Below are 242862 nucleotides of genomic sequence, written 5' to 3'. Positions count from 1 at the left end.
CTCATCGCTCTTCTCCGTTAGAATCACTGGCTATTTGACTTCGGACCGTTCTTGACCATTCTCTTGCTGACCTCCCCCATTGTACTTCGACTTCGGACTGTTCTTGACCATTCTCTTGCTGACCTTCCCCATTGTACTTCGACCTCGGACCATCTGACTCCGTCTGCTTATTTGGAAAGATGTCGCCTCCATTCAAAAAGTGCGACGTCTGCGGGGGCAAACTCCCAGTTCAGGACCCGCACTCGTCTTGTTTGCTCTGCTTGGGGAAGGACCACGACATGAAGGCTTGTCAGCTCTGTAAGTCCATGACGTCCCAAGCAAGGAAGAATCGGGAATCCCGTTTGACCTCAGCGATAGCACAAGGTAAGGTGCAGGGGGAGGTTTCCTGGCCGGCATCTGCCCCCTCTCCATCGACTGCTGCCTTGGTTTCCAAGCCTCGGGACAGTCCCTCCAGTGCCGTCTCTGCACCTCCAGCTACTGTCAAGCCTGCTTCGGCGGCCCGTGGCCCGGATAAGCCCAGCGCCACCGACAAGCCTGTGCAAGTGGTCCGCGGCCCAGATAGGCCCAGTACCACCGACAAGTCCTCTAAACGCCCCCACAAAAAGTCGGGGTCTGAGGCCACAGCGGCTGCTGCTTCTCCAGAGCGGACAACATCTGCTTCGAGGTCAACATCAGCCTCTGGGACTGGCCGGGAGTCGTCCGTTCCATCCCGCAAGTCGACTGAACCGGCGAAGAAATCCTCCAAATCCAAGGAGGTTCCCGCCCCGGCCCCCAGCTCGTCGGAACTGGGCGTCGCGGGACCGAGTTGTGTGTCCTCTGCATCCAGAGACAAGACTCCTAAGACAGGGTCTTCGGCACTCGTGGAGCTGGAGGACAACCCTTTCTTTCCTCCTGAAACCCCCAAGGCCCCCAAGAGGAAAGTTAAGATCCCTGAGTCTACTCCGGTGGCTCCTAAAAAGAAGAAGTCCCGTGAGGACGCCCCCAAGGATCCCACATCTTCGGGAAAGCCTCCCAAGCCGTCAGGTCACCCGTCGGGCTCCAAACACCGATCTCCGGACCGAGTGATCAGGGCGCCGATAGCTGCATCCCGGGCTCCATCATCTGCTTCCCGGGTTCGAGAGGAGGACAGCCAACATGTCTCACCACGAAGGGTGGAGAGTGCAGCGACCCCAAGCCTCTCTGGACTCGCCGCTATTCCTGTGGAGGACTCAGAGAATGAGGGCTCCGTTTCGAGAGGGCAACGTTCCCCCACCCTGGTGCCTCACCCGTCGTCCACACACGCATCGGAGGTCGAACCCGACGACCCTGAGGTGTTCTATGATTCAGAGGTGGATAGATACTACATGGCGGTCCCTAGGGAGACAGCTCTGCGCAAATTCGAGGAGGGACGCCGTCGCCAAAGTCCCAAGGGGAAGTTCTCTGCTGTGCTGCCTGAGCCAGGAAGGCCAGAGTCAGACTGCTCAGGACCCGGTCAGGGTAGAAGAACTGAGGATTCAGTCCGACCCTGAGTCAGACCTCGAGCTGGTGCCGTCCTCAGCCTGCCAGTCCGACGATGAACTGTCCCCTCAGGACTCCCCTCAGGACATGCATCGCCCAGAGCCGGCCTCTCCCACGGATGATCTTTGGTCGTTTGGCGAACATGTCATTAAGATGTCCAGGGCCCTGGACATTGAGCTCGCTTACCCGGAGGAGTCAGCTCGGGATCCAGTCGAGCGGCGGGTCCACGGTCGGGTCCCAACGCCTCCATCCATCCCTCTCTTGGCGTCCCTGGAGACGATCATCAAGAGGTCTTGGGAGAACCCTGCGTCTCTGGTTGGGACTTCGCGCAAGGTGGAATCTCTGTACTGCGTCTCCCCTGCGAGCTGCGCCTGGCTGTCAACGCATCCGAGACAGAATTCCGCCATCGTTGAGGGTGCTCAGGTCGCTTCCACACACAAACAGGCTACCTCTCCCGTAGATCAGGAAGCCCGCAAGATAGATGGTTTGGCCAAGAAGGCTTATTCCACAACGTTTCTTGCCATTAAGGCCGTGGATTACATGGCCTGTATGGGCGCATATGTACAGTCGCTTATGGAAGAAGTCTCACCGCTTATCCCTGACGTCCCCGACGACACGCAGAGGACGCTCGTCGAGATAAGGCGCACTCCATTGGAGGCTGGCTTATTACGGCGTCCCGGAACATGGCCGCCATGCCTGGCTTCATGGGTCGGATCTCAATCTGGGAGTGAAGGCAGCTATCGAGGAGATGCCCCTCGACGGCTCTGGCTTGTTCCATGCAGACACGGATGATCGACTCAACCGTAAATTTAAGATGAAGGCGGCTGCCAAAAAACACGGCATGTCTTCCTCTTCGTCGGCTCCGTTCCGAAAAAGCAGTGCCCGTGGCAGCCTCAAGGTCAGTCCTTTAGACCTTCCGGGCAGGATTGCCAATACCAGCAACAGGGGTCCCAGTGTTCCAGGTATCCTTCACAGTCTTCCTCCTCTTCTGGCAGGCGAGGCGGTCCTCCCCGCTATCGGAAACCCCGCAGGCAGGATAATGACCAAGCCAAGAAAAGGCCCTGAAGTGTACCTGCGCACTTCGTCCCTGCTCCATTTTTTCTAAACATTCTGCAGCCCTTCATTAACACCTGGGCTTCCATCATGACAGACTCTTGGGCACTTAACATCGTCCGTAGGGGTTATGCCCTTGAATTCGAATGTCTCCCCCCCAAGGGGAAATTTCTCTCAACCCTACCCTCGGACACCCTTCTCGACGAAGTGCGCTCTCTGGTAGCTAAAGGGGCCATCTCTTCAGTCCAGCGGGACGACTTGGAAGGAGCCTTCTTTTCAAGATATTTTACTGTTCCAAAGCCGGATGGCGGGATCAGACCCACTTTAAACCTCAGGGACTTAAACTCCTTCCTCCGTTATCGTCGGTTCCGGATGGTAACCTTATCTTCTATTCTGCCTCTCCTTCACCAGGGACTCTGGTTCGCCACGATCGACCTCAAGGATGCCTACTTCCACATAGGAATCCGAGAGTCCCACAGGAGATTCCTCACCTTCGCCGTCGGCTCCAACGCCTATCACTACAACGTCCTCCCTTTCTGTTTGGCCACGGCTCCAAGAGTTTTCACAAAGTGCATGGCGCCGGTTGTAGCTTACCTCCACCAAAGGGGCTACAGAGTCTTTCCATACCTGGACGACTGGCTCCTAGCTGCCGACTCAGAAGCCGACCTCCTCGGTGCCATCGACTTCACGCTGACACTGCTCAAGTCCCTGGGGCTGATAGTGAATCTGGAAAAATCTCACCTGAACCCCTCCAGACAAGTGCGTTTCATCGGGGCGGTCCTCGACTCCGACACGTGCATCGCATACCTTCCTCGGGACCGTTTCCAGGCACTGGAGTCCTCAATAAGGCCGCTCTTGACCCACAGACGGGTCAGAGCCAGGGACGTCCAGGTAGCTTTAGGCCACATGGCCTCTACCACTTTTGTGACACCATGGGCAAGGCTTCGGCTTCGGCCACTCCAAAGATGGTTCCTCTCAGTCTTCAACCCAGCATCAGACTCTCCGCTCAGATGGCTCACAATCCCAAGGCCCGTCACATCCTCCCTCAGGTGGTGGCAAGGATCCTGAAATGTCTGCACCGGCTTACCTTTCTGCCCGCCTCAACCGCAGCTAACCTTGACGACGGATGCGTCCCTGGAAGGCTGGGGAGCTCATCTTCTCAACCTCAGCATGAGAGGAAAGTGGTCCCTGGATGAGAGGTCTCTCCACATCAACGTGCTGGAGATGCTGGCAGTAGAGAAAGCCTTGAGATCCTTCGAAGAGACTGTGACCGGCAAGGTGGTCCTTCTCAGAACGGACAACACGACGGTGTTCTACTACCTCAACAAGCAAGGGGGCACCAAGTCAAATACATTGCTGGACATCACACTACGAATCTGGTCTTGGTGCATCCCAAAAAATGTCCTGCTCCAAGTGGTTCACCTCCCAGGGGAGGAGAATGACCTAGCAGACCAGCTCAGCAGGACGTTGTCGGTTTCCCACGAGTGGAGACTCCATCCAGAGGCAGTGGCCGAGATATTCGATCGGTGGGGGACCCCTTCGATCGACCTCTTCGCAACCGACGACAACACCCACTGTCCCCAGTTCTGTTCCAGGATGCGCAGCAGGAATTCCCTCAGGGACGCGTTCGCCTTTCGGTGGTCGGGGGACACGCTCTACGCATTCCCTCCATTCCCGTTGATTGTCTGGGTGGTGTCCAAGATGACGGCGGACCGTTCAGACGCGATCCTCATCACACCATGGTGGCCCAGACAGCCGTGGTTTCCGTCGCTGCTACATCTGTCAAGGAGAACCTGGCTCCGCATCAAACCCCGCCCAGACCTGCTCACGATCCAGGACGGACGGGTGCGTCATCCAGATATGGATCACCTACCACTAGTGGCTTGGAGGCTCCATCCTTAGCAGCCTTGCCGGGCCCGGTACGGAGGGTGATCCTGGCTGCTCAGAAGCCTTCCACTCGCAGGTCCTATGCCTTCAAATGGAAGAGGTTTTTGCAGTTCCTGGCGGAGAGGGACCTCTCCCCTGACCAGGTCACAACTCTGGTGCTGCTGGAGTTCCTTATGGCGCTTCTGGAGGCCGGGCTCGGCTTGACCTCCATCAAGTGCTATCTGTCTGCAGTTTGCTCCCATTTCCAGTTTGAGGGCAGACCCTCCTTTTTCAGGGATCCCTTAGTGAAGGGTTTCCTAAAGGGTTGTGGGAACCTCTACCCCCCGGTGTCGGTACCGACTCCGGCTTGGAGCTTGGATGCTGTGCTGGCAGCCCTACAGTCCAAGCCTTTCGAGCCGATGGCCACAACGGACTTGAGACTCTTAACCTGGAAGACTGCTTTCCTTGTGGCCATCACATCTGCCCGCTGTGTGGGTGAACTTTGTGCCTTACGGAGGGACCAGCCCTTCTTAAGATTTCATAGGGACAGGGTGGTCCTCCATACCGACATCACCTTTTTGCCGAAAGTGGTGTCGGCGTTTCACTTGTGTCAGGACATTGTGTTGCCTACCCTGGCCTCGAACCCGACAACAGAGATCGAACGGACTCTGCATACTTTAGACGTTAGGAGGGCTTTGGCCTTCTACTTGGACAGAACGTCGGGTCCGAGCCGGTCCGAGAGACTGTTCCAGTGTTACTAGGAACCGAAGAAGGGACTGCCAGTATCACCGCAGAGGTTCTCGAAATGGGTGGCTGAGACCATCCACCTCTGCTATGAACTGTTGGGCAGACCTCTCCCCGCCAGGGAACGGTTGCATTCAACCAGGGTGGTAGCTGCATCCTCCGCTTTTTTGACTGGGGTGCCCTTGGAGGATGTCTGCAAAGCTGCTGTTTGGTCCCAGCCAATGACATTTATTAAACATTACAGGCTGGATACTAGGGCCAAACGGGACGCAGTTTTTGGAAGGGCTGTACTGGTTTCAGGGTTACATTAATGTGGTATTATGTACCTTCCATCTGTATATTGACAAGATGTGTTGTTGTTGATTGGTTGCTTAATCCTTACGGCCTGCTTGCCGAATGTTTTCTTACCTCATTACTTGACCATATGCATTGTTGCTTATGCAATCTTTTGACCATCATGCATTGTTTACTCATGCAAAGATATGGTGTCTGTTAGACAAGGAATTCCTGGGTTATTTGAAAAGATGACTATGTTCGCATTGGGTTCATAACTTTATTGTGAATAATAAATCACATTGCTTGAACCTCATCTGGTCTCAGGACACTCCCTCCACCGCTTATTTCAGCTTGCCAGTCTAAACCCATTTGTATGATTCACAGAGACCACGAAGAAGAAGGACAGGTTGCATACCTGTAACGGTATTTCTTCAAGTGGTCATCTGCGAATACATACAAATCCTGCCCATCCTCCCCTCAGTGTCCTGCTCTTGGTTGCTCATTTCAAGTCGCTTACGTGGCGAAAAGGTTCGGAACTGGGGAAAGAGCGGGAAGGCAGGGGCCTTATAACGGGTGGGCAGAGTTACCGCCAAAAAGTTGCCTTTTGTTGCAAAGTGTACTTTGCCCAGTGATTCCAGAAGTTTCCAACAGTACTGCGCAGCCGCAGTAAAACCCATTTGTATGTATTCGCAGATGACCACTCGAAGAAATACCGTTACAGGTATGCAACCTGTCCTTCCTACTGCTAGTCTTCTGATAGTCTTCTGCCGAAATATGCAGCTACAGAGGAATGTGGGATGCATTCTAAGGTGCACAGTCAATTTGCCAGAAACTACTATGAATTAGGACCCTGTATTTCAACTAATGGTTTTATTTTTAGCTGCTTTATTTAATATGGGTTTGAACTATTCTTAAGTATAATTTTGCTGTCATAGCTTGCACCTGCCAGAGAAAATGGAGAGTCAATTTTCCCTGTTTCTCCCTTGAGGGGGAAGCCTCCAAAAGAGTTGCAGGTGGTTCTGAGAAGCATGAAAGTGGGGAGAACTGGTGAAAATTTACCACCTGTTAAATAATGGACTCCATTAACACTTTATTTTTTTTTTTAAAAAAAATGAATTGCTTGCTCTGAAATGTGGCATGTCAGTGAATCAATGTACAAATGAAACCCTTAAGTGCAATTCATATGATCCGTGCATTGATTTCTTCCAAGTATTGTACACATTACAACAGTGTGTTGGTCTCATGTTAACATTTCATAGCAGCCCTCCCTATCCTGGTGCCTGCTCAGTAATGCATGTGGCTTCCCATCAATCACGACTAACATGGCCAATGATGGGGGTCCATGGGTCACAGAAGTCATAAACATCTGGAGTCCCTGTTTGGAACTAGATCTTGCTAAAGGCAAAAGTAAAGGTCTCCCCTTTGGCATGATTGTCACGTTTCTGACTGTAGGGGGTGGTGCTCATCTCCATTCATAAACTGAGGAAGCCAGTGTTTCAAAGACGGTTCAGTGGTCATGTGGCCAGCATGACTTCATGGAACACTATTACCTTCCCACCAAAGTGGTACCTATTTATCTATTTGCATTTTTATATGCTTTTGAACAGCTAGGTTGGCAGAATCTGGGAGTAGAGACAGGAGCTCTATCACACAGCACTTGGGTCTCAAAGTGTTGATCTGCCAACCTTGCAACCATCAGAGTCAGCGTCTTAACCGCTAAGCCACCTCATCCCATATCTTACTAACAAGGATTATTTAACATGGAAAACTATTAAATTAATGGGTTCCTCAAATAATACAATATATTTATATTTAAGCTACAGACATGTGAATTTTTTATTCTTTCTACATGTCTTTCCAGGTTTTCAAAGCACACCATGGTATTCCATTATCTAGCTGTTATCGTGGAGGATGGGGAGTTCAGTGGCTACTAGTCATGATGGATATATATCACTTTCAGTAGCAGACGCTATATATAAATTGTTGAAGATCATGAGCAGGTGGGGGGTGCAGTCATACTTGTGTCCTGTTTGTGGGTGTCACAAGACAATCAACTGGTCACTGTGTGATTTCCTATTAACATTAAAAAAAACAGCTTTCCAACTTCACCTTTCAAAATCAATCTGTTCTTAGATTGCACATACCACAGGAAAAATGTGTTACCCATAGGTAATTAGAGACTTGAATCACCCAAGACCAAAACAGAATGAAAAACAAAATGAGTATTCATCTAGAGGGAAAAAACCAGAGATACTTTCAGGCACATAGAAGAATTTCAAGAAATGAAAACAGTAGTTTTCTAACATACTTATATAAGGATGGCATTGTTAGGGTGGCATTTTTAACCCAAAGAAGGTTTTTTTCAGGATGAACTAGAAAACGAACAGCATAATCACACAGTTTAGGGTTACAAAATATTTTTTATGTGCAAGAATCTTATCCATGGAAAAAAAGAGATATTTGAGAATTTGGCCAGTCACATATGCTTATAAAGTAACCAACACAATGCAACAGCACAGGGGGTATTCCTAGTAAAACTAGGTAAATATAAATGCCATTACCCAAAATACTGTTAAGGTCTTATTTGATAAAATGTACTTATTTCTGTTCGGTAGATGGGCTTTACTAGTCTGAATAGCAACTGGTATAAAAACTGCCCTACGGTGGTGTCTGGGGCTAAAACAAAGCTAAGAAGTCAGACAATACCAGATAATAAAAGTTTTAAATCTGGGTGAAAATTTAGAACACTTTTAGTTGGTGTATGTATGATAGTCTAAATGACTACAGAACTGGATACATTGCGGGGAAAGGAAAAAGGAATAGATTCTGTGGAACTTTCCCTCTCCTGATATTTGAACTATGTGTTACACACCAGCATCTGGTTACAAGAAGTCCTCTTTCCCCACAGAAGGGTGGGGATTCTTCTGGAAAACGAGAAAATACCTAAGTGCCTGAAGCAGACATGGCTGTGAAGACAAGAGATGGGTTTCGCTTCAGGGACTGGCTGGGTTCTATTTTGAAATTCAGAAACAATGTTTGTCAAAGTCAGATTGTTCATGAATACAGGGGAGGTAACTGAGGAGATGCTATGTATTCTTAGGTATTTTCTATGTTCTCACTTGTTTCTGTCACCAGGAACTATAAGATCAACAGGTACTATCTTATCATGTACCTTGTTTCATTCCTATTCTTCCTCTGGCACAGAATAGGATGGTTGGACGTGATCCATGTCACCAGCAGGCAGGTGAAAATCACAGGTCTCTAGTCCCTTCCACTCATAGTTCTAAGTAAAAATGTTGCCCTTTGCATATATTGTTGAAGATGTGTTCAACCCATCTTCCTGTCCAGTGAAAGGAGTAATGTAATGAGAAAAGGGGTACACTTTTCCATAGAGAAAAATAGGATCCCATTCATATGTGCTTAACTGTGATTCAATGCCATGCTTCTTTGAGTGTGCATAAAAATAACCACACAGATTGGTTCAATCAAGGAGGTCTTTCCGCCTGGGAAACTGACCACCCTTACAGCTGGATCAAAACTGGATGAGAACCATCGCAATATGTAATTAGCCCCATGGATATACATCTAATAATCATATACATACCACAGCAGTGAGGGATCAAAGTACAGAGAAACAGTTCCTATGTTGCTGTTAATGTAAGTGAAGGAGGCCAGTGAATTCATCAGACAGCATGCAACACACTTTTGGTACAATTCTCTTCTATTCAGATCAGTGGATATTTGACCAATGATTTGAACAGGATGTGGATTGCACCCTGTGATAACATTTCAGCAACAATGAGCTCAGTTCCTGGTCCAGCACACTATCCTACAGGCTGTTAACTGAAGAGTAGTACATGTGAGGGGTACATTTTATAGAAGTTTCAAGTCTCAAGAAGTCTATGTATATTATTTCATCTTCTCTGCCTTTTACTCATGCAGTATGTAAACAAACGATGCTGGGAAGACACCTTTCCTGTCAGGCTGTCCTTCAATCCGGCCACACTGGAAACAACAACAACAATGATAATGATAATGGAACATAATGTCATTTAAATTGAGAAAAATAAAGGATGCAATCCACAATGATGACAAATCCTGAAGAACTGCACAATTACTGTGTTTCTGATCCTCTCATTCTCCATAAGTGTGGGATCACCCAGCATTACTGAACAGCTGTGAGGGTCTGAGTGCCATGGCAAAGCCAGTCTATGATGCTCACCCTTCTTTTAATTAGTTTATTAATTTTCTGGGCTGAGCAGTTTTGGTTAAGTGGGTTTAGCTGCTATTGTTTATATTCCCACAGTGCCCCCAACACAGCATCCAGGGCACTGTGGGGATTTTAAATGTTGATCAGAACTATTACAGTAAAAAGAAAAAGGATGGATATATCCAGACACCCAGTGTTCAGGCTGCTACCATGGGAACTTATTCTGACAAAGAAGGGTCCCCACTATAGAGTTCTTTGATAGGTGCAGTGCAGAGAGAAGAAACTCCTCACCTGGTAGGAGCTCTGATAATGACTTACCCACCAATTGGAATCCTCCTGGCCATCTACTACAATGATCTCTCCAGCCTGGAAGGTTAACTCATCTTCATGGTCAGCCTGGCAGTCAAAAAGTGCTTTGACCCGACGCAGACAAGATTTAGTCTAAAAAATAAGCACCACAAATCATTGTCAAGCTTGCACAGAAAGATAATGTAGCTCACGTGGAAGTGCTTGTTTCTTACACATGTACAGGGTTTTTGGCAAGAAAGAAATGCTCAGAAATTAAGGAATGTTTAATGAATGGGATGATATATGTACAGTGGACCCTTGTTATACGCTGGGGTTTGGTTCCAAGATCCCCCATGGATAACAAAATGCATGAATGCTCAAGTTCCATTAAAAATAATGGCATAGCAAAATGGTGTTCCTTATTTAAAAAAATGGAAAATCAAGGTTAGATATTTGAAATTTACACTTTTTTGGAACATTTTCAAACCGTGGATGCTTGAATCCATGTATAAAAAAATCCATGTATAAGAAGGGCCGACTGTATATTAATAAAAGAAATGAAAGAATTTGTGGATTTTTCTGTGGTCTTGGCCACTCCTAGCTAGCCAATCAAAATAGCACAAGGCAACTGATATGTATTTAATGTATGATATCCCAGCCATATAGTGAAACAGACCTCACATTGTGAGATGAGGGAATTCATACAATTAGTTTCAACACCTCTAAACCAGTAATGACCAATAGAAGTCACTGAGAAGAATAGGAAAATTATTACCAGCTTGCTCTAGCTCACTTGGTGAATTCTGATTCTATGGCATGCCCAGTAAGGTGTGTATGGGAATTCAACATCATGGGTATATTCATTTATATGTTGAAAGCAATACATAGACAGCCTCTCATTCCTCAAAATCTGCTTCATGTTTTAAATATTTTAGATTTCATCTTGGGGAGAGAGGCAGCTTCAGTCTATGAACAGCCACTCTTACTGAATGCCACACTAAAATAAACAGGAGGAAAGGAAGCACTTAGCTGAGAAATATACTGTACAAAGAACTCACTGAATGTCCCCTTTTTGGTAGTGGTGGTGGGACATCATCTGATGATTCAGGTGTGTGGGGAGAAGACCACTGACTCTCTGTTGTGAATTGATTTGGCTCAAAAGATATGTCCTCTTCGTTCGAAGCAGCTGCAATACAAACAAATGTCAGGCCACGTTGTAGATGCTTTCAGAAGACAATCTTTGTGTTTGTAGCTTTGTTCAAAAGCATTCACTGGCCTGTTCCTCCCCATTTTTAACAACCCTTCAAATGGCTGTCTCTTGCTGCTACATCACTGATGGTGTTCTGAAAAAGAGGAAAACCACTGCCTTCATAGACAAAAAAGTCAGTTCAGCTTACCAAAGAACAAAAAGATATTACAGAAAAAAGCAGTCCAAAGTTCACGAGCAGCCCATGAGCAAAGTTTATAGCCAATGGCACAGAGGATTCAGGGCTTGCAGGGTTTGAGGGCTGAGATGTTTGGATTAGGAGCGGTGATTATCTGGATCCCATTCCTGCCCCAGGGTTCCTGTTTCTTTTCAGCTTAGCTGCAATGCTCATATTTGGCTGGGTGAGGTACATAACTGAATGAATTTTCCCAACAAAAATATATTGTTGAGAGCTATCCTTGTCATAATGTCAAGTACTGCAGGGTGACTTGGTTTAAAATGGGTCACCGCAACCCATTAGATCACAAGAAAATTGCTCTTGGTGGAGGTGATAAATACTTCTTCACATAAAGCATAGTAAAGTTATAGAATTCACTGCTATAAAAATGATGATGGCTACCCATTTGGAGCAGAGCCAGAGTGGTGTAGTGGTCTGAGCATTGGGCTAGGACTCTGGAGACCAGGGTTCAAATCCTGGATCAGCCATGTAAACTCAATGGGTGACCTTAGGCAAGTCACACTCTCTTAGCCTCAGAAGATGGCAATGGCAACCTCCCTCTGGAGCAGTGGTTCCCAACCTTCCTAATGCTGCGACCCTTTAATACAGTTCCTCATGTTGTGGTGACCCAAACCCATGAAATTATTTTCGTTGCTACTTCATAACTGTAATTAAATAGGTGTTTTCCAATGGTCTTAGGCGACCCCCTTGAAAGGATAATTCGACCCCCAAAGGGGTCCCGACCCACAGTTTGGGAACCACTGCTCTGGAGAAACTTGCCAAGAAACCCTATCATAGGTTTGCCTTAGGGTTGTCATAAGTTGGAAAGGCACACAACAACAACAACCCATTTAGAAGGCTTTAAAAGAAAAACAAATTCATGGAGGATAACACTATCAGTGACTCTTTTATTTCAGTTCTGTTGAAGGCTCCAGGATCAGAGGTTTCAAATCTCAGAACACCAGTTGCTGGCAACAGCAGAAAAGCTCTACCACTCTTTCAGGCAGGAGTCAAAATACTCTGCCCTCCAATAATCACTGCTTCTTCCATACCTCACTTTCATGCTACTCTCTTCTTGCCACACAGGCTCTTCTCCCTTTCCTCCGCCTCACTTGCTGAGTCTTTTTCACTGCTTACCTTTCCTTTTCCTGCTTCTCCACCTCCTCTTTTCTCATCTCACCTTCCTCCTTGTCAGCTTTCCTTGCCACTGTTGCCATCTTCTGCAGACAGCAATGCCAGCCACACAAAGCAACTGCTCTCCTCAAAGCCATCTAAACCTCATGTGGGCATGCCAGGTGCTGACCCAGGCAGTTTATAATGCCATCCCAGACATAAGGTCTGGCCTTAAGAGCCTAGATAGCTTTGGAGGGAGAGGCTCCCTGGAGCAGTAGCAATAGCAAGGCCCTTGGTCAGGGGAGTGGCACAATCTATCATTCCTGCCTCACTCTGCCAAATGGGAAGTCCAGTCTTGGTGGCTTGAGAATAATAAGTGGAAGAGTTATTGGGTTTCTTAGGCCCTATTCAGACCGTGAAAATAATCCAGGACGAATCCAGGTTGAATGTTCACATGTATCCCAAATGCACCTGGTTAAGTTTTTTTGGGGGGCTGCCAAAACCCCCACTTAACCTGGGATAATCTATACCAGGTTTTCTTCCCAGATTTTAAAAAAAGATTTGCATCACTGACCATGTGAATAATTGATGCGAATGGACCCAAGATAATTCAGGATTAAACTTTGCATGCTTTGAAAGCATTTCAAATACATTCACATTGTTGACTCCATGTTTATTCAAGTGCTTGCACATGTGAGCAACTGAACTCGCAGAAATGTGCATAAATGCAGTTCCATAGTGTGAATAACAAACCTGGAATGCATGAGTGACATCATTTGCATTGTTCTGCTAAAAAAATGAAGTTTGAATACTCCGTAGAGCCATAGCAGTGAACCTGTGGCACACGTGCCCTCTCTGGCACACTAAACCATCTCCAAGGCCACAGCAAGTAGAGGTGGGGGGAGGACATGTGCACTTGGCCCAGCTGGTTTGCCTTGGGAAAACCAGGCCACGGCAAGGAGGGATGGGGAGGCACGCGTGGCCAGGCCAGCTCCTTACTGCAGCCTGGTTCTCCTGTGGAAAACCAAACCACGACAGGTAGGGGCGGTGTGTGGCCCTTCTGAGTGGAAGCCCTGTTCCTTCTGGCTGGAAGGCCCACACTTTGCATACTCTGGGATTCTGGGAACTGTTTTGTGAGATATAATAAGGCTATCTGTGGGGTTTTCTTGGCAAGATTTCTTCAGAGGAGGTTTGCCATTGCCTTTCTCTGAGACTGAGAGAGTGTGACTTGCCCAAAGTCTCCCAGTGGGTTTCATGGCCAAGCTGGGATTTCAGCCCTGGTCTCCAGAGTTGCACACTCAAACCACTGGCTCTCTTTGTTTTTGTTATTGTGCTGTGCCTTCTGTGCTTTATTATGCTTATTGTTGTTGCTGCTGTTGTGTGCCTCCAAGTTGTTTCCAACTTATGGGTCCAGAGCACACTCCCTTCCGAGCGCCAGTTCCTGGCAACTCTAAGGTGAAACTATCATGGGGCAAGCTTCATCAGGGAGGGATTTCCATTGCCATCCTCTGAGGCTGAGATAGCTTGACTTGTGTGTGTGGTGCTTTCAAGTTGTTTCCAACTTATGGCAACCCTAAGGTGAAACTATCATGGAGTTTTCTTGGCCAGTTTAATCAGAGGAGGGGTTACTATTGCTAGCCTGAGGCCGAGAGAGCGTGCCTTGTGTTTTTCCACTGGATGTCCCACTCCAGTGGAAACCAACAACACACAAACACAAAAATCTTTTAAAATAGTATGAGAGGAGTTTTGCCACTCCTTGTCCCTGGTGCTATCATGGACACTAGACATGACAATCATATGACTAAAAAGTCACACAGTGCTCATGTACACAAGGAAATAATTTCAGGGGGCATTTTTTCCAGCAAGAAAATGCTGCAATTCTGAGTGCTAGGAAAAGGCCATTTCTCTGCAATACAAGTGCTACCTTAATGCACTCATGGTGATATGTGAAACCTTAGCTACAACTGTGTGCTAAGTTTAATAGAAACAATCTTACCTGGCTGCCAGGAATTCACTGCCTCAGGGGTTTCAGAAGACCCAGAACTGAAGGAAATAACATGAGATGGGAGAGTTCATTAATCTTAAAGGATCATATATTCCCTCTTGGGGGTTTCTGAATAACATTTTCCAAGAAGATACTTATACCATCTGACTGGATAGTAGAAGGCAGCTGTAATTTGTAATTTTTACAAATTTAAGTTTTACAATCATGTTACTATGAGGATGGATTTAAGCCTCACATGTGAGCATACTCATTCTCTACCCTTGAGCAAGATGTATAGACAGAGAGAGTAAACCATATTTCAAAACAAAGAATAGGACAGCAGCAGCAGGCACCCAGTAATATGTCACAGACAAATGCATTATATCTTTACCTCAAACTCCTAGGAGAGGCTCCTTCTGGAGAGCAACGTCTTGGAAGGGAGAAAGACTTGGAGTCTAATGGAAGACAAAGACAAAGCTATTTGTTTTGTTTATAAGCAGAAATCTGATCAGATTATTCAGTCTAAAACAATCTTTTTGATGTGGTGAAGACATGAATTCCAATTTCAGTTTGTCAGTTTTCTCATCATTTTAAAATACCTCAGATTTATACACACAAGCTTTTGGAAATCCTTCAGTATGAGGATTAAGCCAAGAGATTCTGAAATGACCTCTCAATATGTTCAAGTATTCAGAAATAAAGCACTAGAGAAGTAAAGGCCAAATTGGAATAGTTTGCCACTATATTAAGATGGTTACATGAATTAAACCTAATGGGAGTGAGTGAGCACTGCATTCAGGATAGGTGTATTCCATTCCGATTATCTAGCTAACCTGGAAAAGGCCTCTGATTTTCATGTAAGATCAGAGTGTGTGCAGCAGCAGGATAGGCAGGTTAAAGAGGAAAGATCGCAATGACTTGGAAGAGCAAACTGAAGGATTTATTATAAGAGCTCCATTCCAAGATAGAACGGTTATTCAGGATACTAATCTAGCTTTATTCTAGAGAAGAGCTGGTGAGAAGGAAAAAATTAGAAAGACATTCATAAAAGTATCTGTTTATCACAGAAAGGTAAGGATAAGTAGACAAGGGAGTAGGATCCTTTGGGCCACTCAAACTATCTAACAATATTACTTTGAGTACGTAGAGAGATCTTGTAGCACCTTTGAGACTAACTGAAAGAAAGAAATTGGTAGCATTAGCTTTTGTAAACAAATGCATCTGAGGAAGTAGACTGAAGTCTATGAAAGCTCATGCTGCCAATTTCTTTCTTTCAGTTAGTCTCAAAGGTGCTACAAGATATCATTACATACTGATTCTACAGACTAACACAGCTATATCTTTGCTTACATTACTTTGAGGCATTCTTGACTCTTCAGTATTAAATGTTGTTAGTACCTCTAACAGAATACAGATTATTTCCTTTCTCACAAGAGAGAGAAACTATACATATCTTCCCTCTCCATTCTGAGTCCCTTAGAAATGCCTTTGAGATCCTGCGACTACAGATCACATAAAGAAAATTCAGTTACATATTGTTTCAATGTATGAAATAAGAGAGCTCTATAAATCAACAGACAGGTGACTTGAAAACACATGCACACCCACAACTGATACACATGACAGTTTTAAAAGAAAATAGTTACTGTGCTACAGTCCTCCTGTATGAAGAATTTAGTGTGGTAGACTGAACTTGTAAAATGGTTTGGCAAATTGGTATTTGTGACTCACCGCATCCTGGCTCAGCTTACATGCAAAAGTTAATTAAAAGCTGTCTTAAACTCCTTCCCACACAAACAATATTTGTGTGCAAAGAAATGTTTTTCTCCTAAAATGTAGCACATAGATTCCATGTCTTCGGTGCCATCCTCCTGTGAAGATATTTAATTTTCTAGGCATTCAGATTGCAGGATTTTACCCCAGAAATGTGACACAACCAGAATTCATTGCTATTGTGCTTGTTGCATAGCATACGGTTAGGTAAATGCAATGGGAACTTTTTAGATGTGAGAGCTCTTTATCTGAAACAAACCTTGCCCTAAATTCAGAGTGGATGACATATGGTCCTTCACCTCCAGATATTGTTGGATTGCTATTGCCATCACCTCACCAAGCATGGCTACTTTTGAAGTATTATATCAATTGTTCAACAACATCTAGAGGACCACAGTTTGTCCACCCACGTGGTAAACACAGGAAAGTCATATAACAAAGCTGACTCCATATGCACAAAAACCCAAGTTTTGGGGCTTCTGAGATTTTGGGGTACTGTACTGCTTACCACTGAGCAGAAAGTACTGAACAGAGCTTACCTTTTTGGACTACAACTCCCGGAATCCTCCCAGGCAGCAGCGGCTGCCTCAGCATAAAGTATGTTAATATGTGCCTACACTTTATGTTCAGGATCAAACATTGCAGCACTCTCTAGGACTCAACTGAAAAAATGAGTTCCTTTTACCTTCAGTTGGGCTAGTGTGATCCAATGGTGTCCAAGGGGAAGGCTCTGAGGAAGTCCGCTTATGTCGAATTGTTAGAGGTGGAGGCAGGACCTTTCTAGCAGTTGTCTCTTCAGAGAAAACAGACCGGCTGGATGGGGGCAGTGGAGGAGGGAAATTAGGAGCTGAAAAATAAATTCAGTAATACGTAATAAGCTCGAGCCCAACTGTTATATGGAGCCCAGTTAGGACTTTACAACAATATGATCACACTTGAAAGAGCCCAAACAAAGTTTCTGAGGAGTATATTTCAGGTTGCCCACTGTGTGTCTAATGCCATGTTACGAAGGGAAGCAGGAGTCAGTAAAATCGAATCCCGTTTGTAGATAAACATCTTTATTTATTGGTTAAAAATACATAATAGCCCTGGCGGACTGTCCCAGTTAATACTGGTAGACAACTATAAATTTTCTTGGGTAACAGCTATCCATAAGAAACGGAGCCTTCTTGGACTTCCTAGTAATACCATTCTAAAGCTAGGTCTTGATCAAGCAAAATCTGTTGTAAGGCAAAGGATTCTAGACAGTGAAGGGCAGACTGAAACAGCTTCCTTTTCTAATTATTCATTTGTACATAACCAAATGTTGGTTTTTCATCCTGCCTCTTACTTATATTACATTACAGTGCCTAAGTTCAGAAGAGCGTTATCATTAGCCCGATTCAATGTTCTCCCTACAGCAGTACTGGAAGGAAAATATAGGAAAATCCCCTATGAACCCCGATTTTGTCTATGTGATACTTAAGCATGTTCTTTTGTATTGTCAGTTTTATAAGGACATTCATCATCAGCTGATCACCCCTCTTCTAACCAAATTTCCTGGACACATTGATGTTTTTTATCTAAGCTATTTGTTGGACAGTCAAAATCAAACTGTTATACTTAAGGTAGCAAAATTTTGTTACATTATATGTAAAACGTGCTCTCAAATGATTGGTAACAACTGATGTTTTTTGGCAGAGACCAATTTTGATTTCCTTGTTTTTGTTTCTGATTTGTTTTAATAATTGTAATTTTTTTCTTTTATATATTTTATATTATATTTATATTATTTTTATACTGGTCTATGACAGAAGTAAAAATTGTTGTTGTTGTTGTTGTTGAAATTCAGTAATACCATTCTTATTAAACCAAGGGAATTTATTAACAGAGCCAACAAACAGAAAGGGGTTGGTGCCAGTATCAGGGTTCCTATTTTCAGTTTGTACTTAAATCCACATGGATGCAAAATATATCATTTACCTCGGGTCCTCTACTTCTATGCCTCAGAAATCCATGTTAAAACTTCCCCACTCCAGCACACTTCCATATTGTAAATTAAGATCTAGTGTACACTTACATATTCTCCCACATTCACTGATGAAAACTGGGACACAAGCAGCCAAGCAACACCAGAGTGTGGTCAAGATGTCAAAAGTTATGAACTGAGGAAGAACGCACAAGCAAGGAGAGACTGCAGAAGTTTGCTTTTCCCTGGGTTTACTGGGAAGAGGAGTAAGACTCTCTCCTTCTGAGTTAACTGGCTGCAAACTACTTTTGCAATTTGAATTCACTTTCCAGCAATTAACATAAACTGAAGACAAAGGTGGAAAGTGAGAGGAAGAGAGAAACTAGGAGCCTTATTGCATTACAAATGTAAGATAAGAGGCATTACATAAGATAAGAGAGAGGCTTTTGGTTTACCTCCCCGCATGATGTTGTAGTACAGTCAGCCCTCCTTATCCATGGATTTTTTTATCCACGGATTCAAGCATCCGTGGGTTGAAAATGCTTTAAAAATATATAAATCATAGAATCATACAGTTGGAAGAGACCACAAGGGCCATCCAGTCCAACCCCCTGCCATGCAGGAACTCCCAATCAAAGCATCCCCGATAGATGGCCATCCAGCCTCTGTTTAAAGACCTCTAAGGAAAGAGGCTCCACTACCCTCCGAGGGAGTGTGTTCCACTGTTGAACAGCCCTTACTGTCAGGAAGTACCTCCTAATGTTGAGGTGGAATCTCTTTTCCTGCAGTTTGCATCCATTGTTCTGTGTTCTAGTCTCTGGAGCAGCAGAAAACAAGCTAGCTCCCTCCTCAATATGACATCCTTTCAAATATTTAAACTAGCATATCACCTCTTAACCTACTCTTCTCCAGGCTAAACATCCCCAGCTCCCTAAGTCATTCCTCATAGGGCATGGTTTCCAGACCCTTCACCATTTTTGTCGCCCTCCTTTGGACACGCTCCAGTTTCTCAACATCCTTTTTAAATTGTGGTGCCCAGAACTGGACACAGTATTCCAGGTGAGGCCTGACCAAAGCAAAGTGGCACTATTACTTCCCTAGATCTAGACACTATACTTCTATTGATGTAGCCTAAAATAGCATTGGCCTTTTTAGCTGCCGCATCACGCTGTTGACTCACGTTCAACTTGTGTCAACAGTGCAATGCAGCAGAATTCCAGAAGGCAAACCTTGATTTTGCCATTTTAAATATTTTCTATGCCATTGTATTGAATGGGACTTGAATATCTGTGGATTTTGTTATCCATGGGGGATCCTGGAACCAAACCCTAGCAGATAAAAAGGGCCCTCTGTACTTCCATTCTCCCTCCAAAGGTAGACTGTTGTAAAAACATGGTTTTCACCATATGGATTTTTCTAGCAGGACAAATGGCATGCATTTACAAAAATCTCCATCAGAAATAGAACAGATGTGCTTTGAGGGCATGCCAAAATGTATATTGAATGCCACTGCAATCTTGCTGCCTCTCATCTTATGTTTGTAATGTGATAAGGCTCTGAGATATTTTTTATGACTGTCCTTGTCAAATTAGGGCAATTGGAGAACATCCACTTAGCACACACTGTAGAATCTTCACTATGAAAAGAGAATGCACCTGACGTTTCTATCCAACCAGAACAGGAAAAGCAGTACTTGGACAACTCATATCAATTTAGTAGAGAAGAATTAGCCTGATGCAGTTATGAAGACATAAAAGTGCAGATACAAAGGGAGTGATGGAATGGGACATCAAAAGGATTATCTAACCTCTGGGTATGTTGCGCGGTGGCAGCGGTGGACCTGTAGAGGGAGAAACTGGAGAGGATGTTGTTGCAGAATACCTAGAGGCATGTGGTATGGCATATATGTCACGGTATTTGTCATGAGATGCTGGACTGGCTCCTTTTGAAAAGTCTGCTGGATTTTTCCATGACTGAGATGCGGTTCCAGGCAGATTGTAGCAGCTTTGAGGACGATGAAAACGATCCTTTCTCACAGAACTGAGCTGAAATAAAATGTATGAACAGAAAATTGGAGAGATTGCTTAACAAGCCTACTGGAAAAACTACCCAGATGCCGATTCTGTCCCCATATCTCCTTTGGTAATACTGTTAAAGTTCCCAATAATTCTACCCATAATGTTAGAAGTTCATAAAACTGTTCACCTTTCAATGTGATATATGCTATCAACTTCCAGAAATGCTCTATTACATAATACATAGAAAAAAACAGGACAGCTGCTATGTGAAAATATCAATCGTCAACAGAAAATGAAAATATTAAAAAAAATCAATAGATGGACATTTTAACCTCTCAAGGCACTGTCAATAATCTTAAAGTGGCCATTCTTGAACAAAGACAGTTTACCAAATAAAAGTACTGTTCAGGTAACAATCACTGTCTGTAGGTTCACTGCCTGCACTGTGGAGATTAAAACACCCGGAAATCCTGCTGGGACAGATGCGGAATTGAAAAATCAAAATCAGGTGTTACAGCTTGCAGCCACAGCTGGGCGAGTGCAACCCGTATGTAGCCCAGACCCCAGCCGCGCATATCCTTCAGCTTTTCAAAAACAGCAGGATTTCTGGGTGCAATAATCTCCTATGTCCATAAAAGTTTATGCCATAATTTGTTTTAAAATGCCAGAAGACTCTTTGGAGTTTATCATATTGGCTTTGCTCCTGCAACAGACCCAGAATGTAACTTTAAGAAAGCGGATCTTATTGCATTTCCCTGTCGCCCGGGAGTACTCAGCCTGTTTGCAACCCGGGTTTCTCCGGGCACATCCTGCATCTTTTCAAGAATGGGATTTTCCCATTCTTGAAAAGATGCAGCAGAAGCCCGGGTATTCCCCAGTGACAGGAAAATGAGATAAGATCCGCTCTCTTAAAGTTACTTACCATGTCTATTGCGGGAGAAAAACCAATCCAATAAACTCTTTTGTTGTTGTTTCTTTCTGCAACAGCTCAGCATGGTTAATAACTCTTGGAATCCTACCAATTTTGTAGTTCAGTAACTATCAAAGCAAATAGCCCTGCAATTTTAATGGAAAAATCCACTACGGCAGATACCAAACTTCAAGGGGCCAACATTCTGTTGGAAGGTGCTATTGCTGTTCTACCTCTGGTAAGAAGAAGTGAGAAATGGGAAGCAAAGGACAAACTCTAACCCATGCATCAAAAGAGGTGAGATCTTACCTTCTCATCCAGTTCATCATCACTTTCAAACATGTCCTCTTGACCAAGATGCCAGTCATATTCCACATGAGCACGCATGTTGAATTGATCATTTTGAGCCAGCTGAAATATACAGAACACTCAGCCTTTGTTTGAAATTTATAGGGAAACCATGCATTCCAAACTAAGAATTAAGCCTAGTGGAGTTTTAACTGTTTTCTTTCTGTACTCAGGACAACCAGAGAGGAAACAGGAAATACCAAAAGACAATGAGAAGGGATCTCTGGAGCTATAATGCCAGCACTATAAATAGCTTGATGGCAAAAAGGTAGTGCTTGCTGTACTAAATATTTCTGAATTTAAAATACTTCATGTAGATTTGACCCAAGGAAATCTACTTAATATGGCAGTGTTAAAAAAAGTACAACAACAATCCTGCATGCTGAAGTAACTTCTAAATGGGGCTTTTATGCTCAGTCCATAAGTTTCATTGCTCTTCTTTTTCTGTGGTGTAGAAATCTATCCCTATTCCTTCTAATTTATTTCTGCTTCTGATATCAATTTTCTGTTAATGCCCAGGAACACATCTACTTCATTAACTGAAGTATACCTGGATATGAAACCTGGAGCTCAAAACATGGGGGGATCTTGATCTCAGAGCACAGCAGAGGGCCTGCTCATTTGTGGCCCTCTGACAAAATTGAAAAGTGGAGATATATATCCCATTTCTTACCAGATCCTCACACACACCATGATTCATTCGCCTAGCAATATCAAGGGCTGTCTCTCCAGCTTCATTAGCTGTGTAAGAAATGAGAGATGTCACCATATGATTAATGATGATGGAAACAGTTAATACAGCTTTGACTCCATAATTATACTCCATTTTGATTTATTGTTGTTATAAAACTTGTAACAACGTATGATGATCCTATCCTAGGCTTTCCATAGCAAGATTTAATCAGAAGTGATTTGCCACTGCCTTCCTCTAGGTGTGAAAGGGTGTGACTTGGCCAAGATTACTCTGCGGCTTTCCATGGTTGATCAAACAAACAAACAAGCTTCATTTATTTACCGCTTCATACTGCCTAAGCAGTGTCTAAGCAGTTTACAATGGTCAGCTAATTTGCCCCAACAAACTGGGTACTCATTTTAGCGACCTTGGAAGGATGCGAGCCTGAGTCAAGCTTGAGCCCTTTTTCTGGTCTTGAACTCGCAACCAGTAGCTGTAGTACAGGCAACACCAGACAACTACGTCACACAAATTCTCCCATTCTGATTATATGGCAACATTTTGAAAGTTCTGTTTAGGTTCAGATGAAGAACAATTATGTTTCAGGACTTAATTTTAGAAATTTGATCACAAAGCCAGTGCAGTATATTTGTTTGAGAGTTGTTCCAGAACTCTGGAAGAACAGGGTTCAAAACCCTGTTCTGCCATGGAAACCACTTAGGTTGCCTTGGGCACATCACAATATCTCAGCCTGAAACGGAAGGCAATGGCAAACCTCTTCTGAAGAAATCTTAGCAAGAAAACCTGTAACAGGTTCACCTCAGGATCTCCGTAAGTTGAAAATGATTTGAAGGCATGCAACAACAGCCAGAAAGTTATTCAAAATCAGACTACAAGGGCTTTTTTAACATACTGAGAGGACACTGCCCATGGCAGAATATACATTTGAAGCCCTTTCTTTGGAGACACTGTGGTGCAGTTATTAAAAGTTTGGACTGAGACTTGGGAAATGCAAGTTATCATCCCTGTTCAGCCATGAATCTCTTGGGCATCTTTGGGCCAAGCACTGGGTCTTAGACCAAACTTCACAGGGGTGATGTGAGGATAAAATGGAGAAGAAGAACTGCCTTAGAGGTAATGTGGAGAAAAATAAATGTAACAGCTAAAGGTTTTCCGAGTACCTTTTGCACTGGATAACACAAATTTATCAGAAGTTATACAATGTACTTATATGATAAAGAATAAAACGGAGAAATAACAATGTGAGCAATCAGGTATTTCCCTTTCTAAGTATAACTAGTAATATTGTATGGTAACTACTTACTGATTCCAATGTTGGCTTTGGCACGCAAAAGGAGTTTTATGCCTTCAGGTTTATTATGGAGACTGCAATAATGAAGTGGGGTATTTCCCTTGGTAGTTTGTTTCACCAGGCTACCACTAGATGAGATAAAATTATTAGCTATATAGACACATAATTTAGGCATCCTTCATTACTTTAGGTGAGCAACATGTCTCCTTCCAGATGTTGTTTGATTGCACCTCCTATAATTCCTTACCTTTACTAATACTGGCTATGGCTGATAGGAAGTGCCATCCTACGTCATCTGGAGGACCACACGTTTCACACTCCTGTCCTCGAACTTTATTATATGGGGGAAAATAAAAGGAAAATTGGGGGCTTAAAAGACATTTTTCTGGGTCATTTGTGCAATTGCGGGAAAGATTTTCCCACTACATTGCGCTTAGAGAGGACTTATCTGGGAAGAACCAGGAATGCTCGAGCAACAAATCATTCATGGATTGTTTTTATGGAAATTTGATGTGTATTGTATTATTACTTTGATTTTGCAATGGCCATTGGCCAAAAGCAATAAAGTATGTATGTATGTATGTATGTAAATCATTCATGGGATTTCACTGTGAATGATTTGTTGCTGGAGCATTCCTGGTTCTTCCCGGCCTAAGTCCTCTTTAATCGCGACATAGTGGGAAAAGCTTTCCTGTGATCATGCAAATGTTCCCTTTTAATGTCTTTTTAAACCCCCGATTTCCCCCATGTGATAAAGTCCCTAGAAACTAGCTGATATTAAATTGTTATCAGATTCACATTGAGATTAACTCAGCCAATAAAAGTAGATGTATCACAATATACAATTTTAGATAAGCAACCTATTTCCCCGGAGTAATTATGCAAAGGTTTCATATGAATTAGAATTCTTGTTTTACAGAATTACCAACTGCTTAGAAGAGAGAGAAAGGGAGGCTTAGGCCTTGTCATTACCACTACAGCTTTGATGACAGCAGCCATCTCACTCTTCTTCTCTCCAAATTTTAATTTTCCTGTCGGATGGGGGAGTTGTTATAGCAATTAAACCTATCCACTTGGTAGTTGTGATTGCACACACACTCCCACTGCTTCTTCTGCTATCCATGTGCTATTTCTGTCTATGCCTAGGAATCAATCTTCTCCCATGAAAATACACAAAACTAATTTTTTGTCTTTAAAAAAGCACAACAGTGCTATTGTTACTACTATATGTTTTAGAGTTTTAGGGACTGGAGCCTCAGAAGACAAGGTAGCAGTATGTTACAACCTGGACCAGAAGCAAGTTCAAACATGCATTTTAATCACTGGGTGACTGTAGCCTCCTGATGATTTGTGTGTGGAAATGAGCCATTAAATACCACAAGCTGAGCTGTTGTTAAACTCAGTAGCTTGGGCCTAAGGTAATTAACAAGTAAATTGTGCATTTCGGTTGGCCAATAAAGGTGTTACTGATGGATTTTTATTTGCATTTGTTAAATGGCCAACACAGCTACCCCTGCATGTTTTAACATACAAAAGCTCACAGAAGCAAAGCATCCTGTCCCTTCTTCCTCTCTGTAGCCACCTGAAAAGTCTTTCCAGAGCTTCAGAGGGTCCACCTGAACAAAGGGGGATGGAGCACAGGGTGCTGCTAAAGCAAGGGATGGAAGGAAAGAGTCTCCTATCCTCTGTAGAGATTTTTTGGAGGATGCAGATGGATCTAAGGCTATGTGTTTTAATACATTTCATCAAGTTATATACATTTAAATTCATGTGTGAACTATACACAAGGGTTAGAATGCAGTGTAGAAATTCTACTTCAGGTTATAGTTCTTATTCAAGAAGAACTCAATAGTTTGGATAAACCAACTTAATGAAATCCTGCAGTGAAGAGTATATATTTGTAGATGAAACAAAATACAGCAGCACTATATCCTAGTGGGAAGTAAGATTTTCTCAATGCTCAGAGAAGCTTTTCTCCTCTAGGTTTTATAAAGGTTTTTTTCCCAAGGAAATGTAAGCAGTATGTTGAACTTCTAGCCTTACTGTGCCAGGCAGAGGAGGTTTCAAACCAGTCTAGAAACCAAACATTTGCCCTCATATTGGAGTCACATAAAGAAATAAATGTCAGGGATGATGGGAGTTGTAGCTCTTCACCTCTGGCTCGAACTCACCACCTTGTTACGCACCGGCGCTGACCAGTTTTGGCCAGTGGTTAAAGCTTTGCTCTAAAGCAGCAAAGTTACAGAGAATAGGCTGAAGACCCTGACAAACTCTCCAAGCGTTCTCACTCTTGCTTCCACAGAAGTCTTCCCACTTCTTCAGGATCCAGCTGGCTCTTGTATCTTGACTTAAGACACCAGACAACTCAGTAGTCTTATATAAAAGATCTACTTTATTCTACTATATACAGCTCCAAAACTATCCAATAATACTCCTACCCACTACTACTACCCACAAAATACATTGGGATTCATAGCAATTATTATAGCCCTTGGAAAACACCACCCACTCTTGTCAGTTTCTACCCAGTGGGCGTGTACAACCACTTTCATTGGTTCTCTTGGTTCATCCCATAATTAATGATTTCATCATTTCACCTTGTCCACTTTAACAATTCTCAGGTGTGTTCAATTATCCACTTTGCATTTCTGTCCTTGGCATTTAGGACTTGTTAATTACATTACCTATTACACCTGTGTGGCTTCTAATTGCTTTTGCTGAGTCATCCTGACTCTCACATACATGTTTTATTTCTCTCACTGTATATCCCATGCTGCTTTTACTTAACAATAAAAGCCTACAACAGTGTGTGAGTGTAAGCGCACACTTTCAGGTCACCTGTCCACTTATGGCATTCCCATTAATTTCACTGAGTTTTGTTAGGCAAGGAATACTCAGAGTGGTTTTGCCAGTTCCTATCTCTGAAATATAGCCCACAGCACATGGTTTTCATTAGTGGTCTCTTATACAAGTACTAACGTGGGCTGACCCTGCTTAGCTTCCAAGATCAGATGGAATCTAGTATCTTTTGGGCATTTAGGCCACTACCACCTCATTAAATCTATAAATAGGCATGTAGAGTCAACTCACCTGTTCTGTACCAGAAAATCTACAATGTGTAAAGAGGTTTGGTCACATATTAAAACTGCCAAATGGAGAAGTGTCTCTCCAGGTTCCTTTAAACAAGAAACACAAACAAATAGTGAATGTAGGTAGATATTTAGATGTTCCAGGCTAAAACTACAGGTGAAATGTATTTCTGTTATTTTTTTTTTCTTCATTAGCTTTGAGCAACTTCAAAATTTAGTGAAGAGGGCAGCAGGATAGCTGCTTAATCCTGACAACTACTTGTCCATTCAGAATCATTCCTTCAAATGGTGTTCCTTCTTTACCACTATAAAAGAATGGATTCCGGATCTCCAGCTTCAAGCAAATGTAGTGTCAACTCTCTCCTTCCTCTCTCTACTCAACCTTGAATATAGAGGCTTGTATTTTGCGTTAAAACTACCAGTCATTGGGAAAGAATTACACATGAAGTGTAATTTGGCCCCAGGTACAATCCCAACATTTAGCACTTATTATAAATGTTAGTGCAAAAGGATGCTGAAATATATGTGCATTCACTACCAAAACAAGAACCAAATCATCTTGTTCAAATGAATTTGTTCAAACAAGTTACAACTTTAGAAGCACAGATGACATGAAACTGGAAGCAAGATAATAAAAGCCATCAGAAGTAATTGGAGATGCATCAGTAAAGACAGCTGTGGGCTTCCTTGGCATGAAAGAGGAATATGAATCCAGGGCAACTAAGTGAAAAGATAGGGGAAAAATACTGTTCTTCATAATGAAAGCAAATGTACTTGCTTGTTGCAAAAAGACCCATTGCCTCTTTACAGGTTTCATTAAAACTGTTATCTTAGCTAGCATTGCATGCTCTCTTCCATGGCATTGCTATTACTGCTGCTGATGTGCCTAGATGGATGGATGTCAGTTCCTGGAAGGAGAAACCTCACCTGGCTGAACTCCAAAAGAGGCTCACTTAAATTCATCTTTTCAGCATATGCTTGAAGCAAGACATATATATTTTTCTCTTTGACAGCATCCTGCAGGTCCTTAGCCCTGGCAGCTGGGCTTCCAGTGATCCTCTGGGCAACAAACTTTCTATCAACGTACTTGGATATGATGAAATCCTTTCGAAGAGTCCTGTAATTATACAAAACAAAATAGGCATAGAGAGTAAGCTACACAGTCAGGAGAGCACTTTGATGAGGAGTCATCAGGCAATGTCAACAATTATCTCCTTTCCAAGAGAAAACAGAAATGCAGGTTTAAACCACCAGTGAAAGGTGTGCTTTTCTTGCCCCACTCCCTTTTCTGTTTGCCCTGCTCCTTTTCCTTTGTACTTTCAGATGAAGTGAGGCAGACATCTGGAAGAGGCATGAGTTTGAAACGTAATAAAATATAAGTGTAGAACTGAAGTACCAGAAAGTCATACAGATCAAAGACTTCAGCCAGAGAGAAATCAGAACATTTCTTATCCTAGAAAGCTTGCTTCAGTGCAGTCCCAAAAGTCAAGATTTTTTGGTGAGTTCAAAAAGCTCATGGGGATCATATGAGCTGCATTAGACAAGTCACTTTTTTGGACTATGACTATTCTGGCTAGGAGATCCTGGGAGCTGTAGTCCAAAAAAGTAATATACCCAACTTCAGTAGGCATTCAGTGGAAAGGAGAAAGTATCAATATTTTAACAGGATTTTCCCTGTATTCTCTATTTATTTATTTTTTTACACCAAAACACGAGTGCAGGAAGCTGAGAAAAGCTTTTCAGTACCTTCCCTTAGGCAGCAACTCACATTCTTTTTATAAAATTAACATTTTATTTATTCAGCCCACATGCTTTGTTTTATATGTCACAAGCTGAATAAAGTAGCTCCAAAATTAAGCAGGTTTAATTCTCCTATGGTGAAATCATGTCATCTAACTGACTCCTTGTTGTGTAATGTAATGATTCCATCCTTTGATATTTATTGTAGGACTTATACAACCAAGCGGCAGAGGACTATTGTTTTTATGCCTTTCTCATGGGTTTCCCAGAGGTATTTGGTTGACTACCATAGGAAACATCATGTTGGACTTGCCAGTTCATTAGTCCAGGGATGGTCAAAATACACTTCCAAGCTCTGTTCTAGGACTGCTACTCCCAGCATTTCTCGACTCCACTATCTAGTGCAGAAGGGAGTTGCATCCAAAAACATTTAAAAGGCTGCACTTTAGACTGATCCAAATGTTCTTATAGCAAGGAACTAAAAGAACTAATATCCTTAAATGGCTTTATTTTTATTTTGGATTTTCCTTTCAGTATTGCCTGTTCTCACAACAGAATTACTTGACATGTTTGATATAATTAGCCCTATGAAAGATCTTGCCTCAAGAAATTGGAAGGTCTCAAACATGTTATCAAACCAATTTTAAAAATCTGGCTGGAGGAATAATGAATAGCATGCTTGTACACACACACACACACACACACACACTCAAAATTATCATGGTAAAGAACAGTAAGATCCTTTACATGGGACTGTCAGTAGTAGGCTTTAGAGATGAGTTGTGAAGATTGGCTTCTACAATATCATTAAATAGTGAATTCCCAATATTCTTAGCCAACTGCAAAAAAGAGAGAGAAAAAAAGAAAAAAGTTAATTCAGCATAGCATACAATGCTTATTATCACCACTAAGCATGTGTTTATTAACATGTCAAATTTTGAGTAGGTTTTAAGACATGGAAGGGAAGGATAGAGTAGAAGAAATTTTGAAACATAGGGGAAGCAGAGTAAATCTGAATCCAGGCAATTTACATGATTAATTATCACACATGAAGAGCGAAATTGTGGTCATTCCTGAGGCAAAGCGGCATGAGTGCAAAATAATTTATCACACCAGTACATACCATGCAGATTCACCAATTTGAATTGGCACCCTTGCGCATGCCCAGTGGGGCTCTGAACACATCGAGAACCTTTGCACTTCCAGGGTGAAGAAGAGGGCCACTTCTTGTTTACTGTTTCACGTGAATGCTAGCCTCACATAAATGATAGCTTCACGTTTCTTTGTCCCTTCTATTTTATTCTATTTTTTACTCTATTTCAACAGTTTAGCAATGCCCGTAACTCCTACCATATGCAGTCTCGAGTATACATACAGCCACATCCAAACGTGTCCTCCATGTCATTCATCCTATCCCTCTCTGCAACATCTGAATGTGTCCTCCGTATCAGCCTTCCCTACATGCCCCCTGCTTCCTCTGAATGTGTCCTGTGTCCTCCGTGTCAGCCTTCCCTACATGCCCCCTTGCCTCCTCCGAATGTGTCCTGTGTCCTCCGTGTCAGCCTTCCCTACATGCCCCCTTGCCTCCTCCGAATGTGTCCTGTGTCCTCCGTGTCAGCCTTCCCTATATGCCCCCCTTGCCTCCTCTGAATGTGTCCTGTGTCCTCCATGTCAGCCTTTCCTACATGCCACCTTGCCTCCTCCGAATGTGTCCTGTGTCCTCCGTATCAGCCTTCCCTACATGCCCCCCTTGCCTTCTCCGAATGTGTCCTGTGTCCTCACCTGTATATATAATATATAAGATCGGATTCGAATTGACCTTGGAAAAAGATTTGTGAATTCACTAGATCACTGAATTCACCTACATCAGGAGTCACTTTGGACTGACTTTTGATCAGCCTCAGAATGACTCCCCATGGAAAGCAATCGCATGTGATAATCTATCACGTTATAACGTGAATTCGCATGGTTGGGCCTGGAGTGGCTTCGGATTGGAGTTGCAAAAGCCTTCGTGTGATAAGGGCCATAGAAACATTTGGATAGTATCTCTATGTCATTTTATAACTCACTGACATTACCTTGCACAAGCAGGTGATAAGAAGGAAAGAAATCACAGGCACTGTTTGCAAGACAGGTAAGATAATTATAAGTAAATGGGAAGTGGTACAATGCAAAAAGGGTGGTAGGGGTAAAGAGGAAAGCACAGGAAATACTTGTACTCAAACCCATCTTAGCTTAAAGCTGGATCAATGGTACCAGGAAAGGAAATGTCGTAAACTCTGAATGGTAAACCACAGTACAGAAACAAATTGGTTCCTTACCAAAAGCTCTGAGGTTGCCAGCTTATCCAAGGCTAGTGACTGGATGCGGGAGTGGTGGACACCCATTTCTCGGTGAATACCAGAGCATTCAATACAGATGAGGATTCCCAAATTAATGGAGAGCCACGCTGGATCTGAAGAGCAAAGAAACACAATTATATAATTAGTGTTGCCCTGCAAAGGATGATACATGGCATAGTAATTAATCTCTATACATTTGCCGCATGAAATGTTCCCACCATCTGTTGTTGTTGTTGTTGTTGTTGTTGTGGACCTTCAAGTCATTTCTGCTGCTTTGTGGTGATTCTTCAGGTGAACCTATCCTAGGCTTTTCTTGGCAAGATTTGTTCAGAGGGGGTTTGCCTCTGAGGCTGAGAGCATGTGACTGGCCCAAGGTCATCCAGTGAGTTTTCATGGCTCAACAGGGATTGGAACCCTGGTCTCCCACTGTCCTAGTCCAACATTCAAACCACTACTCCATGCTGGCTCTTCATACCAAGTGCATGTTACCAGAAATGCCAATGGAGGAGATGGACTGTTATGAAGGACTTTATCACATGGACAAAAAAGACAGGAGCATAGTGGGATGCTGTCAATATCACACAATAGAGTGAAGATTTTCACACAGTGTTGTGTGATATCACGATTATCCTGCGATTATCTTATGAATAAAGAGAAATTGTAGTGGCGCTTTTTATTCAATGGAAAATCCAGTGAATAAAATTACCACGGACCCACAGTGCCTAAGGAGGGTCACAATACCAGCAAATTATTAGTCATGCAAATATTTGGGCTAAAAGTGTATCTTGAGTTTTAAAAAGCTTGAAGGTTATTGCAATAACTCTTCTGAAATTAAAAAAACCATGCATCTGAGTGTCAGAATCAAAGCAACGGCACTTTAGCCCAACTAATATGTATTGGTTGAATACATGAAAGGAGATATTTACACAGCATGTTGTAGAAAGGGAGTAGAGACCACTAACTGAGAGAAAAAGGATAATTGGTCATACGCAAGCAAAACTACACTAGTGTTATTTTCTCTTTCTCTGAAATTTCCTTTCTAACCTTCTGAATCTAATCTCCTTCCCTTTCATATCTTTCACTACCGACTAGCTATACTCTCCTGCTAAATAATCAAGGGTTTGAGTACTTTTTCTCCTGGGCTGAGAAAATTATATTCTCTCTCACTTCAGCTCATTAATGTACTGGTTGCAGCATTTTCAGACTTATGATAACAATGTTTCAGGCTTTTAATGACAATCAAGGGATATCGCCAGTGTAGAATAACACAGCTGGACATTCCAATTCTGTTCATTGCTCACACATTTATTTTTATTTATGGGCATGGATTTCATTTTCTTATTACAGCAAGATTCATCATACCAGTAATCCATAGACACTACTTTTACAAATTAAAATAGATGACAAGAGTCAGATTCTGTTCTGCATTGTAATTGCTATTTGTCTCCAGAACTAACAGTAAAACCTCAGACTGATAAACTGTTGAACAAGATACCACAGATGTGATTATAGATTCCAGTCCCACAGCTAGGTTAAAGCAAAACTCTAAGCTTTCCAAATGTGGTGTCCTTCAGATCTTTTAGACAAATCTCCCATAATTCCTGCCCATTGCAACCTGAAACAATCACTGGGTGGAGAAACAGAAAATAGGCAAGGTCTCTTTTTGCACCTGATGCTGAGCAGTCACAGCATGTGCTATTCCCTGGCATGCGCTTTATCTCCTCAATGATAGCTCCAGTCAAATCCACCATGCTGCATCCTTTATCTTGTGCTTGTCTGAATGCTACATTCAGGGCCTCTTCTTTACTATTGCTCAGGACAGAGATCCATCTGCAAAACAGGGGGAAAAAACTATTGTCATCTCTTTCAGATCTGAGTCTCTTTAGGTAGGTCTTTTGAAGGTACAGTTATGGCCTGCTGCACATGACAGCAAATAAAAGCTGCAAGGAGTCTAAAGAGCATCAAGCATAGATATGCAAGGCAAATACTCCAAATATAAATGCCAACTCCCCACCTTGATGTTAATGCCTTAGCCTGATTATTTGCTCTTTAGAAAAGAAACTTATACATTAAAAACTACTGAAATATAAAGTAGTGATGTGAAGATCTCAGAGTCTCAATTTCATTAATGTTCCCCAAATCCCATTGGGATTTGTCTCCTTATTTTGTATCTGGCAACAAAGTTTTGTATTTTTCCCCACACTGAAATTTACACCAAAAATTGTACCAATTTTTCCTAAACAGAACATTTATCTCTACAATTTACCTAATTCAAGCAACTCTTCTAATTGACTAAAGCATATTTCTGTACATTTTCAAAAATTAGTCATTTTAACTGTTGGCGTTATAAAATATACAGTACATGTCATTTTGCATGGTCTTTATTTTTAGAAATCAAAAATCTAATCCCCTTTGTAAAAATGCGGGGGGGGGGGGGGAGACAATAAATTAAACCAATTAAAACTGCAAAACATTATGAAGCATCTGCAACAGCAGCAGATATGAAAGTGCATAAAACCCATTCCAGTAAGAAAAAAAATTAACATGAGACCATCTAAAAGGCTTAGGCAACTAAAAAGCGTGCTGAAAGATAGCAGAGTTGATCTTGCACTTACATAGTACATTCCTGTTCATCCTCAGCCAAGAAGTGGTATGTTCGGTTATCTGGGATGAAAAATCAGAATACAAACAGAATAAGATACAACACATTTGAAATATTAGGAGAACACAAAATGATGGTGCAGGAACAATTTCCCCCCTAAATGCTTACGTGAAATAAGATCAAAGCATTTCTTATCATCCATGTTTGGTTTCACTTGGCATGTGAGCAAATTCAGCTTGACTGGTGGACGATGCAGCTAGTGATGTATAAAACAGACAGAAAGAGAGAAGTAATTCAACCATTTTGTTTTTGCAGTGTCCGACTGCAAGTTTATACACATATACTTGGAAGTAAATCCACAGAGAAGAGATCTAGATTAGCAAAAAATGAGTAATGTGCCAGGACAGATCACGTCAGGGTTTACTTATTCCACCTTCACATGCCTGACAGGGATTATTATTTTCTGCTCCTTTTCAACACTTGGTTGGAGCAGAAATGGGTAGGGTTTAGCCCTGATCTGTTTTGTGGGACTTGCTTTCAAATACACAAAGACTGGAATGCTGTTGGTGGGTTTTGAAGCTGTAGCAAAGAGGGACACACAAAATCTACTGGCTCCAAGTAGCCAATTTTTCCAGTGGTTTATGTTGCTAGTTTGACTAGGCCCATGATGATAGCACAGAGTGCCCATATCCATATCTTTGTCCTTACTTACTAATAATACAAAACTTGCAATGATGATTTTTAGCTATGTGAGATACTCTTAAATCAAAGAAAAACAGACACGTGTTATTCATAGCAAAAAAACAAGAGATGTTACAACTACCCAAACTTGCAGTCTTTGCAGCCTGTAATAGCCATGCATTGGCTGGGATAGCTACAGCTATTTCTTTACATTTACATTTCTGCCATTTGTTTAAAAATGTCCCATATTCCTTCTCAGCAAAGTCTTTTTTCTTTCTTCTAAACAACCAGCTACAGTTACTGAAAATTTTAAAAAATGCTATGGTAATTAGCTTGCACTTAGTTTAGTCAAGCAGAAGGTAGACTGCCTTCCTGCTCTTGCAGGGAGGAGAAGGTAGAGTCATCATCTCATCGAAAAAGAAATGGTTATGAGATGTATGTTTTATTTGTATGTTTGTCATTTGGTTAATAAAAAATTTTAAAAAAAAAAGAAAAAGAAATGGTTTTGTAGCTATATATCAGAGGTTTCATTCACAGATGCAGGTGAAACATCAGGAATAAACTCTTCTAGAACATGGCCACATAGCCCCAAAAACCCACAAAAAACTATGGATGCCAGCCATAAAAGCTTTCGACTTCACATCATTTAGATCCTTCACTACCTGAACTCCATTCTGATCCCTGCTAGTCTTAATACTGATCGATAAAGTACAACAGGAATCATTGCCCAGGATTGGAAATGGTAGATCCCTGAGATAACAAACACTGCTTTCATGAAGTACTTCCTGTTTGGGATTTGCAACATGCTTGGTGACCTTCAGGAATGTGATCTTTGTATCTAAATACTTAATCACTCAACTAAGCACAATGCATTTTCCAAGAATTCAATTTGTCTACATTAACTGTGTTCTATAATGAGAAAGGTTCATACTGTGCTGTGTGAGATGGTCAAATAGCCATTCCGAACTGTACACTTTCTCTTCTGCCAAACTTTTCTTAACCTGAAATTTGAAAATGAACATACAGTTTCACATAAAGAAACTGACCAGGTACCATAAAGTTTTAGATATGAGAATCAGCCTGGCATGTATTAATTCCAGGTGCCGTATACAACAAAATTAATTTGTATTAGGGAAATAAAGCTAAAGCCTAGATCTAGAGACAAGTTAACTGAAGCAAGTTTGCAAAAGGAACACTTGTCTTCTTCCACCTCACCACTGGACAACCATATATGGAATACTGGGGCCCTCTTGAACAATGTAGACAGGGACATGTGGCAGTGGGGAGCGTGTGACAATCACAGACATTTGCCACACACAATCCTATGTAGGTTTACTCTAAAATAATGGTGAATTGTGTGTGAGGGAGAAGGAAACTCAGACTCCTTCAAGGAGTCAAGATAAAGAAATAATTAAATCAGGCTGCTAGTAACTGAGGGATAGAGCCATGGCAGTGTTACATAATAGTTTGAGTGGTGAAGAAGGATTCCAGGAGACTAGGATTGAAATCCCCATTCAGCCATGGAAACCCAGATGGCAAGACACATTCTCTTAGCCTGAGAGGAAGGCCATGGCAAGCCCTCTCTGAATATATTTTGTCAGGAAAACCCTGTAAAAGGGTTGCCATAAATTGGAGTTGCCTTGAAGGCCCATTAATAATATAACAAGAGTTTTCTTCTTTGAGGAGCAGTTTTTAACAAGCATAAATCCAGCACAGTTATTTATTTATTATCCTGCTTTTCTCCCAATATGGGACTGAGAATAGCATACAATGTACAGCCAGCCTTCAATATCAGTGGGGGTTCAGTTCTGGATATTAAACATCATGGGACCCCAAGTTGCATTTTCATCAATGGGCACATGCAAGTGGCTGTGTCAGCACATCACCATTGACAATAATGAGGTGCGGTCATCTGCAGATGCTCCAATCTGTGGGTAGCTAACCTGCAGATATGGAGGGCCACCATAAATTAAAATAAAATCTCAAACACAATGTGGTAAAACATTTAAAAATCATTAAACAATCAGTCTGATTACATTAATTTCAAAACATTAAATTAAATGCATTCAATACATACAGTTTTACATACAGAATTTTTTTTAAAATAGCACATCCTTCTAGCCCAAACTGTTAAAGGCTGAAGGCCTGTTTCAATAAGACGGTCTTTGCCTGCTGGTGAAAAAGCAGAGAAGGAGCCAATTGAGCCTTCCTTGGGAGGGAGCCTAGGAGCAGCTTCTAAGAAGGCTCTCTCCTGTGTCCTCCTCAGATGAGCCTGTGAGAGTAGGACAGAACAAAAGCCTTCCCTTGAAAATTGCGAGATTTGGAGAGGCTCGTATAGGGAGAGATATGCTCTCAGATAGTTTGGACCTAAGCCATGTAGGACTTTAGAGGACCCAGGAGAAGGAGGACCCAGAAGATGCTCTTCTTTCAGTCCCATCACTTTCACAATTATGGTTGCTGGGTGCTTGAATAAGTCCTTGGTGGCTGCCCCTAAGTTCTGGAACTCCTTCTCTTGGGTGGCTTTAATGGCTCCATCCTTCCTTTCTGTTGACAGTCAAAGACGTTCATTTTATTCTGACAGACTTTTAGTGTCTGAAGGTTTTTAAGGAAAAGGTTTTTAAAGGGGTGCTGTATTGTTTTAAATTATACTGTTTTAACCGCTTTTTTCATTTTAAGTTTATGAATTACATTTTTAAAATATTGCTAATATTTTAATTGTTTAACTGGCACAGCACCTACTGCTTTAAGGCTTACATTTCTCACAGATGGGGCAGAGAATGATGAAGTGCATTTTAAAAATTGAATCAAAACCCAAGTATTGTTGGTGCATATTAATCAACAGGTTTTGTTTAATTTTTATGACAGTTTAATTGACTTATACTCTTCCATTCAAAATTTTAAAGAGTAATATAACTTCTTAGCAATATAAAGAAAAAACAGTAATAAAGAAAAGTTGCATTAAAATCACAAAAGCAGCGATAGGAAAAAATGGACTTTGTAAATAAAGTGTGATCAAATTCATAATCTTTGATGATTTTTTTGTTGAGGTGTTGGCAACTGGCATGGCTGAAGTAGATGTACTTACCCTTCACTTTTCTTAAAGAGGTTTCCAGTTCTCTCTGTGCCATATTGCTTATTACCTTGCAACTGATGCATGCTGTACCTTACTGGTTTGCAAATAGAATTCTGTTGGGAAACCAAATAATCATCACCAGCACAATAATATTTATTTAATAGATCATCTGGCAGCATATTTTCTCAAGTACAATTCCAAGAATAGACAGTGGTAAAAAAAAAAGTCTAAGCCCCAAGGAAACACATCCTTAAGATTATTCCAAAGAGCTACTGAACCAAAGAATTGGACATAGCTGCAACATCCCTTACAGCCTCTGCTTGAATACCTCCGGCAAAGGAGAGCACGGCACTAAGGTAAAGCTTGGAATTGTAGCTGGAAAAACTAATGTTACTGTTGGGAGCTGATTTGGTGGTTGTTACTCATAAGTTGTGCTACAGGTTACTAACATGTTAATGTTAACTGATTTTAAAACAAAACATGTTAAAAATCCAAGAAAAGCCCAGATAACCGCTAAAAGAAATATTTTGAAGTATAGAATAAATGTCATCCCTTATGCAACTCCCCAGTAGGTACCTTCTTCTCATTAAATAGTAATGCATGACAACACTATTTTAAAATCTTACTCCCAAACACTGAGTCTGTTCCAGCTTCAAAGAGTTTTAACTGCTGGAAGTTCCCCTTAATGTTTAGCTGAAAGGTAAAGGTAGTCCCTTGACATGAACGTCTAGTCGTAACCAACTGTAGGGGGGCAGTGCTCATCTCCGTTTCTAAGCCGAAGAGCCAGCATTGTCTGAGGACTGCTCTGATGGTCATGTGGCCAGCATGACTGCACTGGATGCTGTTACCTTCCCACTGAGAAATGGTACCTATCTATCTACTTGCATTTGCATGCTTTTGAACTGCTAGATTGGCAGAAGCTCGGACTAGTGACAGGAGCTCACCCCATCATACAGCACTGGTGCCTTGAACTGCCAACCTTCCGATCATCAGAGCTGGCATCTTAACCACTAAGAAGTTTATCGCATGGGGGTTAAACCACTCCCCAGCGCATTCTAACGGGGGCGAGCGGGGGCGCGCACGGAATGCGATGGGCACCGGATGGGGCCCAAAACGCGACTTTATCGCACGGGGGGGCGCCGCCGCCGCCGCCCGACTTCATTGTAGTTTCCAGTGGTTCTCATTCTATTCTCTGAAGCAACAGAGGAACAACTCTCACCCGTCTTCCACATGACAGCCTTTCAGATATTTGAAGACTGAAACCATGCATCACATTATCTTCTCTTCTCCTTCCCATTGACTAATGGTTTTTAAGACATTTTTGGCCAAAGTCCAGCACACTTGCTAAGAAACCTCTACCCTACAACTGCAACTGGACTCCTTGTAGCAGTGCTTCTTACATTGTACAGAGATCGCCTGCTTATTGCAGATTAGACTGGTTCTGCTGGTTTCTTCTCATGTGCTACACTGTTTCTTCAGTGCTCCAGAGAGATGAAGTGGGAAGAAGCTGCTGACAGTTGTTATCATGAATCCTTCAGAAAAATATTAGATTCTTCTCTGCAGTGGGAAGTTTGGTTTCTTAGGCTACTACTAGTTTCTGCCCCTAAAGTAGCATCATACACAAAGCAAGAACTGCACTTTAGAACATGATATATTATCACTCTCCAGTGGTACAGAAGTGTAGTTATGGGGAGAGGGAGATGAGGGCTGCCCTGCCCAAATAAGAATTTTGCTTGCTCACGTGCAATTTTAACTTTAGTCCCTAAATTTCTAGCATTGTAGAGAGTGAGATATTGAATATCATTCACATATAGAACTCTCACATTTTCTGTGTTTGCATTCACTTGGTAACTTTGCTTTTCCCCTTAATTTGGATGCATAAACTGTGTATCTAAAATCTCAACTGAAGTTACTTTAATACTAGAAATTTGGAACTAAAGAAACATTTCATGGGGGTTGATGATGCAGAATTCTTCTTTGGGGTGCAATTCCCTCTTTTGGCCTCCCCCCTGCAATAGCTACACCTCTGTGTTTCCCCTTCTCAGATGCTGTGAAGGATCAATCTGAAATACTCCAACAGGCACCAGCTAACATTTCTGCTGGGCTGTCCCCTAACTCTTCCCTAGGCAAAATAATGTGCACTCCCTCACTACATTTACCTCTTTGGGCTCCAACTGCAGTGCTGCTTTCAGCTGATCACGAAGGGAGCACAGCTGCTTCTTCTCCTCTTCCTGCTTTGCTTTCATCTGAAAGGCATGACACCAAATGAAACATTCCATATCTCTGCTGCAAAATCCCTGTCATAGGCATTTTGATTCAGCAGTGTACTCACACTACTGAAGATGTGGATTGCTCCAGCACTTTAAAAAAGATGCAGTAAGGGACCTGTGTCAAATGCACTGGTTAAGTGGGTTTTTCCACAGCCCCCTGCAAAAGGTGCCAGGTGCATTCATGGCCAGTCTGAACGTCGCAGAAATAACTTGGTTTCACACCAGGTTATTTCCATAGTGTGAATGGGGCCTTACATTCCAGGAGACTTCTAAGAGAGGTAACTAGTCTTTCTTTTTGCTAGAAAAAGGATGACCCAGGGAATATAGAGAGCTCAAAGACTGCGGGGCGGGGGGGAGCCTTGGAAGATTGTATATGGCTGCAGGCTACAGGCTACACTTTGCCTACTTATGATTTAGTGTGTGGTCCAGGTAAGCAGCCTATGAATTTAATAACACATACTTACACATTGAAGCTCAGGAATAAGATTTTCAATAAATTGTTTGTGCTTCTCTGTTGCCTTTAAACATGCCTGGAAAAAACTGGCAGAAAAAAAAAGAAGGCGGAACAAATATAGAAAATATTTCCACTTCAGTTTAGAGATGGGCAGATTAAAAGAAGGGGGAAAGAGTTAAAATGTTAGATTGATGATTAAATACTTTTTTAAAAATCTAATACAAATACTCTGAAAGGTGGGTTTTAAAAGGTGGATTTTATCCTCACAACAACCCTATGAAACCGCTCAAGTAGGAGATCATGAATGACCCATGGCCATCCAGGGGAATTTATGGCTGTGTGGGAACTTGAACCTGGAACTTCCAAACTCCAGTCCCCTAATGTAAAATCTTTATTTTACATTAAATAAACAAATTTCAGAATCAAATTTGTACCACTTTTCTGTTTATAGAAATCTGTCTTCTGGTTTAATAAACCAGATTTCCAATTATTCCTTCTTTTTCATTGTAATTTTCCAGAGTAACTTAAATTAATCAAATCTTCCTAAGGACTTCATCACAGGAGGCAGGTAAATCATAACACCAGGATAATGGTGTCTTTGGATGGGGCTTATCATATGATGTCCTCCCACTTCTGCTGGGCTCCTGAGGGAGACTGTTTGGACAGCATTTTTATTTTCCCACAAATGTAAAAACCTGTTAAAGACCTCCTTTCCTGCTACTGTTCCACTACCATCTCCAGGGCAATAGTTCCATTCCACTAGTGCAGATTTTGAGTGGTCAGAGGGTGGTCAGTGGGCCTGCTTTGAGAGTGGCTTAATTGCCCTTTGCTTACTAATGATCAGAGAAGAAGTAAAACGGGTAAACATTTCAATTTGATTTCCTTACAATTGGCAAGGTAACTGAAAAAGTTTTAAACTGCTGTTTTCTCCTTCCTTAGGAAGAAAATACTGTAGATTGGCAAATGACTGCCATCCCCACTCCCCAAACTGGGACATGTCAGAGTAGTCAAACCTTTGCTCACTGCCCCCCCATCTCACCTCATAGCCCTGTTCTGGAATATATATCTTTCTCCTTCTCCTTCTCCTTCTCCTTCTCCCTCTCACCCCACGCACCGGAAATATAAGTGGGAAAGAGACCAACAGTTTAAAAAATCATTTATTTCATTAACTCTCAGGCCTCTTTCTTCGGTTTTCTTCTAGCTTCAAACTTGATTAATCACTATCTAATGAAAGCCAGCAATCAGGATACATCAGACTAGCTGCTGGCTTTCATCCAACAGTGGACCTTAGTACACTACCAAAAAAGATGGGAACATAGCAATATGCTCCCGTCAATATTGCACAATAATGCTAAGATTTTCACACGATGTCTCATGGCATTGCAGTTATTAAGTGATTATCCTGTGGATAAAGAGGTATTCTAGTTAGGGATGCCATATCCTGCCTGTAGGTGGGGCAATCCCGCTTTTGGCGGGGCCAGCCCAGTTCCGGTCCGGTTTTGCGCCAAAACCGGGACTGCCCTGCCCGCGCGTGCCTTCTTTGTGGCCGCGGGGTCCTCCAAGGCCTTGCTGAGGCCTGGGAGGGCTCTCTGCGGTCAGAACTCCGGCCGCGGAGACGTTCCCTCCCGGGCCCCGGCGAGGCCTTGGAGGCGGCTGCAGGGTCCTCCAAAGCCTCGCTGAGGCCTGGGAGGGCTCTCCGCGGTTGGAGCTCCGGCTGCGGAGACGCTCCCTCCCGGGCCCCGGCGAGGCCTACATATCAAAATGTAGGACTTTTTTTTAAAAAAAAAATCCTACATTTTAATATGTTGTCCTACATTCCCCCCGGTTTGGAGGTCTTCGCTTATGGCAACCCTAATTCTAGTGCCCCTTTTTATTCACAGGATTTTCCTCAAAAGCCAACCAATCTCTCTGGAACTATTCTTAAGTAAGGAAACCTGTAACCTAAATCTTATTACTAAGTCTTGAGGGACAAAGCAATTTTACAGAATTCTAAATCAGCTAGGCCTTAGACAAAGATCCAATGGAGTAACATAACATTTGTCACATCTTTAGCATCATAGCTTTAAAGCAAGAGGCTGTCATTATTATACTAGAGATTTCTGCTGGCAGAAGAATCCTGGAATATTCTAGGATAAGAATGCCCCAAATATTTCTACAGATTAATATCCACACAAACACAACGCAGATGAAAGGTGCCCCCACAAAACAGGGTGAAATGATTTTTCCCCTTTAAAAAGGAAGGAAAGATGTGCATTAGACAAGGGTAATACATACTGAAATATGACCTTGATGGGAAGCTGACATACATAATGAAAAATAAATGAATACAATAAAGTAGGCTCACATCTGCAAAAACCCATAATCTTTAAACTGCTTTATTTACTGTGTTCTAAATAAAACTGGAAGGAATAAAAGTATAAAGAATGGATTGCACTTACTTGAATTGGGAGTTGCAGTGATTTATGTTGTTCTGCAGCAAGTCAACTCCTTTCTTGGTTTTAATTTCATTCACTTTAATTAGATACTGCAGGGAAAGGAAAAACAGTTAACTTGCTGAGTTACAGTTTTGTTTCTTGACTTATCTTCTGTCCTTGACAGCTAAAGTATGTTTGGCAATGATTAGTTATGCTTCCAACAAAACATATTATTCCAGATTATACATTTAATTAGAACCTGGTAATATTTTTGGTAGACTACATCTTTCATTACCATCATAATTGATCTACTGCAAGAGCTATAAAATCATCAGAATTAATTATATTTCATGAGTTACAAAATAAAGCAAACGTTCTTTGAAGATGGTGCAATACTTTGGTAAGCCTATTCTTTTATTCTTATCTTTCAGTTGCTATAAATACTCAATTTCTGATGTTAACATACTTATTTCATCATTCACTATGATGGACTAAATTTTTCAGTGAATTGTGGAATGGACATTCTTTTTCTATATTGTAGTCTATATTCAAAACCACCTCTGAGAATTCTTTCTTTCAAAAAAATATGAAATTCATGGGGTCACCATAAGCTGCCAGGTGATTTAAAAGCACATATGTGCTTGTGCACACATATACAAAGTTATCTGCTAGAGAGCTCCAAAGTCGCACCAACTACAAATCCCAGGATTCCACAAGATGCATCAATGACAATTAAAGTATAATTATAGTTCTATAGTTGCCTACTGTGAAAGGGTCCCAGTGTAATGAATGAGTGGGAACCCCGAAGAAAATGAGGGAGAGTGCAATGCATGATAAAATGGTGATTTGGCACACTAAACAGGGAAAAGGGAAGATCACAAATTCAGCATTAACAGAATGTAACAGGACCAGAGTAAAACAAGGACAATCAGTTGATAAGGACTATGAAAACAGTCCTGATGAACAACAAGAAAGAACAACATAGACTGGAATGTGAAAACAAGGAAACAGACGTAAATGTGTACTGCAAAACCAGAAAGGAGAAGAAAAAAAAGACTGAAAGACCCTATAAAAGGTTGTTGGAATTTCCCTAAAAGTGTGTCTCCGAATCAGCTGCAAGAGAACACCCATCGCCCCTTTGAGAGGCTTGATCCTCCTTTTCGAGAGGGGTTAGTGTGTGTGAGTATAGTATGCCTGTGTGAGTTTGTGTGTGCTTTTGGTACCAAAGCATGCTGTATATATGTATATATGTATAAATGTTTAATAAATGTTACATGCATAGTGATTAAAATCAAAATTTGGTGTCCCTGTTTCTGTGTCAGCCCTGTTGGGGGATTCTCTCTTGGGTATCTCCACTACACGTTTTCAGACAAAAATGGTTGGCCTATACCATTCAGGTCATGACACCAAGGCATGGCAAATGGTTTCCATGGGAGAAGAGAAAGGAGTGAGGAACTGATTTTGTCTTTTCCCCCTTCCCCACTGCTCCCAGGATCAACTCTCATGCTGTTCTAGGTCCCCTGAAGCTTCTAATAGTAGCTTTTCAGGGAACTAGAACAGGAAGAACTCTCTGCCTCTTCCTCCAGCACCTTTAGAACCCTGCTGAACACATTTATGGATCCAAACTAAAATGCCCTACATTAGTTCAGGCTTAAAATGTTTTATTTATTTATATATTTACTTGGTTTAAATATTTCAAGGTATCCTCCCATTGTAGAATATCCCTCCACTCCAGACTGGATGGGGTATCATATAAATCTGTTTCCTACCCCGATGTCCTGGGACTGGAGGTGTTTCCAGACCAGGCTCACAAAACAACCCACATTCCCTGCAGTTTTAGTTGACCCTAGCCACGTTGCAGTGGGTTGCCTTTTGTGTATAAATTGCAAAAAATGTTTTTGTGCGTTTATAGCAGATAGTGCGGATTTTCTGTACCATCTTCTAAATAAATATTGTGTACAACATTCAGGTCTCTGCACCCACTGAAATCCTGGGATTTCTACTTTCCTGAGGCACTTACTGGTCTACAGTAGAAAATTCTAAGTGATCTCATCAAACTACAAATCCTAGGATGAAGCCAGTTAAAGTGGAATCAAAGTTCAATGGGCCTTTAGTATTCATTGAGGTTTGGTTCCAGGATCCCTCGTGGATACCAAAATCTGTGGATGCTCGAGTCCCATTAAATACAATGGCATAGGAAAATTGTGTCCCTTTATGTAAAGTAGCAAAATCAAGCTTTTTTTGGAATATTTTCAAGCCATTAATGGTCGAATCCGTGGATAAAGAATCCGTGGATACGTAGTCTGACTGTGCTAAAATGGTATATTGTGAAGGAACCCACCAATGGCCAAAGCAAGCAAAACACACATGTAAACACCTTTGCACTGATCTTTTGCGCTGAGCCCTGGCACCAACTGGGCAGAGGGCAGACACCCAGGCTTTAAAATCACCTTATGCACAGGGGAAAATCCTCCTTCAGCCCTCTTGCCTGGAGACTTGTTACCCTACCTAGATACCTGAGACCTCAATTGGCATCCCAAGATGAGGAAACTCTCTTCCAGATTGACAGTCACTAGTGCAAGAATGGACAGCATTATGCAGTTTTCACCACTCAAAAGATAATAAAATAATAATAAAATTTATTTGTATCCCGCCCCTCTGAGAACAATCGGGGCGGCTAACAAGTTAAAAATATACAACATATCAAATCCCTGGTATCCTCCCCCCCTTAAAAAGGTATTAAATCTAACAAAGAATTAAAACCATACAGGTTAAAACTGACCGAAGGGTCAAGCAACAAAACAATACAACAGAACAATAATCAATACAACAGTGATCAATGGGAGCAGTAGTATCTCTTTATGGGAGTTTCCTGAAGATGATTTCATGTACAAGGAAAAAAAAAAAAGGACTGAAAAACCAGGAGGAAAGCAAGCAGGTTACAAACAGAAGACAACGTTGGAATTCCCCAATAAAAGTTTACGAACAGGGCAAGGCAACTGCAAAATAAAAGCCTCATCTAAAACCAGTGTGGGAGAGAGACTCCTCTACGGAAGTCCTTTGTGTCAGCTCATTTTATAAGTTCCTTTTTTGTGAACTGAAACTAGAACGCGCCTCCTTTCTGTTACTTGCGACAACTCTCTCTTGCAATTTTGCCTCTCCTTAGTCCATTACATAAGAACCTTTCTGGTATCAAAGGTGCGTTACAGATGGGCCCGTGAGGCGCCGTCATTGCACCGTCATTAAGCGTGAGGGGCAGTGCTTCCTGAAGCGCCTTGCCACTCGCGTGTAATGACTACGTCAAAATGGCGGCGGCCATGCCACACGGCTGCCCCCATTTTGACGTAGCGGACGCTTTGCATCCGCACTTCACACGGCAGAAGTGACACCGCGAGTGCATGACTAGCACCTCGCGGTGTCTCTTCCGGGGCCGAGGAAGGAGCGTGATTTTCGCGCTCCTTCTTTGCTGTGTCTGGAAACCACGCGGTTTGGATGCTGCGGTTCCCGGACGCAGCAACCAGCAGCGGCGCGAGACTGCCCCTTCTGGGCTGTCTGTAACGCACCAAACTCTCTTCCACAAAGAGAAGTAGACTGCATGAGTATCATTACATGAAACCATGCAGTTTGCTCACATGGATTGAAATACACATAAGAAGCTGTCAGATGGGAAGAAGCACTTTGCCGTCTGCCTCACCTCACACATGTGTAATTGGAACATCCTTCGTTCCTTTTCCATCTCCTCAGCAATCTCTCCTCCCACAACCTCTGTGCGCACCATTCCATACTGTTTCGCCAGCTCCCGCTTTTCTTTCTCTATCTTTGCACTTAAATAGGGAATAAGAAAGTGTTTATTTGTGTGCAACAGTATTGTATTAGTAACAGCTAAATTAAAGCTAGCTTAAAGAGAAGGAGTATGACCAGGCCAACTTACAGTTTGCTCTCATAGTCCTTCCAGGCTTTCTCAAAGGGCTTTTTAAAGTCCTATTAAGAGACCAAGCAACCATGATAAATCTCATATTTATTCATTCTTTTCTGTGCTGGTACTTTTGAAGGTTTCCTGTGTATCTTATACATCAATAACTGTTCTGCTGTTCTATATGAGAAAAAAAGACAACCTATATTTTTCACATTTGTTATTTTTATGAATTTTATAATTCAACTCATTTAACTTTATCTTTAGGTATTGACTGTATTTTCAATTTTAATAGAAAAATTAGCTATTTTTCTCCTTTTATACCATCTGCACTGATGTGTGTCTAACAAACTCTAGGAAGAGTTTTGTGGCACATTAAAGTTTAACAATTTTTTGACATGTTTTCATGTATTTATTTTTAGCCCTCTTTATCATATGTAAAACTGGTAACTGCTGTACCAAACTAATATAGCTATACTCATCAATGCAGGTTGAGTATCTCATATCCAAAATTCCAAAATCGAAAGAATTCAAAGTTTTTGAGCTACAAGACAATTAGTGTTAAGTCCCTGTAATTATTATTAAAACCATAACTAAACATACATAACCATAACCAAACATACATTATTAAATCCATAACCAAACCATACATAAATACACATGCATTAAACAAAATAAAGCAAATTAAACTATAGAGAAGGAAAACACTGGACATATGAGACCAGCTGCCTTATACTTAAATCAAATCTTAACTTCTCCATGGTCTCAAGCCAAGACAACTTGCACCTGATCCTTTTACCTGGAAACTGTGGGATGCAAACTTGAAACTACTGGTATGAAAAGCTTGTATTTTGTGCTATAACTCACCCTGCGAAATGTTGTGTTGATAACAAGACTGATCCAAAAAGAACAAACCTACTATCAAGTACAGAAATAAGACTCACAGTGGTTTACAGAATAGGAGTTTATTGACAGTAGAAGTAAAACAGAAAGCCAGCATAGCATAGTGGCTTGAGTACTGGGCTAGGACACTGGGAGAACAGAATTCAAATCCCCACTTAGCCACAGATACTCACCAGATGCCCCTAGGAAAAAGCACACCCTCTCATCCTCAGAGGAAGACAAGGGCTAACTCCCTCTGAACAAATTCAGCCAAGAAAACCCTATAATAAGGTCAATTTAGGGTCACCATAGGTCAGAAATGACTTGAAGGCACACACAACAAGAAGTAGAACACTATCTCTCATTTCAATATAATCACAGAAGAGAGAACTAAAACTTATTAAACACCTGCTCACCCCTTTGAAATCTCCTTTGATCAGTGAGTCCAAGGAAAAGTGAATGTTGTGATATAAACTCAGCAACTAAAAAAATAATAATAAAGAATAAGTTCAGTATATGACTTGCACCAGACAGTATAACATATGGTTGTATGATCATTATTCCATCATATTTCCATGAACAGAAGAAACTTCAAGACATCCTGTTGAGGACATGTTTCATTAAGAGAAGAGAATACTACAGATTTAGGACTTCTCTAAAAACCTAGATTAAAAGATGAATGATGACTCCAAAAGGATTTCTCCTAATGCAACCAATCAAAAGATGCTGTGTAGCTGGTCTATCATTCCTTTTTTAATGGATGTTCTGTAGGTTTTTTTTTTGGGGGGGGGGGGGATGGGAGAAGCAGTACAAAGCACCTGAAGTGCTAAGAAATTAAAGACCACCATGTTCTCTGGGCTATCCTTTCATGATAGAATCCCATGAACGTTTCAGGGTGATGCATAATAGAAGTTTATTCCAGAATCACCTGCAGATTCTGCAGGTATGTTGGGAATGTAGAAGCACAGAGACACGGAGAGATTGGAAGTGCTAGTCTCATAACAACATGAGTATACTATCTTGTAATCTTATGTCATTTCCTTAGCCAAATCCAAAGCTTTTTCAGATGGAACAAACTGACTGCTCTTTTGCAAAAGAGGCATTAACACCATATATTATATAGCTTAATTTATTTGATACAGCAAAATATTGAAGGAATCCAACATATAAAGTTGCCATTGCAGATAAGAGAAATAGACACAAAGAGCATCCGTTCCAGTCCTTTACTGCAGCCTCTGTGTTCCAACAGCTGCGTAGTTCAATCTATTCCATCAAAACAACAGTCTGCACAATAGGATTACTCTGCAGATAATACTAGTTTATGCTGTGAGGCAATTCACGTTCTGCTCAGAAGACAACACAGCCTTATAGTTGGTAGCCAGTATCATCTCTCCAACCTTAAATATAATAATATGCATATAGTATCCTATCATCCCCATCCATGTGCCATATACAATACATGCATCCTGTTTCTGACTGCCACAAAATTATTTAATGTTCCATTGGAAGTGCAGGTAGCGACATGTAACTCGGGTAAAACTTCATGCATTTGATGAATTTAGACATGAAAACCCATGCTATAATCAAAATAAAAGACAAGTATAAACCTAATCCCTTTGGGAAAAATATTTCTTATTGTAACTAGTGTTTCCAGGTGCCCCTTATTAAAAGGGACATTCTTTATTTGAGGTCTGGAAAACGTGTCCCTTATAGGACTGGCAGGTGTCCCTTATTATAAGAGATGTCCCCCATTTGAGCGCTGGAAAGCATTTCCTCCTATATAGACTGAACAAGATGCAAAAAAAACCCCCCCAAAAACACCCCACGTATTTTTGGGTGTGAGCCTTCCATATGATGGACATGTACACATTTATGAAAGTGGACAATATGTCAATAGAAGAATCAATACTTTCATTTGGTATTTAGATAGGCTACAAACTTGTTAATAGTGACTTCATGATTTTCAACCCTACTTGACATGAATTTCAACTGTATATTATTGCTGTTTTGAAAACCTGGCAACACTAACTATAAAGTACTTAAAAATGGGAAAATCAAATTTCATAATGAAATAAAATATATTAACAAAACACAAGATAAAGATACATTAATAAAAGACAATTAATTAAACACATGGCAATTTTATCTCAAAAAATTGAAATGCGGTGGGATGCAGTGACATCACTAGGGTTGGTATCACCCTGTGCGGTAGTGTCACCCCCCCATTGACCTCCTCCCATTTCACAGCATATAGAGTCCTTGGTAATGCTTTTTTGTACTAATGTTATTCGTAAATTGTAATTCCCATGTACCACTGAATGTAATGCTAATAGTTCTGACAAACTAGCAAAATTAAAATTGTAAAATCAAATTACAAAAACATATGCACATCATAAATATATTTACATATACACAGTGAAGATGTGGTTAAAATGTGATGTTAAAGTAAATTTAAAAAGAATAAAACTTTTAAAAAATTCCCACCATCCCACCATCTCTTAAAGCATTTTAAAAGGAAGCAGATGGATGCCACAGCCTGCTTCTGCCAAAATGTAGGTGTTTGAGGTGCAGTGGTGTCACACACCCCTTTAGGGTGTAACCTGGTCCAGTGCACACACGCACACACACCCCGGTGACACCACTGGTGGGATTCAGGCCTTTTAGAATATTTTCATGGCTACATTTCTATACTCATTGATTGGCTCGGGTCCCATATTGGAAGAAATCAAACAAGAAATTTTTTTAAGGCCCTATAAATCATCCACTGTGAAAGAAATGGGAAAGTGAGTCATCTATCCAGAGCATGGAAATTACTTTGGGGGTTATAATTCCAAGAATATCTGGACTGCAAATCCTCCAACCCACATAGCCATTCTGGCTGTGATATTCTGCGAGTTTAATCTTAATAAGTAACTTTTCCAAGCTCTGTTCCTATAGGCATTTGGGTAGATGAGTGGAAAAGTTTATACCAGGCTCTTGACAGCTCCCAGCAGCTCCCGTGAAAATGAAGCAAAGGTGATAAAACCTTCAGCCAACTTCTCATCGCTGTTGTTGCAAAAATTTTCTGAAAACTTCTCTTGGGCAGCAATATGAGCTTCTAAGTGGCCAATGAGATCTACAGGGAGGAAATGCTATTTGAGCATTAATGCACATCTCTTTTTGAAACAAATAAAATAAGCCCTAAAAGTATAAAACAGTAGGCTGCCTGTTGAACTAGAAAGGATGTTATGTTAAAGCATAACATATCAAATCAGATGTAAGTGCCACCGAGTTCAAAGGGACTTATTCTCATAGAATTGGCATAGAAAGGTTACTTTTAAAACTACAGTTTCCAGAATCCCCTGTGAGCTTGAGGGATTCTGGGAGCTGTAGTTTGGAGAGAAAAAACCCTCCCAAGGTCTGAAATAGCTTAGGATGCAATTGCTCTCTTTGAGCAAGAACTGATTCAGGGGCAATGCTTGTGTTATCTATGTTCAACTCCAAGGCAGCTTCTGTATCCTTTGATAAATCCTTTGATAAATAGATGTTAGCCACCTTGGGTCCCACTTTGGGAGAAAGATGGGATAAAAATAAATAAATAATACATTGTGTGACATTAGCTCTTCCAACATAGAAGTATGGTCAGAAGGTACATCTATATATATATATATATATATATAGGTGATTTGTGTGTAGCTGTACACAAATTTTGCTTCTCATTTATTTGATAATTGCAAAATATTACTTCGTCCATTTCTTTCCTTGTCTCATGATGCTTTCATCTTATGTCTTTCATGCTAGGCTCTGGTTGGCAGATACTGAGGTTTTAGGATTTTGTTTTGTTTTGTTAAAGTCAGTTCTATAAGCCCTGTTCAAAGCAACCCTTAAAAGGTACAGGAATCCTTTGAGTCTTCCTGATCTCTCCATACCGCACACCCCTTTCTGTTATAACCAGTCGTACTCTAACCTTGCCCAGTTGTGTGTTCTGCTTTCACTGCTTTCCTCAATTTTTGCAGAACAGTTCGATCTGAATCCAAGGCCTAAAATCATGGGGGAGAAAGAGAAAAGAGGTCTTAAGCATGTGTTCTGCTCCCTTCTCCTCCAATTTAAAAAAAAAATGACATAGAATGCTCATATACAGTTATATTAGAATCTACTAGGAGCAAAACAAATTTCAAGTTGCACTGGTGACTGTATCTAGAAGAAATGGCTATTTCTCTATTTTTTCATAAATGATGGTTGGCTTCAATGCCATGCCCTAGCTTTCTCCTTTCCACCACCCTTAATTGTTTTGTCTACTATAAAGACTGAAAAAGAGTTCTGGATAACTCAAAAGCTTGCCCACTATTTTATGGGGTTTTAAAAATCCCAATAAAGGCATTAAACTACTGTGGCTTTTGAGTAACAACAAGCTATGATATTTATCTATTATTTTAAGATCCTAAATGCAAGCCAGCTTGGTGTATTGGCTTGAATGTTGGACTAGGACTCTGGGAGATCAGGATGCGAATATCTACTGGACCGCAGAAACTCACTGAATGACCTTGGGCAACTCACACTTTCTCAGCTTCCAAAGAAGGCAGTGGCAACCCCTCTCTGAACCAATCTTGCCATAAGTCAAGAAAAAACTTGAAGGCATACAACAGCAACTAAATAGTGATAATACAGGGTATGGCATGAGATACATTTCCACGAACCCAGTGTGTCATTAGGATTGGCATCACCCATTGCAGTACCTCATGGCATCACCCCCCCTCCCCAACTGAAAAACAGCACAGTATTAGCAACAAAAACAAATGTTGTTGCCTGAAACACTCCAAAAATGTTTTAGGTCCCAGCATGATGTTGCTGTTACTCATTGTGCAGGGTTAATCTACATACAATGCTTTCTAGTGGTATTAGAAACACATGGGTTATTATCTTCACATATTACAGTGGTTTCACTGCTGTTATTACAGCATCAACATTACTTGTCATTCTATGTTGTTCTCTCCAAGTTCCGGATGTTGCTTTGAATATTACTGCCTTTCACAATGACAGTTTGAATTCATGCAATATTTCCACTTCCTGATGTGACAGTCTTTTCTTTTCAGCCTAGAAACTATTAGTATTTCTGAAAGGTTTCCTGTTACTAGTTTTAATTTTATTTTTATACTCTCTCCTAAGCAATATTTACTATGTGTCATGGTCTGCTAATTGGTATTATGCAAAGCTTAATGAGGAATTCTGGCTGCCAGATAATTGTTCACAGAGAAAAAGATATACAGTGAATTTTAAAAGAGGAAATGACAAGGGAAGAAGGAAGTTACAATCCAAGGGAAATGAGAAGATGCCTCCAATTGCACTGCAAATATAGTTGCAAGCAACAAGACATGTATTTTGAAAAATGTCCTACAACAATGCATCATAAGAACTATTTTTCCTCACAAGAAAGCAATGGATACATCACAGAGCCAACAGTGTCTCTCCTGCACTCCAGGATGTGTCTTGTCAGAAGAAGTGACATTGGTTTGATGAGTAACACTTACTTACTCCCAGGATCTTAAAACTTGCCAGCAAAGTCTTCTACTAAGGGAAAGAACTTAAATTACAGTACTAAGTGATTGTATAGATAGCAGAGTAATGTAAATCATCAATGTCACATCTCAGGTGTAGGTCTTACTGATACTGTATATACAGTCTACCAGTACAGCCTTAATCAATTTGACCACATGAAAAAAGAAGGCAGATCTCATAGCTGTGAGAAAAGGGAATTTCAACAGGTGAAGCTTGCGTGATCAGCTACACCTGCTTAACTTTCTTCTTCTACACTACACAGCTATTATTAAAGGTGCAAGATCATTATCTTCTTTTTCGTAGGGCTGCCCTATCCTTTACCTGTATGTCTTTCACAATTACAAAGGAGGCCCTGCTCTGAAATCTTTCTGTTTCGGAGGTGAAATCCATCTGTCCAAAGTTTAAGACCACTAACTCACTAACCACAACACTCTTGCCAAACTTTTTTCCTTGGCTCTCTCTTAAACATATCCTTTCAGTCAATCAGAAAGGAAAGGAAGTACTGTCCATTAAGTAGGCCTATTTCCAGCTGTTTAAGTGGTTGAGTGTTTGTTTTTCTATTTGTTTTTCTTAATGTTTGTTTCTATTTATTTTTCTTAATGTTGTCCTCTCTAAATTTCTGTTTATTTTCTGTTAAGTCATATAGATATTATATAAATTGCTTTGAGCTTCCTCTTTTAAAGAAAAAAAAACAAGGTACAAATTATTAAATAACTTAAAAAGAAACGCTTCTCAGCTTGTTGCAACAATGGTAAGGTGAAAATTCCTGCTCTTCATTTCCATACATAGGGCAAGTAAGACTCCACAGCAAATTCTCCTATAGGATCCCAAATCCGAATCCGTTCAGCCTACACAAAACTGCTTCTCGCTTACCTCGTCTAGACTACACACCGTGCTCTTGCATTTGCCCATGTGGTTGGTAAAAGAAGAGGTTGTTGGAGAGCTCAGATCCTCTTGGGTCTGGGAGATAAACTCTTGGACAGAGATTAACTCAGGCATCCTGCCAGATAAAGTTTAGATGCAAGGACAGAGTGCCAGCCTAGCTAGCAAAGCTGCAAAGTCGGAATGTCAGGCCACAAAAAAAGAGGAACAGGAATGGATTGAGAGGAAGCAGCTAAGGGTAGTCAAGGAGGCCACAAACATCTGAAAGGGAGGGCAGTAGTAAATCTGGAGTTTTTCCTTCATTTCTCATCTTGAGAAACTCAGGCTTTCCTTCCAAGAAACCTACATGATACTTGTAAATGCCCTCAACCGCTTGTGGAATGAATGACTTCACTGCATTCTGCTTTATCAAAGAGAACGTACAATTTTAACCCTCATGTACTCAGACTAAAACAACTACACCACTGTGGGAACTGTGGGATATTTTCTAATCTCAATGGGAATTCCAGTGTACTGAATCTGCTGAAGTCAGAGTTCTGCACTGGGTTGAATGTACACTTCTTGCATTCCCAGAACCCCCATTGAGACTCCCCGGGTCTCTTTTGTGTCTTTACAACATGGACTCCCCTCCCCCTGCCAACTGAAAAAAGGCACAGGACATGGGCTGGGGCATGGAAACAAAGATGTCTTCCACTGCACAATGCATTGCCAGGATATTTTTGTTGGGAAATTTTTGTTTATTAAAAAAAACAACAGAATGGATGTCTAAAGAACTGAGCTGAGATTTAAAGGGGGCGTATACAAGAAATGAAAAGGGGGGGGGGGGGGAATCACCAAAGAGGAATTCAAACAAATAGCCAGCATGTGTAGGGAGAAAGTCAGAAAAGCTAAAATGCAGAGTGATCTCAGGCTTGCTAAGGAAGTTAAAAACAAAAACAAAAAAAAAGGCTTTGTTTGTTTGTTATGCCCATAGCAAAAGGGAGAACAAGGAAATACTAGGGCCAGTGTGTGGAGAAGATGATGAAATACTAACAGAGGACAGAGAAAAAGCAGAATTATCCAACATTTTCATTGCCTTGGTCTTCTCTGAAAAGGCAAACAGTGCTCAGCCTGGGGAAAATGGAGCAGATGCTGCTGCAGGGGAAATGCATGTCAGCGCAACTGCTGGGGTCCAACAACCACTGTCAGCAACTCAAATGAGTCCTGGGGTTAAATCGGACCCTTGTAGCAGAGCTGGCAATTTCCAGAAGCTGAAGCGTGGCTCCAAAGTCCAACTGGGATGACAGCAACTGGATGTCTTCCAGGAACTGCAGCAATGCAGGAACCTCCGGGGACACACAGCAAACCGATGCTGTAGCTTCTTCTGATAAACCACCAGAGAAACAAAGTCCCCAAAGTGCTCTTTATTAACAGTGCTATAATACAAAACCAGATCTCTAAAACTCCAAAACATACCAATCCAACTCCTACTTCAAACCCACAAGCTATCCCTTGCAACCCCTGGGTTTATATAGTCTCCAGACCATGTGGTCTCCCAAACCCAGTGAGTTCAGGTGTGTAACCATGTCATGTGTCTCCTGTGCAATCCAGACACATGGGCAGGATACAAACCGCCATATAGTACGTATAGGATACGTACTAGGGTTAGGAAGGGGCGGTGCTTCCGCACCCCCCTAACCCTAGTACGTATCCTATACGTACAAGATGGCGGCGCCCCTTCTACAGGGGCGCCGCCATCTTTACGTACTGGACGCATAGCGTCCAGACGTGTCGGGGCGCCTATGACGTTGCAAGTCCGCGCCAGGCGCCTCGCGACGCCATAGAGGCGCCGCAAAAAGAAGCTCCGAAATGGAGCTTCTTTTTTGCTCCGAGCGGTTTGGCTGCTGCAAACGGCGGCGGCGGGGAAGCGCCGCAAAGCGGCGGTTTGTATCCCACCATGGTTTCATCATCCATGGCTATGTGCACTTGGACACTGGAGTGTCCTTGAGCCAATGAGCTTCAGCTGTGCTGATCAGCCTTGCCACTCTGCTGAATGCTCATGGCCAAACACACACACATCAAGCATTTCCCTGTGTGCTGTGTTTTAACCCTTCTAATCCCTGACAATGCAGCACAGAATAGGTAAAGAGCTAGTACAGGAATATCTGACTACTCTAAATGAATTCATATCTCTAGGGTCAGATTACTTCATTAAATGATATGAAAAGAACTGGCAGAAGAACTACCAGTAATAATCTTTGAGAATTCCTGGAGAACAGGAGCAGTCCCAGTAGACTGGAGGACAGCAAATGGCCCCAATGATTAGGGTCCAGCCAGCGTGACAGCAATACCAAGAAAGATTCTAGAGCACATCACTAAACAGTTACTCTGTCAGCACTTAGGGTGTATCCATGTTGCAGAATTAAAACAGTTTGACACCACTTTAACTGCCATTATTCTATGCTACAGAATCCTGGATTTGTAGTTTGGTGAGTCACCCCTTGACAGACCAGGCTGAATATCTCACCAAACTACAAATCCCACGAGTCTGTGCCACAGAATCATGGCAATTAAAGTGGTGTCAAAGTGTTTTAATTCTGCAGCATAGATAGAAAGAAATGCCATGATCACTAAAAGTCAGCTTGGGTTTTACATAAACAAATTATGCTAGACTAATTCCCCCTCTCTCTTTTTTTTCTAGAGCTACAAGCTTGGTAGATGAAGGGACTATTGTGGATGTAGCGTATCTTGATTTCATTAAGGCCTTTGACAAGGTTCCTCATGATAATTCTTGCAAATAAGCTAGTAAAAGGAGGGCTAGACAATGCTACTTTTAGGTGCATTTATAAGTGATTGACCATCTGAACCCAAAGAGTGCTCACCAATGGCTACTTTTCATCCTAGAGAGAAATGACTAGTGAGGTGCCACAGCGTTCTGTCTTGGGCCCAGTTCTCTTCAACTGCTTTATCAATTACTTCGATGATGGAATAGAGGGCATACTTATCAAATAGTGTGAAATATGCATGCATTTTTGGTGTAATTTCAAGACAACTTAAGCCTCAATTATGCAGACAAGGCATTTCAACACCACTCTGACAAGTTTTATTGCAGAGTCCACACAAAATAGAACTGTCATACTTAATCCAAGCCCAAGTTTGACTTAGGGTGAATCTGCACTGCAGCGATAATGCACTTTGACACCACTTTCACTGCCATGGATCCAACCTATCAAATTCTAGGATTTGTAGTTTTGTGAAGGACTAGCATTCTTTGTCAGAGACAGCTAAAGACCTTATAAAACTAGAAATCCCATTATCCCATAGGATGGAGTTACAACACTTAAAGTGCTATCAAAGTGCATTATTTCTGCACTTTGTAGATACACCCTTAGTCGCCATTGAAATGTTTGGGAACAGAAATATTTTGGATTTCAGATTTTATTTTATTTTGTATTTTGGAGTATTTGCATATACATAATGAGATAGCATGGAGATGGGATCCAAGCCTAAAAATGAAATTCATGTATGTTTCATATGCACATACACATAGCCTGAAGGCAATTTTATACATTTTTAAAATAATGTTGTCATTGAAACAGCGTTTTTGCACTGATGCACAAAAAAGCAAAGGGTTTACTATCTCAGCCACCCATGAGCCTTATCGCATGAGAAAATAAAGTGGAAACAAAGCCGGAGAGTAGCAGTTGTCTCCATGCCTTATTTCAAGATGTTGTGGGGCTTCAGTTCTCTTCCCACAGGAGACGGTTGTAAAAATGTGTCTTTTTTCTAGCTGGAAAAATCCATTCAACAAAAGACACACTTTTGCCACCATCTCCCACAGGAGGAGAACTAAAGCACTACGACGCTATGCAGTATGGTATGGAGAAAGCTGCTATTTATTCTCCAGCTCTGTTTTTGCTTTGTTTTCTCATGCAGTAAGGCTCTATGTAGACAACTTTGGATTTTGGAATTCTGGATAAGGGATACTCAACTGTAGTTTTTTAAAAACTTTACAACTAAAGCATAAATTGATGAGCAAATACCATACACTCTTTTAAAAGCCCTAACACTGTACCCTAATTTAGGTATGAATTTTCAAACACATTGTAAAACAAAGGGAAAATTTAAACTGTACATTTTCTTTCTACAGTAGTAGAAATCTGTCATGGCTGCCTTTCACACTTCAAGTCTTAGCAATGTCTTCAAGTGATCTGCCCTTAGTTTTCTTTGCTTCACTTTTGTTTCTTGTGCAACGAGCTGAACCAGTTATTATTGCCTGTTATTTTCTCTCTGTGGTTAGTTTCTGTGGTGTCTTGCTGTATCCATTCTGAGTGCTTTGAGCATTTCTGTAGCTTTTGCAAGCACCCTTGCAGCGCAGAATTTGCCACCACATTGGAGCATGAGTTTAAAAGGGAAGCCACATTTAGTATTTAATAGAGACTTCTATGAGCATGTCTGTAAACTATTTAAAGTTTTTTTAATCTCTTGAGCATAGCAGGGCTCATATCTTGTAGAATCAAAACTAGAAATTCTTTATATTTAATGTTTTCTATTTTGTGGAACTCTGCAAAAACTGTTTCTATTAGTAGGTACTTAGCAAATCTTAATATATCTTTAGGTTTAATTGACTGGATGTTTTAGTGATCTGTGGATTCTTTCAAAATCATGTTGAGAAATATTTAAATGAGGAAGAAGGTTCTTAAAAAATTCAGTTACAAGACTTGAGTATATTTTATTTGCTTTCCTATTCAGGGAGCAAACCCTCACATTCAAACAGCAACTGGGATCCTCCAGGACCATATTTAATCTTTAATTGCGTCTCTTGTGTGACTGTGGATATATTGTTAATAGCCTTTTGATTTTTACACACACACACACACACACACACAATTTCAAAGGTTTCATTGGCTGTGTAGGAGGTATTAGAGATTTTCTTCTTGAAGGTTGAATACGTACTGGCCCTTCATTTTCATCTGACTGCTATGTTTTGATTTGTCTATTTATTGTCCCAAAATAGGTCTTTAAATCCTGCTCTTTTGTTCCCCCTTTAATGAATGCCATAAAATTCCTTTAGAACTATAGGTGTAAATTGCTTAGCTGCCCAACTGTAGCTTTTATTAATGAATTGTTTTCTTTTAGAGTGTGATCTCCTGCAAACAACCATTAACATTGGGTGGCATCACATCCAACCACTCAGATGAATATATCTCAGATTGTGTCTGTTCAACGGCTGATGCTTCCAAAGCAGAGCTTGGAAAACTACCTTTGAAAAAAATTAATATAATGACCTGCTGAACCGTCCACAACCAAGTAGCACAACCCTGGGCACAAAATTCTTTTTTATTACTCCCAAATTCTAGGGTTTATTATGATGTGATACCTTATTCTTTATTTCATTCTGATTTCTGGGATTTCTCAAGTCATTCCAGTGACCAAGGAAGTCCCATGATACCCTTAACACATACAAATTTTTACTAAATTGTCTTTCAGCTTCCCAAGCCACCTTTTCTCCAGTGACGATATTACACAAATGAAATTGGAAGTATAATCCAGTGTCATCTTGAACGGAATCATGCATATTCATGTTATTGCGTGAAAAGTTACCACACGTGATTGCTGGCGGTCCGAACGCGGTCCGAACGCAATCATGTGTCAATCCACAGTTAAGTAAATTTGGTGAACTAGTGAAGTCAGAAATCCTGGAGTTTATCACACAGGAGGAATTTCTCTTAATTTCGAATGAAAAGAAAGTGGGGCTAGAACGCATTCACATGAATTCGCTAGTTCAGCACATTTACGTGAATTCAAATTGCATTCGAACTGACTTCCCATTGCCTGAAAATAGCTTGCCATTGCCCGAAATTGCATGTGGTAGTCTATCACGCAATAACATGAAACCCTATGATTGCATTCGGACTGACTTCCCATTGCCCGAAATTGTGTTTGGTAGTCTATCATGCAATAACGTAAATTGTGGGGTTCCGTGGTTCCTCTCACTCACCTAAATATGCTATGCTCCAGCTATCTGGAGTCTCACTGTGCATGCACAAGGATGCCAATTTGCAATTAAGAACCCACCGATGTGATGGCTTACTTTGCACAGAATCTGGGTCGCGTTCGGGGAGGCCATTACAGTGAATTTAAGGTGTGATAAGTAATCACGTAATTGCATGAATTTTTGAATTGACCTCGCTGTCTTCTCTTTCAAAATTGAGAGCCTCCATCCCGTTTTATAAACTCCCAAGATGATGGGAAAGAGGGCATGGATGCTTCCAGGTGAACTCTGCGGATGGAAGGAAAGCGTGTGTAGCACCACTCATTCTCACCCATTAACACCTACAATTGGACAAAACATTTTTTCCCAGATGGTTATGGACCAGCCTTAAACTTTTAATTGGCCTTTGATTCTTCTTTGCAAATGACCACCTAGTCTTCAACAACATTGTAAGAGAACCACAAATATGAAATCTATACTTGATTTGTAAGGTATGGAGTAGAACTGTATCTACCTTTAATCAGAGGGAGGTTGTGGCCTCAGTGGCAAATGCTGAGTGACAGCAGTTGCCACCGACTGCTCTCAGTGGGAGTATGGAGCTGCATATGCCCCCTGCAAGTTAATCTGCAGCCATCAGGTATGGTAGGGGATGCAGTTGTATTGCCAGTGATGGAGTAAATTTCAAATGCCAATCAAGCCAGTTTACATATATCCTCATGCAGCAAAACATGGGCCAGGCCTGATTCTCAGAAGTACCACACAGCACTGACACAAATCCAGCCACAGGGAACACATCTATAGGAATATCAGTACTTGCAAACAAGTCCATCTGCAGAGTGGCCATGTTATTTATTAAAAAGCACATGTCAGACTCATTATGTTTGAAGGACTGAATAAAAACAAATTCCGGGTACCCTGTTTTAGGAACAGCAAAAATCAAGACAGTATAATTATTGAACAATAGGACAAGGCAGAAGCAGCATTTCAGTTTATACAGTTTTTGGGAGGTCAGTAGAAATACTAACATTGTACATTCATTAAGATATGCTAGACATATTCTCTTGCTTAGATAACACATTTTCCCAGCACTACAAATGCTGATGGGAAATTGTGGCTCTTTTATCAGACAGTGAGAATCTGCTGCTTCAAGTATTGAGGTTTCACAAGTGTCACAGGCGTCAGTTGGATAGTGCTTGCTATGCCAAGAGTAGCAGACCTTTATCTGCCATGTCTAAGAATTTGCAAACATTTTAAAATGAATTATTATTTGATTGGTTGGGTAGCAATCTAGTGGTCCACCAGAGGCAGTTGCACCATTTATTATAATATTACCTGTAGCAGTACTAAGATAATGTGAGAATTCAAAGACATACCTGTGTTAGTCTGAGAATCACAGTGCAAAGGGATCTTGTAGCACCTTTGAAACTAACTGCAAGAAAGAAGCTGGTAGCATGAGCTTTCATAGGGGTTGGCAGATGAGTCAAGATAGAACGGGCCCAGCCCATGCTATCCTGGTCTTGTCCTAACCTGGGTTGATCCCTGGGTCATCATGGGCTAGATGGGTGTTTACTGACACAAACCTGCTACTGCTATGCGCCTCTTACCTTCCTCTTCCATTGCTGTTACTGAGAAGACCCCTGTCATCACATCTAACATGGAAATGAGGTGCCTGGCTGCACTCATGTGGCCAGGGTCCCCGTTTCTACATCAGATGGGGGGAGGGGGGGTCAGCTCAGTAGCAGCAACACTGAAGGAAGGTAAGGGGCATGCGGGTCCATTGAGTCTGCCAGGGGATGCTGCACAGTTTTGGAGAAACTCTGTGACAGACAGCAGGTCATTTTGACACATGCTAAGGCCCCTTTGGGCCAAGACCACTGGATCGGCATCCGGTCTGCCTGGTCCTGGTCTGAAGGTATTGGCCTCTGTCATCCACACAGGATGATGTGTGTGGCTGGGGGAACACAGGCCTTTTGGCCCATACATACAGCCCTGTAGACTTCAGTCTACTTCCTCAGATAATGGGGTTGGGGTTACATTTCTTGACTATGTATATAAGCTGTGCAAGGTCGAAAAAAGAAGTTCACAAAGTTTGTAACCCATCAAGCTTAGTTGCATGCCAGATACTGGATGCCTTCACTATTTTTGTGAAGCTAAGTGGGTAGCAAAAATAGGTTTATTGAGCCTCTAGAGGGGCAATGCATTTGGCTGATGAACTATGATCAGCTCAGTGGGTATATACAGTCAGCCCTCCATATCCATGGATTCTTTATTCATGGATTCAAGCATACATGGCTTTAAATTATTCAAAAAATATATAAATTCCCCAAAACAAACCTTGATTTTGCCATTTATATAAGGGATGCTGTTTTACTAGATCATTGTATTTAATCGGACTTGAGCATCCATGGATTTTGGTATCCACAGGGAGTCCTGGGGCCAAACCCCAGTGGATATCAAAGGTCCATTGCAGTGTAAAGACCTGCACTAAACCAATATCCTGCCTCTACTCTTGATCAGGGCTATATATGCTGTAGAAAACAATATATACAAGCTATTGTAAAGCATTCCATTCTTTGCTATGCTTTGCCCACTCAAAAATTTGATATTGTTTCCCATTTGTAAAACCAGCCTACCTGCTCAAATGTTGGTTTCCCATGTGTTATTATATATGCGCAGCAAAATCATAGTCATGACATACTCAGTAGATGTTGTTTTCTCTATGTATCTAAAGAGCCCCTCATCACCACCTTACTGTATAATGTTAAGATTGGACCAAACTTTGGCTGTGTGAAATACATTTTTCAAAATTTCATTCCCCCACTTCATAATTTTCAGACACAGACAGCAGTTAAATAATATTGTAAATCCTCTTCAGTATACCTGGGTTCTGGTGCTTCTGCGTCCAATTATATTGCTATTTTACGTACAATTGCTTATTTTAGCCATAAAAATCCAGATAAGGAATATCAGCTCCTTATGATTGGGATGGCAGCCTCCAGGGAAAATTAGAGGCCTGACATTTAACAAATAATTATAAAGGACTTTCAAAGGCTATTGTCATTACATCACAGAAGTGAGCAGGTGAGAGTTCAAAAATTGGCAGTTTCTCTGTCCCATTGACAGATTCCTTTTCAAAGTGCTCCAGGCACAATCAGGCAGCTACGTGTGTTCTTAATATCTTTCTCATAGAAGTCACTGTTATCTTCCTTTGTCAAGCCCCAGCTTGAATACTGGTGAATAATGGTGGAAAGAAACTGGAAAAGGCAGCATGTTTAGCCATTTATTATCTTCTCACTGATATATCCGGGCATTGTGTAGAGGATGAGAACCAAGAATATGGTCAAAATTGCAATGATTAGCAATGCAATTATGTACTTCTTGTACCGTTTCCAAATGAAAAAGATGAATGTTTTCATGGGGTTCACAAACCAGTTGAAAGATGTTTTTGGACGGCTGTGGAACAAAGGAAGGAGGGGAAAACTCAGTGAAGTTTTGGACAGGGCAGCAAAGGCAAAGTCACATTTCTATCCACCCTCAAGCTGAAAACAGACATATATTAAACCACTCAAGCAAGATAAAGAAATCTACATTGTCTTGTTATTGTTTCCCAGCAACAACCATTCAAAGGCATGGTTCCTCTGATCTTAGGGATGAATAACCCCTTAGAGGTACTGTGACTAACCCTTTAGAGGTACTGTACAGTAGGAACAAGAAAGAGTCTTGCTAAATTATTTGTTCTCAGCAAGATAGGCTGTCAACTGTTTGTTGATCCCCATGACATTTCTTGCCTCAACTGCAAGAATGAGACAATACACACTTTCTTCTTCAATGAAAGTTTCAATAATTTGTGGGAAACGTTTCTGTGTAAAATTAGTGTAACTCTTTTCCCTTTGTAAAGCAAAGGACACACAGATAGGGCGCAGGGAAGAGGACAAGAACAAGCAAGCACAGGAGAACTAGTTGATTGACTGTAAAGATGCAATTGCAACAGCAAACAATAGCAATTATAATAGCAATAGCAAGTACATTTCTATATCACTTATCAGTGCACTTAAGCACTCCCTAAGTGGTTTACAACATGTAATTGCCCCCAACAACTTGGGTACTCATTTTAGTGACCTCAGAAGGATGTAAGGCTGAGTTGACCCATAGCCCCTGGCTGGTATTGAACTCAAAACCTTGTGACTGTGAGTGAGTGGCTGCAGTACCAGCATATAACCACTGCGCCCAACAATTTCATGCTTCTGATTTTTAAAATTCAGTGGTCAGCAGTTATTGCAGTTTAGTTATAGAGTTTGCACAGTTTATACAATATACATGAAACTGGTTATGCCATGATATTATCTTAAGATTGGCAGAAAATATATTGCTGCCTCCCGAACAACAGGCAGTTTCTCATTCTCACATATGAGAGAACACATATGAGAATGAGACAAGCAAGGACTTTTGTCCCTCCTGTATAGCCACGGGTAGCACTCACTGTTGGACTTATCCACCATGAATTTGTCCAATCTAATATTCTCTGCTTATGCACAAACACCCAGAAGCAAAAAATCCTTTGCACTGAATCAAGTTGCCAATTAAAAGAGTATATTCCAATTAAAATAATATATTCCATTTAGTTCACAGAACTAATGACCATAACCAGCATGGCATAGTGGTTTGGGTGTAGGACTATGACTCTAGAGACCAGGGTTCGAATTAGCACTTGGCCATCAAAATCCATTGAGTGACCTAGGGCAAGTCACATGCTCTCACCGTCATGGGAAGGCAACAGCAAACCTCCTTTGAACAAATCTTGCCAAGAAAACCCCATGATAGGGTCACTATAAGTCAGAAGGTGCACAACAACAAAAACATCAGCAACAACAACTGCAGCAGCCTGGTCATGATTTTAAGGTGTTTAGTTTCCTTCATTTTTAAATACAAGGTGCCACACAAAAGAACTTGAATTAATCAGATTTCTCTTCCTGGATCCAGGCAATGTGATCCAAGGATGCCTAAACCCACGGTTCTTCTTCATTGCATATCTTCCAGTTGTCCCAATTTGGCAGGGTCAGTCCAGATTTATTCTCTATCTTCCTACTTTTTCAGCTTCTTTTAAAATATCCCAGGTTCTCTCCCTCTTTTCCATCCACATTCTTCCTTTGCCCTCATCTTACTGAGTTCCAAGAGTAAAAGTAATAGAGGGAAAAGAGGAGAGGGCATAGTCTTGCCCTTCCCAGTAGGCTCAGGACAAAGCAAACTGTTGCAACCTCTCCCAGCTTGACTGTTCTTCTTCATAGCTTTTGCTATCTTGACCACACTCTGATGTTGCATGGCCGCACATGTCTCAGTTTTCATTTATGAAACATTGGAAGGTATGTTACTGGAACCATGTAAGTAAGGAAGCAATAGCAGATACAGGTCGGACCCAAAGCCTCACCATTTCCTAAGCCATTTATTATACACCTAAGCATACTTACTTTGGCTTCTCCAAGGGTTCTGGCTCTTTTCTCGCCAACCCAACCGGGGCCTTTTCAGCCTCCTCTAAGGTTAGTAGTTGGAATTCAGCTTCTACTTTTCCCTGAGAAGAAATAAACTGTGCTCAAATGTCTGGCATGCCGGCAGCTGGCAAAAGAAAACTCTGGTTTCCCCTGTGCAAAAGAACTGACCACCGAGCAGTTGCAGTGGAGGGCAACTTCAAGGGGAAATATTCACCCCATGCTTGCATAGTGGCCACAGAGCCACATCTCGGTGCACCAAAAGTGATGCCACATCACTTCCTCCCACCATTTTATTTCATTTTTGGGTTCTTTCTGTTTTTAAGAGTTTTGATGGCTTCAGGGAGAGTGAGTGTCTTAATCTGTGGCATTTCAGGAGCATTTTTCAGATAAAGAAATCATCTAAAAACCAACTTTTAAAAAACTACGGGGGCTTAGGAAAGCTTTGGGGGCTGCAGATGTGGGGTACAGGTCCACACTTTGCCCACCCCTGCTGTAAAGGAATCATATTTGCTACTAAGAATGGGGAAATTTCAGTTCTTGTTTTTTAAAAAACCCTAGCTTATTATCAAATATATGCAGAAGTAAATAAAAGAAACTTTTGAGGAGCCACATTACAATCTTTAAGACAGGCTAGGCAACTACAACAAATCAGGGGACCTATCTTCTATCTTTCAAACTTTTTGAAAGGGCTACACAGATTTCTAAAACATGAAAACAACAAAAACTAGAAGTGGCTGAAAGTCCACTTCTGGTTTTGAAAAACTGAGATTCTTTTTCTTTTAAATGTTAAAAAGTGTAGGGGCTACCAGCAACCTATTTAAAAGGTAAAATGCTGTTCCTGGAACCTTTTTTTTTTTTTTTGCCAATAAAATGGTGGTCTAGAGGGATCAAAGGTTTTTAAAATAGGCTTATGGGAGGGTACTTTTTGCTTACTCCTGCTTTAAAGAGGGGTCTGGGAACAGGGTTTCTAATGAAAAAGCTCAGTATACAGAGATGCTGGTAAAACAAATGCACCTCCTCCTGAAAATAATGGAGATAAAGGCTGCACAGAATACAGAATAATGGGGGGAAATGATGCACTTGTGACTGTTAGGGTTGTACTGTATATACAATAAACCAGTGTAACAGGTTGATCCTGTAGTCTGTACCATGCTCCATTCTATGGAATCATGGAATTTGTCATTCGGGGTGTTGCTGTTTGAGGTGAAAGATCAAATCATGTTTCCTTCCATTCCATATACAGAAATAGCGACTGTTTTATCTTGCTTCTACAGTGCTGATGTGAAAACGTCCTCCACCACATCTGTGAACAGCAAATTACCTTAGAAAGTACAGGACACATTGTAAGGTACTCACAGTTGTGTCCTCAAACTGCCCCAACATATAGCACTTGAAACGGCTGCCTCATTTTATTTAATAACAATCCCTGTGCTCATCCCTGTACACTTACCCAGAATTTTCCAGTTGTCCCTTATGGCTGCATGTTTTCTTACCGTTAGGATGAAGATGTTTCCACTAGGATCTGAGAACTCAACATCTTCTGGTTTCACTGAGCTCCTCCACTTCTTCTTTTTCTTCTTCTTTTTCTTCTGTTTAGCCTCTCTCTCCTCCCTTTCAATGTCTTCCTGACTTTTCAGCTTGATAAAGGGCCACCAGCCTCTCATCCGTTTGTTTCGGAAGATTGAAAAGCGGGGCATGGCCTTCTCCTTGGCCATCTTGATGGTGCACTGCTCTGAACTTTTGACGCTTCTCACCATATCATTCAGCTTTAACTCAATGGCACCTTGAAATGCAACAAAGAAGGGAGAACTTCAGACCTAGAGAATTGCAAGAATTTTGCCTGCATAACCATTTGGCTCATTTTAGACTGCTGCCTAATGATCATACAGCCTCCTAATTATTATTAAAGAAAGTCGTAATTTCTCAGAGAGAAATCCAACAGTCATGGGAGACAAGGAGAATGTAGCCTGGGGAATTATTCTACAGGACTAAAATACAGTGGTACCCCGGGTTACGAAATTAATTCGTTCCGCCGCCGCTTTCGTAACCCGGAAACTTTCGCTAGCCGAAAAGCCCATAGGCGCTAATAGCGAAAGCCGCGATTTCATGTGAAATCGCGCCGAAAAGCACCAAAAATTTTCTTCGTAACCCGGAATAACCTTCGTAACCCGGAAACATTTAATTACATGGATTTTTTTCGTAACCCGGAAATTTCGTAAGGCGGCGCATTCGTATCCCGGGGTACCACTGTAGTGGCCTGTTACAGACTGCCAAAATAAAGCTGCTTCGGGTCTCTTTGGAGGTATGCTATTTAAATGATGCATGCATCCTAAGAATCCGGAAGCTGCACCAAAGCTGCACTCCGGTGCTTAGGAATGGAGTGTGGCTTTGGTGCGACCTCCGGACTCTTAGGACCCAGGCATCATTTAAATAGCATACCTCCAAAGAGACCCGAAGCAGCTTTATTTTGGCAGTCTGTAACAGGCCAGTGACACAGTGGGGAAAAGCAAATTAGATTAATTGCACCTCTCTCTCAGTCTTCTATTTATGTTCCATTCTGGCCATACAGTCATGCCAGAATGTGGTCTCTTAATTGGTTATAAACGGTTCCTCTATCCCAAATGTGTTGGTGTAAAATTTATGATCACTAGTTGCTTGTAGATGTTTATTTCATGCAAGAAGATGTTTAAAATTCAGTACCAGAGAGCTTTAGTGCCTCAGCAAACTACAAATTCCAGGAATTCACAGGACAAAGCTATGGCATTTAAAGTGGTATCCGAGTGGCATCACTCTAGTGTGAAAGAGACTCAACTTCTGTACACTGAAGTATTTATGTAACCACTAGATGGTGCAGCACATCAGGGTTCCTTTGGTACAGCCTCTCTCTGTAAAATTCACTTTATTATGGCATATTGTCTTAATTCAATTCCTTACAACCTAGTCACCAGAGTGACTGGGATGGAATCAAAGTAATGTGGAACAATGATTGAAATTATCGTCTAAGATTTGTTTTAACATTTTTTGCTTGGAGAAAAACTAACTTTATAATTTGCTCTCCTTTCCAATTGCTTTAACAGCAATAATGGCAATTTAGGCTTAAATGGGCTAGACTTTAGCATATATTTTATTACAATACAATATAATGTACACAGGTGAGCACAGAAAGATGCACATGCTAATAGTCTGACATTTTGGGTTATGTACTAAGTAGCAGCAGTGAGATAATAAACCATCCCTTTTCCTATGCCCTCTAGTCTCCACTTCAAATTAGTGGACTTAGCATTGTTGGAGTTTTAGACCCCAAAAGCAATGTTTCCAGGTTTAAGTAACAGAATTGCAGTGCCAAAAGGCTCTGAAAGTGAGGGGGGTAAGGAGAGTTTTAGATCCATATGGATAACTTTTCACTTTCTTTCTATATTTTATTTGTGATATCTATTTGCAAAGGACACATAAGAGATAAACCTATTTTTGAAATTACATATGCTTTCTTAAAATTACCTAAAAAGTCATTTGCTGAAATCCTGTCGTAATCCCACACCTGAAGGACAAGGACAGCTGGCTCCCGGAACTCTGATTCTTCCAGAGAGAAGATGGAGTCCTTCTTTTTATATGTTATCTCTTTCTCTGTTGGGAGGTAGTCAAAGCGGAACACAAACCTCCAGTTGAAGTTGCCTTCCCCAGTCAGAGAGTTAAAGTGAACATCTGTTTCTTGTTTGTCTTTCTCCAGCCCTTTAATCCAACTACAGGAAAGAGTTTGTTAGCTTCTGCTAATATTTTTGTATAAGGACATTTGGCTATAATGGTTAAAGAAAGTAGAAACATTAAAGAAGAGAAAGACAGAGACAGGAGATGCACACATAGCTTCCAGACATGGGTATTAATCCCATCTCATCACACATAGTTAAAAAAGGACTTGTGCAACCTTTGTCCTATTACAAAACAGAAATATCTTCATATTTAGGACACATATCTCCATATACAAATCTGTTTTAGGGGAAACAACTAAGACCATGTTGGTGCAAAATCTGAACACAAGTAATAGAACAGTTCACTGAAACTACAAGATAGGTAAAATGGCTACACATTTCACCCCATATGATCATGAACAGGGCCCTCCTTCAAGAGCTTGCTTTTTAAAAATAAATCTAAGTGTAAATTGGACATTCAGTATAATGTGCAGACTGACTATGATGTACAACTATCATAAAGCCTATTTTCTGATTTTCTTTGTTTATAAATTTTGCTTTCCAAGAAGGCATTCATACTCATTTTGTATCCCAATATGATGTGCATCACTGCACTGATGCATATCAAGTTTGTTGCTCCCATTTTGTTTTGCCATCATTTTGGGTTAAAATGGAGCCACCTCCCTTCAAAGGAATGATACAGAGCGATCCAAATTGATTTGGAAGTTTATTCACACTGCCAACAATTTGGATCTTTCAGGAAAACTCGGAAAAAAACCCGGTATCAAATATCTCAGGTTAAGTGGGGGGGCGGGTTGCCAGTCCCTGCCCCCCCCCCCCATGTGCATCAAGTGCATTTGAGACATGTGTGAACAACAAGGATTCAACCCAAATTCATCCCGGATTATTTTTGTAGTGCGAATGGGACCCAAGCTTCCAATCAGTTGCTGTCAAATCTTTCAACTGTGAAGGGTTTCAGAGAAGATGATGCAATAAATGGGTCATTCATCAACTATGTACCCATGAATGTTCAATGTGAGAATCAAAACATTGCCCTCATGCCCTGCTTATCAACTTCCTACAATCATCTTGCTAGCTGCTGTGATGTTGTAAATAGCATGGATGTGCAGCAAGGAAATCCTTAAATTCTTATAAGACAGGGCACACAGCTTGTCTTTCATTTCTGACTGTCCAAATTTCTGACTGTACAAACCCTTTTACATAGATGTCACTAGAGACTTCTCCTGTTATTGGGTTAACATCATCAAGAACCACATCATCCGTGTTCCAGATAATAACACGTAGCTCGTAACTAGGGGGGAAATGTTTAAAACAATAGCTGGTTAAAACACAAATTATTTCTTTGTAAATCCTGAACATTAACCCACCCACACAAAGAACAGCCTCCATCTACATCAAGCCTTAGATTAGCCCACTGTTCAAAACTCCATCACAAGCATGCCAAATGGATCATGCAGCAGGGATGGAAACCCAGACTTTTTGGCACAAGGACTTTTAAAAAATCTGTATGTAGAGCAGTGATAAGTAAAGTGTGGCCCGTAGGTTGCCTGCAGCTACTGGGGGGCAAAATATTAATTCTCTCTCCATTTTTTGCTCTAGAATGCCCCCAAATGCACTGTAAGGGTGTAGAAGGCATTTGTAGTCCCCTCAGGGCTCCCGGAGTTCAAAAACAGGTTTTGAATTCTCTCCCCAAAGGCTTTGCTGCTCCTAGGTGTTCCAAAATGTCCACTGGGGGTGATGTAATTTGCACTGGAGCCAGCATGGCATAATGGTTTGACCACTGGAATATTACTCTGGAGGCCAGAGTACAAATCCTGGCTTGGCCATGAAACCCACTGGGTGACCCTGGCAAAGTGCCACTCTCTCATCCTCAGAGATGGCAAACCCCTCTCTGAAGAAACTTATCAAAAGAAACTGAAATAGGGCCACCTTATGGTTGCCGTAAGACAAAAACAATTTGAAGGCACACAACAACAACAAAATTTGCACTGATGTAAAAGAAAAACTGCTTCTCCAGCAATTATCATAGGTTAGGAGAGCAAGGGAAACAGGTGAGGTGCATGTTGGAGATGCTATCCTTAAGCTGTAAACCACCACCACCCCAGCAAATGCAAATAACATATTGTACATGAATTTTTTTCTAAAGACAAAGGCCCCATCTAATAACACATTTCCACTGGCAGAAGCTACATCTCCGAAGAGGAGCAAGAAGGGACCAATCTTCTTCCCAGCCACAGTACCCTACGTGTGTTGAATCTCCCTTATCTGAAATGCTTTTGGATTTTTTAATTTAGATTTTGGAATACCTGTATTTGCACACATGCACATGCACACACACATACACACTGAGATATCTTGGAGATGGGATCCAAGTCTAAACACAAATTTCATTTATGTTTCATATACAACTTATACACATAGTCTGGTACTTTTATACAATATTTTAAATAATTTTGTGCATGAAACAAAGTTTGTATACATTGAACCATCAGAGGGTGTCACTGTCTCAGGCACCCATGAAAAAAGTTTTGGATTTTGGAGTATTTTGGATTTCAGAATTCTGGATAAGGAAGATTCAACCTGTACACCCTAGAAACGTGCTCTGTGGGGAACTCTCTTCTGCACAGGTTTTAGGCATTGCAGAGAGTATAGGAGAGCCAATGTGGTCTCGTGGTTTGTACTATGACTCTGGAGAACAGTGTTTGAATCCTAGCTCAGCCATGTAAACCTGCTGGGTGACCTTGAGCAAGTCACACTCTCTCAGCCTCAGAAGATAGCAGTGGCAAACCCCCTCTAAAGAAACATGCCAATAAAATCCCATGATAGGTTCGCTTTAGGGTTGCCATAAATTGGAAATGGCTTGAAGGCACACAACAACAGTAACAGGGAGTACAGGGGCAGGGAGAATGTCCCAACTCTTGCATGAGCTGGGGCAACTGATGATCTGTTGCCCTGGGAGTAGCAAATTCACTATTGGTTTTACAGCTACTCTTTCCACAGCCTCTCACTGTGAGAGTTCTTTCAATGGTGAACCTCCGTTGGGATAGGCTCCAGCACTGGGAGAGTTTTTCTACAACTTAGAGCATGCGTGGAAGGAACAGCTGTTAAACTGTCCCTGCAACCATGGATCCCCTGGCAGCCCTGCCATGAATGGCTTCTTACCTGATTGGGAGTCGTGGTTTGATGTTGACTGGTGGTGGTGCAGGAACATCATTTGGAAACATGTCAATCCACATATGGAGAGAGCCCTGGGGAAAGGAATAGAAAAAAATTTTTTTGTTTAATTTACCAGAAAATGACTTCATCTAATGCAGTAACATAGAAGACAACTGTTGTAGTAGTGTGCTTTCAAGTCATTTCTGACTTATGATGACCCTAAGGTGAATCTGTCATGGTGTTTTCTTGGCAAGATTTGTTCATGGGGTGGGGTTGCTGCTCTTCCACATGATGATCAGTATAACATGAGAGTAAAATATAAGCATACCTCAATTGAGCAAGTCACACCCTCTCAGCCTCAGAGGATGATAATGGCAACCCCACCATCTGAACAAATCTTGCCAAGACAGATTCACCTTAGGATCACTCAGTGGGTTTCATGGCTGAGCTAGGAATCAAACCTTGGTCTCCAGTGTTGTAGCCCAACACTCAAACCACTGTGCCGTGCTGGCTCTTACAGGAGCTGATACCAATTGTCATTGTAGAGCCATCAAGAGGAAGGCAAAATGTCTGTATTATTCAGGTAACACATTGTGATCAAATTTGCCACTGCTTGAAAACATTCTGTCCTTTAATAAAAAATATCTAATTTGCTCAGTATTATTTTTTGCGCCTGTGCTTTTGCACTGGCACTTGGAAACAGTAATGTGGAGGTGGGATAAAGAGAATGTGTTGCCTAGGCAATACAGTACTTTAATTTGTTCGGTATCACTAATGTTAGGAGGATCAAGTCACCGTTGGAAATCATCACCACCCATGGCTTTCCTGCATGGTTTTATTCATATGCAGGACAGACAAGAAGACAGGCAGGATGCTTGGCCTAGCCAGAAGGGATGGATCATAATTTAACACAGACATGAATCCTGAAATCACACCAGACTCAAAAACATAGGGGAAACATACTGGTGAAGATGCATTGGAAAATATACAAAATACCTAAATTTTTTCTTAGGAGTTAATTTCCGTACTGCTATGCTTTGTTTCCAAGGCTAGGATCCAATTACACATGTCACCTGGATTCCATGTTTCTGCCAGAATCAGTGACCTCATTCTTTCCTGCATTCCCCCGCCTCATATACCCTAAAACTCAAGGGTTCCAGATGATTTTCCAGCCCTTGGAAGAAGGTTTTTGGAGTGCATGAGGAGGGAGGGGGCAGTAGTTAGGAATGGTTGGTGGCTGTGGTGGAAGCCAAATAATACAGTGTAATTTCCCTGTTGGATGCTTCCCAGGTGAGAATGCCTGGCCCAGCCCACCACCACATATCTACAACTTCTGGATATGCTTTTGTAGAAGTTCTCCTATTTACATGACACAGATATCTATCCTTTCCCGTGCTTCCATGTGGAAGGGAGATGTGCCATTGTTCTATTACTCTTACAATGTAAATTGAAACAGAAATAACAATTTAAGAAAAATACTCAGAAAATAATGAGTTTTGGTGACACAGAAGAGTTAGTATTTGGTTGTTTTTAGGTAATCAAGTTCTGACCATTCAGGTGAAAAAAATAAAAAAATAAAATATTCTCAATGAAACTCATAATTAATTGCCAACAGTTTGTAAGTTTACTCTAAAACAAGTATTCAAAACAGATCAGTTCTTAAAATCTTCATCAATATGCTTGGTCATCGCCTAGATGCAGAAGTATCTTTTGCTGATGTTCCAGACAATGGACAGTATAACATGAGAGTAAAATATAAGCATACCTCAGTTAATGAAGCCTCTGCTAGTAAAGTTCCATTAATTAATTAATTAATTAATTAATTAATATTTCATAATGTCTTTTCTGCCTCTGGTACTAAATTTTCCTGTTAAAGAAACCATGCACATTGGAACACTAGGAGTATAACTGAGGTACAGCTGTATACCTTTTGGATTGGGATTGGGTACTTCTTGCCCTAGAGGCTTCTTTCTTGCCACAAGAGAAGAAAGAAAATTTTGTTTGGCTTGTATTTTAATACAAGTGAATCTAATTTACAGTTTATCAGGCCTCAACAATGGATCCTGAGAAACGTAACCAGGTGAAACATTAGATACTTCCCTAGACACTGCAGTATCTGAGGTGTGTTTGTTCGATAATGTCGCCAATTGTACACTATCAACCCATGCTGCTGTGTTTGTGCTAGGTCTCCCCCTTGCTTAGGATCCCACACAAACTTTAGAGAAGAGCAACTTGAGAGTTTTTTTAAAAAAAAACCTGTATGCTTATATAACAACTATCTTTCACAATACAAGGAAGTTGTACTAGAAATCATGCCACGTTCTGATCTCACCTGTAAGAGACCAGGGCTATATGGATTGTAAAGAGATCGAACTTCCACATGTTCTGGTACTAATTTGTATCCGTACTCTGGCATTTCTTCCCAGTGTTGAAGAACATACAAAGCTTTGTGTTCATCATAAGCAGACCAGGATTCATCATCATTTTCTTTCTTATCTTTTACAAAGGCTTCTATAATGCAACACAGTTAGAAAATATCAGAAGTGAATGGACCAGACTCAACCTATATATCAAGAACATTTCATTGATGTGTACAACTCTGAGGAGTAATATGGCTGCCACTCAGTGGTCAGGTTCCAGATTTCCAGATGGGCTAGTTTCAGGTCTTACTGAGGTCTGTCACAAGCAAGAAGACTGGAAAGTAATGGTTTGAATTAAAAGAAATGTGCAATCAAGTGTGCAAAGCCCAAGGGGCCTTAGGCTAATATTCTTAAACTAGTAGCATCCCAGACTGCATAGCAAACTCAGTTTGAAAGTGGGAAGAATTTCAAAAGCAAATTACAGTTATTATTCCTGACCTAGTCAATACAGTCCCATCTCTGTTTTCGTGGACTCAAAGTCTGAGTCCCTCGCCCGTTTGTGGGTGGCAAATAGAGGGAGACAAAATGGGGTTCACATGGGGGGGGCCATTCAAGCCAGTGGGGCTTGAATATATCAATTTTCCATTTTCGTGGGTGGGTGGGGTTTGGAATGGATCCCCCACAAAAAACGGAGGGGCAACTGTATATGCAAAAATATAGAGGGAGTAGAAATCAGATATAAAAGGTCTGAAAGGTGCAGAAAAATATCATTATATTTTTTTATCATAATCATAGTGTAATCTGATGATTTAAAACAATTTATTAGTCCCATAAATTGAAAATTAACACTAACAATATTAACTGGTGAACTAAATTTTAAGACTCTGATCAGTATTGAAAAAGAAAACAGCCATGCCTGTAGTATAGGGTGAGGCTATTATCCTCCCATTTCCTCCTCCTAAATTTAGGTGTTAATTTATGTTTAGTAGGAAGAATTCCAGGGTAGATTAATTCTTTTCTAGCAGTTTAGTCTGGTCTGGGAAGGATTTCAGATAATCTCCCCTCCAGAAAGATATGAAAGGCCTGCAGAATGTATTTACTTAACTGGCTTGCTTTAGATCACTTACAGAACTCACACAAAGGACCAGGCCCCAGCTTCCACTAAAGAACAATCTGACTGTCCATTTTACAGGGCTCTAATGCATGGCACTCATTTTATACTGTTTTCTGGTTATTCTGGTCACACACGTAAAGCTGGACATTTTTTTAATTTTATTTTTGTTATATGGAAGAAAGTTATGCTATTGTAAAGCCCCATTCAACAGATCACCAATACTTAATGTTACCATATTGTACATGCCTGGGGATGGGGGAGTCTGGATGGCAGTTATTAATAAGCATTCCTGATTATATTGTTGTTAACATTTCCCCTCCCTTTACATTTGTCTTGTAAATAGGCCAGACTTTGTGTAACAACAGGGTGAGGTTCTGCTGTCATTATAGATTTAATGCATTCCTTCTGTATATTTTGAAGTACTGGTGTGTTAGTTTTCTTATATGTGAACTAGAAAGTTTCATTATTCAAAAGTGACTATAATTATTGTTTTTAGTTACTTTAAGAACAACATCAGAACACTACAAACCATTGGTTTGTGGTAAAAATACATCTGTGTAGTTAGGCCAGACACCCTATAACCATGGACATACGTAGTGCTAAAGTACCATTACTATTACTCCATTAGGAGCCGAGATTTCCCCCATTAGACTGCAACTCACAATCATAATTTACTTAGGGCCAAGACAGACCGCCTGAAAATGGTGGTCTGCAGGTGCCCATTTTAACTCCGGAGGGATGCTGCAGCCACCAAACTGCGCAACATCCCTCTGGAGTAAAAAGAACCCGGTTCTTCTGGGTTCTTTTTGTAGTGCCCGGATTATGTCACAAGTGCGCCACACATCGCTTACATAAAGATGGCACCCCCGTATGGACGGGAGGCTGCCATTAGGCCACCGCCCACACATACTAGGGTTCTGGAGCGTGCGGTTGCCGCGCGCTCCGGAACCCTAGTTTTGGCAACAAGACGGCACTTTTGGCTCGTCTGCCTCGGGCCTTAGTTATGTTTTAGGTTATGCAAAAAATGAAGAATTAATTGCAAGTAATTATTTATACCTAGTTACTTCCAAGCTCTGGTTAGAAAAATGCAACCAGCAAAATATATTATCGGAAAAAACAATTACATCCAAAAGCATGCCCCAGTACCTTCAGGAAAAGCTTCAGGTGGGATCTTAAAAAGCTTGTTGTTTACTTTGACTTCTTCCCGTCTGTATTCAGCAGAAGGGAGTGCATTCTTCTGGCACAAACTGTCCAAGATATGAGAAGGTCTAAAAGCATCTCGCCACATGTTGTAGCCCTCCCTGTGAGAAATTAACAGTTTTAGACATACCAGATTCTAGAGAGTATATACTTGGATGTGAATTTCTCATATTTCATCTTTGTACTGGCATTCCTATAGAGTACAGAGCATTAGGAATAATTCTCGACTATAAGAACTGAATGAGATTTACTTGTGAAGGCTACAAAGTTGGTGCTGGACCCTTAAAAGGACAAGACTCTCTCCAAAATAATTGTATTAAAATCCTAACACAATTAGGAGGGCAGTGTGCCTTTCCAGCACATCCTTTAGTACATACGTATCATATTGTGAGGCAAGCCCACAGTTGGCTCTGTGGTTGCTGTAGAATCGGTTCTCCAAGTCAATTTTTGTCTCCCCAATTAAGTCATCAGATCCAACCAAATCGTGATCAAATACTGATATAGTGACTTCCGATTCTAAGGGAAAGGATATGGTCAGCTCCAGCACTCTGAAAGAGGGAAGAGAGAGAGAGAGAGAAATTATATTAATAAACACACAAATAGGCATTGGAAGAGTGGAACAGAGCATATGTAATATAGAGCAACTTTTAAACAATTATCATTTTTATTTCTTGCTATAGTAACATTCTCCTTTTAATTCTATCATATTATAGAGTTAATTTTATGACATCTTAGTGCATGGATAAAAGGAATATCAGTCAGATATGCCAACCCATGACATCCACTGGCACAAATCCTTTAATGCCTTCATCTTGAGGCCATGTACTGATAATTGTACTTGTCACATATGACCAAGAGACAACCAGATCCCAGCAATTCTCTCTTTTGTGAAGTCGAAGGCTTTCGTGGCCGGCATCCATAGTTTTTTGTGGGTTTTTCGGGCTATGTGGCCATGTTCTAGAAGATTTTCTTCCTGACGTTTCGCCAGCATCTGTGGCTGGCATCTTCAGAGAATGCTTGCCTGGAAAAAAAGTGGGTCTATATATACTGTGTGAGCCTGGGAATTCAGGAGTGATTTGCATGTGTATTGTTCTGTGTTGATGGCAGTCATTAGGCTGGGAGGCTAATGCAAAAGAGGATTTGTGTCTGCTAATTGGTGATCATTATCTGCTTGGAAAGCCCCTGACTCTGAGTGGTTTCCCATTTGCATTTACTGAGTCCTTATTTTGCTATTCCTCAGGACTGGTAGCCAAATTTTGTTCACTTTAAGGGTTTCTTCTTTCCGGTTGAAATTATCCAGATGTTTGTGGATTTCAATGGCTTCCCTGTGCATCCTGACATGGTAGTGGTTGGCATGGTCCAGAATTTCAGTGTTTTCAAACAGTATTTTATGCTCAGGATGGTTTGTGGCATGTTCTGCTACTGCTGATTTTTCTGGCTGGCCCAGTCTGCAGTGTCTCTTGTGTTCCTTGATTCTTGTTTGCATACTGCATTTGGTGGTCCCTATATAGACTTGTCCGCAGCTGCATGGTATGTGGTAAACTCCTGCGACTGTGAGAGGGTCTCTCTGGTCCTTGGCTGAGCAAAGCATTTGCTGGATTTTCTTCATCGGTTTATAAACCATTTGGAGGTTGTGCTTCCTCACCACTTTGCCTATTTTGTCTGTGACTCCTTTGATGTATGGCAAAAATACCTTCCCTTTGGGTGGCTGCTTGTCTTCACTTCTCTGGGTTTTCCTGGGCCTGGCAGCCCTTCTGATGTCTGAGCTGGAATAAGCTTTGGTCTGTAGAGCCTGGTCCAAGTGCTTCAGTTCATCTTCCAAGAAGTGCGAACCCCACTGGCCAGTGGTAAGGCATGATGGGAGTAGTAGTTCATCAAAACTGGGAGGGCAGAAGTCTCCCTCCTCCTGGTCTATAGTATCACCCCTTCAGTCTTCTTTGTTCTGCTGCCATTCCTGAGGACTGCAGGGATATAGCTGTTGTTAGGAACACAAATCCCTTACATCTTCAGAGATTATCAGATGGAGAACGGGATGTCCTTATCCCGTTCTTTTCCCATCTTTGTCCCGTCCTTCCTGTGCGATCATGGGAAGAACTTTCAGATGACATAGCACTGATCCGGAGATTGTCCCGTCTGGGAAGCATAAATGACAGCGATCGTGTGAAAAACTTTCATATGATGTTGTGCTGATCCTGTCATTGTCAAAGAGATGGAATTGTCCCATCCTTGCCTTTCATTTTGCATTAATGGAAGAACCTGTTAATGCAGTTCCATTCACTGACAGGTTTATGATAGGATCAGCATGTGAAGAGTGAAAATCTTTCATGTGATCACTGCCACAGACAGGATAAGGATGGTTTCACTCCCGTCCCCCATCTGATAATCTCCTTCATCTACAAGCAGGGAGCAGTCTTGTGTCTTGTATATTAGTTAGGTAGGATCAGCAAGAAGCAATGCAGAGAATATGTAACTTGAATATAAGGCAAAATCATTTCCTTACTCTCCAAAAACTGGATGGAGCTGCTTTGGGATATATCGTTCCTTGGTATCTTTCTGCTGTTGCCCGATTCTGACCACAAGGTAGGGATCTGCCTTTCCATTGGGGTCTGCTGGAGTCAGGTTAGTTGCCTAAAACACATAACATGTGAGACTAAAGCATTGTCAGAATGCAACATGATATAGCAGCTTTAGGAGAGAATCATCCCACCAATCAATCTGGAAATGCAATCATAAAACCAAAGGCCATCAGTGCTGCACAGAGAATGGACTGATAGTTAAATCACACTTCAGTATTAGCAATGAAACACTGTCCAACTTCTCTGAGGGCAGCAGGCTCATGAGAGGAAGATACAAGAAAGGTTGTGTGGCATACACAGCTTTGTACACCAACAGAGCAGAATGACTACAAGACTCAAAAGGAATTGGGTGGTGGTGGGGAAGCTTGCCATTTTTGCCCCAGTACCTACCACTGTGGGGTCTGTCCAGGCCTCTTTCAACAAGAATGAGCAGAACTAGCTGGGCACATCATTGCTAGATTCTCGCAGTACCAGTTTGTTCTGGAAGAGCCATCAGACAAGGCATACATTCCAGCACAAAGAATTCTCACAATACTTACTTTGACAATATAGATACGGACAAGGACCTTTATGGGTCTGTTCCTGGGGATGCCTTGGGAGATTTTGTGTTCTGCACCTGCCTCTTCAGCTCGATAGACATAGAATGAACCCTGCAACAGTTATATTAAGCAAGAATATGTCCAGCTGCATCATACTTTTTTGTAGAATTACAGTTTGAATAGGTCTATACATGTCAGAAGCATTTTTGATTTGCCATATATTAGCAGAACATTTCTGACTCACCTCAGATGCCCCAAACTGGATTTAAATAAGCTTTCCATTTTTCTGTCCAGCTTCTTTGCCTAGCTTCCATGTTAGTTGTTCACTCAACATACATAGCAACATGGTAGAATTAGATCTATCACTGAAGTTGTTCAGCTCCTCTAAGCCCCACAGGTGTTGAGGAACAACCTCTGTAGTAGGATGTGATCTAGTGGTTTGAACATTGGATTATAGGTCTGGTGACCAGGGTTCAAATTTCCACTTAGTCATGGAAACCTACTAGGTGACCTTAGACAGGTCATACTCTCTCAGCCTCAGAGAAAGGCAAAATCAAATTTCCTCTGAACAAATGTTGCCAAGAAAATCCCATGCTAGATCATTTTAGGGTCACCATAAATTGGAAACAACTTGAAAGCAAACAACAATAACAGGATGTCTTTGATTTCTATGATGGATCCTTATTGATTTAGCCTCCAATAGACCAAGGAAAGCATTCAAGTTTGCTTACATATGGATGAAAGGTGGGAGTGGATGTGCCCTTTGCTCTAGCATCCACTATTTTCTGTCAGGATGACATGTTCTGCATGCTCGCTAGTTATATTTATATATACACTTCGTAATAACTGGGTGATGGGATATGCAACACAACACATTTAAGCAGCATAGTATCAGTTGTATATTAACCTGTGCCTTTATTTGGTATTGATTCATTTACAATATTACAGTCTATTATGAAAACACAAGAATTTATATATTTTCTTGTACTGGTTATTAGTTCTTTATTCTTAGCTTTTTATGTATTTGTTACTGTATTTTTGTTGTACAGGAATTAAATATAATTCAAAGTAATAATTACCTTATATTTCCCAACAAAATTGTCCTCATCATTTCCATCTTCATCCTCGTTTGCTTTTCCACGATGGAGTGGGAAAATACATAGCCAATCTTCAAAATTGTCAAACTCATTTTCTAGCTCTGAATTATAGATCTGAAATAAGAATCACATTTTTAAAAGCTTTCTTGCCATAAAAACTGCTAATGCAATCAAGGTAAAAGAGAAATGTTAATGCAATCAAAATATTTTTCCCAGGTGATCCTTGGGAAATACTTTGGAAATCATTGGGTGATCTTAGTATTTATTTTAGACAAGTATTCATTTTGTCCTTTCTTCTGTTCTGTGGAATTCTGATCAAATCCCAACTGTAATTCTATTCCAATAGACCACAAGGTGCTCTCTGGATACAAATGTTATACTGATAAATACAGATACCTTGGAAACGTTATATTGGACTACAGCTTTCATAATTCTCCAGCTGAAGAAGACCATTTAAACGTGAAGGGAATACTGAATAATCACAGTGCTTCAATTAGTTGCTTGCATTTTTGTACACTACTGCATTACTTTTAGTCAACATCATGTGTGTGTTTTCTTGTTTTGGCACCTTGCAGCATATCAGTCACATTAACATTAATGTTTTATTCTTCAGCCCTTTATTGTAAGTGCTTCATTTTCTGTTAATTTTTAATTTGACATAAACTCTTGATCTTATATACTGGAAGGTATACATACACATACTTAAAGAAGCTGATGAAAAAACTTTTCACACACCTGCCCCCTCTTATACACACACACACAGCCACAAATCGTTCAACAAAAGAATTGTAGATGTAGACTCCATCATGAAACAGACAATAGATAATTTTCCAGAAAGTTAAACGATGCCACCTGCAGCCAGAATCAAGATAATAGATTTTTATCCCACTACAGGTATTAATTAGTTTACCAGTGAAAGGATATTTTTGTTATCATCTGTATTGCTTCAGGAATGATCACTCAGCATGGTTTTACATCAATTTAAACTTTGCTGTAATTTTCTATCTTTTTCTTTTGTATTTAATTTCCATCTGACCTAATTGCTTATAATTCCTCCCCAGCCATTCTACCACCAAACTTGCTAATTTAGGATGACAATCCAAATACCTAATGTGTTGTTGTTGTTGTTGTTAACTGCCTGACTCATGTGGATGAGACATCTCCAAGACTCCCTATCCTCCATTGCTCTGCTTTGATCCTGTAAATTAATACCCATGACCTCCCTAATAGAGTCTTCCTCTCTTTCTACCTCCCTTCACCTTTCCTAGCATTGTTGTCTTTTCTAATGATTCATGCCTTCTCATGATGTGGCCAAAGTACAACAGACCCAACTTGATCTTGGCTTCCAGGGAGATTTCAGGCTTGATCTGTTCAAGGATCCATTTGTTTGTCATTTTGACTATCTGTGATATCCTCAGCACTCTTTTCCAGCACCACATCTTAAATGAATGTTTTCCCTAGCCACCTTCTTCACTGTCCAGCTCTCACATCTATACATGGTAATGGGGATACTATGGCTTGTATGATTATAACTTGAGTACTCAGTTGTATATCTTTAATCTTTAACTTATGCCATAATATGTTTAGAATTCAAAAATATAGCCATGTTAGTCTGTAAAATCAGTATGTAGAGAGATCTTGTAGTACCTTTGAGACTAACTGAAAGAAAGAAAATGGTAGCATGATCTTTCATAGACTTCATTTTGAGGACGTTGACTGAAATCTACGAAAGCTCATGCTGCCAATTTCCTTCTTTCAATTAGTCTCAAAGGTGCTACCAGATCTCGCTACATAATATGTTTATTAGACTTCTTTGTGCCACAAGACTCTTAGTTGGTTTTGAAGTGCAAAAGAATCATGCATTCCTTGCAGCCAAAAAAGTAGAAACAGTATGACACATAGACAGTCATTTCTTCCCAATGTGCTTCATTGTACATTTAGAAAGGCAGGCTTAACTGAACATTATGAATATTGACTGTGTGATCATAACATGATCATGTGATGAAATAAAAAGTTTCACCACCACCCTCCCCAGCTCTTTGCCTAACACACTGCAGATGGAAAGCAACAGGCCAAAATGCCTAAGTGAATGTACTTTGGTTACAAAATTAACACATAATTTGTATAATGTCAAATTGCAGAACTAAAATTTTACGAATCCAGCCCCACTTAAACCCATAAGGCTTCACCTTGTCTAACTTCTTCCAGGATAGCATCCTTGAAGACTTACCTGCAATGTAGCTATAAGTTTTCTTTTGGGGCGAACAGGCTCAGTTTCAACTATTATTTCCTCTTCCCCATCCACATCCAGCAAAGCAACATTTAGGTTTCCTCCATCTAAATAAGAGACTGAGAAATTAGCAAGGTATTCTGCCATACTTGAAAGCTATCATTCTTTTTTTAATCTTTTAACTTCTGGTAGGAAACAAAGATGTTAGTCTGTAGAATCAGTACAAAAAGAGATCTTGTAGCACCTTTGAGACTAACTGGAAGAAAGAAATTGGCCACATGAGCTTTCGTAGACTTTAGTCTACTTCCTCAAATGTATTTGGTGGAGTAGAAGCCACATCCTCACATACCAATGGCCTATATATGTCTGTACCTGGCTTCCACTCCACCAAATGCATCCAAGGAAGTAGACTGAAGTCTATGAAAGCTCATGCAGCCAATTTCTTTCTTTCACTTAATCTCAAAGGTGCTACAAGATCTCTGCCACCCACGTATCAAGCAGGCCCTACTGAACTTTCAAGATCAGATGGGATCTGGTACTTTTAACCCTCTGTAAGCACAGCATCTCATTAAGAGGCTGATTTGTGAACCTGGCTTATGTGTACACTGGCAATTTGAAAGGAATAGTAGTTTGGTTTGGGGTGGTCAAAAATTACTAAGAAGTTTCTGGAATTGAGGAGGGATTTTGTGAGCCACAACTCAGATGAAAAACTGGGACATGTGTAGCCAAGCAACATCAGAGTGTGGTCAAGATGGCAAAAGTCATTAAGAAGGACAAATACAGAGGCTAGGGGAGGCTGAAGCAGTTTGCTTTTGCTTGAGCCTACTGGGAAGGGCCAGATTCCATCTCTTCCTTTCCTCTCCCCTCACTGAGTTAGTTGAGTACAAACTACTTTTGCACACTGAATTCAGTTTGTAACAAGTGAAATATACTGAGGAAAAATAGAGAAAGTGAGAGGATGAAAAAGAAACCACAGCATTTTAAAAGAAGGTGAAAAAGTGGGACCACAGAGAATTAATTGGAACAGTCCCTGCCAATTTGGAGCAATCGGAGAGTATGCTGATGTTGCTATATCAAGCCCTGACTGTGTCCTGATTATACGGTGGATCCTTTCCAACTGTTGGGGTTAAATTCCAGGGTCCTCCGCAGATGAGAATAAACTGGACAGTTGCACCCCATTTATTTAATGGGTGGTGATGTGCACACATCCACATCAGGAGGTATGCATACAAATGCCACCATTTAATAATATGGGATGTGGCAATCCATGGGCAATCAAACAGCTGGTTGCTTGCCTACCAATGTGGCAGACCCATTGTTACACCTATTCATTGTGTACATGCCAAAATACATGGATATTAACACACACTATTTATTTCATTTCTTGGGGAGGGGAATGAGCCTATGTAGGATTTCCTCAAAGGTTAGGGAACCAATGGATTTTGAATGGGAGATGTACTAGAAAGCTTTTGTCCTTAGAAATATCTACAGTAGAAAGAACTCACCAGGATCATTTGGGTCCTCTTCCTCCTCATCGCTAAAGGACTATAAAAAAAGAATGATCATTAATTAAACTATGGCGGATGTCTACCAGTGTCTAATATCCACTATACTAACAAATATAATATTCTATTATTTAACTATCTTAAGAAATCTTCTTTTGTCAACACTGGATGAATTTTGCAAGACACAGCCAAAAGTACAGGCAGAAAGCACTGATAAGGATATAAAGTGTAGAATAGAAGTTTCTGCATTCTTTTTCTTTTAATTGTTTTAATTATCTTGTTTTTGTTGTCTCTATTAGATTATAAGCCTAGCTGGGCCAATCTTAGCTTCTTTTCTGTACTTTACAGTGTTTATATTTTATTTTAATTTATTAAAATGCTAACGTCTTATCCTTTCTCATGAGATCTCAGGAGGTTGTACGCATAAAACAATATAAACAATTTAAAACAATTCCTCACTTAAAGCAATCAAATCAAGACTAAACAGATGAAGGCATTCCACAAATAGAGACGGCCCTTTCCTGTGCTCTATCACAATCATTCCTCCAACTGCTGAGATGCAAAGGAAGTCTCCTCCAGAAGATCTCAGTTCTCTATGTGTTCAAAAAGTGCTGGTTTTAATGTACCTTGTTAACATTTTTGAACAGAAAATGGGTTGTCTGTATTTGTAAGTATGGCTATAAAGTATTAAAGAGGAAAAGTGGTAATATGGAAGCAATTCAACAGTGTAAATGAAATCAACTTGCTTCTGACAGGTTGACAATCCAGAAAATGAGTTCTAGAAGGCAATTTGTTCCAGAGTAATTTGCAGGCTTCCAGATGCAGCTCCTACTATTGGTGTATTCAACTGCAGAGATAAAGTACATAGTTCAACACCATTTTAACTGCGACAACTCTCTGCTATGAAATTCTGGGATTTGTAGTTTTGTGAAGTATTTAGTCATCCCTGTCAGAGAGCTCTGGTGCCCCACCAAACTATAAATTCCAGGATTCTATAGCATTGAGCCATAGAAATTAAAATAGTTTCAAACTGCTTTATTTTGGCAGTGTGGCAGCTTGTTTCACCATTGGCTATGCTAGTTAGGGATGATGTGAACTGCAGTTCAATAGCATCTGAAGGGCTACATGTAGCCCACTCCTGTTCTAGATCATCACAAATTATAAACAAACAAACAAACAAAAAACTGCACAAAGTCCTGCATGATATGATGGTCTCCTTTTGGTGAGGTACCTAAATGTGCTTCTCCAATGCAGATGCAGATGTTTTTCATTCTACTGACTGAATATTCATCTTTCTTCCCATCTGTTTATTGTAGCGAAGCCACTTACCTCACATCATAGCTCCATGTTTGACATTGTAAATACTGCTCTTCCTTGCACCCCAGTCCCCCTGTGCAGTGAAAACTCCAGAGGTGCAAGTGTTACAATTACCTGTAGAATAAGATACTGGAGGTTTATGGTGGTGTGGGGGTGTGGGTATCCACCATATACCTCCAGTACCTTTCTATCTCTGTCTCTCTCCTTTTCTCTTTCATACACACAAACACACTGATCATGGATGAAGGTTCATAACATTCACACTTAAAATGATTTCTACTTCTCTGATATCTTTCTAAGGGGGCTGATACATCCTCCAAACTGCCTCCAAACTATAGCTATGCTCTCTCTGCTCCAGCTATCTCATTCCAGACCCCAGCCTTACAATCATAGAATCAATTTTTTGGACTACAGAAGGTGGCAAATTTGAGTTCATGCGGCTCAGCCTGAAATCGAATTATAATACAATACAACAGGATGTGACACAAATAGCATGCATCACCTGATTATTTAATTCTTTTAATGATTCATAGTACTTGGACCACCAATCCAGTTCTTCTTTCTCAGGCTTCTCCTCCTGAAATTCTTCTTCCTTGGGAATGAGTTGATCAATAGGAAGTTTTTTCAGAGGTGCCTGAGTGCAAATGACAAAGGAATAAATAATAAATAATAAAATAAATATAATTAAAGGTAACAAAAATAAATAAATCATTCTGTAGTCTGGGGGTGTCCAGGAGGACATATGCATGATCACTGGTATGTAGAGATACCTTGTAGCACCCTGAGACTAACTGAAAGAAAGAGGTTGACAGCTCTACTCACCTTTACAAGCTTAAGGGGATTTGCTTTGCTACCTATGTCTCCAGCAACGGCACCAATGTTTATTACTGTCTGCCCAGCAGCTGCACCAATGTTTATCACTGTCTTCCCAGCTGCTGCACCAAGATTCATCATGGCTTTGGAGATATTAGGTCGAGCTGAGGCTTTCCGCACTGAAAGACAACAGTGTAAATAATGTAGGTGATAGGAATGCGTGCCTTTGTTGGTTTTACCATTTTAATTTTTACCAATCAGTTATGCCAAGCCCTTAGACTTTACCTTTAAATGAGACAAAAATGGATCTTGAACTGAGGTAGACCCCTGACTTGACTTGACCAATCTTAAAATTCCCTCATATTTCATTCATTCATTCATTCACTGTTTCTTTTCTATTCTGCCTTTCTCCCAGAAAGGGACCCAAGGTGGCTCACAAATAAAACAATTTTACAATAAAAAAATGTAAAAGATAAAATCATCTAACTAAAAACAGTATAAAATTACATAAATATAAAAAGAAAACAAAAGTGATGTGTGTATATATAGATATCGATATATTCACAGCATAGTTTTTAAGCGTACAATATAATCCACCATACAATTGTCTCAGAAGGCATTAAAGGTTTTTTTTAAAGGCCTTGCTACCACTATAGCTTGAACCATCTATCTTTCAAGGAATGTTACCTTGATATGGCTTTTGTAAATGTTTTTCAACATCATTTCTGCTTATCTTCTGCCCATCCCTTAAGGTGGCTAAATTCTGTTATATTGTTTGTAAACTGCGCCCTCAACTGTCAAATGGCCATTTTATTACTGTGTAGAAAGAACTGTTTGATACCATACATATACAGTCTACTATCAGTTTATATTTTAATTTGTTATTGTTATATTGATATGTTGCTTGTGTGATTTGTTTTTATACTGGTCAATGACCGAATAAATTTTATTACTATATTATCTCATTTCATAGGAATGTGCCCTAAAAGATGAAATCTTACGTTTGGTTGGGCTGTCTGTTTCCTCTTCCAACTCATCTAATTCTTTAGGAGCAAATTTCATAATGTGGGAGACTATGTGCGTTCCCACCATGACAGAGCGGCCAAAGGCTCTCTTCTCCACCACAAAGATACTGAGAGGCGGGTGTAAATACACTTGCTCTGGAAGCTCCTGTGGAAAAGGCAAACAAAAGTAGAAAGCAGGTTACAGAAAATCACCAAAGCACCTCAGAGACAAGGTAGGTGTATGTGTATGAGAGAATGAGAGAGAGTGAGACTGAGAGAGAGAGATGTGATGTTTCATAGGAAACATCATGCTTTATAAAAAATACAGTTTGGTAGAAATCCAATCTAGACTAATTTTTTAGTTATTCTACAATAAGCAGACAGATATTCAGCCATTTCCACAATAAACCAATCAAAGGTCAAAGTCCTCAAAGAATGGGAATACTGTACTATATAACAAAAATGGAAGCATATAGTCTAGAGAACAAATAAGAAATCTTATATTATGCCTTTCCAACTATTTTCTTCTGTTCTATTAAGCAGGTGTCTTATCCTATCATATCCCTCACGTCCTATTCTGCTTTATATCCCACCTTCCCTCTAGCACAGGGGTAGGCAACCTTTTTGAGCCGGGGGCCGGGTTGCTATCCCTCAGACAACTGGGGGGCCGAAGCCAATAAATAAATAAATACATACATAAATAATATAGGACAACATTTTCAAATGTAGGACACATTTTATAAAAAATGGAGGACATGTGAAAAAATTTGATGATTTTTTTAAAATGTTAATATAAATGCATGTTTCTGAGGCATGATCAAAATGGCGGACATTTGGGCCTCAGAAGCTGGCTGATATCAATATCACCATCATCATCATCATCATCATCACCCCCACCACCACCACTATCATTGTTAAAGCAGACCTTTTAGTATTAAAAGCATCAAAAATACACAGAAATGCACTTTGTAAAGTCACATTGTCTCACCTTCAGAAAGAGTGAGTGCATGTCTCAGAAACTGACTGATATCATCATCATCATCATCATCATCATCATCATCACCACCATTATCATTGTTAAAACAGAGCAGACCTGTACAAATGGAATGGAAATCCTCCTACTGCTACTACTACTCTTCTTCTTCCTCCTCCTCTTCCTCCTCCTTCTTTCCTGCCTCCTCCTCCTGCTCCTTCCTTCCTCCCTCCTTCTCTTCCTTCCCTTCTCTTCCTTCCTTCCTTCCTCCCTGCTCCTCCTCTTCCTCCTCCTCTTCCACTGCCCCCTTCCTTCCCTCCTTGCGGCTGTCTGGCAGCCGTGGGAAGGGAAGGATGGGAAGGAGGAGGACGCCCCCCGCCCCCTTCCTTCCCTGCCTGAGGCTGCCTGGCAGCCACAGGAAGGGAAGGAAGGACGAGGAGGACCCCCACCCCAGGAGGAGAAACTCCTCCTATTTAGCTCTGCGCGCGGCCCTGCAGGAGTGCGCAGGGCTACAGGAAGCCACCGCCGCGCCTGCCTCTGCGCCTTCCTCCTCCACCTCCCCAGCCATGGAGGCCGTCTGCGGCCTGCCCTCCTTGGCACCCTCCCCGCCGCTGCCGCTGCCGCCACCGCTGCCGCAGCCACTGCAGTACCACCTGGTGTCGGCGGCAATCAGCGGCAGGACTGGGCTGCCAACCCCTGCTCTAGCATGAGATTCAGTGTAGAAAAGCTTTAGAATTTGTCCTTTGATTCTTACTCACCACATTAACGTATTTGACAAGTTCAGTGAAATTTGGGTTCTCTTTGCATGATGTGATCACTTCTGATTCGACTTTCTTCCCAGCACATTCAATGATCACCTGTGGCTGGTCAACCTCAAACAAGTTCACACGCTTCAGATCTCTTAGGCCCCAAAACAATATCTAAGGAACAGAGAGCAAAATTGTTGACTCTTGTGGATATACAGGTCGCAGCTTTCTTCTTATCTAAAATAGGCCTGTTCTCAAAACTCACAGAAGTATCTTATCCAAACCCAACAGACCATTGCATTAGGTTGTTACAGGAGTCCACCCATACATACCTGTTCTCTGTTGGTGACACATTGTAGCTAAATTAATATGAGCTAATCTAGATGATGAACATGGAACAAAAATTCAGGTTTTATGACTTTGTATTCCTACCAAATTACTTAATTAACTAACGAATCTACAATTGTAGATGATCATGAATCGCCAGCCCCATCATCTTCTCTCCAAAGAAGTTCTTCACAACCAGTGTACCCCATGCATTTTCCCCATCAGGTCACCAAGAAAAAGAATAACATGGGAGAAAATGAAAAACTTCAAATGGCAGATTAATCTATTATTTTCTTGTTTCTTAAGATCTATTTCTACATTTAAAGTATCCATAGCAAGCTACAAGGATGCAATCAGACATATGGAGTATTGATTGTAACCCCTCAAACCATTTGCCATAATTTCTGCACAAGTATGGTGACAAAAGTTATTGCTTCCAAACATCTCCCTGCAGTTGCTCATCTACTCAAACTGAGAAACAATTTTAAATTAAATAATTAAATTATCTTAAGAAAGGAGAGGAAAATAATTTTACCTCTATGCGGAATTCCTTAAGGATTGGTCGAATTCCATCAGGAATTATGAATCGTCCAGAACGGGGGTCTCCCAGGTATTCTGGCTCCTTGGGTTCAACATCATTAGGCACTGAGGGCTGGACAGCAGAAGATAGTTAGACTACACAGCACCTTTTTAAAAATGGATTTTCCCCACTTAAATATAAAGGCCTACATCAGTGCCTCTTTGTGCCTTCCTTGGCATGACTAAGTAAAGAAATAAGAAGACTTCAATTAATTGTAGTGCACACACACATACACACTTTGGTTAACAGATTCAGAACAACCCCGAGATTAAAGCAAGTTCAAATCACATCTTAATATCCTGGCTTGTTCTGAAGCTATTAAGCACAATTTCTGGGTTCAAAACAAGAGACAATAGTTAACTGAAGATTTTGAGGTTTGTTTGTCATTTGTGCGGAAGTAGCTGTGAGGGAGCTACATCATACATGCACAAGCATGAAGACTTAAAAAACTGATTTATTAAACTGACCCAAGTATGATTATAATTTATTTATACACTAATCTCCATTTTAATGAATCCTTAATTTCTAAACGGAGAGATGTCAGGCCTCACACATCTGGAATTTAAACCCTCTTACAGAAATTCTTCCTGGTATAATCAGATGTGTGGGCATTTGTTGTTGTTCTTAAGCAGTGAAGGAAAATCACTTACTACATGGAGGTTTCAGAGCTGAGGCACAGTGCAAATTAAGACTTCTCCCATTAGTGCCACGAAGCCCTTCTCTAGAACAAAGTGCTCCTCTGCTAGATTCAAAGTACAGACTGGGAGGACATTCATATTTTGTGATAAGTATGCCACTATTATTCACTGTGGATTCAGCATTCAGTGGGGATATTCTCAGTCTATTCAAGCCACCAAGTACCTCCTTGCAATCATGCTAGGGCAGTGGTCCCCAAACTTTTTTGGACTACTGCCCCTTCTCTTTTGGGTGACACCCCTAGTGCCCCCCCCCATGTATTTCTTGATATTAGGTCTACTGTTCTACTACAAATTCAAAACAACCAATCTCAGTCACTGTGTCCTTTGAACCTGGTCACCCTGGGAGCAGTAACCAAGTAGCTGGCTGAGCAATGACCAAGAAGTTCCTGCATGGCAGGGGGTTGGACTGGATGGCCCTTGTGGTCTCTTGCAACTCTATGATTCTATGATTCTAAGCCTCTCACCCATACTGGCATTGCAGCAAAAGCCAGCTCAATTGCTGCCCAGCCAGTTACACTTGGTTGCTGCTCCTAAGGTGACCAGGTGGAAAGGGAGAAGCTTCTCCCCAATGAGTAAGGACTCTCAATACTTCTTTGTTGGGTCAGACCCCACTGCTTCTCGAAGTGACACCACTGCTTCTCAAACATCTGCATTTTGGTAGAAACAAGCTGTGGCATTCACCTGTATCTCTTTAAAATGCTCTAGAGATGGTGCAAATGGGGTGAGGCTCAGTGGGATGACAAAGGAGAGGCCCCAGGTTTTTTTAAAAAAATAAATAAATGTCAACATTCAAAATTTAAATTAAAAATGTTAATTAAAAATATTTAAAAACATCCAATCTGATCAAATTTTCACTTTAACCACATGAAACTAAGTATATGTAAACAGATTTATTCTGTGCTCATAATACTGGAATTTAAAGGTATAGTTTTAATTTTGCTGGTTGTTTATGTCATAGCTATTACCATTATATTCAGTGATACATGGGAATTGCAATTTATGAGTAAATTAGTACAAAAAACATTACTAAGGTTTCTGTATGGGTCTGGTATGGGAGGATGTCAATGGGGGGGTGACATCATGAGTTACCGCACTGGGTGAAACCAACCCTAGGGACACCACTGGCTGTGCAGTGGTTTTAAGGGACCCTGATAAAAGAAGTTTCATTCCACCCTTATTTTCACGAGGGTCCAAAAGGCTGCTGGTGCCACTTGTCTTTCTAGAGCACCAATACATTGTCTGAAGCCCCCCTGCTGCCCCCCTTTTTCTCTGCCCCCAGGAAGGATACCATCCACTTTGGGAATCACTGTACTAGGGTAATGAATTTATTTACCTCTAAGTAGCCACTATAATCCAGTTCAATCAGCTCAAAGACAGCAATTAATTCCCCAGCTGGTTTATGCCCTTTATAAATGTCAAAAAACTGGAGAGAAGGTTTGTTGTATGGCTCATCTACCAGCTTCACTAGTGGTGTAACAAATGCTCGACCAAGGAACTCTGCAGAACCCTATGAAGAAGAAGAAATAGCCATTAGATGCAAAGACATAATTTCATGATCCTGTTATTTCAGGATCTGTCTGCAATAGTACGAGCACCTGTACTTCCCATCTTTACAGTCTCATAATATGTACAGCTTATAAAAGTTACAAATTTATTTAAAAAAACAAAACCCAGAATCCCCTAGACAGGATAGCCAAAATGTTTTCCAGCTTGCCCCCAGTGTAGCAATATAGAAGGATGCTATATTGGTAACAACACTTATAAGGAAAGAATGGAAAGGGGAGGTTATAACATTGGGCTCAACCCTAAAGATGGTTTGTTTGTTTGTTTGTTTATGGGATTTATATCCTCCCTTTCACCCAAAATGGGACTCAAGATGGGGCTGGTTGCATTAGTGCCATTATTTCTGTCTTCCAGCAAATTTGTGCAAAAAGCGCTGTGATGACAATCAAACTGTTTCTTGCCCAAGACCCCTTAAATCTGGCATTAGATGTGGCACAACACTATTTACACAGATTATTGAACCTGTAGATTGTTTCCAGACACAGAATTTGAAAAAAAATACTTCTTTGGATAACAAGTCCCATACTTACTGGGCTTTCTAGGAGCTGTCATCCAAAAAAAAGGTAAAAATTTTCATCTCAGCCAAAACAGTTTTGGAATTACTGCTATAGAAAAATAGGTCTGTCAAGTGAATTCCTGGTACTTGAAAAGCTATTCTTTCACAAAGAGAGAATTGTAACTCACAAACTAGATAAGATGTTTGTATTTTCTAACTTACAAATTTATTGTAATCAAAGATATTGACAACAGCAATTGGAGTTTCTATCTTCAAGTCCTCTTTCTTTCCATCAATAATGAGCTGGTCATATAGAAGTAATTCATTCCACATCGGGCTCAGTGTTTCTTCCAAAACCTGAATTAACCATGATTAAAATTGTTAATATGGAGGACAGTTGTTTAAAACTACTATTTAAATCCAAAGTAGATGCATGCAACACACAACCATCATCCTTTTAAAAAAACTAAAGCACCCTGTGGTGGCTATGCATGGCTGTGGGTATGAGTGAATCCAAAATAAAGACTGCTTTCCATTTCACCACTTGTCCTCCTTTTAAAAAAGAAAATCACACCCCTGCTGATGATCTTTACCTCTGAAGGAGAACTATAAGGATAGATAAAAAAATAAGTTGGGAAGAGTATCAGTTCTGAATGAAGCAGAAAGGAAAAGAGATGATCTCTCCCACTTCCTCGTCTTCCTCAAAAGAAAGATATGCTCAAGTGGACAGATATCTTAAGAACCATCCTCTCTCATATGAACCTGCTTATCAGAATCTGAGAACCTGGATCAAATCAGAACTGGAGACCCTTTCACATTTATGAGCATTACTAATATATCTATGACTGAAATTATAAATAGATGTAGTAGTAATACTACTAATTACTATTAACTTCCAGGATTCACTGTCAATGGTGTGGCAGACAGGAATAACAAAAGGCTTTCCTTGTAGAAATAATTGGATTGTGGGACTTAGCCCACAACTGAGTTGTGGTCCAGAATGGAGCTTTGCAGCAGCAACAGCATCAATAATAGCTGATGTTGGGTCCCTCTTTCCCATGAACAGTTTGAACTCATTGTCTGGAAGGGGCCCAACAGGAGTGAGCTGGTAATCTTCATTCCAGCTGGACAGGGCAGTACTTATGCTCCTGCCCCCCCTTCCAAGGCAGTTCCTCTGAGAGTGTCTGCCCTGTCCCCTCTATTACACACAGTGGGGTTTTGCCACATGGTGTCTGTCTTTATCTGTTCGCTGCTGTTGTGTACTCTATGTGGTTGCCATGGGCCCAGGCCCCAGAATTTCTTATTCAGTACCTTGGCAAGTGTTACTTTCAAGGGTCCTCTTAAAGTACTTGGGGGGTGGGGGGAGAGAAATGGGGATGTCTACATGTGGGCAAACTACCTCCCTGAGGGGGCAGGTGATAACTCTGGGGGTGGCATCCTGGCCCAGGTGTATCCTCCTGCCTCACTTCTATTTCATCAACCAACAAGTGGGTTGGTCAATGCCCAGATCATGTCCCATGCAATTGTCAATCCATGTGTGGCTGTAATCAATAAATAGTTGTGGCCTTTTTCTTCCAAAATATGTGTGTGTGTGTGTGTGTGTGTGTGTGTGTGTGTGTGTGTAGCGGATTCACCCTGGCACACAATGCCATAGTTGACAGATGAGGGGCTGTGACTCAGTGCCTGCTCAGTCTACTGTCCAGATGCTATTTCTGGATAGCTTCGATGCCCCTGCTCTCCCTTGTTATGGTTCTTAATTTTTAAGTAGGATTTAGACTGGACATTCCTTGAAATACAGGATAAATGCAAATAGAAGGCTGTCCTTTGACAACCCTTCATATATAGGACTGTCCTCTGTAAACAATGGCTGGAACTAGGATATAATATGTTTAACTAGCAATGACTTTAATGGTAATACTTTACTTTGAGGGGATTGTGGTGCTCTTATTGTTGTTAGCATTATCATTAATAAGTAATTTCTATCCTAACTTTTTTCAGTAATGGGACTCAAGGAAGCTTGCAATAGTTAAAAGAAATACATATAAAACAGTTACAAACAGAAAGATAAAAATGTATTAAAATTATTAGTTATCAAAATACAATTTAACAATACCTAGAACTAAAACTCTTTAAAATAGATCTATTAAAGGACAAAAGATAAAGAAGATAAATGTCAGCTAAAGAACTGTGAACCACTCAACATTAAAAGCCCTCTCTCTCAGTCAATTCCTTAATAGCTTATTGGAAAAGAAGACTTTTCACTTGCAAGGAAAGAAAGCCATCCTAGACTCCCTAGGAAAGGAGTTTCTAAGCCTGGGAGATCCTTTTGAAAAATAGTCAGTGACTGATAAATCACTACTTATTTCCATGTAATGAATAGATTTTAATCTTTATCTGTTCTTTATACTTTTACAGGTTAAAATGTTTGGGGGTCATGTTGAGAGGGTCCTTTTTAGATTTTAGGCCACTTTCTTACTGCTTTTGATAGATTTTTGCCCTCCCCCCAAGTAAAAAGCAGTGGCTTTAATGATGTGATTAGTCACTCTGCAAAAATGACTAATGCTTTTAAAATGTAGTGAGTTACAATAATGAGTTTCATTTTTTCAATACAAAATGAGGAATGGCAATGATTCCCTAGGTTCTAAGCAGGACATCTAGCCACACTCATTTCAGTTTTTACTGGGGGCACCATCGCTTGCTCACAGTTGCACTGGAAACACACTTACACTTGTAGTCTGGCATTGGGTTGAAAACACCACTCTTGCAAAAGGATCAGAAAGGCCATTTTCATCAGCTGGGAGAATACCCCGAGCCTGGTATAAATGGGCCCGCAGCTGAAAGTAGCTGAAGTCTGCAAAACATGACATGGCCATCAACTGCATGTTCACAGCACAAGGTATGATATATACAAATTTCAGCAGGACATTAATGAGCATGACCAATATTTCTATGTCTAGTTTACAGCACTCTAAAATTATAAATATTATAAAATTATAAATATGTGTAGTTATATGTAGTAATAATGACCAAAACTGCCTGGAAACAAAAATCCCCCCTCCCTGGTTGCCCATTTGTTAGACACAGTATACAGTTCAGCCAATATTTCCAGGCTTATATTAACAAAATAACAGTAGCAGCATATGACAAGACTGCTATGAGAGTGCAGTGTGGAAACACTCCATATTAGAGGTTCATATGCAATATCTGTCACCAATAGATCTTATCACACTGCCCTGTGCCCAGGCAATAGGCAGCCAATATCCAATTCGAGCTTCTCTTGCAGCTTTTCATGAACAGGACTTTCCCATTCTTGAAAAGCTATGAGAGAAGCCCAGGTTGGATATGGGCTGCGTACTGTCCAGGCACAGGGCAGTGCAATAAGATCTGCATCTATTCCAGTGTGGATTTGGCATGCGATAATCTTCATAGTTCAACAAATTCTAGAAGTGTTTTCTGTTGCAATAAGTTTGCTACAACAACAAAAGCATACCCAATAGTCTTGTGGCAACTTGAACACTAACAAATTTGTTCCAGCATAATTATATTGTAAACAAGAGGGCATGGGACCTCCTTTTCATATGCGTACATAGTCATGTTCATGGATCTAGTTATTTCATTATGATCTTATCTCTGGAACAAGACTGAAGAACCGAATATTGTTGTTTTTTTGTTGTGATTTTCACAATTTGTCCTGAAAGTGCATAAAACTAATGTCTTTCCCTTTGTGACATATGCACACAGTAAAAAGAAAAGGACTGGCCAACTGAACACAAAAACACATACAGCCCATCCAGTTCTATTATTATTATTGTTATTGTTATTGTTATTGTTATTAGTGATTAATTAGTTAACATTTTCTAATACTGTACTATTTACAGAAATGTAGAGAAACTACTTGTAAAATGCAAAAAACAAAAACAAAAATTCTCTGACGCCTGTACCAGCAACAAAAACCTGCAGCCTCCTGGTACTTCACAATGAGAAAAAATGAAGTTTTCCTGTTTTGTCATGCAAGGATGAATAAAGAAAGGATTTACAACCTTACATTATATACATCCCTTATTCTATTTAACAGATTTATTTGTTTGGGTCTTAAGTGCATCACTTATGACAGTCAGTCGTTCCTTTATCTTAAGCCAGAATTTTAGAACACCTGATTCAGTCCTAGATCTCATCTTGGACTGGCAAGGCAGCAGAGGACACTCTGCAATGAGGAATTAACTATCATTGTTGTTCAGAAGTACTTCCATAGACTTTTCCAGCTGTCTTTTTCAGTGTGCTATCTTTTATTCCTGAGGGTCCCAATGGAAGAAGCTTACCGTCCCTGTTGAGCTGACTAGGTGGGAGGTACTTTGGAATCCTTGCAGCCTGTTGTGCCTGATCATAGATTGGTTTGAATTCCTCTGGTAGCTCTGCAGTGCTATTCTTCACATATTTTGTTACTCCAAGCCACATATAGATTTCCAGTTTTGCAAAGATCTCCCCAGTGCGTGAGCCTGGAACCTTTAAATCCCAAATAGCATTTTCAGTGGTCTGAAGTATGCTGAGAATAAAAACTGTTACTGTACTAAAACCTTGAAATAAATTATTAGTTCTGCTCACAGATTATAAACTCCCTTTAGCTTTAAATACTGATGAATAAGCTGATGAATAAAAGATTGTGCCTACCTTTAGAAAGACAGTTTGGATCTTAGCACAGTCTTTGCCTTTTTCTTCTTCTACCACTGCATAAAGGATGTTTTGGGCAGGGATTCTTGTGTATGCTACACGCTTGTTGTTGCTAAACATCCATATCAGTACATCAGGGATAGTACACTGGGGCTGAAAGAAAGATTGGAGGATTTAAATATTTTCATTTTTCTGCTAGACACTAAGATAATGGAAGGAAAAGAAGAAAAGTAGAGTTCATGGAATCTAAAGCCCAGCTGATGATGTAGGAATTATGGCTTATTAGGAAGGACTGGTAGTTATAGTATGCATACGAATATTTCAATCCTTGGTCTTTGCATGCACTACACAGATACCCTCTGATTTTTAAAGAATTAGCTGGAAATTCTCAAATAGCATATTTTTCACAACTACCATAAGGCCTAGAGACTTGGGACGTTATCAGACAAGGGAAATTGGAAGTATAATCCAATGGCAATCCTAACACAATCATGAGGTTTAATGTTATTGTGTGATAGACTACCACACACAATTTCGGGCAATGGGAAGTCAGTCCGAATGCAATCATGGGGTTTCATGTTATTGCATTCAGAGGGCAATGGCAAGCTATTTTTGGGCAATGGGAAGTCAGTTTCAATGCAATTTGAATTCACGTAAATTCACTGAACTAGCGAATTCACGTGAATGCATTCTGGCCCCACTTTCTTTTCATTCAAAATTAAGAGAAATTCCTCCCATGTGATAAACTCCTTGGTTTTTGTTCTATTTGTGAATGTTAACTTAATGAAACCATCAGATCTATTAAAGTGGGACCAGATTTATTGCCGCAGAGCCTTGGTCATGCCCCACACCTATAATCATTTCATATGCTTTGACTGTATATTTTCATTGTGAAGTGTTTTGATTGTATATTCCTGCATGGCAGCGGGTTGGACTGGATGGACCGGTACACACAGGTCCGGAATGACGCCCTCGTCATGTGCTAGGGTTGCCTCAGGGTGGAGCACCCACACACCCCACAACCCTAGCACATGACTAGAGCATCATCACTGTGCAGCGCCGTGTAAACGGCATGCGCAGCGATGATGTCGCTGCTGCACTGCATACAAATGGAGCAGTGCAGCAGCGATGTGTTTGCGCCGAGCAGGCTGCTTGCAGCAGCGCAAAAAGGAGCCGCTTTTTAGCGCTCCTTTTTTTGCTGTGCAGCAGTGCCGCACAATTTGGTTGCTGCTGCACAGCAACAAAAGGTGGCCCCAGCCCTCCCTTTTGGGCCCGTCTGTACTGGGCCAAAGATTCTTTGATTCTATTCTATGATATACCTCTTTAGCCAGGAATCGCAGCTTTGATAAAATTATCTTTGCCTCATTGACTTTTTCTTTGACATTGGTGCGAGTTAGTCGCCTTCTTATGCGGAGTCCCTGTTTTGCATACAGGATCTGAATATTAAAAAAAAAAAAAACCAAACAAACACACATCATTTTTAAACCTATGATCACATGGGGGACAAGACTGAATTCAGGAATGGGAGGCAATTCTTCCTTATGGTCACTTGGAGTTTTTATAGCCATTTTGATTATGGATAGCACCCCTCCCCCAATATTCTCAAGTGGATGCCAGCACCTATTGTGCTACTGTCTGACCATTTGGAGTTTTAGTGGTTCTCACAACAGCGTTCTTAGTGCGCAAGTACTAACTGTAAAATGGGGAAACATTTCCCCACAGAAAGTTAATCTGGACATGAACAGAGCTTGAAAACAACCTTGCAAAGTCATAGATATTTGCATAGTCTCAAAGTATGGAAAAGGTACTACTTTAGACTAAAATTCCCAAAATCCCACAGTATAGCTAGAGAACACCCACCCACCACCACCATAATATTATTATTATTATATTTATTTATATCCTGCCTTTTTTTCCACATTGGGACTCAAAATTTAAAACATTGTTAAAAAGTCTGGCCAATTGGCCGTAATAAGGTTATTAGTTATTATTGTTAAAAAGTTCAATATGGACACAAAGACATTCTGCAAATGCTAAACTTTACATTAAACTTTTGAATAGATGAAGATTAAACTGCTTAACAAAGCACAATGCGTTTAAATTTCCATTTGCTCCTCTGTACTAAAGTCAAGCATTTCAGCTGTAGGGAACAAGGAGTAAAAAGTGTGTAACCCTCCAAGTGTTATTAAATTGCAACTCCCAGCAGCCCTAGCTATCAGACTAATGGTAGAGAATGGTGGGAGCTGCAATTCAACAAATATGAAGGGCTACATAGTTCCAACAATAACACATGCAACCTGACTTACAATGTTTTGTGGGAGAGATTTCATCCGGCATCGATCAAGGTTATTTGGACGGGTCACTGGCTTTTTGTCCGCATTGAGAGAATACTGCCTGCAATTAAAGAGGCAGTGAGCTCTGAGACTGTGGTTGAAGGCACATATTCCACAGGCTAAAAGATGGGAAGAAGTCAATAACCCATCATTTTAGAAAACCACTGTGAAAGTGTCTCCTCTATCATATCATAAGAAAGAAAATTAAACAAATTATGGACCATGCAAGCACATGGAGCAGTCAAACAACTAATTATTAAACACTGGAAGTAAAAGTCATTGCAAGTCATTGACTGGTGTACTGCATTCCTTCTTTGAAGTTTTGGACTACTGTAGAGAGTATCAGAAATGTTTTTTTATTTTGATAGTTGGTCCAATTTCCCAATACATATGGCCTGTAACTTCATAGCCAGTTCATTTAGTTTCCTTTGCTAAGATGAGACATCTCACTCAACCCCAAGGGTGAAGAACTTGAACCTCAGGATCCTCTCCACCAACTTTTGCTTGATTTCTTCTGTCATCAGCCTCAGGTCAATTGTTTGGAGTGAGGTAAACCAGTCTATAAATATTTGGAGTGTCACTCATCCTATACAGTACCTCTTTGCTACCCTATATCCTGTATTTCTGTGCTTCACAGCTTATATTAATTTATATTACATTTCTAAAATACTTAGTAAAACACAAATTTAAAATGCAGATTTAAATAAATATATTTTAAACAAAATGCTTGGTAGATTGGTGCCTAACAAATACAGTATAATATTCACTAACCCTTCTCCATATTGATTTTTATGTAGTAATCTGGCTAGAAAATTGCAGTTGTGAGAATTAGATTGAAGTCCCTCACGAGACATGATGCTCACTTGGACATGCTCAACCAAGGGGTTTTCCGCATGGGCTAAAAGGCTTACGCCTCACATCATCTAGATCAGACAACGCAGGTCAAAATTCCTGGGGTAGGATCGAGCCTGATCCTGCATGTCCACACATGGATCTGGAGGATCCCATCTGGCCCCAGGGTAAAATACCCCCGTTTTGCTCCTTACCTGGCTCCTTAGCTTGCTGATCACCACTCTTCCTCAGAAACCTTCCCCCTCCCCATTACTGCATTTGATATGGAAACAGTACACCTGGCCATGTGGGTGCAGCCAGGTGCCCCAATTCTGCATCAGACATGGCAATGGGGTGGCTTCTCAGTCGGAGCGATACAGGGCAAGGTAAGGTATGTGCCTGTTCTGGTCCTGGGTCATTGCAGGTACAGTGTGTGAGCACCCAGCCCTTCCCACACTGACCCCAGGACTGACCTGGGTGAGCATTGGGGGCAGGATGGGCTCAGCCCATGCTATCCTGGCCTGTCTGTTCAGGCCCAAAAGGGGCGGTCTCAGGCCGCTGCCGGTTGCAGCGTGGAGGAGCCGCAGCAGCCAAACTGCGTGACTCCTCCGCGCTGCAAAAAAGGAGCGCGAAAATCGCGCTCCTTCCAGGAACCCGGAAGAGACATCGCAAGTGCCAAAGCGCGCACTTGCAACGTCTCTTCTGGGTTGGGACGTGCGGACGCAGAGCGTCCGCTACGTCAAGATGGCGGCACCCATCTGTATAGGGCGCCGCTATCTTGACGTATCGGTTACGCGCGAGGGGCAAGGCACGTCAGGAAGTGTCGCCCCTTGCGCGTAATTGCAGCGCAAGGACGGCGCCTCTTAGGCCGTCTGTAACGCGCCATTATCTCTTAATAGCTCACACAAATGTTATGAGAGTAAAAAACAGGAACCATGACCTCGTGGTTCCTTAAAAAGAAGACAACATGCAAATATGATGGACAAACAAATGTAACAACATGGTTACAAAATTTCTCTACTCAAACAGAACATACTACCCATCTATTCAACCACATTTTTTCATAATGGAGTTGTTGTGCATGCCATGCTACATGATGAAACCCAAGACTATCTTCCAGCACTGGCATCTGATCTTTTATATCTTATTGGGACAGGAGGTCTTGTTCCTAAAAATAATATTCAAGAAAGTGACACCAAAATTCTGGAACAGGAGGGACTTCATGCCACTTATTGATTCTATCCTACTTCATACTTCCCTTTCCTCTATTTTCTTTTTAAGAAAATAAAAGTTGTACTGGATCAGACCAAAGTACACTCTTGAGTATCCCTTATCTGAAATGCTTAGAACAAGAAACACTCTGAATTTCAGATTTTTTCAAATTTTGGCATACCTATATTTGCATATACATAGTGAGCCATAACGAAGCTGGTGAGAGACTGAAAATCTGTGAAATGGTGGGAATCCAAGCATAGTGCTTGGAATGAATCCACACCTCCTGCCATTTCACAAATCCTCATGTTGCTCTCCATCCTTGCATATACAGTACAGGTACATAGCTCAAAAAGTTTTGGGTTTTGGAATATTTTGGATTTACTCAGCCTGTAAAAAGGATGCCACAAATGTAAGTAGACAGATAAATAGATGTAAACATATCTATCTGAACAGAGATGCACTAAATATATGAGGAAATGCTAATACATCTTAACAACTGTTCAAGACATTTACAGAGCTTCATACTGCATTGCTGTCTGCTTAATTCTCACCCACATTTTCAGATTCTATAACTATACTAGAAACTCAGAATACTTGGATGTGGATCCAAGTACCAATCTCTTTTAAAGCTTTGGTAATGTTGTATTCAGATTATGCCATTCAAGACTGTTGTGTTTATGTGCAACTGAAAAAGAAGGAGCTCAAGTGGCAACATGAGACAATATATTTCAGTGGAAAAAAAAGTAGTGATGCACTAACCTGCATCCAGCTACAAATTCCTCCAGAACCTGTCGAAGCCTTTCGTCTGCTTTTGATCTAGGTCTCCTTAAGAGCTTCTCTACATCTTCTAGTCCATGTTCCTATTGTGACAAATATAATACTGAGACCCCAGATGCCAAAAGAAAGATGTGTTCCATTGAGTTTTTGAAGTAGTTATTTATTTAAAATACTCTTTAGGGTAAACCCCCAAAAGGAAGCTTAACCATGAAACAACAACAAAGATAACTACATAATACAAAAGCACGTTAAAAGGGCATAAAATTAAAGGTGGCACAATGCCATTTCCGCATTAGTCTGTGATTTTTAAAAATCTACATTAATACATATGCATTGAAAATAAATAGTTTTGAAGGATTTTCTCTCAAAACATAATCTCTGTTGTTGCTGTTGTTGTTGTTGTTGTTGTTGTTGTTGTTGTGTGCCTGCAAGTCATTCCTGAATAACAGCAACCCTAAGGTGAATCTATCATCAGATTTTCTGAAGCTGAGAGTGTGTGACATCTCAAGGTGACTCAGTGGGTTTCCATGGCTGAATGGGGATTCAAACTCCAGTTTCCAGAATCATAGTCCAAACTCAAATGGCTATGCCACACTGGCTCCTCTGTAATTTCTAAATATATACATGTAGCTTGGGAGGTGACAGGTTAGCAGATCTTAGAATTCGTGACTTTAAAAAATACATTAAAAATAGCTAAATATGAGATAAATATACTTGTTAGTCCCTAACAAATAGAAAGCCAGTGTCATGTAGTAGTAGTTTGAGTACTGGACTAGCACTCCAGAAGACTAAGGTTCAAATCTCCATTCATCCATCACCCACTGGATGATTTTAGGCAGGTCACACACTCTCAGCCTAATAAAAAGGTAACAACAAACCACTTCTAAATAAAGCTTGCCAATAAAAGCTTAGCATAGGGTCACCATAAGCTGGAATTGACTGGAAGACGCCTAACAAATAATAGCGTAAACCCACTGAATGAATGGGACTTGTAAACACTTATATAAGTCTCATTTTACAAAATATAAATACAAAATGTGAACATATATCTTTATTTATTATGTTAAAGCATGCATTTTAAAACATCTTTGCACTGGAACTCACAAAGAATCAATTCCTCAAACATGTGGTTCATTCAAACCAAAACCTGACACCAGTCATAATGACTGAAGATAAAATACCAAACCAGCATAAAGTCAACTGAATTCTGTAAAATGCTAAGAGAAAACAGGAAAAATAAAACAGAAGGTTTTAAACGAGGGGGGGAAATAGCTGGGCTTAATGAGGTCTTTATAGGCAAATACGATCCACCCCACACACTTAGAACATCTGGTAAGAATTTATTGGAAACACCATTTTCCAAATATGTTTCCTCATCTCAAAAGGCCTTTACAATAATGGCCCCGAGGTTGTGGAATAGTCTTCCTGACGAGCTCTGTCTCACGACCCCCTTGGAAACATTTAAAAAGAGACTTAAAACCGTGCTCTTTCACCAAGCTTCCCCCCCACCCAGGAGTGATAACCAATCTGCCTGTCCGACAACGATATTCTGCCCTTGCCCTGGATGTAGGCTTGCCATATCCCGCCTGGGGGCGGGACTTTCCCGGTTTGGGGCGGGTCCACACGGTCCCGCCCCGGTTTGGCCCCGCCCCCGGGACACCCCCCTCCCAGCGAGGGCCTGGAGGCTGGGGCTTGGGAGAAGCTCTCCCAGGCCCCTCTGGAGGCCTTGGAAGCGGCTCCGCGATTGCGGAGCAGTCCTCCAAGGCCTCTGGGGCTTGGGAGAAGCTCTCCCAGGCCCCTTTGGAGGCCCTGGAAGAGGCTCCGCGGTCGGAGCTCCGGCTGTGGGGTCCTCCAAGGCCTCTCCAGAGGGGCCTGGGAGAGCTTCTCCCAAGCCCCAGAGGCCAAGGAGGAGGCCGCTTGCCACCGCGGCGATGGCCGTGATGACAGGCGGCCCCCACACTCCTTCCTGGCCTGGGAGCAGCCCGAGGCTTCCTCCCAAGCCGGGAAGGAGAAGGAGGACAAGGTTCAAAAATGTGGGACCTTTTTTTTTTTTTTTTTAATATTCCTGGCCAGGAAATTAAAAAACAAAACAAAAAGTCCTACATTTTTGAACCTTGTCCTACATATGTCCCGGTTTGGAGGTCCTCAGCTATGGCAACCCTACCTGGATGTCTGATGGTTTGATAAGCTATTGATGTTATATTTATTCTTCATATTTTATAAGATTGTTGTATATATTCTGATTTTAGTAGCCTGCAACCCCGCTTCGATCCATCGGGAGAGGCGGGGAAACACAAATAAAATTTTATTATTATATTATTATTATTAAAGCAATACTTTACCAAACGCTCTGCTATTTTGACAATCCAGTTGGAATTATAAAGCCTCCAGGTATAGTCTTCCCAATAGCTCCAAACATAAACACAGGGCTTCTCATGCAGCATGTACAGGCAGCTGTAGGAACTAAGAGCAGTAGGAAGAAAACATTTACATCTTATACAAGTAACTAATAATACATGCTAGAATTATACTGGTATAATATCAATCAGTCCAAAACCTCTCCTCTTGCATTACTACCCACCCCAACTCCACTTTCTGTAGTTAACTATAACATATGCTGCGAAGATGTTTTCCTCTGTAGTATTTTTGGGACAGTATTTGTCTTCTGCCTTTAGAGCTAATTTTCATGAATTAAACCTATTGAAATTTATTTTTCTATAAAGTTACACATCTACTATCTTTCTGTACCACTGATATTTTATGTGAGTAGAACTCCTTGTGATGACACACATTTTAGGCACAGGACCTGGTGTTAGATTAAATAAATAATCTAGCTTGACACCACTTTAACTGCCATGGTGCAATGCAATGAAATTCTGGGAACTGTAGTTTTATGAGACATTTAGCCTTCTCTGTCAGAGCTCTGGTGCCACAACAAACTGCAGTTCCCAGAATTCCATAATATTGAGTCATGGCAGTTAAAGCAGTGTCACACTGAATTAATTTTTGCAGTGCAGATACAGCCTAACTCAGAGGTGGACAAAGTGCAGCCTCAGGACCCCAAAATTTGACACATACAACCAGCACCACGTTTAAAAAATTGTTTGTTCAAAATGTCCCTAAATGTTCTCTAGAGGATAGAGAGCATTTTGCCACATTTTCTGCCATATCTGAACCATTCTGGGTCCAGCAGAGGCCCTAAACAGAATGCAACTAGGAAGTGACTTCTGGGTCTCTTCCTGTTGTTGTTGTTGTTGTTGTTGTTGATGATGATGATGATGATGATAATAATAATAATAATAATAATAATAATAATAATTTCCTCAACTGAACCTAAAATGGCCTGGGGTATATGCCAAAAGTATGTCAGAAATTCCTCCACATCCCCCAGATGATATTTGGGATAATTTTAGTGAAAATTGAATTTTGTTTCTGGGGGGCATGGTAAAGGGTACAACTTTCATAATCTTCGAGGCTAATACAGTTCCTAACCTCCAACAGTGTCCCACCCCAGATTAAATGATCCACTGATTTCCTTCCAAATCTATGCTTCAAATTACTTATATGAGGGAACATATTAATGAATTAACAAACATGCAGAATATGAAGATATTTGTGGTTTAAGAGTGCAAAGAAGAGTACAGTAGTTACCTGTCATATTCGGTGGGTTCAGGTTTTTGGCTGACAGTCATAGATTTATCAAACAAAGGTGTACTTGGAGGTATGACTTCAACATCTAGCTCATCATCTGAACTGGGCTCCAGCAAAGGCTGCTTCTCTTCACTCTTTTCTCCCTTCTCTCCTTTCTTAGAGGCTTTGGTCATAACTTCTTCTGCTTTCCCATAGTTCCCTTGAAGATTAACATGGAAAGTCATTCGTTTTCTGTGGGTTTTCCGGTCTATGTGGCTGCATCATGGAAGAATTTATTCCTGATAGTTTGCTTGCATCTCTGGCTGACATTTGTGGCAGGCAAAACATCAGGAACAAATTCTTCCAGGACAGGGCCACATACCCCAGAAAACCCACAGAAAACAATGGATGCCAGCTGTGAAAGCCTTCAATTTCAGATGGAAAGTCATTGTTATTGTGACCGTTTAGTATTCATAGTTGCATGAATTTGATAATTGTAAGTCTATCCTATAAAATATATTTGAAGATTAACAATTTGTGTTTATAATTATCACCTATGCTGCATACACAGGTAGTGGGTTGATTTCTATTTTTTTGGAACACCTGCATGAGTAATAAAAAGTTTACACTTTTTCAGAAGCTTGAAGAGAAAATGATAGTGGAAATGTAAGGAAACCCGTGAAGTGGCATCGCTAGGCTGATGTCCCCCATGCAGTAACTCATGGTGTCACCTTCACCATTGAGCTCCTCCCATACCACGCCATACAGAATCCTTAGTAATGTTTTTTGCACAAATGTTACTCATAAATTGTAATTCCTGTACATCACTGAATGTAATGGCAATAGTTGTGACATAAAGAAGTAACAAAATTAAAATTATACCTTTAAATTATATCATATGCACAGCCTAAATCTATTTACATTTACATAGTTTCATGTGGTTAAAGTGAAAATTTTGTAAGATGCGATGTTTTTAAGCAAAATTTTAAAAGTGTTAAAAAAAAGAAACCCAAGGCCTCTCTTTTGCTTTGCCCACTGATGCCTTCTCTTCTGCTGAACTTCAGAGTTTAAAAAGGATGCAGGTGAACACCACAGTCCATTTCTGCCAAAAGGCAGACATTTGGGGAGCAATGGTGTCACCCCCTGCATTAGCGTGTCACCCGGTGTGGTACATGTCACCTGCACCCTCTTAGTGATGCCCCTGAAATGTGTGTTGTAAACGACACATTTTGAGCATTTTCTAAAAATGCCTTGCAATACTGCTTCTTAAGCAATATTTGTAAGAATGCAACCTTTCAAGTCAGTTTGTGCTATTCTAAACTGAACAATCTCGCCATGCCACTTGTGGGGTGCTCTGGAGAACAGGCTCCAGGTGGGCATGTGGATGGGAGTCTTGCAGTTTGAGGATTCATGATAAGCAAACAATATTATCATCATTGTTGTATTTATTTATATTCTCTCCCCAACTGGAACTCAAAGTGGTTGAGCATATGAGGCAGGCATATGGAGGAGTAAAGTAGAATGAGTTGACAGAAATGAAGAAAGAATTTTAGGGAGCACTCCTTTAAGATAAAGTGAACAGAACAAAAGCTATTATGTATTTACCTATTGATACTTCAAACTTCACAGGCTTGGTGCCTATCAATGGGTCCATCATAGTAACCTCAAAGAAGGAGGCAAAGAGAAGGAATTCTTCTTTCACACCCAGGACATTCTGAACAACAAGGAAACATAGGTTCAGTGACTCTTAGGTTTCACGTTGTCCACTTATTTCCTCTTCTCCACACCTCACGGTTATTGAAAACGATTCTCAAATTAATTCAGGTCCAAATTAAATTATCAGCTTAACTTTTACTACAATTTTTGGCTCGATGTACATAGCATTATCATTAACAGTAAGTAACAACAGGAATACACAACTGCTTAGTTACAAGGAGATCTGCATAAACCTTCAACAGGTTTACTTTTAATCTAAAAGCCCTCTCACACTGCACAATTATAGTGCTATGTTTCCACTTTCACTGCCTTGGCAACATCCTATGGACTTGGAGGCTCCCTGGCTGAAGATTCTAGATATATCTCTATAATCCACAAATCCCAGGATTCCATAGGATGTTACCATGGCAGTTAAAGTGGAATCAGCCCTTTAACTGTGTAGTATAAAAGTGATGAACATGGAGGCTTCATAAATGAAACATATTTAATAGTACAATATATATCCATGACAAATTCCAAATAGCAGGGAAACATATGTAAGGGCCATATGTTTGGGTCACTTTGGAGGTATGCTGTTTCAATGATGCATGTGTCCTAAGAGGCCAGAAGCCATGCCAAAGTCACACTCCAGTCCAAGGACTGGAGCGCAGCTTTAGTGCAGTTTCTGGCCTATTAGGATGCAGCATGCATCATTGAAACACCATACCTCCAAAGTGACCCGAAGCAGCTTTATTTTGGCCTATCTGTACGGGCCCTAAGATACATATATGATAGTCTGAATAGCCCCATCTGGTCTGTACAGAATAGATAAACATCTCAGGGGGTGGGTATGAATGTTGAAGAAACAAAATGATCACTTGATCTAGAGCCCTGACAAAGTTCAGAGCAAGCTTGGTACAAAAGTTTGGTATTGGGGGTGTTATTTGAAAATACTGCTATGTAATATTTGTTGTTGTGAGCCTTCATTGTTATTTCTGATTTATGGCAATCCTATCACAAGGTTTGTTTGGCAGAATTTGTTCAGAAGAATTTTGTTAATGCTTTCCTTCCAGGCTAAGAGAGTGTGACCTACCCAAGCTGACCCAGTAGGTTGCTATGGCTAAGCAGAGATTCAAACCTTGGTCTCCCAGTGCCCTAATATAACACTCAAACCATGCTGACTCTAATCCTGATTATTTCTGAATAACCATAGAGAGGGTTGTGTTACTTAATTCTGATTATGTTTATAATCAGAAGCATTCAACTATATCTACTGTGCCTTTGAACATTCTGAGTTTGCCTTTGGCTCTCTATCCTCAGATGGAATGTGGCCCTGAAATTTCTATGTCAAATTGGTCTTTGTATTGGAACAGATTCCCACCTCTGGCATAAATGTTTGTAGCAATCTACATGGCCATGGATTTTACAGACTGTGCAGTAAACAAAGACCATCTGTTTCTATGGCACAGAAAGAGATGGTTTTACTTTCTGTTCATGCTACCCGTGTGCACATGCAGGAAGTTATAAATTGTTAGAAACAGGTCTGATCAAATAGACATAAGTCGTGTACAATACTATTCGTCTGCCTACTAGCTGAACTCCAACAGTCTATATTAATTTTACTTTTAAAACACTTCAGGTCCACAAAAGAAACATAGGAGATTACTATGCATGGCTTTTAAACCATGGTTACAGCTGGGGAAAAGTGGCTTTAACAATACATATCACACACACTGCCACTTCCAACCCATAGCTGCTGTTCCCAAAACATGGTTAGGGAATCCCTCTTCATTGAAGGGGGAAAGCCATCAAAGACCTCCCACTTGAGCTAGTCCCTGGGTGCAAAACATAGCTGCTGAAGAAATTGAGATATTGGCAGTTGCATGGTGTCAGTGTCTTTTTTTCTCCCCCTGTTCCCTGCCCATCATTATTCCAAAGCAGCCTGATTGCCTTCCCCGCTATTTCTCCAGAATTGCCTGAAAATATTAAAATAAAGATAAATAAAAATAAAATAAAATAACTAAATGGCATGGCCCAGAAAGAGAAGAATAGTGCAATACATGTTCCTGTGCCTTATAATAGCTGATTAAGGAGAGAGTTTGGAATCAATTTTATGTAGCTCTGAAGTTCCACATGGATTCTGCTTCCATGTGCCACATTCTTCCAATTGTCTGCCTCCTGTGATTGGGAATTGTGAACCACTCTAGAGATATTTCCCATGTTTCACCATTCCAGCAGAGTCTGCTCTGTTCCTTCCAAAAAGGGATCCTCCCTGATAAACTGACGTTGGTACATGGGGCTCAAGCAGCCACACCATCTTTTCCAGCAAGGCAACCAGTTTGCATGTGTTACAAGTATAGCTCTTCCCAGCTCGATCCTCTGTCCGACAGTGGAACACATTCCCTCGGAGTGTAGTGGAATCTCCCTCCTTGGAGGTCTTTAAACAGAGGCTGGATGGCTATCTGTCAGGGGTGCTTTGATTTAGATTTCCTGTATGGCAGAATGGTGTTGGACTGGATGGCCCTTGAGGTCTCTTCCAACTCTATTATTCTATGATTCTATGTTGCTGCTTACTGCAACATCTCCATCACCAGCCAGTGGCACAGCACTCCTGCCTGTGCCCATGAAATGCCACTGTGAAACACCTGGTTTTGTTTCCTGTCTGCTCATGCTCAACCAAGTCAGTGATTTATTTCCTCTCATTCAAATCCCCATCCTCTTAGACAATGTATTCAGAGAGAGTACACAGCTCAAAACACACAAGCAAGCCTCCCAACATTTCAGTCAAAACATCAACCATGACTCCACAAACAAGCTTCCTCTGTCATCCCAGTTCCATCAACTGACACATTGCCACTGCTCTGTAGAGTGTGTGTGTGTGTGTGATGCTGAGTTTCCATCCCCAGCACCTTCTCCTCCCCCAATCCATCTAATGGTGGGACTAGCCCTGCTCTCCATTCACTTAGAATCGTAACTACAGTTGGCCCTCCAAGTTTGCAGCTTTTACTTTTGTGGATTTGATGAATTTATTCTCTCTAGGAATTGGTAGATCCTCCAGGGTGACTTTATGGCCAACTTTCACCAGAAGTTGTGCACAGGACTCAGATATTGCTAGAAAGAACACTTTTATAGGCATTTGTAGGTTCTTCAGCACAGATCTGTGACCAGCCTCTGGTGGATGTTGACCACAAATTTGTGCTAGAGGACCTAGAGATTGTTAGAGAAGTGTTCTCTCAGGTTTTAAAAAAAAATATTTTTTTATTTGCAGTTTTTCCACTTTCACAGCAGTCCTGCAACCCTAACCCCAGTGAATATAGAGGGCCCACTATATCTAAAGATAATACTCACTTCTGGAAGAGGATGAAGGTCTTCTACTTCCACAATCACCTCATTTGGCTGCTCAGCTTCCTCTGAAATGCCAGCTGTGGCTTGGCTTGGCTGGGGCTCTTTGATAGAGGCTTTCGATTTGTCCTTTGCCTTTTTACTCTTCTTCTTTAGCTTGAGCTTGCTTAGGGCCCCTTTGAGAGCTTCCACAGGCTTTTTTTCTGCTGCTTGAATGGTGCTGAAAATCTCTACAGTTATGGCCATGAGAAGGTGCCCTCGATAGAATATGCCTTCACCCAAACCTTCATTGAGATCTTTGTGAACATCTCGCAAGGCTGAATTCTGGGGTGAGCCATACAGATTTACCCAGGTTGGGCCAAAAGTGGGATTAAAACCTGTGGGGAAAGACACATTTCTAAATCTATAGGCCTTCCACTCAAACTTACACTATGATTAATATCCATATAAGAAATTAGTACTGTGCTTTTCTTTATGATAAAAAAAGTCAGTGAGTCCAAACTGAAACGAGAAAAAAAATAGCCAAGAGCCACCTCATTGACACAAGCCCAGCTGAAGCTGTGTTGAATCCAAACACAGCTTAATGGTGTTCAACATTACTTAGGACTATCCTCACCCTGAGCCTACTTTGTCCAGCTACTGTGGTTGTGTACTTGGGCTTGAGGAGATTTGGATCTGGTATAATCATTGCCTCCCTCACTGTACCCCTTTCACCCACTTTTGTGGCTGTTCTGCCAGCAGATCATAAAGCAGGTGCCAGCAGACCCCTAAAATCAGATGGCAGAAGAGGGTTCTGCTGGCAGGAAAGCATTTCTGATGACAACAAAAGGCTTGTGTCTAATGCCCTACAGCTGGTGAACATTTGTGATAATATTACATTGAAACTGGGTTGCAAAATAAAAATAGCCTAATAACAGTAATCATTAAAACACATTGACAACAAGCTAAAATTACAGTAAATACACCCCTCCCACAAAATCTCTGTCAATAAATAGAGTTAAGGAATACTAGAATCACATGTTGCTTTAAAATGAAATGTTTTCACTTACCAGCAAACCACAAAGAGGAATCTGACCTATTCTCTTAAGGAAGTGAGTTCTATGCATGAGATGTTAACTTCAAGAAAGTTCTCTCCCACATTGTCAACATATGTCCCTCCAAAGGCAGTGGTATGTACAAGAAGGGTGTGACAACTTACTGGGCAGGTTCACAGTGGTTTGTGTTATGTACCTTCAAGTCAACTCCAACTCATGGTGACACTCTCCTAGAGATTTTTTGGCAAGATTTATTCAGAGGAAGTTTGCAATTGAGAAAGCATGGCATGCCCAAGGTCACCCAGTAGGCTTCCATGCCAGTTCCACTTCACAGTGGAGGGAACAATTATTCAAATAACCTAGTCCTAGGCATTTAGGCCTTTGAAGGTAATAACTGGTACTGAGAAGAAGAAGAAAAACAGCAGCCAACACAGCTGATCCACTACAGAGGTTCAATGTGCCCAGAACTGTGCCATATTCACAATTCCACCCTAAACTTGCCAAGTCCACCTCTGACCACAACTGATGCTTGTGTGTCTAATGCAGAGTGGAAATTTTGTTGCTCTCCGATGTTAATGGACTACAGATCCTTAAAGCCCTAACATGCTGACGTCCAACAGCTACATGATTCCTGCCCCTCATCATATAAAACAAAGTTGGATCCAGAAGACCTTCCAACCAAAAAACATGCTATTTTAAGCCAGGGATAGGGAACATATGGCCCTCCAGATGTCACAACTTTGATAATCTCTCACCATTAGCTGGCTCAGGCCAATAGAAATTGCACCTGAAAACACTCCAGTTCCATATCCCTGTATTAAAGACAGTACACCGCCATCCAGAACAGGCTGGAGAACAGTAGAAAGAAATTGACAAATTGGCAAGGGGTGATAAACATCCATATCAAGATTCTCTGAGGGTCTCACCATTTCTCCCAGGGTCAGATATTTGCTGCAGATCAATAAAGTGTGTGGCAAGTGCAACATCTCCAATGTTTGCATCATCCAACATTTGGACTTTTATTTTTCTGACAAGGGGAGGAAACATTTCAATGAAGCTAATTTGTTCATTCCATACTGGCTCTGTGGTGCTGCTTTCAACAGAAGTTTCTCCCTAAACCAAAGGCAAAAAACATCAACAAAGGGAAAAGCAGTAAAAGATCCAAATTTGAAGCCAAGCAGCAGACGTTTGAGAGACAGTAGGACTCCTCTCAACTGCAGATTAGCAAGATTTCAATGTTATGATTCTCTGGGATAAGACATGTTCACCTTCACCTTAAATTGAAGATCTCTGTGGGATACTATTCTTGCCAACAGATATATTTATAGTAAGCATCTATTAATATTGCCATTACCATAGCTAAGATTAGTTATTTTTTTGGGTGACTCCCCTAGAATTCCAATTGGAGTAATGGCAAGACAGCCACAGTTAGTACTGCAGTTATTAATTTAGAAAGCAGACAACTAGAAAAAGTATTCAGGGATATAGCCATTTTAGTCTGGAATATTTGTATGCAAAGGGATCTTATAGCACCTTTGACACTTAACTGTGCTAAAGAAGTTGTAGCATAAGCTTTTGTAGATTTGGTTTACTTCCTCAGAAGTAGACTACGTCTATGAACAAAAGATTTATTTATTGGTAGGAATTGTAAATTATTTATGATAGCATATTTATGGTATATTTCTATGTATATAATTTATTGATTTACTGCTATGTGATATCAATCACATAAGACATTATTAGAGTCAATATTATTTTAATCCAATAAAGAATGCACACACACCCACACATATGTAGACCAAGTCTACGAAAGCTTATGCTACAACTTCTTTTGCACAGTTAGTCTCAAAGGTACTACAAGATCCCTTTGAATAGAAAAAGAATGATACAGAGGTTTATGAATTATGAATCCATCTGTTCTCATACATACTACCAGAACTTGTTGTCACCCACTGAAGTTGATTTGCTGTTGGTTCTGGACAGAGAAACACAGCCATTATTGTACTGAATTCAACAGTACAACACAGCCATTTCCTTAGTGAATTCAAGAAGCAATATAAGAGCTTAGTATCCTGCTTCTCACAGTTGCCATCAGTTGTTTACTTAACAACCTTAGAAAAACAATATCACATTTGATAGCTTGGATGTTTGTCAGTCACGGAAACAAGCATCTCATATAATTCAGTTGCCCGAGTTTAATCTTACCTGCTGTCCAGAAAAGGCAACTTGAACATATGGATCAATGAAAACTTTCTTCTCCCCGACAATCTTTGAAAAACCACCCATTATTCCTGCACTCATGTTGGGCAAGCCATCCGCTTTGTAAATTTTGATGCAAAATTTGGCCCATGGCCTCTCCGCTGGGACTCTTCTTGGTAGAAGTAAATTCCTAAAAGAATGATATTTGATTGCTAAATAGTGGCCACACTTCTAAGAAAGGCAAGGTCAAGGGGTTTTTTTTGTTTGTTTTTGTTTGATTGTGCACACCTGCAAACCCCAATTTTAGTGTGTCCAACAACCTCACTATTCTTTAAGTTAGCCCTGGATATGTGGAAGAGTTCTGATGTTGCCCAAAGAACTTCAAAGCAAGGCAGATGTAAGTGGTGGTTGCACTCAGCCTTGGCCTTAATATCTGTCACTCAACTGGCTCTAGCTCTCTGCACTGGAGAGAGGAGACTAGATGTAATGTGGTGCTAGAGGAGAGTTCTGTGGATACCCTGGACTGTCCAAAAGACTAATAAATAGGTCCTGGAGCAAAACTAAGCTTAAACTCTCCCTAGAAGCCAAACCAAATGGAGACTGTCATTCTTTGGACATATCATGAGAAGACATGGCTCACTAGAAAAGACAACAATATTTGGCAAGGCAGAAGGCAGTAGGAAAAGAGAAAAATCAAATTACAGGTGGATAGACTCAATCAAGAAAGTGATAGCCCTTGCTCTGCAAGATCTGCACAGAGCTATTGATGACATGGGGTCACTGTAGGTTGAAGTCAACTTGTTTGGAGTTAACAGCAACAAAAAGGAAAGCCACAGGAAGAAACAAATGCTAGACAAAGAGTCTTGGATGGAGAACATTTGCTGGAAGCATAAAAGTATCCAATCTCTTAACAATGGTTAGGAGACGAGGAGCAGGTTGGGTGCTGCCATTAGGTAGAGTGAGGCAATTGACTGCTGGGAGACACTGGGAAGGTGCTGGAGGAGAGATGTTTGTGTATGCTATTTCCATGCACCTCCATAACGTGATGCCTCCACATGTGGCATCACCATTCCCCCACCAAAAAAATTCAAAGGGCAGTCCAGTTGGCCTTTGTATATAGAAATCAAATTATATTTGTTTTGTCCAAGGAAGGCAAATGTCTTGGGCCAACTCTGATTAGGAGTTCCTTCCTCCTTTTCATTCTGTCAAACAGATTTATATTATTCCCCTTCTAAGTTTTGGATCTATGGTTGTTTTTTTTATCTACAGTAGAATTTTCATTAACACAAACCACAGTTTGCAAACACAGTTCTAATCATCGTTGTAAACTGGCACTAGCACAAGTGTCACACTAACTATAGTTAGCTCCAAACCTAAAAATGTGGGAGGACGTCCCTAGAACAGAGGAGGAGGGAGGTGAGAAGACTGGAGAGAGATTGTGCATCATTTAAAATACAAAAGGAAGAAAGGTTGGTTATTAGGGGCCACAAGTATACCACTGCTAGTCAAGGAAATGCTTCAGAGATAGTAAAAGAAATATCAAAAAAATGCAATACAATAATAAAGAAACAAGAATTACTACTGGAGACTCTTAAATAGTCAGTGACAAAGTTGCCAAATAACCTTTTATAGGAAAGATTTGAGGCTGATTTCCTTTGATAGCTACATCTTTCTTAAATCTTCAAAAAAGGATTTATCATTTTCACTATCCCTTCAGCCAGTTGAAAGGAAAGGAAACAAAGAGAAGAAACAGCAACTTCCAAGTGGGACATACAGAAGGAAAGAGCTCTGGAGCTGTGATGATTTCCCATTACAGTTTTTAAAGTGTGCCTCAATCTACAATTTACTTATATATTTAACTTATAAACAAGGAATTTTACAAAGTATCCATGTGCTTCCAGTAATGACCTTCCAAAGGAAACCAAGTAAGCACTACAGCCCTGAATTTATCTGTACTTATAGAACATGGGGAGGATAACACTATTTTGTAATCTGTTATCATCACTCTCCTTGGAGAACACAATACATATTCTTTTGCACCGTAGGTTTACTTTTCAATGTCTTCATTCTGGCCGCTCGAACTAGTAGGAATGGAAGCCATCACATCCCCCCGTGCGATCACAGAAATGTTGCACTTCACAAAGCCTTTAACTCCTGCTCTGGTGTCCTTCGGGTCATTAATCACAGCCCATTTCTGGTAGAATCGGTGATCTAAAGAATAAAGACAGGACAGTTGATTCACAATTCCTGTGTATCTCATTTATGTGATACCAATTATGATCTCCTAGAAATTAAAAGAATACCATTGCCTTGAAAACGGAGTCATGGGAAAGCCAACAGAGTTGCATTACCTTGACAGAATAGCAGAGCATGGCAAATATTTAGCAAGCATATATCAGTATCGGTTCCCTGAAATCAACAGAGCTATGCAGAGTGACAGTAGGACAGGTTATGGCTATGGGGAGTACTAATGTTTACTGAGGGTTTTCCATGTACATGGTAGTAATCTCAATGCCACACATGTTTGATTTGGCTGGCAAAGTGAGTCAGTTGCTTCAGGCAAGTAAATCTGAGTGTCCTGAAAGATCAACAAACAGATTTTATTACTAATGCTGTTGTTTTATTCCCAGCAAGGTACTGGTAAGACTTTGTGCCTCAGGGGTCAAACACATTTGATTGTCCTGTGGTTTTATGCTGCTGCACCAGATGAAGAGTTACATTTGCTGCTTTGCCTCAGACAACAACATGTTTTGGGACAACCATTAGCACAGAGCTCAAACCCACACCAAAGCAGTTAGCCAGAGAAGATTAAATTTGTCCCAGCTTCAATATCTTTGGCAAGAGAGTTGGTGTCGGAAGACCAAGATCATGAGCACTTGTGGGAAATCTTTTCTAAATTTTCCCATATATTACTTGGCAGTGAGTTATGCTGATCATGAAAGAAAGACTAAGAAACAGGTGCAGAAATTTCATATCATTGTCATCAGGACAATATACAGGGGTAGCACAGGGCATAGATTAAAAGCAAACAATACAAAGTTATGAGAAAAGGAATCAAGTGGCAGCTCTTGGCAACAGCATCTTGCAAGTACTATACCTGGCTGGCTGTATACAGTCTCTAGGTCAATCTTGAATGTCCCTATGAGTGTACCTAGAAATGGGATCTTCTTTGAATGAAAGACCTGTGCAGTAATACAAATCACCTCCTCAATATTATGAAATGGTATCACAGTCAAAAGTCAGTGTGCAGAATCTACAAAAATGGTAATATTCAAGCATAGGTGTGGGTGATGGGAAGTAGAAGATTTGCAAACAGTGAAAAATGATGCAGTTAGATTGTAGTGTGTTAAACTGAGACTCGTTTCACAGATTAAGGGATATATTTGCAACTGGTTTCTGTGTTTACAGATAGAAACATTTGCAAGGTTCTTATTCTCAACAATAGTGTAATGTGTTGCTTTTCAAAATATATAACCTGGCATAACAGTGTGGTGTGGTGTGGTGTGGTGATAATGGTGGTGGTGGTGATGATGGTGATGAAGATATTTATTTCTTACCCACCTCTCCCCATAGATCAAGGCAGAGAACAGCAACAGGTTAAAATGCAACATGTAATATCCTTTAAAAATACATAAACCAGTTAAAACAAATAAGGACTTTACACTTGCATTACTAATCAAAAAAGAAAAAAAGTACAGATACAGCTGCAGGCTGTGCATTATTTATCACATCCAATTTGTCTCCAAGTGTCAAAACTCCCAGGGAAGAAGATGGGGGAAATGTAAGGAGAAAAATGGTTCATTGCCCCCTGCAATGAAGAATGCTTCTGAACAGCCCTGTATCTGTGCTCATGTCAGCCCTCCACCACCCTAAAGGTCATAATGGTTAGTATACTTACAGAAATCTCTATGAGTCTATGGAATAAGATATCTCTTGGTTCATGGAATTCAAATGTAAAATACTGGAACAGAAGAGGAAGATTTTAAGGTGTTTGTTCCTAGAGTGCTACCACTTCACTGTAGCATATACATGATCATGTTCCTGGCCAGAACTTGCAAATGATAATTTTGGATTACACCTGACAGTCAGCCATGCCAACTGGCAGAATCCTCAAATTTTTAGTCCCCCAAAATATTTTTTTAACATCTGTGCTCCAAGCCTTCCCATGCTGCTAAAGCATTTTCTCAGTGCATGTACACAGAACAATAACTGGAGTGTGTAGTTCAGTTACATATGGTTTGCACACTAAATCATAATGTATGAAACAGGGGTATCACTAGAGGGTTTGGGTTTTCAGACAGCACCAGATGACACCTTAAGGGGGGGTGACACCACTGCTCCCCAAACATCTGCCTTTTGGCAGAAATGGGCTGTGGAGTTTGCCTGTGACCCTTTAAAGCGCTGAAGGGATGGTGTGAATGGGGCAAGGCTCAATTGGGGGAGAAAAGAGAAACTCCAGGATACTTTTAAAAATAATTTTAAACTTTATAAATTCTTTGAAAATTTTTCTTTAAAAAGATCAAATCTTACTAATTTTTCACTTTAACCACATGAAACTATATACATGTAAATACATTTAGGCTGTGCATATAATATTGTAATTTAAAGGTATAATCTTAATTTTGCTAGTTGGTTTATGTCACAACTATTACCATTATATTCAGTGATATAGAGAGATTATGATTTATGAGTAACATTAGTACAGAAAACATTACTAAGGATTCTGTATGGTGAGGTATGGGAGGAGGTCAATGTGGGGATGATACCATGAGTTGCCTCATTGGGTTATGCCAATCCTAGTGACACCACTGGTATGAAATGGCCCTGACAGGGATAGTAAATCCTCTTAAAAGTTTGTAGTCTACATTCAGCTACATAAAAGCAGTTATATGCTAGCTTTGTTTGTATGTTATGTACCTCATTGTAAAAAGGACAGTTGGTTGACTTCTGTGTTGCAGTATGTCTTTTCTCATCTCCAATTTTTACAACTACAAAAGGGTCAATGTTCACGCCAACCAATTTCTGGGCTTCAGTTATGTTGATACCAATCTGTGGAGAAAATACATTTTGTAGGATCAGTCTGGTAGGGTCATAAGGGTGGGAGGGGAAATCAAGTAAGCTGCCATTCAGCTTTGTGCCTTCAAGTTGACTCTGACTTACAACAACCCTATCATAGGGTTTTCTTGACAAGATTTCTGCAGAGGACGTCTGTCATTGCTTTCCTCTATATGTAGCCTACAGTATTTGACATTTCCTGATGGTGTTTCTTCCAAATACTAACCAGGCCTGACCCTACTTAGCTTCCAAGTTCAGAGAGGATCTGGTGCCTATTTAGGGAATTTAGGCCAAATTAAATAAGAGACATGACCAAATGGTTAAACTGCTTGTTTCAGTAACTTTGGATACAAAACAGGTATCATAAAGTTCTTTTTTGTAAGTTACTTGTATCTAGGGACACTTGGGAATTTCTTTTAACTTTGAAAAGAAGTTTCATGCAACCCTCATTCCCACCATGGTCCTAAAGGCCATCAGTTCCTCTCCTCCTTCTTGTGCACTTGTACTTTGACTGAAGGCCCCCTGCCACCCCGTTTTCCCTCACCACTCCTCTGCTGTCCCCTTTCTTCTCTCACTGCCCTGAGGGGAAGCATACTGCCCACTATGGGAATCACTGGTTTATCATAAGACTGACAAGTACACATCACCTGAAAGTTTTGAGGTCTGGGAGCAGAACACAGATCCCATTTAGAGAAGACTCTAGAACGGCTGAAAATGGAGGGGAAAAACATCATTAAACCAATACCTTGGCAATGTCATTTTCTCTGAATTAGTGACTAATTTTTGGAATGTAGATTGCTTATGAACATAAATAAAGCTGTATTCAAGGATGAACAGTAATAGCAATAAGTTGCTCTCACACACAATAAAAACCCTAGGGCCTGTTACAGACAGCCAAAATAAAGCTGCTTCGAGTCACAGTGGAGGTATGGTGATTCAATGATGCATGCGTCCTAAGAGTCCAGAAGTCACACCAAAGCCACGCTCCAGCCCTAAGGACTGGAGCGTGGCTTTGGTGTGGCTCCTGGAGTCTTAGGACGCATGCATCATTGAAACACCATACTTCCACTGTGACTCGAAGCAGCTTTATTTTGGCTGTCTGTAACAGGCTTAGGAATAGAAGCTCTCAAACCTGAGAACTATATTGGGGGGGTGGGGGGGTGGGGGTGGGGGGTGGAGGCATGTCTAAGTAACAAGATGATTTCCCAAGCAGTGGTAAATATCTTTTTTACTCTGAAATGTTTCCCTTGTTTATATAATTTAAGTGGGAGACAGCAAATTTTTAATTTAAAACTTAATTATATGTATCTAGTTAATTGCTCAATTAATTAATATCCTGCTTGTCTCCCCTATGGGACCCAATCAGCTTTTTTAAGAAAGAAAGTTTAATAAAAGGTTTACATTGAGCTCCCAGGTGTGGGGTATCCTAAAAACATTGTGCACTATAGTCAGAATTTCAGATCAATTCACTTTCATTTCAGGAATAAAGTTCACAGAGGTATTCAGTGAAACAGCTTCACAGGACTATTGTGAGGCAGCTTGGTTGAAGAAGGTAAATATGGAAGGATATTGAGCTCTTTGGAGGAGTTCCAAATGAACGCTTTGCCATAAATGTTACTTGTGAAAGACATCTAAACTAGATGTTGCTTAATGATGAATCCTAGCAAGAGTTAACAGCAGAAAAATTAGATATCTTATAAAAGCCAACAAAACATCCAAAGGTGCTCTGCTTGTTAGTGCATTATGACAGGTTCTAAGAGCATCAATTTTGTGTGATGTGTCACAGCAAGACAGCCAGCATATTATTCTCCCCCAGCACAGCAACCATCATTTTAAAAAGGTGCATTTTGCTTTGCAACAAATTCCTTTCATGAAGGAACCCCCCCTTCCATTAAAAAAGTGCTACTCCATTAACAGGCAAACAGGAAGAAAGGCATTTTAACACAACAGTGAATACAGAAAGTACCTTTTCACAGGGCTAAAGACAATGCCAGAAAACTCCATGTCAGATACATCATAATAATCATCCTCGTCATCATCTGTCTCCAGACCTTTGACAAGTTTTCTGCCAAGCACTGCAGCTTTTCTGTCTAGATCAGCAGCTCGTTTCACTTCAGCATCCCTGCAACATACATATGTGCTGCTTACACTTAAAGATAACTTTAAGAAACACATGAGTCTGATTTTATTGTTATTGGTTTGTATCTGTTCATCAACATTAATGGCTGCAATATCACTATTGTTCCACTATTGTTTCTGTTGTGACGGTTTCATTCCACTGCTATTGCCGCAGCTATGCAGTGCAAATGGGCATGGTATTCTCTGCCTTGCTATCCCCAAGCAGGAGAAGTCACTACAAGGAAATAGAGCCAAGCTTCCTCATTACCTCTATGGTTAATTGGAAGGTTGTTATCCTGTCCGCTCTCTCTTGACATTTTCTCTGTGCCTCTCTCTGTGTCTCTCTCTCTGTCTTGGCCCATGGGTTGTGAGTTATTTCAAAACACAACAGAACAAAAAAAATCTGGAGAGCATGTTTTCACAGTGGAAGAGATAAAGGAAACAAAGCCCCGCGTGTTGTTGATGGTCCACAAACTTTATTATCTTAAAAAAGCCCAATGTGTTTCAGCATTGTCACAAATTGGCCTTCTTCAGGGGCTATTACTAGAGATTTTGGAAGTTGCAGTCTGCACTCTCAACAAAGTAGACACTAAGTATAAGTGTCCACTTTGTTGAAAGTGCAGACTGCAGCTCCTGAAATCTCTGGTAATAGACCCTGAAGAAAGCCAATTTGTGACAAGGCTGAGATGCACTGGCCTTTTTAAGATAATAAAGTTTGTGGACCATCAACAGCACAAGGGACTTTGTTTCCTTTAGCTCTTCCACTCTACTTAAAACACATATACATGCACATGGATTGTTGAGGATACTCCGAAGAGATGGAAAAGCGGCTGGTAGCTTGCACCCAGGCACAAGGCAGTGTGGAAGTCTGATAGCTAGACCTTCCCAAAGCCATACCACTGTACTGTTGTAGAGAAGTCTGATAGGCATTGTTTCCATTCCATTAAATCTCCATTTCCTTAAACAACATGATTTCTGCAAAACAGCAAAATAATGTGATAAAGTCCTAAATGTCTATTATCCCTTTTAATCTGAATATTTTTCCTTTTTGCTTTGCTTTGCTTTGCTTTCCTTTTTTTTTTTTTTTTTTTTTTTTTTTTTTGGCGGGGGGGGGGGGAGCCAAGAATACTGATTCCCACTGTAATCTCTGGCAGTCCAGTCCTGCCTGTAGTTGAGATGATACTATATCTCAAAGATATCAAGAAAAGTTGTTGTTATGGCAGCATCCTACTTTTCTACTATCATAATGTTAAAAAGAACAACACAGGTCCTCTAAGAATGAGTCTTTTTGTCTTGCCTATCAATAACCCTCTTGCTTGCTGACTTGAACTTGTATGTCTCATGTATTGCATGCCTCATAATTTAATGGTTCTTAGAATGAGCCTTGGTTACATCAAGCTCAGCATTAATCATAACATCTCCAAGATAAAGTGAAAGGCAAAATAGCACCTATTCTATTCCATTTACACAGTCCATCCAAAAAGGTAGTAGACAGCATTGTTGGCTAAAGGATAGCATTGGGGATAGCAGTGTTGGCTAGCCAGAGAGCTTCAGAGCAAAATTTCATGGTGCACAGAGTTTTGTTCTCTAACACTATGCTACACCCAAACACACACACACACACACACACACACACACACCATCTGCTGCCTGAAGTAACTGCTTCACTCAGCCTAAAGGTTCAGCTGTCCCTGTGTCACACACACCATTGTGCACACTCTTTAATGTGACATCTAGTGATGTTCGTGCTTCTATGTTGTCATCTGTGTTGTAAATAAAGTAGTCACCAATATAACTGTGTTAATCCCCAGTCTTATGGTGATATAGTGTCCCAAGCTGACTCATAGCACAAGTACAGTGCTGCAGTTCACCAGTGTAGAATTTTTTGCACTTGATTCCACACACTTATTTTCCAGAACAGCAACTCATAGCATCAGACTATAAGATGGAATCAGAACAGGCCACTTACTCCAATTCCTCAAATCCAGGGTTGCGGATTATAACCTCTACGCTGCAATAAATGAGAAAAAATGAATCATACCAAGTAAACACAATCCAAAAGTAGAAAACAGCTTTCTTTGCAATCTGTTGTTGGTGTAAGTGGCCCGGTACAGACCGCCCAAAAAGGGCAGTCTTCTGGCACCTAGTATTCCGCCAGGGGGAAAATGTAGCAGACAAACTGCACAGTTTCCCGCCGGTGGAAAAAGAACCTGCAAAAAGCGGGTTCTTTTTGCAGCGTGATACTGATGCTGCAGTGCACAAATGGTGCACTTGGGACATTAGTTTTGACTTACAGAATACATGCTAGGATTGTGGGGCGTCTGTAAGCGATGCCCCGGGGCAACCCTAGCACGTCATCAAGTACTGGGCCATAGTTAACCTTTCTTGGATCCTCTCACTACTGGCCCTTTTTAACAATGCTGGCATACTGCTCTTTTGCAATCATCTGGAAGCAGGACTGTAACAACTATCAAAAAGATACATCAGTTCTGATCTTCAAAAAAGCAGAGGATAGCAAGGGAAATGTGGCAATGCAGTTAAATTGTCTATATGCTATGGGTGATTAATAGCAATTCCAAAACAATTAGTAAGTACATATTTTCCTACCACCGCCTCGTGTGGTTTTATACCGTATGCATCACTCTGCCATCAGAATACAAAATACAATACTGAAAGGCTGCTAAGTATGGCTGCTTCCAAAGCAAAGCTTTATGCATTATCTGTAACCATAACCATGACAATTCTTCAATACGGAACAGCCAAGGACTATTGTAGTTATCTTAAATTGCAAATACTTGGGTCATGAGTGTGCTGAAATCTTAATCCTTATTCATTGTTTTTGCTTCCAGCATAGACGTTTTCAATTATTTACAACAACACAAATCTTTCTGTACATCTATTGCAAAAGTTTCAGTCCAACATCCATTATAGACTTGAATTATAGACTCAGATTATTAAAATCATACATCACAATCCAAATTCCAAGAAGTCCTCTTAATACATTTTAAGTGAATTTGAAAATAATTTTGTTTTTACAATTTTAAGCAAGAAAAAAATGATTTAAAATCTCCCAAAACTATGAAAATAGAACCTTGCAGAATTGGCTAAGAGCCATTGTAATGTAGTGGATTAAGTGTTGGACTAAGACTCCAGGAGACAAGGTTCAGGTCCCCACTTTGCCATGGAAACCTACCAAGTGAGCTTGGGCGAGTCAAATTTTCTCAGCCTTAGAGGAAGATTATGGGAAATCTCGTTTGAGTGAAGTTTTCCAAGAAAACTGTATGAGAGGTCACCATAAATTAGAGTTGTATGCTGAAGTTACTTGTAACCTCTGATAGAACCACAGATATCTTAGTTTTCAGAAACAACAAAAAGTACTGTAGGAATGTACTGTACAACTGTCTTCTAAAATAATTATCCAAACCTGTCTTTCATTTGGTAGACAAAGTCTTCCTCAACCCATGTTCCTGCAGCACCATCAGGAGGCTGATATCGCAGATCTAATTCAATATAAATCTGTAATGTGAAAGGCAAACCTTAGGAAGTCCACAGCTATTATTTACAAGCCACCCTAGAAATTGTTTTGATTTGGATTTGCTCTAACAGGCAGGCTATATATTTATTGAAATACAGTACTGCCACATCTGACTTAAAGACATCAGGAAAGATCTTTAGCACACTGTCATGCCCAGCCTGGAGGACGATTTGGAGGACTCAGAGGATGAGCCAGAGCCCCTGTAATTGGGGAGCCTGAGGTTGGCCCTAGCTCTGCTGGAGCAGAGTCTGTGGCCCCTCCAGAGGTTCAGCAGCCAAGTCTGCCTGGGGCCAAGGCTGTGGACATAGAGGAGGATCTGGGAAGTGTGCCTATCTTCAGGGAGCATTGTGCTGAAAGAGAGGGCCTTCGAAGATCATGGAGGCTTTATCAGAAGCGCGTTTGTGATCAGACACATCTGAAGGCCTGCTGCTTGCCTATCTAGGCAGCTGGAGCATGTGTCTCTTTGCCAGTGGTTATCTGTCTTTTCTATAGGAAAGACTTTGTCTCTGGCTCCTGTGGCTTCTTGGAACAAATCCTTGTCTCCTAGATTGCTATATTGATTATCCAGAAACCTTGACCTTGGACTGCCTTATTGACCTCCCTGTCTGATACCTTGAATCTTGGACTGTCTGACAACCCTATCTGATACTGCTTTGAATCTCAAAGACTGTGTTGCTTGCACTGACTCTGCTATCTGGGGGTTTGTTTGTTTAAGAACTAGCTGGCTTATCAGCCATTTGGCTGCTTTCCTGGACATACACATGCAAAAGATAGTAATGAGAAAGAAAAAAACAATGAGCAAAATTAAGCAATGCTGGTGCCTACATTGATTGTCTGTATCTTGAGGTGTTCAAGGGCCAGGGCTGACCCTACTATTAAGCCCTACTATCTACTGTCTTACTATATTTTTATTGAAAGATATAGCCATGTTAGTCTGTAGAATCAGTATGTAAAGAGATCTTGTAGTACCTTTGAGACTAAATGAAAGGAAGAAATTGGCAGCATGAGCTTTTGTAGACTTTTTAAAAAATAGTCTTTATTGAAAATTAAGTCTGCTTCCTGTGATGCATCTAATTCCAAATGCACCTGAGGAAGCAGACTGAAGTCTATGAACACTCATGCTGCCAATTTCTTTCTTTTAGTTAGTCTCAAATGTGCTACAAGATCTTTCTACATATATTTTTACTGTCAAGGATGGAGAGTTGTGCTTATGGGATATTCTGCTTCATCTTTCAAAGCAATTTGGCTAGTTTGGGGTAATGTGCACCTTGACTGGGAAGGGAGGATCTGCCATTTTGTCTCTTCCTGCAAAATGTCCTGGGCCAGCTATTTCAAGTGGCATTCTTTGTCATCTTAGATACAACAGGGACACCTAGGATGCTTTCTCATTAGCTAAATATAGTACTATGGTTACATTTAACCACCCTTGTTTCATCTTATAGAATCCTGGGGTCTGAGATTTAAGGAGCAGTATCTATGGAGAGAGCTCAAGTGCCTCTTCAAACCATCAGTCCCAGGATTCCATAGGGTGTTGCCATGTCAGTTAAAGTGGAATCATAGCATTATAACTGTAAAAGAATCCATGATCTACATATGGTAAAAAAAACTTCCTGAACTGCATCACTTTTACCTTTGGGTGTTTGTTTCAGTGTTATTTGTGGGATGGGGAGGGTGTGAATGGAATGTCTGCAATGCTTTTTTCTTCCAGATAGTTTTGGCTGAAAGCTTGAATAGAGAGATATAACACATCTCTTTATTCAAGATTTCAGCCAAAATATCTGAAAGAAGGATATCTGAAAGATACTTCAAAATATCTGAAAGTTCTGCCATTGCAGAATTACAAATATCTCCCTCTACCTACCTTCTACAAGACTAATCTGTCTCATACAGCTCCTCTATCTCGACATCATCATCTCCCAGGACCTCTGGAAGACCCCCAGAAGGTGATGGGGAATGCATTTAAGTCTTGGAAATGTGGCCCTTTTTTTTGAACTGAAAGTCCCAGAATCCTCCAGACATCATGCCCACTGGCCATGTTGTCAGGGGGAATCTGGGAGTTTTAGAACAATAAAGTAACGTCTCTGGTTATGACAACAGTTAAATCACTTACTCCAGTGATGCTGTGATTTTTGTCAACAAGAGCTTCTCTGATGTTTAGCCGTCCAGATGTTACCAAGTGCTGAAGGCTGATAACTAAGGTACCAAGTAATCTATAAAAAACAAGCAACAATGGTAATATAGGTACAAAACACTAGCATGGAGCTCTATACTGGAAGAGTCAAGAGAGATGCCACATAAATATAACATTTATTTCTGCATTTATTTAAAGATTTAACTATTTAAAACATTTAATAATATTTAATATCTTAATATTTAGAATATTTAATCATTATAGAGCTATTATAGCTTCAGTTCTGGTGCTAGTGCTAAGAAAGTACAGCCTCTGGATTTACCTATGTATTGAGTAACCATTCAACAATTGATTCAGTCAGTTAATTCTAGTTTGGATTAGCCAATAGGATTCCAGCCTATATTATATATCAACTATTATGTATTTAATCATATGATCTCAGGGTGATGTACAGTGAAATCAATTTAATCACTTTACAAGTATAAGGCAGAAAATAATAATTTAAGTAGACTAAAAGCACATTAAACTATTCAACAAGTTAAAGCAGGACAATTAAAATCAGTTGAAATCATTTAATGTATATACAGATTTCAATACAAACAATTTGATCTCAAGAGCTTTAATTCTTGTTCTTACTTGCTTGCAGAATGATGCCAGTCTTGGTGCCAATGAGACACCTATGGGAAAGGTATTCTAAAAGTGACACATCACAGTTGAGAACACCTGCTCCCATGTCCTCCCACAGTGTGTTGCTGCCACTGCTGGGACACAGAGAAAGTCCTGTAGACCTCACTTCTCAGGTGGGTGTATATATGTATGTAAGCTGTTAGTTCTGCACATTCAAAATATCAAGAGTGTGTTTCTCTTGATGTTCAGGAACATTTGACTATAAGGGTTTCCAGTAGCAAACAAGAGAGATAATGAATATGCATTTCAGAGTTTCAAAGCAAATGAAGCTCCACGACCCTTCCAGGCCATTTCCCCATTTCCCCCTATGGTTCTTTTGCCTATTTGGAAATTTTAAAGTTTGAGTTTTCTGAGACACTCTAGGCTATGGGGGAAATGGATTAGAATAGCATTCTCCAATCTGATACCCTCTTGATGTTTTGCATTACAACTTCTGCCATCCCTGACCATTGACCTTCCAAGTTGAAGATGACAGAACTTATAGGCTAAAAGACTTTAAAGGTATCAGGATGGGAAAGCCTAGATTAGATTACCATCTCAGCCCTTCTCCTTTTTTTCTGCATATAACAGATCCTCCAGGATTATATATTTATTTGTTGTGTGCTAGTTGATGTTACTATTCATGTAGAAAAACAGTTCATGCAACTCAACCCAGTCTATATCCTGGAATATTTGGTTGCCTTTCAATCATTAGTCTACTCTTGCTTGGTGATGTTTTGCATCAGTGCAGTAGGAACTCACATAGCTGATGTCCCTTCTGCACTCTGTGTGATGTGTGACTCTTCACAAAAGGGGCAGGAATTATCTCCTTGTTGACACCTAACAATAGTTACCAGTGTGTGCCCAAGCATACATTTATGTTTCATTCTAGACGACATATGGGAATCATGAGGATCTCTGGATGTTGGACTGAGATGGGGTTAGGGCTCCTCCAGATAGAGAGGAATTTGTTTAAATTATTTGTTCCTGCAGGGAATAACCAAGTAATTTAAATAATTTTTAGGTCCCCCCCCCCCAATTCATTTTTCCTGCCATCCCAGGGCATGTAGTGGCTAAGGGATGGCAGATAGCCAAGCAAGGAGGATTATCCAATGCAAGCTATGCAATTCTCATCAGCCCTAGGCAGCACAGAAAATAGTAAGGGATGCTGGGAGTTGTCTAACAACATCTCGGGGGCTGGATGATTTCCACACCTGTTGCACATAAAGAGGATGGCTATGGATTAGAGATGCATGAGGTGTAGCTCAAGACCATCATACGCCTACATCCAACCAGTTTGTGATGCTCTGCCATTCAAATTACCAAAATACAGCCCTGCGGATGTTCAAGTCAATGGCATGTCTTTAACGCCATTCATTCTAGATGTGCTTTCATTCTAGATCAAAGTCCTCTACAAAGTCACCAAGTCATAAATCATGTAGTTTCCCTGGGATTAAGTAAAGTAATAAGACCTTCCCAGTCTATACATATCGCCATCATTCACTTGTTGATGATGACAACCATGCACCATCTCAATGCCTATATCACCCCTTTGAAAGAAATATGAACCTACCTATTACTGAATACCTTGCTGCAGTTGTAAACTTTAACTATTAGCATCTCTTCCATAAAGAGTTTTCCATACTGTGGCCAGCGAAAGATCTACAAGTGAAGAAGAACAGTAGAGTCAACACTTAGAACTTTTCACAACCCCATTTTCCAGTTCTGTTTTATTTTATTTAGGGCTCTTCCAGATTGTTTTGATGAAGCATGAGTTCTCACAATAGAGCTTCTTGGGTTTTTCTGAGTTTTGCCAGTTGTCGTCATATCCATCTCCACTTGTAACCATTTTCATAGATCTGCACTAGGGCTCTTCTAAAGATTTTTAAAAGCTGGAACATGATTTGCTGGGGTGCCCCTATGGTTTGAAGGGCAAATTATCTCCTCTCTGAATGTTTAAAAATGTTTTTGAGTTACAATTCAAAACTGTCATTTCACTCATGCATTGGTTTTCTATAGCACTATAACTTAAAAAACTTAAAAGAAACAGTGGGGAAGAAAAGGGGAAAACACCCTTTCTCATTTTCCCTCCAGATCTTCTAACAAATTTGTGTACTACTCTCCACACTCCAACCCAGGTTCACTTTTCTTGTGCCCCCAGTGTCATGGAGGGCAGAGAAAAGCTGAGCAAAGAAGGTTGCCTATCTCCAGCTATATTCCAATAGATGGCACACAGCAGTGATATCATCCTCCAAAACCTCTGGAGGAAACCAGGGAGATACTGGATGATATTGGCATCTTTATGTACCAGCTATCAGAACATAGGAGATTATCAGACAGGGGGAAATTGGGGAAGAAAAGGGCTATTCCCGAAAAAGTCGTGCAATTGTGCTGAAGATTTTCAGAAAATGTTGCACATATCCACAATTTAATCCATAAAGATCCAGGAATACTCCAGCAACAAACCATTCCTGGGACTTCCCCATGAATGGTTTGTTGCTGGAGAATTCCTGGATCTTCATGGATTAAGTCCTGGATGAACTCGATGTGTCTGAAAATCTTCAGCATGATTGCACAACTTTCCTGGGAATATGCCTTTTACTCCTGGCTTTTCCCACCGGCTGATAATCTCCATGGTCAGGAATGGATGATCTTCCTTGCTTGGCTGCTAGCCACTACACTATAACTGAAAGGGTAAGCCAGTGGGGACTAGAAATTTGTTTAAATGGTATTATCCCTTGCAGGAACAAATAATTTAAACAAACACTTCCCTAGCTGAAGAAATCCTTTCATAGTTATTACCTCTCAGTCTACCAAGACTACTGAAATTATGCACACCAGACAAAAACAAGCAAAAACATTCTTTTTTAAAAAAATTTAAACTTTCAATTAAAAAAAACACAAAGCAATCAGAAAACCACACTTGATTTTAAGAGCCAAAGGCTGTACAGAACAGGAAAGTCTTGTCAGCTCAATGGAGGTTCAATAAGGATGGAACCAACCTGATCTCCCTTGGAAGAGAGTTCCACAGCCAAGGTGCTGCAACTGAGAAAGCCTGCTCTTGTATAATAACTAACTCTGGTACTCTTAGGGTTGTGAGACACACAACAGGCTCTCTGCTGGGGATCTCAAATTCTAGGCAGGCTCATTATAAGAGGCTTGTTGCATGAGAAAAGAAAACCGAAATGGAACGGAAGAAAAGCAGCTTTCTCCGTGCCTCCCTATGTACCATCGTAAGACTTCTTTTCTCTTCTCAAGGGCTACTGTCATAAAAGTGTGCCTTTTATCAAATGGATTTTTTCCAGAACAACAAAAGACACACTTTTATTATTGTCTCCCTTGAGAAGAGAATGGGAGTGCTATGACAACATGAGGAGAGGCCCAGAGAAAGCTGCTTCTCTTCCACTCCATTCCAACTTTCTTTTCTCATGTGGTAAAGCTCTAGGTCTTTATATTACAAAGCCATCATCTTGAATTGAGCTCAGAAGCAAATTGGAGGTCAGTGTAGTTGGTGCAAGACCAGGAATACATAGTCTCTAAAGCACACACCTGCCCACCATATTTTGTACTAGCTGTAGCTTCTGAATATTTTTCCAGTGCTTCCCCATTCAGAGTGCTTTATTATTATTACTATTATTATTATTATTATTAACCTTTATTTATGAAGCGCTGTAAATTTACACAGCTCTGTACATACAATCTTTTTAGTTAGATGGTTCCCTGCCCTCGGGCTTACAATCTAAAAAGACATGACACAGAAGGAGAAGGGAGTGGTGGAGGGAAAGGGTAAGAGGTCCAGCAGTTCCTCTCTACCTCCGAGGCCTGGACCAAGGCAGATGGACTGGAGGGCTTGGCTTCATAATGGATGGTTAATCTTCTTCCAGGGAAAATACATACTCTCAAGTAGGATAATACATATACAGTACATAGCAATACAGGAAATGGTTTGATAAATAGGCACCAAAAGAACATCAAATAGTAAGCGACAATTATGCAATGCCTGGGAAGGCTTCTCTGAACAGGATGGTTTTCAGCTCCGTTTTCAAGCTGGTAACAGAAGTGATGGCTCTTGCTTGTGGGGGAAGAAGGTTCCAGGAGTGAGGGGCAGCGAGTGAAAAGGGGCGAATCCGGGATGGGGCAGAGGAAATCCTGGGCTGTGACAGCAGACCTTGACTACTAGAACGGAGGGCCCGAGTGGGAAGGTGAGGAGAAAGAAGGTCTGATAAGTAAGGAGGGGCCAGTCCATGGAGGGCTTTAAATGTCGACAGCAGGAGCTTATACTGAATGTGGAAAGGGAGGGGGAGCCAGGGAAGGGATGCCAACACAAGAGAGATGTGGTCAGAGCGGTGGGTGGAAGTGATAATGCATGCAGCTGAATGCTGGACAGAGATTAAAGGACGGAGGTGAGAAAGAGGAAGCCCAGCCAGGAGGACGTTACAGTAATCAAGTCGTGAGACCACTAGGGCATGGACCAGGATCTTGGCAGTAGAGGCGGAGAGATATGGTCGGATTTTGGCAAGATTGTATAAGAAGAATCTACAAGCCTTGGCTGTGGTCTGGATCTGAGGGATACACGACAGAGAAGAGTCAAAGATAAAACCAAGACTGCGGGCTTGCTGGACTGGTTGAATGGAGATGTTGTCCACAGAAACAGAAAAGGAGTGTTGAAGGGTGGGCTTAGGAGGAAAGACAAGAAGCTCCGTTAGTCTAATTGGGTAATAATTAAGTTGTAGCACACTATTGCTAGAACTACCCTCCCTGATATTACTGTTAGATGCCACAAATTTAGTCTTTAAGAACCACAAGATTCTTGGTTGTTTTATTTTTAGTTACAGAACTTTGTAAGTATTCATACGTTAAACATCAATCAAAGTTATTTTGTAATAATTTCCCCTTATTCCTTACCAACACAAAAAATAAATTGTGTTGGTTAAATTATACAAAGTTGCAATTACCTCTCCAAAGATTGCTTCCTGCCCAGAATGTATCTTCTTTGTCTTCTGAGTAAAACCTGTGAATAAAAGGTTAATAATAATAATAATAATAATAATAATAATAATAATAATAATATAGAATTTGTATATATTGGTAGACAATGCATACATACATCTTCAGTCAGAGAATATGCATTCTTGAAGAATGCAGTATACCAGGGATTGGAAACATGTGACTCTCTGGATATTGTTAGACTGCAGTTCCCATCATCTCTCCCATCTATTGCCCAAATTGGCTGGGATTGATGGAGGTTGCAATCTGACAACATTTGGAAGACTACATGTTCCCTATCTTATTATACATAAAAATCAGGTCTTTCTGTAAAAAAAAAATACTCACTTCAAATAGTCCTTCAGGAAAGAATAGTTTCAGCACTGTTTATTCATGTAATCAGCTGCTATCCCAAACAAGTAGCCATAAGCCAAATGGTAACAACCAAACACAGTCACTCTGCATCTTTTCCCTGCCTTCTAATCCACAATCCCCTACTAAGATCATCCGGAGGCACGGGGCGCAGTGTTATCAGTACGCTGATGACACCCAAATAGTCTTCTCTGTGTCTCCGACTGATGCAGTGACCAGGGATGGCATCTCTCCTCTAGACGCCTGTCTGGAGTCAGTAATGGGATGGATGAGGGAAAACAGACTCAGGCTGAATCCAGAGAAAACGGAAGTACTTGTGATAGGTTCCCCAGGTCCAGGTTTGGAGATTTGTCCACCTATCCTTGACGGGGTCACGCTTCCCCTGAAGGACTCTGTTCGCAATCTGGGGGTGCTCTTGGACTCGTCACTCCACCTCACATCTCAGGTGGATGTGACGGTCAGGAGTACCTGTTATCAGCTTCGGTTGATACGCCAGCTGCGACCCTACCTGGGCCGGGGGGACCTTGAAACTGTAGTACATGCTCTGGTAACCTCTCGGTTGGATTTCTGTAATGCACTCTACATGGGGCAACCCTTGTACCATACCCGGAAGCTTCAGTTGGTCCAGAACATGGCAGCAAGGCTGGTCACTGGATCTTCCAGGGCTAGCCACATAACACCGGTACTTGAAGATCTTCATTGGCTGCCTATTTGCTTCCGGGCGCAATACAAGGTGTTGGTTGTTACCTATAAAGCCCTAAATGGCTTGGGCCCAGGGTACTTTGAGGACCGCCTCTCTCCATATAATCCGCCCCGCACTCTCAGATCTGGGGATAAACATCTTTTAAAGGTTCCAGATGCGAGACGAGCTGTCACCACGCAAAGGGCCTTCTCAATTGCGGCCCCTAAGCTCTGGTACTTGATCCCCGATGAGCTCCGCTCGACCCCCTCCCTAGCCCAATTTAAAAAAGGGCTGAAAACGTATTTGTTCAAACAGGCTTACCCCCAATAGCCCTATTATGTTCCCCTCCCCCCATTGTTAGCTTGGAAGTGCTATTGTGTATTGTGTATTGCTGTTGTTTTTATGCTGATATTGTAATGTTTTTATTGTATTTTTATCTGTCATTGGGATGATAAATCCCACTATTGTACGCCGCCTTGATCCCTGGAAAGGCGGGATAGAAATAAAATTTTTATTATTATTTATTATTATTTAATACTCCTCTGATTTCTCCAAAACATCAGAAACAAACTCTTCTAGAACATGGCCACATAGCCCGAAAAATTCACAAAAAACTATGGATGCCAGCCATTAAAGCCTTCAACTTCAGAAGTAGACTTAAGTCTACAAAATCTCATGTTGCCAACTTCTTTCTTTCAATTAGTCTCAAATGTGCTACAAGATCTCTTTACATATTTCAGTAGAAGAGGAGATGAAAAAGCAGAGTGTTCAGGCTCCCTAGCTGAAATCCAGTATCCTAACTACTATACTCCTCTGTACTATTGGCGTCTTCATTGCAGATGGCAAAATATTCTGGTTGATTGCTCTACAGACATGTTACGGTTTATTGTTTTAATCCTGATGTAATATTTATGAGAAGGAAGAGTAAGTGACTTTACCTCCATGAGAGAGTGGAAATCTAGAATGTGAGGATATGAATTTTTAATCTACTACATTTCACAAATAGCTTCACCACCATATATAGGAAATGATCTCCATGTGCCGACACTATGGTGAAGAAAACTCTGCCTAGTGGTAGAAGACACTGTATATTATATTGCTCAACTTAAGTAGAAGTCAGAGATGAGACATAGGTTTTCTGGGAATATCAAAAATATAAGAAGAGATAATGATTTAGGAGACAAAAAAGATGAGTTCCTAGATGAAATAACTGAGCTGACATCTGGTTTTAGATGGGGGAGGACTCATTTCTATTAAGTTATTAGAGATTTGTCTGACTCTTGGAGGGATATGAAGCCTATTACTGAGACAATAATTAAGTGGTGACCTGTTAGTTCACCATCACTGTTTAAAAGGGGGATGCAAACAAATCTCTTCTTCAGCAAATAGGTTATTGTAGCGGAATGCACAAAATGGATGCCTGACTGTTATCAGATACTGAGTAAACAACCACTGGTGAGAGGTTAGACTTAAATATAGACCAAAGAAGAAATGAGTGACTGGCAAAAATGCTGCAAGAGAAATCACTCCTTGAACAAAGAGGCAAATGTTTCTGAGGCAGATAATTTTCAGTTGAAGCACTGGCCAAATCCCAGTTTATCCCTTCAGAATTCAGTTCCCACAAGAAACAAAGCTCTGGGCCCAATAATGTCAGCAAACCAAAACTGGAAAAGCTGGGTTTTGCCCTCAAAAAAAGCAGGCATTTAAGCTTTCCTACAATCTTGTAGGAAAAGTGAGACCTGTTTAGAATCCCAGTATCTCACAGACATCAATTAAACAAAATTTTCAATCACATTTAGAAATGCAGTATTGGTGTCTGTAGCTTTCACCCCAGTTGCCTTTCACTGATTTCTAGTTAACTATTATATATGTATCTACTCAGAAGTGCATTCAGTTGTACTTACTTCCTACCAAGTGAACATAGGGCTGCAGCCTTAATCTGTGTCCCAGACCCTGAATTCTACCTCCATAACTTGCCTTTAGTATTTAGTAACTTTATTAGGAAAGGCAATCCAGGGCTATAGGTTCCCAAGTCAATGTAAAAGGTAATAGTTGTTTCCATTTTGTTGTTGTTATGTGCCACCAAGTCAACCATGACTTATGGAGACCCTATCATGGAGTTTTCTTGGCAAGATTTATTTTGAGGTTTGCCACTGACCTCCTACTTAGGCTGATAGAGTGTAACTTGCCCAAAGTCACCCAATGGGTTTCCATGGCTGAGTGGGGATGTGACTCCTGCCAGGGACCCATTCATAGTACACAAATATAGCATTATATTCCAGTTTAACTGTCATGAAAACTTTCTGCACAATCCTGAAGTTGTAGTTTGGTGAGAGACTAGAGTTCTCTGTCTGAGAATTCTAAATTGTTGTTGTTGTTGTTTTGTACCTTCAAGTCACTTCCAATTTATGGCAACACTAAGGTGACCCTATCACAGGGTTTTCTCGGAAGATTTCTTCAGCGAAGGTTTGCCATTGCCATCCTCTTAGGTTAAGAGAGTGTGACTTGAATTCTAAATGCCCTTCCCTAAACTGCTAGTCCCAGAATTCTGTGGGATATTGTCATGGCAGTTAATGTGGATTATAGCTATATATCTACAGTATGTAGTGTGAATGGGCCCCTGGTCTCTTGGAGTCCTAGTCCAAACCAAAATCTGCATTTGGTTCATGTTTTCATTCTAAGGGGTCAGAAATCTAATGAAAGAGGCTTCACTGTTTCTTCTATAAACATGAAAAAAAATTTCATCTGGCTCTTCACATGCCTGTGTAGAAAAGAGCACCAGTGTGCAACACCTATATATCAAGTGTGATGAATATATACATGACAATTTCATTCCACACATGTGTTGTGGAAAGTCCTGATAGGGGAACAGACTGCACGGCACAGAAGCAGAAAGATAAAGCTTTTTGCCAAATGCAGTAGTGTACCCACAGATCAGTGCAATTTCCTGGAAGGAAGTACTAACTATATGAATTTATCGTCTATGAAGCAGTCCTCCATTTGAGGATTTTCTTTATAAGTCCCTTACAGAAATAGCACAAGTGGGAAAACAGCATGCACAACACAAACATGCCCACCAAGGGAATGAAAAAAGAATGGAAAGGAACTGATACTCCCTCTACAATGTACACATAATGCTTCCTATTAGCTGGGAATGGAAATTAGTCAGAATGCTATAGTTCAGCACCCTGTTGTGCACATGCTATTCCAGGGCTGCATCTGCATGGTCGAAATAATCCAGTCTGACAGCACTTTAACTGCCATGGCTCAATGCTCTGCAATTCTGGGAATGCTAGTTTGTTGTGGCACCAGAGCAGAGTTTTAGTGCCACAACAAACTACCATTTCCAGAATTCCATAGCATTGAGACATGGCAGTTAAATTGCTATCAAGCTGAATTAATTTGGCCATGTGGATGCAACATAGGATTGTATTCTGAGGCAAACAGAATTCAAAGCTTTAATTTCCCCTTTCTTCCTTCCCCAAGCCCTGATCCATTTCTTATACACACCCCACTCCCAACAGCATCCCTCCCCCACTTTTCCATGTCTCGCACCTCTGAAGCTGATGTGCACCTGCCTCTCCCCAGTCCCTGGCAGGTGGGTGACCCTCTTGATGCTGACACTCAGGGCCATGGTGTTGCCAGGGCTTGGCTTCGTGCAGGACTGACCAGGTGTGACGGCCACTGCTCCCGCTGCAGGGCTCCACCTGTCTCTCCAGTGAGTCAGGCCTGGGCACTCACCAAGCAGGTTTAGCAGCCCAGACCCCACCCGCAAGTCACACATTATCCAAGAATAAGCAAGACCATTTGAACAGAGCAGGCACCAAATCCACTCTGCACCCCCAAATCTAGCAAACCATGTTTTTCCTTTAAGTAATCCTTTTTCCTTTATAAAAAATCAGCTCACAACCAGCCGGCATCCCACCACATAAACCCTGCTCAGTAAGCATCCATTTTCAGTAGTTCCCAGACTGTTATTCTAGATGTTTTGGACTTCAGCTCCCAGAATCCCTAACCATTGGCCAAGATGATTAAGGCTTCTGGGAGTTAAAGTACAAAACACCTGGAGGTCCAGAATTTGGGAACCACTGCTAGAATCATAGAATTGGAAGATACACCAAGGGTCATCCAGTCCAACCCCCTTCCATGCAGGAACTCACAATCAAAGCACTCCCGACAGATGGCCATACAGCCTCTGCTTAAAAACCTCCAAAGAAGGAGACTGCAACACCCTCCAAGGGAATGTGTTCCACTGTCAAACACTTTTACTGTCAGGAAGTTCTTCCTAATGTTGAGATGGAATCTCTCTCTTTTTTTTTTTTTTCTTTTTTTTTTTGGTAGTTTGAAGCCATTGCTCTAGGTCCTATCTCTGAAGCTGCAGCAGACAAGCTTGCTACATTCTCAATATGACACCCCTTCAGATATTTTAACAGGGCGATCATATCACCTCTTAATCGTCTCTTCTCCAGGCTAAATATGCCCAGCTTTAAGTCTCACAGCTTTCTTTTCAAACTGACTCTCCACATTATTTCCCATTATCATGCCAGGTGATCAGTATGCTGACAACAGTTTATTCCCCAGTATCACCCCATTAAAAATAAACTTTAAATACTGTAGGAAGTACTGTGCTTTCTGCTTGACTACTATAAAGCACTGTTTCCCACAGACTATTTCCTCTGTCTTTTGCTTTTCATTTGTTTTAGGTAGAAGATTCTGACTCACCTCATATTTTGCTCCAAGATGCTGTTTGCTTCCTTTTTAAAAATGACTTCAAAACTCATTTCCCGCTCACATTTTTGTATGACTATCCTACCCTTTTCCCAACATTTCCCCCCCTCTGTGATTTTTTTTAAAGTTTGCATTCTGACTATAGTAAATTATAGTAGTAAATAAGTTTATTTGTGTAGCATATGCCATTGCAAAAAGAAAGCAATCTGTCAAAACAAATATAACATCAATTCATTGTAAAAATCCATAAAAGCATAAAAAAATCAAACACATCACATACATTATAAAATAATACATTGCTTATGAAGTTAAAATTATCTTTAAAACAGAATATCACAGAGAAAGGCAAAGACAAAAATGAGGGCTCAGATAAATCTAAATAGGCGTAAGAACCAAATACACTGAGATTATATATGGTTGAATTACAGAGCTGGGAATATTCAGGGATAGTAGAGATTCAGATCTCTCCTGTAATCCAACCATTGTCTTTACAGTGTTTCTTATGATTGATGCTTGTTTCGGTGTCCTCTAATACAAAATGATTAAATGTAAATCAGAGTCATAGTTGTTTGATACCAATCCTAATTCTTTGTATAGGGCATTTCTTATATCTTTATAAATTGGACACTCCAATAGGTAATGAGATAGGTCTTCAACTGTGTTGGAACCACAAGGGCAAACTCTTTCTTCCCACATGGTCCTTTGATAATGCCCTTGCACCACAGCCATGGTCATAGACTGGCAGTGTAGGGCTGTGAAGTCATATCTCTGTTTGAAGTTAGTTATATTGTTTTTTGTGGGTTTTTCGAGCTATGTGGCCATGTTCTAGAAGATTTTCTCCCTGACGTTTCCCCAGTATCTGTGGCAGGCATCTTCAGAGAATGCTTGTCTGGAAAAAGTGGAGATACACGCACACGCGCGCACACACACACACACACACACACTGTGTGAGCCTGGGAATGCAGGAGTGATTTGCATGTGTATTGTTCTGTGCTGATGGCAGGCCTCAGGCTGGGAGGCTAATGCAAAAGAGGATTAGTGTCTGCATCGGGTGACCTTGGGCAAGTCACTCTTTCATCCTCAGAGATAGGCAAAGGCAACACCCCCTCTGAACAAATCTTGCCTAGAAATCTATGTGATAAGATTGCCTTAGGATCACCATTGGAAACTTCCTGGAAATGATTTGAAGGCACACAACCACAAACTCAAACTTTTTAGTACTGAGTAACACTGAATTACCATATATTTATATACAAAAATACAAAAGTCCTAATAGAATCATAGAATTGGAAGAAACCACAAGGGGCCATCCAGCCCAACCCCTGCCATGCAGGAACTCGCAATCAAAGCACCCCTGACAGATGACCATCCAGCCTATGTTTAAAAACCTCCAAAGAATAACCTGTTTAATAATTTGCTCTAGAATCTTTCCAGCTATTGATATCAAGCTGGCTGGACAGTAATTGTTTAGGTTCTCCTTTTTTGAAGATGAGGATAATGTATTCCCTCTTCCAGTCTGCTGGGATTCCTGTTCTCCAGGAATTCCAAAAGATTATTGCCAGCGGTTATGAGCTATTTCATAGACTGATACTTGAACTGTATATATGTATGAAAGTTCTTGTTGGGCACTACTGCCCAGCTGTCTTCTCTTTTTGCCAGCCTTTCCCACTCTATATTAGTTCCTTCTTTTTCTCACTCACTTCTGGCCACTGTACCATGACTAGAGAAGAGAATTCAAAGATATAGCCATGTTAGTCTGTAGAATCAGTATGTAGAGAGATCTTGTAACAACTTTGAGACTAAGGCGCGGGACAGACCATTCAAAAAGGACAGCCTCTCGGGCGCCCTGGTTTGCTGCATGAGGGAGCCGTAGCAGACAAACCGCGCCGCTCCCTCGCACAGCAAAAAGCGAGTTCTTTCTGTGGCACGGTTGTGATGCCACTGTGCGCCAATGGCGCACTCACGGTGTCACAATGATTCCAGGACGTGCGGATGCTAAGCATCCGCCACATCAAAATGGTGGCGCCCATGTTTACAGGGCACCACCATTTTGACACCCTTGTCACGTGTGAGGGGTGAGTCGTGTCTGGAAGCGCCGCCCCTCGCACATAACAATGGTACCCCATAGGGTCCATCTGTAAAGCGCCCAACTGACAGAAAGAAGTTGGCAGCATGAGCTTTTGTAGACTTCAATCTACTTCCTCAAATGCATTTGCTACATAGAGAAGAGAAGTAAATAATAATAATAATAATAATAATAATAATAATAATAATATGTTTTATTTATAGTCCGCTATTCCGCAATGATCATAGCGGTGTACAGTAAAAATTGCAATACAATACAATACAAAATACAAGGTGACAGTTAAAGGAGGGAGAAGTCTCATCCTTCAGGCTGTCCCTGATGGAGTTGGGTCTGCCTGATTGCTCCCTCTCAGGCCAAGATGACAGTTAAAAGAGGGAGGAGCCTCTTCCTTCAGGCAATCCCTGATGTTGCTGGGTCTGCCTGATCGCTCCCTCTGAGGCCGAGATGACAGTAAATAAATAAATAAAGTGGTAGATGCCTAAAATACAGATTATCTAGGATGGGATTAAGGTGGAGAACCTCCAAAAAGACCAAGTGGTGGCATGCCTTGGAGGAATCTACCTGGTTTATGATAGAAAGCCATTTCCATTAATTTCTAATTTCTGTGTCATGGTTTGTTTCCAGGCCAATAGGAAAAAATCATGTTAAAGTTGCCTAGACAGTGGGAATCTTAACAGAAAAAGCAATTTCCCAACATACTGCAGATTTAAATGCTATTTTTTAAAATACACCATCCTGCCCACTATCTCAGTTTACAATTCCAGAAGGGTTAAATCCCATTCTTATTATAATTCATGAAGATCCCTTTTTCAACTGTTTTACATGTGTTTTGTATTATTTTAACCTTCTGTTTTTAACTGAACTGTCATGTAATTGTTTTTAAACAATTAGAAGTAATTTTTAACTGTACCCAATTATCTAAATGCTTGCACACCATCTTGTACACAGAGAAAGCCTGGATATAAATAAAATGGCAAATGTAATATCGGAGCCATTGGCAATGATCTTTGAGAACTCCTGGAGAACAGGAGAAATCCCAGCAGACTGGAGGAGGGCAAACTTTGTTCCCATCTTCAAATAGGGAAAGAAAGAGGATCCCAACAATTATCGTCCAGTTAGTCTGACATCAATACCAGGAAAGATTCTAGAGCAGATCATTAATCAGAGAGACTGTGAACATCTAGAAAGCAATGCCATAATCACAAAAAGTCAACATGGGTTTCAGAGAAAGAAGTCAAACCTTATCTCTTTCTTTGAAAAATTACCAGCTTGTTAGATGAAGGGAATGCTGTGGATATAGTATATCTTGATTCATTAAGGCCTTTGACAAGGTTTCCCATGACATTTTTGCAAACAAGCTTGTAAAATGTGGGCTAGACAAAATAACTGTTACGTGGATTTGGTTGACCAGCTGATCCCAAAGAGTGCTCAACAGTGGCTCCTTTTCATCCTGGAGAGAAGTGACTAGTGGGGTCCCACAGGGCTCTGTCCTGGGCCCAGTGCTAGTCAACATCTTTATCAATGACCTGGATGACAGAATTGGGAGCATACTTATCAAATTTGCAGATGACACCAAATTAGGAGGAATAGCTAATACTCCAGAGGACAGGATCAAAATTCAAAATGACTTGAATAGACTTGAAAACTGGGCCAAAGCTAACAAAATGAAATTCAACACGGAGAAATGTAAGGTACTGCACTTAGGGCAGAAAAATAAAATGCACAGATATAGGATGAAGGACACCTGGCTGAATGAAACTACATGTGAAAGGGATCTTGGAGTCCAAGTAGACCACAAGTTGAAAATGAGCCAACAGTGTGATGCTGCAGCTAAAAAGGCCAATGCAATTTTAGGCTGCATCAATAAAAGTATAATGTCTAGATCAAGAGTAGTAATAGTGCCACTATATTCTGCTCTGGTCAGGCCCCACCTGGAATATTGTGTCCAGTTCTGGGCACCACAATTTAAAAAGGATGTTGTCATGGCCAGCCAAGAGCAGCTCTCGGAGGAGGAGGATAAGCCTCCTCCAGAGCAAGAGCTAATTGAGGCTACACCAGGTGGTAATCCTGCTCCCAGCTGTGCTCTCCCAGCCCCAGAGGAGGAGGCCCAACTAGGCCCTAGTGCTAGTGAGATGCCTCCTGTGGTGCAACAGCCTAGTGGTGACTCTGGGGAGGAAGCTTGCCTGGATTTGCCTACTTACAAAGAGAGAAGGGCTGAGAGTGCTTGCAGGTGCAGATCGGCAATTAGCCAACCAGCCTCAGGTGGCATGGGGGAGAGTTTCCCTTACTTAAGCTGTAGAGAGGCCTCCACTCAGTGCCAGAGTTTATTGCATGATCCCTTGGTGTGATTGCTGCTGGCACTGGCTCCTTGTATCTTGACTCCTTGTTGCTTTGACCTCGGACTGGACCCTTGTTATCTTCTGGCTGCTTTGATCTTGGACTGCTTTGACTACTCTGACTTCTGGTATCCTGATTTCGGCTTGGCTTCTCGGACTTCTCTCACGTTTACTCCTTGCAAGGTCTGTGGACTGCTTCCACTTGCTGTGCTTAGCCATTCTTATTGGCGTGTGTCTGTGTGTGCTGGCTGCAATCCAGGACAGATGTTGAGAAACTGGAGCGTGTCCAAAGGAGGGTGACTAAAATGGTGAAAGGTCTGGAAACTATGCCTTATGAGGAATGACTTAGGGAGCTGGGGATGTTTAGCCTGGAGAAGAGAAGGTTAAGAGGTGATATGATAGCCCTGTTTAAATATTTGAAGGGATGTCATATTGAGGAGGGACCAAGCTTGTTTTCTGCTGCTCCAGAGAACAGGACCCGGAACAATGGATGCAAGCTATAGGAAAAGAGATTCCACCTCAACATTAGCAGGAACTTCCTGACAGTAAGGGCTTTAAGCAGAGGCTGAATGGCTATCTGTCGGGGATACTTTGATTTGGATTTCCTGCATGGCAAGGGGTTGGACTGGATGGCCCTTGTGGTCTCTTCCAACTCTATGATTCTGTGAAAATAAAATAAAAATTTGTATCTTCAGTCTATTTTAACCACTGCTCTACTGATTTCTTAGCCAGTTACTGGTATCCTTTAATTCAGTTGGCTTCCCACTCACACTCTAAGGAAGTGATTATACTAAACTGGGATCGATCTCCTTGTGTATTTAAATGCATACACCCTTTTTCTATTGGAGTCAGGCAGTTGTGATTTATATCAGACACAAAATGAATACCTGGGGCTATTTTTACTTTCATGTTTGTGTTGAAAGCCTTCCCTTGAAGGATCTTAAGGGTATAGGTGTGGTCACTGAATCTGTAAGAAGGGTGATGTCAAGAGTTCCCAGTACAACCTGCATTGAGCTGCAAACAAGGAAATAACTAGCACAGAGGGGTTGTTTTCTTTTGAACTTTCACCAAGCAACTTCCATTTTAGGGTAGGTTAAGATAACTGCTTTTTTCATATGATTGTACAGACGTACCCATTGCACAAAAAACATTACAGGTTGAGTTTCCCTCCTCCAAATACTTGGGACCAGAAGTGTTTTGGATGTCAGATTTGGGAAGGGAGGATTTGGAATATTTGCATATACATAAGATATCCTGGAGATAGGATTGAGGTCTAAACATGAAATTCATTTAATTTTGTATACATCTTATACACATAGCCTGAATGTAATTTTATACATCAAATTTATAATAATTTCGTGCCTGAAACAAGTTTGCATACATCGAGTCATCAGAAAGCAAAGGTGTCTCTTTCTCAGCTATGCATATGGACAATTTTGGATTTTGAATTTCAGAATTCCAGATAAAAGCTACTCATCCTGCACATTCAGATTTCTCTCGTTTGTTGAAAGCATTGTGGCACCAGTTGAGCACATGCTGGTTACCTTTGCAACTAGTGACCCAGAGTGGAATGCAAGGGCAGGACTGTCTTGAGGCAAATGGGTCCATGTCCAGCTTCTACCACAGACTCAGTGTATGGCCTTGAGAAAATCACTCTCAGGTTCTTCACTTTAGCATCCTGCTGTACATATGCCTGTGGAGCACTGTCTGTCACTGGGTAAACTAGGAAAAAGAAAAGTACTGAAGATGTGTTAGAGCCCTGCTAAAGGCCCTAGTACAGCATCTGCTTATCCACATCTGCCAGTTACATGCCTCCAGGAAACTCAGAAGACATCAAGGAATATTGATTGCTACCCAATAACTGGCAGTAAGTGGCAGTCTCCAGCCAACAATGGAAGTTCCATTTAATTATTGCTATTGATAGATTAATACGTCTAATTTCATTTTAAAGCCATCTAAGCCAAAGGCCATCATAGTTTGTACCAGTGATGTAGCCTGCTGGGGCAACTGTTTATTCACATGATTGCTCCACATCATTTGTGACCAATTTCTATTTTAGTATCTTTGATTTCTGAAAATTGAAGGTAATGCAGTTCTTAACTTTTTAAGGAATTAACTTAAAAAGGAATTGCTTTTGATATTGACATCTTTGCTTGAAGTAATGGGAAGGAATTAGATCAGGGTGCAGGCTGTATCTCATTACTTTTCCATTGCTCCACTAACTAGGGACCTACATGTCTAATGTGAATGTTAATGAATTTACAGGAGGCTTCTACATCTACAAAGAAAAGCAAGACAAGTAGCAGAATCAAATTGGCTCCTGTAGGCTGCAAATATGTTGTGTGTCAACATTCCAGTCACTCCCAAAGTCAAGACGATGGTGGCCACATGAGTCACATTAGAAATGTACAATACCAATAAGCATCATATGCTAGATATGAACTTTGTGCTACAGATCTGCGTCAGAACATATTTTGGGTGATCTTGGCTGTGCAATTTAATATGACTAGTGGATGGAAGTGTGCTTACAATCAGTTCAACTGAGCATCCATTATATATTGTTAGTTTGTAGCACTTGTAAAATGAAAGAGGATTCTTCTTTTAGCACTCACTTACTTCTGTATGACTTACATTAGCTTACTAGCACTATCTGAGAATTCATCCACACTGCTATTTCAAAAGACTAACATTCTGCTCAAAAGATTTCCAGACAAAGCTTTTATTATACAATTACGCCGCTGTAATCGTGCAAATCAATGTCATCACTTTCCATTTATAACTCCACTCACCTGATATTTTTTATATTGCTTCCTTGCTCTTTTCATACCACAAATATCTAAGGAGTAGATGCAGCATAGATACTTCAATTGGCTTTTGACTGTTATTGCTAATGCCATCTGTCTAGAAGCATGTAGATCATATAGTTCAGAATGAAATTGCATTAAACATACATAGTGCAAAAACATGTGTTTAGGGCAGAATTCCTGTTCTTTCAAAAAGTGCTGGAGAAGTATGGATCAGGGACAGGATGCCAAAATCAGGTACGTGATGCCTCTGGGCTGGACACGGAGATGTGCAATAGCATCCATTTTAAAAGTTTTTAAAAGTTTCAGCCCATGCAGAGGCTGGGAGGAAAGGAAGTGTGATAATCTCCATAGATTCCTAGAGAGAACATATTTAATCAAATCCGTAAATAACCAAATCCACAAAAGTCAAAGCTGCAAATGTGGAGAGCCAACTGTAATTTATTTCCAACAGGTTCCATGCAGAAAGAGTGTTTTCTGGGAGATCCCAAAGATGAAGAAATCAGCCTATCCTCGACTAATTACACATGGTGCTTAATAAATAGTGGCAGGTTTTACTGCACATCCTCATTCCAAACTTTCTTTTTTCATAGAAGTAATCATATTAGTCTTTTGCAGCATAAAAAGGAGGAAGAGGGATGAAGAAAAAAGTGTAGTGGCATTTTGAATCCATCTCACTTTAGGAGCCAGTTGGTTACAGATGGGTATGTTCTGGGGGTGTGTAATTCTCAGGTGTTCTAGCCACCCCTTCTCATCTTCTAAATGTTAATGGTATTATCACAATTGTACTCCTACATCAAAGAAAAAAACAGAGTAAGGCCACAATCACACCCGTGCATCTGCTGAACTACCTCCTTACTCACCCTCATTGATATCTCAATCAGCTCTCCCGTCCTCCTCCAATCTGTGATGCTCTCTGTCCATTATCGTCTCCTATCTCAGACTCCCCAAAATCCATTGCTCTCTCTCTCCTTCCATTGATAAGATCATGTGATTGCATTCCTACAGGATGTCCCTCCCACCCATTAATAGGGATCATGATTCCACAACTGTGAAAATTCCGTAACAACAGTGTGGGGAAAAGCAACAAATTCTAGGGTTATAGCCAAATAGGGATGGAGCAGGGAAATGTAGGGGAGGAGCAACTACTAGAGAAATAAAGGGTAGGCATCTCAAACAGCTCCCAGTATGGAAAAGCTAAAGAATGAATGATTGTAGCTAGCAGGGACTCTGTTGTCATCTTTCCCTTCTGTTTGAACAACTTTGAAAGATAGAGTGACATTTCTGAAAGGAAATATCTGGTTCCCTTCTTGCTTTGTAGGGAAGAGGTAATAGCAATAGCAAGTACATTTCTATGCTGCTTATCAATGCATTTAAGAACTCCCTGTGTGGTTTACAATGTGTAAGCTAATTGTCCCCAACAAGCTGAGTACTCATTTTAGCAACCTTGGAAGGATGCCAGGCTGAATCGACCCTGCGCCCCTAGCTGGTATTGAACTCACAACCTTGTGGTTTGTGAGGGAGTGGCTGCAGAGAGCGGGATATTACAAACCCAATACTGTACTATTGCCTTGTTTGTTACTGGTTCACTTTATTTCTTTTGCTTTGTAATCTATGAGTTTCAAGGCTTTCAAAATTTATTTTTCATATAATGGTGTTTAGACTATGTTTAGTACATATATACCACCCGTGTGCAATAGTGCACTCAGATGCACCATTTTGCTGTAAGTGTCATTGTCCCCACATTGCACATGGAAACCAACTGAAAGCTACTTTAGTCTACAATCTTATTATTATTATTATTATTATTATTATTATTATTATTATTTATATAGCGCTGTAGATTTGCACAGCACTGTACATAAAACAATAAATATATAAGCGTAAGCCTGCCTATGGCGTACAATCTAAGAAATAAAAGTGATAATCCTATACATACCTGTTTGGAAGTAATTCCCAATGAAGTGATTGGGAATTACTTCTGTGTAGATGAACTCTGTATAATCATTAAGTGAATGGTATTGTGTAAAAAATCTGTCTTAAATATTGATCTGCAAGGTACCACTCACGGCCCAAAATAAGCTAGTTCTCTCATGTCTTTCTTTTCCCAACTTTCTGAATCAAGGGGTTCAAATCTGCAGGACTAATCACGAATAGCAACATATGTTTAGTATATATAAACTCTTGTAGCACTTTATTCTGGATAAATGCTGTAAATAAAAGCCTAGCAATTAACATGCATTGCTCCTCTAGATCATTTTCAATTGTTTGGAAACTGTAGATTCCAAACTTGAAATTTACAGTGTTAACATTTATGGTCTGGGAAAAAGTAGTTCTCGCTATATTCTGTCTACATGAATGTTTTACAAAAATCCCCATATTATTTATAGCGCTTTTAATTTGCCTTTGTAATAGAACTGTTTTCATATATACAACAAAGAAGAATTACTTTCATTAAGACAGAAAAAAGAGACTTAAGATAGCTGAAGTTTAATAAAGAATTTTAATGGAATACGCAATACAAAAGAGGAATATTCTTAAATGAAAAACAGCATTTGTATTAAACAAATCAAGGTGTGCAGTAGAGTAATTTAACATTTTCCTAAGCATGTAGCAATTTCTAAATGAGCTTACACAGTAAACTTTCTTACCAATATCCCTTACACCTCAAAGAATCAAAGTTCATTTCAACTAGGCCAAGCTCCCCCCCTCCAGTGGATTTGTGTAGTAGCTGAAGACACTACCAGTACTGTTAACTAAATCAGACTGGCAAGTTCATCAGAAGAAACAAGAGAAAATCATGATGTATTGAAATAATAATTTCTTATTGTTACAAACAAGGTTGCCTGCATGAGTCCATGGCTTGTAACAAATGTGGAAGGAACCAAGACTGGCAAGTCCTCTTCATGATAAAATTCTTGCCAGATTCAATTGGTTGCATCATTTAAATAAGAATCAAGTAGCAGGTAGCTGTCAAGACAACCAGGACAAGGCAAACTAAATAATCCAGTGGCAGATGAACAAGTAGCTCGATTACACTGGTAGTTTTCTATGTGCACATGAAAGGCCTTGTGTGTGTGTTCAGGATGGCTTTTCATTTACCAGCCTACAATATGTCATATAATAAAATTACTTTGAAACTCCCTTAATTTTCAAAAACTAGTTTACAATGAAGGATGTGAAGCAGGCCTTAAAAAGGCAAAATGAAGTAAGGGCCAAAAAAGACAGCCCATTAAAGCCAGCTTACGGGTGTCTTGGAGGTGTGGTGTTTACACACCGCATACTTCAAAGCCTCCTGGAAGCTGGCTGGCTGCCCAGACTTGGTTTTCAAGATGTTCTGACAGTGCAGCATTACATCTTGAAGCTGTCCTGGGGATGCGGCTGGGCCAGAAAAGGCAGCCCTTTCCCACCCAAAATAGGAATGGATTTTTTCTACTCCTGTTTGGGCTGGCTCCAGGGCAGGTTGGGGCCATGGTGTGTGGTCACTGCAACTCCGGAGCAACCAGCTCTGGAGCAGCCCCCATCTTCCCTTTTTGGGCAGCCTGTTCCACCCCTAAGTCTAATGGCACAATGTATGGAGTTAGTCATGTTGCCTACATTAGCATGAATCAGGGACAGCCACACTTTACTGTCAATACTAGAATGCTGCAAGTGAACATAATCTACACAACAGATATTTCAGAAGTATTACTATTGCTCAGAAAAAACTCTGAATGGTTGCAAGCATGAAGAGTATGATTTCCAGTATTTCAAAAAACTGAGGAAAAATTGAGGCTTTACAAATTCACTAAGCATTCTAATACTGGTCTAGTTAAAATGTGAAATGGTAAACGCCTTATAATTTGACATACAAAACATGATACATTCAGTTGCAGAAAGAAAAAAGATAGCTCCCTGTGGTTAAAACTCTAGTTTCAAAAGGAAATCTTTGGCTTTAGATATTATGCAGTTGATTTAACACTATGGAATTTTCTTACATTTTGGTACAGTGCTAATCTTTAAAGTTTTTCATATATTACATTCTTCAAATCTAATAAAGATTTTACGCTACATTTTAAAGTGCTTTTGAATATAAAAAATTGTAGGAAGCATGGGATGAATTAAAAAAAATACAACCAGAATGATATAGTCTAAAGCAGGCATTCAATGTTTTGCTGTAAGTGAAAACATATAATGGACATCAGGAATAAGGAAAGGTGGTGCAATATTTGTTTAAAAGACCATTAATTCCCCTGCTCCTTATTACACCCAAGTGCTGAATCAGGGAAATCACATAATGAACTCACTTGATTTCTTTTCTGTATCAGTGCATCACTTAAAGCTTGAAACATACTGACCAAAATTCCCTTGAAGAAAAAAAACCTGATTGTGAACATTCTGATTACTGAAAAAAATTAAAAACCAAAAAACAATTGATTTGTATTCAACTTGGCAAAATGAAGATTAAAGTTTCTTCATAAAGTACATATTTAAAAACCCATGGCCTTCCATAAAGGCAAGGCAGAATTTAAGGCAACAGCAGTATTTGGTGCAATCATGAATGCAAGGAGGTTTTTTTTTTTTCTAGTCAGACACTAGAGGACACTTTTCAGCAATAAATCATAAATGATATACTATGAATATCTTATAGAAGTATATAATAAAAAGTGTATAGCACCTATGTTTCCAATACATTCCAAACTGGGGAAAGAAATCACACATAGAACAATTAATTTTAGTGAACTGAAGGAATATATGGTCACTGCTCTGTCTTACAACAATGCAGTTTTCATTTCAGATATTTTTGTAATTTAGAAAGCCATGATCAGTTCTGATAGTATTTTGCACAAAAATAACTGTGTGCTAAGAATAATGCAGTATCAATGTTGTCATACAAAAACCTGGAGAAATAGGTCTATATGATTATCATTTCTTTTAAAAATGCAATGAAGGACTGAATTAATGTATAATGCTATGAAGAGAAGGTTTCATGAACTAGTAAAAGGCAAGGACTGTTGCAGCATCTATTAAAATTGATATAACAAATATAGTGAAGTCCCACCACTTTCTGGAGGACTCAATTAAAGGCTCATTTGGAATTGTACCATGAGCAGTAAATTGACCATACAGAGTAGAATCTTGTTTAAAAAATGAAAAATGAAATTAAAAACTCCTCACTAGATGCTACATTACATGATTAATTATTTGAAATAATCATTAATTATTTCACTGGTACGTCCAGGACCAGCCACATAACACCGGTATTAAAAGATCTCCATTGGCTGCCCATTCGCTTCCGGGCGCAATATAAGGTGTTGGTGATGACCTATAAAGCCCTAAATGGCTTGGGCCCAGGATACCTGAAGGACCGCCTCTCCCCATACTTTCCGCCCAGCACCCTCAGAACATCTGGGCAGCAATTACTTAGGGTTCCCGGGGCGAGGTTGGTCTCCACCACTAGGAGGACATTTTCCATCGCCGCCCCGGCCCTTTGGAACACGCTGCCCATAGAGCTCCGCTCAGCTACCTCCCTGGCCCAATTCAGACGGGACCTAAAGACCTTTCTGTTCCGGACCGCATTCCCTGAATAGGTCCTATAGGCCTCCTCCGCCGCACTGGCAACGGGACTGGCTAACCTGGGGCCTTTTGTTTTTATGCTTTTTGTAATTATGCTATGTTTTTAATTGTTTATTATTGTATTGTGTTTTAATTGCTGTAAACCGCCCTGATCTGATGGAAGGGCGGTATATAAATAAAAACTTTATTATTATTATTTTATTTAGATGTGTAGTAGTTTCCTAGAAAGGAGTAATAAGAGCACTAATATCCTTATATATTGTCTGCAAATATATTCTCTACCCAATATATATTGTCTACCCAATATATGTAGTAACCTTATTTGGAATATACAATAATACATGCCAAAATGGGTGGGAAAACCTTATTTACTAGAAAACGCTATATGCAGTAATCTTCCTTTCTTCACTAGTTATCATCTGTCTTATGGTTGCTTTTCAGAAGGCAGTTTTACCGGAACCAGGCCAACCTGCTTGAAGTAGTTCACCAGTTGCTTAGGAACTTCAGCTAATACCGTCTGGGAAAGTGCCTCGCGAGGAGCCTAAAACAAGGAAAGAGCACATATAGAGAAATAAATGTTGCAGAACATACTCAAACAGACCTGCATTTCCTGCTCTGTGGTGCAAAGAGGAAATAAGAGCAAATAACCCCTTCGGAAATAGTGATTAGATATATACAGTCAGCTCTCCATATCCATGGAGTCAACCAACCATGGTTCAAACATATTCACAATCCCCCCACATTCCCCCAAAGAAATCCTTGATTTTGTTGTTTTATATAAGGGACACCATTTTACTACGCCATTGTATATAATGGGGCTTCAGCATCCAAGAATTTTGGTATCAATAGGGGGTTCCAGAACCAAACTCCAGAGGATCCCAAGGGAGCATAATACTATATTTTTAAAAGTATTTTTCTTCATTGCATCGTACTGTCTAAAATTTCTAGCTACTGATAGAATAAACACTATAATAATGGGAGGACCATGAAGAATTGAAAGGGATTTGTATTAGGCTGAGGCCTAGTCATAGAGGAAGAAGTGCATACAGACACAGGGGCAAAGCGGTCAAGAGTCGAGGAAAGAGTGGAGTTAAATAAAGACATTGCTGAATCAGCAGAATCCCCAAGATTTAGGGAAGAGAGAGATGAATCCAGGGTCTGACCAAGATGGTTAGAGTTAATAGACTGAAGATCACGAAAATAGTGTGACGAGGAGGTGGAGTATAAGTAAGAGCAAAGGAGATTAAATGATGATCAGATAGAGGAAAGTCAAGTGCCAAATAGTCAGAAATGACGCAGTTTGCAGCAAGAACTAGGTCAAGACAGTGACCGAGAGAATGAGTTGAAGAGTTGGAATGTAGTTGGAGGCCAAAAGAAGCTAAAAGAGAGTTAAAGCGAGATGTTGTAGGGTTATTGGAATCATCAATGTGAATATTAAAGTCACCTAAGATCAAAGTGGGGACTGAATCTGAAAGAAATAATGTCAGCCATGATTCAAAGTCTGAGAGGAACTGGGTAGCAGAACCAGGAGGGCGATAGATAACTGCAACCTGGAGCTGTAGAAGAAAAGAGTCTAATAGGATGAAACTCAAAAGAAGAGAAATGATAGCTGGGGGGGAAAGATAGAACTTGAAACTGGCAGGAGTTAGATAGCAAGATACCAACCCCTCCTCCTCGACCTTCAGGGCGGCTTGTGTGGGTGAAGGAGAGACCACTAAAAGAAAGGGCAGCAGGGGTTGCAGTATCATGGGCTGGGGGCCAGGTTTCGGTGAGAGCAAGGAGATTAAAAGATTTGGAGAGAAAAAGGTCATGAATTGCTGCTGCTTTAGGGGCAGCAGAGCGACAGTTCCAGAGTGAACAGAGGAATGGAAGCAGGGAGACAGGAAGAGGCCGAATAGGGATCAGGTTAGGAGAAATATGTGGAGCCATGGGAAGGATAGGATTCACTGCCCAGTGATCAACAGGAGAAGGTGTGACAATGGCAGAAACAGGAAAGAAAAAAGAAAAGCTCTAGCTGGCTCTCTCTTTCTGAGGTGTTAAAGCAGTTTTGAAGCTATTGCCAACTCGGGGCTTCTGATTTGTAGTTTTCCAAACTTCTGTACTCACAGATATCACCCCATTTTCTAAAAATGCAATCAACAATCAATTTCTTCTAGGCAGAGTCTACCCCCAAAGAAGACTTGCATTATGCTTCCATGTTCTCTTGATCCCCTAAAGTAGCTATTTTTATTTTTCAGATCTTCAAGGAACATGGTTTTTGTCTGCTGCCAAACTTAAAGCTTTCTGGAAACAGACACATATTCTTTAACTTACATTTTGGAACTTCCTGAAAGGCACAAACTGGACAATATCCCGTGCAGCCGGCTCTCCTGTCAAGGACTTTAGGACACCATCATCCCCATCCAAGAATTCCATGGCTTTGAACTCAGCACTGCCAACTCCAATAATAATAACAGACATGGGCAACTTGGAGGCATTGACAATGGCTTGCCTGGTTTGGTCCAAGTCAGTGATCTCTCCGTCTGTGATTATCAGCAAGACAAAGTATTGCTGCAAGAAGTTAGAGCAAACATTAGGAGTTTAGTGGCAAATCTTAAAGATAACAGTACCAAACCTCCAGGGATGAATAGCTGAGAAGAGGACTGAGAGATAATACAGTGTAAATCCTGCTTTTATTTTTCTATTTAATTCATGATGGGTTTGAAGTTAAAGTTTGATCTGTATTCTCAGTGATGCAATAAAAATATTATTAGAACTGCCTAGAACAGGAAAATTATGAGGAAAAACACAGCTTAGTTTTCAAGACAATAGTTTCCTGTTAGCTTTGTTGAATTTATTTTAGATGAAATGTATTTTCAACAAGGAAGTAAGAACATAGAATTAAATGAATTCTATGAACAGATGAAACCTGTTCTCAAATTCAGTTAGCATTTGATGACTCAACACAGTCAAAATAATGAATACTAATATAACTTTAAATACAAAGTAAATGATAGTTATTAAATATATTTAAATTCCCTTCTTTAGAAAAAATTTTAAAAATTTAAGATTAAATCAAGTAGACTCACTGAAGCAGTCCCTTGTTGTGCTGAGTGAGCAGCAAATCTAGCAACATGATTTATAATTGGGGAGAAATTTGTTGGACCATACAGACGAATCTGAGGCAATGCTTGGCGGTAGGCATCCACAACTCCTTGAATTCCTGAAACACAAAACAACAATAGTGATTATGAAAGCTTAGATACCAGTTTATATACAGACCACTTATCAGTTGCATCACTATAGGAAGATATTAAAAAAAACATGTCCATCAAGATACGGACATGGCAATCTCATTCTGTGTACCTGAAACAATAGTTCAGCTGAAAATCTCTGGCTTTCAATATCAAATTTGCAGGTTGGGGGAAATGGAAGGGTCTATTTTTGTGATTTTCACTCTCCCTTCCTCTTACCACAATTCCTCCTGAAATACAATATAGTTCTAGGGACTTCCAAGGGAAAAGCAATGGCTTGTCATTGAAAAAAGGTAACCAGTGAAAGGGAGTGAAAAGGCAATCTTCAGGAACTCACACCTTGAAAGCTGCCACTCACAAATGGTATCAACAATGCTTCTTCAGAAAACATGCTACTCTAACAACAACACTGGTCTAAGTCCAACCTATTTTGATTAAAAAGATGTAGCGTGAAACTCTTGCACAGTTTAAGTTGACAAAAACATTTTGTTTAATTGAATCTAACTACATAGTTACTAGCAGTAGTAGTTCTTGTCCAAGGATTTATTTATTTATTTGGTAGTTTTTTTTAAAAACATATCCCAAGGTCAATGCCATGCACTCATTACAAAACACATACACACTTAATATAATTACTACTTGATTTCCAGAATTTCTTAATCCTGCTGTCCTTGATTCTTAAAGTACTAATACTTCTAAAATGCAAGGTCAGTGTAATACTACATTACAGTGTCATCTAATGACAGCACTATTGCAAACAATCTAGGACTCACCCAGATCATTTAAGAAAAATAGAACATACAGCAACAAGTATCACTCACTCCCAACATATTTCCCCTACCTGGAAGAGCCAGTGCTCATTTAAAATGGCCTCTCAGAGTGTTGAAACATGAACAGTGATGGAGTTATGTCATTCTGGCTTTCGGAGAGAATTCTATAACCTTAGATCATTACAAAAGAAATCCTGTACATGGCATCCACTGGCCACACCTCTGATACCTATGGGTACAGATCAGGCCTCTAATAATGACCTCAGTCTACAGGAAGGATTATATGCAATGAGGTGGTTGGTTCATATGCATCTGACATGATCCATAGAGCTGTGGCATGGCACAGAATTTTACGGAAGATTAATGGTTAAAGAAAACCAATTGGGGCAGCCATAAACGGATGCAAAGACTGTAAGGTCAATTCAGTGCACCTAGCACCATGTTTCTTGACCCCTATCAGATGTGTTCAATTGTGATTTCCATGTACATTACCACACTACACTCTTATAGTGCTGCTGTATCACTATTACTGCTCTGTCTGCCTCCTGTTGCATTCTGTTTTATGTAGTTTAGTAGGCCTAAAAGCTCTCTGGCTGACAATTCTAAATGCCCCTCCTTAAACTGAAAATCCCAGAATGCAACAGGAGGCAGCCAGAGCAATCAAAGAGGAATAGTAGTACTGTAACAGTGTAGTGCGTAAATCTACCTTGCCAAGTAGCACAAATTCTGGCCTTGTTACACAGCTGTTCATCTTTGTTTCTCTACCCATATTCTTGCAACCACAATTACATGACTCCAATGCTATAGGAATCCCCAGTTTACAGCTGTTCATCTCTGATTCTCTATCCACATTCTTGCAACCACTGTTATATGACTCCAATGCTACAGGGATCCCCAATTTACTGTCAAGAGGAACTATATCAATATAAGAATAGAGGGACACCCAAACACTTTGTCCTGGAAGAACCACTAGAAAGCGCTTTGGCTCCTGTTCTGATTATGAAAGAAGATCTTCTGCTCCATTCTCTTTCTATTATTTTATTATTAGATCACAAGAGAAATAAATGCTTACCTTGGCAATACGGATTGGTAGGGTTAAAGTTCAATGCAAACTCATGTGACACCTGAGAAAATAAAGAAATTATGTCACATAGTCAAAGACAGCCAAATGTTCATAAGAATACCTGAACTAAGAAACCTACCTGCCAGTCTGGAGGAACCTGAGCTCCAAATCCAAAGGCTGGGAATAGTTTATCACTGAAAGAGAAAGTAAAAGCAAAAATTGATACATTATTTTCATGTTGTTTTTCCTGCAGGCTAAACAAAATGAATCTGCTGCATGCTGAAGAAGCTGTATGCTGCCACAGGAACTTTTTCTCTGAAGTGGAACCCCCCCAAATTTTGGGGAGACAGAGTGCTAGAAACTGTACTATGGTACAGGTGACTCCTCCTTCACTTCAAATATCAGAGAGAAATTGCATTGCTGATATTCACTGTCATCTGACAGAAAAAACCTGTATCTTTTGTTTTAAATATACAGGGGTGCTGCAGAAATTAAAACAAGAAATGTAGGTTCTGATGCACATGAAGAATGAATAAAAACTATAAAAACACAGAGAGCAAAGTATTAGCTATGCCAGTGAACTACCATCCTCGGCAACAATATATTCAGGTATGAGATGTATAATCACTTACGTCTGACAATATTGACATTACTTAGCACAGAACATCAGGATAAAACTTCACATCGTTATAAAGCTTATAGCTGGATTAGTTAAAATTGGTTTGGCATACGTGTCATAATCCTGGACCACATTCCCCACAGTCCAAATGGCAGTGAGATACTCATTTATCCCATTTGGGCTTATATAGTGAAGAGAATCTGGTGACTTTGGATCTCCATTGGAGCCTGTGAAATCTATGCCCACCTGCCAAAAAAATATAGAACACAAAAATAAGTAAAAAGAGTGGATGAAAGGATCCTACACTCATGCAAGATGGCTTCAAGCAGAGAGCAGTAGTACAAAAAGTTGCTAAAACAATCACTCAAAAAGCCCAAAAGTTGATCAAGGTGAGCACTGAAACACATTAGTTTCTCCCATGACAGACGGTTCAGTTGATTAAATGTATCCAAGCTCTAAATATAGCCACTGCCACTGAAAGCAAGCAAGCTTTTCTTCACTTTATATGTCTTTTTTTGTTGTTGCTGCAGAGCTTATATAAACTCATAAGGCTATATGTTAAGTTAGAAATAAACTTATGTAAATAGATGACAACTCACGGTGAAATTAATTTGGCAGCCTCCCATGATATAATCCAGGAAAGAATATTCTGTTTCAATCTGGGGGAAAAGGCAAAAATCATTACAACTTCTACAATGCAAAATGCCAAAAAAGGCCATTCTCCCTGCACAAAACACTTCCTACCTTGCAGGATTTTACTCTAACAATGCCAGAGTTTCTATAACTCTTCTTCTTTTTCTTCTTTTCAGGGTGAATACACTCAAATTCCTCCTAGGGGAAAGCAAGCCACAGCACAAAGGTTACATGGGTCAGGGTTTAAGCTTTAAAATACTGCACAATTACTAGTTTCAATTTGGTCCAAAACATACTGCAAAAATAATCCAGTTTGAGACTGCTTTAACTGTCCTGGCTCAGTGCTAGAGAATCCAAGGAATTGTAGTTTATTGTGGCACCAGAACTCTGACACCGAAGGGCTAAATGTCTCACAAACCTACAGTTCCCAGAATTCCTTAGCATGGAGTCAGGACAGTTAATGTGGTCTCAAACTGGATGATTTCTGCAGTGTTTTTTGGACCTATGTTTCTGGTTAACCTGTAATACATTTAAAAAGTGAGTTCTGAAATGAGTATTAAGAACGACTATATTTTTCCCATCTGTATACTATACATGCTAAAACATTATAATGAGCAATAAAAAACAAATATGCCCATGCAATCAGTCACAAAGTAAGTTTTAACAGGTGCTAGGCTATTGCATGGAGGAAAATACTGGAAAGACTTTGATAGCCCACTTTAAAATGGCTAGAAATATTTAATGTTTGTGTTCCAGGATATCTGGCTGGGACAGCTGAAATACATGGTTGACTTTAATGAAGACACTAATGAAGACATCTCCACAGAGAAGACAGATATTTTAGACTGGATAAATATTTTAGATTGCAGGGAAAGCAAGGGCAGGAACTGCAAACATACTGACTTGGTTGTAAAATGGCATTAAGTGTTGCTGTTCTGGTGACTTGCAGAAACTGAATGGAACTCTGGTTTTCAAATTTCCAAAACCACATGAGGATTGTAATATGGATTTATGGTGCTCCTTGGTATAGGATAAGTTATTTGTAGAGATTCATTGAATTTCCAGTACCTTAAAATAACAAGCTCATCCATGTGTATTGTTCCAAAATGTGCTCTTTATCTTTCTGAACACTGTTTCAACAGCATGACATTTAATCAAATCTCAAGAGAAAATTATAATCTCTCGGCCTAGAATATCTTCTGATAGATGGATAAAGAGGCACAACACTGATCTTTGGAGAATAGATCTGCCTTAAAATTACCTGATAACTATTGCTATCTTGCTACTCCTCAAAATTTTGGCCATTACTGAGCTGAACAATTATATCAGCCATGGATAATTTGGGACTATGAGAATGTGAAGAGATTTTCTAGCACTTTTCAGACTAACTGAAAGAAAGAAATTGGTAGCATGAGCTTTCACAGATTTCAGTCTACGTCCTCAGATGCATTTGATACTATGAGAGTTAGGGAAAACCCAGCCAGATATAGCTTTTGTTCTGTTTGCTAAGGCATACCTGACTGAAGTTATGTATTACAAGTTAGGAATCAGGATATCATAATCATAGTAGAAAACAGAATAGAACAGAACAGAAAGTATATCCTAGTACATATGAGGAATTAGGACAGCTCTTAATCTCATTAGAAGAAGCAGTTCTAACTTAATTATTCAAGGAGTTTGAGTGTAAATCTGTTTCTTCACGTCATTCAAGTCTCAATAAGCAAAACCACAAGTTATTTTAGAGGGAAGCTAGAATAAATCTCTTATTTCTATTATTATTTTTTTGCAATCAGTTCATTTAATTATTCAGAGAGTGTAAAAATAAAAGCTCACCGGAGAGCTGCCAGCTGCATTCTGTAGCTGGGACAGGTTAGTTTCAAAAGAGCCTATCAAATCATGTGACCCATCACTATCATAATCATAACAGTGGACCTGAAAGGAAAGAAATAATAGCCAATGGACAAGGGGGACTTTATAACGAAGAAATGCTGCTGCTCACCACTTGATCTCTTGCTTCCAACAGCTTTGCAGTGATGCATGTGAACTCCCCTATCAAATCTGAACTGGTGCTGTCATCCATATCACTAACTGAAACCTAATAGTAAGAGAGACACCCCAAATTGAGTCTTTGAGGAGGAGCACACCTACTCACCTGTTTAGTATGCAACAGAAAGGCAACTCAAAGTAAATAAAAATAAAACAGATTGCTTGCTCCAAGGCTAAAAGATTAGGCAAAAATCCAGTTACAGAAGCATGCAAGAAATTGAAAAAATCAAGCAGAATTGAAATTTCTGTATGCACAGAATAAGGAATAGGAACTATTGTACAGGGGAGAAAAGTCACCCAACTACAAATTGTATCAGGACCTAGCTGTCTTATCCAAAGTTCTCACTTATTTGTTAGAACTTTGCATGAGTACTTTTTTCTATAATATCCAGTCATGCAAAAACCTGCAAGCTCATACTCAAAAATCAAATCAAATATGACCTGAATGTCCATGCCAAGTCACTTAATTAGTCTGCAACATAAGGAATAGAACACAGCTACTTATTTGGGGCTGATGAGAAATTGGAGTGATGCTGTATATTAAGGAAGGTGCTTCACACCTTTCCACTGTACTTGCTTACTTGCAAGATGCAGAAAACAGAGTAATTCATTCTAGATGTATTCAGTGTGTTGTTCAGTGAGGCCTAAGAGCTCTCTGGCTAAGAATTCTAAATGCCCCTCCATAATCTGCAAATCCCAGAATGCATCAGGAGTCAGCCAGAACAGTTAAAGTGAAATAGCAACGCTATAAGAGAGTAGTACGGTAATCTAGGCCATGAATTACTACTAAAAAGCAATATACCTTTATTTCAGCACAATGGCAGAGAGAGGGAAATCTAGTTTTCTCCTTAGATGCAAGAGGCTGATGGGTGCTCCTGACTACTATTTGAAAAAACAAGGCAAAAAAACCAAATGCAAGAGAACTCTTAAAGCTGCTACTCTGACACACAGGGAGAAGATGCACACTATCAAGCATAGCCATGGTTTCCTCATCACTTCTCTAGTTAATTTTAAATAAAGAGGAAGAGTGAAAGTACCCTTGAAAGACCCAATGGAGAGTTCTTGGATACAAAATGGCTATTCATCTCATCCTCTGTCAATCCTCTGGGAATGGTCAGACCAGTAAGAACAAACTCATTTTACAGATGTCTTATTTACTCATTTCAGGTCCCAGAACTATGCTCAATAGCTCAAAATTCACTGTTATGATCTTACAGCCTTCAGAGAGATAAATTTCCTCTGATAACAGCTTAATAGGGACAATCCATTGTTCCTCATTATTCACTCTCAGTTCAACAGTGGAAGTAAGATGTAGGTTAATTTGCCAAAAACCACAAATAAGGAAGGTTTAAAATGACAATCCTGAGAGGATCCTCGATAATTTGTCCTTTGCTTTTTCACTAAGGATGTCTGACATACTCATTTTCTTGTTGTAGGTATAAAATTCCCCTTCAAAAGTATGACTCAGCTTCTGCCATGTAGTTTTAATTAACAAGGAGAACCAGCACTTCTCCAAGTGCCCTAAAGAAGAGCACTCTGCTGTTTTATTATAAGTGAATAACAAAAGGAAGCCTTTGGAGGATGAAGGACTGTTGACTATAAGTTGGGGTAGGTGGTACAATTTTGCATGTTGACCTGTACAAAACAAAAAATTAGATGAAGCTTTCTAATTAGTTTATTGCTTCTTATCAGGCATGCACTCTGTCCTGAATTTTCTACAGCCTCTCCTGAGTATTTTCCTGTGTATTTTACTCCAATACTTGACATCAGAAAGCATTATTCTATTTTAGCTACTGCATTAGATCTGGTACTTAAAAGCTATCATTACTCCATTAATTCACAGTGGTATATCTGTGCACCTACTACTACTATCAGCATCTTTGATTTAACTAAAGATTGCATTTCTACCATATGCCTTCTTAACAAAGAAAAAAACAACAACAACAGTATATGATAGCTGGCAGGTTTGTACACAAAATCCTATGTTACAGGGAACCTAACAGTCTGACCTATCAGTTTTGTCAAAGAGTGGATAGCCCATTAGATCTATTCGCTTGTGAGCATCAGCCAAGTAATTATATATCTGCTCACTTGAGGTACAGTGAGATTACAAAGACTTTGCAAAGCTCTGAAACGCTTTGGTATAAAGACAGTGTTTAATTAGATACATCAGGGGGGAAAAACACAGCTTGAAGTGAAGCTCCTCAAAACGGCATTTCCGGTACATTCAGGTCATATTTACAAGTTTTCCCCAGAACCAACCATACTTCAGACTTACTTTGGAAAATGTAAGCTGATATTTAGGTCTTCACAATCTTGCTCTTCAAGAAAAAAACATTTCTTAAGCGTGTCAGATTATTTTTTTAAAATTATTTTAAAAAAAAACCAGTTAATAAAATTCTGTTGCTGTCCACAGTGGATGTACTATGAAACACAATCTATTCTGAAAGCAAAGAATAGGAGGAGAAAGAAAATAGCTGCTTGTTTAAATGAAGACAGAGAATGGAATGATGGAAACCTACTGGCCTGGTATTTGGGAGAAATTCATAAATGGGCTAATTCCTCATACTGCCAGGATAGGAAGGTATCACAGTGGAGTTCTCCCTTTCCTGTTTACTAAGACCCTTTGAGCCTATCTCCCACTTCCTAACATTATAAGACTAAAGTCAGACTACTGAAGCAGGAGGAAGCCAAACATAACTCTACTCATATCAACAGGGTATGAGAAGTGACTGGAATATAACTAGGTTGAGGACAAAATGGGAGGAGGCAACAGGAGAAGAGTGTTGCACAGATCAGTTTCTTAGCTGATATCACCAGAACCATGGATTAGATTGTAGCAAGGTCTTCTGCTTGCTGATATTTGTGTTTGGTCCAAGGAAGAATAAATAAGCTCAAGCCCAGCTTCCACCTGTATTTTCCCTTCAGTTCTTTTTGTTCCTATTGTTATCAAGGTATGGCGGTTTGCAATGGGATGTAGAAGGGACTGACATACCCAAAGTAACCAGGACAAAAGTAATCAATGCTGTTGACATCAACCAGCTTTGGCTGAAAACGTTGATATCATGGAGTGGCTGCCAGCAATTGATCTGAGACAGTGAAGCCTAGAGAAGAATCAGTTCAGTTGGTCCCAGGTGGCTGCCATATTGGTCATCAAGGCATCTTCCATTCCCCCCCCCCTCCTGCTTCCTAACGGGAGGCTGACTTATTGCTAATATAAGCCCAACTGTTGGTGCCCCAACTGTTTCAGTGAGGACTAAGGTATTGAGAATGTCCTCCATAGCAAAGGCTTTTTAAATCTGCTGCTTAACCTGCCTGGTAAGGTTCAGGTAGTGGGCACACTTATCCATACTCTATTTGGTGTGCTTCTTCCCTGTAGTTTGTTGTGGCCCCAGAGCGCTCTGGCAGAAAAGGCTAAATGTTTCACAAAACTATAATTCCTAGAATTCCATAGAATTGAGCCATGGCAGTTAAAGTGGTATGAAACAGGATTATTTCTGCAGTGCGGATGCAGCCCATATGGTATTTATCTATCATGGACAATATGAGGAGTTAACTCACACCAGACACGGAATACTTCATACCAGCACCATCAGTACACATCAGAGAAATTAGGAAGCAGGAGGGGTGGGGAGGGAAGAAGCACACCAAATACAATGACAAATTGACTATGCTTATACATGTTCACATGGCTTGGTTTTACTTGTGATCTTACTTTAAAACCAGAATTCATGCTGCAAGAAATTTTATTTAATCAAATTAGTTATCTTTCACTTCTTTGAAACACTGAGAAAAAGAATAACTCTTGTCACCTTTATTGGTTTGTTGAAATCACCACCACAGAATGTTTGCAGAGGAACACTGAACTTTTTCCAGCAAGGATTTAAATTGTTTTTAATCACCTACCAAAAAAAAAAAAAAAGACAATGACAATGACATTAATAATAATAATAATAATAATAATTTCTTCCTGCCTCTCCCCCAGGTAGTACAGCATGTTAAAAAACAAAACACAATAAAAACACATAAAACCAGCCTTTAAGAAACCATTAAAGTACACTCGTATGAGTACATTCTTTAAAATATACAAATTAAAGTCATGTTTTCAAATTGACTGAGTAGGCCTGTCAGAAGAGATGCATCTTTAATGTTGTTTTAAATGTCGTCAGCATTGTCAGCTGTCACATTTCTTCCAGCAGGTCATTCCACAGTCTAGAGGCAGCAGATGAAAAGATCCGCTGGGAAACCATTGCCAGTCAAGTCTTGACTGGTTGCAGCAAACGTTTCCCAGAGGAACTGAGTGTACAGGATTATACAGGAGAAGTCGATCCTGTAGGTAACCAGGACCCAAACCATATAAGGCCTTAAAGGTAATAACCAACACTTTGTATATTGCCCAGAAATGAACTGGCAGCCAGTGGAGTGATTTTAAAGTTGGTGTAATGTCATCACTCCTGCATGTACCCAGAATCAGTCTAGCTGCTGTCTTTTGAACCAGTATAAGTAAAGTATATTGCTGAAAGCACAATGTTCCATTCTCTTCTTCACAAAATGCTGCACAGGACTTTTCTGCTGCTATCATATTTTTCCATGAGTATTTTAGGACAATGGTTCTCCAGAACACTACTCAAGTTACATAAAACATATAACTCCTCAGCATGATATAACACCTTTTAATGTCCAAAGGCTGATGAAAACCTACCTCTGATCGGTAGACAAGCTGCCATTTTCCACTATCACTCTGCTTGTAAAACTCCAAAAATGGATCAGATTTGCCCAAAAAATCCTGCACAGGAAAAACATACATTATTTGTTCATACAAACAATGCATCTAAACGTTAGAAATGTAAACCTGAAGCAACACATCTTTCTGTCAATTGTATTACATACATTTTACTGCTGGCAAAATATACACACACATTTCAGGACTTTAGTAAATAGCTCACCTTTGCTGTGAAATTATCATTTTCTGACATGTATGTTTCTGCTCAATAATTTTTTTAAAAAATTAATAGGCTGAATATTATATATGCTCAGACTTAGTCAAGTTAAGAGCATCTTAACTGGTTGACCGGCCGAACCCAAAGGGTGCTCAACAATGGCTCTTTTTCCTCCTGGAGGGAAGTGACCAGTGGGGTCCCACAGGGCTCTGTCCTGGGCCCACTGTTATTCAACATCTTTATCAATGACCTGGATGACAGAATTGGGAGCACACTTATCAAATTTGCAGATGACACCAAATTAGGAGGAATAGTTAATACTCCAGAGGACAGGACCAACATTCAAAATGATCTGAATAGACTAGAAAGCTGGGCCAAAGCTAACAAAATGAAATTCAACACAGAGAAATGTAAGGTACTGCACTTAGGGCAGAAAAATGAAATGCACAGATATAGGATGGGAGACACATTGCTGAATGAAAGTACATGTGAAAGAGATCTAGGAGTCCAAGTAGACCATAAGTTGAACATGAGTCAACAGTGTGATGCGGCAGCTAAAAAGGCCAATGCAATTCTAGGCTGCATCAATAAAAGTATAGTGTCTAGATCAAGAGAAGTAATAGTGCCACTGTATTCTGCTCTGGTCAGGCCCCACCTGGAATATTGTGTCCAGTTCTGGGCACCACAATTCAAGAAGGACATTGAGAAACTGGAGCTTGTCCAGAGGAGGGTGACTAAAATGGTGAAAGGTCTGGAAACCTTGCCCTATGAGGAACGACTCAGGGAGCTGGGGATGTTTAGCCTGGAGAAGAGAAGGTTAAGAGGTGATATGATAGCCCTGTTTAAATATTTGAAAGGATGTCACATTGAGGAGAGAGCAAGCTTGTTTTCTGCTGCTCCAGGGAACAGGACCCGGAACAATGGATGCAAGCTACAGGAAAAGAGATTCCACCTCAACATTAGGAGGAACTTCCTGACAGTAAGGGCTGTTCGACAGTGGAACAAACTCCCCCGGAGTGTAGTGGAGTCTCCTTCCTTGGAGGTCTTTAAGCAGAGGCTAGATGGCCATCTGTTGGGGATGCTTTGATTTGGATTTCCTGCATGGCAGGGGGTTGGACTGGATGGCCCTTGTGGTCTCTTCCAACTCTATGATTCTATGATTCTATGATCTTGCTCTAAAAAGACCAATTAATGACGGGTATTATTATTGTGCTTCTAAGGGAAATCTATAATCTGAGAATCATCTATAGCTCAGAGTGCTATCTAAAGTGTAAAGTCTATGCACATCTCTGATTTCAACCCTTCTCAGAAATTGCAGACAGATCCATTTTTATCTAGACCATTAATTAGCACACTTACTGCAGTTACCTTCTTGGTGGCTTTGTTTAATACATTCTATTTCCTGCAGTCCATTCACAGCTCTATAATATTAGTTCTACATTAGTACTTCTACTGAAATTCCAAAGAGTAGCAATATCCTCTTGTCAATGAAATTTTAAACAAATATATGTTTATACTATTTCCTAGATTTTTATGACAACCCTCAGACTTCTTTGCCAAGACTGTCATATATTTCTTATAAATACATCATATATTCTAGTTTGATCTCACAGTGCTCTACTGTAGAGGGATATTAATGTATCATCATATCAGAAGATTTAAAAAATGGCATCTTGAAATTGGCCTAAGGCATATAAACCACATTCCAATCCAGAAATAATATGGTACAGTCGGCCCTCCATATCCATAAATTCGACATCCATAGAATTCAACAATCCAAGTCTGGAAAAGATCCCCCTACCTCCCCCCCAAAATTCAAAAAGCAAAACTTGATTTGCCATTTTATATAAGGGACATCATCTCACTACACTACACCATTGTATATAATGGGACTTTTGAGCGTCTACTGATTTTGATATCCACAGGGGGTCCTGGAACCAAACCCCAGCAGATACCAAGGACCCACTATACTATTAAATTATGAAACACACGAACATTTTCTAGTGCTACTGTGGAAGCCTGATACTCTGTCAGAATATCAGAATATGCTCTTGTCTGAACACCACAATAATCCATAGCATTATGTGCATACTTGCAAGGAGGATGGAAGCCTTTGCTTTTCTTTTTAATTAACTGGGGATTTCCATTTTGGCCAAACTTAGAACTGTGGCTAATTTTTTGATCAAACTAAATTAGTCAAGTTCAGAAACCATGGTTTGAACCATGGCTTGTTTCCTTGGTACAGACTGACATTTTGCGCCAGCCTGGGGCTGATTTTGGGACTCAGTAGGGCTTGGCATCCATATGTGCCCAGTCTATATGCGCCCAGCCCTACATTCGGCGCACGTGCACCATCTTGCTGCACACGGGGTGTGCAACAATTATTATTATTATTAACCTTTATTTATAAAGCACTGTAAATTTATGCAGCGCTATACATACAATCTTTTTAATTGGATGGTTCCTTGCCCTCAGGCTTACAATCTAACAAGACACGACACAAAAGGAGAAGGGAGTGGTGGTGGGGAAGGGACTTCTCTAGTAGAATAATATATATGAAATACATGGCAATACAGGAAATGATTCAATAAAACAGGCAACAAAAGAACATCAAATAGCAAGTGACAGTTATGCAATGCCTGGGAACGCTTCCCTGAACAGGATGGTCTTCAACTCCGTTTTGAAGCTGGTTAAAGAAGTGATGGCTCTTGCTTGTGGGGGAAGAAGGTTCCAGGAGTGAGGGGCAGCGAGTGAAAAGGGGCAAATCTGAGATGGGGCAGAGGAAATCCTGGGCTGGGACAGCAGACCTTGCCTACCAGAGCAGAGGGCCCGAGTGGGAAGGTGAAGAGAAAGAAGGTCTGATAAGTAAGGAGAGGCCAGCCCATGGAGGGCTTTAAACGTGGACAGCAGGAGCTTATACTGAATGCAGAAAGGGAGGGGGATCCAGTGAAGGGATGCCAACACAGGAGAGATTTGGTCAGAGCGGTGGGCGGATGTGATAATGCATGCAGCTGAATGCTGGACAGAAATTAAAGGACGAAGGTGAGAAAGAGGACAATGACGCTCGGGTGTCCGAGCACCCAAATGGAGCTCATTAGAAGTTTGAGACCACTTTAACTGACTGACTCAATGCTAGGGAATTTTGGGAACTGTAGTTTTGTGAGACATTTAGCCTCCGCTGTCAGAGAGCTCTAGTGCCACAATAAACTACAATTCCTGGGATTCCCTAGCACCAAGTCAAAGCAGTTAAAATGGTCCCATACTGGATTATTTCTGCAGTGTGTTTTGGACCATTGTTAAATGGAAAATATTTATTTAAAAAATAATTCTTCCTTTCTGATTACATACAGGAGAAAATTCTACTCCCATCAGTACCCATCAATTGTATCAATTGTAAAAGTTGTATCCATTTAACTGTATCAATTAAAAATTGTATCCATTTCGAAGTATTTGGCTTTGTTAATATTTTTTTACATTTTATGCTTCTTCCTAGCCCTGGGTTTCTGTGATGAAGAATTCGGCAAATCTGTAAAGCTTGCACACTATTTTAACTCACTTCCTTTAGATCTAATTAGGGTACTGCCCAGAAGTGCAATACAGGGAGGGACAAAATGAGTGATTTATCCTCAAATAAGAATTCTGCCTCTTCCGCCATAAAATTATCCTTCAGTCCCTAAATTTCTAGCATTGCGGACAGTGAGACATGGAAAATTGTTCACATCCAGAACTCATATTTGAGGTGTTTGTGTTCGTTTGATAGATCTGCCTGCCCCTTTTCTTTGGGTGTGTAATCTGTATTTCTAAATTGTCAACTCAAGTTCTGAATTATTGCAAAACTAGAAATGTAGGGACTGGAGTAGAATTTCCCTTGGGAGACAGAATTCTTATTTAGGAGGCAATGCTGTCACCCCTCCCTATAGCTATATCCCGGGTACAGCCCAGCTGTGCATATACATATGATAGTTATCCACCTTGTTGGTTCAAATATCAAATGAACTCATAAGTTATTTTCTAAACACCATTTACCTTTTTGTCCAAATTCCGAGCTTCAACATCTAGTGATATAACTCTAGTGTCTTTAATTTCTTCTGCAGAAATCTACAGATTGAAAGAAAATTTATTTTATCCTAGTCTTAGGAAGACTTTGGAAAATGACAGTGCTTTCTTTGTGCTAAAAAACAGTTATAAACACACAAATTATAAAATATGGTATTGTAAATGACAAATTTTTAAATCAAGAAATATGTTTCAAATACATTAAGTTTTAACTGAATTTTCAAGCAGTGTTATTTAATTTTGCAAGCACTGTTATTTACTCTACATTCTTAAACAAGCAATAAGTGTGTGTTTTTACCGTAATAGTGCCTTTTCCTGCAGGTTTCCCTTTCTTCAGCATTAAAGGCTGAGTGAATGTTTTACTTGACACAATCTATAGATATAAAATACATAAATTATGAATGTCATGCAAGGAAGAATAGGTAATATGTTCTACACTATTATCAAGTAGTATATATTTGTAACCTGCTGAGGATGTACCTCTTCAGAAAAAAATTAAAAGTGGATATTTAATTGCCAAGAAGACATCTACTAATGCACATACAGTATTATACTATCAATCGTAACTACTTACTTAGTCTGAAATGTAATCATGATTCCCTATAGCCTTTGCCCCAAGGTGAGATTAACATCTACTCACCAGAGAGTATTCTTGGCTAGGGCCCCAACGATTTGGAACAACCTTCCGGAAGAACTTCGACTCATTCCCACCTTGGATGCCTTCAAAAAGGCGCTGAAAACATACCTCTTCAGGCAAGCATACCCTCCTGATCTTTTATAGATTCAACAAGTTCACTACCTCCCAATCAGGAGTCTACCTCAGGCTGTGATAAATTTTTATATTGTACCAATTGTTTTTAGATGAGATATGTTTATATTGTGATTTTAAATAACTGTTATTAGTATTGTTGTGTTTGTATAATTTTGTTGTAATCCCGCCTCAATCCATCGGGAGAGGCAGGACAATATAAATAAATCTTATTATTATTATTATTATTTCAACATAAAGATAAAAGAATAATGAGAAACCAATTTTAACTTTTTCCTAAATTCTTTGCAAATCTATGTCAGGCTGCACCTTTTGTATACCAAACATTCTCACATGTCAACTTCTAGTCTAAAAGTGAGTGTGAGAGGAGACACTACAGTGGAATTATTATACAGTTGTCCCTCCATATTCGCAAGGGTTAGGGGAACAAGACCCCCGTGAATATGGGAAAACCGCAAATAACAAAAACACTGTTTTTACCTGAGAGGACACCTCTCTAGGAATCTCTAGGTCCTCCAGTGCAACTCTGTGGTCAATGTCCAACATACACTGACCATAGAATGGCACTGGAGTACCTACAAATGGTCTTTCAGTGCAACGTTTAGTTAAGGTTGCCCACAGAGTTGCACTGGAGGACCTAGAAAGTCCTAGAGAGAATATATTAATGAAATCCGTGAATAATCAAATCTGCAAATATCAAAGTTGCAAATATGGAGGGATGACTATATATGCACTAGTCACAGTGAAATAGGTAAGTAGCTGGTTTTACAGTTTCTAACACTACTGCCACCAACAATGCAATAAACAAGCATGCCCAAGATGTCCTGTGCCCCCCCAACTTCCCCTCAAAAGAGCGGAAGAAGATTCTATTTTTACATACAAGCAGCTTCTGACAGTTAGTTGCCTCTATATTTGTGCAACTAAGGCACTATATAGACGGGCGCAAGGGGGCGCCGTCGTCACATGTGAGGGGCGGCGGTTCCAGACGAGGGCATCAAAATGGCAGCGCCCTGTACAGATGGGTGCCACCAGTTTGACACAACGGACGCTTAGCATTTGCACATCGCGACGCTATTGTGACATCACGAGTGCACCGTTGGTGCACTGAGGAGTCACAATGGTGCCGCAAAAAGAACCCGCTTTTTGTGGGTTCTTTTTGCTGAGCGAGGAAGCCACGCAGTTTGTCCGCTGCAGCTACCTTGTGCAGCAAAACAAGGTGCAGGCAGACTGCCCTTTTTAGGCAGTCTGTACCCCGCCTAAAAATTGAACTTTGTACAAGTTACTTTTATAAACTGTCTTGGATCTCATATTTGGAGAAAAGTGAGGTATAAGTTAATAAATAAATAATACTGTTTTACAAAGCACGTGATAGTTTCAGCTTTCCAGTACCTGTCCCAAGGTGCACTCTGCCCCTCCAAGGTAGTCATCATCATTTAAATCGTATGATTTGTTATCAATGTCATATACACCAAATTTCAGTTTCTGAACTTTCTCAAAATAATAATCAATCAGCAGCTTCTTTGAGAACTGAGGATTCTGGCAATTCTTTACTCTTTCTGTTCGATCCAGCTGTAGGAAGAAGAAAAATGGTAAAGTCTTGCTTAATAGTTTCTTTCACAGAATAGGAGCTCGATCCTATGCAACTGTAAGTATTTAACTTTGGAAGCATCTCTACAGTAGACTGGAAGAAACTCCTGTTTGAAACCCTGGACATTTGTTGTCAGTCAAAGCGAACAGTACTGAGATGAATCAATAGTACAACTCAGAATAAGGCAGCTCCCTATTAAAAATAACCTGCTGCTGTAGCTAGTACAAGCTATAAAGTTAATGGCCTTCAAAATACTATTAATGCACAGTCTATATTTTCTACAAAAATCCTGCCTTTTATTTTTTGTTTCATATTGAATAACTTTTTTAACATGGTAAAATAAACAATGGTTGTAGGTAGCCATGTTGACCCATGATTTAAAAAATCACAAGCCACAGTAGAATAATACTTTGATGCAACAAAGTTGAAGTCTTCTGATAGCGTTTTGGGCAGTACGTTTACCAAAATGTCAAGTTTATGTAGTAAATGCTAAGTGTGTTGTTGTTTTGGGACAATTACATACCCACCATTCTCTGTACCTCTCCTGCCCCCACCCCTTCTGTTGAGCGTATTAAAGGTATTACATGTTAAGGAAAAAGCAACATGGGACATACAGTGATTGAAATAAAACATGTATGTGAGAGTCAGAGTGACTCAGCAGAAACAAATCAGAAGCCACACAGGTGTAGAAGGTAATACAATTAGCAAGTCCTGAATGCCAAGGACAGAAATGCAAAGTGGATAATTGAACACACCTGAGAATTGTTAAGTGGTCAAGGCTGAGATGATGAAATCATCAAATCTGGATAGAAACAAGAGAACCAATGAGAATGGATGTACACGCCCACTGGGTGGATACTGACAAGAGTGGGTGGTATGATCCAAGGACTATAATAATGACTATGATTCCCAATGTATTTTGTGGGTAGTAGTTCGGTAGTATTGGAGTAGTGAGGAGTATTGTTGTGTAGTTTGGAGCTGTATATAGTAGAATAAAGTAGATCTTTTATATAAGACTACTGAGTTGTCTGGTGTCTTGGGTGAAGATACAAGAGCCAGCTGAAGAAGTGGGAAGACTTCTGTGGAAGCAAGAGTGAGAAGGCTTGGAGAGTTTGTCAGGGTCTTCAGCCTATTCTCTGTAACTCTGCTGCTTTTGAGCAAAGCTTTATCCACTGGCCAAAACTGGTCAGCGTCGGTGCGCAACAAGGTGGTGAGTTCGAGCCAGAGGTGAAGAGCTACAACTCCCATCATCCCTGACATTACAACCACAAGTCACATTAATTGTTACACTCTTTCTGAACTATGGATGCTTTCCTTTGAAATGTCTCTTTAAGAAGTTACATTGAACAAATGCAGTGTCACTTTCTTGCCCTCAGTCCCAATGACCAACATTTAGGAAATGAATTAGCAGATTATTCATGAGAACAACAGTATTTTATAGGAACCTAAATATAAAAAAAATAAATAACAGTTAAAAATTGGGATGTAGTACCAAAAATACGTTACATTTTGTGGTCATTAAAAAAAAACCTGTAATTTTTTAATGAAAGTTAAAAGACAGTAAATGTTTCTATAAAATAAATAAATCGCTGCTCAATCCACAAAACACACTTCCTTAGAATTAATTTTCATTGAAATGATAGTCCAAATGTTTGTAGAGTAGGGCTGATAGGTTTTTAAAACAGTAATAAGGGGCTGTTAACACATAATACAATAAGGGGCTGGAACACATGAGGCCTACCTCAAGTCTCATGAGAGGAAATCCTCTCAGTCAGAGTTCCAGGCTCCAGTGAGATCTCAAATCTCATAGGAACCCAAAGGCCCTGGAAATCTTGCAGTGACAAGCCATCAGATGTCAAGAGGGGGGAACTTTACTGCTGTAAAGCCAAGTGGGGCTCTTGGTCTGGAAAAGAATGAGAGGGCAACATCCATGCTCACAACAGATCTCCTTCAACTTGTGGGATGTAATTTGAGGACAGTGTGTTTGACTGATATGAGCAAATACATGATTGTGGTTTCCTGTTTCATGTTCACAGGGAACACATTTTCTGGCCTTAAATAAAGGATATCCCTTACAATAAGGGACATCTAACAACCCTAGTGTAGGCGCAAGCCACACCAGCAATTTCTGACAGTTTTCCAATTACTGTACAAAAATCTCCTTACTTCAGTCCACTGGTCTCCACCAACATCTTGGAGCAAGACGCACAGGGGATCCGATTTTGAGCCAACATCTTTATCAAGCAGATTGTCACAGGATATGGACAGTTCCACCTTGGTCACACAGTGAGCCATCTGTAAACAGATTTAAAAGGAAAAGGTGATTACTCGTTAAACAATATTTTCAAGGTTATGCACATAGAAGAAGATGAATCTTCAGAACACCCAGTTTGCACTTAACAGTCTTACTCGATCATGGGTAGCTTCTAAAGATTGTCATTCAGGTCTTAATATAGAAGTGAAACAACATGACTTCAATATTTGGCCAAATACTACCCAATTATCATGTTGTTAGAGCTGCTTCACTCAGGGAAAACAGTTCAACTTAAAAATATAAATTAGCATGCAGCTACAATAGCCATACACAACAAATGTATATTTTGCTGCATAAAGTGCAGTGTAACATGCAAGAGGTCTAATGCCAAATTTGATCATTTGCATTTTTCCTTCATAGTAATTTGTACATGTAACTGTCCCTTAAGTATGAAACAAGAAAACCCAAGGTATTTTAAACAAAAAACAAAAAACTACGCTAAACTGACAAAACCTCTGATCATATATTTTACTAATCTTCTTAGTATAAATATTTCAAAATACCAGATGCAAATGTCTGTGACTACAGCAGCATTCCTGTTTTACAACATCAAGTGGAGATGCCAGTTCACATAAATGTCACTGTTCCAATCACAATTCTCCAAATACTTATACTGACTGCAAAGAGACTCCCAAAATCTACTCAGTCTCTGGGCCTGAGCAGATGGGCAGGGGAAAAGCAGCTCGAGCCTGCTTTTTCCAAAAGCGGATCAAAACTCGGCTGCCTGCACAACCAAAGTGGGCCACATACCCACAGGTAGACCACAAAGTATAGTGTCAAGCCACACTGGCAGGCAATTTTTTTGGTTGCCTCCTCACCATGCATGTGCACCATCACACAAACGCACTGCCTGCGACCTTCAAGTGCTTCCCACATCCACCCAGATGCCATCCCACTGCATGGCCGCCCCTTTGACCCACACAGTTGCACATGTGATGCTCTGCTGATACAGGGCATTGGTGCATCAGTGTGTGAGTGATACACTGGCAAAGCACAATCATGGAGGGCCTTCATACATGTCCCTTTCACCCCATGCCCCCCTGTAGGACTGTCTGGTTTATGTACATTGTAATTACATCAATTGGTGTTGTCACACTTTCATTTTTTTGCTTTGCCACAGCACCATACTAGTGCGGGGCTGTTTATATGCAAGTACGAAGATGCGCATTTTCCAAGCTAAACCAGAACATCTAGCTTCTTTTTGCTCTGGTTTTTAGTCCTGGAACACAGCTTCATTTCACTTTCCACCCGCTTTGGAGAAGTGTGTCATATAAATGCCCCACCATCATATAAAAGCCCTGTCTGTTTCACCCCTGTCACAAGAATTGTATACTCCCACCCTCAGATATTCAAAACACTAACAATGCACCAAATTTTGAAGACAAATGTCTGCTTTGAATACACCAGGACACATGAACTTAAAAATAAGTAAGCCAAGATCAAACATGACGAGGGAGAAGAAGAACTCAAGAGGATTGAGGATATTCAAGAAATGGAACAGAAAACCCACTGGCTTCTATACTTCCAATTAAATGAAAGATTCAAATCAGACAGAAACAACAAGGAATATATAGAAAATAGAATGAAACAGACAAAATACTATTGGGAGACAAACCAAAACAAACATTTACATTATATAAAATACTTCTCAAAAGTAAATTAGAACAGGATTTGACAAAGGAACATATACTCAAATGGGCAAAGGACATCGAAAAGGAGATACACTTAGATAAATGGTCACAAGTACAAAAACATGCATATTAATTCCACCAGAAATCAGAACATCAGGGAGAATTTTTACAAAATGGAGGTTAGATGGCACCAAACACTGGCCAAATTAGCAAAAATATATGAAGAACCCCGACCTACATGTTGGAAATGTAAAAAAAAAAAAAAATTAAAAAATTATAGTTTCTTGGTTTCATATGTGGTGGACATGCCCAGTAGTTGAGCAATTCTGGAGAGATCTAAATAACACAATACAAAAAAAAAATCTTAATATTAAATTATGAATTTACTCCTGCGATGTACCTACTTAACATGACTGACACAATCCATGTAAAAGAAAGAAACAAATATTTAAGAATTATCCTATACAGTGGACCCTTTGTTATATTCAGGGGATCCGTTCCGGACCCTCCTCCCCTGCGTAAAGTGAATTCCATGCATGCTCAAGCCCCATTTAGATGAATGGGGCTCGCTCCCATGTGTGGCGCAGCAAGTGTGCCACAAGCATATGCATCATTCATCTAAATAGGGCTTCCCGTCCATGTGACCTCAAGTCCACGTATGGGAAGCCCATGTATGGGTCAGGCTGACTGTACATGGTTTCCACAGCTAGACTTCTGCTGGCGCAGAAATTGAAAACAACAGAAGTACCAACCATTGAAGAATGGATGGTCAAGATGATGGAAGCCATAGAAATGGACAAACTGACAAGAACAATAAAAGCAAATTCCTCAGAATTTCAAAGACACAGATGGTAAATTTTTACAGATTAAACTCCTGGAATTATGAGAATTACTTAATAAAGTCTGAATAACAATGTTAGTTTTTGTTGGTTCTTAGCATAAAATAATTTCTTAAGATAAAGACAGTTAACATAAAAAAATTTTTGAAAAGCTGTAAGACTGGAAGTGATACAAAGTGGTTAATATTAAATTTACAGTTTATCTCACTTGAATACTATAAAGGAATGACAAAGCTAAGTTTTATTTGATTTAGAATAAATTTCAAAATTTATAAGGGAATTAATGGGAGGGTGGGAAGGGGGTGAAATTACGTAGCTGTCTTTGTAAATTGTAATTTGTATCTGTATTTGTAAAATAAAAAAGTAAGTAAACCAGCACATGAAATATTGGTTTGAGAATGAGTTAACTACAGCAAACCAGTTTTGCAACTACAGTATATGCAAAAAGTAAGCACTACACAGAAACTTTAGAGTGCACATAAAGTGTGGTTATATAGTGAATATTTAAGATGGGGTGCTGAAAAGTTATCAGCCCAGCTCATTTCCCAAAATCTGAGCCTAATATTTGTCACTGTGGCTTAAGAGAGTGTTCTTTTGTATTATAAACTGCCAATTTGAAGGATTCTAGCTCTAATTTCTGATCTGTTTCAGATCACTGACAGAACCATGTCAACAAGTAAAGAATTTTCAATCGCTGAACTCCAGGATATCTTGAAGTTCCTGTTCCAGTTCTTGCAAAAACAAACACCAAAGGAAATCCACAAGTATATGTTGCAAACATTCAGTAAGAAATGTCTGTTAATTGTGAATAAGTGGTGCACCGATTTTCAGCCTAGAGATTTTGAGACCAAAGATGCATCAAGGTCTGGGAGCCTATCAATTGCCAACTCTTGAAATTGCTGAGTATGTTCATGACCTACTTTGGCAGATCGGCAAATCTCAGCTAAAACAACTGCTGAGACACTAGAGATATCCTGGGAATGCATTGGGTTTATAATTCATGATCTATTAGCTATGCAGAAGCTGTCAGCCAAATAGTACAGAAATGTTTGAAAGGTGACCAGAAATGAAATGGAGTGAATACCTCCAAGTCGAGTTTGCAGCATTTTGAGCAGTTTAGTGACAATTTATTGGAACAACTCACCACTGTTGAAATATGGTTACACTACTAAGATCTGCAGACCAAACAACAGTCCTTTGCAGTGGCAGCACTAGAGTTATTGCCCTGACCAACAAGGGCCTGGAACACACAGGCCACATGATCTAGGGGTGAGACAGATGGCTGGGAAGGAGAGGCCTCTGATCCCTTCTAAACTTTAAAACTAGTTTGAAAAGAAGGTTTTTTTTAATGATTCAGAGGTGATAGCAGCAGCAGCAGCAGAACAGTATTCCAGTGACCAAATATGATGATTTTAAAAAAAAATGGAAAGGTTGAAGAGATTTGGGAAACTTGAGACACAATGTGCCAAGTGCATCAAACTTCAGGGTGAATATGTGGAATAGCAGGTAGGTTTCATGGCTTTAGGGCCCAGAACACACAGGCCAAAAGAAATGGCTTCCGGCCACTTTGAGGGTGTGGAAATTGCTTTGATGCCATGCTCAGGTCCAAAGGACCAGATCAAAAACAAGCCATTTTAATCTGGCTCCTGCAGCATATGGCTTGGACTGCAGTGGCAGCCTGCTTTGGGAGTGGGCCATGTGGTCACCGTGGTCCCGGCTTGATAGCAGCTGAAGCGATCAGAGGCCTCTCCTTCCCAGCCATCTGCTTCACCCTAGGCCATGTGGCCCATGTGTTCCGAGGCCAATAACTTTTCAGCACCTCCTCTTATTAAATAAAAAATATTTTGCATGACCAAATCTTTTGCCAAGTTCAATTTAATTAATGCTGCTAAAGTAGCATGTCTTTGTTTTTTAACAAGGAAAAGAATGTACAAATTATGCATAACTGTGACCCAAAACATTCTAACCTAACATTTGAAATCACTTGATAAACATTTCCAGTAAACTGATATTCTGAATGCACAAAATTGAAATGTTTCAAAAGCTAGTATTCCTCAATTCCTCTCTTTAAATTGTAAGGCCTAATTCGGCAGCAGACAGTGCAAAAATAACTGCAAAGTACTGTAATTGAAATCAGATATCATTTTAGCAGTCCTCAGAACAATGCCAATGACCTCCTGTTTTTAACATAATCTTCTTTAATACAGTGATTCATTTCGACAGACCTGTATTTGTCTTAAGCAATTAAACACCCTACTGAGTCAGAGATGAGGTGGACACATAATCCCAAGAAGAACAGTCAGTTTGAACATCAGCCAGTTTACATAACAGAGTCTGAATGAACATGTTGGCAACAATTTGTACTAACATAATTTGAGGAAAACTCTATTATGAAACATGAAATAGCTGGAAATCCACTATGACAGTGACATAGAACAAATAATCACCAGACACTGAAATTCTACTAAGAAAAATAATGAAACCTACAGCCGAAGTATTGGTGTTCTGGATTCATATAGTCATGAATTAATCTCTTAGCCAGAGCTTCTTGACCTTCACTACACTGTCAATGGTGTCAGATCACAGTCATGGTAGAGGCCACGGCAGGACTCCCTTTTACGCAACTCCTCTCCTCCCCAAAACTGCCTTGATGCATTTTAGAGACTTTAAAAGACTGTTGGGTAAAGTGCCCCTCATGACTACTTTTGCAGCCTGTCCAGCACTGCCAGGTTCTTTTTACTGGAAAAATAGGATTTTCCCACATATTCAGATTTAGGGGTGCAGTCTCCCAAAATCCTGAATCCAAAATCCTCAAGCTTTTTAAAATAAAAACCAAACAGAAAGTGGAATTTCAACCAATTTTACAGTCAGCCCTCTGTAGCATTCAACCATCCATGGGTTGAAAATATTTAAAATATATATAAATTCCAAAAAGCAAACTTGATTTTGCCATTTTACATAAGGGAAATGATTTTACTACCCCATTGTATTTAATGTGACTTGAGCAACCACAGATTTTGGTATTCATGGAGGGGTGTAGAACCAAACCACAGAGGCTACCAAGGATCCACTACATTTTAAAAAAACTTTTGGTTTGGAGTGGTGTACCCCTGTACCCCTCTAGGTTCAGTGATTTTGGAAGTTGTTTTGCAGCTGTTTTTTTACACATTTTTTAGCTGGATTGGATCCCTGGGGGCAAAATTTGCCCCCCCAAATTGTAAGTAGCCCCACTTTCCTGTAGACCTAGTAGGACCATGTCCTACTGTTTCTTAGATCTACAGACCCCAACACTAGCTCCTAGCTTTGGTCCTGTCACTTTTTCTCCATTATAGCCTTTTCTCATTGTTTACTAGGTTCCTGTTTAGCAGTCCACTGCAAAGTTTGTTTTAGGACTTTTGGATTTTATCATTTGTTCAGCTGCCTTATGGACTCCTTTTTTTCATCCCATTGTCTACTCCACATCCATTCTCCTGGGATTATAGGTCCAAAACACATTGCCGAAATAATCTAATTTGAGACCACTTTAACGGCCCTGGCTCAATGCTAGGGAATTCTGGAAACTGTGAGACATTTAGCCCTCTGTCAGAGTGCTCTGGTGCTACAATAATGCAATTCCCAGAATTTCCTAGCACAGAGCCAAGCCAGTTAATTCAGTCTCAGACTGGATTATTTCAGCAGTATGTTTTGGACCATAGTTCCTCGGTTTACATACTTTGTAAGCCTAGTTTAAGGCCATTCCATATCCTCAGAATGGCTCACCAATGTAAATTTCCTCTTTTAATTTGTAAAAAAAGTTCCCTTTGGAGAACCTTTAGAGAAGGTTTACTGTCAGCATTTCACTGTAATGGCTTTCTTTTCTGATAGGCTGCAACATCCATGAAGTTTTTGTGCCATACCAACTCTCCTTACAGCAATCAGAGGTTTAAAATTGGTAGAAAAGTTCCCCAGTTTGTGGCATACACATAACCTATACAGAGCCCACAAGCCTACAGTAAGATATGAGTGTGCATATTCTGTAAAATAAAATTAAATGGTCCTTTTATTCACTGTGACCCAAATCTCTTCTTTGATAGACATGTGTTTCTAATTCTATACACCCATGCTGTTACAATTATATTTAAGATACTTTGCTTACAGACCATCACATTAAGATATGCATCTTCCCCATTTCCAGCTCCATATAGCTCGGTTCTTATATTGTCATTTTAATAATTTTTAACTGGGTACATGTAAGTGGTAAAAACTATCACAAAATATTTCCTAGTGCAATCAAAGTTGCTAGAAATTGAAGCATAAGAAACATTCAAGGTAACATAAATAGGAAAAATTCTTGCTAGCTACACTGTGGGATTTCTAGGGCTACCTTCTGTGTGCAAATTGCATCCCTAGATTAAGGGGTAAGTGAATGGCTTGTTCTACTGGCTAGCAGCTCTTTGATGCCAACCAATCCTACATGGCAGCTAGCTGTCCCTAAAGTATTATTCTTCAAAAATTACAAAGCTGACATGAGTCTGTCAAATAGCTCACCCAGGATATATCTTGGTCTTCTTTTAAAACATCTTCTTTTCTGTTCATGTGAAATCAGAACCATGAAGCCTACTTGTCTAATCCTTACCACCTGCATTTGGTTAGGTTACACAGATAAAGGCTTTTTAAAGCTCCTGCCTGTATTAAGCATTTCACTGGCTTCTCAGAACAGACTTTCCAGGTTGTCTTAACCTGCCAAAGGATGGGCCTACTGTGTGACAGCACATGAAATTAGCTGCATGACATTAGCTGCCTCTTAATGAGTACAGTATAAGAACCCTGAAAACACCTGTGGTGTTGGTGAACCCTTATGCTTAAATTGGAGTATCTCAGAGGTGTTGCCTTTTAATCTGTACTAGTATCACTTTATAAGAGCAGCATAACTCACAGTTTCTGCCGACCATTCTGAAAGGGATGGTTAGGGTTGAGTGTTTTATTAAAACCGTCAAGCATTTATAATCTGATATCACATCCCAGGCATTCTCAATCATTCGGACTCAATTCTTAACCCTACACTCCTTGTTATTAAAGAAGCCTCATAGGCCTCCCTCCAAATAAATGCTTTTGAAAATCCTTTTATAAATCTCTCATAGCTTATGACCCTTCCTGTGAAAAGCATAGAATAGGAGAAATCCAGCAACGCTGGAACTTTAGATACAGAAATTAGAGGAACACTTACAGACTGTGCATGAGTTTGTACATAAAAGCTTCTTTGGTGTCCATACCAGGAAAGGAATTAAGACAGGACAATAAATCTTTTGCCCTTTATCAACCATGAGCTGATAAACACCCAGAACAATTTACCAGAACTTGTTGCAAAACTGGCAACAGAGTGGAATTCTATCAATTCTGGCTTCTAGCTAATGGAATAAACACTCTGCAGAATAGTCAGAGAAAAACAAAAGAGTATGCTGACCCAGACTCTGAGCTCTACTGATACAAATCCCAGAACAATCTCTATAATTCAGCATCACATAATAGCACTCCTACAAAGTTGCATGATGGCTATGAAGCCACTATCCTGCAGGATGTTTAGCCAGTATGATGTTTTGTCTTGCAGCTAGCATGGCCAATGATCAGTGAGTTGTATTTCAAAATATCTGGAGAACACCAGATTGCAGAAGACTGGAATAAGGAGTTCCAGGACATAACAGATTAGAACACTGCTGACAAATCATGATGTACCCTTGTTGTATAAATCCACATGTCTGTCTCTACTCAGATTCTATCATGATTTCTGGCAAGGATATGTTGTATGCCTCCTAGTGGGACAAACTGAATGAAGGGTGTTTTATTCATATTTGTTCTCATCAGTGAAACTTTTGGAAAATTTCTGTCACCCTCTTCATGGGAGACAACTGTCTAGCCTCTAACAGTGTCAAAAAGCCATTTAACTTAAAAAGGAAGGGGGATACCCATAGAACACAAGCAAGGCTGCATACTGTTACCTTATTTATTCAACCTATATACATAAAATATCAGGATTGGAGGAAGGCACATTAACAACCTAAGTTATGCAGACAACATAATACTACTAGCATAAAACAACAAGGACCTAGACAATTACCGAAAAGGGTTAAAGAGGAAAGCACCAAGGTAAGCTTAATGCTGAACATTAAGGAAACAAAAATAATGACTATGGATGATCTACAAGAATTCATCCTAGATAACGAGAAAACGAATGTCAAAGTATTCCCATAGCTTGGATCATATACTGGCCAAAACAAAGACCGCAGTCAAGAAATCAAAAGGCCAGGACTGGGAAGGGCAGTGATGAAAAAACTAGACAAGATCCTAAAGTTAAAAGATAAAACTCTGAACACTGAAGTGAGGAAAGTCCAAGTCATTGTATTCCCCATCATCATGTCTGGATGTGAGAGCTAGTCAGTGAAGAAACTGTTAGAAAAATAATCAACTCATTTGAGATGTAGTGCTGGAAAAGAGTGCTGAGGATATCATGGATGGCCAAGAAGACCAAACAAATGGGTTCCAGAACAAATCAAGCCTGAACTGTCCCTGGAAGCCAAGATGATGAAACTGAGGCTACTGTACTTTGGCCACATCATGAGAAGGCATGATTCATTAGAAAAGACAATGATGCTGGGAAAAGTAAAGGGCAGTAGAAGGAGAAGAAAACTCCAGGCCAGATGATTAGAGTCAATCACGGAGGCCAAGGACCTGAGCAGTTGAAGACAGGAGATCTTGGAGATGTCTCATCCACAGGATTTACCATGGGGAGGCTGACCCAATGTCAGTCAATGACAAACTATTTGTAGCAAACCATTTTCACATTCATTATAGCATGTATTGAAATCTAGGGGGGGGTGTATACAGACAGATTGTAACTCTCAGCTATCTACTTTTCTCAAGTTTATTTTATTTATTTATGTGTGTGTGTGTGTGTATACACACACACATAAATAAAATAAACTGGAGAAAAGGCGATAGCTGAGAGTTACTATCTGTCACCTGCTTTCTCATCTCTGTGTAGTCCACAAAAACATATGGTAGGAATTTATTTTCCCCAATTATTGTCAAAGTTGCTACTGAATTCCTTTCTTTTTCTCACTGACTGTTAGAGCAATTGCTGCTATATCCATTCAATTTTAAATTAACACTGTCTTTGACAAAAAGAACACATATGTTCAATTTAATGACTGAAGTTTTCTGCAGACCTCAGATATATTCTTACACTGGACAAAACAATAATTTGGAAATGTGTATTATGATCTAACACAAGAGGCAATATATTCCTACTTAGTATTCTATTATTTTTAACAATAGAATAAACAGAATTCTCTTCCTTCGTTCATGGAAGGGAAACTTTAATTCTTTAATCACAATACACCATTCTAATGATAAATGAGTGGGCAAACCTGTCAGTTCAGAACTCAAGGCTGAAATTCAAGGATAATACTGTACTAGCACAAAGTCTGTTGGTACTGAAACAGCTTCCTTAAGCTAAATTCTACAAAGCCAACCTCAAAGCACTGACAGGTCTAGAAAAATACGTATTTCTTACAGAAGACATATATGACAAAAAAGATACCAGGATCACCCACGAAATTTGCATCAATGAGCTATATTTCTGTTGCTGTAAGACAATTTGGGAGAAAGCCTTGGAATTTTAGTATTCTGAGGTCCATTGTTTTCAGCATATCTTCTCCGCTCTCACAAATAATCCTCTTACCCAACAGCACAATTCCAGGCGAAGAACTTTAATATATTTAAAGTAGTGTTCAATAACTGCTTCTTGATACAGCTTTTCTAATAAGTTTGTCCTCTCAAAAATAGACACCTAGAAATGGGAGCTTTCTGGTTAATTCTAAATTGATTATTGAAAGATGAGGAATGACTCCAACTACATCATTTCTGAAAATCTGCACTGTTGCAAGGGGCAGAGATATTAAAGTAAGGACTACTTTGCCAGCTTTGACATTTTCAGATATCTACTACTCTTTTTCTTAAGAATTCAAGTAAAGAGATTTTACATTTCTCAACCAGTTCTACCTAAACGTCATGATGGCATGGATTATTTGGAGATGAAGATGCACTGCTCTTTCAAAAACGGATATTCTTACTTGTTACATAGATTGAATCAAAAGGACAAGTGTGTATCAGTTCATTAAACACATTTTTTCTTCTTGTTAAAACTGTATATATACCAGAAACAGCATCTCACATCCCTTCTGAAATGCAGATAAAAGTGTTTATATGGGAAGCGAATTGGAAAACTAGGTGACAAACATACAGTGGTGAAGGCTAATTTTTATGCCTGAACAAGAGCTGGCTATAGCATAGCCAGACTTACACTCCTGTCTGCTGCTTTCTATTCGCTGTTATTTCTGCCTGTTCCTTATCCAATAAGACTACCCATAACCATTTCAAAATATGAATACTCCAGTAGTGCATGTGAGACTGCTACACACATTCCTTGAACCTGAATAGCAACACCAACATCAGTTGCAAAAATATTTCAAGTGGGAAAAAATCCTAAAATTACCATTTAATCTTCATATAGCATGAATTGACTCAGATTACCTTTCTGGGCATAAGTGTATCTGCAAGACCAGGACTGCTCATACTCAAATTTACATCTAAAACATGTGTACGCTGGCTTAAGGACTACCTCTCTAAGCAAAATAATCTACACTATGGACTTGTTTGGTAATTGAGACCCAAAAAACCCTCAGAAAGATACATAATTTGCAGAGACCTATTTGATGGGTACATGGAGTAGGGTTCCCCTGTTGTTGTTGTGTGTCTTCAAATCATTTCTTATTTATGGTAACCCAAAGAGAACCTATCACAGGGTTTTCTGGGAAGATTTGTTCGGGAAGGGGGATTGCCTTTCCATTTCTCTAAGGCTGAGAGAGTGTGCCTTGCTAAGGCCACCCACTGTGTTTCCATAGCCAAGGAGGGATCTGAACCCTGGTCTCCAGAATCAAAGTATAACATTCAAACTACCATACCATTCTGGCTCTCAGATTTTCTCTATCACCCCCAAAACACAAAATTACAATAGCTTTCAGAAACGAGTTGAAATGCCTTCAATTCAGCTTTGCAAATAGTTGTAGTATTTTTCTGTTGTTTATTGCTTGTTTGTATGGTTTTTTCCTGGCCCCTTTGCATTTGTTGAACATTGCCTAGGCCTGAATTAGGTTTTTCATTCAAGCCCTCGACTTTGTGATAAGGATGCCTCTATATAGGTATAACCTAAGGCCTGATACAGACAGGCCAAATAAAGCTGCTTCGAGTCATTTTGGAGGTATGCTGTTTAAGTGATACATGTGTTCTAAGAGTCCAGAAGCTGCACCAAAGCCACACTCCAATCCTAAGGAGTGGAGTGCAGCTTTGGTGCAGCTTCCAGACTCTTAAGACACATGCATCATTGAAACACACCTCCAAAGTGACTTGAAGCAGCTTTACTTTGGCCTGTCTGTATAGGGCCTTAGTTAATACAATAAATGTGTTGCTCAGCATTACTGTTAACAGAAAATTTGGGACCAGAGGGAGAAATAACATGGAAACAATGGGCATAGGTTTCTATACCACAAAAAAGAAGAGCAACTAAAAAAAGAAGAGCAACTATTTATCCAAAACGTTATGCGTATATGAAATGAAAGAACTAGGTCAGGTGAGCCTTGCAGAACTAAATAAAAACATTTTAAAACTTCTAGAAGCCACTTGGAATGTTTCATCCAAAATGAATCCATAGATGTATAGTTTTTTTTTTCTTTCAACAGCCTCCACTTTTCTTATAATCTCCATTTAGGTGGCCAAAGAGCTATGCTTCTTTAACATGCTAGCAGTAGCTGGTGAGGCAGGCTTATGTTTTCCTATTCATGCATGCTCAGTAAGGGATGCTTTTACCATGCCTGTTTTAGGAGGCTCAAACAACTGTAGCAGGATTGGCTAGAAGATAATCCCATTTTTTCCAGCTGAAGCTTTACTACATTTACTGAAGGCTATGCTGCTGCAACCTGACACCAGAAGCCTGCATTTCTTCAGCCTTCTTTCACCATTCTCCAAATGTTGATACTTGCTTTTAAAAACTATCCAGCTAGTCAGAGGACAAGGATTTGTTAAGTGAGGTATGCCTATCCTTAGCAATCTGAATAGCTAAATCTGCTGTTTTTCAAGTTTACCTTTTGGAAATGAAAGTACACATTCTTCTCTGGCAAATTTCTCAATATGACTAATTACTACAACCTGTGCATTTTTTTTCCATTGATGGAATTATGTTTTCTTCAAATATATGATATTCATGCCCTTTTTAGAAGGCCTTCAGTTCTGGTGCCTATTTTAGAATGCTTTTGTTTTCATTTACAATTCTCAGAGGGCATAAGGCTTTGAATAGTTTGGTTACATATAGATTCCATAATCCACATTGTATTGATTACTTCCTATTCTTCTCTATTGGATAGGTTACCATTACTTTTGACCAGAAAGTAATTATTGCTCAGAAATGATGAGCTGACATTTTAGAAATGATATGAAATCACTTCTCAGTCAATTTATAACTAAAAACTGAGCATTTAAAATAATTTTCTCAACAAACTGTCCCACCACCCTCAGAGGTACATCTGGTGGGAACACAGGAGAGGGCCTTCTGGGGGGATGCTCCCAGGCTCTGGAACTCCATTCCTAAGATTAGACTGATGTGCTCCATACTATCCTTTTGTAGCAGATGAAGAGCTTTTTGGTTTTGGCAGGCTTTTGTCAGCTGATTTCCCAAGTAGAGCAACCTTTCAGAATGGGCTGTACTGTTTTGTTTGTAATAGTCATGTTTTAACCTTTGTATATGATATTGCTCGTAGTAATACTATTGCTGCTATGGTTGGCCCTTGATATCTGCTGGGGTTTGGTTCCAGGACCCCTACTTGGATACTCAAGTCCCATTATATATACAGTAATGGGGCAGTAATATGTTGTCCCTTACATAAAAAGACAAAGATTTGATTTTTGGAATGTATTTATTTTTGAAGATTTTCAAACCATGGATGGCTGAATCTGTGGATGGAAAATCTGTTGATACAGAGGGCAAACCGTATTATTATTATTACCATTACTATTATCCTAATGTGTTTTAAGCTCAGAAAGCTGTCTTGAATCCCAGACTTGGAAAAAGGCAAGATAAAAATAGTAGCAATGGCGTCTAAGGCTTTCATACCCAGCATCCATAGTGTTTTGTGGGCTTTTTTGGGCTATGTGGCCATGTTTTAGAAGAGTTTATTCCTGACATTTCGCCAGCATCTGTGGCTGGCATCTTCTCTGAATGCTGGCAAAACGTCAGGAATAAACTCTTCTAGAACATGGCAAGATTGACCAAAAAAACCCCCCAAAAAACTATAGTAGCAATGGCCTTCATTATTTTACTTCTCTTGGATCCAAATTTAGCATGCCATTTTAGATAAACTCATTCATCATACTCCTACCTCATTTGGGGCCTGTCCTTACATTGTGTTATACCCATTTTCTACACAGAGGTCCAAAACACACTGCAGAAATAATCCTGTTTGAGACCACTTTAACTGCCCTGGCTCAATGCTAGGAAATTTTGAGAACTATAGTTTTATGAGACATTTAGCCTTCTCTGTGAGAAAGCTCTGGTGCAACAATAAATTACAATTCCCAGGATTCGCTAGCACTGAGCCAGGACAGTTAAAGCAGTCTCAGACTGGATTATTTCTGCAAGTATGTTTTGGACTACGGAAAGAAGTAGTAACTAGAGTGACAAATAATGTTTAAATACCATGAAACTAACCAAATGCATGAACTAATGACAAAAAATACTGTACTCATAGATCAGCGGAACAGTGAGAATGTTCAAAGATCAATATATGTAAAGGGAAGCTCACTTGATGTTTCACTTTGTAAATTATTTTACAAACGTTTTGAGATTTGTATTCTACACTCACACAAATTCCCAGAGTGACTATATGACAGAATATGAGTGGCTGCATTGCTTGATCAATACACAATGCTGTGAATTTATTCAACTTCTGTCCTAAACATTAAGGGGGCTAATTTTGGTTAAACATTGAACAGACATACAATTGTTGGCTTCTTTAGACATGGCATAACGAGGCAATGAGGTGATCAACTGTAGCCCCATCAAATATTTATATGTACAGTATAGTATAGCCAAATCCTATGAAGTTTTCATCTTCAGTATGCTTACATCCATTCAATATTTAAAGTTCTTTTTATTATACTAAAAGCTGAATGTTAGCACTTCAGGTTAGGATCCTAGATGAAGCAACTCTCATTTCATCCCCTTCCCTTTGCCAAAACAATTTCTAAATCCACAAATTATTTTTCCAGCATTCCAAAATGCTACTGACAGGACCATTCAGAATTTTTACTTCTTTTAAATGTTAAGTTCTTCCATAACAAAATTCTCTCATTACAAATCAGTTGGCTTTGCATACCACTCACAGGGGCCAGGAACTCATGACCATCCAGATACTGCTGAACAGCTACTCCTGTAATTTCTCATACCAAACCGCCCTATTGTATGACTTCAAATTATGGCGACCCTAAAGCGTACCTTTGTTGCTGTTGTTGTTAAGTACCCTTGAATCTACATTGACTCATGGCAACCCTGTGGATCACACTTCTCCAAGACTCTCTGTCCTCCACTGTTCTGCTCAGGTCCTACAGGCTCATGCCTGTGACCTCTCTGATTGAATCTATCCACCTGATATGTGTCTCCCTCTTTCTGCTTATTTCTGCCTTACCGAGCATCATTGTTTTTCCTAATGATCCATGCCTTCTCATGACGTGGCCACACTATGACAGCAAACCTCTCAGTTTTTCTTGATAAGTTTGTTCAGAGGGAGTATACCTTTGCCTTCATCTGTGGCTGAGAGTGTGTGACTTGCCCAAGGCCATCCAACTTGTTTCCACAGCTGAGCAGGGATTCAGACCCTGGTCTCCAGAGTCATAGTCCAACACTCAAACAACTACACCATACTGGCTCTCCATCAACCAGACTAAGTGGGGCTAACAGTAAGCATCTAGGAAGCCCCCCATTTCTCCAGCTTTGATCTACTGCTTCTAGTTTAAACGGATACTTTGATGTCTGTAGCTAATTTTCAAGGCCAAGGAACTTCTTTTAAGGCAAAAGGTCCTGAAAATCTAACTCAGTAGCTTCTACTGTTTTGAAATCAATGTGGCAGGCTCATGGTACAATGCAGTCATTTTTACTATAAAATCACTTTACTGTACAGGCTTGCATCCTTCCGAGGTCGCTAAAATGAGTACCCAGACTGTTGGGGGCAAATTAGCTTACTTGCTAATTAGCTTACTTGCTGTTCACCGCTATGATCTTTGGAATAGCGGTATATAAATAAAACAAATTATTAAAATTATTATAAAAAATCATAGTTGTTCAACAATTCTCTTCTCTCAATCCCAGTACTTTATGGTCCCTTACACAACTAGAGCACTGTGATTCCCCTTCAGTGTCTATGGTATGAACACTGTATGTATTGTATTGTGTTGTGCTGTATTGTATTGTATGAACATTGGGGTTTGTGGTTTGGTGAGGTAGCATGAGTTCTCTTACAGAGAAGGCTAAATAAACCATTAATGTGACTAGTTTATTACAATTCATAAACCATATGAAATATTACATTTCTAGTGTGAGGAGTGCAGTCAAGCATGATTGGAAATAGCCAATGAAGCCCTGCATTATAGTGTTGTTGTCATGTCTTTGAAAGAAGTCCAGAACCTGTTTATTCATACTAATTTTGAGTGTTCTGGCTTGAAATTTGAATTCAAAAGGTGTTATCACCTATGAACAATGAATTTCATGGTTTAACAAGAGTCTCCAATTCCATTATTTCAGAGATAGTTCAATACTTTTCTGAGGCAGGCTTTAATCTAAAACTGGATATTAGCAACAGTGTTAGCCTGCAATGACTACCTGAGTTTAAATTGTTTTAAAACCAGCAGGTAAATCAAGTAGTCATACATCTTAGTGTACATCCAGAGTATCTCTCTGTGAAGAGAAAAAGATGATCCTTCTGTATAACATCATAACCGTGCTTAGAAGTGTCATTTCTTTCCGCAATAGCTATTAATTCATTAATTTAATTAATCTAATTATTTTAGATTATGCTGGAGCACATTACACTTATTCCTATTCCAAACCAAACAGTGCAACTGATGGCAGAAAGGTATCTCATTACTTTTGTCTGCCTGGCTACAAACTAGAGGGCTCATCTCATTTTCCTTTAACTCTCATCCCTATAACTTTAGAACAGAACTACTAGATATGTACTGGGAAGAGTACATAAAAACAACTCAAAATTAATTATGTATAATGAAATGCAGCACAGGATATAGATGTGTGAGCTAACTACTGAAGTACCCCTTTCCTAGATAAAGCACAAGATGTAATAATTTGTTGTTGTGTGCCTTCAAGCCATTTCTGACTAGGCCTAAATAAAATATCCATTCTTCTACCATCCCATTCTGAAACAATAGTGTACTAATGCTTTATAAAGTTACCCTCACCCCACCTTGTAATGTGCTACTGAAAGCATTACTGCTGACCTTGCTTCCAAAATTACTTGAAGTACTTTCAAATAAACAGTTCCTAAACTCGGGTATTCCGAATCCTTGACACTGTTGGAAGCCAATATGGAGGCTTGGTTTTGATATTCAGCTAAAGCCATTTCCAAACAAACCTAAGGTTATACTATACTTTCATGGGACACAACCTCCATCACACAAGTGAAGCACCTGACAGATTTGGCGATCACTAAAGAATGCTAACCAGCCCATTTATGAACTCAACAAGACATTGTGAAGAAATCAATAAGCCACTGAATATGCCATTTCAGTATGAAAGTTATGTCTTCAGTGTGTTCACATGAAAGTTATGTCTTCAGTGTGTTCACATATTTCCCTCTAACTGGGGGGAAAAAAAGAATTGCTGCTCAATTTCAATCCTTATTTCATGAAAATAGTTTTGCTGTTCTTTTTCAGCTGGAAACAAACCAAGAGTCAGTATATATGTGTATCTTCTGAACTGTGATTAATTCTTTTAGCACCTTTTCCTTTTTCCATCCAGCCCATCCTGAAACTACTATAGGATAATTTTATTGCATAAACAACTTCTGCAATGGTCCTTTGGTGTTTGACACACTCTTAAAACAAAAATGAAATCCGCTTACAATACAATTCACCTGTCATTAATTTCTGGACTAACATGAATCTTCTACTAACACTTTAAAAGCTGTTCTTCTGAATGTCTGGAAGCATACAGGTTTGATCCATAACTAGTTTTTCCTATGTGAACATGAAACAGGGAGTAGCTGATTTTGTTGACTGGGAGAAGTCTTCAAAAAAAAACCTATGATAGGGTCAACTTAGGGCCACCGTAAGTCAGAAATAACTTGAAGGTACACAACAAAAAACGGTGCATTATACTCTTAAGGGGGGTTTGAGGAAGGTGTGTAAGCTGAAAACCCTTTGGGAAAGGTTTACATAGGTCCAAAACACATTGAGAACACTTTAACTGCCCTGGCTCAGTGCTAGGGAGTCCTGGGAATTGCAGTTTATTGTGACACCAGAACTCCGACACTGAAGGGCTAAATGTCTCACCAACTGTTCCCAGAATTCCCTAGCATTGAGCCACAGCAGTTAAAGCAGTCTCAAACTGCATTATTTTTGCAGTGTGTTTTGGACCTTATTAAACAGAAGCAACTTTGTACTTCTCTGGGTACATGCTATATGTAATTTTTGATATTGTTATCAACTGAACATTGGAAAATCAACCATTTCTTAGTCAGAGTTCTGTTTATAGAATCACAGATGGAAGAGACCCCCAAGGGCCATCCAGTCCAACCCCTGCCATGCAAGAACTCACAAACAAAGCATTCCAACAGATGGACATCCAACCTGTTTAAAAACCTTCAAAGCAGACTCCACCACACTCCAAGGGAGTGTGTTCCACTGTTGAATTGCTCTTATTGTCAGGAAGTTCTTCCTAAAGTTGAGGTGGAATCTCTTTTCCTCTAGTTTGAATCCACTGCTCCAGGTTTAAACAGTTCAGCTTATACTGTAAATATTTTCCCCAACAGAACTTCATGATTTCTAGACACTAGTTGTTAGCATATCCCTTTGGGTACCTTTTCAGGAGAATCTTTCATTTATATAAACCTTCTTAACTTATTTCTACTACCAATACTGGTTTCAGGGACTAAACTATCTCAGAAAAATAACTCAGCTCTGCTGACTTGAGTTCATAACTCTTAGGTTACACAACACTGCAACTATCCTAGGACACCTCAATGTCACAACATTGTTGAAGCTAAGAAAAGAATCTAATTACTACAACAATAACATCTGTTCTGAATTACCTAAAAAGGGATATGCTACATTCAGATGTTTATCACCTAAGCTAACAAAGATCTGAAACAAAAATATTCCAAACTCCTAGAAAGTAGCAACAAAATTTTAGGAGACCAGGCATCTTCAAGCTTATCTGCTGACCATCCAGTTTGACCACACACTGTTTAAATGTTCATTCCTTGCAGTTTCTATCTACCATGTTTGATAGTCTACCTTAACTTCCTAGATGAAGGTGTAAGAAACAAAAGACCTACATCTAGAAGGAATATTCTCAAAAAATAAGTCATAGCAATATGAGTAAATAACTGCATTCCTGCTGTTTCAAGATTTCTTCTTTTTCAAGGGATGTAAGGCAGTTGAATCCGAATTCAACAAATGCATTAGAAACCTCTCTTTATTTGTATGAAGTCCAGGCACCTCAGACTTGAAGACTTCTTTCCAGTCATCATCTTGACGTGGGTTTTAGTTTATTTCAACTTCCTTAGACATATTTATACTAAAAGGTTTCTATAAAACCATTCACTGATCAGATCCAAATGTCCTAGTTTAATTATAAGGTTCATGTTTCTTGTAGGGTAAATCTCAAAAGGCTTTGAAAATACTACAGAATACTACTTACCATAGTTATGAACAAATTGCTGTGTTAGAAATGCAGGCAGCTAATGTAAATAAATTAAAGATGCCAATTGACATCCAGCTATGTAGTTTCACCTACCTTAAAAGCGGTTAATATTCAAAGGGGTGTTATCCTCTGGATTCTTTGGTTTAAAAGTATAACACCAGTATTCTGCTATGTCAGTGCCAAAATATCACTACAGTCCCATAACAGGTCCAACAGACCAAGTGTGACAGAAACACTGCTTTAGTAAAGGAAGTTATCTTCTTTTTCTTGTATTTTTGAACCTATGTAATGCATGTAAACATTCTGTGCTTCAGAGTCTTTGGTCCAACAAAAGGCATAATACCTATAGCTTTACTGTAATGAATACAGGAACACACGTATCTGAATAACACCAAAAAACCATATTCCACAAACAGCCACATATATAGCTTAAAGTTAGCATCCCTTAGTGTGTCAAGTTTTGATGCTGCAAACAGGGATCTGTAGTTTCTCTCTGTGTATATTCAGGAAACATTGGTGTTAACATTCAGATGCAGTCAAAGACATATTGGAAAGAGAACTCTAGAAAGGATAATTCAGATCTTGGTTTTAAAAGGTAAAGTAGTAAACTGTACACTGTATGTACACTCTTGCATCCTTGCAATCCAGTTTAGTACAGAATCATATTTAATACTTCTTCTCACTCGTATGTCTTAGTTTTGCAGAAGAACCATGTATTAATGAAATTGCACACTAAACTACCTGTGTCAAATATATTAAACTTGATCTGATTGAGAGTACAAATCAGAATGGAACACAACAACTTTCTAAATTTCAGTTGCCTACTAATTTGTTCCATGAGCCAAATTCTGCAGAAGCCAACATCTCACAATGCAGAGAAAAGAACTCTACAACACTAATCAAAGGCTGCCAAGGAGGTTCTCATTTTTTAAAAAAATCATAGGTATATCACCAAGGGAGTACCTGTACATTATTTGAATTTATTACTTTTGTTTACTTGAATACATTTTCTCTGTAGCTCACTTTATTGTTGTCATTTTGAACTTTGACTTGTACTGAAAAGTGTATGTCCCACTATTTTTTGTAAACAATGTCTTGAACACATAGTCAAAACAAAATTATACCATATTAAATTCAGTGCAGATAGTTGCAGGTTCAAATGCCCATGAAGCTTGTTGGGTGATCCTTGTACTGTTACTATCTCAGCTTAATCTCAGAAAGCTGTTATGAAGATATAATAGGATACCTGATGTATCACACTATGAATTCCCTGGACACAGCAACAGAAAATGAAATACTGTTTGTAACCTACGATTCCACACAAATATTAAAGACCCCAAGGTTTTAATTAGGCTTCAGGTTTTATGTTTTCATGTTAAAGTCCAATTTGCTAGGCTTTGGGTTTATGTCTGAAAGTGCATGTGTAATAAATACAATCTGAATGTGTGTCTGTGCTCCACTACTAAGCTTCCTGCCCTCTATCATGATGAGTAGAAATGTTACATGTTCTGCATGTTTAATAATCTCCATAGTTGACAGAACCTGGCTTTTCTGAATGGAGAAGTATGATATCTAAAGTAAAAATATCCAGCCATTTCCCCAGACAGACATAGTTAACTCAGGCTTTCCCTTTCTTATTTAAAACTGATGTCTTAAGTTACACATTTGAAAGACTAAAGTCTTGCCAACACAACAGCTAGTATTACTTTAAAGGGTAGAGGGTTACAAATAAAAAATACAATCCCTGAAAGTGCCCGCCATTAAATTGTTGTCAGAGATGTAAATCTTTCCAGTTTTTCTGGCAAATGGGTGACCATGTAGTACTGAAAGTTGCCCATGGGTTTCAGGTTACTGGCCTACACCATACATACATTTTACCACCAAGCAAAATGCTTCACAGATAATGTGTATGCTAGAACCACTTAGCTTGCTAAACCCAAGCAAAAATCAGAATTTCAAAGTTGAAGTGGAAGAGAATGCTCCATTGGCATATCAAAATTAACAGGTACTATATGTATTACGTGCTAAGTTTTCTATCTGAACAAATGCAAGGTTTCTCCATTCTGATGCAGCAATTTTGCGATCAAAATGTCATATATTCTCCAGATCCAGTCTTTTAAAGAGGCAAAATATACTGGCTTTTTAATGCAAATCTATATACACTCAGTCACTTTTTAATGTGATAGATGTATCTCATTGATATGTGCACTCTACAGTGAAGAAAGCTGCTTAACATGTTATTGCAAGAAGTATTCTGTAAGGTGTATTCAACTTCAAACAACCTTTGTTCTTTTTGGAAAAGAAATTCCAGGCATTTTGATGATAATCAATACATTTCCCTTATTGAAGGTATCTGCACACTAATCCAATTCTGGATATGCTTCATAAACGGATATATACAAAAATTAGTTATGTCTAATGGTGATGAGCACTTGCATATCTATATTATCAAAATACACTGCTTCCCACTCGACAAACATGCCCATATAGATTATGACTAGAATAGCTTATAACTGTGGTTCTTGATGCAGCAACTGATACCTACACATATGTGGATCTCCGGAATTGGATCAGAGTGATAAACTGGTCACTATACTTCCTAACAAACTATCAGATGCTTCATTAAAAACTGAAAGTCTTTGGTTTCAAGATAACAATCGTTTGATAATGAACACCAAACAAAACTGTAAACTCAATAAAAGCCAATTTAGGATTTTGGTAATAAGAATTACCAAAAACTTACAACAAGAAAAGTAGCAAAATAACAAAATAATTTCAATTCATCCACACCGGACTACCTGTAAATTCACCTGCTTCCTCTAAAATCCCTGTTCATTTTGGTACATCAATAGTACACCAGCTTGGTGTCCCTCCTCAAAAACCACTTCTGCTCTGAAATCTTTTTCTACCTCAGAACAAGACCTAAAAGTGTATAACTTCACGTAGAGATTCAGCATATTACCCCTGCCTCTGTACTCTCATTTGAATTCAATCCATAATCTCCCTAAAGTGAAGAATCTTTTACTTATTTTATAAAGCATCATAATGCATTGAACAAATAATCAGGCCACTTTAATATCTTCAAGTAGAATTGTAATTTATAATGTCATAGGAAATCTTAATCAAAACCCATAAGGTGTATTAGTTTATTCATTTTATATTGTTATGGATTTTGTGAAATTGTACCTATTCAATGTGTGTGCCTTTAAGTCACCTGTTACTCATAGTGACCTCATTAATTTCACACGGCTTTCATAGGCAAGGAATATTCAGAGGTGTTTTTGCCAGTTTCTCCCTCTAAAATATAGCTTATAGAACCTGGTACTTGTTGGCAGTCTTTCCAGGTTCCCTGCTTAGTTTCCAAGATTAGATGGGATCTGGAGCCTTTAGAGCCAGGCCATGTGTTACTTTATAGATCATGTTGCTTTCTTTAACATTGTTCAATATATCCACCAAATTAACAAAGAAATTCTAATGGTTTGTACTACTATTAGCTATCTTAAGCTATTTATTCAACATGTCTTAGTGTCCAATTTTGGCTAATGTTCCAAATTTGCTTTCAAAACCTCATTAGAAGAAGCACAGCTCAAAATAATTTAATTTTTTTAAAAAATGTAATTAATATAATGATCTTATTGTTTCTATGATTTAAAATCACTGAAGCTGGATAAAAAACTTAGTTCTAAAGGGAAATACCTATGCTGCTGAATAGGCTGTAAATGTTATACCTTTTGAAAACATAAGTCATCTTACAATTTAAATTAATGTATCATACTGTATATTAAAAATCTAAGTATTAAAACTAAAAACAACAATAATGGCCAGAATCCAATTATGTGTGTGATAATTAGAAGGGGCAATCTCCTGAAACACACTGTACTCTCTAAAAATATGATTCAAAGGACAGGAAGACCCTTTGAAGCAAGTAGTAGTGCTGCAGAGATATACAAGAGGAAAGGAGCATCACACTGGGTTCTTACTACTGTAAACAAGCTCACTGCACTACAAGAGTGGGATTTTTTGTTCAGCTCATATGGGGAAATTGACAGTATTCTCTTGTCATTTTGGAAATGTTTCATGATTCCTTAGGACAGCAATTTGTGTTATCTATCTCCTATCTTTCATTTTCTAATTCCCTCCCTCTTCTTTAGAACAAAGGATTAGTTTATTTGTAATTTTTTAAGGATCATTAACCTGTTTTTCAATCCAGAAGTGTCCAAAGCAGCCAACCACAAAACAAAAGGAAATCATACTAGGTGCATTTAAATAAAAGGTGCACAAAAGGGAACACTAACTGTACCCTTGTATCCACCAAACAGTGGACAGTAAATTCAAACAAAACTCCACTAAATGGTGATACCTTCATTGGCCAACGGAAATGCACAGTATACTTGTTGCAAGCTTTCAATCTCCACTGGCTTCTTCATCAGGCAAGATGTTACATATCAGACAGGAGAAAAATTAGAGATGTAAGAATCATGTGAAGAACAAAACATCTCCATTCCTGTGAGACCAGGAATTGCAAAAGAGGAGCCCTTGTTGATATGCAAATAACTTCAAATTTCCTGGAGTTTGTCCAATTGCTGCATGACCAGAAGAGGAGGGGCCAGCCTGCTAAAGATACCCCCCCCCCATACCATCTTAGCTAAGGACAGAAACACAAAATGCAGGCATTTTGCTAACAATTCTAATTTTTCTCCTGTCTGGTATGTAACATCTTGCCTGATGAAGAAGCCAGTGGAGCGTCGAAAGCTTGCAACAAGTATATTGTGCATTTCCATTGGCCAATAAAGGTATCACTATTTGGTGGGTTTTTGTTTGAATTTACTCAATGGCCAACACAGCTACCCCTTGCATGTACCCTTGTATGATCCAAAATTGACTTTTAGTGCTAAATGAAAGCAGTTCCGTTTACACAAGGTAGGTTCAGCAACTATGCCCAACTTTCTCATACATCAACACCATGCCACAATGTTCCTGAAAATCCTGTAACAGAAAGGACTGGCTTTTTAGGAGCATAAAACCGGGAGGAATGAGCCAGAAAAACTTTTCCAGCAGTGGTTTGTTAGCGCCCACTTTTTGGAGTTCGTAGAATTGTACAGGATATAATTTTCACTTCAACAAACTTTAAACACAGGCTCCCATTTCATTTTAGCCACTATACTGTTAAAGAAAAAAACGGGAAGGAGGGAGTAAGGAAGAACAAGCAAGCTAGATTTTCTAATATATTGTGTGCATCTGAAAATTCTATTGAAAAATACTGTGACATATTTCAAGCTATGCTGTAAGCTGCCTTGGGCCCACAATGGGAGAAAGATAGGATATAAATTAAATAAACAACCTTTTTGAAATCTTAAAAACTACCGGTCCACATAGACTAAAGATCAGGTGAGATTTCCAATACAATTTACAGAACAATCTGGGGAAATGTGTATACAAAAGTACTATGATATTTTCTAGAGTATTTTCAGAAAGATACTAACCATCTCAACTCAAACAACAAAATAAAGAAGCTTCACATAACCATTATATGCATTTCACACCAAGAAAAGCAATGCTTGCTTCTTTTCAAGATTTAAAGAGTTACTCAACTCTTAAAACAAATCCCCCCTCCATTCTATCAATTCTTCAAATGAAACATTAGTTGGAACCAAAACTTCTCTTCTGCTCAGAGAAGAAACATTCTGTGAGTGGATCAGTGCCTTTAAGTAACAGAACTCTTTAATCCAATCCTATAGTTTCACTTTCCAGGAGACTGGCACTTAACACTTAGGAGTAATGCTTAGTTAGCATATTTACACCTGAACCAAGGCATGGGGAGTGGGGAATGTGGTCTTTCTTTTTTCCACCTGCACCTCTGTGCCTATCAAAAGGCTGCTCTGGAGGAATAAAGGGCTTTCCAGAGCAGCAGGAGAGGGATGGAAGGGGATGCAGTGAGAAAAGGTGAAGAATGTATCCCTGCCCATTCCCTCCATTAAAAGCTTTCTCTGGTTCTATGTGCCATCTGTGAAATCTGGATGAAAAACAATATTTTTATCTTTCCAGTAAAGCAGCAAAATAACCAAACAATTGAAATATTTCAAACTACTCAATAATTAAGGAATAAAACTTTAGAAGTAAGAGCACAAACCATTATTTTCCTGAATAGGTCATTTTCTCCAAATCACAACTTTTATTGGCCACAAAAATAGTCTGCTGTTGAAACACACCAGACAATTAAAAATAGATAGCACAAATATTCAAAAACAGTTTTATTAACAGGAGGCTTAGTAATTTTAACATTGTGTACAATCATGTCATTTTTCAGGAGTGCACCATCTCAGTTCCTGTCAAAACAGTTTCAAATCCATGAATTACAAAATAATATGTAATACAGCCACCTCTTCATTGCAACACCTTCACAGTGTCCTTCAAACAATTACTGTACTGCAAAATCCTCTCATGATGTCACATTAAGAGATTTTTTTCAACATCCATCTTTCATACTGGATTAACAGAATAGTTGCCACTTGCATTATATTATATTATGCCAGGCTGTGGACATTAATCTTCCATCATACAAAACTTAAATGGATACTATTTTACTTTAAGCGGGAACAGTATCTTATAAGTTGTTCAATTTACAGTGATGTGTGGGGTGTCACATAACTCATCAAATCTTCTTGTTTATGAAAATCTAATTACTGACAGTCAAAAATTCTACTTTGATTTTCTGTATCACTTCATTTTTCCGCCTTCCTAAAAGAACTCTTCTAAATAAAGTGAATATTCTACACAAATTTTAGAACGGGAAAGACCTTAAGAAATCAAAATGGGTTGGGAGATGTTTTCAAAGCTTTAATTTCTTAAGTGATCCACAGTAATAATTCACAAGTTTTCATAAAATCATAGTAACACAAATGATTGTTAACATTAACACTTTGCATCAGTCCCTTGTGTTCACTTATTAAAACCAGGAGGTTCCATAAGAGTGTGGTTCAAAAGCATACACAACACATAGTGTACAAAAACCAAGGAATGAGTATCATATCCCAACTGTAACATACAATCCTAACAAATCCATCTAATCAAACAGTAATATTTTCAAGTTGTGGCATTGTATGGCACCTCCATGTATTCCATTTTTAGCATACAGTTAGTAAAGATTCAGAATAAACAAGGTTACCTGCACTTATGGCAAAAAATCTTATTCTATACAATCAGTTGCAATAAGAACTAAAATTATTCCACAAAAGCCTGGAATTTTACAGATTGTTCTGTTCATATATAGAAAAACTGCCTAAATGTTTCTTAATATGCATAATTTCACTGTCCATACACCAAGTATCTTTGAAGGAAAAGGGTACATAAACAATCTGTATACTTAGACTTTATTCAGATGCAAAGTAAAATCAAGACTTCAAAACAAAAAACAAAAAAAAACTGACATGTAAACAAAAAATCCAGCCAGCTTTTAACCAACTCTATGAATAGCTACTTTCTATTTTACAATGGCTTGCAATAGCACCCACTAAGAGATCACTAACTTCATCAAGACAGTTTTCCTCATCCAATATTTCATAAAACCAATCTAGACACCGTGATGAACATCTCATGGCCAATTCAACATCAGCAAACCTCTTCTATCGGTGAGAGAATCCTTCTTCTCCATGTATGTGTACTTGTAGAACAACTGCACATTTATCTTTGCAGTGATTGCTCTGTACACAGTTAAACCAGTATTCTCAGTCTTATCAAAACAAATTTGAAATTTAAACAATTTACAAGTTCTAACCTGGAGCTATTAGAAAAAAAGTCTGAATGCATAAATTACAGCACTAGTATCTATTCTACAACATCTTATACACCAACTACCCTAGAACAAGCTTCACTTTTCTTGAACCTATTGGTCTGTCATTCAGATCAACAACAGCTGCCATTGCTTCATCACGAGATTCAAATGCAACCATTGCTTCACCTGTGGGCATACCTTTTTCATTATATTTTAAACACACTGAACCTGGAATTACTTGATAACCATAGAAGAAATCCAAAATTTCATCCACTGATACAGTAAAGGGCATATTCTGAACTTTAATGACAGTTGGCCCTGGCTTTCCAGAGCCAGCTCCAAAACCAGGTGGACCTGCAATATGAAGGTTTCCAGGCCCAGGTCCAAACCCCGGAGGTCCACTTAAGTGTCCAAGTCCACCACCCAGATTTGGAGGTCCACTTCCAAAGCTAGGAGGACCAGTTAAATTACCAGGGCCATTTCCAAAGTTCTGAGGGCCACTGCCAAAACCGGATGGCCCAGTTAAATTATTAGGTCCACCTGCAAAACCTGGGGCATCTATTCCTGAACCAGGCAAACCAGGCAAACCACTATTTCCAACAGAAGGCATTCCTGGTCTAGAATCACCAAAGCCACCTCCCCCTATACCTGGAGGCGGCAGAGGGGGTCCAAATGCATTTGACCCACTGAAATTACTGGGAAAATGAAAAGGTGGACCACCACTTGCATCTTTTGAACTACCACCTATGAAAGAATGTTCATCCCCACCAGCATTCTGTACTCCTGGCACTGCTGTACTGCCTGGCAATGGCATTTTTAATATTTTTTTCCCTTGAGGGGGAGGATTTCTTTCAATTTCTTTCATTTCTTCAGTGGAAATCAATCTTAGCACAACATCTCTCCCATTCAGCTTCTTTCGATGTAGGCGCTCTGACTTACGTGCATCTTCTTCAGTTTTGAACTGGACCAGTGCTTGTCCTAAGCCTTGCCCATTGGTATCAACAAGAATCTGTATCGAGTTTTCTTCTACTGCCAGACCCTCTAGAAACTGAAGGATTTCCATTTTGGTAATGTTGTAGGGGATATTGGATATGCGTGCACATAGTTTGGGGGGGCCCATCTCCCCTTCTGTATTCATCATGATCTCTCGCTGATCATAGTTGAAATTCTGCATTCTTTTCCGAATCATCTCTATCTTTTCTAGCATTGCCTTTTTTGTTATGGGATGAACTTGAATAAAACGATTTCCTATGTACTGTTTATGGTGACATAAAGCTGCTTTATAGTCAGTTTCATTTCTAAATTCAACAAAACCTTCACCAAGCGCCTTCCCGTTCGGTCCATAAGCTATATAAATGCTATCCTCCACAATATCTAGCTTTTTAAAGAAATCTATTACGTGTTTGTTCTCAGATTCAAAAGGAAGACCTTTTAAATAAACACAGAAGCCCTGATCATGTGGAGATCTGGATCTTGATCTTTTCTGACCATTGGGAGATTTAGACATAGAGAGAGTCTGAGGAGAAGGATGGTTTTGTGCAGAAGGACCCATGGTTTGCTTGAATGTTATGTGGCCTCCTGCAGACACCCACTGTCTCTCTGTTGCAGGACTAACTTCAACATAGCGCTGAATCATCAGCATTCTGTTTCTTTTCAAGGCCTCAAACGTATCTTGAGGAGAGCAAAATTTGACGAATCCATTTCCATTATTTCGTCCTACATGATCTTTCAGAATATGAACTGCATCCACACGAAGGCCATGAAAAAAGTCTTTGACATCTGATTCTGTTGCTGAAAATGGCATTCCATGGACACTGACATACAAATCATCTGGGTTAATGGGAAGTGATTTTACGCCACTCTGAGAACTGATCTGAATGGCATTTATGGGATTCATGAACAATGGATTCAAGTTACTGTTCAGATTCATTGCTGTTCCTGACCCATTCATTCCAGTAGGCAAAGGTGCTACAGGTGGGGGATTCATAGGAGGCATTCCTGATAATGGAGGTAGGGGTGTCATAGGTGGCACAGGAGGTACAGGAGGTATAGGAGGAACAGGTGGCACAGGAGGCAATGTAGGTACAGGAGGTGGAACAGGTATAGGAGGAATAGAAGGTATTGGGGGCAATGATGGCAGAGCTGGGATAGGCGGTATTGGTGGAGGTGGCACCGTGTTCATTGGAGATGCTGTACTAGGTATAGTAGAGCTAAATGTGGGATTTCCAAAAGTAGTACCCAGATTGGGAGGTGCAGTTCCCATACTGGCAGTGGAGAAAGTTGGTATGTTTTTGTTACTTTCATGAACTGAAGTAGCTGCAGTTACTACACTAGGAGAGGGGCTGTTAAAATTAGGAACTGTGGTAGGAAGAGTGACCCTGCTACTTATTCCAGAACTAGGTGGTGGCCCAGACCTGCTAGCATTTGCTGGTGGCATATCTAGATTTGCTGTTTCAAAGCGTCTGCGACTGAGTTCAATCATATTTTGCATTTCTGTTTTACTGCTTAGCAACAGTGTTACTTTGGACCCTTTAATGGCACCACCTGTGCGCATCATACCAAGCCTTGCATCTTCATCAGTGGCAAAGACGATGAAAGCCTCACCCAGCTCACCCCCTACAATATGCACGCCCCCATCAGGAATGGTCAATCCAGAGAAGAAGTGGCGAATGTCCATAGTCCCCGCCACAATTGGGAGACCTTGTAAGCGGATGACCACAGCCATGCTGCGTTGAAACACACACACCTGCAGATGAGAAAAGGCAACGGCTAGGTCAGACGATTTATGATACCATATGCTTAACCTAGACACCATTATGTTTAAATATACCTGAAGATCTTGAATAAGTAAACCTATGTGACATTTTTACAGAATATATTAGAAGCAAGATTATGCAAGTCTAGTAGGTTTCTATGTGAAACATCAAGGCCTGTTAGCTTGACTCTAGTTGCAAAGTGGTACAAAAACCAGGATGGTTAACACAAATCTATTGAGAGAACGCTAAGTCAGAGCTTCAAACATGACAAGCTACAATCTTCCATTTAGCTCAGGACTGTGAAAGATTATATTATTCACTAGCCTAGATTTTTGGAAGCTTACTTCAAAATTTTGCATTCTAACCACAGATTGTAAGAACCATTTGAAAATTCTTAGGTATCAAGATCACACTTTTAGGCATTCAGAAACTGAATTTTTTTTTAGTTAATTCCTTGCCTCTTCTTGAGTCCTACTTCTAGTACTTTATACCATTTGTAAATCCATTAATTCCATCATGGAAGCCTCTGAATTGAGCAGCTGAAATTTTGTTGGCACAGTAAAGTCTAGAATTTTTAGACAATGCAGAACATGTTGCTTTTTAGATGTCAGCCAAAAACCAGTCATACAACCTGCACACTCCTGTAAAACCAGTTTTTATATAATGTTTATACTCCAGAAAATATTAGAATTCAGCCAGGTGTGTTTCTGATCCAGTTAGACAGCAATGCTTTAACTGTGCCTAGATTAAAAGGGCTGGACTGTATAGGAAAAGGGAACTGGAATGCAATATTTAAAAGAGAAGAAAACTGTCTTACAACCATTCATTGACTTGAAGTTACATAATCTTATAAAGAGCATTTTGGATCTACAAGAACATGTAAAATTGCTTTTGAATCTTCAGAATTCAGGAAGCAATTAAATGTGAACTGTTCAATGGGAGTCTCCTTATGGTTGCAGAGAACTACAAAATGAATTGAGGCTGAGACAAAGAAGCAGATAAAACTGAATAGTATAAAGGACACTCAGCACCCTACAGCTGACAAAAATACATTTTCTTATTATAAAACAAGAAAGGAAATGGATAAAAATAGTGCAAAGTCCACAGGATTCTAGAAATAAACTTAGTTTAAAATGTCTAAGCTAACTCTAAGAGGCAATATTGGAAGTCATCCTCAAACCACATTATGAAAATAAATATAAGCACTTTTCTTCAAATTGATGCTGAAGGGATTGTGACATAACAAGTAATCTTTATCTATTTATTCATTATTTTATATGCCACCTTTCTCCCAAACTGGGACCCAGGTTGGCTCCTTAGTACAGTCAACAAACTTGTGATATCATAGTCTTCTAGAGTTAAGATCTTACACTAAATTTCCCAACATTACAAACACTGTTGTTGAAGAGGCTTTATTAGTACTCTCAATCTTTTCTTGAGATGTTATTTCATTAATTGCAATGGCAAGGTTGATAATAAATGCCAAATGAAATTATAAGGGCAATCCTTAGCTGTGATTGCATGTACACTGTAGTTTGGGAATATTTATGTTTCACTTGATGTTCTATAATAAATAATTTGCATAATAATCCTGCCAAATATATTGCGTTAAGTGACATTCTTTTTTTCTCTCTTTCTGCCAGCAGTCAAAGTCTTTTTTATTTAGAAGGTTTTTAGGGGAAAGGATTATAAGTGGGGTGCCCTAGTGTTTTAAAATTGCACTGTTCCATCTTTTTTTATCCTGTTTAAGCAAATATTTCAAATTGTTTTAATACTGTTGATGGTTTAATTCTATTTTAATGTTGGCTTTTTCTATGTCATCAACTATATTGTAATCACTAAAATTTGTAAGCCACTTTGAGTTTCAGTCTGGGGGGGGGGGAACATAAATAAATTAAATAATAGCAACAACAGATTCTAAAATACAGTATTGGATGGGTTCACTGTGGTATCTGACATTTAGCGTTTCAATCACTGAGCACTGTATTTCCAAGTAATCAATGGGACAGACAAATAGTTAGAAAATCTTTTTAATACCTACTCAATATAATAAAAGTAATTTGTCAGACCTTGGTAATTACACCATTTATTAAACATCAAAACTAAAATTGAAAACCATTATAGAATAGCAGTGAGAATTATGCATATATCTCCCAGGTAAGGCGATAGTAAGTGGAAATAATTTAAGGTGAACAGCATTTGTTGTTGATGTTGCTGTGTGCGTTCAAGTTGTTTCTGACTTACAGTGACCCGATCACTAGGCTTTCTGGGGCTGAGAGGGTGTGACCACCTAAGGTCACCCAGTGGGTTTCCACTGCTGAGCAGTGAATCAAACCCTGATCTCCAGAGTCATAGTCCAATGCTCAAACCACTACACCATGTTGGCTCTCACAAGACTATTAAGCAAGAAATCCATTTCATTTGTGTTCTTGTGTACCAGTAATATTAAATGTAATGAGCTTTAACGAAGTATTCTCATCTATTATCATGTGCAACTGTTGTAAAGCTAGTATCTACTGCCTGCTGTAGCATGAATATATCAGAGAAATAACAAAAGAAAAATATGTAATTTTTTTTAGAACAGTGGACACATGGTAATTTTTTTGCAAAGTAAAGGCAATTTTATTTTGAAAAAAGTCACCATTTCTGTATATAAAAATATAACATATAAAGTATATTAATGTGAGTAGAAAATGCATCTACCTTATTCTAGTAACCCAGAGAAGAATGTCGTATTGGCTGTCACAAATAATATACACCATGCTTCTGTTACTACATATGTACATTATATAAAAGGTAGGGATGGGACCAGAAACATTAAAATGCTCAGGGTTTGTCTTTGGACAACAAACATGATCTTCAAGATATCTCACAGAGAATCCAAATATAATCTTAAATGTATTCTCAGTAGCAAAAACCAAACAGATACTCCTACTCAATAGAAAACAGTTGTAGATAACAAAAAGGCTAAAATAATTTTGTATAAAGAAAAAAGGGACTGTGAGTCATGTTATCTATTAACACTGGTATTACAGAAGTATAGGCCCCATACAGACAGGCCAAAATAAAGCTGCTTCGAGTCACTTTGGAGATATGCTGTTCAAACGATGCATGCGTCCTAAGAGTCTGGAAGCCGCACCAAAGCCATGATCCAGTCCTAAGGACTGGAGTGCAGCTTTGGAGCAACTTCCAAACTCTTAGGACCCATGCATCATTTAAACAGCATACCTCCAAAGTGACTTGAAGCAGCTTTATTTTGGCCTGTCTGTATGGGGCCATAGATGCTATCAGCAAGTCCTATTTAAATATTCTATCCAATTTGTAAAAGCCTACACTTGTTATGAATTGATTTACAGTATTTTGTGGGTTTTCAGGCTAGGTGGCCATGTTCTAGAAGGAATAAACTCTTCTAGAACATGGCCACATAGCCCGAAAAACCCACCAAAAAACTATGGATGCCAGCCATAAAAGCCTTCTACATCACAACTAATTTACAGGTTTAAGACCCATCACAAAGCTGATTGTCTAGCCTGTAGTTAAGTTTCAAGTTACATTATCTACTTTACTGGTGGGTTAGGTTTATTGGCCCACTTCTGCAGCACTACCACCATGTAAATATATGGTAAAATTACAAAGTGGGTCCTCCAAATGTACATTTTGAGGTGCCAGATCTGGAAACTGGAATACTGAACTAATCCAGGGGTGTGGGTATCAATATTTTCACAAAGTACAAAAATTAATGTGTTTCCAGTCTCCTCTGTTCAGTGCTCCAATGTAAACGTAGGAAAACATACCACTATCTATATTCAGAAATTTCTCTGCAGTCATAAGCAGGTTTTTAGATAATAGGAAGTATCCCCTAGCACTGCTGTAATAATATAGTCAGGTGTATTTTAAGAACCTGCTTAAGCACTAAGATAAATCTTAGAGGCCTAGATCCATGTCACAGAAGAAATTATGGCCAGACGTTAAGGAACAGAACATTTTCTGATACGGTATCACAACTGTGGAATAGCTGAGAAACACCCACCTGGATTCATCTTTATTTGCTTTCAGATGAGTGGTGAAGATCTAATTCAATATATCTATGTTCTTTTTTATTTAAGTGTATGCTGTGCTGTTGTTTTATAGTTGCTGGTGTTTTATATTTTGATACCCACTCTACCTTTTAAATAGAACAGTACAGTAAAATACTTTGCAGCTATATAGAAAATATGAAAATAAATAAAAACTATCTTATTCAAACTATGATGAGCAAGAGCAGGAGCCTGAAGCCCATTGAAACATAAAATGGTTTAGCTTGAATAAAGTCAGATTACTCTTTTTAAAGACATGGCACAATTACATGTACAAATGCATGTACACAGCCACTTTCAACCATTTTTAAAGTTAAGACTAAGCAGCACAGTACTCCAGTTTTCCAGGTTGTGGATATAATTAGTGTAATATATGCATTATTTGATTTAAATAAATCAGAGATACAAATAGATTTATTTGGATCAGCAAAAAGAACCAGTGCGGTGTAATGGTTTGTACGTTGGATTAGTATTCTGGAAATCAGGGCTCAAATCCCTGCTCGGCCATGGAAACCCATCACCATCAGCCTCAGAGGATGGCAAACCCTCTCTGAACAAATCTAATTGCAAAAAGCATATTTAGTAGTCAATTCTGACAAAAAGACAGAGGTACCGTTATAACAAAGTGAATCCAAACACCAAATGGGATACCATTTAGCTAAAAAGAACCAGCTAGAGTGGTATACATAAAAACACCGGGGGGGGGGGGGGCTCTTTAAAAAATTTACATGGCTGCTTTGGCAACTACACAACTGTTATATGCGGTTATTAATAAAAGGTATTTTAAAATCACTACAGGACAAAAGCCATTATCATTAAGAATTCTGTCAACAGAAATATTGACAAAAATAATCACAGCCGCATTTCAAAATGGAAAAAAAATTAAAAATCACTATATAACTTCAGTAATTTTAGCTTCTAGAACTAATTTAAATACTGAAAACTACCTATAGGAATAGTGATACCCAATTTTATTGTCTAAGCATAAATACATCTTCAAAATCTCTTACCTGCAAGAAGAGATGTTTTTTTTCCTTAACAAGTAGCAGAAGCCAAGTCAATCCTGTGGGCAACCAATTAAAACCAACTTTTAGACTGCAATAAAGAATAAATGGAGGCAAAAATCAATGCAGGCAACAAACAACTAGAGTCAACAGTCCACAATGAACTGTGTATTATGAAAGTTTGGGGCCAAGACCATCATAAGGCACTCCAACACACAGCAACCACAAATTTAACGAGAGTGTAAGACAATTTTGTCTCGTTCATTTAGAACACATACTTTGATAACAGAAATTAATGTTTATTTTAAACCAAAGCATCACCATGAGAATTATTATTATAAAGCAATAAAATACACATTCATTACAGAAATTCTAATTGTAGTCTCCAGATACTACCGATTTCAGAAACAGTGCATTTATTTTTTTTCTATTAGAAAAAGAGACGTAATTGTTTTGAACAAGGCAACATCTCTAATTCTACTGAGCTCACTTAATGAAAATGTACTTTAAAGAACCAAACACATTTATGAATTGCTGCCACATTTGCTGAAATCAAATTAAACTCCAAATACTTTGCAACACACTTTTATTTACTTTATTCACTTCTGCTTACTTTACTGTGAGAATGTTTGGCACATCATTTAATTTCAGAGTTGCAAAAGCCACTGGCATGACCCAAAACCAGTTCCACACATGACAATCTGATTTTCTAAACACTGGGACAATCAGCATAATCAGCTGTCCAATATTAAGGAAGTTTATAAATGAGTACTTCAATACATACAATTCTAAAATTATCTGGGAATCCAAAATTACAAGTCCTAAAATTATCTCCCATTTAGAGAAACAAAAACAAGGAACACTAAGCTGACCACAAGCCCCATGGACAGCCTGATACACAATGTCATATTTTTGCACATCATCCTAGCTCTATTCTATTGTTGTGGACAAATAATATCTATAGTTATACTTAACTTAAACCAAGGGTTTGCTGACTATCATCATTTACCAAAACAAAGCTTCCAAAGCAGATCCCAACAATAAACATCCCAAAAAATAAAAAAAATCCAATGAAGAATTTTATCAATACATCAGTCTGAACAACAAAAGTGTACAATGACCAAAATCTGACTGCTTAGTGGCTTTCTAAACTAGTCAGCTGCTAAAAACAATTCAGGGTACACATATTGATTTCTATAGGAATTTACCGGCATTGGCCTAATTTCACCAGGTCTCAATCAGTTTACAACACTCTGTTTAACTGAAAACCACTTTCTTGGTGGACAATTTGACACTATTCTAAAGATTATTTCCTTTGATTCTGCATAAATCACAGATTTTCTACAAAGGCATTACAGAAGAAGCCACACTAACCTAGAAATGTTTCCCAACACTATCCTCTTACTGATCTTTCAGCTGAATAGAATGTGAACACACTCAGTTTTCTCCACATCTCTATATTTCATGTTTTATACTCCATGTATAATTCCAAGTAACATATTATGGAATAGGATACAAATCAAAGCCATTAAAAAAACATGCTAGCATAAATATTGAGGTTTTTTGCATTGTTCATTTGCTTCTGTTCTTGATCACTGAATGAAACAACTTTCTCAAAATGATTGAATTCTGAAACATGCATCAACATCCTATGAAATCTAGGGTAAATCCTTGGATAAATGAAATACACAGAACATTCCTCTGCAGAAGGTAAGATAAGCTCTCAACGTAAGCACCAACATAATAGTTACTGTTGAACAATTGCTATCAAGACCACAAGTTTACACTTCCTTACACCAAAGCAAGAGAAAGGGCTGGGAAGGCATGCTAAATTATGAAAATTCACAGTGGAAGAGCTAAAGGTAACAGACAACACCAACATCTTTTCTAAAACAACTTCTTGGCTGCAAAAAACCTTTGAAGAGAACTTATATCAACAGGCTTAGTCATTCTACAGTCAATTAGCAAAATTAATTTCTACTATGTGTTCTCTGGATAGTATCAACTGTACCAAAGAAATTTCTATTCTTCAAAGCCAAACAGCCAAATAGCCTCATCAATGTCAATCTTTAAAGCAGGCCAGTGCTTTAAAGAACAGAACAAACACAGCGCATAAACAGAGCCAGTCTTCAACACAAGACACTGAATTCAGCACAATTTGCCAAGGCCCTCGCCAAATGCATCTGAGGAAGCAGACTTAAGTCTAGGAAAGCTCATTCTGCCAACTTCTTTCTTTCAGTGAGTCTCAAAGGTACTGCAAGGTTTCTTTAAATACTGATTTTACAGACTAATAATGCTATGTCTTTGAATTCTACCAACAGCATATGGTCTTCCTCATTTAATTCAGTGAACAGATCAATTCAAGAATATTTAAGGAACTGCCATACCGATTTTACAGACTAACACCGCTGTATCTTTGAATTCTCCCAACAGCATATGGTTTTTTCTCTTCTAATTCAGTGAAGAGAGCCATTCCAGAATATTTAAAGAACTGTAAGCAAGTAAACCAGGGCAATCCTTTACATCTTTTCTCTCTCTAACTCACCACCAACCTGAAAGCCAGCTTCACAAACAGATCTTCTTCATGACGCCTGATTTCATTTCTGCTGCACCCAGAAGCGTCCATCTTGCATTTAAAACACACCAAATGAACACTTGGATCATTCACAACACACACACACACATATGCCAAAAACACATAAAATAAATAAAACAAAAACCCTTATGGCAAGATAAGACTAGAAAAACAGCAATCCCAAAATCCTGAATCCAAACTAGCGTTGTTCCTGCCCATTCAGTGAAAGATCACTTAGAACAGCGCAAAGGCAAAACTGAATTGGAGGACAACGCCTCACAACCAAGGCATGGCACTGGCTGCATCTGCACTGCAGAAATAATCCAGTTTGAGACGGCTTGAACTGCCCTGGCTCAATGCTAGGGGATTCTGGGAACTGTAGCGTATTTTGGACCTCCATTGATACAAGTGACACTATCGAGCAAAGGCAGAGTAGAAATTAGATTTGCCAATTGACTAAATATTTACTTTTGTTGTTTTAATGCGATGCCAATCTTTAACTGCCCTGGCTCCATGCTAGGGAATTCTGGGAACTGTAGTTTTGTGAGACATTTAGTCTTTAGTTTTTTGTGGTTTTTTTGGGCAATTTGGCCATGTTCTAGAAGAGTTTATTCCTGACGTTTCGCCTGCATCTGTGGCTGGCATCTTCAGAGAATGCTGGCATGGAAGTGAGTTGGGTGTATATATACTGTGTGACCCTGGGTAGCATCCTTTGAAGATGCCAACGAAACATCAGGAATAAACTCTCCTAGAACTTGGCCACATAGCCTGAAAAAAACCACAAAAAACTATGGATGCCGGCCATGAGAGCCTTTGACTTCACAGAATCATAGAGTTGGAAGAGACCGCAAGGGCCATCCAGTCCAAGCCCATTCTGCCATGCAGGAACTCCCAATCAAAGCATCCCCTGCGACAGATGGCCATCCAGCCTCTGCTTGAAGACCTCCAAGGAGGGAGACTCCACTACACTCCGAGGAAGGAGTTTGTTCCACTGTCCAACAGCCTTGACTGTCAGGAAGTTCCTGCTAATGTTGAGCTGGAATCTCTTTTCCTGTAGCTTGCATTCATTGCTCCAATGGGTCCTAGTCTCTGGAGCAGCAGAAAACAAGCTTGCTCCCTCCTCAATATGACATCCCTTCAAGTATTTAAACAGGGCTATCATATCATCTCTTAACCTTCTCTTCTCCAGGCTAAACATCCCCAGCTCTTTAAGTCGTTCCTCATAGGGCTTCATGGTTTCCAGACCCTTCACCATTTTAGTCGCCCTCCTCTGGACACATGGCTCCAGTTTCTCCACTTCCACATTTAGTCTTCTCTGTCGAGAGAGAGCTCTGCTGCCCCAATAAACTACAGTTCCCAGGATTCCTTAGCACTGAGCCGGGGCAGTTAAGGCAGTCTCAAGCCGGATTATCCCCGCAGTGCGGATGCAGCATCCGTGCTGCTGCTGCCAGTGGGTGCAGAGGATCCCGGCAGCCAAGGCTCCCTGTGGGTTCATGGCTCCCAGTGCGTCCTCTCGCTCTCTCCCAGAAGCCGCACAATGCTGGCCAGCTGTGGAAGAGTCCGATGATACTCACCTGCCCCCAAAAAGGAAAAAGGGGGGCTAGAACCCCAAAATGGCCCCAAAGGCCTCTGCAGCAGAGCAATGCAGGCGCGGGGCCTAAGCAGGCCTAGCCTTCTCTCAGGCTCCCCTTCCACTCAGAGGCCTACTACTCCCCGCCCTCGAGCCTTTTGTGTCTCCTCCGTCAATGGAAGGAAGGAAGGAAGGAAGGCAGGCAGGCGTTTTCTCCCTCCCTTCTCTGCCAAAGCAAGCCCAGAAGGGGCTGCTGCTGGTCGGTTCTTACCGAGAGGCCTGTACTGGGGGATGGGGAAGGGGTTAGAGAGAGGAAGGGGCTCGCCGCCACACAGGCCCCGCTCCCTGCGCTCAGCCCTGCGCCAGACACCGAGGAGAAGGAGGAGGAGGAGGAGAAGGAGCAGCGCCACAAAATGGCCGCCCGCCGGAGGAGGAGGAGGAGGAGAGAGACAGAGAGAGGGGGGTGGCGCCTGATGATGAGAGATCCTGGGAGGGGACTCCGAGGGGAGAGGGAACGGGCCGCGGAGGGCCTGGAGGGGGGCCTTTGTTTCTTTATGAGAGGTCTTCTTGGAGCTCCCTTGAGACCCAGGGAAGGAAGGAAGGAAGGAAGGAAGGAAGGAAGGAAGGAAGGAGCAGCTGTCCTGAACTCTAATAATGACACTAAATGAAAGAAAGATAGTGGACAGCATGGGCTTTCCTAGACTTTAATAATAATAATAATAATAATAATAATAATAATAATAATAATAATAGAGATCTTGCAGGATCTCTGAGACTTTGGTAGACTTGGATGATGATGATGATGATGATAATGTCCAGAGAGATCTTGCAGCACCTTTGAGACTCTCACTGAAAGAAGTTGGCAGCATGAGCTTTTGTAACCTTTAATAATAATATCTAGAGAGATCTTGTAGCACCTTTGAGACTCACTAAAAGAAAGAAGTGAGCAGCATGAGCTTTCCTAGACTTTAATAATAATAATAATAATAATAATAATAATAATAATGTAGAGACACATCTTGTAGCACCTTTGAGACTAACTGAAAGAAAGAAGTGGGCAGCAGGAGATTTCGTAGGCTAAAGCCTAGTTCCTCGAATGCATTTGATCCAAATCCAAACACATTGTACAGGCCAGCACTAAAAGCCGCCTTGTGTATGTCCTGCAACATGAGTCCTTGGTCAAATTCTGGCAGATGTTGACCACACAGTTCTGCTGGACGACCTAGAAATTCCTAGAGAGGTGTTTTAAAAAGTACCGTTGATTTGTAGGGTTTTTTTTTACTTTCACGGGGGTCCTGTGCCCCTGACCACAGAGAATGTGGAGGGACAAGTATATTATTATTTGGGGGGGGGAGTTCATATATGAAAACATGATGGTTATTTCCAGACTGTGATTCCACATAAAACAGCCATATTAAGGCAAGCTGCTACTATTTGAAAGATATTGCTGTCCAGGGGATTCACTAATATGATGTTTCATATATATATATAAGTATAGTATAAGTAGAGCTAATCAAGTTGCAATGGCTTTTAATCAAATGCAATAAAAGATTGACTGACTGACTATAATAACAACAACAGCAAATATAGTCAATTATATCAAGGAAAGTCCAAAACACACTGCAGAAATCCCTGGCTGTGTTAGGGAATCCTGGGAACTGTAGTTTATTGTGCTACCAGAGCTCTCTGACAGAGAAGGCTGTCTCATAAAACTACAGTTCCCAGAATTCCCTAGCATTAAGACAGGGCAGTTAAAGACAAATTCAATGTAGACAATAAAAGAATAGTTGTACAGTCGGCCCTTCTTATACACGGATTTAAGCATACACGGTTTGAAAATGTTCAAAAAAAGTATACATTTCAAATATCAAACCTTGATTTTCCATTTTTTATAAGGGACACCATTTTGCTATGTCATTATATGTAATGGGACTTGAGCATACACGGATTTTGTTATACACAGGAGATCTTGGAACCAAACCCCAGCGTATAACAAGGGTCCACTGTAAAAGATTTCTTATACCTGGGATCAAACATTGAAAGAAACAGGAATTGCAGCCAGGAAATCAGAAGATTAAAATTAGGAGAGCATAGATCTTCTATGATCATTTTTTTTTTTGATGTTCAGTATTATTGTGACCTTGGCCCTTTTTTCCTTGACTTTCTTCAGTAATTGCTCCAAGTCTTTGCTCGTATCCACTTGTATCATCTGCATATCTGAGGTTGTCAGGCCCCCAATATCTAGGTTCTGCATCTACAGAGTCAACCACCCATGGCTTGAAAATACTCACACACAGTTGTAAAAACAAACAAACCTTGATTTTGCCATTTTATACTGTATGAGGGACACCGTTTTATTACTGTATATAGTAGGATCTGAGCATCCAAAATGGCACTGTGGAAGTGAGTTTGTGTCGGCAGGTGAACAAACTACTCAGGATTATTTCTACATTTTTATTTTATTTTTTCCAATAACAATGGAAAAACATTTTCTTTCAGGATAAACTGTTTTCTTTTAAATTTATTTTGTTGGCACCTCCATCCCCTGCAAACATATGTGTCTTTCTCTCTGCTGCACCCATCTCACACAGGCTTTCTCTAAAACAACAAAAGTCAGTTTCAGATGATCCGTCATATAAGGGCACAATACAAATAGCAAATAAGTATTCTGAAGCTGTTTTTCAAATTATTGTACAGTCCAGTGATGTGTATGTTGCAATTATTTGGAAAGCATCCTTACAATCTCAAAAGCTAACTTTATGAAAAGGCAATAGAAATTGCTGTCATTGCAGTTAACATTTCAAACTCAATGCTTCAGAATGTCTAAAACATCTATGCAAGTCAAGCTCTCTCCTCCGTGAAGCACAGTTCTACCTAAACAGAGCTCTATAATGAGCTTTTCCCCAAGGAAGCAGGTACAATGTCAAAAAAATGTTGATGCACTATGGGATTCATACTAAAGCAAGAGGGTATTTTGCCCAAACAAATTTTGATTTGTTGAGAGGATGCTAGTGATCCAGCCAGTGGCTAAATCGGTAATCTATTGTCTTTGAAACTGCATGTACAACACAGCTAGGCTACAAAATAATAAAGGAGGCATGGAAGATACTACAGAACAGCCTATTTTTAAACAGACTCCTCCATGTATTGTAAGAAATAGTATTACCAATGCAAAAACTTCCCATACAAATTATACCCGTACAAGTACCATGAGTGATAGTCTCACCAGTTAACATAATCTTGCTTTGGTAGGCTTCCTGTAGTGAAAAGCAGTGGCTTCACTTTACATATTTAATTATTATGAATCAGCGAAAGCAACCGTGGGACATTTTCATACAAGCATAATCTTATTCCCAAGTAACAGCCTTTTATCTTCCACAAATACTAAAGGAAGCAATGGTGACTGTACACTGTACCATCACCTAAATTCCATAGTTTGAGAAAATACTTTGTAATAACACAGAGTCAGACATAATTAGGAGATGTGAATGTGGAACACTAATATCATTAGAATGAGTAGAATTTCATTGAAAAACGTCATCTCCATTAAGGAAGTAGTTGACCTTGATATAGCTGTATTCATTATTATACAGCACATTGTTGTTGTGTGCATTCAAGCACATACCACTGATCAAAAATGTGATGCAAGCTTTTTAGATGGAAGACTACATTCTATGAAAGGATTACTTCTGAATGTATAATATATACAAACACAAGTTTCTGCTACAGAATAGATGTTGGTGAAATAGATGCAAACCAGTATAGGGAGAAACTATAGTAGAAACATTTCTCACAGAAGGACAGTTACTTGACATCTAGGTTGCCCCAGTATCACCTTCAAATTACAGTACAGTAATTTCTTTGGCCCAAGGAAACAGGTGTCCCTGTATATTTGCAGTATAATCTATGTCTGATGTTTTATGTTAACAGATTGACTTTTAAGAAAAGGCAAATCCACTGTCACATAGAGGTTGTTCATTTTATGTGTCACATAGTTTCTTAGGAATGTTCAGTCTACATCAAGGCAGTCTATGTTTATAAGTCATCTCCTTTGTTTAATGCTGTGTCCATTTAATGCTCTTCAAATCAATGCCATCCTGTACCATTTCCCACAGTGGGCTGTAAAAGAAGAAGGAAAATTCACAGTCGGTATATCATATATACAAATAATTTCTGACATGAATAAATGTTCAATGTGTAAGAACAAAATGTAATTTATAAACAGATTAATCTGAGAAAACATGAATCCTGTGTAGTATATGGTTTGAATCCTATTGATAGTTCCAACTCAATTACTTACTTCATTACTGAATAGTAGTGTCAACACATATGTAAAACCATTTTGTTAATAGGTCTGCTCTAGTTGGGGCTATTATTTAAGCTATTTGTCTACCATCTCTTAACCCATCAGGGCACTAGAGGTGAAGCACAATAGGTAAATAAAAATTAAAACATTAGATACATAAATAAAATATTTAAAAACAAGTTTAAAAACATGTCTTTAAAAATAGCTATAAAACCAACAGTCAAGACAGCCAGAGATGCTATTAGGACTAACAAAAGGATTCTGGCCATGTCTCTTAAAATGCCTTTTATCCTCAAGGATGCAAATTCTCACCAAGACTGAACTCCTCAATCCACACTAAATACTGTTATCACCTTGAGAAACTAACCATGAAAACAAACAGGAGAATTGGAGAAGCTTTGCATGCCAGATTCCAACATGATTCTTAAAGCCATTTTTGTTTTGTTTTGTTTTCCATAAGGCAGTTTAATCTCTTGTGAATGCAAGCATACATAGGCTATATAATCACAATGCCAGGTAGCTGTAAATATCTGTCTGGGGCAGAGGGAGGTCATGGGATGCCCTCCTCCATCATCCCTGCAATTCCTAACTTACCCCTCTTAAGGAGCACTCCATGGGCCATGGGAATGAATGCTGCCTGAGGAAGAAGCTGCAGAGCCACCAGTTGCTTCTCTGGATGCATTAATGCATAGAGATTTGGGTGATTAAATGGCAGAGGGTGGCAGGATGTTTAAAAGGGAGAAAGAATAGCTAAACAGACTAAACAGGATGGCTCCTAAACTGACTAAACAGGATGGCTCCTAAGGCAAGTAACAGGAGTGGTAGGAGCCACAATCTGGTCCACAGCAAGCATCACTGAGGGCAGAGGGCAGAATCATGCAATCTTCCATGTTATTGGACTGCAGCTCCCAGTATTCTTCATTGGCTAGAGATGCTTGGATTTGCAATTCAACAGATATTTGAAGGGCCACATGATTCCCTACCTAATTTCTAATTTCTTTTCAATACCCTTTTAATTTCTAACTCCAGCCTGGGAAAGGAATTAGAAATTTGACCCAAAGGAGAGGTAAAACCTGTAATTTCCCTGCTGCTGGTTTTATTGCCAGGCTAGCCATTCACAAACTGGAGCTCCCATGGATTGCCCTGCCTCATAATAGTCAATGTCCGTGCATTCCCACCGGTGTTTTGATGCAGGCACATGCGTGCACATCGCCACCCACTGACTAATATGGCCTTGAGCTCCTGTGTGTTTTCCCATCTGTCGCAAGCCCCCAGAACTAAACCCCCACAGATGGGAAGTGAAGTACTCACTGTAATTAAAAATGAAGCACTTGCTTCCATCCTATGAAACTCTGTTTTCAAGTAGGCTTTTTGAAGCGAAAATCTACCATTGCAGAGAACATTTTGTGTGGAAGAATAGCTAAACTCTCCTCTCTCCAATGCTGCAATGTCTCCCAAAAACTCCCCTCTCTCCCACTACAACAAGCTGTTTTTTGTTTTGTTTTTAAAAAGAGTCCCTTGCCACTCATCACAGTAAGCAAAGACTATGTATACGGGTATAAATGTATATATAAGTTAGGTATCCCTTATCTGAAAATCCAGTATGCTTCAAAATCCAAAACATTGTTCATGCGTGGCTGAAACAGTGGCCTGTTACAGACAGGCCAAAATAAAGCTGCTTCGAGTCACTTTGGAGGTATGGTATTTCAATGATGCATGAGTCCTAAGAGTCCAAAAGCCACACCAAAGCTGCACTGCAGTCCTTAGGACTGGAGCATGGCTTTGGTGTGGGTTTTGGACTCTTAGGATGCATGCATCATTGAAATACCATACCTCCAAAGTGACTCGAAGCAGCTTTATTTTGGCCTGTCTGTAACAGGCCAGTGACATCTTTGCTTACTGGTGGTTCAATATACACAGACTTTGTTTCATTCATAAAATTATTGAAAATATTGTATAAAATTACCTTCAGGCTATGTGCATAAGGTGTATATGAAACATAAATGAATTTCTTATTTAGACTTGGGTCCTATCTCCAAGATATCTAATTATACATAATGAGACATATGTAAATATTCCAAAATCCAAAATATTGTTGGTCCCAAGCATTTCAGTTAAGGGAAACTCAACCTGTATGGGCATTAGTGAATGAAGCCTGACAAGCTATGTCAGGGGCCTCATATCAGCAAGCAAGATGGCCTTGTAAACTGCTGGCATGTGAGGCCCAGGACATGCACACCTAGAACCAATTTATTCTTTGCCTGAAATAGATCCCCTACCCCTAACTAAGGCAGGTTACAGACCGCCCGTTTGGGGTGGCCTGCACCCGCTCCTTTCCCCGCTGTATCAGGGCCTCAGCTGCCAGACCGGCAGCCTCCGAGGCCCCGATCCGCCGCCTTGCAGGCCACAGGGAAGCGGCAAAAGGCCGCTTCCCCGCAGCATGGAAAGGGGTGTCCTTGGGGCTTCAAGCCCCAAGGACACCCGGCGACAGCAGGGAGAAGGAGAAAGGGGCCCGCTTGGCCCCTTTCTCCTCTGCGTCGCTGGGAGCAGCCATGTAAAGGCTGCGCCCAGCGACGCAAACCCCAGAAGGAGCTCCATTTCGGAGCTGCTTCTTGCACTGCGGAAAAGGCACTCTAGGCGCCCTCGCACAGTACAAAGACGTCATGTCCGCGCCGCCTCATTTGGAGGCGGCACGGTCGTGACATCATAATGGCGGCGGCCGTGTGGAACGGCCACCGCCATTTTGTACGGACTGGGTCCGTACTAGGGTTAGGGGCGTCAGGAAGTGACGCCCCTTTCTAACCCTAATACGGACCCAGTCCGTATTTTCAGGCCTGTCTGTAACGGGCCTCAGGAAGACACCAAATAGTGTTTTCTTCCCCAGTCTTGGTCCTCTTTAACTACTGAATTTCAATGAATCCAAGAACAATTTCTCTTCAATAGAGGCAAAAATAAAGACATTTTGTTATGGTTAAATGTCAAATAATTAGACTTTTACCTCATCTCTCTTAATCTCTTGACATGCTGTATGCATTTTTTCACTGTATAGTCCACTTCTTCTTCAGTTGTAAAACGGCCAATTCCAAATCTGAAATAAAACAGCTTATTAAGAACAACACAATACACACATACAGGCAGTATTTTGCTTGACAGAAGTAATATAACAATTCAATACAATATAACAATGTGAACATTCAAAGTAATAACAGCCCTTGCCTTATAGATGAGTGAGCCAAATCTTCATCTGCTCCAATTGCACGCAACACATATGATGGTTCTAAAGATGCAGATGTACATGCACTGAAGAAAATGAAAAATGAAAACCAAGTGTTAAATTATTTAGGTGTATAGCAGATGTAGAAATTACCATAGCAGACTGCACTGGAACAGCATGCTCTTGATGGGTATTCATCACTGCTGTTGTCAAACTTCCTTCTTGACAATACAGATTAGAACTTCATACAAGAAAGGAGAATAGATTTGACAAGATAAGGACTTCTTGCAAGATTAGTAGAATGAAGGCATTTGAAAAGGTGAAGCAGAATTGAACTTTAAAAAAAGATAAAACAATATTAGAAAAAGTGTAAAGGGTAGAAGTAGGCAGAAAACAAGAGACAAGATGGCACTACAATTAAAAGTGTGTTAAATATGATCAGAAATATCACAATGCTTCAAGATACGACTGAAGAGCTTTAAGAGAGAGGGAGAAAGATGATTATACTGGAAGAATGGCACAAAAGTATCTTACCAGCAAGAATTAACCTTCTAGCAGATTCAAGGCTAAATAACAATACCTGTTTAAATTATGTAGGGTCAAAATCCTGTATCATTCTTGTATTGCCCTTTCCTTCCTCCTACTGCTCTCTGTACTGCCTGGAAAATCAGCTTCTGAGATTTCTCAGCTCTGAAAAACCAATTTTGTGGGCATGGATTGGCTATAGTGGGAAAAGGATCATCCCCTCATTTCTGTTCAATTCCAGTGTTCCATCAGTAAAAATCCAGTGCTGGATTTTATCCATACTCTAGCAAATATTAATAGTATCTTAATTTTTGGAATCTACAATGGTAGGAGTAAGTTCTTTATGAACGGAAGAAATTTTCTAGTCCAAAACAAAAAGAGGATTCTGCATTCATTGACTATAAACTGATACCCTGTTTAAAGGGGTAGAGCATAAAGCTCTGCTGACATACCTTACACTGTCAATGGGGACAGCAAACTTGCCGTCAGCTTTGTAGTGTACCCCACAACCAATAATGTCCATTCTGGACATGGGGCTGGGACAGAGTTCTGTTCACATTCTGACTGATTTACTAAGCTCACCCATTATGCTGTCCATGAAAAAGGAGCTGCTTGCCTTAAGAAGTAGTGGGTACATTTTTATGCACATTTATTAAAAGTACAGTCACTAACACAATCAGACATTATGCCTCAACAGATTCTGGCTTACTGTAGTCAGTAGTGCCAGTGAAATATATGCCTCTTTTATCCTGCTTCTTTCAGGAAGCTTATACAGAAGTTTTAGAAAATCTTGCTTCTGGAAACTGACTTTACTGAAATTTGCTTAGCTTTAACAATGAAAACATAATGTATCCTCAGACCATTCTTGAGGCCTTTTGTTTGTCTTTCATATGCAGTATTACCTTCCAGAAGATAGTGCCACATCTTTAAGTGCCATCAGTAGGCTCTCTCCTTCTACATAGGCAAAAGATAAGTTGATGCAGCCTGTGAAGTTAACAAAGTAGAGTTAGCTTCTTTAAGCTGCACAATTTTTACAAGCAGATAAGTTACACTGGTAAAAACAATGTAGAATCTAGTAGTAATATCTTAAACAATAGCAAATTTTATTTTGCATCAGCTTTTGTCGACCACCGTCCAGATCATCAGATGGATGGAGCATTGCCACTGGTGGCAAATATTTAAACAAAGGCTGGGTTGATGTAGGAATGTGGGGGCATTGAAATATAAAAGATAAAGCAGTGATAATTATTCTAACAGTGGTAACTAACGAACAGTAACAGAGTTATTAGTATGGACATTCTAGCAGAGGTAACCAGGTTAGAATATGTTAGTTTTTGTTCTATGTTTCCATACAAGGCAAAAAAAAAATCTTTTTAGGTGACTTCTAAGTGATTTGGAAATTGTAATTAAGTAGGGCCAGGGGAAATAGAAATGCAGAGTATAAACAGTGAAAATTTTGTGAGCTGTGGCCATTAACAAACAGCAGCTGGGCAGCAATAAAGACCTTGCCGCAGTATGAGCATTTTTTCTTTTAAACCACAGCTGATATTGCAGAACTTGTTATTGAACTCATTACTGTTTGGTGCTAGAATCCCTCTTTGAAATTCTGCTGTAGAAGGATGGCCACCTTAATGTTAGAGACAGTACGTCCCAGTATCATTTATCTATATAGGTATCTGTGAACTGAGACAACTCTTTCTGCATCTGATGGAGTAGATGGCAGCCCACAACAGCTGATTCCAAATAATGCCTGTTAGTCTTTTAGCTGTCCTGGGACTTTTTTATCATTTTAAAGCAGAACAACAACAACCTGAAGACAACGCTTAATTATATTTAAAAATCAAGCACAGAACCACAATTTCAATCTCAATGTCTGGTCTGCTAAAACTATCAATGTTATAATTTAAAGACAGACAAAAAATTAGCTCTGATGTTTTGGTAATTTTTCATCTCAATTTTCTATTTCGCACAGAATACTGTGTAATTTAATAATACAGAATCTACAGGGAATAATGTGAGTTTTGCAATATGCAATGTATTATTTCTGGGCTAACACTCACAAGATTGGGCACAAAATTACACACTACTTTAAGTTAATGCACAGAGTTCTTGAGTTACTGCACAACTGTCTTCTAAGATAATTTTCAGAAGTTTACAGTGCTACAAAATGGGATTTATTTGGGGGTTTGGGGGATTTGAAGTGAGAGGCAAAGACTCTCAGGAAGTCAAATTAAGATAATAAATTCAACAGTTAATAAATTAAGATAATAAATTCAGTAGTGAAACTCAATAGACATTTAATAATACCTGGATATCGAAGCTCTGGATCTCCATTCATGACAACATCAGGAATTTCTGCCATTATTTTTGTAACTAGCCTGTCAGCCAATAAGCTGACTCGCTTATGGTCATACTAGAAAACAAAGAAGATACTTTAATTAGCTAATTAACCAATACATAGATACCTCTTGACCTATTTACCCAGTATACCACATTAAGCATATTTTAAGTTTTGTCTGGAGATTCTGTAGATAACACGATATCCGCATTTTGCTACTATACATCTAAATCTGCAGAGCGATATTTTTATGACAGGTTTCTCCACCCTTGGCAAAGAATATATCAAAGCAGAAATAGGGATGTCCACAAAAAAAAAGTGCAAAACCTCATACAATTAATAGAATGTTCAGTATTCCTACTAGAAACTACATCTCTTCTTTTCTTACTAGCAGCAAGAGAGGATTCACTGTTGCAGTTCTAAGTCTGGGGACTGTAAAAGACGCATGCAATAAGAAAGGACGATTACTCAGCAAATTACTCTAGCATTACTAAAATCAAAAATGTATCAGGAAATGGTTCCACTGACACTAAAGTTTGGTTTACTTAAGCACACTGCATATTTTTGGAAATTAAGGGGAGAATATGAAGCAGAATTACTTCTGTAGCATAGCAGAAGACATCATATTAAATATTTATCCATATAGGCAGGTGAATGTGTTGCACACTTTCTACCATGGCTATGGTGTTTAAAACACAGCAAAATAAAGACAGCTAAAATAAATGGGTCTCAATCAGTTATAAACCCAAATTGGATTGCACTTTGTACCTCCATCTCTTGTTGAGCCAATTCACAAGCTGCCCCAAGACCAACTGCTAAAGGAGTTGGCACAGTCCCAGAACGTAATCCTCGCTCCTGGCCTCCTCCACTCTGTATAGGTTCCACTCTTACTCTTGGTCGTCGTCGAACATAAATTGCACCAACCCCTTGGAAAAAAAGTTTCTGTTTAGTAGACAAACAAGACTTTGCATAATGCAAGGTTTTGGAAAGCTCAGAAAACCTCCCCTCCCTCATCATTATTCTTTTACCAAAATCCTCGGTCACAAGAAGAAGAAATGGATGTGATTAACATTTTCAGAGATTCAATTTCCCCTGATAATACCAATTCCTCTAACCATTGGAATGGTCCTGCAAAGACTGAATCCTCCTCACTATACAATTCTTTCTATCAAATTACAGTACTAGCTACAGTATTCCTTAAAAAAATAAAAAACCTTACTCTTTACTAGTGAGTACTTTCTTCAGCATTACTTCACTCTAGAAAATAAGAAGCAATAGTGTGGCACCCTCAATCAAAGAATAAAAGAGTAATTCAGACATACATACATAATGTTGCATTCATACACATATTCAAATAATAAAACATAAAAGTTGTAATTATTTCACCTATCAATAACCTAAACAGATTTTTAAACGATAAAAAACATAATTCCCAGACAAAACAAAGGCTGTTAATACATTTTCCTTACAAAACAAGTCACTCTATAGCCTTGGGACAAATACAATTAAAACCTTGCTCCCAGCGACTAGAAATAATATACAAAAGGAAAAAGCATAAATTTGTTTCCTCCTTAATTATCAACACTTCGATTTTCCATGTCTCCTTGCAGTGAAGACATTGCTGTATTGCATATCCAACTTTTATTTGAAGAACTAATCAAATAAATAAAGGAACATTGAGCAGTCAGAAAGAATAAATGCCATGCAATTAGAAGAAATGAATACCTTTGGGACCATAGATTTTGTGGCCACTGATGCTCATTAGATCAATTTTCATTTCATTGACATCTAATGGAATTTTCCCAACTGCCTGTGCAGCATCTGTATGTAAGAAAACTTTATGGGAACTGCAGATCTGACCTGTAATACAAAAGCAAGACTATTCAACACCAGACAATTATTTTTGTCTGGTTACAATATGATACCCAGTTTACATTTTAAAAACTGTTATGCCAGGGAGGAAAAGGCCTTAAGACTTGGTTCAAGGACAATTTTTAAAACATACAAGAATAATCCTTTTTAAATACACACAAAAATAATTATTTTTCACTTTATGAATTCCCTGAATCAATTTCCTGGGAGTGCTCTTTAAATGTGTCTGACCACATTACCGAACTACACTCTTAGTGCTGCTATTCCACTTTTACTGCTCTGGTTGTGTCCTGTTACATTCTGAGGCTTGTAGTTCAGGGAGGCCTAAGAGCAATCTGCCTGAGAATTCTAAATGCCCCTCCTTATATTGCAAATCCCAGAATGCAACAGGAGGCAGCCAGAGCAGTTAAAGTGGAATAGCAGCGCTATAAGAGTGTAGTGTGGTAATCTAGATAGGGCATGTGGCAACAGAATCCTCTTTGAGTATAGACAGTGGCTTGCTAAACTAAGCATCACCTAGCTGAGCTGGAGTTAGGGTCTATTTAGCAACCAACCAGCTACAACAATTCACTCCTGAGGTGGATTTTGAGAATGAATACAGGGGCACTTCTCTTCTCTAGCTACTCCTAGACTATTAATGGGGGTGGGTTTAACTGCATGAACAGCTGGTCGCAACAGGAAAATCTGCACTTCTGCTCTGACAAAAACAGCAACAAGTGGCAACTTTAACAATTATTTCCTTTTTCTTTTTCAAGCATGGAAAAATGGTCACAGATCTGAAGTCGAAGGCTTTCATGGCCGGCATCCATGTTTTTTTATGGGTTTTTCCGGGCTATTTGGCCATTAATCCTCTTTTGCATTAGCCTCCCAGCGTGAGGCCGGCCATCAGCACAGAACAATACACATGCAAATCACTGCTGCATTCCCAGGCTCACACAGTACATATAGACCCACTTTTTCCAGGCAAGCATTCTCTGAAGATGCCAGCCACAGATGCTAGCGAAACATCAGGAAGAAAATTTTCTAGAACATGGCCACATAGCCCGAAAAACCCACAAAAAACCACGGTCACTGATCTCTTCTGATCACTGCAAATCCTGAATACAAACAGTGAAACTGCCAGACATAGAAATGAGTCAGTGCTTAGCTTCCAAATCAGCAGTTACGTAGGTTCCTGTAGCCCTTTGTCTTAATATAATATGGTTCATCATAATGCTCTGGAACATTGTTTGTTTAAGCCAAGCTATTAAGAGTGGAGATCACCAACTATATCTACTTACCAATATCACTAATTGGTTGTATCACTCCTATCTCATTATTCACAGTCATTACTGAAACCAAGCCTGTGTCTGGTTGTATTGCATTTTGTAGGTCCTGGCAGAAATCATGCAAGAGAGAGAAGTAATTCAAGCTATATGAGTATATAAAAGAGCTTGTGAATGCTCTTTGGAAAGTTATATTGAGCTTTTACTACACAACTACATGCAATAAATACATCAGAACTGAATGCTGCAAAAGTGAACAGAGGAAACGGGAGGAAGGATTTTCATGCCAGAATTAACTCTTAAGCCTTGGTGCAATCCCAAAAAAAGTTAGTCATGGGTATGTTTCACTTAGATCAGTGGGTCAGATGTCAAGTGGTTCTGCACTAGGGGACCAAGGGACTGACAATTCCCTTTAGCAGCAATTCTTTAGAAAAATATGGAAGTGGCAGTGGTAAATGAAAAGATCCTGTGCACATTCTTAAGGCCACACACAGCCCTTTGGGCACTTACCACTGACATTTATTGTTGTGTTGGTTGTATGTTTTGTAACTAAGTACTAACTGCCTTGGGGATCTTTAATAGGGCTGGAAAACAAAGAATAAATCTTTTACATAAATAATAAAAAATATATATGTTGATGTTTTTATACTACAAAATGTTTATGCTACACGTTTACACTACGAAATGTCCCATTGTGTTCCAACAGCAATTTTGTTTTACTGGACTAAACGAATAGTAAGTGTTGGACCTTATGAATGTACACAGGATCTTTTCATATATTATGACCTAACTTTCTTCAAACCATACCTGCTGAAGTGATTCAGTTTTGTCCAATGTGAGAGAAAAGCCATAATCCAGCCTTTCTTATTTTTACCTGACATTTTCCTTCTCTCTCTCTCTCTTTTGACAGCTCTCTAATAAAATGAACATCAAGCTTCTTACCTTTAAATCTATAATCCCATTTTTCTTTACAGGCAAGTATGTAACTCGAAATCCCTCCGCTTCTAGGGCACGACAAGAATCCAGCACACATTTGTGTTCAGTTTGTGTTGTAATTATATGTTTCTTTCTGGATTTATAGAATCTTGCAACACCCTTTAGACAGATGAAAGAAAAAGAGTATAGATTTTTAAACTGAAATGGTGTAGCTTTTTAAGAATAATATTAAAAGTGTGAAATGTTCAGTTACTGCAATGTCTGGGACACTGAAACCTAGAGCCTAATTATGCTTCTTTGGGGAGAAATCCCACTGAATTTGATGGGACTTAGACTCAAACAACTATGGACAGCATTGTCTCAGGCTGTAACCCTATATGCCCTTGAGTGGGTTTTAGTGCCACTGAACCCAGAAATATACACATAGAATTGTGCCACAAAGAGTTTTTTTTCAGCTTCAATTTTTATATAAAAATTTCCAACTGTCATGATTGTAAGGAACATTTTATGCTATTATTTATCTAAATAAAATTACTGCAGTGGTATATAACTACCAAGGAAAATATATGCAGTCACAGGACCTGTCATTTCAAACTATTCTGATAATAGAATGACTACTCAGCACAGATACGTAACAGACAGAATTAGGTCCAGTGTTACAATAGGCTACTTATATCCTGGATGATCTTCAGCTAGACTGCTCTGAACAGAGCCAAAGCTCAATGAAACAAATAGTGCAATCCTACACGTTTACTGATAAATAAGATCTACTGACTTTATATACTGATAAATAAGGCCTACAGTATGACTTACTTCCTAATAAGAATACGGCTGCATACTTATCTATTCAGAGGTCTAATTGGGGCATTGGCCTGAGAAAATATATATATAAGGATTGCAGCCTAAGCAAGTTATGATTGCAATGTAAGGCTTCAGCATTATCCATAATTACCTGGGAGTAATTCCCATTAAATTCAGCAGGGCTTATTTCTGAGTATATGTATGCTTATGCTGTAAAACTGTTCAAGCTTATGCCAAGTGTTGTTAGAGACTCATCTCATCATAAAACCTTGTGAACATACAATTACACACATTCATTGGTTTTTTAAAAGACTTTTATTGAGAAATACAATTTATGAAACAAGGTTTACAAATTAACTAACACCACTACAAAACATTCACATCACATACTGAAGCAGGCAACTAGAGTTAGTATCTGTTTAGTTACACACAATTATGAAAAATAAATACCTCAGAGTTAAATATTTCTCATCATCATATACACACAAACACCAATTTTCAGCTGAGAGCAAACAATCTTACAGTAGCACCCATGCTCAAGGAGAAGATAGAAACATAGTTGGGGAATGCCAAGGTTCACATTAGTGTTTTCAAAAAAATATTTAACAAAAACAACTCTTAATAGGGCAAAGAATCCCTAAATAATCAAATGACCACTGAGAGTACTCAGCGGCCACAGAATACTGACTGACTTGGGAAGTGGTAGATGAACAGAAAACAACTGAAAAGGAGAATAGAAATAGTTTCTTGAAAAGGAGCATACCACCTTGCAATATTTTGAGGGGATGCTCTAAAGTAAGGGTGGGGAACATCACACTCTGGAACAAATCTGGCCTTTCTGGAATCCTATACCATCCCTCTCAGCTTTGCCAGGTGGCCACAATGTCTTCCTCATAACATCATTTTGGGTAGTTTCTTATGTTTTATGTGCCCCTCCGCAACCTTTTTCTAAGCTTTGGCAATAAGAGCTTAAGCTAGAATGTGTTGATTTTTTGGCTGCACCCTTTTTGTCTTTGGTTGACTGGAATATGGTCCTAGGGCTGAAAGAAGATTCTTTAGCAACTTCAGCTCTCCATATATTCCTGGATTGCAGATGAAATGATCCCTCATAATTGGCTAACAACATTTGCAGGGCCACAAGTTGCCCACCTCTCCTATTTAGCCCCTTCTTGCAAATATAAAATCAGCAGTGATTTCCAAATATTTTCAGATAATTATTATTCAGAAACTGTATTTTCTGTTCACTTTCAGCAGATTACATACCAAGTTGTCAAGTTAAATATTATTTTTGAGGCTTGCCATAACTTTCTTACATGTTCAATCAAACCAAAACCAGATATATGTGACTGTGATGTTGTTCTTGATGTATTAAATTCTGCCTTCCTTAGGGATAGGATAGTAACTCTGACTACTGTGAGTTGTTTTATGACATCAGATATTACGATATAATATTTTACCTTAATTGCTATATTGTTGGATTCTGTTGCCCCACTGGTAAAAATAATCTCTCGAGGATCTGCTCCTATTAGTGATGCAACTTGCTGTAAAAATACAAAACATCATTGTAAATTATAATATTTGAAACAGAATTCTGCAATATCTAACAGCATCAATTTGCAGAGTAGCTGAGCAGGAAAACATCCATAATTAGGTTATAAGAATAATGCAGAATCCTCACCTTTCTGGCTTTTTCCATGGCAGATTCACTTTCCCAGCCATAAGCATGGGTTCTAGAGTGTGGGTTGCCATAGAAATGCACAAGATAAGGCAGCATGCTGTCCAAAACCCTGGGATCCTAGAACACAAGTTATAAAACTTTATTTCACTGCAACATTTTTTTCCCTTGTAATATATAGTTATATATATACTGTGAGAGCAGGCTAAAATATATAAATCTTTATTTGTCATATATGATTAAGATCAAGTTGCTAATATTTAAATTATTTTAATGTTTTAATTCATCTCTTCCTGCTGCTAGATTCAACAAAAAAATTTCACAATCAGAATTTAGCAGAGTATACAGTATACATGAGATTCAAACAGCAATACTAGGAACACTTAGGTAGGAGTAACCCACCTACCCCTGAGTAGAACAGGAACTACATCTGAGTAACCTATACAGAACTGTTTTGTAAATCTGATTTACTATTTTAAAAAAAAAAGACTATCACTAAATGAGTACTTAGTTTACAAACCATAGAAGTAGTTGCTTGGACATCCATGTACAATGGCCGGAGTTCAGATTCCTCAACATTGCTTTTACCTAGGAAAACACAACTACATGAGCAAGAAATGCAAATATGCAAACAGAAGACATGAACATAAACATTTATTAAAGTAAATGATAGTAAAGAGTCATATATTCTTTTAATAATCTTTCTAAACTTTCTTGAAAATATTTAATTCAGTTATAGCAACCAATCTCTAGACTGAACTAAGCTGGTCAATCAGATATAATGATAGTGTCCTTTGAACAAAATATGGCATTTTAAAAATTGTATTCCAGTTATAGAAAAGTATCAACCACCACCTTGAGGTGAACTCAGTAAAGCCTTGAAAGGGCAAGATTGAGTCTGTTCTGATTTTATTGTTCAGCAAGATGAAGTGAGTAATTCCAGGTAGACTCACAGAGTTGGAAGGAATTCCAAGAACAAACCAACCCAGTGAAAACAATCCACCGCTAAACACTTCTGAGAAGCAGGCATCCAGTGGGGTTTTTTTTGTTCAAGCCCCTTAATAACCTGAGAGTCTACCAATATTCAAGGGAGTCTATGCTCCAAAACACACTGCAAAAATAATCTAGTTTTGAGACTGCTTTAACTGCCTTGGCTCAATGCTAGGGAATTCTGTAACTGTAGTTTGTGAGACATTTAGCCTTCTCTGTCAGAGCTCTGGTGCCACAATAAACTACAATTCCCAGGATTTTCTAGCACTAAACCAGGGCAGTTAAAGTGGTCTCAAACTGGATTATTTCTGCAGTGTGTTTTGGACCTATGTCATGGTCAAAACATTTTCACATGCAAACTGCTGGGTTCCCATCAGAGTTGCCAAAGTAATGCTTATCAACCCAGAGCTTTCATTTTAAGAATTCACTCCTAAAGAACCAGCATTAACAAGACTTTTGTAAGCTACAGTAGAGTCCAGCTACCGTGTTGTCAGTTATAATAGGAGGAAGAGAAAGGCAGACTTATCCAACACCAGGAGAATTAGCTACTACATTTTCACATGCTGCGTCTGAACCCTTTGTGTATACAAAGGCTAATCACAACTGCAGGGGAGAGGGAAGAAATTTGCCACAACCTGAACCACTTGGGTTTATGGTTCTACAATACCTTTGTTTACAAAATTCTAACTCGCTCTCGGCTTCTACTGTCATCTCAAATTGCTTCCAAGTTACATCACAACTGCTTTATATAAGAAAGTAACCATGGAAAAATACAGCCTGAACAGCAGTAGTTATCTAATGACAGAAAAGACTGGGAAAGTCCATTCTTTTTTCTCCTTTGCAGGCTGTACAGATTGCCTTTCTCTTATCCAAAATGCTCGGGGCCAGAAGATTTTGCATTTATTTATTTATTGGACTTTTGAATATTTGCACACGCATAGCGAGAGATCTTGGAGATTGAGCCCAACTGTAAAGCTAAAATTCAAATCTGATGTTTCATGCACACTTTCTACCCATAGCCTGAAGGTGCTTTTCAACATAACGAATAGTGTGATGGTTTGAGTGTCAGACTATGACTCTGGAGCCCAGGGTTTGAATCCTGGCTCAGCCATAGAAACCCACTGGGTGCCCAGGCACACTCTCTCAGCCTCAGGGGAAGGCAATGAATGGCAAGCCTCCTCTGAACAGATCTTGCCAAGAAAACTTGCCAAGTTTGTTGTGGCCCCAGAACAAAGCCCTGGTGGCACAGTGGTTAAATGCCTGTACTGCAGCCACACTCAAAACCACAAGGTTGCGAGTTCAAGACCAGCAAAGGGCCCAAGCTCGACTCTGGCTTGCATCCTTCCGAGGTCGCTAAAATGAGTACCCAGACTGTTGGGGGCAAATTAGCTTACTTGCTAATTAGCTTACTTGCTGTTCACCGCTATGATCTTTGGAATAGCGGTATATAAATAAAACAAATTATTATTATTATTATTATTATCAGCGTATAGGGAGTTACAATGGCATGCATCACCAACAGCATTCTAGCTCTCTTCAGATAATATACCAACAGAGGCTGCATCCGCACTGCATAAATAATGCAGTTTGACAATGCTCTAACTGCCATGTCTGATTCCTATGGAATCCTGGGCTTTGTAGTTTGATTGGGAACCATTCTGTTTCTCTGTATTCTGTCCTGATGGCCACATCTTGTCTTGAGTATAGACATCTGGGCAACAGGGCATTCAAATATTGTGGCACTTCCATTCCTCTATGGGGAAGCCACAGCTTTTTGTCATCTATGTAGTCAAATACTTTGCCGTAATCAATGGAGCACATGCAGATTTTCTTCTGGAATTTTCTGGTGTGCTCCATTGTCCAACTTGTTAAATATGCAGATTTATATTATATATATATACACACACACACACACACACACATAATATATATATAGAGAGAGCAAGACACACACACACACATATAGACAGTATGTATCTCAGAGCTATCTGACAGAGGCTAGTGCTCAGTATATATATATACACACACACACACACAATATATATGTGTATATACACACACAGATATACATACATGCATAAGAGCTCTCTGACAGAGAAGGCTAAATAGCGCACAGGATTCATATATATGCGTACACACATAAACACATATACATACATATATATGTCAGAGCTCTCTGGCAGAGAAGACTAACTAGCACACAGAATACACACATATATACAGTATATATAACCCTGTGCGCGATTTAGCCTCCTGTGTCAGAGAGCCCTGGCGCCACAACAAACTACAATCCCCAGAAGTCCATGGCATGGAGTTTAGGCAGTTGAAGCGGTGTCAAACCGGGTTATGTCTGGAGTGCGGATACAAGGGGGCGTGTGTGTGTGTGTGTGTGTGTTGTCCTGCCCAAGGGTCCATCATGTCCACAGGTTACATAAAGAGGCGCCAAGGACCTGCCTCCTGGGAGGGAGGGAGGGAGGGAGGGTCCAAGGGGCAGTGTTCGGGTGGTGCCTGTGCTTTACCTTGTTCCCGGGCGAGGCCCGAAGCCCTTCTCCCTTGGAAGAGCCCCGCTGCCCTCAGCGCCCTCAGCCGCGACGCCCACATCCTCGCTCGGCGCGACGCAGACACACAACTAGCAACAGCAACTGCGCCAGCGACGACGCTTGACTCTCCCCTCCTCCCAGCCCCGCCCCTTTAGAATTTCGCTTCCTGTGACGTCACCAGAGCGCGCCGGAAGTGTAGGCCGCACGGAGCCAAATTGGGAGTTTGGAGGAGCTGGAAGAAGTCGAGGTGAGTGAGGGGGACGCGCGGGAGGGAGTCATGGCGACGCAGCTGGGTTTTACTCCTACAGCTCCAGGGCTGCAGCCGCACGGCGGAAATAGTCCGTTTTGGCCCCGCTTTAACGGCCCCGGCCCATAACACGCTGCCCTGCCCCTCTTTCTTCCTCGGCTGCATCCGCACGGGAGAAATAATTCGGATTAGCGGCCCTGGCTCCGTGCTCCCGAATTCTGGGAACGGTAGTTCGCTGGTTTTCTTTTGGAGTTTCCTCATGAGCTCCACTGTCCAGAGTTTGCAATAGGATCCCTAGTGCCTCAGATAGAGAGAGAGAGAGAGACTGTATATAGACATAAATGTACACTGTGTGTGTGTATACGTGAGGCACTAGGGATCATATCTAGTATATATATATATATATGTGTGTGCACTAGGTATCTCTAGTGCCTCATAATCACACACAATGTATATACACATAAATGTACACTGTGTGTGTGTGTGAGGCACTAGGGGTCATATAGGCCATCAGGACTAGGCTGAAGAAAGAGCCTCCTCCCTCCATAACTGTCATCCTTCTGCCTGTGAGGGAGAGAATTAGGCTGGCCCAGCTCCACCAGGGCTAGCCTGAAGAAGCAGAGCCCTCCCTCCAGTCCATCTGCCTTGGTCCAGGCCTCAGAGGGAGAGAAGAATGCTGGACCTGATCCCCTTCCCCCTCACCATTCCCTTCTCCTTTTGTGTCGTGTCTTTTAGATTGTAAGCCTGAGGGCAGGGAACCGTCTATTATTCCCTCTGTTGTAAGAGCCAGGATTCCCAGTGATTGGGCGGCATATAAATAAATCCTATTATTATTATTATTATTATTATTATTATTATATCTGGGAACTGTAGTTTATTGTGGCAGCAGAGGTCTCTCACATGGGACATGTGTCTCACAAAACTACAGTTCCCAGAATTCCCTAGCATTGAGCCAAGGCAGTTAAAACAGTCTCAAACTGGATTATTTCTGCAGTGTGTTTTGGAGCATAGCGCCATGCTGTGGAATTATAGTTCCCAAATTCCGGATTATTTCTGCCATGTGGATGCAGCCGAGGAATAAGCAGGACAGAAAGGGAAACCTGCGCCCCGATATGCGATGAAGGGGCCGTGGAAGGGAAGCTCCAAAGTCTTATTGGCCTCATCCTGGAATTTGTTTCACTCAGTGGTTGCCTTGTGAAAGCTAACCTTTCCTCGTTTATTTATTTATTTATTTAGGGGATTTAAAGCCCGCCTTTCTGCCAAAATGGGATTCAGTGCAGATATCCTAACTACAAAGGAGGACAAGGCACTGCCACATGTATGACATTCAAGAAAAGTAGAGGACATGACCAAATAAAAGCTTTTAAAAACCCAGTCATATCACTATAAATTCATGCTTCTTAGTCATGCTCAAAATTGAGGACATTTTTGGAATTCCTCCTGGACAGAAGGTTGAAATGTAGGACATGTTCTGGAAAAGAAGGATATCTGGTCACCCTGATCCAAGGCAGCTAAACAAGCATTTCCAGAAACAGGCCTGTGTTCCCCTAAAATAAGACTTTGTTGATACAAGCACAACAGGATTGCTTAAAACCTGGATTATTTTAAAATTAGACTTGCTGTAGCACTTTCTCTCTCTTTATTTGTTCTTGTGTCCCTTTGAGTCATTTCCAATTTATGGCAACCTTAAGGTGAACCTATCATGGGCTTTGGCAAGATTTGTTCAGAGGAGGTTTGCCTTTGCTTTCTCCTGAGGCTGAGAGAATGTCACTTGCCCAAGGGCAAGCGGGAATCAAACCCTGGTCTTCAGAGTTATGGTCGAACATTCAAACCACTATACCACACTAGCTCTTTAGTACTACTTTGTAAAGACGACTGCAGTTTTAAGGCCAAATTACATTCTTGTCACCAAGCAGAATTCTCAATGTTTAAAATGCAAAGTGATCCAATAGCACCTTTGAGACTAGCTGAAAGAAAGAAGCTGGTAGCATCAGCTTTAGTAGACTTGAGACTCTGCCCCGTGCATCTAAGGAAGTAGGTTCAAGTCTATGAAAGGTCATGCTAAGAAACTTCTTTCTGTCAGAATCAGGTTAGTCTCAAAGGTGCTAAAATCTCTTTCCAAACGAACATGGCTATGGCTTTGAATTCTATTCTCAGTGTTCAAGTTAATCAATAGTTGCTAAGCTGGTTGTACTATCAGGATATGCATTTTGAAACAGATTTTAAAGTCCATTTCTCTGTAACACTATCCATTGTGTAGAGAGATCATGTAGCACCTTTGAGACTAACTGAAAGAAAGGAGTTGGCAACATAAGCTTTTTGTAAAGTCTGTTTGAAGTAGACTTTAGTCTAGGAAAGCTCATGCTGCCAACTTTTCCTTCAGTTAGTCTCAAAGGTGCTGCAAGATCTCTGTATACTGATTCTACAGAATAACATGGTTGTATCTTTGAATTCTAACTCTATCCACTGCTTTTGGTTTTACTCTTTTTGAGCTCTGGTCACTAAGCCTTTTAGAACAAGAATTAGCCCCTTTTGCTTATGACAGTATTATACTGATCCTTTTAAAATAATGTTTCAGAATGGGAAGGCAAGACAAACTTTTCTGGGAGCCTTCAGGAAGCTTTCCTAGGAACTGTAGTTTATTTAACTGCAGTGATTTTGCATGCAAAAAATTACTTACGTATTTGCCCAGATTTGCCCGTGTAAGTAGTAAGTATTCAAGTCCAGGCCTACTGCAGTGGTGCTATTCTTAAATTTTGGTTGCAATCCTACAAAAGGGCCTGCCAAAGCTAAAGCCACTCCTTAAAAGTGGCCTAAGTGGTTTCTTAGAGGTATTCACCTTGTTCCGTTTCATCCAAATTGGAAATGAGAATAATCTTATCTGAAGAAACAAGATGTGTCAGATTGATACTTCATTAGTACTTTTATTTATTTTTCTAGATGCCTGTGACAGTGGGGCCATATGGCCAGTCGCAACCCAGTTGTTTTGACAGAGTAAAAATGGGCTTCATGATGGGCTTTGCTGTTGGTATGGCAGCAGGTGCAATGTTTGGTACATTTTCTTGTCTCAGGTATGTTGAAAACAGACTGCTGCAGTTGTATGTAAATCCTAGGAAGAAGCTGTCACCTCATCACATTTTCACAGACAAGGAAAAGAAGCTATATTACACAATACTAATCTGTTGTTTCCTAACTCTGTTTAGATTTTAACTAGCTAACTGGCTAAAGCTGCTTTATTTTGTTTGCTTGAGAGTAAGATCCATGGAAGACAGTGGGACTTCTTCCACAAACAGAAACAGGATTTGACTGGACATTAATACCATTTCTGTCTCTACTCCAGTGTTGTTTTTCTGTAACATACACAAATCCACATGCTTGTAGTCACCAAATGTGGTAATGGCACAAAACACAGTAAGACTTTGGATTTAGTCCATCAATTCCTTCAGGTACTTCCCAAGCAAACGGCTGGTGGTTGAAGCCGGGAATCCCTGTTTATTATGTTGAGGTATTTTAAAATCCGTGCTGCGGTCCCTGCCTTATAAAGATCAGCTCAAGATTTCATCACTTCCATTGTTATGAACAGATAATAGAATTCAGATTTGCTCCCCGTGAAAACACTGGAGGATTTTTCAGTTGCTAGAGCTGGTGATTTTGGCAGCACTCTGATCTGTGGAATAAGGAAATGGTCCAGGCTATGAACATGACTCATAAATATCCTTTACTTTGGTGCAGAACATGGGCTCTTTGGTTATCTGAAGTGCTTGAGTAGATGACTTGAGCAGTAGTGGAGAAAGACATGGGAAGAATCCAATAAACCACATGTTAAGGCACATTTTAGAACTGCCTCTGCAGTGGTGAAGAAATTATTCTTTTCTACCTCTTTCCATCTCCAATGCAGTTGTTTCATGTACTCAAGAAACTATTACGTGATAAACTTCAGATAGCTGAGGAGGAGCCCTCAGAAATGCATTGTGATCAATTTACCAAATATTTTTTTACAGAAAGTTCTTTGGATTCATTCCGATTTGAACTTTAGACTGAAATCTTGGGTTGTAATTGTTTGCTTTTTCTGGACGAGTTTCAGTTTGTTCAACATGATAATACCGACAAGTTGTTTGGAGAAGTAAGGCCAATCATTAGCCTGCTAGACCAACGTACATTCTAATTACAGTCGGCCCTTCTTATACACGGATTTTTTATACACGGATTCAAGCATACACGGTTTGAAAATGTTCCAAAAAAGTATACATTTACCTTGATGTTCCATTTTTTATTATGGACACCATTTTGCTATGTCATTATATTTAATGGGACTTGAGCATACACGGATTTTGTTATACACGGGGGATCTTGGAACCAAACCCCAGCGTATAACAAGGGTCCACTGTACAACTGCTGAAGAAGGCTGTTCAGATGGATAGTGGAGGTTGTAAATGCTTCTCTGAAAGTCATATACATTCCAACCCCTTTAAAATAAGTGATTAAAATACTGTACTTCTGCTATAGAGATCTTAACTGGGCTGCACTACACTAGAAATTGTTGGCCAGTTTTTAAGCTATCTGTTTAAATTAATATCTCAGAGTGACTTTCTTAGATGAAACAGATTACCTGAAGCAATTCCAGTATATATTCAAGTCTGGATATGAGACAGACACAGACTGGGTCACCTAAATAGATTACCTATGCTGAGAATTCTGCAGGGAGAATGCATCCCTTTTGGTTCTGCTGTACCTCTCAGCTGTGTTCAGTACCACTGATTATGGTATCGTTGTCTGCTTTGGACATAGGATCAGTATACTGCAGTGGTACTTGTCCTTTATGACCGAACATTATGCTGGGAAACTTTTTAATTTCATTAGCCATTAGCCTATTCCCAAAGAGTTCAGTAGGGTTCTCATGCTTTTCTACCTGAGGTCACTGGTAGAGGCCACAAAAAGTTTTGGGGTTGCTGTCATCACTATGCTGATGATACTCACATCTATCTGTCTCTTTTACAAACAAGGAGATTCTTTTACCAAGGAGGCTGTAAAAGTCCTGAATCACTGTCTGGATGCAATAAAGGTTTAGGTGTGTAGGGATAAATTGAGGTTCACTCCAGATAAGACAGATGTCCTGTTGGTCAGTAAGAAAGCATTACAGTAGCCTAACTAGGAACTAATTAAGGCATTGAGCCACTGACCAGATCTGTCTTCCCTAGGAAAAGGGCACATAATTGAAACTGACCAAAACCACTCCTGTCCTTCTCTGAGCAGCACTGGGTCCAAGGGCAGCCCAACTACAAATATGATCTTTCAGAGGGAGTGCAACCCTATCCAAAATATGTTGTGATCCTAATCCAAGGTTAGCATAGAATTGGAAGGGGCCTCGTGGTTCATTGAATCCAACCCCCTGCTTAGTGCAGGATTTCCAGCTAAAACAAGTAACTTTCCAGCCTCTTTGAGATGACCAATGGAGACACTATCACCTTTCTAGACAATTGGTTTCATTGCCAGACATCTCTTACTGTCAAGAGGTTTTTTGTAGATTCTATTGCATTCTGAGCTCTTGAGTTTCTGGCAGGCAGCTAAGAGTGCATCTACACTGTAGAAATAATGTAGTTTGACACCACTTGAAGTAAGGTAACTCCATCCTGTTATTTTCCAAATTGTTTCTGTAACTGAAGGGAGCTTTAAAAGTAAACTTCCATCTCACTTTGAGACTGATGTATGAAAAAAAAAACCCTCCACAGTTCCTGGGATTCATGGAAATAGGTATGAGCTGGGCAGGTTGCTTTCTGGGATCATGGCTGTCATAAACTGATTGACTAAATACTAATCACTGGACATAAGGCTGCATTGTGGATTGTAGACTAGTAAAACAAACAAGATTTATAATCCCTTAATCCTTGTACTGAGAATATAGGGACAGCTGTTTTCTTCATCCAGTAGTTGCTGACCTTGTCAAAGAAAAGCAATCCCACTGCATGGCTTGCACACTGATACTTTGCTTTCTATGAACCAATGTGTGAGGGACCTTTTTTAAGTTTTGCATGTCAACCATATTTTCCAGTCATCAGATATATATTTTTCCTTGATTATTCTGGGGAATAAATCCTTGTGCTCTGTTCTTTCTCTTTTAGGATTGGCATGAGAGGACGGGAATTGATGGGTGGTGTCGGCAAAACCATGATGCAGAGTGGAGGAACATTTGGGACATTTATGGCAATTGGCATGGGAATCCGCTGTTAACCTGGCATCTTTTTTAACCATAAAGACTATTTGAGGTCTTTCTGTGTAATATAATAAAAGTCTTTGCACCAGGAGAGAAACTTGGTCTCTGCCATTATTGCTGGATCAATAGTATGTATTTGTCTCCACAGGCCAAAGTGGTACACTGGACTCTTGATATGTTCTAAGATCCTCCCGTGGATACCAAAATCTATGGATGCTGAAATCCTATTAAATACAGTAATGAAGTAAAATTGTGTCCCTCATATAAAATGACAAAATCAAGGTTTGCTTTTTGAAATTTATGTGTTATTTTGAATATTTTCAATCCATGGATGGTTAAATCCATGGATATGGAGGGCCATCTGTAGATGTAATAAGGTATGGATCTTTTGGTAGGAGCTGAGAGAATGGAAGGTTGGGAGTGACTGGTGATTGGTTAAATGTCTGAGGGGATTTTTAAGCGACAGATGTATATTGCAGTTAGTTAAGGGTCTGTCAAGATTAGGAATATATCAGACTGAGGTTTGGGGATTAATTAGCTGATGTTTAGGGGTTTGGTTAACAGGGTCAGAATTACCCTGGAAATGAGTGTGTGAAAGTGATGCAATTAAGATGTATTGAATAATCTGTGATGTTACGTTCAAATGCTGTTTAATAAATCATTATTTTTGTGTTATAAGTTTTTGCCTCTGAGAATGCTACATATTGGAAAGTTGAGGTCAGGTCAGACACAGGCCCATGATGGCAGCAGTTAATAGAGTGGTGGTGTCCAGTAGGCCCCTGCAGTGGTGGGGCAGGAGGGGGTCCTCACATTGGTGGCAGAAGTGGGGATAAGGGAAAATCCTCACATTTGGTGGGTGACTTTGAAGTCTCTTATTCATAAGGTCAAGGCAATTAACAACAATCAGTTTGTGGAGAAGGCAGAAATGAATCAGAACCATCTAGGCTTCTCTGGCAAGAGCTGGGTCTGGTCCACTTGGTGAGGGTTTGTCTATGGATAGCTAAACCATCACCACCAAAGTTTTCTGAATCAACTCCTTACTGAAAAATAGCATCAGTATTAACTGCTGAAGAGTTGGAATGGAGGAAAGAACAGAAATTGATATCTGTGTTGGGAGGAAGCCAGATGGAAAATCAAAATGGTTCCCCACAGTATGAAATAAATGGCCAGCATTGCTTGTGCTTGAAACACTGCCCTCCTTGGGAAACTGGGAGCAAAATACTGTTTAATGACAGCTGGACACTTATCGCTCTGATCCCTTTCCTGATCTCCAGATCATCTTGATCAAGTACAATGAGATAGCTAGCCTCTGTGATCTGGTTCTCAGGGCTTGCATCAGCTCACCTGTTTTCTCCCAGGTCATGGTCAAGGGGCCAAGGAAACTGCTGCACCACTCAGAATGCTGAACGTGTTCTAAGGGAATGTGGAATACTGATACTGGACCAAGTCAATGGTGATGGCTTTTGCCACTTCAAATCAACTTGCTGGAGACACCCAAGGAATTTTAATGAACTGAATGTATGAGTGCAAGAACTGGACAGTGAAGAAAGCTAACAAACAAATGGGTCCTTGAACAGATCAAGCCTGAACTCTCCCTGGAGGCTAAGACAACTAAACTGAAGCGGTCACGCTTCAGCCACATCATGAGAAGACGGGACTCATTAGAAAGACAATAATGCTAGGAAAGGTGAAGGATGGAAGAAAGAGAGGAATAGCACATACTAGTAACTAGATGGATAGACTCAATCAATGAGACCAGGGCCCTGAGCCTGCAGGACTTGAGGAGCTGCTGATGGGGGGGCTTGGGAGATATACACAGGATCACCATGAGTCAAAGTCAGCTCAAGGCCAGCTAACAATAAATGTGCCTGAGTTTGCTTTCATAGGTGCTTTCCGCACCGCCATTTGGGACGTCCTCCGGACGTCCCATTTTAAAAAAGGGGCGTCTCTTTTAGACGCCCCATGGTCTAGTACGGACTCCGTCCGTACAAGATGGCGGCGCCCCTTCTACATGGGCGCCGCCATCTTTACGCATCGGACGCACAGCGTCCAGACGCGTCGCGCCGCTGCTGACGTAGCGAGCGCGCCCCTGGCGCCTCGCTACGTCGCAAACGCGACGCAAAAAGAAGCTCCATTTTGGAGCTTCTTTTTTCGGTCCGCGCGGGAGTCGGGCCGTTTGAAGGCTCCGGCTCCCCCGCGGACCTTCTGGCGGCGGTGCCAGACCGCTGCAAAGCGGCGGTCTGTACCCCGCCTAAGTTCCTTTAGTTTTCTGAGGACTTTGGAGACTATTAATCTGTTGAAGACAGAGATAAAGAAAGAATGAAGTATGTTTTCAAAGTAACAATTAGTGCTACCTGTAAAGTAAAACATGGTAGAAGAGAACAGAAAAGGTACAACAAAATAAACTACAAGGGAAGGGGCTCAGAAAATATTGCTTATCATGGTAGAGAAAAGAAACAGGATATGAGCCAAGCAGTTATGCTCAGCAAATGTTGAGTCACATAGCCCCAGCTTTGTGTGGTTGTGAGTGGTTGTTAATTCAATCCTGTATGGGTTCTTTTGACACAGATGTCATACATTTTTTCTCCAGAATATGGGAAATGTGAGACATGAGCCATTGAGATTGATAGCACCACTGAAAACAGTCTTCTGCTTAATTTACCTCAGTTGAATTGGGAATTTCAATGACTAAGAGGACAACTATAGACATCAAAGTGAGGAAGGAATCAGAGACAGTTAGTATATACCACTTAAGTGCCCCTTCCACAGATAAATTTCTCTCTAAAGGAAGCAAGGAAAGAATACATATTGAAGACAGTCCTACATATTTTGGAAGAGGCGTGTGAGGGAATACATAAGATGTGTCTTCTTCCCAGCTTCCTATAATACTCTGCCATCTTCCCAAGTTTTGTAGGTAAGTTAGCTGATTTAAACACCCAGGCAGTTCATGGCAGGAGAGTTTTCCAGGTAAACAATATGAACAACAGGCAGGAAGACATGGCATATCTACAATGCCCCTCCCAAGAATCTTAGCTGGCAACTAAAAAAGGAGAGGAAGCTGTCTGTTCTAACTTATCTGGGATCCTTGCCAGACGAGTTGATTTAACTGCAACTCTAA

General features: G+C 40.0%; 6 protein-coding genes across 12 annotated transcripts; 1 reads left to right on the top strand and 5 right to left on the bottom strand.

Moving 5' to 3' along the window:
• Positions 1 to 7849: 7849 nt before the first annotated feature.
• LOC149315820 (arf-GAP with SH3 domain, ANK repeat and PH domain-containing protein 1-like) lies at positions 7850 to 53431 on the bottom strand. The gene is made up of 28 exons (XM_089518275.1): positions 53306 to 53431; positions 50844 to 50916; positions 49867 to 50012; positions 47314 to 47379; positions 46034 to 46083; positions 45797 to 45926; positions 42127 to 42212; positions 39699 to 39774; positions 39124 to 39210; positions 36977 to 37077; positions 34823 to 34892; positions 33379 to 33466; positions 33224 to 33272; positions 32278 to 32438; positions 30588 to 30721; positions 29014 to 29105; positions 27454 to 27643; positions 26528 to 26613; positions 23450 to 23565; positions 22126 to 22193; positions 21414 to 21515; positions 19984 to 20221; positions 16914 to 17075; positions 14847 to 14910; positions 14468 to 14514; positions 10993 to 11120; positions 9965 to 10087; positions 7850 to 9441 (listed from the first exon to the last, which is right to left on the bottom strand). Exons 1-28 carry the CDS (start codon positions 53429 to 53431, stop codon positions 9367 to 9369), a joined length of 2934 nt encoding a protein of 977 aa, XP_089374401.1. The 3' UTR covers positions 7850 to 9366.
• Positions 53432 to 60169: 6738 nt separating this feature from the next.
• On the bottom strand, positions 60170 to 137766 carry LOC149315819 (fer-1-like protein 4). 2 transcript variants are annotated; one of them, XM_089514199.1, is made up of 45 exons: positions 137600 to 137766; positions 132960 to 133015; positions 129578 to 129666; positions 127318 to 127417; positions 125097 to 125188; positions 123642 to 123683; positions 121521 to 121676; positions 120202 to 120262; positions 119417 to 119548; positions 118398 to 118460; positions 117597 to 117681; positions 116551 to 116710; positions 114506 to 114689; positions 113227 to 113413; positions 111273 to 111643; positions 107835 to 107943; positions 106251 to 106449; positions 104942 to 105062; positions 102582 to 102682; positions 99750 to 99837; positions 98763 to 98879; positions 97444 to 97596; positions 97095 to 97278; positions 95502 to 95626; positions 92998 to 93132; positions 92050 to 92223; positions 89974 to 90090; positions 89124 to 89285; positions 87390 to 87558; positions 86398 to 86567; positions 86078 to 86209; positions 84259 to 84298; positions 82754 to 82860; positions 80506 to 80637; positions 79427 to 79537; positions 78812 to 78939; positions 76689 to 76859; positions 76258 to 76412; positions 73970 to 74148; positions 71644 to 71729; positions 69674 to 69772; positions 68273 to 68514; positions 66268 to 66557; positions 64754 to 64854; positions 60170 to 62741 (listed from the first exon to the last, which is right to left on the bottom strand). In XM_089514199.1, exons 1-45 carry the CDS (start codon positions 137676 to 137678, stop codon positions 62561 to 62563), a joined length of 6135 nt encoding a protein of 2044 aa, XP_089370325.1. In that variant the 5' UTR covers positions 137679 to 137766; the 3' UTR covers positions 60170 to 62560. The 2 variants fall into 2 exon arrangements, with proteins under 2 accessions (XP_089370325.1, XP_089370326.1); XM_089514200.1 differs by lacking the exons at positions 129578 to 129666; positions 132960 to 133015; positions 137600 to 137766 and having other exon boundaries at positions 125097 to 125172; positions 127318 to 127368.
• An 8842-nt stretch (positions 137767 to 146608) lies between these two features.
• On the bottom strand, positions 146609 to 213164 carry CPNE1 (copine 1). 5 transcript variants are annotated; one of them, XR_016280396.1, is made up of 17 exons: positions 203448 to 203530; positions 173438 to 173566; positions 171073 to 171252; positions 169213 to 169287; positions 168885 to 168956; positions 164621 to 164704; positions 163731 to 163820; positions 159706 to 159804; positions 157984 to 158070; positions 157839 to 157898; positions 157352 to 157485; positions 156760 to 156814; positions 156630 to 156681; positions 154623 to 154756; positions 153868 to 154104; positions 151927 to 152095; positions 146609 to 146789 (listed from the first exon to the last, which is right to left on the bottom strand). XR_016280396.1 is itself a non-coding variant. In XM_089514196.1 (16 exons), exons 2-16 carry the CDS (start codon positions 173564 to 173566, stop codon positions 151979 to 151981), a joined length of 1605 nt encoding a protein of 534 aa, XP_089370322.1. In that variant the 5' UTR covers positions 213096 to 213164; the 3' UTR covers positions 148483 to 151978. The 5 variants fall into 5 exon arrangements, 4 of the variants coding, with proteins under 4 accessions (XP_089370322.1, XP_089370323.1, XP_089370321.1 ...); XM_089514196.1 differs by lacking the exons at positions 146609 to 146789; positions 203448 to 203530 and adding an exon at positions 213096 to 213164 and having other exon boundaries at positions 148483 to 152095; XM_089514197.1 differs by lacking the exons at positions 146609 to 146789; positions 159706 to 159804 and adding an exon at positions 159872 to 159967 and having other exon boundaries at positions 148483 to 152095.
• Positions 199311 to 213181, bottom strand: RBM12 (RNA binding motif protein 12). Its single transcript, XM_089514194.1, has 3 exons — positions 213096 to 213181; positions 208686 to 208770; positions 199311 to 203589 (listed from the first exon to the last, which is right to left on the bottom strand). Exon 3 carries the CDS (start codon positions 203566 to 203568, stop codon positions 200923 to 200925), a length of 2646 nt encoding a protein of 881 aa, XP_089370320.1. The 5' UTR covers positions 203569 to 203589; positions 208686 to 208770; positions 213096 to 213181; the 3' UTR covers positions 199311 to 200922.
• A 2083-nt stretch (positions 213182 to 215264) lies between these two features.
• On the bottom strand, positions 215265 to 233415 carry LOC149315816 (cysteine desulfurase-like). Its single transcript, XM_089514191.1, has 13 exons — positions 233266 to 233415; positions 230277 to 230344; positions 229760 to 229876; positions 229539 to 229622; positions 227287 to 227439; positions 226360 to 226453; positions 224933 to 225067; positions 223976 to 224133; positions 223177 to 223282; positions 221772 to 221853; positions 220347 to 220430; positions 220129 to 220218; positions 215265 to 216943 (listed from the first exon to the last, which is right to left on the bottom strand). The coding sequence occupies exons 1-13, from the start codon at positions 233345 to 233347 to the stop codon at positions 216880 to 216882; spliced, it is 1317 nt and encodes a 438-aa protein (XP_089370317.1). The 5' UTR covers positions 233348 to 233415; the 3' UTR covers positions 215265 to 216879.
• An 18-nt stretch (positions 233416 to 233433) lies between these two features.
• Positions 233434 to 240422, top strand: LOC149315815 (reactive oxygen species modulator 1-like). 2 transcript variants are annotated; one of them, XM_089514192.1, is made up of 4 exons: positions 233471 to 233533; positions 234770 to 234851; positions 236474 to 236604; positions 239653 to 240422. In XM_089514192.1, the coding sequence occupies exons 2-4, from the start codon at positions 234798 to 234800 to the stop codon at positions 239759 to 239761; spliced, it is 294 nt and encodes a 97-aa protein (XP_089370318.1). In that variant the 5' UTR covers positions 233471 to 233533; positions 234770 to 234797; the 3' UTR covers positions 239762 to 240422. The 2 variants fall into 2 exon arrangements, with proteins under 2 accessions (XP_089370319.1, XP_089370318.1); XM_089514193.1 differs by lacking the exon at positions 234770 to 234851 and having other exon boundaries at positions 233434 to 233533.
• Positions 240423 to 242862: the final 2440 nt, after the last annotated feature.

Source organism: Sceloporus occidentalis, unplaced genomic scaffold (assembly GCF_023333645.1).
Source record: "Sceloporus occidentalis isolate IW3139 unplaced genomic scaffold, rSceOcc1.0.p SCAF_3, whole genome shotgun sequence".
Lineage (NCBI taxonomy): Eukaryota > Metazoa > Chordata > Lepidosauria > Squamata > Phrynosomatidae > Sceloporus > Sceloporus occidentalis.
Note: the sequence above shows the minus strand (reverse complement) of the source record. Positions and strands in the feature narration are given on the sequence as shown.

Excerpts from the sequence above, each read along its gene's own strand:
- LOC149315815 (XM_089514192.1), top strand. The coding sequence starts at position 234,798 with ATGGGATTCAGTGCAGATATCCTAACTACAAAGGAGGACAAGGCACTG. Across the intron at positions 234,852-236,473 it reads AGGACAAGGCACTGCCACAT|ATGCCTGTGACAGTGGGGCC; the intron begins GTATGACATTCA and ends TTATTTTTCTAG. Across the intron at positions 236,605-239,652 it reads GGTACATTTTCTTGTCTCAG|GATTGGCATGAGAGGACGGG; the intron begins GTATGTTGAAAA and ends TTTCTCTTTTAG.
- CPNE1 (XM_089514196.1), bottom strand. The coding sequence starts at position 173,566 with ATGGCTCACTGTGTGACCAAGGTGGAACTGTCCATATCCTGTGACAAT. Across the intron at positions 169,288-171,072 it reads CAGAGTGCACCTTGGGACAG|ATTGTGTCAAGTAAAACATT; the intron begins GTACTGGAAAGC and ends TTATATCTATAG. Across the intron at positions 156,815-157,351 it reads GTGGTCCAGGATTATGACAC|TGATAAACTATTCCCAGCCT; the intron begins GTATGCCAAACC and ends TTTCTCTTTCAG.
- RBM12 (XM_089514194.1), bottom strand. The coding sequence starts at position 203,568 with ATGGCTGTGGTCATCCGCTTACAAGGTCTCCCAATTGTGGCGGGGACT.
- LOC149315816 (XM_089514191.1), bottom strand. The coding sequence starts at position 233,347 with ATGTGGGCGTCGCGGCTGAGGGCGCTGAGGGCAGCGGGGCTCTTCCAA. Across the intron at positions 220,431-221,771 it reads GTGGCACTATCTTCTGGAAG|TGCATGTACATCTGCATCTT; the intron begins GTAATACTGCAT and ends CATTTTCTTCAG. Across the intron at positions 220,219-220,346 it reads TTGGCTCACTCATCTATAAG|ATTTGGAATTGGCCGTTTTA; the intron begins GCAAGGGCTGTT and ends GTTTTATTTCAG.
- LOC149315819 (XM_089514199.1), bottom strand. The coding sequence starts at position 137,678 with ATGGCCCTGAGTGTCAGCATCAAGAGGGTCACCCACCTGCCAGGGACT. Across the intron at positions 125,189-127,317 it reads AAAATCACAGCATCACTGGA|ATTTATATTGAATTAGATCT; the intron begins GTAAGTGATTTA and ends TTCACATTACAG. Across the intron at positions 97,597-98,762 it reads TGCGATTCCTGGCTAAAGAG|CCCCAGTGTACTATCCCTGA; the intron begins GTATATCATAGA and ends TCTTTCTTTCAG.
- LOC149315820 (XM_089518275.1), bottom strand. The coding sequence starts at position 53,431 with ATGCCTGAGTTAATCTCTGTCCAAGAGTTTATCTCCCAGACCCAAGAG. Across the intron at positions 46,084-47,313 it reads TCAAAGGAGATTTCAAAGGG|GACTTTAAAAAGCCCTTTGA; the intron begins GTGAGCAGGTGT and ends GTCTCTTAATAG. Across the intron at positions 22,194-23,449 it reads CAAAGCCAACATTGGAATCA|CTAATGAAGCTGGAGAGACA; the intron begins GTAAGTAGTTAC and ends TTTCTTACACAG.